The sequence below is a fragment of the Callospermophilus lateralis genome, chromosome 1 (assembly GCF_048772815.1).
Source record: "Callospermophilus lateralis isolate mCalLat2 chromosome 1, mCalLat2.hap1, whole genome shotgun sequence".
In the NCBI taxonomy this organism is placed as follows: domain Eukaryota; kingdom Metazoa; phylum Chordata; class Mammalia; order Rodentia; family Sciuridae; genus Callospermophilus; species Callospermophilus lateralis.
In genome coordinates this window covers 117,145,732-117,379,309 of record NC_135305.1, presented here as the reverse complement: position 1 = coordinate 117,379,309, position 233,578 = coordinate 117,145,732, and the positions used below count along the sequence as shown (strand labels likewise).

The window sequence follows — 233,578 nt, the reverse complement described above, 5'->3', positions numbered from 1 at the left end:
CCTTGCTTCCCTACCTGCATGGCAGACCTGTCCAGGGAGCTCTGGGGAGGCCTAGCTCACATTTGAGGTGCCACCCAAGGACATCACTGGATGTCAGGAAGGGGAACCCTGGGCCAGGCGGCTGGGGTTCCAGGCCTGGAGCCAGGGTTGGGGCTCACATTTCACAGTTCTGTGTTTGCTCTTTCTTGGGGCAGCTCCCTTTTAACTTATTTACTCAGCACTACAAAAACAATATGCAGAAAACCTAGAAATTGAAGAAATACAATGGAAAAGAAAGCTGACTTGCCCAAAGCTAACTACTGTTAACAATCTGGTGTAATTTTTTTTCTTTTTCTTTTTTCTTTTTTTGTACTAGGGATTGAACTCAGCAGTAGTTTACCATTGAGTTACATAAATCCCCAGGCCTTTTTGTAAGCTGTAGATAGACACAATAATTTAATTAAATTTTTTTTAATATGGTGCTGAGGATCAAACCCAGTGTCTCACATGTGCTAGACAAGTGCTCTACCACTGAGCCACCACCCCAGCCCCACCACCCCCTTTTTCTTGGTACTGGGGATTGAACCCAGGGGTGTTTAACCACTGAACCACATCACCAGTCCTCCCCAGGCCTTTGTTATTTTGTATTTTAAGGTAGAGTCTTGCTAAATTGCTTAGGGCCTTGCAATCCTCCTGCCTCAGCCTCCAGAGTAGCTGGAATTACAGGCATGTGCCTCCACACCTGGCTTGTTGTTGTTTTTTTTTTTCTTTTTTCTTTTGAGGCAGCATTTTTTTGTTTTTGTTTTTGTTTTTGTGTTTTTGAACTCCAGGACACAGGTGATCTTCTTGCCTCAACCTCCTGAGACATGAGCCACCACATGGGGCTCTACCAATTTTTCTTATACATATTCCGTATGATTTTGTGATTTTTTTTTCCCACTTAACCATATCTTTTGAGTATTCTGTGAACATTTGACTAAATCTTTTTTTTTTTTTTTTGGTACCAGGGATTGAACTCAGGGGCACTAGACCACTGAACTCACACCCCAGCCCTATTTTATATTTTATTTAGAGACAGGATCTCACTGAGTTGCTTAGTGCCTCGCTTTTGCTGAGGCTGGCTTTGAACTTGCGATCCTTCTGCCTCAGCCTCCTGAGCTGCTGGGATTGATGAAATCACTTTTTACTTATCTGTTTTCATTTTTATGAAATATTTTCTAATTAGAAGATCAATATCTGCTTGTCACAGGAAAAATATCTTGTCAGGCATGTTGGCATACATCTATAATCCCAGCACTTCAGGAGGCTGAAGTGGGAGGGTCATAAATTTGAGGCCACCTCAGCAACTAAGAGACCCTGATTCAAAATAAAAAATAAAAAGGGCTGGGGATATAACTCAGTGGTTCAGCACCCTTGGGTTCAACCCCGAGTACAAAGAAAGAGAGAAAGAGGAAGGGAGGAAGGGAGGAAAAGAAAAGAAAGAAATCTGTTGTATGAAGTGAAAGTCTCTTGAAATCCTGAGAGCTAACTACTGTAAAGTTTGGTGCATATCACATAGAATTTTTTGTGTGCACCTATCACTGTGCATGGATTCACATAAATGGGACTAAACTAAACACTCCATTTTACAGTTTAATTTCCTCCCACTTAATCGTTCTTTACCATCACACCCTGACTCACCTCAATTTTAAAAAAAAAACATTTATTTATTTATTAGTTTTCGGTGGACACAACATCTTTATTTTTATGTGGTGCTGAGGATCGAACCCAGCGCCCTGCGCATGCCAGGCAAGCGTGCTACCGCTTGAGCCACATCCCCAACCCTCATCTCAATTTTTTTTTAATGTCTATATAGATTTCTATGGTGTGAATCTACTTTTTAGTTAGCCACTTCATTATTTTTTCTTTTAATTACAAACAATGCCCCCGTGACTCTTTGTGTGTGTGTGTGTATGTGTGTGTGTGTGTGTGTGTTTAGTAAAACTCGGCATCTTTTCATGTTTGTGGTCATTTGTAGTTCCTGTCTTGATTGACTATCTATTCATTTCTTTATTAATTTGGCCTAGTTTCTATTGAGTTAGTCATGCTTTCTCTTCTTTTTACAGTCCTGAGGATCAAACCCAAGGCTTCATGAATGCTATACAAGCATTCTAATATCCATCTCACCCTCAGCCCTAATCGTGTTTTTCTTCCTGATGTGGAAGGGTGTTTCTTTGATTAGTTAGGTTGACACTATAATCTGAATCCCCCAAATTCATATATTGAAACCTAATCCACAATGTGGTACAATCAGGAGGTTGGACCCTTGGAAAGTGATTAGATCAATAGGGCAGAGCCCTCCTGAATGTGATTAGTGCTCTTAGAAGCCCTGGGGAGCTGTCTTGTCCTTTCCACCATATAGACGCGATGAGAAGATGCAATAAGACTTTGGCCCTTCTCAGACATTGAATCTGCTAGTGCCTTGATCTTGAACTTCCAGCCTCCGGAACTATAAGAAATAAATTTCTGTTGTTTATAAGCAACCCAGCATATGGTATTTTGTTATAGTAGCCGGAAAGGAATAAGATAGTTGGTACTTTACTATATTTGTTGACTTTTTCTCCCATGTTTTAAATGGCTGCCATTTGGAATAATGGTATAGCATTTCCCCTCAACACTACAATGAACAGCTGGGGATATGCACTTTGTGTATGTTGGGTGAAATTTGCCAGAAGTGGAATTTTAGGGTTAAAGGTATGTGTATTAAGGTTAATATGTATGGGGGCTGTGGTTGTAGCTCAGTGGTAGAGCACTAGCATGTGAGGCACTGGGTCGATTCTCAGCACCACATAAAAAAAAAAAAAAATCAATACGTATGGTTGAGCCGGGTGGTGAACGCCTGTGATCCTAGCAGCTTGGGAGGCAGGAGGATCAAGAGTTCAAGGGCAGCCTCAGCAATTTAGCCAGGCCCTGTCTCTAAATAAAATATTAAAAAAGAAAAGGGTGGTGCTGGGGATGTGGCTCAGTGGTTCAATCCCTGATAGAAAGGAAGGAAAAAGATTAATATGTATGAATAAAATACCCTCCAGCAAGATGGTACTTGTCATACACTCCTGCTAGTGGTACGTAAGTGCTATTTGTTCATGTTCTCAATAAGGTTAGATAGAATTTTTATTTTTGGCATCAGTGATTGACCCCAGAGGTGCTCTACTGCTGAGCCACATACCCAACACCTTTAATTTTTTTTGAGATAGGGTCTTATTAAGTTGCTTTGGGTCCTCACTAAGCTGCTAAGGCTAGTCTCAAACTTGTGATCTTCCTGCTCAGACTCCCAAGTCACTGGAATTATAGGCTTGGGCCACCAAATGCAACTATACTATTTTTTAGTTTGAACAATTTGATAGATGTACTGGTTTCCTAGGGCTACCGTGATGGATTATCACAAACTAGGTGACTGAAAACAACAGAAATTTATTATCTCACAGTTCTGGAGGCTAGAAGTCTAAAATCAAGGTGTCAGTAGGGCCATGTTCCCTCCAGTGTCTTAGGACAAGAATCTTCCTTTGCCATTTTCCCTGCTCACAGTGTTTGCTGACAATCTTTGGCCAAAGGTGGCATAGTTCCTTCTCTATTTCCATATTTAGATGTATCTTTAGGTGATTTTTTTCCTTCTTTTTTGTTTTCTTTCTTCTTTTGGCACTGGGGATTAAACCCAGGGGTGTTTTACCAATTAAACCCAGGGGTATTTTATAGCCCCAGCCTTTTTTATTTTTTGAGACAAGTTCTTGGGTTGCCAAGGCTAACCTCAAACTTGTGATTCTCCTGCCTCAGCCTCCTGAGTCACTGGGATTACAGGCATGCACTACCATACCTGTGGCATACGTGGCTTTCATATAAGGACACCAGTCATTGGATTGAAAGCCTATCCCAATGGTATGACCTCATCTTAATTTATTACATCTGCAAAAACCCTATTTCCAAAAAGGTCACGTTTTAAGTTTCTAGGTAGACCTGAATTTTGGCAGGACATGGTTCTTCTAGGACAATACATAAAACAGGGTTAATTATAATTTTAGTGTTCATCTCTTATTGAAAGAGCACACACACTACAGTAGCCTAGAAATGTTGGTGACAAATAATGGGGCATCTTATGGATATACTTGCTGGTTGGGCTGAGTCTGGGAATATGCCCCACTTGAAAGCTCATCATTACCTACTGTAGAATAACAGAATAACTCTTCAAGCATGTTCATTGCTTTGTTTTTTACCAGCATACTGCCTGACACTTTGGGCAAAGTGGCAATCTTCCACGTCCAGAATTATACTCTACATGATGCCAAAATCACTTTTTATTTTTCTTGGTACAGGGGATTGAACCAAGGAACACTCTTACCATAGAGCTACACCCCCAGACCTCTTTCTAAATTTTGAGATAGGGTCTTCTTAAGTTGCTGAGGCTGACCTCAAACTTGTAATTCTTCTGCCTCAGCCTCAAAAGTTGCTGGGATTACAGGCCTGCACCACAGTGCTGTTACTGAAATCATTCTTAAAAGTCAGACTAGAGCTGGGGATATTAGTTCAATGGTGGAGCATTTGCCTAGCATGTGTGAGGCCCTGGTTTTTACCCCCTGTGCTGCAGAAAATAAAGAAATGAAATCTTAGATGAGGCTCTATTTCAGGTCTTGATTTGAACCCAGAGCTGTACCATCTCTGGCAGGACAATTTCTCTAGGCCTATACTTCATGAAAATATGCCTTAGGTAGAACATATTTCTAGGATCTCTTCTACCTCTGTATGGGTGGAGATTTGAATGTTCTTCCATCAGAGAAGATTCTGGATGATCTAGCTCTGTCTGGTTAAATCATTCAAGATTTAAGGTGATAGACACTTACCAAGTCAGTAATTTTCCTTCCCAGGCCAAGCAGTTTCCCAGTTATAAAAACAGGGAGTTCTACACTTTCCAGTATTCTCCACTGCCACCCCAAACCAGAGTGTTCAGTTTTTTGTTTTTAACATTTTTTTTTTAAATATTTATTTTTTAGTATTTGGCGGACACAACATGTTTGTTTGTATGTGGTGCTGAGGATCGAACCCGGGCCGTATGCATGCCAGGCAAGCACGCTACCGCTTGAGCCACATCCCCAGCCCACATTTTTTTTTTTTTTTAGAGAGAGAATTTTAATATTTATTTATTTATTTTTTAGTTTTCAGCGGACACAACATCTTTGTTTGTATGTGGAGCTGAGGATCGAAACCGGGCCGCATGCATGCCAAGTGAGCACGCTGCCGCTTGAGCCACATCCCCAGCCCCAGAGAACTCAGTTTTCAAGGTCTCTTTATAGCCATGAGCTTTAACTAACAGCAGGGCATTGGCCTCCTAGGTAGACGCTTCTCTCCCACCTGCTTCCAATGTAATCATCCCGCCCTACCAGAGTGAGGTTCTTAATAAAACAGAACTTGTTGCTCCCTTGCTTAAGCCATTTTCAGTTTAATTTTTGCAAAATCCAGAATCTTCACTGACACATCAGGTCCTGAATGATCACTTCCAATCACCTTCAGCCTCCCAGGCTTAAGTAAATCCATTCCTCAATATGGTGCCTTCAAACCTGTTACTTCCTGTTTTGCCTCCAATACCCACTTAAGTGACTCAGCCTTATCACCTCCAGGTCTCGGCTCAGTTACAATGCACTGTTCCCCAACCTTTGCCCCAGTCTGTAATCATGTAGGATGGCATTTATACTATCTTGCCCTGTGGGAATTCAAGCCCCATGTGCTACTTTCCCAAAACCTTCTGCTAGCACAGTGGCTACCCAAACTTTTGAATTAATGACCAGATGATGTTCCTTGAATTCCCCTTCCTTACATTCCCATTCTCCAGGTTTCAAGCAGAATGCTCAGGTTTTTCTAGTCCTTAGCAACCTTGTCTCTGCCAGCAGTTTCCTCCAACTACCAGCATCTATAACTTCCCCAGCTGCATTAAAGTACTTTAAAACTCACAAAACACACATGCAATAGGAATTTGTATTATCTCAATTTTAAAGATATGGAAACTGAAGTTCAGCAAGGTCAAGTGCGTGCCACTGGTCCACACAGCTAGAACTGCTGGAGTGGAATTCAAACCCAACCAAGCATTCTAATAAATTGAACTCATCAGTGGAACTTTGACAGGAGGCCCTGCCCCAGCAGCTTACCAAGAAATTCTGCAAAAGGCAGAAGGCAGACTAAGCCTGAGGCAGGTTTGGCTAAAGGCCCCAAGGCCAATCTCTATTCCCCCAGAGGCCACAGTGCTTCCTATGGCCAAGAGAGTAAGGTCACCTCTGTGGGACTTAAGAATGTAACTAACAGTTTTGAGGCCGATGTTGAAGGTAATATCTCCAACTCAGGCTGTTCTGAAAACCAGAATTCTTTGGAAGTTAATGGAAAACTCCACGTGGAGGAGTACGTGGTGGAGTCTGTCCTTTAGGTATTTGCAAAGGGCTTTAACTGACAAGTAAAGATCAGGTAAACAAAACACCCAGTGCAGAAGCAGGTCTCAAGGACAATTTACATTTATTTGCGGATGACTCTAAACACACTTCAAACCCGGCAGAAGTTAAAGAGTCTATTTGTTAGGTGGAGCCATTTCTTGCCAACAGCTACCAGCAGTCCCTGAAGAATACTTGAGAATCATCTTCAGGCTGAGGCCCCAGTTCTGGGCAAACAGCTGGTGGGTGGATCTGGTCCTTTCATTTCCTTGGAGGTGAGAAACTACTCTTTGTTCTCGTACTTGTGCTTGATATGTTTCCACAGTTTCTGCATTTAAAAGACAAGAACCATAAACTGTAACCTGTGCTCTCACATTTTACAACTACTCCACAAACTAAGCAACTAAAACAAACTTGAGAGAAACCAGTATCATGGTCTGATTAAAAAAGTACAGCTGTGGTGGGCAGAATGGAAGCAACACTAGGTTTGACACACAATTCTAAATATTTATAAAATACTTTGAAGCTGGAATGGACAATCCTACTTTTATAGGGAATGGAAACACATATTAAGAGAATGGCTCTAAAGAACGCAATTAGTAAGAAACAGCTTGGAAACCAGGTGTGGTGGCACGTGCCTGTAATCCCAATGGCTCAGGAGGCTGAAGCAAGATGATTGCAAGTTCAAAGCCAGCCTCAGCAACTTAGCGAGACCCTATCTCAAAATAAAAAATAAAAAAAGGTTCGGCATGTGGCTCAGTGGGTTAAATGCTGTGGGTTCAATCCGTGGTTTAAAAAAAAAAAGGCCTAAAAGATGTCTCCATTCTTTGATTCCCAGGTACTACTGTCCTACGTGCACAGTTCCCAAATGTTTTACATTGAGTTTTGTTTACTCAACCTAAACTGACTGAAATTATCATTCTTAAAAGCACAGGAAAATAGGTGGGTTATGACAGCATACTTAGATGCCTTTCCAGATCAGTGGGGATGACCTATGGAAATGCTTACAATAGAACACTTGCCTAGCATGTGCCAGGCACTGGGTTTGAGCCTCAGCACCACATAAAAATAAAATAAAAGTATTGTGTCCAACCATAATTGAAATAAATTAGTCTTTTTTTTTCTTTTAAATGATGGGGCAGCAGCAACACTTTCGTGTGGGCAGGAAGTTGGCCTAGCCTTGGGCAGTTTGGCATTGTGGACAGAGCCTTCCTAGACTGTAGACTCATACAGCCTCAAATTAAAAACAGAGGGAAATGGTGAACAGGACTATCTGTACCAGGCCTTTTCCAGTACAGTCACAATTTGATGATATAAAACATGCACAGAACCTAGCACAGCGCCTGGTACACAGCAAATCTAAAAAGGTGTTGCAGTTGCCTTCTTGTTTCCTTACTTTCTAAGAAAGTAATGAATGCTGTTTTTCAGTGGTACCACTTGTCAGGCACTGCAACACTAGATCTATATTCCCTGAGGTAGTTACTATTATGATCTCTATTTTAGATTAAACTAAAGCTCAGAGAAGTTAAGTAACTTAATAGTACCGTTATTAAGTGACAAGGCCCAGTACTCCCAGATAGGCTCTTTTATTTCCTAGCCTCCACTTTTTTTTTTTCTTTCTCCACATTTTTTTTAAATTAGTGCACTATAGTTGTACATAATGGTGGGATTTGTTGTTATATATTCGTACATGCACACAATTTAAGAATATAATATGGCCAATATTGCTCCCCAGCTAGGCCCTACTTTTAGTCATAAATACCACGTTGCCGGCGTGGAACACCTTGGGAACTGAAAGAGCAATCTTTTAAAAGGTCAACCACGGTGTCTAAGATGTCCTTTTCACGATTGTTTCAAACTGCCGTTGACACCTTCAGGAGACAAGGGTCTGGGTTCCAGCTCGGAACTACAACTGACTAACTGGCGGTGGGGTCCTAGTAAATCCTTAGCTCTAATCTGGTTTTATTTCCTGCAAATGGACGTGTGGGCACGTGAGGTGGGGCATTATCAATACTTGCAACCCCTGCAAAATGGGGTCTATGGATTTCATTCATCGTTTTAGGATTCACACCAAACCGGGCGGGGGGATATCAGTCTCTCGGCAAAAGACGCCTATGGTTTGCACTTCTCCAGGTGAAGACAGACTGAGCCCCGTCCCAACTCCACTCCCACCGTCACCCCTCAGCGGACCCAAGGTCAGCATGGCTCAAGCCCTCACCCCCTCGTTGATGTGCTCGTAGATCGCGTCCGCGCCTTGATCGAAGGCGCGCTCGAAGAACAGAGCGCCCACCGCGATGGTGAGGGCGAAAGTGGAAGTCCTGCGGAACAGTAGGGAATACAACTTCGCAGTAAGTGCCGGGGCCGCCATGTTTCCTCACAGCTGAACTCGAGCCACCGCGCCTGCGCCGAGGCCGACCTCGCTCTCCAAAGGCCTCCACGTGCAACGCTTTCTGGGATTTGTGGTTCCTATGAATAGACATGCTCGTCGTTTTGAACCCTGGAGGTAACTAATAACATGCACAGGAGAAAAAATATCTCATGAAACTCAGATCCCCATAGCCCAAATTTGATAACATTTATTACCCAGTTTTTTTCCCAGTTCTTCCTTGATGCTTGAATATTTTAAACTACAACTCCCAGAAGCCCTCGTGTTCCCCACCTCCTCTCACTCTGTCTCTGCTTAACTTCCCGAAGCTTTCTGGGAAGGGTGGGCCCAAGGAAGGACTACGAATACCATCAAGCAGTGCGCGACTGGAGGGCATTGGAGGAGGAGCCCTCAGCCGTCCAGCCCCGCGGAGCGAGGTACCTTCTTTGGCTGGACGTGAGGGGCGAGATCTAGTTAGTCTCTTTCCCCAGCTAGAAGGCTCGTGCTCTTGCATTTAAGTCTGGGCGTCCCGCCATTTTCTGGCATGGGGAGGGGTAAAAAGTCTAAGGGAACTGAGCTTCCGGGACCCCATCTGTCTCTCCGCCACTGCCTGCCCCAAGTGCAGGCCTAGAGCTGGCAAAAGTCCCTAGGGTCTTGGGGCAGAGCTGTTCAGCCTGGCCTCAGGGGAAGGAAGGACTCGAATGCGCTTTCTCTTCTCACTTCTGGGCTTCGAATCCAAGAATGCAGGCGACCTGGGACTATAGAAAGAGCTTCTTTGGAGTAGAAAGAACAGGGCTTTGGGGGTAAAGTGTATTTGTCAAACGTTTTCCGCCATGAAGAAGGCCCTGAGCTAGGGGCGCTCAATCTACTTTGTATAGGCAGATGGGGAGGGGACAGTTAACAAAATAGTGCTTTGAAAAACAAGAGAATGGATGTTTAAGGTAGTGGTAGTGGTGGGAGTTTTGCCTGGGTGGCTGCCTCGAGGGTGACAGTTGACAAGAGTCCTGAATGATTTATAGTAGAGGGTCAAACAGGAAAATGTTGGTGCAAAGGCCCTGGGGTGACTGCAGTCCTGGGATGTTTTAAAGAAAATAGGATAGACTATGAAGAGGTAGGCTGGAATCAGCTCAGTTTAGCCTTGCAACCCATGGTAAGAAGTCTTATTTTTTTCTTACTTGCATTAATAAACCATTGAAGGGTTTTAAACAAGAATGCTGCAAGATCTAATTTATATTTTAATGTCATCGTTCTGGATGCTCTAGGGAGAATGAATGAAGAGGGGAAATTATTGCTGGGGATCAGTTGAAGGATGATGATGATTTAGATTAGGTTGTGGATTAGAGAAACCATCCGATTTTTTATTACTTTAGGGATAGGGCAGACAGAACAACTGGCAGATGTGTGCAGGAAAGAGAAATGGAATTTTGACCATAAAATGACTTAAAAATCAATGGGAATGATCTTAAGTTCTGCTTTAACCATATTCTGTTTATATCGGAAGTGGAGATGTCACAGGTGAGTGGAGATCTCTCTCTCTCTGAAGTTTAGAGACATATGAGCCTGAGATAGGAGCCATCAGGATGGAGGGGCATTCAAACCTATGGACCAGACTTCAAGCCTGGCCCTGGCTCTTACTTGTGACCTTAATCAGGTCTGGACTTCTGGCCCTATTTAATTCATCTGAAAGAGCAACAGTTAATTGGCCCATGCCTATATTCCCAGTTACTCTGAAGGCTGAGGCAAGAAGATCACAAGTTGTAGGACAGCCTGGGCAAGTTAGCAAAACCCTGTCTCAAAATCAAAACTGAAAAGGGCTGGGAATGTATCTCAGTGATGGTGGTATAGTGTCTCTGGACTGGGATTGAGTAGGGGAAGTAACTGTAATCCCTGGTTAGGTGAAGTGTGAAATGCTCTACATCTGGGATGAGTTATCATTAAAGTGGTTATTTACTATTTGCAACGCATCCAGGTAACTCCTTGGGGCAGAAAGTAGTGAGCCTGAAGGAAAAGATTACTTACTTCTTGCTAATCACCTGCAACAAACAAACCTGGCTGATGGACAGTTCAGAGGCAATTATTTTAGGTAGGATGAATAGGGAAGAACACAGGGTGTGAAAGATATGGCTTATTCTCCTGTTTTTAATTTTTTTTTTATCTTTTAAACTGAAATTCTCATCTTGGAATAACAATTTTTATTTATTTTTTGATACTGGAGATTTAATCCAGGTGCACTTTTACCACTGAGCTACGTTCTCAGCCCTTTTTATTTTTTATTTTTGAGATAAGGCCTCTCTGAGTTTCTGAGGCTGGCCTTGAACTTGCAATCTTCCTGTCTTAGCCTCCTTAGTCACTGGGATCACAGGCATGCACCACCAGGCCCGCAGAATATCAGGTTTGTTTTTTGGTACTGGGGATTGAACTCAGGGGCACTCAACCACTGAGCCACATCCCCAGCCCTATTTTGTATTTTATTTAGAGACAAGGTCTCACTGAGTTGCTTAGCGCCTCGCCGTTGCTGAGGCTGGCTTTGAACACATGATTCTCCTGTCTTAGCCTCCAGAGCTACTTGGGTTACAGGCATGTGCCACTGCACCTGGCCAGAATAACAGTTTTTAAAAACCTAATTATCTTTAAGCCATCACTTTCAACTTAGGAATTATTATTCTGTACATAAATCTATTCTGTACATAAATCATAGATCTAGAAAAGTAAGAAAAATGGCCTTCACTTTTCCTTTGATGTTTGATCTCAAGTTTAACAAACTAAATTCCTTTAAACACTCAGCCCTATTTGCAGCTTAATTACATCCCTTAAACATTTTAACTCCATTTATAAATTTAAAATATTTGATTTTCTTTTTAAGTACTTAGATGTATAACCTAACAAGCTCAATTTCCCCAAGGATACTTGGTTACTAGAAAATCTGATTAATTAAACTTATAAACATACTGAATTTCAAGTTCTTGTAAACAATTTAATATTTTTTTACAGACAGTAAAATTTTCTTGTCAGTGGCTTTTGTCTGTCTAAAAAATATAGGCTCTTTGTCTGACATGAACTCAGAATATGGGGGGCTTCCTTAACTAACCTTTGTAGCATCCCGAGTGATTCTAATAGACAGCCAGTGTTCCAATTATTGCTAACCTCTCAAACTAAAATCACAAGTCTAATATCAATTATTGACATATATTATATCAATTACTTAACTGTACAGTTTAACTTTTATACTTTAAATCAGAATCACAATGCTTATCTGTTAAATATTTAATGTCAAATTCTTTTCAATATTACTGATACTTTTTTTTTTTTTTTTATATTAGGAGATCGAACCTGGGGTGCTTTACCACTGAGCTACATCCCCACATCTTCAGCCCTTTTTATTTTTTGAAACAGAGTCTTGCTAAGTTGCTGAGGCTGACCTTGAACTTGTGATTCTCCTCTTTCAGCCTCCTGAGTTACTGAAATTTCAGGTGTTCACCACCATGCCAAGCATTGTTACAGATACTTTTGGTCCTGGCGATTGAACCCAGGGGTGCTTAACTACTGAGCCACATCCCTAGCTCCGCCTTCCTTTTTAAAATTTGAGACACAGTCTCCCTAGGTTTCTTAGGGCTTAGTAAGTTGCTGAAGCTGGCCTTGAACTTGGAATCCTCCTGCCTCAGCCTCCCAAGTCATTGGAATTACAGTCATACACCACCACGCCTAGCCTTATGGATACTTTTAAATACCAAGTACATGCTGATTTTTACTAGACTTAGTTCAGGAACCTTAGTACAGTGAACTTGATTTACTCTTCCACCTCTGTTTTCAATTCAGAACTTTTCTGGAGTATATGACAAGACACTTATCCAGTAAAAAATAATTTCTTACTCTGTAAGTTGTGCTTTGCATCTAATTGAGATTACCATTTCAGTGAGCTGAGTTCATTTGTAATCAGACTGATTTCTGTCTGCTGGGACACAAATCCAGGGCTGGGGATGTTTACTGGGAATGACTCCCCCCCATAGACTGCCTTTGGGAGTCAACGGGAGATTCTTTCCTACAGGGTTTTCTTTCTTAGAAGATCCTTACTAGGGGTACTAGATTTACTAGTTAAAATGCACGTTTCTGAGTCCCCTTCCAGATCTGTTAATTCAGGATTTCTGAGGGCTTGACCCTTACCCAGGAGAAATGTGGTGGGGATTGAGCCCAGGGCCTCATGCATGCTAGGAAGCACTCTACTGATGAGCTACATGCCCATCCCTGAAGACTTCATTTTTAAAATGGTTCCCCCCTGGGAGACATGGAAAATTTTGAGCAGGGGTGATTTAAGAGAGTTGATCTGATGCAACCCAGGTGGGGTAAACTGAGGAGGCTGGTCCAGATGTGAAGGGGTGGGATTTGACTTGGACAGCAGGAACAGTGGTAACAGAGGGTCAGATGGTATTTGAAGCCCAGACTGGGAGCAGAAGAAGGAGGATACAAGGCAGTTCTAAGTCCATGTATCTCTTTTAGAAGTCTCTTCCAGACTATTTTTATCTTTCCTATTTGGAAACTGAGCTCCTGGGACCTGTAACTATCTAATGAGAAACTCTTGTCTTCAGCCTGTAGTCCCTAGAGCCCAGATTTGGGCTCAGCCAACTTTTCACTGGGCCTTGGGGCATGCTAGGCCAGGTTGAGTTGGAATATCAGGGCTTACCCTGTCAGTTTTCAGCCAGAAGCTGAGGGAACTGTCTATTCTGTCCCTTTCAACCACCAAACCTAACTGATTTATTCAGGCAAATCAGATCCCTGGAACCATCCCTGGCAGTCTCCTGAGGGAGGGAGAAGGAATAGGATTTATTCCTGCCTGGCAGATTTCTCGTGTGTGTGTGTGTGTGTGTGTGTGTGTGTGTGTGTGTGTGTGTGTGTGTGTGTGTTTTGCTGGGGATCAAAGCCAGGGCTTCATACATATTAGGCAAGAGCTCTCCCACTGAGCCACATCCCCAGCATCCATATTTTTTAAGGGATTTCAGATTTTAAAACAATACAACTAAATGTAGAAACTGCTTAGAAAAATGGAAAAACACAAAATGAAAAAAAAAAATCCACATGTAATCCTATTACCCAGACATAAGCACAGTAAATATTGTGTCTGTTCTAGTCTTTGTATATATGGGAAGAGGAGTCTTTCTCCTTAAAACAGTAGTATCATTGTACATACTTATGTGATAATGAGCCATTTTATTTATTTATTGCTTTCGTTTAACAATATAGAATGAACAATTGTTTAAATGAAGAAATATTTCCTTTGACTTGATTTTTTTTTTTTTTTTTAGTACTAGAGATTGAACTTAGGGTGCTGTATCACTGAGCTATATCCCCAGCCCTTTTTATTTTTTATTCTGAGACAGGGTCTCTTTAAGTTGACCAGGTTGGCCTCAAATTTCCTGTCCTCCTGCCTCACACTCCAGTCATTGGGATTGTTGGCATGTGCGACTGTGCCTGGCTTTTGCCTTTTTAATAGCTATATGGGGTATCATTGAACTGATTGGCCCATACCTTACCCTTTTTTTAAAAATATTTATTTTTTAGGTATAGATGAACACAACACAATGCCTTTATTTTTATGTGGTACTGAGGATCGAACCCGGGTCCCACCCATCCTAGGTGAGCACTCTACCACTGAGCCACAATCCCAGCCCACCATACCCTATTCTTGATCCTCGCCAAATGTGAGCTTTCTATGGCCACAATTTTTTTTTTCAGGGTAAGATGAGAATAACAACAGAATTGACATCTCAGGCTTTGTGTACATCATCATTAAACCCTTGTCCCCATCTCATGCAAGACTGAGCAGTGACTAAGTGCCTAGCATTTAGTGAGCAGTGGATAACTTCTCTTCCTATTGCTGTACATTAGATTTCTGGTTTAGGATAAATTACATTTGTTCTGATCATTGGGGTACAGATTGAGTATCCCTTATCCAAAATACTTGAGGCCAGAAGCATTTCATATTTCAGATTTTGGATTATTTGCATAAACTTTAACAGTTGAGCATCCCTAATCTGAAAACCTGAAATATGAAACTTTTTGAGCATCATGTCAGTTTTCCAAATTTTGAATTTTGGAGCATTTTGGATTTCAGGTTTTCATATTTGGGATACTCAATCTGTACCCAAGAATTTTGTGATTGTTTCTGATCATTCCTCTCCACATGGGCCTCACCATGGGGCTGCTTACCATGTGGCAGCTGACGTCCCCTAGATGAAGTGATCAGAGAAGGACACTGAGAAGGAAGTTGCAGTGTCTTAGAGGAATTGGATACAGGTGCTCACTTGGTACTACTGGGCAAAAAGTGGTACCAAGTGAGCCTACTATGGGTATCAGGGATGTATCTGTCTGCTACCCCCAGCACATAGTCAGTCTACATTTTTGTGAGAGCAGGGCCTCTGTGGTGAGATGTGAACCATTATCTGGCAGAGATAAAGTGCTGAGCAAATGTTTGGCTGGTCAATGAATGAATGAAAAGGGACCCGTGGAACCTTGGGGTTGTGCATGTGGGAGTGGGGACAGGGGCCTCCTTTGACTTGACTTAGGGGTGTTTTGGGATATGGAGCTCTTTGTTCCTTTAGCTGCCACAGATCTTAATTTTTTCATTCATTTATACCACTGTATTGGTTATCTCCTGCCACATAACAAATTACCCCAAAACTTAATGACTTAAAACAACAAACATTCATTATTTTCTGCTGTTTCTCAGGATCAGGAATTTGGGAGGGTCTTCAAGCTTTCTCACTATTATACTCAGCCTTTTTATTGCTGTGACCAAAAGACATGATATAAAGAATTTTAGAGGAGGAAAAGTTTGGGGTGCACAGCTTTAGCGGTCTCAGTCTGTAGACAAGCAGCTCCATTGCTCTGGGCCCAAGATGAGGCAGAACAGCAGCATGGTGGGAGAATGTGAAGGAGGAAAGCAGCTCAGGACATGAGAGTCAGGAAGCAGAGAGCGAGCTCCACTCAACAACAACAAAATATGAGTCCCAAATGCACACCCCCAGTCATCTACCTCCTCCAGCTACACCCTACTGCCTACAGTTATTACTCAGTTAATCCACTTAAGTGGATTAGCACGGTGATGAGATTAAGGCTTTCATAAGCCAGTTATTTTACCTCTGAACTTTTTGCACTAACACATGAGCTTTTGGGGGACACCTCATATCTGAACAATAACACTCAGCTATTGGCAGGGGTCTCAGTTCTCTCCACATGGGCCTCACCATAGGGCTGCTTACCATGTGGCAGCTGACGTCCTCTAGATAAAATGATCAGAGAAAGACACTGAGAAGGAAGCTGCAGTGTGTTTTATAACCTGCCCATGGAAATGGCGTACCATCACCTCTCTTCTCTTGCTCACACAGACTAACTCTGATGCAGCTCTTGAGGGATCATACAAAGTGGAAAAATCAGGAAGGAGGATCCCTGTGGGCCATGGAGCCTGGCTGCCATCTCCACAAATGCACAGTGAGCACCATTTGTGTACCAGAAACTGTGCTCAGCACCCAGCACTCATGACCGAGTGCTCATAGTCATCTTTTAGAATAGCGTTATTACTCCTGTCTTCCAGATGAGATGCAAAGGGTGATTAGTTTGTTGAGATTTGTACAGTCAGAGAGTGTCAGGGATGAAATTCAGACCTGAGTTGGTTGATACTGCTTGACTTATGGTGGGGTTACCTCCTGATACATCCATTGTAAATTGAAAATATGGTAAATCAAAAATGCATTTAAAGTGCTGGGAGTGTGGCTCAAGGTTAGAGCACTTGCCAAGCATTCATGAGCCTCTGGGTTCAATCCCCAGCACCATACCCCCCCCCCAAAAAAATGCATTTGATACAACTAACCTACCAAGCCTCCCAGCTTTGCAGCACAGTATATAGTGTAGAGTCAGGCATTTCCTGTTGTGCCAGCAGCACTGACTGGGAGCTGTGGTGCACCGCTGGAGCCCAGCGTCGTACTGCATTATAAAGTCAAAAATCCAAAGCTGAACCATTGTAAGTTGAGGACTATCTGTGTTTAAGGGAAAATAACTTCCAAGGCTAGACCAGGGTGGTCTGCGTGACTTCAGGAGACTGTCACCCTCCCTGTTTTCCAGTCTGTCATCTGCCACCCTAGTCTAGCATTGCTCGGAGGATTTTGGAATCAGCCTGCTTAGATCCTGGCCCTATCCCAGACCTGCTGAGTTCGAAATTTCTGTGGGTGGGGCTCCCACTACCTTAGACTACTGTGAATAAGATGAAGCACCTCATCCCAAAATGGGCAGGAAGCAAACATCCAAACAAGGTCAGAATGAGAAAGCTGTGTAGTTGCAGTTAAGCACTGGGACATCTGAAGGATGCCCCTAACATAAGGGAGCTCCTGTCAGGAAAGACATCTGCATTTTCTTGGCACTTCTGTTGGAGCAGAGGCCCGAGCAGGCTGTTGGTGGGCCACCCCCACAGGGCAATTCTGTTGCCATCAAACTCCAGACGGCAGACATACGTGGCACCGGGACATTTCTGTGCTCCTAGTGGATGTGCAATAAAGCTGTCCTCTAGCTGTGGTTTACTGTTTACCTGGACTCTGGTGGTGCCATAATTAGAAAAAATGACAGGTGAGCTTGAGGGCAGCGTGTGGTGAGCACAAGTCCAGGATAATTACAGTGTGCATCCCAGCGCCTGGCCAAGGCCGAGCTGTTGGCTTATTTTAGCCCTGTGCCAAAGTCAGCTCTGTCCCTGAGATGCACACAATGAAGTGAACCAAGAGAATGATGAAGTACAAATGTCTGCCCTGCAGCAGCCTCATAGTGGGGCAGGATGAGAATGGGCTCTGGGGTCCGCCAGACCCAAGAATGAATGTTGGCTCTGGGTTCCTTGACGATGGGGCCTCCAGCAAGTACCTTTGCAACATTGTGGTGAAGACTCCAAGAGATGGAATGGGGGGTTCTCAGCATTGCTAACCCAGAATTCAAGAGAAGACATTAGTACTGGTACAAGCATCATTGTTATTGACACTACTTCTTACCATTATTTTGTATCTCTCCTGCCCATGGCTGTGAGTAGATTAGAAGTATTTCTGAGGCTGTTTCCTTATCTGCAAAATGGACCCCATGCTATCTACTCAGAGGACTTGATGAGGATTAAACAAATCTGAAGTGATTTCCCCTCACAGCACCCCCAGTCTCTTTTCTTCCCTTTTCTTTCCCTCAGTATCTCAAATAGTAGGTCATCATTTCTTTGAGTCTAGAGGGCTGAAATCAGGTGCCAGGAGATAGCCAAATGAGGATTAAGTCAGTAGACCAGGTTCCATTGGCAACGGCACAGTGGAGCAGGCCAGGGCTGTGGTGGACACAGACTTCCTGTGAGATGAAGCTAGGTGGCAGTGAGAGAACTTCGGGGCTTTCCTTGTCTCTCCTGCGTGCTCCTCATCTTTATACCCAGATGGTTGAGAAGAGGGCCTGGGAGGTACTGGCATTGAGCAGAGAGTGGGAGTCCTTAACTTTTGCACAAGCAGCAGGGGGCCCTGGAGTAGGCCAGGCCCTGTTCCAGGTGCTAGGGAGCAGCAGACAGACAGACAGCTCCACCCATGAGAACCTGTGTGCTAGTGGAGGAAGCAGGTCCTCAGGACAGTGATCAGCATGTGAGGAGACATGCTATAGAAAACAGCCAGGTGTAAGAGGGGCCAGGGGTCTGTGGCATGGACTTTGCAGTTGTGTTTTCCTGCCTTCCATATTTTTGTTTTGAGAAAGGGTCTTCGTAAGTTTCCCAGCTAGCCTTGATCTTGTGATCCTCCTGCCTCAGCATTCCAAGTAGCTGGGATTATAGGTGTGTACCATGGTACCCTGCTGATCACAGTTTTAAATTGGCGTCAGGGTGTGCCAAGTGGGTGAGGGAATGAGTACCTGGGTGATACCATTAACTGAAGTAGTTTGGGGGAACATAGGGCCTTGCACATGCTAGGCAAGGGCTCTACCACTCAGCTCTAGCCCTACATCTCCATTCTCGAGCACTTACTGTATGTTGTTGCTTTATATCCATGGTCCTTTCTGTCAAAACACTGAGATTTTTTTCATCATTATTCCCTAAGCAATATAGTACAACAACCATTTTCATGGCTTTTACATTGTATTAGGTATTCTAAATATTCTAGAGATGATTTAAAGTATGTGGAAAAGAATGTGTAGGTTATATGCAAATATACCATTTTATACAAGGGTCTAGAACATCAAAGGATTTTGATATCCATGAGGTCCTGAAACCAATCCCTTATGGATACTGAAGGATGACAGTGACCTTGGTAAATTCTCTGCAGCTGTGGGATCCTTGTTTTATAATCAAAGACAGACTCAAGGACATGAAATAACTTTCAGAGATCACACAAGTGTAAGTGGCAGAACTGGAATTCAAATCCAGACCTATGTGACCTCAGAGAGTTATCCTGCTCCATCCCTGTGCCTCTTGGCTATGAGGAGCCAGCTCTGGCACCTGGCAAAGCTCTGGGAAGTCAGCAAATGTTGTCTCAGCCATAGACCTGTCCCTGGAAGTGAGTTGGTGGCACCACCTGTGTTCCCAGTGGGAAAGTGGGGCTGGATCATTCTATGTTCTAGACAGGGGACAGGGGCTTGCTCACATGCTGCTAAACACACCACCCTCAGAGGATGAGGATGAATCATAGCAGAGGAGGCCAGCTTAGTCAGCACTCCCTGCTGGTGTTTGGGCCCCACCACCTAGAGATGCTTCAGCTGTCCCCCTCCATCCCTGTCCCTGGACCCTTACTCAGGGTCCCTGGCCCCCACTCAGGGCTGCAGTGTGGTAGTATTGGTTGTCTTGTGCAGATGCCTGGCTAGCAGGTGAGTTGGAGCTGAAATTGGCCAACATTCTGTTTGTCAAGGTATGCAGCTGGCAAGATACTGTGTGTGTCGAGAGGCTTCTGCACGTCGCACCTTTTCCTAATGTCCTCCAAAGCACTAAAGCAGGAGGCAGTTGGTCAGGAGTCTAGAAGTTGGTGCTTAGGGCGGTGACCTTGCAGAAGCCAATTCCTGCCCAGGAATTGGGCTTTGGGCACATGACTATGGGGACAAGCTCATGAGGTAAGTGGGAAACACTGGCCCCCAGTGCCATCTGCAGGCAGAGGGGTTCTGCAGAGCTATTGTGCAGGGCAGGGGACTGGGCCTAACATGGAAGTGGAGGTTCCAGTTCCATTTCTGCCTCTTGTGCTGTGGGCTTTGGGGGACTCACTTCCCCTCTCCTGGCTTCCCTTTCCTCATTTGTAATGTGGACCAGCTGGCCCCAGAGGTCAGTTGGGCACTGACATTCAGTTTCTTGTCTGAGCCTTTGTTTTCTGGAAGCCAATAATAAGGATGGTGATGGCCGACATTCCTTGAGCATCTTTAATGGGCTCAGACCTGTGCATGCACGTGGATGATCTGATCCTCACAGCAACCCCTTGAGGAGTATGGCTATTATTATCTCAGTATTCATAGCATTAACTGAGGCCAGAAGTTAAATAATGATCAAGATCACCAAATTACAAAGCAGGATTTAAGCCCTGAGGTCGACTCCAGAGCCCAGCCCTTATTCCTTGCCTCATGCAGCCTATGAGGCTGTATAAGGCCATATAATTGCAGGGCCTTGTGCTCAATGCTGTCCCCAGCTGGGACACGTGGGCAAAAGGCACTAATCATGGGCATGTTCTCATCTGATCAGTGGATATTAGAAATGCAGAGGTCCTTAGAGATCACCAGCCAGCCTCTTGCCATTTTACACATAGGGTAGCTAAGACCCAGAGAGGCCAAGTGATGGACACAGTCTCACCTGGCAGAGCTGGAACTAGAATGTGGGGTCCTGTAGACCTGTAGATCTGACCAGGATGGCCAGACATTTGCCTGTGGCCTCAATTTCCTGGTGAGTTAGGGTTTGGGATAGTAAGTTAGATGGCATGAACAGACTTTCCCACCCTGAAGCTTTCTTTGCTCTTCCTATACATGTGACCCAGGGAGCTTCACAGCACATCTCTGAACCTCAGTGTTCCCATTCATAAGTGGGTTTATAATATATACCTCTTAGAGTTCAAAGAGCCAGCATGGCCCTGGGGGTGTGGTGAGTGATTAATGAAGGAAAACTGCCATTGGTCTGATTTGTTGGAGAGTTGGATTCAGTGGTTAGGAGTGTGGCCCTTGCTGCCTGGTTATAAGCCCAGCTCGGATGCTTTCTAGTGGTGTGATCTTGACCAAGTCACTTCACATCTTGGAGCCTCTATGCCCTCATCTGAAAAGGCATCATAGGTCCTATTCCCACAGGTTATCCTGAGGATCAAATGAGATGATGTACATAAATTTCTTAGTTAGTGCTCAATAAACCACTAACTCTAACAATAGTTTAACACTTATTGAATACTTGCTAGTCAGTTAGTGTTTTTTGTTATTTTATTTATTTATTTATTTATTTATTGGTGCTGGGGATCAACCCAGGGCCTTGCATATGCTAATCAAGTGCTCTATAGCTGAGCTACATTCCCCAGCCTTAATAATCTATTCGCATTAATAAACTTCTCTGTACACTCCTGAAATAATCAGATCATTTAGACCCACTGCCTCATATTCTCACAGTGAAATAGAGTCCTAGAGAGGACAGTGACTTGCCCAAGGTTACACAGCCAGCTTCTCAGTGCCTTGTATAGTCCAGCTCAGTCTGCTTCAGAGCCACTGTTTGAGTCAGTCTCCCAGAGGGACACTCCCCTCCTCTGCTCCCTTCCCCATTACTCTCCAGAATCAGCTGCTCCTTGGAGCTTCAAGGTTCGTGAATGGCTTGGTTAAGCACTCGACCGTTAAGCGTTCATCTCTTACAATTTCAATCCAATTCCTATAAGTTTATTGGCAAGACGGAATGTATTAGAGCTGCCAAATTTAATATATCAAGTCCGCATGTCTGAGATGTGGTTTCTCAGCAGTAATGGGAGAAGAGAGATTTTATACGTTTTCATTTGGAATGACTGGCTGTTCCTGATCCCATTACAGCCCCTGACTTAATGGCTGCTGTCCCTGTCTGCTGCAGGAGCAACTTTTTCCATCAACCTGTTTGGCTGTCTGGACTGCCCAGAATACTTGTTTGTCTCTGCATCTATCCCTAGTCTCTTCCTCCCAAGAAGCATTCCCCCATCTGTCCCCTCTACCTCCCCACTCATCCGTCTGCTCTGTGGCTCAGGTCCCAGCTTTATCCTTATTTGCCAGGTCCTGGGAATCTGGGATTTTGGCTACCAGCCTGGGCAGCCACCTTCTGACCTCAGGGAAATCATTTCCTATACTCCTCTGGGCCTCAGAAGCCTGCTTTGTTAAGTGAGGGACCAGACCCCAGATTGAGGGACTGTTCTAGGCTCAGCCTTTGCACGTCCCACTTGACAGCCTCAAGTAGACACATCCTCCCTCTGGTCTTGTGACATCAAGCTGGAGGACCCAAGCACTGGGCATGAAAGCCATAGAATTGCCACCCACCATGGACTGCAGATCTCCTGGAAAGGAATGGCAGCTGTGGTCACAATGACAGGGTTTTTATGTTTGGTTTGGTTTGGTTTGGTTTGGTACTAGAGATTGAACTCGGGTGCTTAACCACTGAGCTACATTCCCAGCCCTTTTTGTGTTTTATTTAGAGACAGAGTCTCAGTGAGTTTCTCAGGGCCTTGCTAAGTTGCTACCGCTGGCTTTGAACTTGTCATTCTGCTGCCTCAGCCCACCAAGCTGCTGGGATTACAGGCGTGTGCTGCTGCACCCGGCTTCCCTCAGTCCTTTGATCTTTGCTCAAATGCTATCTTTTTGACAATCTACAGTAATCACGTTATTTAAAATTGCAGAACTCTCCCCTTAGCTGTCTCCATTCTCAGCTTGATTTTTCCTCATAGCACTTATCGCCTTTGAAATAATAAATTACTTGTTATCGTTTATTGTCTTTCTCTCCCGACAAGAATATAAATCCATGAAGGCAGATATATTTTTGCTTTATTTATTGCTGGGGCCCCAGCACCTAAAATAGTACTTGATACAGAGTAGGCAATCAAGTATTTGTGGAATAAATGAGTTAATTTTCATTTTTCCTTTGGGACAACCAGAGATTCAAGAGAGGAAGAGAGATTTGTCTGAGGTCACATAGCTGGTCAAAAGAATGCAAATGCAAGTCCCCTAAAATCATGTTTCTGGGTGTCCTTTAAGCCAGAGAGCTTAGGCAGCAGAGGCTAATAGCTTCCCAAGAAGATTACTAAATTTTTAGGTGGCAGGTCCTCATTCAGTCCCAGAGGGAAATGAGAACATTGTAAGGTCTTAAGACCCCTCTGTTGGCTGGGCATAGTAAACCCAGCAGTTCAGGTGGCTGAGGCAGGAGGATCGCAAGTTCAAAGCTAGCCACCAAAAAAAAAAAAAAAAAGGACCGAGGAAGCAAGTATGGCAGGCAGACATCACAGGGAGAGCGTCCAGGCCAAGGGGACAGCAGATATAAACCCATGTGCCTGGAGGCAGCCATGTTCCTGGCTTATGTAAGGGGCAGGGAGAGGACCCATGGGGCCAGCATGGAGAAAAACAGAACAAGGAGATCAGAAGTCAGAGGTGTGCTAGGGATGAGGGAGGCTGGCCAGAGAGTATAAGGTGGGGGTCCTCCAGCTTAGCTATATATTAGAATTACCTGGGAGCTTAAAAAAAAAATACTAAAGCCAGGTGTGGTGTTGCATGCCCTATAATCCCAGCAACTCAAGGGGCTGAGGCAGGAAGATAGCAGTTTGAGACCAGCCTCAGCAATTTAACAAAGCCCTGAGCAATTTAGTGAGATCCTGTCTCAAAATAAAAAAATAAATAAATAATAAAAAGGGCTGGTGACGCGGCTCCGTGATTAAGCACCCCTGGGTTCAGTTCAATCCCTAGTACCAAAAAATAAAATGAAATAAATAAAAAATACTAAAGTCTGGGGCTTACCTTCTGAGGTTCTAGTTTGTTGTTATTGTTTTTGTGGTTAGGAATTGAACTTGGTGCTGTACCACTGAGCTGCATCTCCAGCCTTTTTTTTTTTTTTAAGAGAGAGAGAGAGAATTTTTTTTTAATATTTATTTTTTAATTCTCGGCGGACACAACATCTTTGTTTGTATGTGGTATTGAGGATCAAACCCGGGCCGCACGCATGCCAGGCGAGCACGCTGCCGCTTGAGCCACATCCCCAGCCCCTCTCCAGCCTTTTTTGAGACAGAGTTTCACAAAGTTGCCAAGGCTGGCCTTGAAGTAGCAATCCTCCTGCCTCAGCCTCTGAGTAGCTGGAATTACAGGTGTGTTCTGCTATACCCGGTTCTGTTTTAATTGGCTGAGGTTGGAGGCTGGGCATCAGAATTACAAGATCCCTCTAGAACTAGACCTGTTAGCTCTAGAAGTTCCTCATGGTACAAAGCACCTTAAGAAAAGCTTGGCTCAGGCCTGGCACTCAGGGAGTGCTCAGTCAGGGGCCCTGTCCCCAGAGCTCTGACCTCTGGCCTTTTCTCCAAAGGTCTGACCAAGAGCTTTGTGACTTTCCAGGCAGCCTCAGCACCTGGTGTAGGCGGCCATGGGGAAGCGATACTTCTGCGACTACTGTGACCGTTCCTTCCAGGACAATCTCCACAACCGAAAGAAGCACCTGAACGGGCTGCAGCACCTCAAGGCCAAGAAGGTGTGGTACGACATGTTCCGAGGTGGGTGCTCCGGGCTCTGTGGCCAGGCTGCTAGAGCCCGCATGCTGATCCCTCTAACCATTAGGTTAGCACCACGGTGGGTCAATCTGGGCTCTTTGAGGATCCAAAAGAGGAAGGTGTTGGGTCTGGTAGCACATGCCTGTAATCCCAGCGGCTCAGGAGACCAAAGCAGGAGGATCATGGATTCAAAGCCAGCTTTAGCAAAAAGTAGGCACTAAGCAACTCAATGAGATCCTGTCTCTAAATAAAATTAAAAATAGGTTCAATCCCCAGTATCAAAAAAAAAAAAAAAAAAGAGAGAGAGAGAGAGAGTGTATGGGGTGTATGTAGTTCAGTGATAGAGTACATGCTAAGGAAAAAAAAATAGAAATAGTACAAACTAAAAAGAGAGAGCCCCAGAGACAGAGAGGCAATCCAAAATGGAAGGTCCCTTCGCCGATGACCTTGACTGAGAGCTCTGTGCTTCACCCACAGTGGAACATCCTTGGGATACAGATAACAGACAGGCTTCTCCAAGGAGGTGATGTTTGAGCCAGCAGCTGAAATAGGGCCAGCCATGTCATTTGGGGCCAAGGATATGCAAGGAAGACTCTGAAACAGGTAGCCATGAGCAAAGCACCGGATGCCCTGGGAGGAGAGGGTATAGCCAGTGATGCGGAGAATGGTAGGGGCCAAAGCTGGGTATGGGCAGAGACTAGATCCTTCAGGTCTGTGGAGGCCACAGCAAGGAGGTTGCACTTTCCTGAGGGCAGAAGGCAGCTTCTGAAGAGCTTTCGACAGATGTGACGTGGCCAGGCCTACATTTGCCAGCAAGAACTCTGTGTGGGGTAAACAGTGTGGTGCAGGAAGAGTCTGTTGAATGATTGGCTGGAGGGAGGAATGAATAACCCGACTGCTGCAGTGGGGGTAGGGACTCTTGCAAAGCAGGTGCAACTGGAGTGAAAGAGCTGAGGTCAGAAGCATCCATCACGGCCTAGCCCCCAGTATGCCTGTGGATGGGAGTTATGCTGCTACATAGCTGTCACTAGATGTGCACACCAAGGAAGATCAGGGAGGGGCCAGAGTGTGGCCAGGGAGGAGCTGAGCTGAAAGGAGAGGGAGCTTGGTGCTGCAGCAGAGGTGCTTGAACAGGTAAGGAACAGTTTTCCAGGACAGGGCCCAGAGCCTGGGAGGAACAAACTGAGTTCAGGTGGCCAAGGAGAAAGGGGAAGGGAAACAGAAGGAGTTCTCTGTTCTGAGACTCAAAATTCACTAGAAGGGAGTGAGCCTTTATTGAGTACCTGCTACATGCTGTGCTTGCTGTGGTTTGTCATTTACTTCTCAGTGACTCTCTTAGGCACTTAGAGACCTTTAAATAAATAAGGCTAGTTGGTCATGGTAACAGTGATCTCCCTACCCCACTGGGTTTGGGTGAATAAAGACTAGGCATGGTTTTTGTTTTTGTTTTTTTGTTTTCTTTTTTGCAGTACTGGGAATGAAACCCAGGGCCTTGCATGTGTTAGGCAAGTACTTTCCCTCTGAGCTACATACCTAGCTGTCCCCCTTTTATTTCTTTTATTTTGAGACAGGATCTCACCAAGTTGCCCAGGCTGGCCTTGAACTTCTGCCTCAGCCTCCCAAGTTGCTGAAATTACTGCATGTGTTACCACACCTGGCTTAGGCATAGTATTTTTTATTTCTTGGTACTGAGGATTGAATTCAGGGGCGTTTAACCACTGAGCAACATCCCCAGCCCTATTTTGTATTTTATTTAGAAACAGGGTCTCACTGATTTGCTTAGCGCCTCACTTTTGCTGAGGCTGGCTTTGAACTCATGGTCCTCCTGCCTCAGCCTCCCGAGCCACTGAGATTACAGGTGTGTGCCACCGCACCTGGCTTAGGCTTGGTATTTTTAAAGCTCTCCTAGGGCTGGTGATATAGCTCAGTTGGCAGAGTGCTTGCCTGACATGCACAAGGCCCTGGGTTCAATCCCCAGCACCATAGGGGGAAAAAAAAAAAGCATCTCCCAGATGCTCCCTATTTCAGGCAAAGAAACTGAGGTTTCTAGGTTTGGGGAGGAAGGTGGCCAACAAGGCTGCTCAGCAGGCCCAGCACAGCTGTGATTGGGAGGGTTTGGGAATGGAGACATATGGGGAATTTAAGGGAAGTGGGGGCTCCTAGCTGTCTGAGAAATCTCTGACCTGACATCAGGCTCCCTGTCTTCCAAACCCAGTGAGGGACTGTGCTTTGGCCTTAGCTAGGCCAAGATCACCTTGGCGTTTGCTCCTTATCCCAGAAGCTCAGCCAATAACACCTGGGCCCTGGAGTTCAGAAATAATGGGTAGAAGTCCTTGTGTTCCTTACAGAAAAAATGAAAAGGCAGGTTCTGTAGTCCCTTTCTTAGGGCTCTTGCATTCCCATCAACCTCTCACATGCCCAGCCACTTCTAGTCCTTAGAACAGCTGTGCAGGGAACTGGGCATGGTAGCTTGTAATCATAGCAGCTCAGGAGGCTGAGGCAGGAGGATTGTGAGTTCAAAGCCAGCCTCAGCAACTTAGTGAGGCCCTCAGCAACTTAGTGAGACCCTGTCTCAAAACAAAAAATAAAAAGGGCTGTGGCTCAGTGGTAAAGTTCTTCTGGGTTCGATCCCCAGGACCAGAAAACAAAACAAAACAAAACAAATCAGCTCTGCTAGTGGGGCTAGCAGCCTGAGTTTCCCCACTTACAGATGATGAATTTAAAATCCAGACCAGTGGGGCTGGGGTTTTGGCTCAGTGGTGGAGCACCTGCTTAACATGTATGAGGCACTGGGTTTGATTTTCAGCACTGCATATAAATAAATAAAGATACATTGACAACTAAAACAAAATTTTTAAAAATTTAGACCAGTGGATTGCCTTACTCATCATCCCCAAGTGCTGGTGGCCAAGCTGGCACATGAGCTCTCTTCTTGTTCAAAAGGTTCCCCTAGGCCTGCACTTACCCGGAGCAACTGGTTCTCAGCTCCCAGATTCATGGTCTTTGACAAATTCCAAGGCCCTCAGAGTGGCTGATGATCCATGGGTCACGGTCAGGACAAACACAGGCCCTGGAGCTAGGCTGCCTGGGTTCAGTCCCAAGTCATGAATCACTAACAGTGTAGCCCTAATTTTGTCACATGTAAAACAGCCATAACAACAGTACCCACCTCCCAGGGATGTGACAAAGGCTCAGTAATCCCATGATGACTGTTCTGCACATTAGGGTTTATGCTAAGTAGGAATGATGCTTCTGTGTCCTTAGAAGGAGTGACCTTAGGCCCTTTATCTGATGGGCACATTTATTCAGTCAGTGCTCAATGAGTACTTGTCTGTCCTCAGTCCCCAGACAGGCTCTGAAGATTCAAAGATGGATAAAACAGGGCCCTTCTAAGTTACCTCCCACTCACTTACAACAGTGTGTCCTGCCTGAGTTTCCATGTTCTGCTGGCCTCTCCCTTCTGGCTCTGGCCACATTGATCACTGCATGTAGTGTTCTTTCTGTGGGCATGTCCTTCCTTCTGTCCTCCCCACCCCAAGATAGTTCCTTTGTCCCAGAACTAAACTCGGGCAGTAAATCCTCAGGGATGCCCTTTCCATGCCCTAGGCCAGGTCAGGTCATTTGTTCGTGTTCAGTGTTTACCCCATTTATATCCACATGGCTTACTGTGGCTGCTGGACTGGAGGAAGGACCCGCTCTGACTTGATCTCCACTTAAATCCTCATCCTGGCATAGTGCCTGGCACACAGGATGTGCTTTGTGAACGTTTGATAGATGAATGCCTAAATGACTAGGTAAATAAACATGGGGCACCAGGGGCAGCTGTTAATTTTGGGAGATGAAGCGAGAAGGACCAACAGGTCAGATCACAAGGAGCCTTGAACACCATGTGGAGGAGCAGGGGCCACTTTGTGCAGAGGGTAGGCTGGGTTTTCTTAATCCTAGGTGCACTTTAGAGGTACCCAGGAGCTTTTTTTTCAGGGGAGGGTACTGGGGATTCAACCCAGGGTCACTTGGCCACTGAGCCACATCCCAGCCCTATTTTGTAATTTATTTAGAGACAGGGTTTCACTGAGTTGCTTAGGGCTTCACTAAGTTGCTGAAGCTGGCTTTGAACTTGATCTTTCTGCCTTAGCCTCCTGAGCCACTAGGAGTATAGGTGTGCACCACCCTGCCTGACCCCAGGAGCTTTTAACAATTGTGATGCTCCCCCATGCTGATGAATTAAAGCAGAACCTGAGAAGGGCAGGTGCAGGTGTCCATGTAATTTAATAGTTGCTTGGTGATCCTAAAGCATGTCAGAGTTGAGAACCACTGGCCAGTCCCACCACAGAATAGAATTTTTCTACACTGAGCCACCTAGCCAGTGCCTCTTGTCTGGGACTTAGGCTCAGCCCTCCTGCCTCCCTCAGTGGTACTAGCCTCAGGGAGGTCCTAGGCAACATCCACATAATCCCACCAGCTCAGCTTCCCCAGGAACGACAGGCAGGTCAGGCCAAGGTGTCTCTAGCTCTAATGGTTGAACTGAGCCTGACAAGCCTGGTGCTAATGGATGGACCCTCCTCCACATTGCTGGCTTCACTCATGGCTCTGCCAGCCCCCCTGGAGTGAATCCTGCTGTAACCAACTCCCAGCCCCTAGCAGATCCTCTCCCTTCCCAGCCACCAGCTGCCCTGAAGGGAGGCATCCCCATTACTGGGCCATTTATCCAGGCATCAGGAAATCAGCAGCCACATGGGAAGAACAAAGGCTCTAGATTTCCACACACCAGGGTTCAAACCTGGTGCTGCCACTTTCTGATCATGTACCCTTGGGAAGGTCATTTTCCTGTCTGAACCTCAATATTACCCCTCTGCAGAATGGGGACATTAGTACTGTAAAGTGGATTCATGAGGAGCAAATAAGAACTGCTGCCATTTCTGAGCACCCTCTTACCACCTGTCAATACCAAGCTGAGCAACAAGACCTTTGGAGAGCATTCAGTATAGCAGCTGAGAACATGGCTGCTAAGCCAAATAATAATTCGTCAGGCTATTTGCAACCAGGAGGCCATATAACTGTGTCCTATTAACTGACAGTTCCTAAATGATGAATTCGTCTGCCAGGTCAAATTTTTACAGAGAAGAGCAATAAAATTATTTAAAAACTTCTAAATTTTATTAGGGAATAAAGAGAAGATGGAGATAATACATGAGACGTATGACACTCTTGAGTGGGGAGACGAAATAATGTCCACATGTCAGTTCTCAGTTGGTTAACCTATGTTTTGATTAAAGTTCCCTAAAATTTCTAGAAGATATTCTGAGAAAGCCAGTTATTGCTGTTTTTTGTGGTGCTGGGAATCAAACTCATGGCCCCACATATGCTAAGCAAACATTTTGCTGCTGATCTACATTCCCAGCCCTAAGATGTTCTGAAACTTAAAAAATGATTTTTTAAAAAAATTTTTTTAGTTTTAGATGAACACAATATCTTTATTTTATTTATTTGTTTTTATGTGGTGCTGAGGATCGAACCCAGTGCCTCACACATGCGATGCAAGTGCTCTACCACTGAGCCACAACCCCAGCCCCTTCAAAAATAATTTTATGTGGAAATAAAAGAGCTTTTTTTCCCCTTCCCCCCTGTTTGGTTGGGGAAAAAGAAAACTCCCTATGTGAGTCCATTGTACAGTCAAAATCAAATACCTTGACCTGAAACCTATTTCTTGACTTTGGCTGGCCCTGGGTGAGGTGAGGGATGGAGGTCACCTTGGATCCCACTGCCAAGCATCCCCCTCCATGGTCAACCAAAGCAATGCTCCTCCATGTGTGGGGAGCTCTTTTCTTCCCTCAGTTCCCTGAGACTCTACCTCCCTCCTTGGCGGAGGCATCTGAACCCAGTCCCTTTCTTCTCTTATAGATGCAGCTGCCATCTTGCTGGATGAGCAGAACAAGCGGCCCTGCAGGAAGTTCCTGCTGACAGGTAAAGTGCTCTGTTGGTTTGGGTCCCTTCAGGGACCAAGAATACCTTGTCTGGCTTGTGTGGATCTCTGTAGAGTGTCTTCTCCAACTCTGGACACCATCCTGAGTCCACTTTGCAGCCCAGCTTCAGCTGACCAGTCAGTTAGGGCCTCCCCATGGGTTGGAATTTGGGTCTTTCCCTGGTCTGGTCCTCAGCTTTTCAGAAGTATTGATTTGACTGCTCAATACTCATCTCACAAAGACAACTATACTTCAAAGAGATACAGACCTTAGTAAGCAAAGGCAGCAAAAACAGATGAAAGTAAGTGTAGGAAAAATAAGACAAGCCAGGAGAATAATTAGTCTCCATGTTTGTTCTTGAGGTCTGTGTACTAGAAAGTTTGACCCTGAGCTTCCTGGAAGCCAAGGCAAAGAGGAAAACCACAGTGGTTTGTAAGGGAGCTTAACCCTGGGGAGAGGTACTGTGGGTGAGCTAGGGAAGCTGGATGAAAGGCCGTGTTCTTCTCAGGAAATGGTGTTGCCCCCAAAAGAGTCACCAGGCCTGCAGATCAAGAGCTTTCCCATAGGCTTGGCTTTGAGGTACATTTGACACTGGGAGGTTACACTGATGTAGGATACCACCATGCTCCTGTTATTTCCAGACACTTTGGTTTCCTTGTTTGAGCCTGGAAAAACCACCCAAACTTTGGTTCCTCCATAGCAAAGGTGCTGCTGAGGTCTTCTTCTTTTTTTTTTTTTTTTTTTTTTTTTTTGAGAGACAGAGAGAGAATTTTTATTTTATTTTATTTTTTTAGTTTTTGGCGGACACAACATCTTTGTTTGTATGTGGTGCTGAGGATCAAACCCGGGCCGCACACATGTCAGGCGAGCGTACTACCGCTTGAGCCACATCCCCAGCCCCTGAGGTCTTTTTTTTAATAGATTTTGTTGTTGTTGTTGTAGATGGACACGATACCTTTATTTTATTTGTTTTTTATTTTTATGTGGTCCCTGGGGATCAAACTCAGTGCTTCACACATGCTGGGCAAGCACTCTACCACTGAGCCACAATTCCGGCCCCTGCTGAGGTCTTTTGGAGGAGCAGTCCAGCTGCTCATGCAAGCCAGGTGGGCAGGTGGGGCTTCAGGTAGAGGCACAGCATGTGCAACAGCCTGGTGTGGAGGAGGAAGCGTGTTCTTTCAGGAACCCACGTGTAATTCATGGAGGTGGGGAGGAGGGGTTGGTGATGAGAGACAGCCTGCAGAGATCTGTGCAGTCCAGTCCTGACTCACTTTGATCAGGTTTGGTCCACCAGGACTGCTGGGTGAGAGTGGGACCAGAGACCCTAAAACCTTAAAAGGTCAGAACCCGTCATCAGGGAGCCCTCAGCCTGTAATAGGCGCCCTTCCTGAATGGCAAGTAACTCTGTCTTCTTGTTGCAGGCCAGTGTGACTTTGGCTCCAACTGCAGATTTTCCCACATGTCAGAGCGAGACCTGCAAGAGCTGAGCATCCAGGTGGAGGGTGCGTCTCGGCAGGGGCCCTTGCAGGGCGGGAATGGAGTGCAGGCAAGGGATGTGGGATCCGTGACTGGGAAACTGCTGTGCACCTCCCCTCCTGTCCCTCAGTAGAAGCCATCATGTGGGGCAGGCCAAGGTCTGCTCAGGGTGATAGGGAGTCCCCAATTCCACAATGTGAGGTGGGCGTCAGAGACACAGCTGTGTCTTCTGAAAGTGAAAAATGTATGGCCCCCGCCTGGGAGCTCTGAAAGTGCCCCACTGCCCACACACTAACCAGGCAGGTGTGGTGGGTCCCTCCCTCTCCCCCTCCATCAGGCACCATAGGAATCCCTATTCAACACTTGGCAGATCCCCTTCAGTGCACTTGGGAAAGGGGAATAAAGAAAGCACTTTTTCCTCCCTCAGGATTCTCATAGACTAGTGACTTCTGGGAGGGGCAGGGCAATTTCAGCTTCTGTAGAAACAGGCCTGTGAGCCATTGGGCGGCTCGATGCTGGCTTTCCAATTACAGAACAAGGAGGTTCCCTCTTGGAAGGCTTTTTTGGGGGAGGGGGAGTAAGAGGTATTTTTTTGGTGGGGTGGGGAGGTACCAGGAATTGAACTCAGGGGCAGTCAATCGCTAGCCACATCCCCAGCCCTATCCCCAGCCCTATTTTATATTTTATTTAGAGACAGGGTCTCACTGAGTTGCTTAGTGCCTTCTTATTGTTAAGGCTGGCTTTGAACTTGCAATCCTCCTTCCTCAGCCTCCCAAGCTGCTAGGATTACAGGTATGTGCCACTGCGCCTGACCCTCTTAGACATCTTAACTGATCTCCTTTGGCCCCTTCATTGAACAGATGAAGAAACCAAGGCCAGTACTAAGACCTCAGACCATAGGACCTTGAGAGAGCCCCACAGTGAGTTAGAGACTGACTCTTGGTCTCCCAGGAGGCTGCTATCCATTCTTCTCTTCCAGCTACCTCAGGGAGCTCTTGAATGCCTGGGGCACTTTGACCTTTGTCCTCATCCCTTGTTAGGCTTCACTTCCCTCTGCCAGTTGGACCCTACGGGCTCTGTGCCCTCCCCTGGGGAGCCAGTGGTGGTGTACTACAGCTCTGGCACTGACACCGGGTTTCCAGGAGCTCTCTCTGGGTGGAAGTGAGGCCTCATGGCACCAGCCAGCAAGTCCTGGCAGTGCTGATGTCTCCAGCTCCCCGTGTGCCACAGGCTCTCAGAGAATGGTTAGCTTGTGGTGGGGAGCTTAGGCTGAGATCATATCTAGTGGAGATGGAGATAGGATGAGGCCCAAGGAGGCTGGCATTGTGGATGGTCTTGGCTCTTCCACATCCTCTGTAACCTTGGCACATGGCTTGACGTCTTGGAGACAGTGTCCTGACCTGTCAGACGTGATGATGCCCCAGGCAATGATGCCCTGTGCAGTGAGCCCAGGGCCAGCCCCCAAGTGTTGTCATGCCATGAGTTTGTTTTCTTCTGGCCCATGGCCCATCCTAGACCACTTGGAGACTGACCCCATCACCCTCTCACACCCAGCTTGTATGAACTCAGACCATTTGTTGCCTGGCTTTAGTTCAATGGCAGTGGTTTTTTTTGTACAATATTATATGAGAAGAAAAACCAGAAAACTGAGGCTCATGCCTTGTCTGGAGACCTGGCAGGTGGCAGAACCAAGACTCAACCTTGTTCTACTGCCGATTTTGACCCCTTGCACCTGAGAATTGAACCCCTCCTGAGGGCTAGGCTCTTTACACTCATTGTCCTATTTCCAGCTCCCCAAAGCTTGGGAGGCAGCCATTGCTATCTCCCTTCAATGGGGAGCAGAGCCAGGCCTGTAGCACTGGGTCATGGGATGCAGATAGGCTCAAGCAGTAGGGGCCGTAAAGGGACAAGCCAGCAGCAGTGCTCCTGGCCTACCAGCCTGCGTTTCTCTGGAAGATTGCTGCGGCATCCCAGGGCTTCCCCGGAGATGGCCAGTTGCTGTTACTTTGCGGGAAGGTGGGGTACAGGCAGGTAGAATTGTGCCCCTCATCTTCCTTTTGTCTCCCTATTTCCCACAGAGGAGAGGCGGGCCAGGGAGTGGCCTCTGGACACCCCCGAGCTCCCTGAGGGCCACCTGGAGGACTGGCTGGAGAAGAGAGCCAAGCGACTGAGCTCAACCCCAAGCAGCAGGTATAGACTCCCAGGTGTTTCTGTGCTGCTGAGGTCAGGACCCCAGCCAGCCTGTCCTTTGGTCTTTTGCTAAAGTTGAGGAATCTCCATCAACTTCCTAAATTCAAGGGCCATAGTTAGACTCTTCCCCTACCCCCCTCCAGAGATCCCTATGAGTAGGGCTACAGTGGAGGCTCTTGGATCCCCAGGCACTGGCCAGAGGGGGTGTACATTTAAAGATACCTGTCCTTGGTCCCCACCTTTTATGTCTCATCCCCCTCTGGCAGTGTGTGCTGGTGGGAGGGGAAGTGTTGTCCAGGTTGACTCTACAGCACTAAGTCCATTGCTAGAGGGATGGACTGAGCTGCGGTGGCCAAGCTCCCAGTGGTCCATCATCCACTGCCTGTCCTAGGGCCCCACAGATGGGAAACTGAGGCTCATGGAGACGTTCAACTTGCTCAAGGGCACACAGCTAGGAATAGGCAGAGCAGGGACTGTACAGGGGCATGACATCATCATTCTCCCACGCCTCCCTAAGGGGGAGTGGCCTGAGCACTCAGAATGCTCAAAAATGGACAGGAACTTCTCATACAAGGAGCATGCTGGGCCAGGGACCCTCAAATGTGGCTGCATGCCATCTCAGACCCTCCCCTCTCAGACACAGCCCACACTATACATTAACACAGAGAAGCACAGGGACAGGCAGGGGCCTCCGCAGCCACCTAGCATCACAGCCAAAGTCCAGGGCTCCTGAGCTCCCCGCTGCCAGTAATGGAGAGGGGGAGGAAATGGGAGGAAGAGAGGGTACAAAAGGGGACCAAGGGGTGTGCTTGTGAGCTGCACATGACTGTGTGCAAGTTGCCCTACCCTGGGCCACCTTGATTCCCCATCTTGCAGTAGCACTTCAGGCCCTAGTTGCTCTGTGGTATGGTCTCATGGGATGACGGCCTGACCTGAGCCAAGAGGGTCTGGTCAGAGAAGTCCATGGACTTCCCTCGGGGCTGTGCCAGAAGGTGAAGGCAAATTTCTTGGTCCAGTGGAAAGAGATGATTAAGGTCTTTTAAAGTTAACTTTGTATTTTACCTTTATTCTAAATATGTGCCCAGTATACCCCTACCTTAAAACTATATAGTTGGACAAAACTCAAATGTTGGAGTATGCCATCCCTGCCTTTTGGACCCATCTGAAGGGATTGTGACTTTGGTCATCTGGGTGCCCCCTGTTGTTACCAGCCATCTTCCAGGAATCCAGATCCTGAATGCCAAGTTACTTCTGCTCATGTGGTGGAGGGTTGGTCTGACTAGGGAGTTCTGGGGATCCCCATGTTCCTGAGATCACTTCAGTTCAGTCTCTGCTCTGCACCACTCCTTGGAACTGGTCCCATATGAATGAGTTCCTCCCAACCTCATGTTGTCCTGGCCACTTATGGCCCTGCTTTTGCCCCGTGGTGTCTCCTGGGAGTTAGTTATACCCTGGATACCTCTTAGGGCTGTGAGGAGGATCCAGGAAGACCCTGTGGTCTCCAGTCTAGCTGGATTGGAGCTGCTAATATGGCAGTAGCAGTTTTTGGAATGGTGCCTGCAACTGGGACCCACCTTGGGCTCTGGGGAGCAGGGTCTAAACTGCTCTGCCAGGTCACTTTCCCTCTGGCCTATCAACCTGGGCACTTCCAAGAGATCTGCTTTCTCCACAAACATTCCCTGCCCCTTCCCCACCTGTTCACCTGCCTCCTGAAGGCTTCAAGCCAATATGAATCATTCTTTGGGCAGAACAGACCTGTACAGCCTTAAGAAAAAAGAGTTGTTGGAAAGGAGGTGACCTTTTATTCTTGCTGTTGCCATTGCTACCTTGGTCTCCCTTAGTCCTCTCCCTACAGGGTAGTTTTGGAAAACATGACACCTCTGCTCATTGGGGCTGTGCTTCTGCATCCATGAACCCCTCCTGTGGGGTTGTAGGGAATTAGATTCCAGTCTCTGGGTTGTCCTATTGTGGCTCTCCTAGCTGGCCATAACAGCCCTCTCCTAGGTCTCTCCCCTCCCCTGAGCTCTTCCAGTTCATTCTCCATATTATAGCCCCAGCCAGCTTCCAAAACACACTCTGGCCCTGGGCCTCCCCTGCTTAACCCCTCCCAAGTCCACCTCCACTTTGGGAGGGCCTGGACTCCACAACCTAGTTCACAGGGCCTAAGGGAATCTCCCTGCTGGCTACCAGACTCATGGGGTCACCTGATCACCTGTCATACCTAGCCTGTCAGTCACAATGGACTCTTTAGCAGCCTCTTAGATGGACAGTCATTTGTGATTTCTGGGAACCCCATGCATGCTGTTTCCTCTGCCTAAAACTGCCTCTGCCAACCCCACCAGCTGTGAGCTTTAGCACTCTAAGACGTGGCCTCTTCTAGCATCAGCTCCCCTTCCCAATCTTGAACAAGTGTGGGTATCCCAGGGCATGGTGACTATATGTGTGTGCATTTAGGGGAGCAGTGTGGCCAGCCTAGATGCCTGTTACCTGGGTATTAATGTGTGGGGACCAGCCTGAGGACTTTAGGTAGCCCCCTTTTCCTCTTTGGGTGTCTGTTTCCTTCCTGGGAAACAGATGACTGCCTGACCCACCTGGGACCATATAGACCTGCAGACTGAGCAGAACCCCCACAACACACAAGTGAGCTGAGCCAACTTTCCTTGTCAACATGGAGACACAGAGGCTCCTTGAAGGTGCAGCCTGGTGTCATTTTTGCTCATTCCCTCAACAGACTGACCCTGAGGGATCTGCCAAAAGCAGACAGTGGCAGAGGGAGGGAGCCGCTGGCCTTAGACACACAGACTAATCCCCAGCCAGTTCAATGCTCGGCCCTGCTTCCCATTGTTGGCTCTTCTGATTGTGACTTTATCCCTCTTAATCTCCCCTACATACCCCTCTCTGGGCCACAGCTACTGTTCTGGCCCATCCACCTCCAAAAGACTCTATTTCCTTTTGGTAAGGACCACAGCGGGGGATTTGCCAAGGAGCTGCTTCTGTCCTACACACAGGGCAAACAGGCCATGCTGGAAGCCTCAAGTAGAGTCCTACCCCACGTGTACCTGCGTCTATCTACTCTGTGCCAGGGCTGCAGGTATGGGCTGTAAGGCCCAGGGCCTGGCACATCTGGGGCCCTAGCAAGGCCCCAGTATCTGTGAGCAGACTCAGGGGTTGCCCTTTCTCTGTTGGGTGCCTCAGGGCAGGCAGGGACACTGGACTGAGCCTTGAACCCAGTAGCTGGGTCCTAGTTGCCTGGAAATGTGCCCCATTTGCTAGAGGAAGGGCCTGAGGCTTAGAGGCTGGGGCTTCCCAGGATCACAGCCCCTTGGGGAGCTCTACTGTCACTGTGACTCCATAGAGAGTTCCAGCTCCAGCAGTTGTGGCCTCCTCCACCCTCAACCTTCTGTTTATGAAATTTCCCCAGCACCATAAATCATGTCAAGAGCTGCTTTCTGTGCTTTCCAGCAGGCAGCAGCCCATTGAGTAGGGGATATCCCTGTTCCTCTCACAATGGGAATCCTAGAGGCTGTAGTTAGGGCTCCCAGAAGTCCTTGACCATGTACTACCAGTCAGGCCCAGAGAAGGGTAAGCTGAGTGGGTGGGGAGAGGCAAACTCTCAGGGCTGCTGAGCACAGCCCCCCACCCCTGCCTCCACCTCGGACGCCTGAGACCTGTCCAGACCTCTCACAGAAAACCCAGGCCCTTCTCTTTCTGCAGAGGGCTGGCCGCTGGGTCCCCAAGCCTGTTGGAAGCTTCCAGAGCTCACCTTTCATGTAGGCTAGGGCATGAGGTGGGGTGGGGTGGGGTGTGGCTAGAACAAAGGCAACTGAAGGGGCAGGGGGAAATGTCTGAATTGCATTCTAGCCCTTCGTCCTCCATCCCCTGTGTCACCTGGACAAGTGAGGACTCCTTGCACCTCAGTTGTCTCATCTGAAAAACAGGGTTCATGTGAGATTCTTGAGGTCTCTCTAGGCCCTGGTCTCTGGTCCACAATAGTGCCTAGTCAGTAAGAGCTCTTGGTATAGCTGAATAACTGTGTCATTCAGCACAGTTACTGTGTCGCCTCTGTATGTCAGGCCTGGCTCTGGGCACTGGGGTAAAAAAGTGCCATTCCTACCCCAGTCTTTACCATCTGAGCACTGCAAGCCCGAGGAGACAATACAGAGCTCCCAGGTGAATTCAAAGTGCTTTGTAGCCTGAGGGAGGTCCTATATGGACAGGTCTGAATGTGGCATAGTTGAAAGGGTGGGGGGAGGCTGCCTCCATCGGCCTCAGTCAGCTCCTGTAGGTCAGGGTACCACAGGTTGGGCACAGAAGATGCCTTTCCATTGATGGCACTTCCCATGGGCCCTGGGGTGGTGGCTTGGGAGAGGTGAATGTTAAGGACAGTGAGTAGCATGAGAAATGAGGCTTTTTAAAACATTTTAGACAATATTTTTTTCGGATTTCAAAGACTTGCGTGCTCGCAAAACTTTTGGAAAGTATAAAGAAGTAAAAAAAAAACACCCATAATTACACCACTCAGATAGAACCAGTTAACATTTTGCTGTGTCTTCCAGGTTTTTTTATGCATTTATATATGTTATATATCTTTAAACAAAAATAGTATCATGCTATATACATTATTTTATAAGCTGCTTTTTTCCCTACTTACATAGTATGTCTCTCTTCATCAGTGCATATATGTCTGCCTTAATTTTTACACAGGCTGCATAGCATTCTTCACTGGACGTGCATATGTATTTAATCAGTCCCCCACAGGTGGACACTAAGGTTATTTTTGTTTTTCTCAAAGCCATTCTTGTAGCTCAATATCTGTCTACAACCTCACTGTTTCCTTGGGCTCAGTTCCTGGAGAGGAGGTTGCTGCCTCTAAGGGTCTGTGTGTTTTCAAGTCTCTGTTTCCAGAAGGGCCATGCAGGCAGCTGACCCTCCCTAGCCAGGATGGTGGGAGGGAGAGCTGGATCTGGGCTGTGCTCCAACCCAGGCCTCAGTTGCACCTGCTCTAATTCTCTTTCTCCTTCTCTCCAGGGCTGAACCCATCAGACCCACTGTCTTCCAGTACCCCATAGGCTGGCCGCCAGTCCAGGAGCTGCCTCCATCCCTGAGGGCACCCCCACCCGGGGGGTGGCCCCTGCAGCCAAGAGTGCAGTGGGGTTGAGCCCCTTGCCCCTGCTCATCTCCTTCCTGGTCAGCGCTTATCTGTCACAATAAAGACAATTGCTCCTACTGGGGAGGCCGAGCCCTCTGTCTGTTATGTCCCCAGAGCCTCTGAGACTGTAGGCCTGGTCTCCCAGAGGCTCAAAAGCCCCCCATACCAGCTGCAGCCCTGGTCCCAGTCTGTGCTGGGCAGCTTCACCCTCTACTTCACCCACCCGCCCTCCTGGGATGTCTTGAGAAGACGGAGAAAACTTGCAGGTGTATATAGAGAAAGCCTCCCTTGGTCTGGCTGTGCTTCCCTAAACCGGTGTTCTCAGCTCCTCCTTCCAACCCTTTCCAGGGGACAGGCAGGGCTGGGATGAGACAAGATCTCCAGGATGATCTGTCCTCTCAGCCCTTCTTCAACAGAGACCAGCAGAGGCTCAGTTCAGCCAGGCAAAGGGTGTGCCAGTGTGGCTCCCTCGTCGCCCAGGTGATAAGTGGCCCCAAGGCTGGGGAGAGGAGCACAAGGACTCCATCTGCCATCCCAGCCCTAGCAGAATTTGCAGCCCCTGCATCTTCCCATGCTGAGCTAGTGCCACAGGTTTGGGATGGCATATTTGGGGCAGGGACAGTAGCTGGGTCTCTGGCCTTGAGGGTGCAGAAGAATGGAGGGAGGAGGGAGCAGAAGGCGGGCCCTGGGTTTGGGAGAATAGCTTGGTCACACCTCCTGGCACTGACAGAGCTGAACTATGCCAGCTCCTCCACCCAAGAGCTGGCCCGGGGCCCTCCCAAGGTCTGCCAGGAGGAGTACCCAGGCCAATGGGGAGATCACACAGGCTGCTCAGGCCAGTTGAGGCCTCCTGGCCCCAGCTCTGTTCCCTTCCTAAGCTGGACTACAGCTCTGACTTCTTTGCTGGGGAACAGGATACCCTTGGTCACTGGGCCTTTGCTAGGATGGGTTGGGAGCAGAAATTCAGGGGCCTCAGGGCCATCTCAGATGCCCCATCCTACTATGAGCTTGTGCCCTTCCTGAAAGTCCCTGAGGAAAACCTGAGGCCAAATCTGTCCCTCTGAGCCTCAGGCTCCTCACCTGTGAAATGGGCAGGCTCAGGCCCTAGCAGGTACATGGGGGAGGAGGGCTAGTTTGGGTCAGAGGAAAGGACTCTAGAGACCCAGCCTTGTTTCCTTCTCTAGAGGAGGCTTTCTGCCCCCACCTCCTCCACCCTGCCCATAGCTCTGGAAAACCTCAGGGATTAGAGCTGGGGTAGGCAGGTGCCCTCTCTGGGCACAGGGACCACAGCAGTGGCTGGGTCCTGGGGTTCCTGTACAAGGCCCTCATTTCCCAGGAGCCCCTGGACAGCAGGAAGAGTTAGCGCTACATACAGGCTAGGTAGGGGTACGGGCATGGTGTAGGGGCCGGGGGCCGTCCTCGGGGCCACCACCAGGTTCTCCGCAGCCTAGCCACAGCTCCATGCAAGGGCCATGGGGTGAGAGGGGTGGGGGTCACCAGACATCCAGGCCCGGAAATACACAGGATATTGGTCCAGAGCCAGCTGAGGGAGAAGGGCTGCAGGTGGTGGTGGGTGTGGAGTGGGCCCAGCACTGCACGTGCCAGACCAGGTGCCCAGGTGGCACTTATTTCATGCCGCTGCGCAGCACTTGGTTGGCTGCAATGAGCATGACACTGATGATGAAGGCAATGGCAAAGGCGCATATCAGACTCTTGCGGACACACGTCTGGCGGATCTGCTGGTTGGAGCAGGCTGCGGCCACCCACAGGGAGCACCAGGGAGCAGAGAGGAGGAGACACAAAGCGGTAGAATCAGAAGCTGCCTACACTTTGGCACGCAGTCTCAACCCATGGGAACACAGGGACACAAAGCTTGGGACACACAGGAAACCACCCCCTACCCCCGCCAGCCCCTCTCTGCAAACCCCTGGTATGTCCTTCTGCTCAAGTGGCTGAGCTGTCCCAGGGGCCTGTCACTCACTTTCCACATCCACAGGGCACTCCTCGGCTGTGCCCAGGTGACTCTCCTCCTCTGTCATGATGATGTTCTCGATGTCCTTCATGGACAGGTGCTCACAGAAGGTGTCGTAGAGCAGCCGCTTCAGCTCATCCACCGTCAGCTTCTGCATGTCGCACTTGGGGCAGGGGGAGGAACAGTGCTCTGGCCACCACCCCACCCAACACCCTGCAGTCACAAAAACCCAGGAACGGTCCTCCAGATTCTGAAGAACTGGAAACTCTTGCTTCATTCCTACGGCATCCTTGACAGACACCTGCCTCTCCCAGTGAGCCCATGGCCCCCCAGTAGAGAAGACATGCAGCAGACAGAAGCCTGGAGTGGTCATCTCCCCTTTACAAACCCCTAAGTCTCTCCAAAGCCCTGAGTCCCAACCAACCAGGCCATACCTTCCAGAAGACAGTGTCAAAGTCAGTGCCATGGAACTTCTCTGGGATCCCCGAGGTGGAAAGCTTGGGTCCCAGGAGGGTCACAAACTCCTCAAAATCTACCTGGCCATCACCTAGAGTGGGCACAGGTCCAATCAGATTGTCAGGCTGAAACCTAGCTGGGGCCAGCAGGGCAGTTCCTGCCCTCCTTTGGGACTTGGGATGGAGTCCTGGCATATCTGGCAAGTGCCCTTTTTAAGTCTTGAGTCAATTTCAGGGGCACCTAACATGCCACACTCTGGGCTAATGTGGAGACCACCAAGTGGGATGAGGCCCCACGGGGGAGGGTGGAGGTGGAGAGCAGCAGGTGGCCCCAGAGTTCACTCAGTTTACACAAAACCATCCAGGGCTCCCCAGCACCCTGTTGCTGACCAGGGCGGGTACAGGGCCAGACATCGCCTCCACCATATAGGCAGGAAATGAGGCTCAGGAGGGGGTGACCTGCTCTCTTGAGGTCTCTGGTAGGATGAAGCAGAGGGGACTTGGCATTATTGGTCTTTCTCATGAATTTTTCCTTAATAAAATGTCAAGTGGTAAAAACAACTCAATGATTTTGTTTGGGATGGTGGAAGCTGGGGATATATTTATTATAAACACTCCATTTTCCACATTTCTCAGTCTACAGAGTGAGATGAGAAGAGCAGTCTTTGAGGCCTGCATGCGGCTAGGGCTATTTGGCCTCAATTCTCCAGGGTGAGAAATGGGGCCAGATCTGGCTACAACCTGCAACAGACTTTGGGGTGGCTTGGAGTAGGGGAAACAAGAGGCCCAGGGTAGACTAAGCCTCAGTGACTCAGGCCCCAGACCCTCCCCCATCCCTGGGGCCCAGGTGAAAGGGCCAGTGCTCACCATCCATGTCCAGTCGTTGGATGATAACCTCCAGCTCCACCTCGTTGGGCATGTAGCCCAGGGAGCGCATGGCCGTACCCAGCTCCTGCTTGGAGATGAAGCCATTGCCATCACGGTCAAACACCTTGAAGGCCTCGCGGATCTCTGTGGGGGGAGCAGAGTAGTCTGGAACCTCAACCTTGTCCCCAACAGACCCCTGGGATCCAACCAACCCAAAATCTGCAGATCTGGTGAGAAACAGTCACAGGATGGCCCAAGGGTTCACTAGTGGTGCTGTATTCTGGGGTCTCTGGGCAGGCTGAGCCAGGCTGCAAAGGGGTACCTGGCCCTTTGCGGGGGCTGTCCCCTGGAGTCTGAGCATGCCAGGCTCCCAGAGCCTCTCCTGATGAGCTCACGACGCCCCCGTGTGGTAGGTACAGGGAGGATGCCAGGCTTGCCAGGCCAGGGCTTCTCCTCTCATTCCCACCCCTTCCATCTCTCTCTCTCCTTCATCCCCACCTCCTGAGCTATCTCCCAAGACTCAGCTCCTTACCACTGGCCAGCACTCGCTAATGACAGCCATATGAGGCGGCAGCAGCTCCAGCTAATGGGCTCCCAGCTGGGCACATACTGCCTACCAGTTTGGGGGAAGACAGAGGTGGGGTGGAGGGGCCCCACCAGGCTCATGCTAGATCAGATGTGGGAGTCTCCTCCGCATTGCACAGAGGGAAAAACTGAGGCCTGAGAACCTGGGTCACTTAGTTGGGGAACAACACACTTGCAGAGTATGACCTTGGACTGGCCTCAGTCTCACCCATAGCAAAATGGGTGGAATGATGCGAGGATGACATCCAGGAACTGTGAATGGGGTCCTAATTTCTCACCTTTGTTCCCCCTCTGCTTATTTAATTATCACAGCCCCAAGAGGGCCCCTCTGGGGGACAAATCTCAGTCCACTAGCTCCAGTTCCCTGGAGATCTTTCTTCACTTAGCAGCCTGATGGACTTTGCCTAAATTGTCCCATGGGTGGGATTTCGGCATGCAGAGTTGAACTCCTTAGAGACAAAGGAATGCCCCCATGCTCCCCACCTAGACACTGAGTCCTGAAGAGGCTGGGCAGCCAGCTTCTGGACAGGCTGATCCAGGACTTAATGCCGGGGTCTGTGAATCCTAAAACTGCTTTAAGAATCCTACACTTTGGGGTTATTCCTTGGTCTCTGGGGGACAGGGGAGCCCAGCTCAGCCTGTTGGTTCTACCCCAGACCAGGAGCCATGGCTTACAACCAGGTGGTTTGAGCTGAGGTCAGAGTCTCACAAGTATGTCTGAGACAAACACAGGGAAGCCCCCCGAGTTGCCTAGGTACATTTCAAGGAAAGCTGAGAATCTGAAGCTAGGGAAACGGCTGAGCTGAGAGATTTGGGCCAGGCCCAGGGTTTCTGCAAACTTTAGACTCTGGAAACTCTAGGCCAACTCCCACCAAGCATTTTCCTAAGCCACCAAGGAAGCAGTGTGCTTCCCCTGACCAGAGCTGTGTAACAGGCATGGCACCCACAAGGGCTCACTCTGAAGAGCCTGGGAGTCTCTGGGTAGAGATGGAGGCAAATACGCACACACACAAACACATGTGGGTTTCTAGCCAGTGCCAACCCAGCCCTAGGCTCTGGCCATTCCAAGTACAGAACTCTAGCCCCCAGGGGCCCCTCTCAGGCCTGGACACCAGCACTGCTCTATCTCCAGGTTTGGAACATGCAGCTCCTTTTACCTGGAACACTCTTCCTCTCCCCATTGCCACCTCCCATGCAGCCCCAGTTCTCAGCCTGGACAGTCCATCTCCCTGATGCCCTCCCTGCCCCTGCCTGACCTTGGCTCTCCTCTGGGGCCCCACAGACCTGCTCTTCCCCCACACTGAACGGTGAACTATGACTGCTGTAAGAGCAGGGATCAGGGGATCTTATTCATGACTTATCCCCATGACCTGAGACAGGGCCTGTCACTCAAACATAAACATTTGCTGGATGAATGATAAAACTGAATAACTGATGTGGGGACCCACCCACGGGGGTACACAGAGAAAGCAGCTGAGCAGAAATTCATGCACCGCTCGACGTGAGGCCGTCACTCGGAGTCCCCTAACAGTCAGCAATGGGAAGAAGCAGGAAGGGAGGCTGAGGAGGCCACCTGTCCCCTTGCCCAGCCTTCAAAGAGCAGCACCCTCACCCACCCTGTGAGCCATCCACAGAAGAGGGAAATGGAGCAAAGGCAGAGGTGGAGGACCACCCTCTGGCCGCTGACCCAGGGACTTGATTGGGGCACGGGGACCCAGCATCGGGTACCATGTCTCTCCAAGTCTTTGGTCTCCCCCTCTCTACAGGCTTCGTTGGGCATCTCAGGGTGGGCTGGCAAAGCCCTGGACACTGAAAGTTGCAGAGGCAGCCCCCTTCATCCCTCCCGTGAGCTAAGTTCCCGGATGTTCCTTCCACCTTGCCAGAGCTGCCTCAACTGGAACCCAACTCCTTTCCCTGGAGACCCTGAGGAAAGGCACCACACAGGAGCACAGGCAGTGGAAGGAAGGCAGGCGGACAAGAGGCTCTGAGGCAGCCCAGCAGGTCCCAGGGCCATGTCTCAGGCAGGACTGACCTCCCAAGGCCATTAGGTAAATCCACAGCCTTCCACCTCCCCATCTACGTGTCCCTTCACCCACCCTTCACTGCACAACCAGTTCGAACCACAGTCCGGGAGCCCCGCCACCCCATTAAGCCCCTGTGCCCACACAGACTCAGTTCAGGCTCCACCTTCCTTGGTCAGGGAGGCATCCTGATATCACACAGACCCAGGTTCAAAACCCAACCTCCTCTACCCTGGCTGGGTGACCTTGAGTTTGCTCACCTGTACAATGGGACTTTCTGGGATGATTAAGCAAGAAAATCAAGCGTATAAGTGCTGGCCAGGCCTGGCTGTAAATCAGACTGTCCCAGATGGTAGAGCCAGAAGGAGAGGGAGAACTTGGGATGCCAGGCTGGTCTGCCCACTGCTGGGGCCAGGACCCAAGGCCTGAGCTTAGGTTCTGGCTCTGCTGTTCCAAGTCAGGTGACTTGGGCAAGGCACTTCCCTCTCAGAGCCTCAGGTGCCTGGTCTGTGAAATGGGGATGAGACTCCTGCCTGATGGCTGAGGCCTGGCCTCCGTGTGTGTAGGGGGCGGAATAAGGAGTAGGTGGTCCCTGAGAGGCATAGATGTCATGACTCCCAATCACTGCGTGCCATCAACATATCACAGCCCAGCACATTTCCCCGAAAGCCTTGCTCCCTTTCTGCCGCATGAGGCCAGGGTAAACCTGCTGTGCTCCATCTTGGCATGGGGATGCCTGGCTCAGGAATGGACTGGCAGGGCCACCGGGTTTCCAGGCTAACATTGTACCCCATCTGACACCCCAGGCTAACATCCCCCAGCCCCCTCCCTAACCTGTGGAGTTATGTCAGGGCCTGAGTCCCTAGCAGGCCCCAAAGGCCACCAGCGCTCTGTCAAGAGAGCCCGAGTCCAGAGAAGGGGCACGGAATGGAGGTCACTGGAAGGGGCAGTGTCCATCCTCTGCAGAGGCTGTCATTTCCGCGGCATTGGCCCTGCGCCCCACCTCTTCAGCCTCCCTGAGTTTTTGGCCTGTGCAGAGGCGGCTGCTGGGCTCAGGTTGCAGGGACCAGAGGCAGAAAGGAGACTACCCAGGCTCCTCCTCCCCAGAAGGTCTCCACTTGGCCATTCTCAATGCAGCCTTCACTGTCTTCCTGGACAACCTCAAAACCCTGCCCCGGTGGACATCTCCCTGCCTACATACTCTTTTCTCCTGTCTCTGGCCAGAAAGGGTGATGGCTTGCAGCTATTTCATTCCCACCCTCAGGTGCTCAAGCCCACTGATGCCTTGGGACCCCTGGAGGCCTCTGCTGTGGGTGCCTGGCAGAACGGGGGTTCTTCGCAGCCATAGTGTGTCATACAGAGGGAATGTGACGGAGCTCTTCCCATTCCCTCAGTGGGGCTGCATAGGCCCCAGGCCAGCTCTGCCCAGCCATGCCCCTACCCTATCAACTGCCATCCAGAGTTCCCCAGGGCCACAGGTTCCCAAGTGCCTCTGCCAGACCTAGCCCCCCAGCTTGCCTTCCTCACCCAGTTTCTTGAACACCCTACAGCCCCGCCTCACGGACACGACACACTCCAGGCTTATATTCCTCCAGTGTCCCCTCCTCAATCTCCCCTGCTGTGATGGTGGGACCCCCTGACACACTGCCAGGCCTTGTCCTGAGTACTTTCAATGCATCCTCTACCTGCAGGATCCCCCGGGAGAGCAATACCAACCCCCTCCTTACATACCGGGAAACCAAGGCTGAGAGAAGCAAGAGATTGTCCAAGGTCACTCCATGAGCAAAGGGTGCAGAGATCTGAACTTAGCTTTATCTGGCTGGGAAGCCTTCATCCTAAGGCTGCCCTCCCCGTCTCCTTTCCTCATCTTCCTCCCCACACAGACTGACTGCCCCCTGGATTTCAGTGAAGGCAGGCACAAACTGCAGTGTTTCATCCCAGTCTGCCTGGCTCCCTCTTCCTGGCACATGTGGCTCCCCCACGGAGGGCCTCCTCCCAGCCGAGGGCCTGGGTCTTATCCATACAGTCCCAGGGAAGGAGCACCAGTGGAGCACTAAAGAGGCAGCAGAAAAGGGATCGGTGCCAGGGATGGCCACTCTCTTTACCCTGCCCTGGCATTCAAGGACCCCTGCAAGGAGCCCAGGACCTTCTGAGGGTTTCTGAGGTTCCTGCAGCAGAGAAGGGGGTCGGTCAGTCTTTGTGTCTTCATCTGTAGATGCCCGCAGGCCAGGAGATGGCCCAGGGCCACCCTGGCATCTGCTGGTCCCATGCCCTCCACCCGAGGGCTTCAGGGAGGTCCCTGCCCTTCAGGTGCCCCCTGCACTAGGGCCCCTTTGCTGGCCCAGGAGAAGGGGGCGGGAGAGAAGCAGGGAGTGTTTGGTGTGATGGTGACTAACGCTGCTGGGCTCCTGCCAACATGTCGGCTAGGTGGCCCAAGGGGAGCCTGCAGCCTCCTTGCCCCTGGACTGCCCACCCTGTGGCCCACTCACCCCTGCATCCCAGCCTGCTCTCTGATTCTCTCAGAGCATGCACTCCAGGATTGAGGATCAGGGAAGGAGGGACCCAATGAGGCTTAGAGCTGGGGTGCCAGGGTCATGTTGGAGGTGCTTGGAGCAAGGGAAGGGAATGAAGTAGAAGCTGCCTGGGGTGTGGGGAAGCATGTGGCCCCCTGTTTGAGTGACCAGGAGGAAATGACCAGTATGAGGGTCTCTGGAGGGGGAAACTGGCAGGAGGTCTGGTTGGCCCAAGGCAGGAAGGAATGAAGATGGGAAAAAGATGGCCTATGCCCCTTCCTTTGCCCTCTTGCCCCTCATCATGTCCCCTCCTTTTCCCAGGCCCTGGAGGAAGCTCTGAACCATGGGATTTGGTCTAGAGGGGGTGGGACTTGGACTTTGGGAATGAATGATAAGGCCAGGGCAGGGAAACCAGTGTCCCTCCATCTGTCCTGCCTGCACCAGAGCCCAGACCTGGTCTCCAAAGCTTTCCTGGAACCCAAGGGTTTGTGGGGGTTGTTGGTGAGGAGCAGGTGGCTCCTGGTCTTGTGGTGCAGTGAGTGTGGTGGTGTCTGCCTTCTCTGGATCTTCCCCAGACCCAGTCTGACTCCCCAAAGATCTGCCCCATTCCAGCTTAGGGACCTGGAGGGAACTCCCTTCATGGCTTCCCACCACCATCCCTAACTGCACTGTTCCCTAGGTTGTACATTAATCCGCCCTAATGAGACCCCAGATCTGAGAGACCCTTCAACCCAAGATACCCAGAGAGGCTCATCCTTGAGGTGATCTCAGCCCCTCCCCCAGCAGCAGACAAGCAGATCCTAAGAGGCCAAGACTCCCATCAGCCAAGAGCCCCCAACTCCACTCCATATGGGGCACCAGGAGGTCTGGGGGAGGGGAATCATGAGCACCTCCCCCCACCTCAGCAGGGAAAGAGTTGGGCAGGCCCTAGGGGTCTTACTGCTCCCCAGAACACTCTTTCTGAGGACCCCAGCTCTGGTCGCCTGTTCTGATTTCTTCTAGACAGTTGCCTGCGGTCCCCATTCCTGTCTGAGAGGCCGAGGGACTAGGGTAAGGGGCAGGTTTGGGTCCTTGCCTCTCTGCCTTTCCCTTCTAAGCTTGGCTATCGCGACTGAGCCGCCCAATCCGGCCACTTGTTGTCGCCACCGCCTCCCCGGCCGCCTTCTGGGCGCTCCGGGCTGGGGGGTCCCCGCAGAGCTGAGGGGAAGGGGCTACGGCCTCAGAAGGGGCTGGGGGAAGCCCCACAACCCGCAAGAGCAGGGCAGTCGCCCTCTCCCCTTCTCCGGCTGCCCAAGCAGATTGGATTTTCAAAGCGACACGAGAGGAATGTCAATGCGAGCGCAGAGCCACGGGCGGGCGCCGCGGAGGGGATCGGGATGCGGGTACTCTGGCCCGGCCAGCGCGGGGGGCGTAGCTCGGACTCCCACCCCAGTCCACCGCGTTGCCGCACAGTCACCGCGGGCTGCGCGGCCCGGTGACCCTGCTGCGGGGCCCGGCAAGTTTCCGCAGCGCAGGGGACCACGCGGCCAGGGGCTGGGCCGCCCCTCCGCCTCGGCTACCCTCACCGCGGCGCCCAGGGGTGCGAACCGATCCTGCCTCCCGCGCAGCTGCTCGCTGGAGCGGTCCACTTGGTTGCCGGTACCTGCGGACAGCCCCCCGCCCCGCTGCGCCCCTAGCCGGCGCTTCACCTGGGCGCACAGGTAGGAGGGCCGGCGGGCAGGGGTCCCGACGGGGCACTCACTCACCCTCCAGCTCGTCCTCAGGGATGTCCACGGGGCGCTGCTCCGACAGCAGGTTGGGCACGGTGTAGATGCCCCGGTACATCAACGCCGCCGTCACCGGGTGGAACGGCATCTTGGAGGCTCCGCGCCCGCCCGCCCGCCGCAAACTTTGAGGCCGGGGCTCATGGGCCGCCGGTGGCCCCCGGGGCGGCTGGAGCGGGCGGGGCGCGCGGCTGCGGAGGACCGCGGCGCGAGGCTAGGGGCGCCCCTCCAGGGGCCTAACGCCCCCGCGCCCCGGGCCGCCCGGCCATGCCGCCCCCTCCCTCCTCGGGCTCCCAGCCGGGGCCCCGCAGAGGCGGCGGGGGCGGCGCCGCTCCGGCCTCTCGGCTCCGACCGCCGCGCGCTGCGCCCGCCGCGCCCGCTCCTCAGTGCCCCGCGCGCTCCGCGCTGTTCGCCGCTTGCTCGTCCGCTCGCCGGCGCGGCCGCCCGGCCAGCCGCTCCGGCTCTCGCCGCCTCTCCTGCTCGCTCGCTCGCTCGCTCTGTGCCGCGCTAGCTGCGCTCCCCGCCTCCCCCGCCCGCCGCCTGCCCGCCCCCTCCGCGCTCCCCCCTCCCACCCCTGCCCGCCGCCGGCCCCTGAGCGGCCGCCCCAAGCCCTCCCGGGCTCCTTCCTCTCTTCGGCCCCGGATTCTCCTTTTTCCCTTAGGTCTCCCTCAGATTTCTCGTCTCCCACACCCCACATTCGCAGCCACCAGGACCAGGATGGGGGTGAATTAGGATGGGGCCCTTCCTTCGAACCCCTTGACCCACCTTCCCCCACAGTCCCTGCCCCTCCTCCCCCAGGAGCTGAGACCTGGAAACTGAGGACCAGAGATCCAGAAAGGTGAGGTTAGTCCCAGATGCCTGGTTCCTCAAGAAGTAACCTGGTGTTGGTGCCAGGAGAAGCTCAAGGTAGGGAAACTGAGGCTGAGAGAAGGACGTTGACCAAGGTCATGGAATGTGGGCAGCAGGCAGGAGAAGGGGACAGGTCTGGGGCAGGTTTCCTTGTCCTGTGGCTGACACTAGCAGCTGACCTTGTTCCCCAGAATGGGGCCCCAGTCCTGGATCCTTCCCGAGCTTCTGTCACTCCATTTGCAAATGGGGAGCCCTGGTCTGTCTCATGGCCTCAGGGCCAGGGAGGGACAGAGATGGGGCTTCAAGCCTGTGGGGTCTGATGTGAGGGCCTGTGTGTTCAAGAGGCTGCAAGTCACACCTAATGTGCATGCAGGGCTTCCCTAGACCCAGAGCATGTGTGCGTGTGGGGGTGGGGGTGGGGGGTGGCAAGTGTTTGAGGGAGCAGCATGTGCATGCTTATATCTTTTTTCTCAAAGTGTACATGTGCCACCGGGTGTTCGTACATGTGTTTTCCATCTACGTGTAGATGGATGAGTGTTAGGAGTGTTGGTCACTTGTGTATGCCTTGGTTGTGAACTGGCAGGGGAGGGGGAAGGGGCAAGAGCCCATGGGCAGGTGGGGCCAGATGTGCAAGTCCTTGGGCTGGGAGAGGCCTGGGTGTATACAGGATGATGACCTTCTGACCTGGGTTGGCCTCAGTCTAGGTCTTATCTGTGAAGCCCCCAGCAGAACTATCTCCCTGCCCGCTTGGGTCCAATCAGCCAAAGGTCCCAGCAGGAAAGCTGATTGCCATAGCCCTGCCCGGCCCTGCCCTTCCCAAGCTGATTACATTTTTCTGCTTGTTTCTGCTTTTGTCGCTGATTAATCATATCCCTGTCTCCAGGCCTGGAGAGAGGGGACTCAGTAAGCCAGTCCTGGGCCTCAGCACTTCTTGGGCTACTCCAGTAACACCCACAACCTGCAGAGGATCCAGGAAAGACCCCAGCTGTCCATCTCTCTGTCTCCCCAGGCATATGGGGGGAGACCCTGTTAAGACCTGGGCTGGAGGTGTGAGAGGCCCCACAAAGTCCCCACCCCAAAGCTCTCCTCTCCCACCTGTTCCATTGTCTGACTGTCCACCTATACAACTGAATGCTTGAGCTCCTTTGGGTTTTCTGATGCAGCAGAGATGGGAGGAAGAAAGAACTCAGACCTGGAGTCAGGTCGACTTCTGGCTTCTCCCTCTGCTTTCTCTTTGCCATAGTACTTTAATCATGCCCCTTAACCTCCTAGGGCTTCAGTTTGCCCACCTGTGAAATGAGAGTGGCAATGCCACCCTCAGGCAGCAATGAGGATGAACAAATTTTAAAAATATGAGTGCCTTCCTCCATCTCTTGGGAGTTTCTTATTAGAATGAACCCCCACCCCAGGAATATGAATTAATAGTAATTATAGCATTGAGTATTGATTGAGAGCATGAGCTGCAGTAGTACTCAGTTTGCTGAGTGTCCAGGCTGCCCTGGCCCAGCCAGCCAGTTGGAAATTGGGCTGAGGGAGGGCTGAGAGGCTGGCAGGAAACTCAGCTCCCAGCAACTCCCTGGGAGGCTGCTGCAGAGCACGTTGGCACTCGCCTGATGGAGGGGCAGCTCCCCCTGAGTCTTCTGCAGCTCCTGGCTTTGCCACCCGGGTGGGGAATTTTCAAAAAGAAGGAACAGAAAAAGTCCCTGAGTGAATCAAGCACAAATCAAGTGCGCCTCCCGAGGATGGCCAGGCCCTGTGAGTCTGTCCTGAGGGAGGATCTGGATATCCATGGAGACATGAGCCTCCCCCCAGATTTTGGCCTTGGTCTGTCTGGTCTAAGGGGTCTGACTGTCTGTCTTGTGACCAGGGTACTCCCCAAGGCCATCTCCTTCCAGGCCAAAAGTGCATGGCTTGCTGGGGATTATAGCTCTTACGCTGTGGTACACCCCACTATTTGGGCCATCTTTGTCATCCCAGTCCCCTGGTGACTCAGTCCCTGTCCTCTCGCCTGATGCAAAGCCATAGCCCATGATGCTGGCTTTCCACACAGTGGGGGCTGCTGGTCAGCACCACACCTCCACATGCCACAGCTGTTCCTCTTTCTGTCTCCTTGGGGAATACATGGGACACCCTCGGGCTGTGCATGGGACTGTCCAGCCCCCATTATCATGCCTTGCCCCCGTTCACAGGCAAGGACATGTCTGCCGAGGGAGCCGAAAGGACCAGGTTGGGCTATACAGCCATAGGCAGAACTGGGGGATTGGAGTCCAGGGCAGACACAGGGACTCCAGGGAGCAGGCTGGGTCATGCTGATCTCTCTGTGCTCTCCCAGGCTCAGCTGGAGCCCTGCTGCCTCTGGGAACCACTGTTGACCTCCTCAGCCCTCCACTGCTGTGTACCAAGGTTCATTGGGCAGACCCTGGGTGCCAGGCCCTACATCTCGGGCCAGAACTCAGAGGATAGAGCTGCTTCCACCTGGGCTCACAAAGCAAGGGTCAGAGGGCTGAGCAGTATCGCAAGACTGGAGTTCATGTGCTCTGCTGAAAGGCTGGGGGAGGTGTTTTTAGAGAGAAACATGGTGGCGGGATTTGAAAAGTCTCTGGACGAGGAGTCGGGGAGGCAGTGTTATGAGCAGTCAGAGCTCTTCATGGAGAAGCCAGAGCTTTCTGTGTGACCTCTCTGTGTCTCAGTTTACTCATGTATTCAATGGGAATGCATCTAGCCCTTGAATGAACAATAAGATCCTTCATGTAAAGTGCTCAGAACACAGAATCTGGTGGCTCTTATTACAAATCTGGGGATACCCAGGGGGAGGAACCAGGGTGGGCAAAAACTCAGAAGTGTAGAGGACCACTCTGAGCTCTGGAGGGCAGGGTCTGGGTCTGCATCCCCCGGGGTCTCCCATTCCTCATAGCTGGCACAGGGCTGAACTGAGCTTGGGAAGATGATCTGTTGAATGAATGAATGAGACAATGAATGGAATGATTGTTCACCCGCCCGCCCTGCGGCAGGGCAGTCTTGTCCTCTCCTCTACACGTCATGGGAGCAGATGGCATGATTTCAGGGTGTGAATTATGTCTGTCGCTCCCCCATCTGGGGAAGGTGCTGCTGCTGTCACACTGCACTCCCTGGGTGCCCACCGGAAGATGTGCCGGCCTTGGGCCTCCCCAAGAAGAGGCTCAACGGACCTCACCCACTAATCCTTGGCTCAGGGGGCTAGAGATAACAGGAGAGGCAATCCACTGAAACCTGTGACTCTGGGTTTCCCCAAATGGCAGAAAGGCAAGGGGGAATTACAGTGTCCAGAGACCAAACTCCTTCCTCCAAGGACCAGCCTGGGCCATATCCTCCCGAGACTGGGATCTTCCCCCCAGGACACTGGAACTCTCTCTCCTCAAGACCAGCACAGGCCCCTCCTAGACCTCTCATCCAACACTCGCATCCTCTTGCCACCTGTGTTCAGCACCAGGGAGAGCTCCCAGAAGAACCCAGGGTCCTTCAGGGGAAGATGATATAGTAGAGGGCCCCTGGACAGCCTGCCAAAGAGATCCATGAACCCACTGTCCAGAGGAGGAAATCAAAGTGGAGGGCGGGTAAGCACCAAGTCCAAGGTCATGCCTAGACCACTGACTGCAGCCCTGCCTGAACCAAGGGTCCTGCTGGGAGAGAAGGTACTGGGAGATGAGGAGGTACAGGTGGCAGGGAGGGGGTGTTCAGTGATAGCACAGGCTCTGGCCTCTGCTCCTTGGCTGGAGAACAATATTGTTCCAAGAACCCGCTGGGGACAGTGTCTGGAGGTGAATAAAATATTCATCGTCCAGGCAAACTCATGCAATCACTTGATGAATAATGGAATTTATGAACTTGCAGATGCAGGCTGGGGCCGAGAGAGGGTGCAGTCCAGAATCTGGGGCTCCTGTCTGCTCTGGTCCCTGCCTTTTTCTGGCCACCCTCTCTGAGCCCTCAGAGGCCCAGCTCCTAAAGGTGGTGGGAGTATACAGAAGAGCAGGGAACAAAGTCCTTATTTGGAAACAGGGCAAAGAGGACAGGCCCCTTAAAGTCGTTGCTCCTTGAGAAGCAACTTGGGGATGGGAAAAGAGCACAGAAGGTAGAGTGATTGGGCTGAAGCCTGGCTCCTGTCCCTAGCCTTGAGTGAGGCACCTGTCCTGGCCTCAGTTTTATCTCCTGTAAAATGGGGTTGATGCTGCCGTCACGCAGCCTGCTGTACAGATCTGCCGAGATGATGAAGTTCACAGTGCCAGGGCTGCTGTCCCTGAGCCTGGTCCTTCTGAACCTCCTCCCTCAGTGGCCTCTAGAATTCCCCCAAGCCCAGGAGTGATCTCACCTGGCTACCCTGGGTGGAGCTGGAAAACAGGGGAGATGTGTGCCTCTGAAGTGGAGAAGCTTTAGACCCTCCAGGCAGGGTTTGACACCCATAACTGGAAAAACCAAAAACAGTTCATCCAGGCACAGTTCCTTCTCTGAGATTCTGCTCCCACTAGTTTTCCCAGGATTTCACACATACTAGGAAAACACTCTAACACTGAACTACGTCCTCTAGCCCTTTTTAAATTTTTTATTTTGTGGCAGAGTCTCACTAAGTTGCCCAGGCTGGCCTCTAACTTGGTGATTCTCCTGCCTCAGCCTCCCAAGTAGCTGAAATTACAGACATAAGCACCCCTACTCCCAGCTGGGCAAGACCATTTCTTTCTTTCTTTCTTTCTTTCATTCCTTTATTTATTTGTTTATTTATACATACCAGGGATTGAACCCAGGGCCGTTTAACCACTGAGCAACATCCCCAGCCCTTTCTTAGTTTTTATTTCGAGACAGGATGTCACTAAGTTGCTTAGGGTCCCTCTAAGTTGCTGAGGCTAGCTTTGAACTTGTGATCTTCCTGTCTCAGCCTCCATAGCTATTGGAATTACAGGCATGTGCCCAAGATCTTTTTTTTAAATTTTTTGGATTGAACCCAGGGGCTCTCAACCACTGAGCCACACCCCCAGTTCTATTCTGTATTTTATTTAGAGACAGGGTCTCACTGAATTGCTTAGTGCCTCGCTTTTTGCTGAGGTTGGCTTTGAAATTGTGATCCTCCCATCTCAGCCTCCCGAACCACTAGGATTACAGGCTTGTGCCACCATGCCCAGCCCAAGAAAATTCTTAATAGCTCCCTAGGAGTACCGAGGACCAGCCAGGGTGAGAAGCCATGCTCTAGACAAAGAGGGCCTGCGGGGGTGGGAACTGAGGCTGGGCAGAGGTGAGAAGAGGTTGGGGGTGTCCTGCCTAAGAAACAACAGAGGTCCTTATCCCTGATATTTTTTAAGTTTTAGTGTTTCACTCTGGGAAGTGGGAGCCTATACCTGGGGTCAGGTCAGGCTACAGGATGGGAGGTTGCCCCAGGGATCAGAACCCTAAATAGATGAGACGGGGACCATGGTTACCACTGCCCTAGTCCTTGCTCCAGGCTTGCTTCCTAAGTGACAGCTGTGGCAGCTGGTGAGAGTTGAGGCGCGAGACGGCTCCTAATTGATCTGGGTTCCCTAGATTCCTGCCTTAGTCTGTTGCCTCTGATGAGAAGCTGGTGGACTGACTGCCCAGGTCAGCCTCTCCCCCAAAGGACACCCCATCTCCCGCCAGCCCAGGTGCCACAGCCTAGGGTAATGAATCGCCTCTCCTGACCAGGATCCTGACACCCTGGATCAGGGTGAGGCTGGGACCCCCTCCTCTCCAGATCTCTTTGTGGGATATAAAGGGCTTGTGTGTGAGCTCAGAGGCTGAACAACGCAGAACAGTGAGGTGGGCTCTGTGGCCCCATGTGGCAACCCTGTCCACACTTGTGGCCACATCTGGGCAAATTGGACGTCTGAGATTGTGGGAACCTACCCCGGGGAATAAGGGAACCTGTAACCCATTTCTCAGGGTGAGCATCAAAAGAATAAGGTACAAAGGCACTGAACCCGGGATCCAGGACTGCACTAACATACCTGCAGTGTCTCACGATGCCACAGACCCCTGCCCTCAGCATACCCCCTTGGGCTAGGTTTTTCAAGTTGGCTGCATCTCCAGTTCCAGCTGACCAGACTCCCACCCTGTGGGCCCTGCCCCTCTTGTTTTCTAGAAGCACCTAGAAATGGTCGGAGAGCATGAGACTGAGCATTCATTCCAGTTCTTTTTTAGAAGGTCCAGGCTCCGGAGGCAGCCTGTTTGTACACCACCAGGGAGTGGCCAGTACTGGTCAGGGCCCTGAGGATTACCTTTGTGCTCAAAGATCTCCCCTGCTTTGAGACCAAGCACTAAGGGCCTCTAAAGGGGCACCTGCTTGTCACCTGGGAGAGGAACAGTGCTAATCTGTGCCTGCTCATCAATCAGAGTGACACCTCCCTCCATGCTGTGGGATATCATGTGAGGTTGGCACCTTGAGCCTGTGGGCAAAGAGGGCTGTAATGACAGAGAGAGGGACAGGAAGAGTGGGGGACAGGATTTCAGATGAGGAATCTCTACTTCTTTATTTTTATTTTTTATATAGGATTGAACCCAGGGGCCCTTAACCACTGAGCCTCATCTCCAGCCTTTTTAAATTTTTTATTTAGAGACGGTCTCACTGAGTTGCTTAGGGCCTTGCTCAATTGCTGAGGCTGGCTTTAAACTCACGTTCCTCCTGCCTCAGCCTCCTGAGCTGCTGGGATGACAGGTGTGCACCACCGCACCCGGCAGGAACCTCCACTTCTCATCCTAAGACTCAGTTGCTTAGATTAACCTGGCACTGAGACTGGGACATAAAATGGATAGTTTGGTCCATGGGGAATGTGGGAGAGGTCTGGGCTGGAGACACCTCCCAGGGAGGGGCTAGGCTTGAGGAGCACCTCAGCCCTCTGCCACCACCAAGTCTATGGAGAACTGGACTACAATCCTTTGAAGTCCTCAATAGTGGACGGAGGAATGTCCCCTGGGGCCAGGCTAGGTCCATGTCCCTGGCCAGCCCCCAACCCGAGGGTCCAATAATGGGCCTCGATGCCTGCAATGCCCCGGTCATGTAGAGCCTAAGTGATGATAAAATCGACAGCAGTTTAATTGGTGATTTTAATCCTGGACAGAGCAGTAATGGTGTTACTAATTGGATCGTTAGAGATTTGTGCTTTATGGCTGTGTAATTAGAGAAGCTGTGGGGGGCCGGGGTAAACTGGGGAGCCATGTGGGGCCAGGGGCAGGGGCTTTTCCTAGGCTAGCTGGGTCACACTGCTAGACCCTTCCAAGCTGGGGCTCCGGGGTGGCTGTGGGAGGGAGGTTTGGCCCAGGATCTGCATGTAGCCCCTTCTAGGTCTAGGTCCCATCCCACCGGGAGAAGAGCAGCCCACAGGGACCCCAACACTCACAGCCCAGTCCTGTAGAGAACAGGGATGGAGGGTTCCCCAAGATTAGTCTCTCCCTGTGTCCCTTGGGCTCACAGGGCTCATGCAGCTACACCTGTGGTATCCAGTGTCCCTGCCTGCCCAAGGGATCCCAGTCTTGGGCCCTCACACCAGTGGCTTCCAGAACTCAGGGCAACCACAAAGTGTCTTTTTTTTTTTTTTTTTTTGTAACACTCGGTATTGAACCCAGGGCCTTGCATATACTAGGCGAGTACCATACCCTTGAACTTCATCTCCCCAAATGTCTTCATTTTAAAATGGAAAGGATTCTCAAGTCCCCCTTCCCCAGTTATTTGTCACATGATGAAACTGAGGCACAGGAGGGCAGGTACACCCTGTGTGTGATGCACAGCGAATCTCATACTGCAAGGGAAGGCACGTTCTCACCCAGGACTCCAACCTGTGGGTGCTCACACACGCCATCTGCACCCATGTGAAGTGGCATAGGCTGACCCTCCAGGGCCTGGAGAGGGGCTAGGGGACCTGGCACATGGGGCAGACCTTGTGAAGTGCCTTGTGGAGGGGTTGGTAGAAGCAGTGTCCTTTGCATGGAGTTCACAAGGGCTGGAAGTGTCCTTGGCCCTCAATAAATATATCCTGGGTTAATTAATAAAAGAAAGAATAAAGGAGAAAAGAGGAAGGAAAGAGGGAAAACAGACCAGGGGAGAGGGTGCCTGTAACATGCCCAATCCAGTGGTCCTGCAGGCCCCTCCCATTGACCTTCTAGCATCTTCCATTGGTCACCTAATCTACCACAATCACTCCCCTAAACTCTGCCAGTCATCCCATGTCACTCACCTTTATTCCAAGGAAAAGCTGAAGTGCCCACAGGGATCCACAGGACCTCCTCCCCACCTCCTCACCTCACTCCCTGGGCCCTCGTGGCTGAGTACCAGGCACCTTCCTGCCTCCGGGCCTTTGTACTTGCTGTGTCCAGAAATGCTCTCCCCTCAGATACCTTCATGGCTCACTCCTTTGGGTCTTTACTCAAAAGTCACCTTCCTAATGGGACTTCTCTGGCCACCCTAGCTTTAAATCAAAGAAACAAAGATAAATAATGCCTCTCCTCCCTATGCTGCTTTATTGACCTGGTTTGCATTTAACGCAGGGTAACACAGCCAACTCGCTTTTCTTGCCTGGTGCTGGATTTTGTTCACGGCTAGCGTCATAACATACAGTAGGTGCTTATACATGACTGTCAAATGAATCAAGAATTGGAGGTTCCGCTGGGCACGGTGGCACATGCCTGTCATCCCAGCAGCTAGAGAGGCTGAGGCAGGAGGATCGTGAGTTCAAAGCCAGCCTCAGCAATTTAGCAAGGCCCTAAGCAACTCAGTGAGACCCTGTCTCTAAATAAAATATGAAAAAGGGCTGGGCATGGGGCTCAGTGGTCAAGTATCCCTGAGTTCAATCCCTGGTACAGCCCCCTCCCCACAAACAAACAAACAAACAAAAAAAGACCTGGAGGTTCCTTACAGAAGCAGCCCTGGGAGACAGGTTTGAGGGGGTACATAGAGGCTGAAAAAGACAGGAGGCTGACATGGGGCCAGGGGAGTGACTGGGACACCTCTGGCCGTGGGCCCTTCCTTCTGGCTGACCGCCCCCCCCCCCCCCCCCGCAGCTCAGTCAGGAGACATGCCCCAGCGACCTACATCAGCAGATTACTCTGGGAGGCGGTGGGGGGGGGGGAGATAAAAATCTCTGTCCTCCTGCCAAATGCTGCAGAGCTACACCACCTCTGTCCCCTCCACCTACAAGGCCATCACCCTGACCTACTCTCCCCTTCAGCCAGGTCACCCTGGGGCCTTCAACTGCCCCCTTCCTATTCCCCCAAAAGAAATGGCTACTTGTGGGGTGGCCTGTGGGACCCCAAGAAGGCCCCTTCCTTGCTGGCCCCAGATCCCCACTCACAGGCAGATGACAGTGTCAAATCCCACCATCAGCTCTGAGGTGGGTGGCACCAGAGCACACCCACCCGCCTGGCCCTGCCGCCTCGGTGTGGCCAGGTGATATATGGCCACTAGCCCAGCCAGGAAGTGACAGAGATGGATGGGCTGCGCTGGGGGCAGGCTCGGAGCCAGGTGCTTCTTGCAGAGGGTGGGGAAGTGCCTGGCTCTGGAGAAAGCCGTTCCGGGAACGTCACCTCTCTGACCGAGGGCAGGAGATGTCTTGGGCATGGTTCCCACACTCTGACCCTTGGTGTGGGACAGTGCAGGCAGCTGGGAGCTCTTGGCACTTTATGGGATCTCTCCAGGCCTCAGTTTTCTCATCTGCAAAATGACCAAGCAACACCCACCAGGAGGCAGAGTGGAGATCACTGAGAAGCGCAGCCCCAGATGCAGGCGGTCTGCCCTCCCAACCCTGGGGGGCCTGTCCCTGCCACTTTGCTCCCGCCTTCCCACCTGACCCCCTTCTCTTTCCCTTTCCTGTTCTCCGAGAAAAATCACATAGCCAGACCTGGATGGGGCTGCCAAAGTTTCTAGCTGGCCCTTCCTCCCCATTTTCCAGAACAGAAAGCAGGTGTGTGAGAAGGACCTACCCAAGGTCATGGGGAGGTCTAGGGAGACCTGGGCAGTCCTGAAAGAAGCCCCTCCTCACTGTGGATGCGGGAGGGTGGCTGGTGCAGCTGCCTCCCCTGCTCAGCAGGTGGGGAAGGACAGGAGGACAGCGCTGAGCACGGGGGCTAGAGGCCGGTGCAGCTGCTGTGGCCGAGTCAAGATGCGCCAGACGCCTCCGTGGGCTCTGTCTGCATCCAAGGAGACCAGGACACTGGGCGGACAGACGGTGTGTCCTTGCAGGCTGGGCCTGGAGGAGGGATGGGAAATGGGGGGGTCATTCTGGGAACCGGGGCTGCCTGCAGGGCTGGGCCGTGTCTTCTGTTGCCTGCTTATCTGCCCTGCTCCCTAGAGGATCCTGGACCCCACATGGGGCCTCCAGTGGCTATGGGCATGACACAGAGGTACATGCTCAGGTCTGTGTGGCCTGTCAGTGCAGATGCGTGTGTCAGCAGCTGGGTGTGTGGGCACACATGTGCTTGTGGCCACTGGATGCCAGGTGCATATGTTCATCCACTCAGGGATCTGACATCTGCCCCAGGAGCCCAGTCAGGGCAGACACACGTGTGTCAGTGGCAAGGGTGAACACCTCTGCAAAATGACCAGGTCATTTCTGTGTGTGCAGGGTTCACTGCATATGCACACACGTGGGTGTGTGTGACTTCATGCTCACTCAATACCCATCAGGCCCTGCTCAGACTCAGCCTCAGTCAAGGGGACTAGGAGCAGCCCCCATTGTCAGAGGGGAGACTGACGGTAGCTCAGAATAGAAAGTGTCCCACCAAGGTAGGTGGCAGGGTTGATCCTAAATACAGGCTCTTCAGCAGAGCACACCTGGGGACAGTATTCTAGAATGTCAGTCTTTTGGGGGGATGGAGGGTTACCGGGGATTGAATTCAGGGACACTTGACTCTGAGCCACATCCCAGCCCTATTTTGTATTTCATTTAGAGACAGGGTCTCACTGAGTTGCTTAGCACCTCGCTGTTGCTGAGGCTGGCTTTGAACTTGCGATCCTTCTGCCTCAGCCTCCCAGCTGCTGGGATGACAGGCGGGCGCCACCAAGCCCAGCAGGGGATGTCACTCTTGCTTTGTCCTGTGAGCAGGGACAGGGACATGGACTGTGAAACTGCAGACTTGAACAGGGTCTCTGTTGTCTCTTGGAGCAGCCCCTTGCTTGGGACCAACAGGCAGTACCTTTGTGCGGGGCAGGGGGCACCCCATCTGGAGGATTCCCTCTTCAAGCCTCAATTTCCTCACCTATAGAATGGAGCCCCCACCCTACTCCTTTCGGGTCCCTGCTGGGAAGGGCTGATGAGGCCCCTGTGACATAGCCCTTCCAATGAAAGAGGGCTGGGGACCCAAGGTCACCTCAGGGACAAGGCAGTGGTCCCAGCTGTACAAAGCTGTACCCTGAACAGTTTCCCTTGCTGGCCCGCTGACCTGGGAGAAGAGATGAGCCCGGGGTGGGGGGAAAGGGGGAGTGAAGGGATCCAAGGCAGGGCGGCAGGGCTTCTGGTTCAGTTAGTGAAAAGATTTGTCATTTTAATGAGGTGATATTTCTTGCCTGGCTCCTGTCCGTGGAGGCGCAAAGGGGACAGCTGCCTCCATGAATGAGGAGGTGCTGGGGCTGCTGGGGCTGTCTTCAGACTTCTGAGCCTGTCTGGGCTGAGGAGGAGGAGACCTGGACTCTAGGGTTCCAGGAGCCAAGAGCTCTCACAGAAGGTTGTCTCCGGCCCAGCTCTGCTTCTCCCTCCCTACATGACCTTGGGCAAGTCCTTCCGCATATCGGAGCCTCAGTTTCCTCATCTTTAAAATAAAACTAACACCAGGGTGTGGTGGTACACACCTGTCATCCCAGCAGCTCGGGAGGCTGAGGCAGGAGGATAGCAAGTTTGAGGCCATCTTGGGCAACTTACTGAGATCCTGTCTCAAAATAAAAAAAAAATAAAAAGGTGGTGGTGATGGGGTATAGCTAAGTGATAGAGCGCCCCTGAACTCAATCTCCAGTACTGAAAATAATCAGATAAAAATTTTAACTAAATAGAGCTGATCTACCATCCCCTTGCTTTGGGCACTGACCCCTGCTGGTTCCAGTCTTGTTCCTCCTGCCCTGCCCCATCTCACCACCACCCCCCTGCCCCTGTCACAGCTGTAAGAACCCACCCCGCCTTTCTCACTTTCAGGACTTGGTAAGAACTGCTCTGCCGGCCTAACTCAGCTCTGTCACCCTGGTCCTCTCACGGCCACCTTCCATCTGCCTTGTGAGCACCCTTGTCATATCTAGAGGGTGACGGCTGGTCTCCTAGCTGATTTGCTCATTGCTCTGGTCTAGCACCTAGTAGGCCCTGAATGAATGTGTTTGCTGAATGACTGAATGAGCAGCTGCAGGCCTGCCCTCCTGACCTTGGAGCGCAGCGTCGAGGGTGCTAGTGGTGGCGGCAGCGAGGGTGGCCTGGCGGGCAGCCCATCCATCAGCCTGGTGCCGCACCTGACCAGATGGAGCTGTGCCCCTGGGGGGAAGGAGGGGGAGAGAAGATGCATCACCTTCCCCGTGGGCTGGCGGGTGTGTGGGCCTGCCGGTCCCACCCCCCACGGGTCCTCATCCATCATGCTGTCTCTGGGATGCTGCATGGAGTCCAGCAGGGGTGGCCTCTCCACCAGGCTCCTCTGGGCGGAAGACTGCAGCTCTCTAATGCAAAGGGGAAACTGAGGCCTGGGGGACAGCATGGGTTAAAAGTGGGGGCTCGGGGACAAACTGGTGTTTGAGTGATAGCAATGGGACTCCTCTGGGACTCGCTTGTGTAGCTCTGGGTGAGTCTTTGGGGGCTTGGAACCCATTTCTTTTTTCTTTTTTTGGTCTTGGTGCTTAACCACTGAGCCCCAGCCCCAGCCCTGTTTTATATTTTATTTAGAGACAGGGTCTCATTGAGTTGCTTAGGGCCTCACTAGGTTGCTGAGGCTGGCTTTGAACGTGTGATCCTCCTGCCTCAGCTTCCCAAGCCCCTGGGATGACAGAGCTGTACCACTGTGCCTGGCTTGGAGCCCATTTCTTCTGTAAAATGGGTACACAGCAGTGACCCATCACCTGGAAGAAGAAGATTCACAGAAATAGGTCCAGTGCCTGGCACATAGATGGTGCTTAAGATGGGCCAGCTTGAGGTCATGCCCCCACCCAACCCCTGCCCCTCAGGCTGATGGGAGGAGGAAGAGGCGGCTATGGGGACAGGAGCAATAGATTCAGACAGGATTGCTAATCTGTCTGGGTCACTGAGGGAAGGAGACTTTGACGGATGTTCCTCCCTCCCCACCAGAGAGGCTGGGGGAAGGGGCAGCTGAGTGATGACTGGGCCCTCAGTGGTGATCACAGCTCAGCTGGCCTGACCAGCTGGCCCAGGGGAACATCGGGCACCTGGCTCTCTCCCAGCCCCACACCATTTTGCTGGGAAGTTAACACCGCCTATCTCCTTCCCAGCCCTCTCATTATAAAAACAAGTTCTTCCTTGGCCCGTATTTCACCTGAATTGCACAATGGCCTAGGGAGTGAGCTGAGACCCTTTGGCACTGAGATTCTCATTCCTCCAACTGGGATTCATTCATTCACTCAGCAAAATTTTACTGGGCACCTACTATGAGCCAGGCTCTGAAGAGGGCATTGAGAGAACCAGACAAGCAGGTTCAGGCCACCTGCTTGCCCTGGGCACCCAGGAGGTTACAGGTGGATCTGGTCTGAGCGCTGCATCCTGCCTGAGCCTGCCAGATAAATGAGAGCGTTACGGGATATCATCCCTTCTGGTGGCGGAACTGCCTGGCAGTTACGGGTACTTGCCCAGTGCCAGGCGCTGTGCAAGCACTTTACGGGCATTATTTCATTTACTCATCCAAGGCAGACATCAGTGACCCTTTTTTCCAGCTGAGCAAACTAAAGCTCAAAGAGGTGACCTGACCATTTGCGTGGGGTTCCCCAGGTGGGGTAGGCAGAGTGGCACTGCCCCCCCAAACACTCTTTCCTTTCAACCACGGGGCACTAATGCCCCATGTCCCCAGCTCCTCCTCTGTTGTGGGGGAAGAGATGGGTTCCCCCAGAATGCCACCCTCCCCTGGATAGCCCAGGTCAGGCTGTTGGGCTTGTCCCCACTGCTAAGTCCCTTGGAGGGGTGTTGGCCACACCCAGGTGACAGAAAGGAAAGGACTCTAGTCCCGTGGGCTCTGACTGGGGCTGGAGGGCTTCCTTCTCCATGAGGGTGAGTTGCAATGAGCCCAGGCATCGGGGAGGGGGCTTCAGATCTCAGTTCCAAGAAGTCACATGGCCTCCCAGAACCTCAGTTTCCTCCTCTGTCGCACACAGGAGTCTCTCCTCTGTTGCACAGGGCTCTCCTAGGGGGTCCCTCATGATGCCACCAGGTAAGGTCCTAAGCAGGAGGCGATGCCACTTCTTGGGCCTGATGTGTGCAGTGATGAAGGCCCTTCTCAGAACCGCCGTGAGGACCGAGAGCTCCCATGTGCCACGGCCAACACAGGTTCCTGTGATTGTCATTATTTTCAGCTTTTCTCAGGGCCTGACTAAGGCAGGTGTTTAGGAGACGCTGCGTCCCTGACCCCCTGCACACAGAGTCGGTGCTGGGATGGGGGACAGCTCCCCTGATCCAGGCAGGTAGGACTGGGTTGGCTTGGAGGAGCTGGGGAGCTCGAGGAAGGGGCTCTGCCCGTGCTGATCTACCCAGTGGAGCAGAGCCAGCTCTAATGAAGTGAGCTAGCCCCAGGCTGCACTGATTTCACGACTCGGTGGCCACTTCCCAGCTGGTAAATGTCATTGGAGAGAGCAGCAGAGGCTCTTGGCATTGGTCCAATAGAGGGTGGGGGTGGAAGGGCAGCTGGAGGGGCTGGGGATGCCCAGGGAATGCTGATGCTGGGCCAGAGCCCCCAGAACCTCTGGACTCCCTCACCAACCCCTCAGGAGGGGTGGTGTCCTTTTGACTGAAGCTGTGTCACCTACTTTGTGACATTTGCAACCACCTGCTCCAATCCTGCTGTCCATCTATAGTAATCGGAACCTCAGGGCTAGTAGGCTTCCCCTAGGTGGCCACATCTGCCCTTTCTTCTTCTTTTTAATATATTTTTTAGTTGTAGTTGGACACAATATTTGTATTTTTATCCGTTTATTTCTATGTGGTGCTGGGGATTGAACCCAGGGTCTCCCGTGTGCGAGGCAAGCGCTCCACCATTGAGCCACAACCCCAGCTCCATCTGCCCTTTCTGCACATGGGGAGCGGGGCTCAGGGTGATCCAGAACACACAGCTGCCCTGGGTCCCTAAGCAGGAGGTGGAGCTGTGTGGGAACCTTCTGGTCCACATCCCTCCCCGCCCTGAGCTGTCTCCTTTAATAACTGATCCAGGACAGGTTAATAGTAAGTAGCTATAACCACACAGCAGCTCGCCTGGTTTAATAAACTCTCGCTGCAGCAGGCACTGCCTCAGAACCCGGGCTCCGTGATCTCATTTAACCCCAGATGACCCTGTGGTGGATTCTGAACTGACTCCCTTGTTGGGGAGGGGGATGAGGCTGGGAGACCAAGCCCTCGACTCTGTGCAGCCCTGGAGGGTGGACTCCTCCTCCTCACCTGCAGCCCTCACCGGCCCCTCCTCTGCCCACTCTCTTCCCTGCATCATCTTCCCCCTCCTCACTTGTAGGGTCTCCGGGAGGTGGACACCTGAGGGTGTTGCTGGTCCGTGGACAGGGGAACTCAGGGAGGGAAGTGGGGCCTCCAGAAAGATTTGGAGGCAAGAGGCAGGCCATCTTGGAGAGGGGTACAGGGGTGGCTGGAGATGTTCACCCTTCAGTATGTCCCCAGTGCCCCTCTTTCCTTCGGGAATCCTGATCTCCTGGTTTGAGACCTGCAAACAGTCTATCCCAGACTCCTGGGCGCCTGTGTGCACCCTTTGTCAATCAGACAAGCTCCTGTCTGGACAGAATATGGGGGTGGCTGACATTAGTCGTGTTACTGGGGACTGGGAGCAGTGCCCTCGGGGACAGACAGACAGCAGCCTGAGTCACACCCTGCTGGGTCACGGTGACTTCCACATGGAGACCTCCCTGGGGCCATAGTCTAGTGAGAGCTGTCTCTGGAACCCCTGGCCTCTCCTTCTCACCCCTCCCCTGCCCAGGGACCTCCTCAAGCTACTTGACTCCCTACCCCAGGCTCAGCGCTGCCTGGCCGCAGCAGGGTTGCTGTGGAGGGTGGGAAGGAGCTTGGGTCGGGACTGCCCCAGGAGCTTCGAGGGTGCCCCGAGAGGCAGCTCCCAGCCCATCTTCACCCGGAAGACCTCTCCATGAGAGCTGCTCCATTTCCCCCTTCTTGGCATTTCCAGGGACCTTCCCATGTGGAGTGGGGAGCCCTGGCATCCCCAGCCGCTGTCTCCCTTCCAAGGGAAAAGAGGAGGGAGGAGAGAAAAGCCGTATTAATAAAAGAATAGGGTACTGCGCCTAACGCCCGTGGTGTGTGCAGCTCAGAATAGCAATGTGCTTTCTCAAGGCAAACAGAACTCCCCAGGTGTTAATGCAAATTCACTCCAGTTAAGATGAAAGAGGGTTGTTTCCCCCTTTGCTGGTTAATATGAAGGACTTAATAGATTCAGCCTCAGGAGCTGGGGATCTCAGGCTGGAAGCGGAAGGCTGGGAGGAGAAATGGGGGAGGGATGGGGCATGGGCAAAGAAGGCAGGTCCCCAGTGGGTTTCAGGGCAGAGCAACTGTCACAGCAGACCGGGTCAGTGCTGCATGTGGCTCATGTCACCCCCACCTTATGCCCGGACTTGACAGGGGCTGAGACTCACTGCTCAGGAGGACGGGGGTGGGTAAGCTCAGAGTAGCCAACCCCCTGTCCTGGCACCTTCCTATTAAGCCAGGGGCTGGTGCCACCAGGGACCTTCCCCAATCTGTGCCAGAGGAACGTAGAGCAGGGCCCCAAGGGACTGCCATCACAGGCCAGGCTGGTTGTTCCTAAAGGCACCAGTTCTCGGTTGTGGCTGTGGGCCACCCCCTGGGGTCCTGGGCTGGTAACCCCCTTTTGTTTCCCAGAGGGTGACGCTGGGTTGAGAGGGCCTGGGGAGACCAGATGGTAGAGTTGGAACTTGGGAGCCTTGGAGTTCTTCTGGTTCAAACTTAACCTTCTGCCACTGAGGCATGAAAGTCCAGAGAGTGAAAAGGACTTAAGGCCACACAGTGGAAGCAGGAGCTGGGGGAACCGGAAGCCCCTGTGGCCAGCTCTCCTGATGCACAAGCTAAAGGGGCAGGAGGGCTGCTCTGCCAGCCATGGGGCCCTTTCTCCCAGCGTGAAGCCCTTCTCCACCTGGGGCTCTAAGGCTAAGCTGTGCATCACCTATGCCTCTCTGAGCATCATCCTCGCCTGAAAAATGTGCAGGACCCCAGCAAGAGAAGGCTGCTGTTGCTAGTAGCAAGACTCCGTGTGTGTGGCTTGGCTGTAGCAGATGTGCATTGGGGACTGGGCAGGGTGTCGCCTGGGCTCTGCTGAGGATAAAGGGAGACTTAGGGAGGCCCAGGCCGGGCTACCCCCATTGACTCAATTTAACTTCTCTCTCTCTCAGGGTGAATGGTAGAGCAGGTACCTGCCACAAGACACCTCCGCAGCCTTCTTCGCTTTTGTTTACTGACTTAATTCCTTCAGATCAAAGGCTGCCCCTTCCTCCCCAGAGGAGGCAGGCGGGGGAATTACATTATTTATATTGGAAATGGGCAAGGCTCCACGGGGACTTCTTTCTTATGCTTGATAAGAGAAAATTAGGTCACCGCTGTGCCTCCCTGGTGTCTGCAGTTGGGTTTTTACAGCCCAGGTACCCACGGGTGCAGGGAAGAGCTCCGTGTGCAGAGTCCAGTGTGGCCCACCCAGCTCCTCTCTCATCCTGAGCCTCCAGTAAATTATTGACCCAAGAAGAGGGTATTAATGTGACAAAACAAGAACATCCTTCCTGGGTTGCCCCTGTCCAGGGTTATCCATCATCTCCTGGCCTTTGCAGCTGGCACTGGGCAAACAGCAAGGACAAACAGGCCAGATGCAGGTTCATTAAGCTCCAGGTACAAGTGGTAGGATGGGGGCCCATATGGGGACGGTAGGTTGGCCTAGTCCCTCTGGGCTGTGATATCCTCTGGTCACTGTGGCTCTTTTTTCTGTGTCCTTCTACCCCTGATCCCAAAAGGAAGTTTTTAGAGATAGCCACAGCTGAGAGTAGGGACATGTGTCTAAACACTGTACTCAGAGCTTTCCAGATATTATTAACCTCCATGAAACCTTCTAAAATTCCCATTTTACAGATGAGATAACTGCAGTGCTCTAAGGTTTGGTACCTTGCCTAGACTCAAAGGGCTAGTAAGTGGCCAAGCAGGGATTTGAACCTGGGCTTGTCTGAATTCCAAGTCCAGGAGGGCCCCGAGTTCCGTTTCCCCAGTTTATCCACGGCTGGTGGTGGAGTTGGTGTCTCCTCGTGCTAGCTGCCTGTCACTTGTAAATAAGGCAGTGCTGCTACACATCCACACCCTCTTTTTCTTAGAAATCGAAGTACTTTTTGCTTCGGTTCTTCATGTTATTCTGGCAACATCCCCAAGACACCCAGAGGCACCACTGTCAACCGTCTTTACTGAGAGGGCAGAGTGTGGCCCTGGGGGAAGACAGGGCCAGGTCCCCACCTTGGCCGAGAGCCGTGCGTGCAGCTCGGAGCTGCTTAGCGGAGTAGCCGGCTCAGGAGCCTCTGGGGCTCCCACTGGGGAGTTCTCAGGAGGTGTCTTGATTTCGACTCAGAGGCAACACGCCAGGCGCTATTCTGAGGCCACCAGCCCAGTGAGAAATGGGCATCAAGTGGAAACCGGGAGAGGACACGGTGGGGGACCCGCTCTGAGTCAGATGGAGTCCTTGCCGTGCTGATAAACGGCCCTGTCACTTGTCTGGGCTGCCCTGTCTCAGCCTCGAGGGCCGCCGGAGCTGTCTCCCTGCAAGCCAACTGCGGTCTCCCCAGCAGCGCTGGAACTGCGGCCGCAGGATCCTGCCGTAATGCAGTAATGACAGGCTGCCAGGGAGCCCCGCACGGCTGGGAGGGGAGGGGAGCCCTTGGCCTCTCTCCCTGGAGGAGAGGAGGCTGCCTGGGCTGTCTGAGAGGGAGCCGGGGATATGCAGACGCTTGTCTTTCTCGTCCCCAGACGGCGAGATTGGATTAGACACAGTCGCAGCAATCTTCTCCGGGTACCTTTCCCCCCAGAGTTGGCCTGCCAGCTCCTCATTACACGTGGGTGGCTCCTTATCCTCTCCTCCACAGGGAGGCTCCAGGGGCGGGCAGCCCTGGGGAGCAGCTGCCAGGCACTCCCCACTCAGGCAGGGCCTAAGACAAAGGAGGAAGCACTGGCAGGGAGGTCAGAAGGAGCCAAGGTGGGGCGGGGGAGGGGGGGAATCCCTTGGGACCCAGCTGCAAATGCCACGAGGAAGCGCTGAGGTCCGGCCAGCAGCTCTGCGTTCAGAGCACCATCACACTCAACTAAAAACACCAGCAGAGCTCAACCCACTTCCTCAACACCCAAATACCTGGCAGTGCTGTTATTTCGAATCCTGCTTAATAGGGACCTTGGGATCTCCGTGTATGTCTTTTGAGGGTCAGGGTTGTCTTTTTTAAAAAGGGTTAGGAAAAAATATTATCAGGACAACCTAAAATAACAAATATGTACAAAGTGCTTTCTCTGGTTTGACCACAAAGAAATCAGGACTACCTCCACTTATTAAAAATAACAATTTACATGTGAGAAAGTTTTGTTATTATTTATCTAATAATTACTAACTCTATATGTTAAAACCTAACAATGTATTGCTGTTTTACATTTCTCTAATTATATATATTTCCAAAATATATGTCAAAAACTGTGATATTTTCAAAGTAGATTTAAAAACTAATAATATTTAACAAGGACATTTGGGGAATATTTTGTATGCAGCCATGTATCACTTAAAGATGGAGACACATTCTGAGAAATGTATAATTAGGTGGTTCACGTCAATGTGTGAGCATAGTATACTTACACAAAGACATCACTAGGCCATATAATCTCATGGGATCACTGTAGAATATGTGGTCTGTCACTGACCACAACTTTAGGTGCCATCTGACTGTATTTTGACGGGCTATTTTCCTTGGCTTGAATGATTAGAATAGAAATATATTCTTACAAGAGACAGAAAGGTCCCCTCGAAATACTGATAATCACATTAGCCACTTGGCTTTCTGATTTTAGGCTGCAGTGATTTGGAGAGTTATCCAATGATAGTTTTGGTCTTAATAACAGACTTTTGTTGATTAAAAAATAAACAAACAAACATAAGCTCTGCATTCAGGGATGGTTCCCAATTTCAAGTGCAGATGTTGGGTAGCCCTGTAACAGGAGCCAAGTCTCTGCCACCCTATAGATGGTGCCTGGGTCCTCATGGCTCTATGTGTCCCCCACTTTCCAGAGCCCAGAGTTATAAACCCTAGAAGCAGAAGTGCCTAGAGGGATTCCCCACTCCAGTGCCCTATTCTCAGGTCTGGAGTCGAGGACAAGCCAGGTCCTTCCCACACCTCAGTGTGATCCACAGGAAGAGTCCCCAGGTGAAGGGGTTGTTAGAGATGATGCCACGAGCAGGGATGGAGGTGATCCCTGACCCTCAGAGAAGAGGAGCCAGAAGTGAAATCCAGGCAGTCGGCTCTTGTCCTCATGGAACCACAAAAGCAGGCCCCACCACCCAGCCCTGGTCTTGCCACCTCAATAGTTTGAGTGACAAGCAAACCGAGGAAGCCCATGACAAACTATTAGAGCTTAGAATTTTTATTAAAACAATCACTTAAATTACAACAGTCCCCAGAATAGAAAAAGCCTTCCAAGGTCTGGTCCTGACAGGAGGCGTGAGTCAGGCCCTACAGGAAGAAGTGCTGCTAGACATCTCTGAAAATGGATGCAGCGTCCCTGGAATCCCACGAGGGCCGGCTTGGCCCCAGGGCCACTGGGAGAGGCTTAATCCTTGCCAAGGCTGCTCCACCAGGGGCTGTGAGGCCCCAGCCCTGTCAGGGAGGAACACTTAGTCACTGTCGCTGGTTGTCAGCCTCTGGACTTTTGAAAAAGAGAGGGAGAGCGAGAAACCTGTCCCCAAGATGACAGAACAGTCACTCACAAAATGTTATGTAATGCCACAGGGCGTTGTCTAGCAGGGCCTGGCAGGTACATGAATAATGGGGGGTGACCACGGGTCAGAGTGCTGCTGTGGCTGAGGTGGGGCCTCAATTAAACATATGGGAACGGCTATGGGCCAACAGCATGACCTCACAGAGTCCCGAGCTGGGCAGTGACTTCATAACTGCTTTCAGTATTGGTGGCACTTCTGCCTAAAAGCCATCAGAAGCACTGGTAGTGAAATAATCATGGCCAGAACCTTGCTCTCTATGAACTTCCGAGACTTCCTTATTTGACAAGCTCCCAGGCTCTACAAAATGCTCACTGGAGCCAGGCGTGGTGGCACACGACTGTAACCCCAGAGTCAGGAAGCTCTGGCAGGAGGATTGCAAGTTCGAGGCCAGCTTTGGCAACTTAGCAAGACCCTGTCTCAAAAGAAAAACAAAAAAGGACTGGGGACTTAGCTCAGTGGTAAAGTACTCCTGGATTCAATTCCCAGTACCCAAAACAAACAAACAAAAACAAAAAAACTCTCAGGAGGCTGAGGCAGGAGGATCATGAGGTCAAAGCCAGCCTCAGCAAAAAGCAAGGCGCTAAGCAACTCAGTGAGACCCTGTCTCTAAAAAAATACAAAATAGGGCTGGGGATGTGGCTCAGTGGTCCAGTGCCCCCTGAGTTCAATCCCCGGCACCAAAAAGACCGCCCCCCCAAACAAACCAGAAAACAAAAACTCACTAGACAGAACAGTCACCTCGGCTAAGGCACAAGTCTCTGAAAACCAAGCGCTGCTTTCATTCTTTCTCCTTCTACTGGGGCTCAACATTCTGAGGACCCCATCTTCTCCCTCCAGAGAGGGCTGAAGGGCTTCTGGCTGTTAGTGTCACTGGCAGGCCCTCCTTCCTGGGTCAGCCGGGCCCCAGGTGGCCATAGCTCAGCGAGGCCACATGGCTTGGCATTTCTTGGACTTCAGAGATACACAGCAGTTAAATTAAAAAACACAGCCCGACATCATTTTTATAAACGACTATCATGCTCCTGTGCCCCACAGCCACTGTTAAAGATTAAATTTACAGATCGGGAGGAAAGCAAGTCCTGGTAGAAATTCAGGGATGGGTTTTACACCCAAGAAGACAGAGCCAGGCACAAAAGCCAGACCTGACTTTGCAAATGCCCAAGGCTTCAGCTCCCGAGGACTCTCCCTATCTGCCACAGCCATCTGCTTTCAGGTTCTAGACTGGAGTCCCTCCCTGAGTGCCCAGAGCTGGTTTCCTAGGGGCAAGGTGGCTCAAGAAGAGGGCAGCCAGCCCAGGACCTTGTTAGCTCATCCTGACAGTAGAAACAAAGCCAGATCTCACGAGAGAGTCTCAGTTTCTCAAAACCAAATGGAATCACCTGAGATGGCCTCTGCCCTCGGGACATCTCGAGGCCCTCATCTGTCTTCAGTTAATAAGTGTCTTTTCCCTGATTAAGACATATCACCTGTCCTGCGTAAAGGCCCAGGTGTTAGGACCTAAGGGCCCTGGTTGGCCTCAGCTGCAACAGGAGTCATGGAGAAAAGGATCCGAGGTGGCCCCAGACCCTGGAGTGAGTGAGTCTTGGGGGTGAGTGCTGCCAGGCACCTGTGTGAGCACCGACTTCGAGTGGACACCGAGTGGACACCTGAGTCAGGCGCCAGCTGGAAGGGACGAGAGAGACCTCGCTAGGCCCTCAAGGGAACACAAAATAAAGGGACTTTGGTGGTGGAGGGGGGACAAAGAAACAGCAAAATGAAGCCCAGGTATAAGTGAAGGTCCTGCTGGCATGTGGCCTAGAGGAGGGGTGAGGCAGGAGGACTGGGGCTCTGGAGCGTGGTGTTGGGACAGCTAGAAGTACCTGTGGGGCCTCGGAGCTCATGGAGCACCCCCCTCACTCCTGGTCATGCCTGGGGTTCCAGGCACTGATGAGAACATGACCAGGAAGCCCCCCATCATCCATAGGCAGGGGGACGGGGAAGACACATGTGGCTCCCGCCTGCCTCTCTGACCAGGGCTGGGGTGGCTGTGGGGGCGGTGAACACTGTACCGTCAGATCCCTACACTGCTCTATTTGCCTCCCAGTCGCTCAGCTGGCTGGTGGCCATTCATCACAGCTTCTTCCCCGAGTCTCCCCAGTCGCAGCTGGCCTGCCTGTCCCAGTAGCTGGCAGCCGGCACTGTCTCGGCGCGGCCTCACTGAGGACTCATCGCTTTGCGGGTCCCGAGCTTCAGGCAAGCTCGCCGCTGATATGTGGCAACAGGCTGCTCTGGGCCCCGGCAAAGCCAGGCCTACTGCTTCACTGTGCCAGGTCCTCGCCTGTGGAGGTCAGGGACGTCCCGGAACCCTGGGCAGGGTGGAGTAGCAAGACTAGCCTCCTGGCCTCCAGGCGGCCTCTGCACTTCACTCCCTACAGCCATTTCCCAGACAAGGCTCTGGAGGTCAGCGCTGGGCAGGCAGGCAGACAGACAGACAGACAGACAGACAAGGACACACACACACACACATATACCATGGTGCTGGAACAGAGGAAGTATGGGATCCACATAAGACAAAAAAGGACAAACACTTCTCAAAAAAATTAAAGTCGCAGGTCAGGAGAACTAGAACGCCATGAGAGAAATCTCTGCAGGGTCGTAGTTCAAAGGCAATTGCACATGAAGGGGGCTGGGCTCTCCACTAAGCTGGGGGAAATTCTGGAGCTCCCACAGGAGCCCCCAGGTAGCTCCTAGGGGTGGTTTCCATGGTGTTGGACCCATCCCGCTGGTGCCAGAAGCAGCAGAAGTGGCAGATCCTGGGGTGGCCGGGTCACCTATTAGAGCTCTTCAAAGAAGGCCACTCGAGACTTGGCACTCTGCAAAGTGAGCTGTAAGAGAGCAGAGAAGAAGTGAAAGGGGCAGTGTGTTTCTGTCCTTTCATGTGGGATCCCTTCCTGCTGCACGGACTAACCTCAAAGGTGGTCTGGAGTGACGGGGAGGCCTGTTCAAGCAGACGTTCAAGAGGCTGGTGGTCAAGTTCAAATAGGATTCCAGACTTGCCCCAGCTTTCAAATTAGGTGACAAAGGAAGACATGCCAGGAGGCATGGATGGTGGGCAGAAGCCATGTTAGCAAGAAAATGTCATCAGTGTTGCCATTTCATAGAAGATAAGGGTCCCTAGATATTTTACTAGACTCTCATGTATTCTTGTCTACAAAAGACTGAGACGTCACCTCTGTAGTGTCTACAGCAACACCAGCCTGGGATTCTTATCCTTTCTGGACCAGGAAGACCCAGCTCAGCAGGGCAAACCTCTCAGTCCCGACTCCCAGGTAAGGCAACCCATACTTGGGGAAGGCAGGCCCAGGTTAGACAAGGAAGGGCTTGTCCCTTCTGCTCCTAGTGGCCTCAAAGCAGACCTGCTTTGAGGAGTTGAGAGGCAGCAGTTTCCCCATGTGGGACAGTGTATATGGGCAGCATTCTGGCCATCAACTGTCAGGCCTTCCCAGGAGGAACACTGCCCAAGAAGAATGGCGTCAGAGAAGCTCAGAAGGGGAGAGGTGGGTCAGGGGCCACACTCTACGCATGGTAGAGTTTGTGCTTCCTGAGTCCCTGACTCTGAGGCCACTTGGTAGCCTTTTCCCCAAACAGAAGATCTGGCACAAGTGTCTTCCTGTTGCCCTGTTCTGCTCCTGAAATAGACCCACTGGGGAAAGACCGTGCATTCTAGATTTAGCTCCAGAACTTTCCATAGGAGAGATGGCAAAGGGACAGCAGGGAATCCATCTTCATGTCCCCCAAACGTTTAGTTTAGTGCGTGGCATTGGGTAGGAGCGCAGAGCATGTTGAGTGAATGATGCGGATCATAATGACAGCTGAGTGGCAAGATGGGGGGAAGGCAGGAGCTCCGCAAGGAGCTGAGAAAGGCCCAGGCGAACCCACTCCACCCTCAGCTCTCTGGTGGGCCCCAGGGAACACCCTTAACCTCTGAGTCTTTCTACTCGGGAGTAAGCCACGGGGCAGGCTAGCTAGTCATGCCCTCCTCACCCTCCAACCTCGGCCGTCTCCAAATCTGAAGAGCCCTCAGTCTTACCCAGGGCTCTACAAAGGGCACGGGAGGGAGACTCCAAACCAACCACTTCACCATCAAAAGACAGGCAGCATTAGCGAGCTCAAAATGAGACAGCTTGAGAGCCGACTCTTTAAATCCTGCCAAATCTTTTGGCCTTGAAGTTCCCAACTAACAAGCGGAATGCAGGGAGGCATCTGAGCCGTTTCCTTCAGTGGAACCAATTCCAGAAGCCCTTTGGAAGCCCAGTTCTGATGGAATGGAGACAGCTTTTCTTTGCTGAAATGGAACTCCCTCCAGAAGGGAGCTGCGTGTGGATGGGCTTCTCCCTCAGTGCCATCAGAGAAGGGCCAGCAATTGTGTGCCCCGTGATAATGGGAACCAGGAGGGTAACCAGAAAGACATATTCAATTGCCAGAGAGCTTCTGGGACAAAACCCCTCTCGGCTCAGGGTTGGAATCAAATGGTGTGTACCCATATTTCCACTCTGGCTTCCCCCACACTTCTGAGAAGACCTCAAAAGCCTCCTTATGGGGCAGAGGCCCTGTAGGGGACAAAGCCATGCTCACAGCCACTTTGAGTCAAACATAAGTACGGCTGACCCAAGGCCCATGTGGCCCATTGACCAGCTGGGTGGCCCTGGGTGGGTCACTGAATCCCTCTGACCTCAGTTCCCAGCACATGCAGGGTGTGGCAGCCCCTTATTCACAGGGGACCTGCAGGGGAACTGGGAAACGCTTGTGAAGCTCTCAGCGCCACACGTGCTGAGAGCCTGGCAGCTGTTATTACTAATAGCAGCATCACGTTCCTTCCCTCCCCCAGCACTGGCTCCTCTCCTCCCGGGGGCAGCAGAGCAGAGTGCTTGTCAGGAAGGGCTGCAGGCAAAGGCAGGGTCATGGCCTCTGAGACAGGGCAAGCGCTGCCCAGAGGCCTGGCTACTTCCCCAGGCAGGGAGCCCAGGCTATGGGGGCCTCCGAGAGCCTCCTGCCTGTTTGCACAATGCTGGCTCCAAGAATTCCTGGATCCTCTACCAGAGAGTGTGCTGGCTGTCCCCTCGAGGTGCCAGGGGAGGGTTTTGGCAGTGCTGGCAGCGCCAGATTCCAGTTAATCAAGCATGTGCTTGTTAGGAGGCTAAGAGCTCTTTGGTGGGCGGGCCCCTTCCCAATCAGTGTCCACCCCTGCTGCAAGGCAGGGCAGGGCAGGGCTCAGCCCACCTCTTCTCTTGCCAGACCAGGAATTTGCCTTCAGCTTCACAGAAAGGAAAGGCTTGCAGTAAAGTTGATATTCTGACCATGCAAGAGAGAGAGAGGGCATCACAGTTGTCCAAAAGGTCCTGAGGCTGTTAGGCTCACTGGCCAGAGGTGGCTCAGACATGGCATCATGGGTCACTGAGGGCGGCAGACAGAGGGCAAGGGGAGTCTCCCATGGTCGCCACCCACAGGCAGACCTGGCTGCTGCAGCCCCCATCTTCCAAGCTCACACTACAGTTCTGGCAATTTCCAATTCCACTAGAAACCCCAACATCTGAGGAATTCATAATACGCACTTACTCCCCAGGGTTAGGAACCCTTCCAGGCCCCACCATGGCCTCTGCCTAGTTCCCCCCACAGCATTCTTCATCTTAGACATCAAATGCCCTCTTCCTAGCAGGACCAGGAGAGCACGGGGGAGGCAGCAGCGATATGAGGTTCTGTGTGGAAAGGCTTTGGGCCTCTTTCCTCCAGATAACTCAGGAGCCCCTTCCCTCCCACCACTGCCCACTGCTTCTGCCAACTGTGCTCCCTGCAGGGCACTCCCCTCACCTGTGGGAGCCTTTGCCACTGCAGGGTCTGTTCTGGAAAGCTTACTGTCACATTTACAGCAGAGTTGCAGCAGAAGCAGAAGCATAAAAGAGAAGGCAAAGACTCAGAGAAAGTGGCACAAAACAAACTTTGGGTCTTCTTCTTCCACTCAAAAAACCAGCTAAAAAAAGCTTCTTGGTTTCCCTGTGGAAACCAAGGTGAATCTTGCACTCCAAGATTCACCAGCCCATGGCGATACTTAGTCTGTCTTACTGCCTGGTGGCCAGGCTGGTTGTCTCTGCACAACACAGCAACACCTCTGCTTGACAGAGCCACAAGGCACCATGGAGATGATCCTGCGAAGGCCCTTGCCTTGTTCTATGTTGCACTATGAGTTGAGAACTGAAGAAGCCCCATGAGTCCCACTTGTCACCAGAATTTCAAGAAAAGATGTTTGTGCTCCCTTTGGCAACACAGCAATAGCTTGCCTGTTCCCAGCCTTCCCTGCTGGGGGGAAGTCTCCAGGCAGAAGTGGGCTCTACGTGCACACTGCAGTGTATCTAGAAGGTCACCCAGAAGAGGTCTTTGCATTCAGCAATTAGGGAAAAGAACGACCTCAGCTCACGGATACACAACCAGGATCCAGTTGACAATGGCTGCATCCGTGGGGTCTTCCTGTCTGATGGACCCCCTTCGACTCCTGAGAAGTGAGCAGAGCTCTGCTGCACATGAATGGTGACTGTGTCCTCCCAGCACTGTCCTTCAGAATTCATAGTCAAATCCAACCACGGGAGGCCTAACAGTCAAACCCTGCTCCTTTGGTAAGACTGTAAACCATGAGGATCCTGCTCAAAGTCTCCAACCCAAAGTGCTCTTGCCAGTTTCCTAAAGATGACTAAAAGAACACCAAATCTCTCACCAGGCCCCAGGCTGACCTGCTGCTCTCTTCCTGCTGTCTCTTCACATCTGATTAGAATCAGCCATGTGAATAACACAGGAGGAATTAAGTTCTCTCTTGACGGAACCAGTTGTTCAAGTCTGTCACTAATCCAAGTCCATTCTGAAGAGAATGACTTCCTTTCCTTTGTGGCAGATCTATAGGGCTTTTTTTTTTTTTTTTTTTTTTTTTTTTTAAATCTTATGGGGGCCTCTGATCCACCTGCGAGGCTGGCTCTTACCTCCTGCCCAGTATCCACAGACTTGACCCTGTCACAATCACCTTTCATCCTACCTTCTGCTCCATCAAACAACCAGTTGTTTGTGACAGCTGCCAAGCTGTGGAAGAATAAGAAAGGAAGCCACTCAGCAGATCAAGGCCTCCTTCTGTTCCACAAACTATGTGATACGACAAAAGTGGCCCTTACACCCAATTTAAACCAGTTCAGATTCAGGAGACAAATATGTCTCCTTGTAAGACAGGAGGCCGGCTCCTCCCAGCCCTAGAAGAGGACCTGGTTGCCAGCTGGGTCTCCTTAACCCAGGCATGCAATCTGATGCAGCCGGCTCTTGCTCATTGCTATGTGACAGTCAGCCCATCAAGATGCTCTGGAGAAATGTCCCCAGGGCCTGGAGACAGCAAGCCTGGCCACCAGGTATCTGTGACAAGCACTCTCACCTTCTTGGTGGCCCACGTGGAAGCACAGCTCCTTAAAAATCGCTCCTAAGAGTGACCCCTGCTGGAGACCCACAGTGCTGGCAGGCTGCCAATTCCTCTAGTTCTCCTCTAAAAGTCCTTTTAGGGGACTGTTTCCCAAAGTGATGGGAGGGTAACTAAATGTATTCCGGCACGGAGCCTGCAGCGGCAAGGCTGCTTGATTAAGAATGAATTACACTTTCATCAGCACAGAGAGAAAATTGATTCACAAGGCCGCATTGTGATAATCTTGTTCCTAAAGCAAAAGGGGGTGGAGGGGTGGGTAGGACAGAGAGCCACTTGGGCTATCAGTAGTGGAGAAAGAAAGCTCTACATTTAAGCTGGGAGAACAAAACTAATCAGAGTTCCAGGATTCCTTCAACTAGTCTCTGGGGGCCTCGCCTCAATCCACTCATCCCAAGAGAGGGGGTTAAGGAAGGGGGAGGGGGCTATCTAATTCATTTTAAACAATAATGCCAATAGCGCTGAACCCATTTTAGATACTAACCTAATAACTCCTGGCACGAAGACTCTGCTTGTCCCATAAAAATGCAGTGAAATTGAAATGCAGGCTCTAAAATCATGTTATACTTCCTCTCCGCCACTACATATTGAAAATGAAGGAGCAAGGGACAGCGAAGATACAAAAGGACATGCAGATTGTTTGGCATGAGGATCCACAGGGGGGAAGCAGACTCTGGAGCAGAAAGGTGGCAGCCACATCTAGTAGCAGGAAATTCCAATCTAGTCTTTGGTTTGGGGTGTGGTAAGCAGCCCCCCTAAACTGGAGCCAAAGAAGGGTAGGGCTGCTGAAGGGGGTTGCTGCTATAAAGTGGCCAGATGAAGCTCTTCTGCAGTCTTGCTAGGGATGGCTTGCACCCAAATGCCATCTGGTGATGAGCACAGGGACAGGGCTGTCTGCACGCTTATTTCTAAACAGGGGTGGAATGAAAAGCCACGTCCATCCCAACAAACAAATCCAATTTGGTATTAGCTCTAAAAAGAAATGTTTCCAGGAAAACCCAGGGGGCCCTATTGTGTATTAATCCTTCAGGGACCTAAGGCAGCAGAAAGATGTCTGGAAATGTGTCTGTCCGTGTCTTCAGCTGCCGCTGTGAGGCTGGTAGGGCCTTTTGCTACTTTGTTCTTCCATCTGACAAATGGACTAATAGGCTTGATTCACCTCACTGGGCAGGTGGAGGCTAAATGGTGTCTACTGAGCCCTGAGAGCAAGAGCCTTAGGAAAGAGGTCCAGGAATACTCATGTCACTTTTAAATTGCCAATCTCAAAAGAGAAATCATGGCAAGGCTCATAAGAACAGAACCTCGAGCCAGCAGAATGAGTTTGCATCCCGGCTCTTCCCTCCCACTGTTGCAGCAACAAATCAGATGCCCGTGGAGAGCTGCATTGAAACATATCTTCAGAGCCCAGGGGCCAAATGGGATGTTTTACTGCATCAAATAAGGCCCAATAATGGCCTCAGGCACTTCCAAATAGTCATAAAATATCCTAGGCCAGCAAGGCAATTTGTAGGCTCAACACCTCCCAAAGAACAACTGCTTGACTGGGTAAAGCATCTTGACCAAAACCAGGCTTGGATTGACATCCTTTGGAAAAAGAGGCTAATAGAATCCGCTATTGAGATGGGTGCAGTGGTGCATGCTTGTAATTCCAGGAGCACAAGTTCAAGGTCTCAGCCACTTACTTAGACCCTGTCTTAAAATAAAAAATAAAAAGAGCTGGGGATGTAGTTTCATGGTAGAGTGCCCCAGGGCTCAGTCCCCAGTATTGCATGCATGTGCGCACGCATGTGTACACACACACACACACACAATTTTCTCTTGAGAGTGTTACCAGAAACAAGCAAGAAAACTGTGTGCATGTTTTTAGGAATGGCCTTCAGGGACAGGCCCACAGTGTCACATCTAGGAGGAGCCCTCCTAACATCAGCCAATGACTCCTAATGCCTTCCATGTGCTCCTACAGAGCCGGGAGCTGAGTCTGGGTGGCCACTGTAATTTTTTCTGGGTGTGCAATGTCCACAACTTGCTCTCACCCCAGTCCACACTCCTCTTTCTTCCCTCCTCCTTTGAACACAACAACAAAGGGAAGGTTCTGGAACTGAGAAGCCAGTTTGCTGCCTTTTGTGTCAGGGACAAGGATGCTTTACCAGACAAGATGCCCAGTTCCTAATGCAGTGGCCTACAGGGTCATAAGGACACTGGACATAGGAATCACATATTAAACATGAATTACTTAGCATCCATCTTTGAGGCTGGTGATGTACACCAGGGGTCACTAGGGAGGCTCTGGCTGCTTGTTTTAATTGTGGGAGATGCCTTTCACGCATATTCACTCTCTCCCTGTGATTTATCACTTCCCTGAGTGTCTGGAGTGTTCTACTTCACTTCGCCAGCCCTGAATCTCCAAGGGGACTCAGCAGAAATTGAAGATGACATTGGACTTTTATGTCTTTCTGATCAAGGAGTGGGAGCTGAGCTTCTCATGAATGTCAAGCCTCCTCTGGTTCTGTCTCTTCCCTCAGTGGGAACCACAGCTGGACCTAGATGGTCTGATTAGAAAGCTAATAAAATAAGCTTTCTAAGCCTCACAACCCTCATAACTTCTCATCTGTTGATTTCTTTGAAATCCTCTGCTCCATTTGAGACCATGGACACAAAAATTATCACTTGTTTGCTGGCACCTTGGGCCAGCCCAGGACCAAGAGGACTGAAACCAGTCTCTTGAAAGAGGATGACAGCAAGACCATGAAATGTTCATGGTCTGGGACCATGTTTTTATCTCCAGGTTGTGGCAGCACAGCTAAACCCCAACCTGAGCACAGCTCCTGCATTAGCACTGTGGATCTGAGGGCAAAGCACTCAGGACTCAAGGAATCCTATGTGCCCCACCCCCACCCAAGTCTGGCTGATGCCAGTAACATGTGTAGCTCCCTTGGACAACGAAACAAATCCAGGTTCCCCAGTGTGGGGGGTGTGTGTGTGTGTGTTTTCATATTGGGGATTGAACCCAGAGGTGTTTTACCACTGAGCCAACCATTTTTATTTACTATTTTAAGACAGGGTCTCACTAAGTTGCTTAGGGCCTTGCTAAGTTGGTGAGGTTGGTATCAAACTTGTGATCCTCCTGCCTCAGCCTCCTAAGTAGTTGGGATTACAGGTGTATACCCTTGTACCTGGTTTTATTCCTCTCAAGAGAGGAAAAATTATAGAAAAAGAAGTGGCAGAGCAATGGTAAAACCCTGAGTAACCAACTGGCATAGCCTCTCAGCATTCCTAAGGGATCACGGTAACACTTAAATTAGCTTCAGCTTTCCACAGCCCCCGTGGGAACTGCTTGAACCACACCGGACACTGAACTTCTCAACAAGGAGGAGGAATATTATATACCTGGACTGCAGTAGGTGAGAGAACCATTCTTCCATTGAAATCTAAGATCTAAAATCACTAAAATAAAATAAAAACCCAAATAAGCTGGTTTGGACCCAGGTTAAGAAACGTTTAGGAAACTCTGCAAGTCAGCACTGGTCTTTCCATCTCTCATCTCCAGATATTCTAGAGGGAACTCTGCCTTCGACATCTAGGTACTCACATTTCCAAAGCCTGAGGTGGCACTTCTCTGCTAGGCTTGCATTAGTTCACCCTGTGGTAGGCAAGACTTCAGAGCCATCTTTGCACAGATATCTGGCTGGTCATGGAGTCACCAGTCACAGGGACCACCAAAGTCTAGAAAATGGAGCATGCCTCAAATTTTGAGTGCAGCAAAAACCGCCAATTGTAATCCAGTGATGCTGAGAGTCCAGTCATATTAAAAGGCAGACTGCCAGGCGTGGTGGTGCACATCTGTAACCCCAGTGACTTGGGAGCCTGAGGCAGGAGGATCACAAGTTCAAGGCCAGCCTTGGCAACTTAGTAAGACCCTCAGCAAATTATCAAAATCATGTCTCAAAAAAAAAAAAAAAAATCAAAAGGGCTGGGGATATAGCCTAGTGTTAGAGTGCTTCTGAGTTCCATCCCCAGTACCACAAATAAATAAATAAGTGAAGTCCACATTTTATTAACCCTTGATTAAACAGAATTCTTGATTATCTAGAGCTTGACAACATGTTTAAAAACAAGTTCACAAGAAGACATTAAGCGAATGAATGAATGAATGCTTCCATATACAGTTCCTCATAGCTTAATGATGGCGACACATTGTGAGAAATGTGTTGTTAGGCGACTTTGTCACTGAGTGAAAATTATAGAATGTGCTTACACAAACAAACTGCTATGATGGCACTAGGTGATGCACTCTTAAGGGACCATAGTTGAATACTCAGTCCTCCATTGACAAAATGTCATTATGGAGGACCTGACTATCTATTCTAGAAATGGTACAAATTTGACTAAAAAATGAAACTTCAAATTATTTATAATAAAAATTCAGTGAGAACTTATGGTTAAAATTTAGGAAATTGGCTGGGCATGGTGGTGCATACCTGTCATCTCAGCAACTCGAGAGGCTGAGGCAGGAGGATTGCAAGTTCAAAGCCAGCCTCAGCAACTTAGTGAGGTATTATGCAACTCGGTGAGATCCTGTCTCTAAATAAAATACAAAAAGAACTGGGGATGTGGCTCAGTGGTCAAGTGTCCCTGAGTTCAATCCCTGGTCCCCCACCGCCCCAACCCCCGACAAAAAAACAATTTAGGAAACTGGAGCATTTAAATACTCTGCATCATTATAGAAGGAGGATAAAATCATATTCAGATGAACAGTATGATCATATGCAGAGAAAAACTGAAAATATAGGCTGAAATGAATCATAATTTTCTGTTTGTTCCTGTTTAATCAAAGTTTAGAAACCATGGTGGGTCCCTGTGGTACTAGTTGCATGGGGTCACTACTTGGACAGAAATCCTCCTGGCTTGCCCATTCTGATGCTGGTCATAACTGTTCTGCTCAGAACACATACTGGTTCATGTCAGGATATCAACACCAATGTGAAGCATGAAAGAAATAGTCTTCAAAATCAATCAGGGCTCAAGTTACACCCAAATCAAGGTTCATGCCATGGATTCTTGGAACCACTGACAGCTCTAATCCATCTTATTAAAGATCTATCTGGGACTTTAATAGCTAACTTCTCTTGCTAAGATAATGACTATAAATATGATCTATCTTATGCCAGGTCTTATTTTTGGTAGAAATTTCCGATTAACTTATTCTCCTCGACTAAATAAGGACTCCAAAGGACACATATTATATCCCTGTCGGATGGTGCAGAGCTTACCGGCATGGGTGTGACTGGGGATTAGGTGAAAAGCAGGGGCAGGATGTTATTTTATTACCAGACAAAATAAATTCTCTTCACCACCTAGGCATTGGAAGAATAAGCAGCAATCATTCCATTAATTCACTAAACAACCACTGATCACTCATCTTCTGGGTGCCTGCAACAGGACTGTTCCAATGTGAGATCACCCCGAGCACAGTCCCACTCCACACTGCAGAGAAGTTGAAGCTAAGCTGCCTTAAGAGCTGAGATAGGACAGACAGCCCACCAGACTGACAGATGAAACCTCTATGCTCTGAGTTTGCTGCACTTGAAAAGTGAATGGGAAAGCTCTAAAGGAAAATGAGTGAGCATGGGTGACCCCTCCCTTCCATGACCAGAAGCTGCCAGGTGTGGCCACAGGCCTGCAGAGCTTACCACCACATGATAGGTTGTGATCTTCAGTTAGAGACACAGTCTGGAAAGCACCGGAATTGGCCCCACTTCCATGCTAGGGTTATTTATCGAAGGAGTACATCACCAAGACAAAGGGCTTTTAGACAGACCTGACTGGACAAGAAGCCATGACCTTTCCCAGCCCAACAATGACACAAGATGGGAAGGACAACCAGTCCTATAGTCCCGTGACATGCTCTTCAGAACAAGGCAGCCATCTGGGCTCTGGAGACTGGCCTGGCCCCACAAAGTGGATGCCTGCTCTCAGATCAAAGCATGCTGTGGCCAGTACCCAGGTCTCACCTGCCCTCAGGAGGGCTCCTGGTGGCCCGAGGACAGAGACAGGCAAGCTCATGCATGGGTTAGTATCACAGAGGGCAGTACCATCACCACAGACAGAGTACCTGGGAATAACCTACTTTGAGGGCTCAAATGCAGATAGGTCTTCTGCCTTGGGCTTGAGGCTAAACCAGCAAAATAAAATGAAGAAAAACAAAAACATACCCTGTGATATCAACAATGCCACATGTGCCATTTGCAAAATGCTCAGACAGGCCTAAAATAATGATGAGTGACTTCGCTTGTTTTAGTGGCTTGAAAACAGGTCTCTCTAACTTCAGCACTCCAAGTTCTCGTGGCTGAAGGTCCAGCTCACTACAGCAGCAGTGGCAAAGAGGAGACCGCTTTCGGTGCTCAGGTGACAAGAGCGTGGGGTGGGGTCTGAGGAAGCTCCCTCAAAGGTGGACTAGCTCATTGGCCCAATCATCGTTTTACCTCTTTGCTTAGTGGTAGAGGCCTCCTTTTAACTTTTTAATAACTTCATTTGGGCTGGGGATATGGCTCAGTGGTAGCGTGCTTGCCTGGTTCAATCCCCAGCACCGTACAAAAAAAAGGGAAACCACTTTAATAACTGTTTTAGAAGGGATATCCAAGAAAGGACAGAAACCAGAGGAAAGAACAAAGAACGTGGAAATGCCTTTCCTTCTAGGTTATGCTATTAAAAGTGATTCTCTACCTGGTGCCAATTGTAACTGGAGTCATTAGAGAGAAGTGGGAGTTCCCTACTGTACCCATCAACGATGACAGGCAGATTCAGTCACAGCTTAACCACTGAAAACAGAGACAGTCCTTAAACTGGGAGACCATTTTAGAGAACATTTTAAAGATAAAGAGTAAAACTTGAGCCAGATCAATGAATTCTAAGATCATCTAAACCCAATAAACAATCTTATTTTAATAACACCTATTTTAAGCTGGATACAGTGGCTCATGCCTGTAATCCCAACAACTAGGGAGACTGAGGCAGGAGGATTGCAAATTTGAGGCCAGCCTCAGCAATTTAGCAAGGCCCTAAGCAACTTAGTTAGACCCTGTTTCAAAAAAATTAAAAAAAAAAAGGGGGATGAGGATATACTCAGTGGTAAAGTACCCCTGAATTCAATCCCCAGTACAAAAAATTAAAAAATAATAAAAAAATAAAAAACCCCACACACCTATTTTATAGTAAAACCTGGTCCTATGCTATCAATTAAAAACAGAGCATTAACTAGCCGGTAAAGACCTTCTGCTTTGCCTATATAAGGGAGTTACGCTCTTGGGCTGATAATATGTATGGAACTTAACTTCTAAATATCTAAAATGCCGAGAGCTCCAAATATCAGGCAAGGAAGACGGGCTACTGTGAGCCTCATAGATGAAAGCTCATTTTTTAAAACATTAATGTTCTCCTACGTAATTCAAGTATGAAAAAAGCTGAAAATTCAGAATATGGTTTCTCTATCAAGTCCTTGCCACTTAAAAATGCAAAAAGACTAGAGGGGACTCCATTCTTCATTGTGCCTTCTCATTAAGCAAGGCAGTTCCCTGGGCATAACTCCCCTTGGCTTAAAAGACAGAACCGCTTAGTGCTCAATGATGAATCAAAACCCATCTTCTAACAGGGATTCATCTCATCAGAGCTTTTAACACAAGTTTCACTTCCATCAAGCCAGTGGGTTCACGGTCGCTGGTAGATTAAATTCCTTTTCTGGCAGGAGTTGAAAAATTTCCTCAACTAAGTACATGTAAAAAATGACAACAATCTAATGACTCGCCTCCTGAGGAAACCAGATGCCAACCTCACATTTCACTAATGAATGTCCTGATCAGTAAAAGCCAAGAGACTGGGTACCTTTTTAATGGTATTGTGCTTGCTGCTGGTGCCACCTCTGTCCGAATTTTCATTGTGCAGAATGTCCAAAGTTGTTTCCCTTTCTTTTAGTTTCAAGGCCTCGATTTCTGTCTTGAGCTCATTAAGTTGCTCCTGGAGATGCTTGCTCTTCTCCATATATTCCACTCTGCAGGCAAGAGGACACTGTGGATCAGGGCACAGGTTAACCCTGAGGCATAGGTGAGATGGTTTGTGACCCACAAGCTGCACAGCCAGGGTCTAAAGTCATTCATAGCCCAGCCATGGGAGCTTGGGCTGGTCACTTAAAAGCAATGAATGAATCTGTTTCCTCATTGGTAAAATTGGAATAATGATCACAGGGCTATATGGTCAGGATTAAACAAAGTACAGGAGCTTGGCATGGTGGTACACATCTGTAATCCCAACAATGCAGGAGGCTGAGGCAGGAGGATCCCAAGTTCCAAGCTAGTCTCAGCAACTTAGTGACACCATATCTTAAAATAAAAAATAAAAATTAAAAGGGCTGGGGCTATAGCTCAATGGTAAAGTGCCCCTTGGTTCAATCCCCAGTATCACACACACACACACACACACACACACAAAAAAAAAAAAAAAAAAGTATAGTAAAGAAAGCCCTCTGTAAATTCTTATAGAGCCCTCTACAATTACTATTTGTCAAAGATAGCTTTCAGTTTTGCACAAAAAAACAAGATTCCTAACACCGCAAACACTCTTTGTCTCAGCCATTCTTGAAGAAGTAATTCAAATGATCTCTTCTGATAGACCATAATGCCCCACTTATTCTCAGACTTCCTCTCCTAAAGAGGACAGAAGCTCACTCGGCCAACACCAGGAGAGGAAGATCTCCACCCCCACCTGCAAGTAGATACACTGAGCAACAGTATGTAAAATGGTAAAAATCTAGGAATTGCCTTTGAAGTGTCCAATGACAAGGGAATGGTCTGGAAAACTATGCAACACGTATGTGAAGGAGGCTTCTGAAGGGATAACCATGGCTAGAAGATGGGCTCTGCCAATAAGTGCTACAGGCCCCAGCTCGATCCCCAGCACAATTGATGGATGGATAGATAGATAGATAGATAGAAAAAATTAGAGTAGATCAATAAACACACACACACACACACACACACACAATGAATGTTTGTGATTCCCCCAAATTCACATCTTAAAACCAGATCACCAATGGGAAGGTGTTAGAAGGTGGAGCCTTTGGGAGGTGATTAGATCAGAAGAGTGGCACGCTCATCATGGGATTTGTGTCCTTACATAAGAGACTCCAGAGAGTCCTCTGGTACATGTGAGTGCACCACATGAAAACACAGCAAGAAGGCGCCACCTGTGTGGGCTCTCACACTCTGTTTGACAGTGCCTTGATCTTGGATTTCCCAGCCTCCAGAACTGTGATAAATAAATTTCTTCTATTTATAAGCCACCCAGCCTCAGGTATTTTGTTATAGCAGCCAAACACACTAAGACAGTAAGAAAATACAAACTATAAAACAGCAGGACACAGAACAGGATGTAGCCTCACATGGATCACAACCACATAAATATGCACAGCTGGACAAGAGTGAAAGGAGTGCAGACAGCAGATGCTTCCATAAGAGGCTCTCGGTCACTGGCTTCTTTGCTGTTCCCTGAATATGAGGGACTGAAGAGAAAGAGAGCCTGGCTTGCTGGACTCCATGGAGGCACTTTCCCAGAAGCTTATCCTGAGGATGCCACACATGGGTGAGGGTTTTCAACCACTGGTCTGCTCCTCCAGCTGCATGATGCTGGGTGAGCTCATTAAACCAAGCCATTATAAAAGGGGAACATGAAAACCTTTGATGTCAGTGTGATGATTGTTAGCAGGAATTAAATGATACAAAAATCTCAAATAACCTGATAAAGTGTGGTAGCTATTGTGATTATTCTCTGACAGCTGTGGCATCATTAACCAGTTTACCTCCATCTCTGGGAATGAGGGCTCCCTCACTTCACCTTCCTATGCAGCATGACCCCTCTCTATGTCTAATCTACATTTGTCTATTGACTTCCCAAAATTCATGTCTTGAAACCAGGTCACCAGTCTGAAGGTGTTAGAATGCTGGGCCCCACTCTCTAACTCCTTCACATGGTGTTAGGGGTGGAGGGCAGCTTGGCAGAAGCTGCTGTGGTCAGGCCACGCCAGAACTCCACTCAGGGCTGCCCAATGCAGCAGAGCTGGCCCATTCCAGCCACTGGCTTTCCTGAGACTTCAGCCCGAGTATCTTCTCTTCTCTTTATTCTGGCCATGGGAACCAACACAGATCTGAGTCACTGGAGAATGTGACCAGGTGAAAACCACAGCCTACTAGGACAGGAACAGCAGCAGTCTGACTTAGAGATCCCAGACAAACTAGTCCTGTTCTTTTTTTGCTTTTCAGTTCTAGGGATTGAACACAGGGCCTTGCATGTGTTATGTGCCCGGTCCTTTTACCACTGTGCCCGGCCAGTCCTATTCTTCAGTTGAGGTTTTGAGCCACTATAAATTCCAAGCAACCAATCAAGTGTTATTTTTATCCTGCAAAATTGACTGCTGATCTGTCGTCTTTAATTTCTAATTAGGAAACTCATCCTCTAGTAGATGACAACAGAGCAAATCTTTGCAGGAGTTAGTGACAGGCTGCCACAGCAAACCTTTGTGTCCCTAGGCTCATATCCACTGACTCTTGTTCATGGCTGCCCCAAGCAGGGCACAGGGGGCTACATACTTTTCTTTCTCTATTTCCATGGAAAGCCGTTTCATGTCAGTATCCTTGAAGTCAAAAGACAGGCTGTCACCAATGAGGTTGAAGCTTGGTATGTCAGGAGGCAACGGTGCTGGAATTGGGTTCATGGGCTATAATGAAAAAGCTCAGATTAGGAGGTTTCAGTTATACAAGAACAAACCCTCCACACTCAATGCTTCCAGGTGAATGGTCCCACAGACAGGAAAATCATCCCTCTTCCCCTCACACTTGACTGTTCTCATGCTCAGCTGAATCAAACACAAACTCCTATTCACTTAAAAAAAATTTTTTTTTTTTTTTTTAGTTGTTGAAGACCTTTATTTATTTGTTTGCGGTGCTGAGAATCAAACTCAATGCCTCACGTGTGCCAGGCAAGTGCTCTACCACTGAGCTACAACCCCAGCCCACCCATTCATTTTTTCATTTAGGAAACTCCCAGGCCCTATGCTAAGAGCCGGAGACACACAGAACAAGACAGCATCCCTGGCTCTGAGCAGCTACAGGTCTTATACAGGAAACAGATGTGTTCACAAATCCTCACAGTTAAATAAGATAAACACTGTAGCCAGGGAGTGAACAGAGGCTGCGGGGGGGTGGGGGGGGGCTGGAGGAGGTGTGCTATAAGAAATGCTGCTTCTGTTGGAATCAGAATATGCCAGAAGGAGAAGGGTACCAGGTGAGAGGCATATCAGTGGGTAAGGCAGAGAGTGTCCATCCAGAGTGCTGGGTGTGTGCAGAGGTATGTGGGGAGACGGGGAGGAAACTGGCCCAGACCAGACTCTGCCAGCTTGCTGAGGGGCTGGGACTCAGAAAACAGAGTTGGAGGATGGCTTAAAGTATAGAATGAAGTCATTAGATTTGGTTTAGGACTTTCTCATCCCAGAGCATAGAGATCTCTAAAACACAGCCCCAGTCTACCTCCCTACCTCCCTCTATTCACCCTACTAAATCGTAAATGCTACTATTTATTGTCCCTTGAGCCATGTTGCCTCTCCATCTTTGTACTCATGCCTATCTGTGTCACTTCTCCTTGTGCCCTTTCTCCTTGTGCCTCTTTCAAGGACTTTCTTAAATCCCTCAGTCTCTCACTATGTTGTCCCTTAACACTGCGGGGAACTCTGTAATGGGCCTTTTCAGTAATTCTGCCCTGAAAGATTCTTTTTTGGCTGTGTATTCTGTTTTCTATTGTCTGCAAGTTTCCTGTGGGTAGGATCCTTCTCTTTTTTATCCTTGGATCCTGTATTGAGTCCAGGATGGTGTCTGGGGAAGAACGGAGCCTCAAAATGTTCATCTGTGACAATATCAAGGCCTAAGGCAGAGTGTCTGGAGGATGTCAGAAGTGGTGTTTAGTGAGGGTCCAAAACACATTCTGTTTTCTGATCTGAATGCAGGGTACATGGGTTGTTTTATGAAAATTCATCATGTTTAGCCACAATTTGGGTACTTCTCTGTATATAAGTTATACTTCATAAAAACTTCCAGAAAAGATAAGCATTGGCTGCCACATCACTGGAGAGAGCAGAAACTGGCACAACCTCATTGAAGCACACCAAAATTGAACATCTGACCACCCAACTCTATTTATAAGAATTTATTCTACCAATATAGCCACACGTGTATGTATGAAGATATGCACTCAGGGATATTTAAACAGACTAAATACCCAACCATAAGGAACTGGTTAGATAAATTACAACCTATCTGTATCATAAAATGTAATTACGAAACTGATGGCGGGGTGGGGGGATGGCGGGGTGGGGGGGACGGGGGCCTGAGGTTGTGGCTCAGCAGTAGAGTGCTGCCTAGCACGTGTGAGGCACTAGGGTTGATCCTCAGCACCACATAAAAATAAATAAATAAAATAAAGGGTGTTGTTTCCAACTACAACTAAAAAATATTTTTAAAAAATGATATGATGATCTCCTTCAGGGTTTATTGCTAAGAAGTATATCTTAGAATAGCTTGCCCCAATGTAAGTTTTAAACACACATATCCTGAGGGCCCAGCTGAGCCTTCAAGGTGACCCCAGTCTCTGTGTCACCTGTGACCACCCGAGACAACCTGAGACATTAAGCCAAATCAATTCACCATGCTGTGAGAGGTATAATGAATGGTTGTTTGGAGCCACACATTTGGCTTAGGGTGGGTGTTAACACAGTAAAAGACAACAGCAAACTGCTCCCACATCCCCCATCCCAAACCCCTAGCAGCTTGTCTCTTGTGCCCCACCTGCATCTGTGCTATGTGTGAACGTGCTGTGAACGCACACACTGTGTATGTATGTGTGCTGTGTACTTGAATGTGCAGTGTGTGTGTTGGTGCCATGCACATGAATGGACTATGTGTTTGTGCTGTGGATGCACCTGTGTTTTTGCCCAGAACATTCTATTGTCTCTTTCCCATCTGGATAGTCCCTGCTCCCACCCCAAGACTCAGCTATCTTGAGCCTCTCCTGCCTCCAAGGCTGGGCTGTATTCTGTGCACCTGTGCACATCTATCTGGATACAGATTTCCACGTGTGTGGTATTATGTGGACACAGAACAGGTATGCAAAGAAAGTTTGCTGAGAAGACTGCACAGAGGAAAGGAAGGGAAGCAGCTTCTATTTACTTTGTGGCCCAATTTAGCAGAAGTCTGTCACCCTGTCCACAAAACTGAGGTTGGCAACTGGTTCTTGCATGGCAGTTATTCACTCTGAAGTAAATTCTAGAACTGGAGAAGGCCCTTTTGCCCATTATCTATGTTACTGTCTTTTATCTGGTTATCTAGCTAATCAGAGAGGTAAATAACTAGTCCAAGGCCAAAAGCCCCTCCTGACTGCATTCAATCATGTGTCACTTGAATGGTCACCCAGAAGGCACTGTCAAATGAACCAAGGGCTAGGAGGGACAGGAAATCACCAGGTCTCTAAAGCAACCACAGGCTGGCAGCCTCCACCAGGCTCACCGGGTATGTGGGCTTGGTGGCGATTTCCAGAAGCTTCTGCTTGGCTCTTCGCTCTGCCTCACGGGCTTCCTGCAGGTCCTGCTTCAACTGATCTGCCTCCTTGGCCCTGCAAAGGAAGGAGGAGATGTCAGATCCACAGAAAAGAACAGGTAGAAAGAGCATACCCCTACTCTTACCCAGTCCCTAGAGAGGAGGAACATGGGTTAACTCTGAGGATAACAGGACAGTGACATTTATAGGAAGTCAGAACTCCCAAAGCAAGGTCAACATTCCTGGGCATTATTTATTTCAATTGGTAACTCTAGACTGGGAGAAAAGCCAGTCGGGAGAAGAGCCAAACAAGGAGTTCTGCAAGCCAGCCAGGTACAAAGGCACATGTTTGTAGTCCCAGCTACTCAGGAGGCCGAGGCAGGAGGATCAGTTAAGCCCGGGAGTTCAAGGCCACCCTGGGCAACACAGCAAAATCCCATCTCATAACAAAATCAAAAACACAAAACAAAACCTCTGTAATAGGTGGAGACAGAGGAAGGTAGGAAGTTGGGGAGGAGCGAGAGGCACATTTGCTTATTTCTGGGTGACAGTGGGCAGGGCAAAGGAAGTTCACAGGAGAACAAAAGTCTTTTTTTTTTTTTCCCCCCAAAAGTCTTATATTGGACCATAAAGGGCAAAAATAGGAAAGAATGTTTCTTCATAGTCTGCAAGTAAAAGAGTTACAGGTTAAGCACCCACTTTCCTCAGGCAGGAAGATCAAATCTGCCACTGAGGGCAACTGCTTCTTGGTGCAGATCCAAGGACACATGTTGGGGGCAGCATGTGAGGCCTGTTGTGGGGACCCAGACTGAGATCCAACACTCACAGCAAATGTGACCAATATAGAAAGAAAGGGGGCCAGGACAGGGCCAGCCACCAGGAACCATTTCTCCAGAATGACACGCAAAGAGTGATGGGGAAAATCGTAGTGAATGAACCTTGGTGCCTAAGAGCCAGATTCAAGTGTTCTAAATCAATACAGCCAGATGCTGTGGGGAATGTTCCAGTGTTTATCTGAAGGCTGCAGAACAATCCAGATCCTAGAATAAATTCTGAAAAGTACAGACAACAGCAGTTCCCTTCAACAGTTCCCAACTTGGTCCCAAGGAGAACCCTGCTCCCTCTCCCCACTATCTACTAAGAAGGCTGCTGGGACTTCAGATGCCTAATTTCCCTTTCAAGGTAAATAACCTCTGTTTTCCCACATCACTACCACCATCCCAAATAAAAAGGAGGAAAGAACCACATTTTTTTTAATACAAAAATGACTTTTTTAATTTCCTTGACTAAAAGCAGTCTGGAGATGCTCAGAGGTTCTCTTGCAAAAATGATTATCAGACAGACAGGGGTTTATCACAGATGCAGGACCAGAGAGGTCTACTCAGCAAAAGAGAAAGAAAAAAAAAACAACTGTTTCTGGGTCCTTCCAACAGCTTCAGCTACCCAACCCTGTCCAGGAAGGAATGTCCCCATCCTTGCCCCACAATGGAGAAACAGCTTGAGGATGGTTGCCACGCAGCTCAAGGAGAGAGAGTCCCTTAGCCAGGCCCAAATTTCCAGGACACCCCCCCTCACCTCCTCTCTGACTCCTCAGCCATCTTCAGTGCTAGCACCTCAGCCTCCAGCACCTTCTGCTCCATGAGGCGCTTCTCTTCCTCTGTCCGAATGGCTGTGGCCTTAATGCGCTGCATCTCCTGCTCTGCCTCTGCGGCTTTCTGGGCCAGGAGTTTGGCCTCTTCCTCGGTGATTTGGGCCTTTTCAGCCAACAGGTCGGCTGTCTCCTCTGACCGCATCTAGAGAGGAGTGTGCTCAGCTGGACTGGGTTCCTACCTCCTACCCAGATCTGCCCTGGAACACGCAGGTCAGCAAGAACCAGTCTTGGACTCCTCGGGCCCTGTCACCAAGTGTCCCCTCAGCAGCACATATGCAACAGATGACATGTCACATCCCCCAAATATTTAGAAGAGCCTTTTGGGCTCCACCAGTGAGAAACAAAAAGAAAGGGCACTTTTTTTGAGTACCCATTTCAACTAAGGCTGATGCTTTATGAGGGAGAAAAGCAATTTAAACATTGTACTTCTTTTTCTTTAAATCAGTGGTTCCAAACCAGAGGAGGCCGGGAGGCTGAGGCAGGAGGATTGCAAGTTCAAAGCCAGCTTCAGCAACTTAGTAAGGCCCTAAGCAACTTAAACAAGACCCTGACTTAAAACAAAAAGGGCTAGGATATGGCTCAGTAGTTGAATGACCCTGGATTCCATCTCTGGTACCCCACCACGACCAAGAAAAGAAAAGAAACAAGAGGAAGGCTGGACAAGATGGAGCATGCCTGCAATCCCAGCAACTCAGAAGGCTGAGGCAGGAGGATAGCAAGTTTAAGGCCAACCTCGGCAACTTAGCAAAGGCCTAAGCAACTCAGTGAGACTCTGTATCAAAATAAAAAATAAAAAGGGCTGGAGATGTGGCTCAGTGGTAAAGTACCTCTTGGTTAAATCCCCAGTATCAAAACCAAAAACAAAACAGAAGAGGTTCTATCTCTGTCCCCCACCACCCTGAGGCACATGACAATATCTGAAGATACCCACCACCACCCCACCCCACCCCTCAATACTGGAAAAGGCACCCAGGGCCCTGTGCATGCTAAGCAGGCACTCTACTACTGAGCTACATCTCCAGCCCTGGAAACATTTTTGATTGTCACAAATGGAGGTTAATATAATCAGAGATATGATAAATTATGATATAATGGTGCATTAAGAATTATAATGCAAAAATAAATAAATAAATACATAAATATACAAATCCATTCTTGCAGTAAGATGCATATAATTATCAATTGGATTATAATACTCATCATGTACTTATGAAGTTTGTACTTATATATATTGCCATATATTATTAGTTAGCAGATTTTTAAAACATAATAAAATAATGATACTATTAATTAAAAAAAATGAAAGTTAAGGTGGTATTATTAGCATTTAGGAAGTAGAGGTCAGAAACAATGCTAATCATCCTTCGATGCAGAAGACAGCCCCAGATGAGAGGTCCCCCCATGTCAGTAGTGCCAAAGTCAAATAATGCTGCTTTAAAGGTAATCCTGTAGTAAAAGTAGAGTCTGGATGCACATAAATTCAACCTAAACCTGTTTCTGGCAAACAGGTGAAAAGAAAAGGCACTGCCTTTTTAAAAGCTGAAATAAAGTCTGGCACGGGAGGCTGAAGAAGTAGGATCATAAATTCAAGGCTAGTTTGGGCAACTTAGTGAAAGCTCTTCCCAAAATAAAAATGAAAAGGGCTGGAGATGTAGCTGCATCTGCAGTGATAGAGTGCTTGCCCAGTAGGCACAAGGCCCTGGGTTTAATCCCTAGGACTGAAGAAAAAAACAAAACAGGGGAATAAAAGCTGAAATAAAGTATATCAAAGCAAATATTGCTAATTCAGTCCCCAGGAGGCTCCCTCCAGAAGTCCCCATGTGACCTCCTGGGACCCCAGCCCTCAGAAAATCACCAGTGCTTCATTGGCCATTGTGGCTTCTTCTTTCATCTGTAGCAGCCTCCTCTCCAGCTCATCCCTCGTGCGTTCAGCCTCCTCCCGCATCTGTTTCTCTCGAGCTAGGCGCTGCCGCTCCATCTGGAGGGATGAACAAGAGCAGGGGTGAATCACGATGCTCCAGCACCCCAAGAATACCCAGCCTCCAGAGCCTCTCCTTTGAGGACCAATCTCTTTTCTTGGGGCAAATTTAACCATTGCTCTCTGTCACTTCTAAACCAGTGGCAGAGTTGAAAGCTGTGTACCTTAAAAAAATTCTACTAGTGAACAAACAAATGAAGAAACAACAACAACAACAAAACCAAGCTTGGTCTCCATCTGGACAGAAGCAGCATTCTTCCACAAAGTGCCCTTGTAACACCCCTGTTAGTTAGGAAACCTCATGTGGCTCTGCCCTGTGGCTGGTGGTTTGTGACGCAGGTTCCTCCTCCCTGAGATAGAGCAGCTCTCAGCTCTCTCATCTCTCAGATGAGCCATTTCACCATTTCTAATCCACACAGACTCTTTACACATCTCTGATTTCATCCACAACAACTCTGTTCCTGCCTGGCCCACAGAGAAGATGGACCTGTGTGTCAAGCATCAATGGCTCACGCAACTATTTCACAGGTGGAAGCTGCAGCAGCCACAGCACAGCTCTGCACAGACTTCTGAGCCAGGCAGGGAACATAGCCCAATCCTTAAGGCAACGGTACAAAGCCACTGCCACCTCCCTTGTCTGCTAGATCACTGTGTTAATTGGGCTACCTGCCGAGCTTAATAAGGGGAACAAGACTGGGATAGCACCATCTCTGTGATCCCGGAATATGAACTGAGTCCAGAAAGCAAAAGCTAGAAGTGATCACTGTGCTATTTTCTGCCTTAAATAATGAAGGCATAGTGAATTACTACCTTCTTGCTTTATTCTTATCCCAAACTCTAGTAGTACAAGATTTCTTGGTCTGGGGCTGTAGCTCAGTGGTAGGTCCTTGCCTAGCATGTGTGAGGCTCTAGGTTTGGTCCTCAGCACCACACAAAAGTAAATAAATAAAATAAAGGTATTTTATCTAAAAATATTTAAAAATTTTCTTTTTTTATTTGTGTGGTACCATTGTTGGATTGAGGGGTGCTCTACCACTGAGCTGCATTCCCAGATTTTTTTTTTTTTTTTTTGAGACAGGGTCTCCTTAAGTTGCTCAGGCTGGCCTTGAGCTTGTGATCCTCTTTCTCAGCCTCCCAAGTAGCTGGGATTACAGCCCTGTGCCACTATGCCCCACTGGTAGGCTGCTGCATTTCTAAATACAAAGCCAAAAAAATGCACTGAAATTCAAAAGGATAATGCAAAGATAAGTAATAAAATACTGTAAGTTCTCTAATTTTCTTCTTGCCGGTCAATGAGAAGCATAGCCAATTTGTTCTCTAATTTCCATCGTATTATAATTTCCTTCTCTATTATCTTCCTCTTGGGAAAAAAAAAAATGGCCCATGCAGCCCTATTCAGTTCCCAGCACTATATTTTCCCTGAGACCTCTACCCCAATAATAAAGGACTTCCCATCTACAAAGCAGTCTATCACTTACAAAGACTTTCTTCAGGCACAATATGTCCTTTGATTTGAGAAAAGACAAGAGGCATCATTAGCTCCACTTGATGGAAGAGAAAACTAAGTCACACACTAAGTGACTGATCCAGCTCCAAGGTCACTGTTCTACTAAGCCATGGAGCCCTCTGACCTGTCAAGTCCCCTGACCTTTGGTTACCCAGATGCCTGGGTCATGCCTCTGCTGTCCTATAGTCAGTACAGGCCAAGGGGTAGTCATGCTATTCTCTGCCAGGGCCCAAAGCCTACACCCTCCTTTATGTCTTTAAATCTGTCACTTCTAAGCTTTGCTCTGCTGAGAAAGTGGTCAAAGGAAGCTCTTCTTTTTTTTTTTTTTTTTTTAAATCTTAAGCTCTGTGTATATGTATGTGTGTGTGTGTGTGTGTGTGTGTGTATATATATATATATATATATATTTTTTTTTTTTTTTTTAGAGAGAGAGAGAGAGAATTTTTTTTTTTTTAATATTTATTTTTTAGTTCTTGGCGGACACAACATCTTTGTTTGTATGTGGTGCTGAGGATCGAACCCGGGCCGCACACATGCCAGGCGAGCGCGCTACCGCTTGAGCCAAATCTTCAGCCCAGGAAGCTCTTCTTAAAGTTGCCACTACGACCTTATGCTGGCCAGGAGCATTTCTTTGCCCAACAAAACCTATCTCATCACCTTTAAAGCACCCAAAGAGTACATTGAGCCCATTCTCCCAGAAAGCAAAGAGATGGAGAGCTAACAGCCGACTGGATCAAACTGGGCATTTCACATTCAATTCCAGGGCTGGAAGCCAGCTCTCCAGGGTACCCAAATCAGAGAGCAGCACATAGACTAATCATTACACCTCTGAGCTTGCTAGTCCGGAGGGCAGCCGACTGCAGCTGCCACTACTCTATCTAACAGTTCATCCAAAAACAATTGATATTCTCAGCAGCAAGGCTCAAATTAGTTGTGTGGGTTTTGGTGAGTAGAGAAGGTCTATGAGTAGAAAACAGCGATGTAGCTCGTCCAGTCTGCTGATAGGCCCTCTCCGCACCTCCCACAGTGGGTGATGTGCACTCAGGCTGACCTGCAGTGAGGAAGTGTGACCAGAGTCTAATTAGTATTCCAGCAGCAAGCACTGAAATGCTGCCATGTATTCCATCACCATCTAATTAGAAAAGGAGAAGTTCAGGCAAAGGAGACAGACAGGCAAAAAGAAAGCTAGCTAGCGAGGTGGATGGAGAGATGAAAGAACACTAGCTATCTCATCCAAACCTGTGTTAATCACACTTAACTTCACGGAAGTGTACAGATATTTCTCTTAGATGGCTGTTAGAATTTATTGCTCATTTCTAAAGCTGACATCCCACCAACTGGGTATTAGCTAATAAAGATTCAACAGGGGTCTGGGGTTGTAGCTCAGAGGTAGAATGCTTGCCTTGCACATGTGAGGCACTGGGTTCAATCCTTAGCACCACATAAAAATAAACAAATAAAATAAGTTAAAAAAATAAAATTTAAAAAAAGATCCAACAGGGATGAAGTAGGAGCAGGCATGTCCATGGCCAGTCCACAACCGGCCTTACCTTCCAGGGCAAGACTGACAAAGCAGCGACATCATCCTTAAAATAAGGTCTTGCTCACCTGCTTTCTAGCCTTCTCCTCCCTGGCTTGAGCTTTCATCTGCTGAACTTCCAAAGAATCGGCCTTCCTTCTCCTCATAAATAGGTCATGGTTCCCAATACATAATTGAAGAATCTGTGGGCATGGAGCATGAGAAATGTTAAACCCACAAATTTACTTTTCTGCCTATCAGACCAGTTACACTACAGCATCACAGCCTCTGGTGAGTGGCACTAAACCTGAGGAGTAAAATGGCAAAGCACGATGACAGCTTCTAGTGCTCTTAGCTCTGTAGGCACGCAAAATGAAGACAGCTCAGATAAGCTAAGAGGTAAAAATCACAAGTGGAAAGAGGAGAAAGGTCAATTATCAGTCTTCTAGATGTACACCTTACTCTCCTAAGCCAAGATATGGCTCTGCAGATTAGGAAGGGCAGGAAAGCTCATTCAGTAAGTTGGGCTGGGACAAAAGGTTATTCATGTGGAAAAAAAAGTTTGTTGGATCCCTCCCTCACACTTAACAAAAATTGATTCCAGAAGGATTAAAAACTTAAATGCAAAGATAAAGTCCTAGAAATTGTGATTAGAAGATAATGTTGGGGCTGGGATTGTGGCTAGCGGTATAGCGCTCACCTAGCACGGGTGAGACCTGAGTTCTATACTCAGCACCACATAAAAATAAAGGCATTGTGTTATGTCCATCTACACCTAAAAAAATTAATATTAAAAAAGTAATAAAATATAGAAGATAATATTTATAATCATAGGAAGAGAAGATATGCCAAGTAAGGCACATAAAAGCACAAATAATTAAGGAAAATATTTTTATATTTGTCTGCATTAAAATTTTAAAAACTTGTTAGAACTGAGCATGGTAGTGCATGCCTGTAATCCCAGCGCCTTAGGAGGCTGAGGCAGAAGGCTCACAAGTTCAAAGCCAGCCTCAGCAATTTAGTGAGGTTCTAAGCAACTAAACATCCCGTCTCAAAATTTAAAAGGGGGGGGCGGGCTGGGGATGTGGTTCAGTTGTTATGTGTCCTGTGGTTCAATCCCTGGTACAAAAAATAAAAGATAAGATTACCTCTAGATAGGGAACAGGTGTGGGAGGGAACAGGAGGGAGAAGGGGAATAGCATGGATGGTGAAAGGAGACCCTCATTCAAACACATGTATGAAGATGTGAATTTGGTGTCAACATACCTTATATACATACCTTATATGATAAATTGTGGTATAAAGGTGTATTAAGAATTGTAATGCAAAAATAAACAAATTAATTTTTTAAAAAGATCAAAACAAATAGGGGCTGGGGCTGCAGCTCAGTGGCAGAGTGCTTACCTTGCACGTGTGAGGCACTGTGTTTAATCCTCAGCACTACATAAAAATAAACAAATAAAATAAAGGCATGCTGTCCATCTACAACTACAAAAAATTAAAAATTTAAAAGTAAATAAATAAAAACAAATAAAAATTTTTTAGGCCAGGCATGGTATGGTGCACACCTGTAATCCCAGCAACTCAGGATGCTGAGGCAGGAGGATTGCAAGTTAGAAAAGTGCCTCAGTAACTTAACAAGGACCTAAGCAACTTAGTGAGACTGTATCTCAAAATAAAATATAAAAAGGGCTGAGATGTAGCTCAGTGGTAAAGCACCTTTGGGTTCTATAACTAGTACCAAAAAGAATAAAATTAAAAAATAATTTTTTATTAGTCATGATACTATTAAAAAAAAAGAAGAAGAAAAACAAGACACAGGCTGGGAGAAGACATAATCAATAAAGAAAATAAATGACCTAACAGGAAACTGGCCAGAAGACAAGAAACAAGAATTGAACAGAACAGGAAATAAGATTGGCCAAAAAATATATGAAAAGATGTTCAATTTCATTAGTAATTATAAAAATGCAAATTGATATGACATTGAGGGTTAGGGATATAACTCAGTGGGAGAGTGCTTGTCTAGCATGTGTGAGGCCCTGGGTTTGACACCCTATCTCTGGGGGAAAAAAGAGATAGAGATACTAAGATATAATTTATATATACTAAATTGGCAAGAAAATTTAAAAGATGATAACGTAAGTATTGAAGATACCAATCAAAAAGAAATCTCACTTACTGCTATTGGGTCTGTAAATCTATTCCGTTTACCTTCTTTGAAAAAACAATATATTATGTACAACTATAATGCACCAGTTAAAAAATATGAAAAAAAAATATGTCATAAATTTGAATCTGAATACATACTAAGCCCTGTACTTCTATATATACACTCTAAACTCCAGAGAAACTATTGCCTATGTGTACCAGAAAGCAGAGACAAGAATGTTCATAGCAGCCTGCTAAAACAGTACAGAAATCCATTATTAATAAGAGAATCAAGAATTTTTTTAAAAAGTATATATATATATATATTTATTTATTTATTTATTTATTTATATTTATATGTCTATCTCCATATAATAGAGTACTATTATATGGAGATAGACATATAAATATAATTTAAAATGAAAAGACTGTCTTTTTTTTGTGGGGTACCAGGGATTGAACTCAGGGACACTCGACCACTGAGCCACATCCCCAGCCCTATTTTGTATTTTATTTAGGGTCTCACTGAGTTGCTTAGTGCCTCCCTTTTCCTGAGGCTGGCTTTGAACTCGCATTCTTCCAGCCTCAGCCTCCCAAGTCACTAGGATTACAAGCATGGTGCCTGACTAGCAGACTATATCTTTTTAAAGCATCAACATAGATAAATCTCACAGAACAATGCAGAAAAAAGGCACTGGGATTACAGGCATGTATCATCATGCCCAGCAGAAATGTGTTATTTCTTAAATGTGGTCATGAGTAATAGTATTCATTTTGTTATTCTTTATGCTTGATATGTAATTATGCTTATATATATATATGAAGTACCTCCACAAAAATCATTTTCAAAACTTAGTTTTGGACTGGGAGTATAATTTAGTGATATAGTGTATATCAACATGTTCAAGGCCCTGAGTTAAAGCTCCCCAGAACTGGGAGGAAAAATTTAGGTTTGACTCTATAAATTCAGGTAAAGAGAAAGGTATGTACCAGGTGAGCTCTCATTTTACACTTCAAAGATGTCACTCTGATATTCATCAAAAAACAGTATTCAAGCCAGGTGCAGTAGCACATGCCTATAATCCCAGTGTCTTGGGAGGCTAAGGTAGGAGTATCTGAAGTTCAAGGCCAGCCTCAGCAACTTAGCAAGGCCTTGTCTTAAAATAAAAAATGAGGGAGAGTGTAAGGGGGTAAAAAAAAAGATGGTGAAATAAGATGCATACCATTGCCCTAAGTACATGTATGAAGAAGACACGTATAGTGTGAATATACTTTGTATACAGAGAGATGGAAAATTGTGCTCTATATATGTAATATGAATTGTAATACATTCTGCTGTCATATATAATAATTTAAAATTTTTTTAAAAATAAAAAAATACAAAACGAAAAGGGCTAGGTATGTAGCTAAGTGGAAAAGCAATGGGGAAGCTGGGGTTGTGGCTCAGTGGTCACTTGCCTCACACATGTGAGGCACTGGGTTCAATCCTCAGCACCACAAAGAAGTAAATAAATAAAACAAAGGTGTTGTGTCCATCTACAACTAAAGGGGGAAAAAAAGCAACCTTCAGTTAAATCCCTAGTATTGATTCCCCACAAAAATTCAATTTCTTAGAAAAGCTATAACTATCAATAATGAAAATCAGTATCTCAACTTACCAGCTTATTAACACGAAGTTTTGAGGAGTTAAATTTGAAGACATCAATTTTCTTATCCAGTGGTTTAATAGTAAACTGAAAGAAGAAAGTAGAAAATAGTTCAATTTGGGGCTAGGGCTGTAGCTCTGTGGTGGAGTGCTTACCTAGCAGGTGTGAAGTACTGGGTTTGATCCTTAGCACGCCTTAAAATAAAGGCATGCTGTCTATCTACTACTACAAAAGAAGGAGGAGGAGGAGGAGGAGGAGGAGGAGGAGGAGGAAAAAGTTCAGCTTGATTGCATAGATTCCTACCACCAACTGAGAATTCCACAAAAGCAGCAACCACGCTGGCCATGGTCCATCATGACGCTATGTCTTGTCCAGGCTCTAAGCCTCACTGCATTAGGAGAATGGAGAACAGCAAGTCTGGGGTTTTGGAAATTCAGGAACCTAAAGGTATGATTTCTGTACTACATTGGGTGGCTGTGAGGAAGGGATGCTTGGGCCAGCCCTCAAGGCCAACACTGGGAGAGCAGCACAGTCTAAGGCATAGCCCCTGCCTCATGAAGCTCCCAATCTAGTAAGAACCAGACTAACAAGAAATGGCACTCATTGGTGGCACATATCACAAATGTCCTGGGGGCTGAGTAGATCAGAGTTGTTCTGGATAGTTAAGAGGAATAAGGGCAGTCAAGAGGAATAAAGTAGAGATGGGGAAAGGGGCAGTGTGTGTGTGTGTATGTGTGTGTGTGTGGTGTTATTAGCTTTTTGGGGATTGCAGTGGGTTTAGATGGAGGGAGGCATGGGTGGGCTGGGAATGGAGGTAAGGAATAAAAGAGAGGTTTAGATTTGATGCGACAGGATACAGGGGGTTACTACAGTTCTCTGAATTTGGGCAAACTTGATAAAAGCTCTTAATAGAAGGAATAAAATATGAAGAAGATAAATGGACTGCTGTAGAAGATCAAAACCTAGCTCCTGAAATCAAAGTACAGAAAAAGATGAATGATAAGGCCAGGGTAGCAGCCAAGTAGTACCAGGACCAGATCCTTGACAGAAAGAACAAATATAATTTCCATGCTTAACCATTCCTAAGGGGCCAAACAGATACTTGATTTCAAAGATTCGTTTTAAACTACATATTCAATTCCAAGAAAGACTGCTTAGCCATCCTCAGCATTGAGTTAAAAAAAAAAAAAAAAAAAAGCATCAGGCTGGGGGTGTAGCTCAGTGGTAGTGCACTTGGCCTAACTCGCTGGAGGCCCTGGGTTTGGTCCCCCATATCACAAGATGAACAAGCAAAAACCCGAGCTTGATTAGTTGATAAATATGTTGGGGAAGATATATTCCTGAGTATTTCTTTCACATGATATATTTTTCAACAAGGGGTTAGCACATTGAGGACAGAAAATGATCCTTTGTTTAGCTTTTGGCCAAGTTAACTCAGAAGCAGTATAGCTCTTGTGTAGGCTGCTATTTGTAAATTTCATGAGCTTATTTCTGGCCCTGTCGTCAAACCCAGAGGCTGTCAATGGGAAACCACAAGTACTGGGGAAACCACAGGCTCTGCACCATAGCAGGGTGGACACAAAGAATCAATGGATGACTTAAAATAAACTAACATTTCTGTTTTGACAGCATGGCTGTCATGCATAACTACTGAGACTACTTCCTATTATGCCAAGACAGCTTGAGGTCCGCTTATCATGAGTTATCAACAGGATGGAACATGACAGTGTCTGGCCCCTGGAGAGGGTAGGTAGATTAGAGTTTGTTATATCAGGCCATAGTAGGGGAGACTTTAATCCTTGGGTTCTCTAAATATGAGTGTTTGGGGAGCCTTTAGTTAGCCATAGAATTGTGTGATGTGCAGTAAACACAGTTTTATGAAATTGGGAGATAAAGAACTACTATACTGTGGCACATCTACCGCTTTAAGTCACAAGGAGCTTTCAATTTAAATACTTTCAAAAAAGAACTACCTGATGTTTATTTACCTCCTGGGCTAACTACTTACAAAAATTCCAAGTCAGAATGTTTGGGATTAAGATGCTCAATTGGCCTCATCAAGCATGGCTGAGTAGATTACAACAGAGTGGAAACCAGAGCGTGGTGTTCCTTTCCTCAATTTGCTATGAAGAAAGGAAAAAAAAAAAAAAAATCCAGGAAATCTAGCCAGGTGCAGTAGCACACATTTATAATCTCAGTGACTCAAAAAACTGCTGAGATGGAGAATCACAAGTTCAAGGCCAGCCTCCTTGGCAACTTAACAAGATCCTGTCTCAAAAAATGAAGAGACTGTGGATGTACCTCAGTGATAGAGTTTTCCTCCACACCCTGCCATAGATGTGCAAGTACCAGGAAGGCACTGAGCACAGTCCAGGCTGCCACTTCCCACCCCCTGGCACCTGGTATCTTGTGCTCTCAAGGGCCCAGCCTCTGGGCCTCCCTGAAAAGCTGGGGCTGTGGCATCAGCCACTCTGCCTCCCAGCTCCTGCTACTCTACTCAGATGCAGGTCACTGAATCCCCTGCACCTCTGCTTCCTGGTGTGACATGGCTACTGAAAATACAGCTCCTGTCTTCACAGCAGGGTTCTTACAAGGATTAAATCAGAGAATCGGAGCAAAAGTGCTTCTAAGTAGAAGCTCTCTATCATTGTCATCTTTGTCATCAGTCCCTTCAATTGTACTTATTTATTATATTGGTTGAGTTATTACTTGACTAGAACTTCCTGGGTTGGGTTTTCTTTTCTTTCTTTCTATCTACCTACCTTTCTTTCTCTCATCTTCCTCCTCCCCCTCCCTCTCCCCCTTTCTTTCTTTCTTTCCAGTGCTGGGGACAGAGGCCAGGGAATCACACATTCTAAGCAAGCACTCTACCACTGAGCCACATCCTCAGCCCTGCATCTGATTTTTCCCCCTGCTTTGGCATACTGGCAATTGAACACGTGAGCCTGGGCTTTCTGCATCTTTGTCATATGAAACCTAGCACAAAGCAGATTCTCAATAATTCTTTTAAAATAATTCACAGGAGATGTGGGTAGAGTTCAGTGGTAGAGTACTCACCTAGCATGTACAAGGCTCTAAGTTTGATCCCCAGCACAAATGGAAAAAAAAAAGGAGGAGGAGGAAGAGGAGAGAGAAGGAGGAATGAATGCATAAATAGAGGATTATAGCAGTAGGGAAAATTCATTAGTATCCTGTACAGGAATATTTGAATCCTATGAATATTCATTATTTATTTATTTGTTTGTTTGCTTTTAATATTTATTTTTCAGTTGTAGTTGAATACAATACCTTTATTTTATTTACTTATTTTATGTGGTACTGAGAATCGAACCCAGGGCCTCGAACGTGCTAGGCAAGCGCTCTACTGCTGAATCACAATCCCAGCCCTGAATCTTCCTTATTTAAATTGCCAATGCTGAGAATGATATTGGCCAAATTATATTGTTACATTGTGTGAATATATATCAATATGTAACCACAAATCCCATCAATGTGGAATAAATAAAAATAATCACTCAAAAATAAATAAATTATGAATGCTGTGAGAAACACACACACTAAAATATATATATTATATATATATATAAATATTATATATACATCTATATATCACCCCCCCACACACACACACATAATGGTATGTGTGTGTATTTATGAACATATATATTTTTCCCACCACATGGATCAAGCACTGGACAGAGAAAGAGGCTCAATATAGACCATGCTTAAAATACAAAGAGAATTCATCACCAGAAATAGAAAGCTAAGTAATCAGAAAATGTTCCTTTTTTCTTTTTAACTGTTCTTTTGGGGTTTAACCCTGACATGTTGAGCTTCCCATTCTTTCTTTAGTCAATAATGAGGTTTAGTGATGCCCTTTGAAAAAAAGGATGCCAGTTCTGTTCTGTAAATACTTTAAAAATCAACAACCAAAACCCCAAAGCCTGAGAATTAGAGGGCTTTTCCTGATAATAAGGAAATGGCCAAGCTGGGGCAGCTTTGGCAAGCAGGGGAGATGGGAAAAGACATTTTACTGGACCACTGGCAGCATTTGTATTTCAAACATATCCTACCTCCTTGTCGCTGTATGAGATGTTTCGGATTTCATTCCACGGGAAGGAGATCTTGGGGGTCAGCCTATTCTCGGGGTCATAGATGTGAAGTCCCAGAGCATCTACTCCAAGCAGTAGCTCTGTGCCCTTTTTATTCTGTAGAGTCAATAAAGAGCGGCCACTGTCAACTCCAGCTCAAGATTTTATTCAACTTTCTAAAACCTAGCACACACTGTTACAGCTGACAAGTTTCAACAGGTCCCAACAGAAATCACAGCCGTCTTATAACCCAGGAGGCTTTCAGCTTCCAGGATTGGGGCAGGCAGAGGCACAACTATACCATTGTGACTTGTATATCCCCCACAAAGGTCACTAGGAGCTCCTATCATTGGCTCAATGGCTAAAAGAGGGGCAATCTAAGTGTTACTGCCCCTAATTAATAACCAGATTATCATAGATGTAGAATTAAAACCTTAGATTTGGGGCTGGGGATGTAGCTCAATGGCAGGATGAGTACTGAGCATAAGTGAAGGCCTTTGTTTGTTTGAAAACACCACCAGAATCCCCCCAAAACCAAGAACATACAAACAATCAAACCCCGTAAGTTTAAATATTTCCCATGTTAAAGAAACAGGTTGGCCAGATGTAGGGGCACATGCCTATAATCCCAGCAACTCAGGAGGGTGAGGTAGGAGGACCAAAACTTTAGAGACCAGCCTCAGCAACTTAGCAAGGCTCTAAACAATTTAGTGAGATCCTGTCTCAAAATAAAAAATAAAAAGGGATGTGGCTCAGTGGTTAAGCACCCCTGGGCTCTATCCTCAGGACCAAAAAGAAAAAACAGACTGTTGGATTACTGGAAAATTTTATATGTCAGGACTAGATGGTCTCATTTTAGGTTACATTCAGTCTCAATGTAGTCTTACTGTACTATACTCAAGGCTGATAAAATGTTAATTGTAGAAACTCGTTAGTGAGTATATCTGGGTTTTTCCTCTATGTTGGAAATATTTAATAACTAAATGTTAGAAATAATTGTCTGATGAATTATATATGAATTAATTAAATTTAATATATATGTGTGTGTGATACTGAAATGTCATGCTACTTTATATACTTAACAAGTATCTAAAGAATATTCCATTATAAAGCAAAGTTTTAAAAGTTTCATTAATTTTATTTCTTTAAATTTTTGGATCAATAAGCTGTTTAAAAATTTAATTGGCTGTATGTATGTTATACCTCTGTCAGCCATCCCTGTCAGCAGTCCAGAAAGCTGGGAGCAAGTGTCCTGGGCCCCCGCATCACTGACTCGGCTACGGATCTGTCAGCCACGTCCTCAAGGACAGGCTCACCTGCCAGCACCATGGTCCAGCTCTTGTCTGGCAGAAGAAAGAAACTCCCCACACAAGGACACTATAGCTCCTGACCCCATGCTGACAACAAGGAAATTGAACCAAGACTCAAGGGTAGGAAAACAGATCTGCAAACTGAGAAGGTGCTTGGACTGTGACGAGAAGTACCAATCTAACAGCAGGTGTCAGATGGAGAAGCGAGTGCTCTAAGATAAATCTCTTTACTCCTTCTAACACCTGAAGTTAGGCGCTATCACCAAGCTATGAGAGAGTCTCCTGTTTGTCTGCAAAGCTTTTAAAATAACTGTGTTAACAAAAATGAGACTCTGTACTCTTACAACTATAGCACATTTTGGAAAATGAGATATTCCATTATGTTTCTGATTATTAAGTTTAAATAAAAAAAAAAAAAAAACAGATTTTGCCCGCTGCCTCCTATCATCATGACTCTGACACTTCTATACATTAAACGAGAGATGGGAACACAAGCAGCTCCTTTTAAATTGTTTTTATCACATAGTATCCCGCTATATTATAATTTTTTATGTTTTATTTATCAGTTAAAAATACATTTTAATTTTAAAAAATTATTTTAAGCATATATCTTCCTTAGTTAATGATGAAATTTAGGAACTCTAACAGCAAAACCTCTAAAATAATCTTTAACCTAGTCTATTGATCAATATAAGAAATGTACATACTCAATAGTATACATTAGCCTGACTAATGTAGACATAATACCTGATAAGAAACTGTTTTTTGAGGATTATAAAATACTAGTTTAAAGAATCTAGGTGGTAGGTACATGGGACAAGAGTAGCTGGGTTGACAAAACCACAGTGTTCTGTTAAATTAATTTGACCTTAAAAAAGGCGGGGGGTGGGGCTGGGGTTGTGGCTCAGCGGTAGAGCGATCATATAGCGTGTTCGGGGCCCTGGGTTTGAACCTCGACACCACATAAAAATAAAACAAAGGTATTGTGTCCAGCTACTTCTAAAAAATAGGTATTAAAAAAAAAAAAAAGGCTGGGGGCTTGGGTTGTGGCTCAGTGGTAGAGTACTTGCCTGGCATGTGTAAAGCGCTGGGTCTGATTCTCAGCACCACATATAATTAAATAAAAATAAAGATCCATTGACAATAAACAAAATACATTAAAATAAAAAAACAGGGCTAGAATTGTACCTCAGTGGTAAAGTGCTTACTTAGTATGTGTGAGGAACTGGGTTTGATCCTCAGTACCATATAAAAATAAATAATAAATAAAGGTATTGTATGCATCTACAAAATATTTTTAGTTGTAAATGGAGCTTATGTTTTATTTATTTATGTATATTCGGTGCTAAGGATTGAATCTCAGGGTCTCACACATGCCAGGCAAGTGCTCTACCACTGAGCCTCAACTCCAGCCCCTAAAAATACTTTTTTAAATGAAGAAATCAAACAATTAGCAAATACTAATTAATGAAATTTTAAAAAGCATATTCTAGGCATCTGTTTAGTATATGAAATAGCATATTTTAGGCACCTATTTTGTATATGAAATAGCATAACATTTCAGTGTGCTTATTTATTATGCAAAGTAATCCAACAAAATCTGTATTTAGAAAATAAATTAAGTAAAAAGCTATTTTAGAATACTGAAAATGTTTTAATTTACCCATGTTTAGTACAAATGTTGTAGGAACTTGCAAAGAGGGAAGCAAAGCATAACTGTAGTCATAAAGGTAAACCACTGTGGCAGATGTTTTTTAACATCTACTCATCTACCAGTCATGAAATGCCTGGACACATCCCATGTATTCCTTTGGAAGAAGCTGCCGATACACTGCATCTGCCACCCAAACCCACCCACAGGAGAAAGGCAGGCTAAAAGGCCAGACTTTGGCTGCTCACAAAGGCCTCTCTCTGAAGAAGCAATGGGTTCCCAGAGGAGGGTAGATCATTAATGTCTGAATAGAAAAAATAATTAGCTTCATAGAACAAGAGTCCCACCCAAACAATCAGTAATCTATAAAAGTCGCTTCACTCTCAGTGGGCCTTGGGTAAAGAGTATTTCTGGGTGCTCTCTGGATCTCACAGAGCTTGAAATAATCAAATGTTACACTCCCAGCATTCCAACAGGCTTCTGCTAGGAAGCAAAGCAAAGGCCCCAGTCCCCCAAGGCTCCACAGCCACTTAATTACCTATGATCTAATCTGAAGTCCAAAAATAGAAAATCAAGCTCTAAGACCCTTTCCCTTTGTCTTTTATTCTTTACTAGTGAACCACAAAAGACTACCACCCTGGGATACAGAAGTAACCCGTTTTGACCATCTGGCCCTGGTTCAGCATCTATTTGCTAGCCGGGGAACTCAAGAAGTTCAACACACCCGAATTGCAAAGTAGTTCACACCATACATCTCCAGGTCCTGAGCTATCTTCAAGTACTCCATTTCAGCTTCATCCCTGTGAGGAGAATGGAAGACACTGTCACTGGAGCTAAGTGGCAAGGGTAGAGGGCAGGTACCCGCCAAGCTGAGCATTCTGAATCTGCCACTTCCCTGGACCCATACTGGCAAAGTTCTTCTCAACCCTGAGTCTATTAAACACAGCAGAATTTCTTATCCCAGTAAAAACAGGAAAACAGATCCATTATGCTGTCTCTTAGCTTCAATTTCACACTTTGACCTTGGTAAATGGTGACATTTGTCTCAAGTGATTCAAGTAAAGTACATGGGGGCTAGGGATGTAGCTTGGTGGTAGAGCACTTGCTTAACATGCACAGAGCCCTGGTTTCAATTCCCAGCATGTCAAAAAAAGAGAAATATATAGTATGTTATCTTCTATCCTTAAATGGGTCTGGATATTCAAATTTTATTTAAGTTGTTGCCTTATCTTTGTGTACTTCCTTAACTTAGAAGGTTTTGGTAATGAACAACTCTTTCTGCAAGCCACCTGACAGCTACTTTCCTGATTTTATTTCTTGAAGTATTGTTGGAGATTAGGGCAAGAGCTATTGGGACTGTAAAACCCAAGCCAGGTCACCTCCTTCTAAGTTATAAGTCAAATTTAAAGGAAGCTCTTGAAGCAGCAATGACTTGCAGAAAACTCCCAAATAGGTAATGGTATTGAAATATTTTAACTGGAGTCTCCCTGTGACCTTGTCCTTTTCCCTCTCGCTCTGATCTCAAAATGCTCTCAAATGGATTTTAAAAATTCACCCTGAGAGAACGCCAAGTGTTGGCAAGCAGGTGGAGGAACCAGAAATCACACACAATCCTGATATAAATTGATACAATTACTTTGGGAAATTGACATTATTGTAACAGCAAAAACCAGGAGACAACTGAACAACCTCAATGTCCTTCAATAGTAGAATGGATAAATAATTTGTGGTGTATTAACACAGTGGTATTCTGCTCAGCCATGAAAATGAGAAAATTATTGCCACATGCCACAAGCCCAAATCTTGCAATATGATGCTGAGTAAAAGAAATGAGAAATGAAAAATAGAAACTGATTGTATTTATCTAGAGTTTAAAATGGGCAATGCTGGGCTAGGGGTAAAGCTCAGTGACAGGGTGATTGCCTAGCATGCAAGAGGCCTTGAATGCAATCCCCAACACTGCAAAAAAAATAAAATAAAATGGGCAAAGTAAATCTATGGAGTTAGAAATCAGGGAATCAGTTACTTTGGGGGGAAAAGGAGAGTAGTTATGGGCTATTTCTTCTTGAGGGTAGATGGTATTTTCACTTTGTGACAATTGATCAAGCAGTATACTTACAATTTGTCTACTTTTCGGTATTCATATAACATATTTTTAAAAGTAAAAAAAAAAGACACATGATAGGAAGCTAATTTAAAGAAGAGATTAAAAAAATTTAAAGGCTAATGCAAAGACGATCAATTCCTACAGTGACCAGCGGAATGCTAATTTTAACAATATGAATTTTCACCTTTTAGTTTACAAAAATTATAGATTGATAAACTTTGTAAACTAAACAAGTGCTGAGTATAGACTAGAGTGGGCTGACTTGTTACCAACAGGAAAAGCCTTTTGGAAGGGCAATTTGGTGGCACCTTTTAAAACACAAAATGTTCACATCCTTTATCCAGCCATTTCCTTCTCTCAGAATCAATCCTTACACTACTCATACAATCGTGTAACAATATGAGCTAGGCACTTCAGAACTTTTTGTAAAAGTGAAAAACCTACAGATACTCCAAATGCCATCAATAGAGGGCTGGATGCAACAGCAGTGCCTATCTATACAATATAAATCTTAAAATTGAACTAAATTACCAGTGAATGCATTAGGTCTGTATATCCTGATAGTACATATGCCACTTGACACCAATGCACTACAGAAAAGATGCACATGAAACTGAAGACTGACATGACTCTCAGCTCCCCCTTTGTCTTTATATACTTCAGTACCGTATTTTGTTCAACAGACCTGTCCTAGTTTTGCAGTTCTTTAAGGGAAAAAAAAAAAAAAAAGGCCATAAGAATGTAAACAATTAAGGGACCTTACCTGGCTCGGCCTCGGTGCTCTGCATACCAAGCTGTAATTCTCTCCTCCCACATTTCTGGAGTCATCTGATATAGATTTATTACCTACCCAAAGAGAGAAAAATAAAATCTACACACAGGGCTAGACGTGGTGGTGCAGACCAATACTCCCAATGACGCAGGAGGCTAAGGCAAGAGGGTCACGAGTTCACAGCCAGCCTCAGCAACTTAGCAAGGTCCTAAACAATTTAGTGAGATCCTGTCTCAAAATAAAAAATAAAATGGGCTGGAGATGTAGCTCAGTGCAAAGCATCTCTGGATTCAATCCCAGTACCAAAAAAAAAAAAAAAAAAAAGTGCAAAAATCAGAATCTATAGATAATATGATATAGGGACCGGAAATGTAGTTTATTTATAGTGTGTGCTTAGCATGTACAAGGCCCCAGGTTCCATTTCCAGAACCAAAATAAATATATAAATGAATAGTTTTTAAAGATCTACATACAAAGTAAGTTTTGGTATTTTTGCCATTTTTATAATTATGCATCATTTTTACAAAATAGCAAAGCTATTTTTAAAAAAGTTGCACACAGGGAAGAGTCATATGCAGAAGTAGGTGTGTAAACAAGCAAAATTCAATTGGAGGAATAGCCTGGAAACTGTAGAACTCCTCAGGCCTCAGTGCACGCCAGGGCTGGCAGCAGCCCCCCTTTCCTGCCTGGGCTGTGTATCCCAGAGACCACCTCTGACAGTGAAGCAATGCTCACTAATCCTGTGCCTTTGTCTGCATGGAAGCCATCAAAGGACAGGCAAAGGCCAGGAGAGGTGAGAAGCAAACCTTTATTACCCACTGACAGATGAGTGGGGCCATAAAATCAGAAGCAGCCAAAGGGAAGGAGGGCCTGCTTCTGTGGCTAATGTACAAGATGAACAATGCTGAGGATTAAAAATCACAAGGCCCACCCTACCTCACCTTTATCCACCCCTTGAGGCTGCAAACGGCTTAATTCCCAGAGCTGAACACAAACTGCTCCATACACCTCCCTGGAAATCAGTGCCACTCAATCACCTTTAAAGAAATGACCACACTAGAGAAACAGGCCATGTTCATCCCAGCAACACCAAACTTACCTTTGCTTTCTCATATACTTAACAGAGATGCCATACTCTTTACTCAAGATTTATTCATTACAAAGTATTTAGGAAAATGCGCTTCCATATACTGTCAACATTTCTTTAAATCATTTGGTTAGCTTTCTTTAAGACCACGTTTCTGCTATGTTTCCCCAAAAAGAAAATTTGATTTCTTACCCTTTTTGGAAGCAATTCTTCTTGGGCCAAAAACCCCCGTTTGTGCACTGAGGGGTCGTAGTCACCATACTGGAAGGAGAAGAAAGGAAAGCAGGTGATTGAGATTCTAAAGACTACTGCCATTTCTGAACAGGGCTCTACTTAGTCTTATTCCCTTCTCTCAGCTCCCGGGAGCAATTCAATTCCGATGACAAGTCAAGATTTCAACCTTGCTAGTTTGTTATCCTTGAATGAAAATACAAAGCTGATTATATCTATGAACACAGTTGCAAAATCCCTCAAGGCGATGGATGGGCATGTGCTAATAAGAATGTGACATTTGTATGGAAATGTAGTCATGTTTTCTAACTCTCAAGAAAGCAGTCACTTCTAAAATGTTAGTTTTTAAATGGAAACAACAAAACACAACTGTGAAAGTTGTGATTAGCAAGGTGTGATAAGGTCTTACCTACAAATGCTTTTAAGTGGCTGGTAATTGGAGCCAATTGCTAGGTGGAACCTGGGAATAATGCAGACAATACTTTTAATACCTTTCACTCAAGGCTCAGAAAAATGCTTTGGAAAAATCTGATGTTAACACTGTCATTCCTACTGTACAAAGAAATGAGTAAAAGGTTAACTGATTTTGTAAAAGCTGCATAGCAAGCCCCTACTGGGGCTGGAAATAGGTCTTGCATTTTAATTTATTCCTCCAGGGACAATGACTTAGAAATGTGTTCTCTACTTAAAAAAGGAAAAAAGTGTTCTTTTCTTTATTAGAAAATTTAAGCCTGATCAGAAAGTCATCAAAAATAAAACAAGGGGGCTGGAGGTGTAGTTGATGGAGTACTTGCCCTGCAGCACGTAGGAGATGCTAGGTTCCATTCTCAGCATCACCTAAAAACAAAATAAAACAAACAAACCTAGAGAGAACCCAGGTTTCTCCCTACTTCTAAAAGGCCCAGAGACATAAAAAAGCCCTAACAGTATGGTTCTTTACTAGTATTTCAGAGGTAGCTGCAGAATACAAGTAAGAGGCTATGCATACTTAAGGTTTCACCCCAGCTCTTTCACTTGGTAGTTAGATGACCTTAGAAAATTTTCTCTTCTGTAAAATGGGGATATCTTACAGGACTCTTGTTTGGATTAAATGAAATAATATCTGCAAAGTTTTAAAAACCATGTTTGACACATACAACCAGATGTCAAAGATCTCAGGCCCCTCCAAGACTGTTTTCCTATTGGTCAAACGAGAACACTGGCCTTGGAGGATCTAGAAGGGAGCTCTGGAGTATTGCCACTGTGGTTTTAAGTAAGGTGCCCTCTCTTCAAACCTCAGCTTCCTTATCTGTAAAGCAATGGATGTAAAAGCACCTAGCAACGAGGGTGAAGTAATGCAATACCGGCAAGCCTTTAGCCCAGTGGCTCCTGGTGGAAGTCAGCTATGATTATTATTGGTATCCTCTGCATTATTTAGGTTATCACCTGTCACTGTTTGCCTCCCCAGTTTTTGAAGGCATCTGATGCCAAAGAAAGCCCTATTAGTTGCATTTCCAAACCTCTCAATAATGCCCACCAAACTTGAATGCAAAAGTAAGCAGATATGCAAAGTTAAAGTTGTAAATTCAGGTTCTTGCAAGGTTAACGGTCCCCATTATTAAATTATATCAAGCTCCCAGCTACTCCACTGATCAAATATATTACAGCTGAGCAATGCAGAGGTAGCAAAGACTGCTGCAAGAACTACTCCACTGGACTAACTCCACTCACAACATTAAAGCCACCTTGATGTATGTGCCTGCTCTTGAATGTCTCTTTAAAAAACAAAGGGGAAAAAAATCCTGAAATTGTAGCAGTGGTAAATATAAAAAAGTCATATCACTATATGGATGGAGATGGCAATTCCTCATTCTTTTATGTAACAGATGCATTCTGATAATATATCCAGGGTGAATTTACTGTGAGGGTAAGAAGTTGAGATTTCAGCTCTCTGCACCTGCATGGGCCTCTGCCTAATTTTAAGAGTCATGATTTGGTATTCTTTATTAAAGAAAAGTCCCTAAATTATATAAACTTCAGGTCTACAATATCTGGATCTACACCTGATATAAAATAGTTGAATTTAAATTCAAGAAGGGAGCACACCATTTAAAGGACTCTTGGGGTCTTTATTTATTTATTTTTTCCTTTTTGTGGTGCTAGAGATCAAACCCAGGGCCTCACACATGCTAGGCAAGCACTCTGCCAATGAGCTGCATCCCCAGACCCTATAGTCTTAAGTGGGACTCTTTCCTATATTTTTATGTATGTAAAATCAGAAAGGTACAAGTCATAAACAGTTAATTCACAAATAAAAGAAACACAAATAGTAAATCTATGAAAAGATTATCAACCCAGATGACAATCGAGGAAGAGCAAATTTTTTAAAATCTATTTTTCTTTCAGGCTTAGTGGTGCACTCCTGTACACCTAGCACCTCAGAAGGCTGAGGCAAATGGACCACAATTCAAGGCCAGTTTTAGCAACTTAATGAGACTCTGTCTCAAAACAAAGAATAATTTTAAAAAGAGGAGTAGGGGCTGGGGATATATAGCTCAGTTGGTACAGTGCTTGCCTCATATGCACAAGGCCCTGGGTTCAATCCGCAGCACCACAGCGGGAGAAAAGAGAGGGGGCAGAGAATGTCACTCAGTGATAGAGCACCCCTAGGTTCCATTCCCAGTACCACATTAAAAAAAAAAAAAAATCTAGTTTCCTATCAGATTAGCAAAAATTTAAAAGACTGATAGCATCTACTATTGGAAAGGATGTGCAAAAACAGGTCATCTAATGCACTATTGCTGAAAGTATTCTTTCCGAGAGTAAGTTGAAATTTGAAGTTTTAAAAATTTTTATCTATATCTATTTGAAATTTTTGAAATAAAATCTACATACATAAAATTTACCATTTTAAGTGAATGATTCAATGGTTTTTAGCATATTCAGAATATTGTGTAACATTCACTAATTCCAGAACATCACCCTCACCCTCAAAAAAGAAATCCAATACCCACTAGCAGTAATTTCTAAATTCTTAACTCCTCCCACCCCTACAACCACTAAATCTACTTTCTGTCTCTGTGGATTCGCTTAGTATAGATATTTCATTTAAATGAAGTCATATGATATGTGGCCATTTTGTTGGGCTTCTTTAACTAAGCCTTACTTAAATTTTAAATGTTCTTATCCTTCAACTTGGTTGTGCCATTTTTTGGTATTTATCATAATGGAATATTACTAATATATGCCCAAAGGGGCAAAATACAAGGATGTTCACTGCACCTGTTTAAATAAATAAATAAACAAACAAACAAATAAATAAATAAATAAAACAAAAAAACCCACGAAGAAAGATATCTTTAAATAATCCACAGTTCCTCCCTTCCATGACATACTGTACAGTAGGTAAAAAATAAGGCAAAGGCTTTGGCTGTGGCTCAGTGGGAGAGCACTCACCTAACATATGTGAGGCACTGGGTTCAATTCTCAGCATCACATAAAAATAAATAAAATAAAAGCATTGTGTTCAACTAAAAAAAAATAATAAGGTAGGTCTATCTATTCTGACAGTTTTAAATGAAAAGGATGTGATATGCAGGAGCCACGTGTTGTATGATTTCATTTATATGAAATGTCCAGAACAGGCAACTTCACAGGGACACAAAAGCAGATTAGCAGTTGCCAAGGTACAAGGGTGGGGGCGGAGGGGTTAGGGGAACCTGCTAGTGGCCATGGGATTTCTTCTGGGGGTGATGGAAACATTCTGGAATTAGGTATTACTAATAATATCAAACACCTTTTTCTTGTATTTATGGGCCATTCTTATTTTCTTTTCTATAAGACCCCTGTTCACATACTTCATGCCCACTATCTTTTTCCTATAAACTTAAGACTTCTTTATATTTTGGTAGACTTTTTTTTGTCAATTCTATTAAATTCTACTTCTAGAAATTTGCCTTAAAGGGGGGAAAAAAACTTTTGTGCATGCATATGAGAAACAATGTAGGAAGATTTTCAGCAAAGCACTGTTTATAACAGGGTAAAAGTAGAAACAATCTACCTCTTCTCAGGGGATGTAAATAAATCATGTTTATTTACGAATGGTACCAAATAGCAGTTCAAATCAAGGAGCTACAGCTACACATACAACATGGATACATCTCAAAATCCAGGCTGAATAAGGACAATATACCAATTTGTAAAAGGATATGCAGAATATAGCACCACTTAATCAACTTTTACCTCCTACGTTTTTTTAAGTCAATCTTTTCCTATCCAACCAACCATTGCCCACTTTAATTCAATCTCACTATGTCAATATTGGGAAATTTAGGCTCTGTCAAAAAAATAAATCCTTCACAGGCTCTGAGGCACCCATAGGATAAGATTAAGACCTTTTATGATCTGTTCCTCTAGAGATAACCCAGCCTCAATCTATGCCAGTCTTTACCTATACTTAGTGTTCTAACTGACTTGCATTTTGGCACTAATCATATTAAAGAGAAAAAGGAAAATTAAGCCTCCTTTCCCACCATTCTTTTCTTCCTTCAGAATGTGAAAAGTCTGCATGTAGCACCAGAAATCTTATAAATCACATACCACTCTCTCCCAAAGTCATTTTTAATTAGGACATATTTCAAACCTCAAATTATCAATATAAAATCCAACAGGTGTTTTAAACATTGCAAGATGGTGGTGTCGTGTGACTGGACCAAAGAAATCCTTCCCATACTTTTGATTCTAGCATAATTCAACTCCAACTAAGAAATATGGTTCTTGTTAACTGAACCATGCGATTAATATTTGTATTCATACCTTGAGAGGAACTGTTTCTTTATGCTTTAGAATCAGCTGTGTCTATATCATTCGAACAGCTGAAATACTATAATGAATACATTTGTGCATAATTACATTCCACGTGTTAATGAACTCAGTTCGCTTTCCCCTCCATACTTCGAAAGTTCCTTTCTGCTTCAGAAAGGTTGTGAAATAAAACAAGCTGCATACTGGGGGAACCAGTATGACTTACTGAAAATCTTGGACTACCTATGATCACATAAATGAAACTACAATTAGTGAAAGGCAATGTCTGATCTCCATAGACCTTCCTCTCACTAGACAGTGAGGGACGAGAGCAAAGTGCTAATTCAGGCAGCTGGGACACCAAAGGTCCCCAACCCAGCTCCTCTCGGCTTCAAATCCTTTCCATCAAGAAATGGGCAATAGCCAAGCACGGTGGTGCATGCCTATAATCCCAGCGACTTGGGAGGCTGATGCAGGAGGATCATGAGTTCAAAGCCAGCCTCAGCAAAAGCGAGGTGTTAAGCAACTCAGTGAGACCCTGTCTCTAAATAAAATACAAAATAGGGCTGGGGATTTGGCTCAGTGGTTGAGTTCTCCTGAGTTCAATCCCTGGTGTCCCTCCCTGCCAAAAAAGAAATGGGTATAGGACTGGGGTGTAGTTAAGTGGTAGAGTGCTGAGGAGGAGGGGGGGGAGGAGGGGGAGGAGGTGAGGAGGGGGAGGAGGAGGAGGAGGAGAAACAACAAACGAAAGAGAAAAATAGATGGGCTATACCCTCTGTAAAACAGAATTAACTTAAAAGTATTGTGACTTTGGACAAATCATCAATATTTTCCGAGCCTTAAATTCTTCATCAGCAAAACAGGCACAATACTCTCTAGCTTGGCTTCCAGAAAAGACTACATTGAGTAACTTGCAAAATATTCTTGTTACAGCACTTTGGCAAATGCCACAAGCCAGGCATGGTGGCACACGCATATAATCCCAGCTATTCTGGAGGCTGAAGCAAAAGGATCACAAGTTTGAGGTCAGCTTGGACAACTTAATGAGACCCTGTCTCAAAAAAATTAGGAGGACTTTTTTGTAGCCCAAAATGAAAAATAAAAAGAGTAGCCCTGGGTTCAATTCTCAGTACCACAAATAAACAAACAGAACAACAACAACAAAAAGCCCAGTATGAACATGTAAAGTCTTATTAATATTATAATCAGATATATCTCCTTTTAATATTAAGCAGCTCCTAGAAACTGGAAGCATGCTACAGTGAGAATTTCCCCAGTGCAGACTTAAGCCATAGATTACCTTTATTTGTAAGATCCTTAAAATTTACACCGGAAAAAATAGTTAGAACATCCTCCTCCCTATGAACCACATATGCTGTCTGTGATTCACTTTCATCTCCAAATTAGTAGAATCCAAATTAGCAGGGCTTTCCTACAGTGAAATCTGTCTAAGCAAACATCTGCTGGTTCCCAGAAAAGTGATTCCCCACCCCCCACAGGTGGCCTTTGAATTATGGCCTAAAATCCATACTAAGAAAATAAAGCCTTTGTGACCAAGGTAGTGTCCTTGAAAGCTTGGGTCTCCCCTAAACTAGAGCAAAAATGTGCAAAAAAGAACTCCACTCTGGGCCAGGCAGTGCCCAGATTTAATGAAAGTGACAATGACTGCTTCATCACTGTTGGGGCGATACTGATTGAAAGGACACATTTTTCCTGTTACTAATATTCTTGATCAAAGCATAAAAGGAAGCATATGTTTTAGTTGAATCAAGGCCCATTTTCTGTTTTCTCAATTACTCATTTTTCAGAGAAGTGGAATAGGGGAGGCACAAAATGCAATCCCAAAGCCATGAATTCTGTCCTTAGCATTACCCAAGATTGCGTGAATGACCTTGGGCAAATCACAGAGGGCAGATAGTGCTTCAGTGCCTACATCTTTAACGGTCAACAAACCCCCTCCCTCAGGCCTGGTGAATGCTCAGCAAATATTCCACGAGTCATCATATGATGAAGCTGTGTTTCTATTGGTGTGATCATCAAGACAACGTACAGCCTTCCCCCACTCATCCACTCAAATGACAGACCAGTTACTTCCTGGCTTTGATCTGAAATTGTACCAAGCTACCCAAAAAAAGTGAGCGAAGAAGAATGTCATATTGATTTTTCTAACACAACAGGGGTGGCTTTACAGATACCTGTAATGAAAAAGGAAAATAACTGAAAAGATTATGCTTTACAATCACAAGTCATCAGTGTCTGAGGACATCTTATACTGCAGTGAAAGGCAAGAAGCTGGGAGACTAGGAGAAGGTGGTATGTGAGTGAAATGGGAAATCTGAGGGACATGAAGTACCCTGGGCTAACCCTCTTGTTGGTCTTAAAAAAACAGAACGGAGGGCTGGGGATGTGGCTCAAGTGGTAACGCGCTTGCCTGGCGTGCACGGGGCACTGGATTCGATCCTCAGCAACACATAAAAATAAAAAAAATAAAGATGTTGTGTCCACCGAAAACTAAAAAAATAAATATTAAAAATTTCTCGGGCTGGGGATGTGGCTCAAGCGGTAGCACGCTCACTTGGCATGCGTGCGGCCCAGGTTCGATCCTCAGCACCACATACAAAACAAAGATGTTGTGTCCGCCGAAAACTAAAAAAAATAAATATTAAAATTCTCTAAATTCATTCATTCTCTCTCTCTCTCTCTCTCTCTCTCTCTCTCTCTCTCTCTCTCTTTCTAAAAAAAAAATTTTAAAAAATCTCTCTCTCTCTCTCTTTAAAAAAAAAAGAATAGAAGGGACAAAAACCCAAGATGGGCCAGGGTTGTGGCTCAGTGGCAGAGCAGTTAGAAGATTAAAAAGACACACCACATGTGAGGCATTGGGTTCGATCCTCAGCACCACATAAAAATAAATAAGATAAAGGTGTTGTGACCATCTACAACTAAAAAATAACATTAAAACAAAACAACAGGGGCTGGGGTTGTGGCTCAGCGATAAAGCACTCACCTAGCACGTACGAGGCCCTGGGTTAGATCCTTAGCACCACATAAAAATAAATAAACAAAATAAAGGTATTGTGTCCAATTAAGAAATAAATATTAAAAAAAAAAAAGAAAAGAAACACAGACTTGGTGATGTTCCTCTCCTATCCCTCCTGGTCTGTAGTGAGTGAATGAAAGTGAATGATTTTCAGCTAGCTGGATAGCTCCACAGGTAAAGTCTAGCCACACAATCAGTGCGCATGCCCCTGAGAGGTGAAGGAGGCAGGGCTGTGTCTGAGGGTGTGGCGGGTGCCTCCACATAGGACAGCTGGCTTTTAGAAGATGGAGGGAGAATCTGGGCTCTTTTGATCTAAAGGCCACGTTTGGTCATAACTAGAGATCGTAAATTCATTTTTCCTGGTTAATAAATAGAGGTTCGTGTGGTGAATGTAATGACCCACATGTGCATAATGAAATTTCACAGAAAATTTATCTTTCTGAATGAATTCCCGTAGAATGAATTCTATTTCATTAGAAGGATATACTTATCATTTGTACATACAAACACACATATGTTCACATACAGAAATTAGGACAGTGACAATGGATTCCCCTAATCCACAAGTCTTAGGACATCTCACTTCCTAGGACAAGTCTTTGTTGAGAAAATCCAAAGAACCAGAAGATAGGAGCCATCCTGTGACACAAGTTAATGTCCAGAAAGTTGCATTTTTCTTCTTTGAGCCTACCTTGGCCTGGACAGCATAAGAAGCCAGGAGCACAGAAGCCTCAGGAGGGCAGTAGATCTTTTCCTCTAAAATCTGCTTCTTCACCTAAAAGGGGCAATGAGGGAGACATGAGACTGTGCGCAAGTGAGTCGAGCAGGCTGGTCACAGCAGATGGCTGCAGGGTGTTCTAAATGAGGGCTGTCAAGGCAGCCTGTTAATGATTTTCTGACAAAGGGGACAATTTTTTTTTTTTTTTAACTGCTGCAGACCACTTGGGAGTTCAGTCACTGAGAAGTTACTGCTAAGATGGCTACACATAAAACCCCCCTCATCTTGGACTGGGGGGTGCAGCTCAGTGGTAGAACACTTGCCTAGCAATGCATGAGGCCCTGGGTTTGATTCCCAACACTGTAAAAAAAATAATACATAAACAACACTCATCTCTTCAAGATCAAGGCTGAAGAGTAAATGTGATCTTCATGGTTATTACAGAGACTGACATCTGGGCTGTGGCAGAGAGGTGTGAACTAGAGAAGTGTCAGGAGCCCTCTGAGGATGACTACAGCCTAGGTCCCTGCTGAGCACTCAGAGCATGGAGGAAATGAAGTCTACTTTTAAGTCTAAAGACAAAAGCTACCAAGGCAATGAGTTATGACTGCAGAAAAAAACATTACTTTCAATGTGCTGCTCTAAGGAAAAAGGAAGCAATAAAATTTGATCGATTCAACACTTTTAAGTACACGTGAGGTTCAGGAAATATAATTCCTAAGCCATAGTGTTGAATTAACATATTTCATTGCACTTAATTTCTTAGAATGGTGCAATGTATGATCCTGACACAGAGGCAAGAAAACTGCATGATGCGGGGCACACTAAAATAAACACAAAAGGAAAGCCAACTCTTTTTACAGATGTCAACAGTCACCAGATTCATAAAAGTAGTAAATTTTGCCTTGTTCTGTTACAAAAACACCCCAACATTTCAATGAAGGAAAATCAAACTAAAGTCATACGAGGGATAGATTCTGCTTACAAGCACTTACAGGAATGCCATTTCTATAACACTAAGACATTCAGGGACCTTGGAGGTCTTTATGTGGCTTCATTCACACAAAGAAATTCTTTCCAGGTTTTAAAACTCATTTTATATTCTTACAGAGAAAATGAAACCTGAGCTGTTTTGAAGCAGTGCAACTCTTCAAATCCTTGGATTCTTTTCAAAGGAAAAAGAAAAAGAAGTCACACTACAGAAAAACTAAAAGGGCTATCTTTTGACTTGAAAATACTGGAAAGAAATCTGACATATACTCTGTGTGTGTGCGCGCGTGTGTGTACATGTTTGTGTGCATGCGCACATGCACATGAGAAGACCTTTTGGTAGAAGAAATTATTTAGGGGGCTTATTACATTTCACTTAATATTTACCAAACACAATATTCTGAGGCTCAAATTAATTACAAGAATGCTGTGACAGACCACATATCTACTTCGGGAGAAATCATGTAATTAACGACCTTGCTGCAATCTTAACGTCACTGACAGTGGGCACCTTCGGTCACACAGGCAGCCCTGGTGCCAATCACTGCAACTAGCCACAAAATCAGGGAGGTGCTCTGGCCACAAGTAAGCACACAGGCAAAACTGACAAGGTTTCCATCATCCTCTAATTCCCCTCCCCATCCCCCTAGAGGGTCAACAACCTATAATTATGCATCTCCTAATTTCTTCAATTTGGATGAGTGATTACTTAGGAATGCCTACTGAACACTTGATGACTTTTGCTTTTAAGGGGCTTACACTCCAACAAGGAAGCAAAGGAGCAAGCAGACAATTATAGAACAAGATAGCATGAAGCAGAAAGCTGGAAGTATCACAGGCACGAGACAAATCAAGCATCACCAGCATTTTGAAGTTCTGTCTTAATGAGATCAGATTTTGAACTAGGGAAGAACTACTGCTTTATAAGCCTCTCTCTTTAGACTTTCTTTATACTTTCAAGTTAGCTTGAAGCAAACAGGACCCATCTTCTGGGAGATTTTAGGTTAGGCAGCTGCTTCTATCCATGCTTCATCATCACACCTTTGCAATTTCATCTGACACCAATTCTCATCGCTCAGGTATAGTTCTATTTTGAAGATTTTTTTCCATTACAGACCCAAAGGGACTGACGCTCTAGAGGCAGAACATTTTTGCAATGTGGAGGCGTTTGTGGTCAACTCTGAGAGGTTCACTCAGGATGCCTCTGCAACCACAGAGAGGGCGGGGGGGGGGTATTCTCTCAGAATTTAGGGGGTAGCATGGGCTGGTGTACCTGCAAGAAGAATAAGTGTTGTGTGATCTCCTGAACCAGCTCCTCCTCAGCATTCTCAGGATAAAATTTGGCCAGGAAGTGAAAGGTGACCGGCTCCTCCTTTGAAACATCATGATCCAGCACCTGCAGAATTCCAAAGCAGAAGACACACGTATTGTGTCAGCCCCTCTTCTTCCTGTGCTACCAAAGAACTTTTTGCAGGGAGAGTATACAATTTTTTCCCTGTTAATTTCTTCATATTTCTCACAAGTGTTGATTCCCCAGCTGGAAGCATTCACAGAGCCATCCACATGAGGAAATACCTTCCTCACACAGGGTTTCTGAACCAAAATAATCAATACCCTAAAAGATGAGTGAAGCTAAGATGAAGGTTCAAATGTTCTCGAGGCCACAGGAAAAAACCTAGAAATATAATTCAAAGGTCTTGGCCACTGTCTTTTATGGGAGACTGAAATGTTTTTACATTTTTCTGAAGTAGTGAAATGTCTCTTTGTTCTTTTTCCTTATTGCCCACCTACATAACGTAGATCCAATTGGAATACACCTTAGAGATGATGAACTAGATTTTTGTGACACCATTTAAATGTTAACTGAACAACAGAAGTGAAATGTGTACACAGAACAATCCTTTGTTTCTAGGACCCTCCAGAGATGCCCCACAAAATGCTTGCAGTGCAGTCAGTAAGCCAATGCCTTTAATCTTCTAACAATTCCATCCACCCCCTGAAAAGCTTGAACCATCTGCTCTCCAGAGTGAATTTCATTTCAGGACATAAACATGCCATGTGACAAGCTACCAGGCTCCATTAACATGTGTCATAATTTATTTCCTTTGAGCAGCGGTTCCATGGCTCCTGATGCCCTCAATCTAATACCCGTTTGGCCAACACTCAGGTATGATTTAAAATTCACTTTGCTGAGAATCATAAAAACATATGGAAAGTTTTGCTGTCTCTGACACATAACTCTCCTTACTCCTGCCCAAATTATAGGGGACAGTGGCCAGTAACTCAAAATCAACCTGATCTAGGATACCCTCACTGACACTGGCACTTCACAGAACTCAGATCATGAAGAATAACCATTTGAAATTTACAACCAGCAGGGATTTCAATGTGAAGACTTGAGATTACCCTGTACATATATAAACACAATTTGAACACTTCAGCTTAGGATTACACTGGTAAAAGCCAGGAGGCTTTCATTATTTATCATAACATGAAGTATGTAATAACTTCAGGCAATTGCAAAGGGTACCAATTAGGGTAAGAATTAGACACTGACTTATTTAAAGATTCAGGTGTCTTTAGGAATGACAGACAAAAGCACTTGGTCCTGTTCCCCAATCATCTTCATAGTTAGGTGGGCAGGTAAATATATAAGTGTGTCTTTATGTGAACATATGAGCCCATGCAGAGGGGAGTTCCTCTAGGCAATATCCATTTTCAAGCCATTTTAAAATTAGTAGGAGCCCAGACTGCACGTGCCCCAGAGAATCCCAAGAACAAATGGGCATTGTTCCTTCACCACAGGCACAGGCACGTCCTTTATTCCTTGGATCACATTAATGATTAATTCAAGTTGGGCCATGGTGTTCTCAAAAAGACTTAAAAATTCCCTTAAGAACATGAGCCCCAAGAGAATCTTTCAAAGACATGAATCGTTTTTGTTTTGTGTTTTTTTTTTAAGTATAAGATAGTAGTCATTTTTATCCATAAAGCCTGCCTCCTGGCTCAATAAATTGAAGGGCATAAAGCTGGAAGCAATCGGGCTGGGGACAACAAGCAAAGAAGCCAGGACTTGCAAGGGTTGAACCCCAGTGAACTCTACTTGCCTAGGACAGGTTGGGGAAGGGTAGGGCACAGCACTTCTGGGACCTGGTCTCTGCACCACTCAGTTCAGGAACTTGACCCCTTTCTACCATGTAGCCATGAAGTCCTGATGATAAACAAATAAGCTAAGCATTTGCTCAGGGTAAAACCCAGAAAGCACACATCTGCCCCACTGATTTTGTGCAGTTCCAAGCCCAACCTTCTTGTCCATTTTGAGCCAGGCCACGGTGTCCTTGATTGTATACTGTAGTCCAAAAAACCAGGTTTCCCGCAGCCCCAGAGTCCGGCACACCAAATCAAACAGGTCCTTCCCTTTCCATTTCACCTGCAATATAACAAACCAACAGGGAAGGATGTTGTGAGCAAGAATCATAACCTACTCGCCTACAAAACGGTTCTCTGCACTCTCTACTGATACTAAGATGGCTGATGAACATTGAATTCCTAAATAATTTTAAAGCTTCCCACACAAAACCATGAGTGGGAAAATACCAATTAGAGCTTAATGGCTTAATCACTGCAGAGCATACACAATACCTCCCTTGGACACTTCCTTACAGATCTTAATATCCTCAAAGCTGCTAATTTAGGAAACCTGGTAAATAAGCATCCTCATTTAGGAGAGCTGAGCCTCCTGAGTTAACCCAGGGAGATGGCCAGCGTCTGAGACATCAATTCCCTTGAGATTTTGTTGTTACTTTTTAAAAAATCATTCTGCCCTTTGATAAAAGACTAGTGGTGTGTGTGTGTGTGTGTGTGTGTGTGTGTTAAATTAAATATTGGTTTAACTAGAAGTTTTTTAAATATAGGGGAGGAAGTTGCAATCAAAGTCATAAATCATGGGAAAAAAGAACCATGAGAGATCAGCCAGTCCAATCACAGGTTTCCTATCATAGATGCTCAACTGGGCTAAAGGCAAAGTAACTCATCCATAGTCAATAGAGCAATTTCAAACTCTTGGTATCTAAGCCTAGGTGACAGACATCCATATACTATGGCGTGTTTACCCTAGAGACTCACTTTCAAAAGAACCTGAGCTGGACACAGTGGCATATGCCTATAATCCCAGCAGCTTGGGAGGCTGAGACAGAAGGATCGTTGAGTTCAAAGCCAGACTCAGCAAAAGTGAGGCACTAAGTAACTCAGTGAGACCTTGTGTCTAAATAAAATACAAAATAGAGCTTGGGGATTTGGGGATGTAGCTCAGTGGTTGAGTGCCCCTGAGTTAAAAAAAAAAAAAAAAAAAAAAGACCTGAAGCAACAGCTGCTAACCCCTTTTCTCAGCTAGTCAGTCATAGCTGGAAAAACAAATTCAATATCTGAATAGGGGAAAAGAATGTCTAGCAGCTTAGTGAATGTTGCCACCTAGTGGCTTTGCCATTAAGTCTCCCAGGATGTTCCCATACTACCCCCTCATCTACCACTTGCCAGATTCCTGCCCCATCACCTCCCAAGTTATCAGTTGAACACAGAAATATACGCCTAGTTGCAGATATGAACACCTGAGGCACATCACAGAAACAGCAGTCATAGAGTAATCCTGAGACTCAAATGCAAGGTCGCCAAACATGGAAAGAATGAGACCACTTGATTGCAAAAGCCTCTGAACTTCTACTCTCATTGGAAATCTCCAAAGTCCTGGCACACTGAAGATGCATGATGAAAAAGAAATGGGGAACATGTAGGTTTTAGAGACTTATTAGAAAAAAGAAAAAAACAAGAAGGAAAAAATATCTGATTGACTTTTTGCTAAAACCTAGTTCCACAGGGGAGTTTTCAAGTAGGATTTCTGTTTTTAATAGCTGTGAATGAGGGCTGGGGTTGTGGCTCAGTAGTAGAGCACTTGCCTAGCATGCATGAGGCACAGCATTCAATCCTCAACACCATATAAAAATAAAATAAAAAATTGTGTCCACCTACAACTAAAATATAAATGTTTTAAAAAAAATAGCTATGAATGAATGGTGGGTTCCCCACAGGTACTCAAAAGGAGAGGCCATCTCTTCTCTGTGTTACATTCCAGCATTCCAAGTCAGCAACCCAGATGGCAGATACCAAGATCACAGCAGACAAGTGCTTGAGTTGCAGTGGGCTTTTGTTCTTTCTTTCTTTTTTCTTTCTTTTTTTTTTTTTTTTTTTTGGCGTGGGAGGGCTGGGGAGGGTACTGGGAATTGAACTCGGGAGCACTGGACCACTGAGCCACACCCCCAGCCCTATTTGTAATTTATTTAGAGAGAGTTGCTTAGTGCCTCGCTGTTGCTGAGGCTGGCTTTGAACTCTCGATCCTCCTGCCTCAGCCTCCCGAGCCACTGGGATTACAGGCATGCCCCACTGCATTCAGCTAATTTTGTTCTTCACTAGGGCTTTTTCTCCTATCTTTCTCTGACTATAGTAGAGTCCCTGGTATACAACAAAGATTATTAAGATTAACAAAGTTCTTAGAGATTATTTTGAATAAAATAAAATAAATAAAATCACGAGTTTTATTTTTAAAAGATTATAGTCTTTCTCCATTTATAATGCTGAACAATGGCCACACCCATTGCCCATCCGACAACTGGACAAAGGGTTTTTAATTCACAGCAGGTTTTAATTCCTACAGGCAGACTTCACTGAAGAAACGTTATTTTGGAAAACTGGAAGCTTCAGGATGCCGATTATCCTCTTGTCTCTATTTTAAGCAGCACACAGTATATAAATTATAAATGCCTACCTTGCTACAAGATAATGTACCACTAAAGAGCAGGCATTAATGTGGAGAAGTTAAACACCCATGGGCAAAGAGGATCAAGGTAATGATTCCCAACGTGCCTTTACTTACAGCCACAGCCAGGACTGGGTTTTGGCACGAAGGGGCTGTCTGCAAATGAGATAGGCAATGCACTGGAAGAAAAGCTGCCAAGGGAAGATGAGTGAATTTCCCGACTTGGGAGTTTAAATCCTCAAACATAATATCATATTAATGCAGTTTTCCTGCATTCCCTTCTACTTCTTTGTTTTTTATTTGTTTTGTTTTTGTTTATTTTTAATTTTTTTAATTGTAGATGGACACAATATCTTTTTTTTTTTTTAATTTGTTTTCATTTTTATGTGGTGCCAGGGATCAAACCCAGTGTCTCACTCATGCTAGGCAAGCGCTGTACCACTGAGCCACAACCCAGCCCCTACTTTTTAAAATGCAAAATCTTTGTTGAATGCAAAGACAATGTCTTTGCCCCCATGGAGCTTGCAATAAAGTGAGGAGGAGGGAAAGAATTTTCATAACAATTCAGAATGCCCTACTTAGGGGGGTTTTCTACTTATATTTTTAACTTTGGTGTGAAGAATCTCAGACTGTCAAGAGTTGAAAATGAGCCTGAGTAATTAACTATCACAGACCCAGCCCCTTTTGTACAAATAAGGGAACTGAGCCACAGATTATTTGGCAGGCTGACAAAAGCAGGCCCTGGCCTTTTTCACGGTGACTCAAAGTAGGCAAACCCCTAGTCCCTTGAGCACCTCTTTCCCTATTCTGTGGTCCTCCTTTCTTCTTGCTTTCCACCTTGTTCAGAAAGTGACCAGTGTCTGAAATGACACTCATTCTCAGAAGAGTCAAATGTGGCTCATCTACAGCTTCATGTGAATTAAGTCCCCTGGTTACTCTCATTTATTTTTACAGTTAGTACTGCAGAGCACACGCGCTATATGCCAGCACTGTTGGACATCCGGACTACAAAACGATGCAAGCAGGCATGCAAGAGAAGCAGGGGAGAACTCAGGTCCGAGAAGACTTAAAGAACAAGTGAGAGTTCATGAGGTAGGGAAGGAAATACACCTCTTTAAAAAAATCACAATTGTGCTGGGCGTGGTGCACACACCTATAATCCCAATGACTCCCAATGAGGCTGAGGCAGGAGGATCGTAAGTTCAAAGCCAGTCTCAGCAAAAGTGAAGTGCCAAGCAAGTCAATGAGACCCTGTCTCTGAATAAAATACAAAACAGGGCTGGGATGTGGCTCAGTGGTCGAGTACCCCTGAGTTCAATTCCTGTGCCCCTCAATCTCAAAAAATCATGATTGCTACAGGAAACTGCAAGTCATTTGCTGGAGCTGAAACCAACAGCCAGGCTCTGGAAGGGGCATGGTAGAAATAGTGCTTAATGCCCAACCAGGTGACTTGACTTCAGCCAAATTCCATAGAGGCTTTGAGGACTTGGGCAGAGGAGTGACAGGGTCAGATCTGCATTCTGGATGTGTTCTGACAACAGGGGAGAGAATTAGTTGGAGGAAGGAGCCTAAATCAAGGACAGGGCTGGAGATGTGGCTCAAGCGGTAGTGCGCTCGCCTGGCATGCGTGCGGCCCGGGTTCGATCCTCAGCACCACATACAGACAAAGATGTTGTGTCCACCAAATACTAAAAAATAAATGTTAAAATTCTCTCTCCCTCTCTCTCCTTTCTCTCATTCTTTCTTTAAAAAAAAAAAAAGTTTAAAAAAAAAAAAAGGACAGAGCGAAAGCCAATCCTACAATGGGAAAGGTGGTGGGAGGGAGAAAAGACAGCCTTAGAAATGTAAAGCGAGCAGTCATAGAACTGGTACCTGAACGGGGACCAAAGGAGAAAGAATCAAGAAGGACACCTGCATTTCTAGCTCAAGCACCAGATGGTTCCACTAAAGAAGAATGGAATACAAGAGAAACAGCAAATTTGGGAAAACAGATGAGCAATTAAGTTTTAGACAAGATAAATTAAGCTGCCTGAAGAAACCAGGAAGAGATGCCTTAAATAAATTTGATTTGAAGCCTCCATTTATAAAATAACATGTTTGAGGCTGAGGCGGGAAGATTTTTTGAACCCAGGTGTTCAAGGTCAGCCTCGGAAACATAGTAAGACCCTGTCCACCCATCCCCCAGAATAATAAAATAGAAAGTTCTGTCTTTAAGCAAGGAAGTTTTCTTATGGTCTGGAGTTGTAGCTCATGGTAGAGCATTTGAATAGCATGCACTAGGCTGAGATTTAATCCCTACCAAGGACAAGGACAAGGAGGAAAAGTTGTTTTCTGTTTGGCTAAATCTAACCTCAACATGTTATTACCTACCCAAAGTTGTTTTTGGTTTTTGTTTTGTTTTGGTTTGGTTTTGGTACCAGGGATTGAACCTAGGGGTGCTTACCTGCTCAGCCCTTTTTATTTTGAGACAGGGTCTCATTAAGTTACCTAGAGCCTTGCTAAATTGCTGAGGCTGGCTTTGAACTTGCAATTCTCCTGTCTCAGACTCCCAAATCGCTGGGATTACAGGTAAGCTCCACCATACCGGGCTGATGTTGTACTTTTCAATATGTCCTTCCCCAAATGAGGGGAAGGGCTGCTCAGTCTTCCTGATTTGAGTCTCCAGTTCTTTACAGACAAAAGCTGTTGGTCATAGATACTGTAGGTTTTCAGGATCCTGGAGAAGGGAGGTATTTGGTTATGAATGGTTATGAATGATGTGGGCTGACTTGACAGAACATGACAAATATATGTCCTTTTAAAAAATTTTTAATATTTATTTGTTTGTTTATTCATATTTTTTGGTATTGGGAATTTAACCCAGAGGCACTTTGCCACTGAGTCATATCCCAAACCTTTTTAATTTAATTTTTTAGACAAGGTTCCACTAAGTTGCTGAGGCTGGCCTCAAACTTGCAATCCTGCTGGGCTCAGTGGCACACACCTGTAATCAAGTGGTTTGGGAGACTGAGACAGACAGGAGGATCGTGAGTTCAAAGCCAGCCTCAGTGATTTAGTTAAAATAAATAAATAAATAGGCCTAAGCAACTCAGCAAGACCCTATCTCTAAATTAAAAAAAAAAAAAAAAAGGGCTGGGATGTGGTTCCATGGTTAAGCGCCTCTGGATTCAATCCCTGGTACCAAAGCACAAAACAAAATTTGCAATCCTCCTGCCTCCACCTCTAGAGTCACTGGGATTAAAGGCATGTGCCACCACTCCCAACTTGTCTTCAGTTTTGCTGCTGGTCCACTGCATTGTGCTGATGCTGTGAGGTGGCTCACTGTCATCTGAAGGTCTCCCTAGATTGTAGACACCTCTGACTAGGAGCAACATTCACCACCTTCCTATTCCCCACAGCGCTCTAGTGAGTATCTGCATACAATACACAGCAAACAGTGTCCATGTGACAAAACTGAACTACTTCAAAAATCCAAAGCTTAGAGACTTGGAGCACACCCACTCCTTCCACAGATATTTAGTGAACACCCATTGTATCTAAGCACCATGCAAGGTGCAGGGAGAAATAGGGAACAAAAGATGAGTCCCCACTCTCACAGGTCTAGAATACGGCCAGTCAGGAACAGGTGGTCACCTCCCTAAGCCCACACAAAATCAAGTCCAGGTGTTTTTCAGCACTACACTTGTGCCACAACAGGGACACTAAGGGCTGTGGGGACCCCACAAAAAGGACCCCCCTCATCTGAGAGAGTAAGGAAATGTCATCTAAACAGATTCATGGTGGGAAAGAGGAGCCAAGTGAAAACTGGGCTTGGAAGAGGAGAAGCCCGAAGGTAAGTGGTGTCCCAGGTAGAGGGACAGTATACATAAATGTCTACAGGCAAAAAAAAAGTTTAGATTGTTCGTATGGGAAACAACAGTACTATAATTCTGTTGGACATGAGAATTCTACCCTGTTTCCAAAACTACATTTCAATTCAATACTTTTGTCAATTGTCCAGCTCCTCTTGCATCTGAATCACAGAACACAGTGAGTTATCTGGTGACTATTTTCTCCAGTTTCCCAAGAATGGAACATAACTAGTATCATTCTAAATACACAGGAGACAAGTTGAATCATTATTGAGATGAATGCCTCAGGACATTGGGGCTTAATTCTTTCCAGGAACCACTCTAAAAATCATAGATAAGTTGGTTATCTACCATTGGTATGAATCTCAACACTGTCACTATATGACCTTGGGCAAGTTATTGAATTTTCTTGAGCTTTGCAACAAGGATAATAAACAGAACCTGTCTTAGCAGATTGATCTAAGGATTAAGTGCATTAATATATTTCAAAAGATTAAGACAGTGCTCGACCTGGAGTAAATAAGCATTCAATAGGGGTAGTTATTACTAATTCTCATCCTGCCTCCTCTCCTTGGATTCCAAAGTGGTACACTTAAAGCCTTCCAGCCCTGATCCACACCAGGGATGATGGATGACAGATCGAAAAGGGCACCATCAATTCTCATTGAGCTAACCATACGATCACTCATTTGACAAACATTTATTGAGCACCCACTACATCCTAGTCATTGTGTTCGGTACAGGAGATAAATGATGAATCAGAACAAGACATGGTCCCTGTTTGCATCTGACAGGGAAGACAGGTAAATGGATAACAAAAATGAACCTGGTTAAGTGCTAACAGAACAGGATACTGTGGGAACACAACTCAGGCTGGGGATCTTGGGCATGAGGGGTTTCACAGAGATGCTATCTGAACTGGGTCTCAGAAGCCAAGTAGTAGTTGGGCCTGTGGTGAAGGAGCTGACAAAAAGGAGGTCACACCAAGAGGAGGGAACAGCACGTTTGCTGCTTGGGTCCAAGCTGTTGCAAAGTGAAGGAATGTTCTTTGCACTTTTCTAGTATCTGACAAACAGCATAATTATCCAATCTGCAGTACTGAATGTTCAATGCACTACTGAATATGCAGCTTTGGCCCAACGTGTAAGATTCTGACTCCACAACTAATCAGGAACCTGGCTGTTCAGGCTCTGGATCAGAGAAGGTACACATCCTGCAAGGGTACCTGCAGGCCTCAAAGAAGCTAAGATGACAGGGATGAGTCCCTGCTTATTTTCCTGGGCTGAGGGTGTAGCTCAGTGGCAGAGTACTTGCCTAGCAGCATGAGACTTTGGTTTCAATTCCCAGCACTGAGGGGGAAAAAAATCCCTTTTTTTGACACCTGGTGGCACGTAAGCCTTTCAGGCCCTGCATTCACACTATTTACAGGCCTTTTTGTTAGAAATTGTAATTTTTTCTGAACAGGCTGCCAAAAATAGAACAGCTGCTGGTCCTGATGAAGTATACACTTAAACCATCTCTTTCTACCTGGCCAAAGTGTTCAACTGCTCTATGTCGAGGACAGTTTCCTGCCTCATCTGGGTCCAACAAAGAGGATGGAGGCTAAGAGGCAGGTGTTTGTTTTGCAGAGAGAAAAAGAGAGGTGGGGGGAGTGAGGAAGGTGGCTTGCAGGGAGAGGAGAGGCAGGAAGAAGCATAGATCTGGACTGCATCATGTGGAAGGAAGTGCCCCCTCTGCAGGCCTCATCCTCAAGGTGCCCTTCAGGCGCAGGGGCTAAGGGAGAGAGTGTGCAAATGTGATGCTGCTCGGCTTTGTGGCTGTGCTTTCCTGTTACTTTTAACAGGCTGTGATGTAATTTCATAGATATATACTTGTGCCGGTATCAAAGATAGATGTGTATGAACTTTATAAACAGGACTAAGTGCTGTCAGCTTGTTATTTTTTGTAGGAGCTGAATTTATGAGCTTTACCCAGAGTGAAGTACTTGTCATTTATCAACCTGGAATGTTTTAAGTAAATAGCACTAAGCACTTACCCTCCACAGCAGGAACGTAACTAGAATGCAGCACTTTTCTGTTATAGGAAGCAAATGGCAACAATAACCTGCGGGGCTGATTGGGGTCTATTAACTGGGGAAGCTTTATGAATAACTTCTACTGACAGCCATCTTATAGTTGGCCAGAGTTATACTCAATCCTGAAGATGCCTTTTTTTTTTTTTTTTTTTTTTTTTTCCTTCTGGGCTTTGGCAGTCTTCACATTGCATTTCTCCCATTTCTTTGGGCCACGAAGTCAGTGACAATCAAACCCCTTGAACTTCCTGATAACAACAGGGCAAGGTGAGGTGGAAACCAGCCACATGTGGGAGAAAGGCCACAGCCAGACAAGGTCAACTCTCTTGAAGAAAGTGAACCCAATATGGCTGTTAGATGTAAAATGCTTGAGAATTGGAACCCACAAAGACACGTAGGCTTTTTAGAAATGACTCACATCTAGAAAAAGCTAAGAGAGAAGCAATATTCTGTTTCATAGAGGTCTGGAGGGCTAGATTACCAGTCACACAAGCAATGCTATTTAACTGGTCGTCTCCTCCATAGAGGATAAAAGAGAACTGACGACCCCAGCATTCGATTATCAGGCTTCCTTCTAATTAGCTCACAAGCTGCTATAGCATTTGCCATAAAAATTGTCAAAAGGTTAGCTCCCTTGCAGATACAGCAACAGAAGGAACTGTGTCTCCCCAGGCTCAGGGAATGTGCCACATGTTTGCCGTTATTTCAGAAATGGAAAACTAAGGATGACTGCAATTTCCCTGTTCAATGTTTATCCATAACTAACTACTGCAATCATAGCCGGCCTTTGAGGACAGATTTACGGACTTGAGAATTTAAGACAGTTATGTAAAGATTTAAACCTAAATACAACTTTTATTTGTCTGTTTTGGAAAAAATTGAGGGCAAATACCTCAATTTATAAGATAAACATGACGGAAAGAGGTATATGGGAGCCAGGCATGGTGGAGTATGCCTGTAATCCCAGCAGTTTGGGAGGCTGAGGCAGGAGGAACACGAGTTCAAAGCCAGCCTCAACAATGGCAAGACACTAAGCAACCTGTACCTAAATAAAATACGAAATAGGGCTGGGGATGTGGCTCAGTGGTTGAGTGCCCCTGAATTCAATCCCAGTTATGCAAAAAGACAAAAGAGGTACAGGGGCTGCTGATGTGGCTCAGCGGTACAGTATTTGCCTGGGTTCTAACCTCAGCATCCCCCTGCAAAAAAAAAGTAATAAAAATGATTTTGCTATGCAGTAAGTGAATAATAATGAATCCCATTAAAATCTCTTCTGATTAATCAAAGATTTAAAAAGTATAGTATTATGGCTGTAAAATCAACACTTCAACTCAGGATGTAGTATCACCACACCAAAAAACAAAAACAAAAAACAGGTTCTTCTGTTCTCATGAGCTTAATGCAAAACCACTCTGCCATTTCCTTTTGAAACTAAAGGATATACCACTCCTACGCAGGCATTATTTCAACATGAGGGAAAAAGGAATCCTCCAAATAGAAACAAGATCATAGCAAAAAGAGATTTGTTTGCTCTGCTCTGCTGATCTTGAATCTGTGCAAGATTCAAACCTAAAGCCTCTTTGCAAAAATTCCCATCTCTAATCTCTTACCCTGTCAGTTTCTGTCATAATGGACTATGGTAATTAATTTTCTTCTTCCAGTTCTCTAATCATCTGTTATTATACCGAATCTATTTAAATTATTGGTTTCAAGGCTTTCCACCAAATCCTTCCTCCCTCATTCAATCAATTACCTTGCCTTGTTACAATCCAGCCTGTGTACTCCCAAGACAGCAAACCTGTGTGCTTCCAGCCTGGCCTATGCATGTAATGTTAGTGGCTCAGGAGGCTGAGGCAGGAGGATTGAAGTTCAAAGCCAACCTCAGCAACATAACAAGGCCCTAAGCAACTTTGTGAGACCCTGTCTGAAAATAAAAATAAATAAATAAAAAATTTTAAAAAGGGCTGGATTCAATACCTGGTACCAAAAAACTGAAAATAAAAATCTATGTACTTCCATTCACCTGTAATCAGAACTTTGATAAGATCTATTTCTTTATCTCAGCACTGCCCTTCCCTGATACAATATCACAAACAAGTCAGTATGTATTTTACAAATATGGAAAAGTGTACAGTCTGTCTTTCCCCAAGATTCCTGTCTTTCCTCCAACTCTGTAGATCACAAACTCCTTGAAGGCAAGGTCTAACACAAACAGACATACACATACACGCGCGCGCACACACACACACACACACACACACACACACACATGCACGCACACCTACATGCATGTATATGCTCACACACTTAAGTCTCCCAGAACCCAAGCAAGTGCCACATAAATGCTTGTGGCTGGCTAGTGATGTTGATGATAATGATGATGATAACTAGATGAGGCTTCTAAGTAGAACAGACTTCTAAGTAATGACTGCAATGAAGCAAGAATTTATGACACTCCTTATTAAAATTCTAACTGCATAACTAGACCTTAAGGTATATATTTTTCCCCTTTGGTGACACATACTGATTTACTCTCTCTAAAAATACCCTGGCAAAGAAATCTAAATCTCAAAGAACTAAGGAAGAAAATTTTCCACCAAACAGAAGAGACTAGTAAGAAACGAATCACAGCACCTTGGGAAGCCACAACTTAGAGGTTTTTAACTCCGATAAGTCTCTAGTCTTTCAAAACAAAATGAGTTACAGTTTGTTAAGGGGGAAAAGTCCTTATGTCTGAAGCTTCTGGCAACTTTCCCACTGAAGTAGAAAGCAGTTATGGGATCAGCAGTGAACCCAGAGGAGAAATCTGGATCCTAGACACCCTCCTTCCACCACACACAAGCCTGTGACTTAAGTGAAGCACACAGTTCAAGGAGGCCCCAGTGTCTTCATCTGTAAATTTCTTATGCCCTGTGCAATCCCTAGATTTTATGATGCTCTGAATAAAAAAAAGATGTACTTGCTTCAAACTTGGTTGACAGATGACAAAGCAAAAAGAAACAACACAATTATAGTGCTATAAAAGCAAGACAGTCCCCCCAAAAGCAAAAAAAAGGCAATCTCTGTAGGATTTAGTTCACAACATGAGAGCAATCACAGCCCTGTCAAACAGCTATAAAACACCAAAACCTGCTGTGTTGGGTAAGTCACTTAACCTCTTTGGGCCTCAGCTTCTGCAAACATCAAGTGGTCTTTCAGAATTAATACCACCCTCTGAGTCCACAAGCTTGAGATGGTTTTTGTATAAACCATGTAGTACTTTTATGTTGTTGCTGCTATAATAATTTCTTTGTTAATCCTTTAATGCCTCATTCTATACCTTAAAATCATTTTACAGATGTAAATGACACTTAACATTTCACTCCTGTGTGGTTTTTCCATTCTCTTCCCTTGCTCTGGTTCTGCTATCATGTTCCTTACTCCTAATAATCAAGAGTTGACTGTATAATAATGAATTCTCCAATGCAACAAAAATGATAATTAGAATGCTGCTGAAGAGTAGAAGTTTTCAGGACTAGAATGCTGTTGATTCTCAGCAATCACCAGTGATTACAAATGTTTGAAACATTGAAAATAAAAATTTAGCAGAGAGCTATAGATAGGAAACAATAGTAAATTCAGTGAGATAAGACACAGGACTAAATTTCAAATGTCTAATCATTAGAGAAAACTAGCACATTATGAAACACAATTCACCACAAAGTATTATCCAATGGATTATTCCTGTCTTGGTCACTGTAAAAAAAAAAAAAAAAAAAAATGCAGATTCCAGCAGGGTGCAGCTCAGTGGTAGAGCATACACAAGGCCCTGGGATCAATTCCCAGCAAACCCCACCCCCCCCACACACACACATAAAAAGCTTTCTGCACAATAGAGCCAAAATATAATCCATTTGTGCAAATTAGCTTGTGTAGTATGCTGACTCTAGCCACTCTAATTGCAAAGAAATTTTAAATGTTCTGTCTCTGTTTCTAGCTTGATGTTTTCATTATGCTTCCCGATCATCAATGATAATGACACTGACTTTTAACAACACTGGAAGGTATAAATGGGTAAGACTGGGTGAAAATTTCTGCAAATGGTTGAGAAAAATCTACTGTGGGCTAGAGACTTTTTTTAGACATATTTATGAGACTGACTGATATAATCTCAAAATCAACGGAAATAGGATAGTAGGTAAATGCACTATTGGGAAATTTAAAACCACAGATGGGTCCAGATAAGCTTAGTAATTTAGTAATTACTTCAGGCTTCAGTTTTAAGTTTCATCTGAAAGTCAAACTATAGAAACCACCGAAAGTAGGAAACTAAAAATGGCAAGATATTTGGGAAAGCCATAAGCAACATCACTCACTAACAGAGAGTTTCTGTGAATTTTCTAAAGCCAGGTCCAAATTTGGCAGAGAAGCAAAAAGAAGCAATGAAAGCAGAAGAGGAAAAAGGCCCAGTGTCTTTAGAAATGATGTGCTCTGCCGCCACCCAGTGGTGCCACCGTGATTCCTAAACCCAAACAAGCACCTTAAGTCAGCACTGTGACTAAAGGTTTGATTAAGGCTTTTCCCTTGAAGTCAGCACTAATTCAGTAATAAATTTGTGTGCTAAAAATGTCCTAAAACATGTGGATTTAGAATCTAAATTAGACAAAGCAAAGACAGGAAGAGAGAACACTTCATCCTGTAACAAACCAGAGAAGGCTTGTCACCAGCTGGCTAAAAAGATTAGCAGCTCTGAGAAAACTTAATTCTGGGTTTATAAAACTTAAAATGTTTTAACTTCTGAAATTAAAAATAAAAAGCACCAAGAATGTTCTTGGACAGGAATGCAAAACTAGCATGAATAATTGGAAGAGTCACCAAAAACAAAGAAAAATGTCAAAATGACATATTGTGGGGGGCTGGGGTTGTAGCTCAATGGTTAAGCACTTGCCTAGTATATGTGAGGTAATAGGTTTGATCCTCAGCACTGTATAAAAATAAATAAATAAATAAATGAAGGTATTGTGGGGAAAAAAATGACACACTGGGGACAAAAGAATAGAGAATAACAAACTATTGCAGAAATCAGAAAGAATCCTGTTACCACAGTGGACATCAAGCTAAATAGAGATCAAGTCATATTGTATATTATAAAAAAGAACATCCTTCAATAGGAATATGGCAGGCTGTGGATGTAGCTCTGTGGTAGTGTGCTTGACTAACTGTGCAGGGCCCTGGGTTCAATCCCCAGCACTGGGAAGGAAGGGGGAGAGAGGGGGAGAGAGGGGGAGAGAGAGGGAGAGAGAGGGAGAGAGAGGGAGAGAGAGGGAGAGAGAGAGAGAGAGAGAGAGAGAGAGAGAGAGAGACCAGGAATATGACATAAGATAAGCTCATTATATTTAGGTGAACTATAGAAAATTTTATACAAATCATAAAGGCGTGAATAATCTGAAGAAGATTAAAAAAAATGAAGACAATAACTAAAGGAGAAAAATTCATACAGCTGCTAATAGGAGACTTTTTCTTCTTGTTCCCACATTCCCAGCTTAAGATGCTTACATTTACCAAAGGCTTATTTTGGGTCAAGCAGTAGACCCAATTCTTGCCAAGATTCACCTCATTTCTCAAACAACCCTGTAAAAATGATACTGTAGGGGGTGGGGCTGTGGCTCAGTGGTAGAGTGCTTGCCTAGCACATGTGAGACACTGGGTTCAATCCTTGGCACCCCATAAAAATAAATAAATAAAATAAAGGTATTGTGTCCATCTACAACTAAAAAAGATTTTTTTAAAAAGAATGATACTGTATTATTCTCCCCATATTACAGATTCAGCAACTGAGTTTTACAGTGTTAAAACCAAGATTGCTTCCAGAACAGATGACAGGGCATTTCCCAGGCCAATTCACCCCCTTTATAGAACTAATAGCTAAACTCTTATGGCAGGGCATTTCCCAGGCCAATTCACCCCCTTTACTAGAACTAATAGCTAAACTCTTCTTTCCTAAGCAATAGTTTTCCTGTTCTTTGGCAGATTATTCTCACATCTCAAAATCCTAAGATGACATCCTAAAAAGAAAGTACAAAAAGGGGGAGCACAGTGGGCCTCTTCCACCTAGATCATCTTAGGTGATAAGATGTGGAGACAGAGGAAATCACATTTTTTTTTTTTTTCTTTTTCAAATGAAAGAACTGAGGCCTGGAGGAAAGAGGTGATGCCCAAGGTCACACGGAAGAGCTCTACCTGGAAGCCAGGTATTCAGACCCCAGTCTAAGGCTCTAGATGATTCTACGTAAGTGACACCTTGACCACGCACTGGGACTAGAGATGAGAAAATGTGCTGACTTTTCTGAGCCCAGCTCTGACCAGGTTTGCCCCAAGAACTCCGTCCTACCTGGCTGGCTTTCCTACTCTTGGGTCTGCTCATTCTTGATCTCAGAAGACCCCATGTCCAAATTCACTTGATCCTTACATCTGCATAATTATGTTCCAGCCCCCAGATGGTCCCACAGCTGCTTTGGTTCTTATTTTTGTTTTTTGAGTTTTTTTGTTTTGTTTTGTTTTTTAAAGAGATGAGGTCTCTGTTATCCAGGTTTCATTTTAGGCCAAAGGCAAGGAAACCCAAGTGAGAAAGATTCACTATGGAAAATGCCCATGTGATTCAAAAAGACAAACTAGACATTGATTCAATATAGCAGGGGTTGTCAGTCTTATCCTTCACCCAGAAAAATATAAGCCCCATTGCTTAGCTATCTATAGTAATAGGATAATAGGACTCTGTATCAGCACAACAAGAAACTTTTTTCAGAAGAAAGGCCAATATCTCCCTTTTTAACTGCTTCAATCCCATTCTGCCCTCCCAGAATTAACATCCTCAAAGGGGATCTTACCCAGAATCTTAGGGAGTCAGGAATTAAGATCTTAGGGAAAATAGCAGAGTTGGTCTTTTTGTCTTCTCCTTTTGAAGTGTCCTTCTGTTATGGACAACTTATGTCCATTTTTTTTATCTTGGAATGGCCCATTATGTTGGTATTCAATCTGATTATAATTCCATTTGGGTATGTGAAAACAATTAGGATGCCAATCAACAGGAGAAGGCTTTGTTTTCAATATAAGATGGTATTAGAATCTCTCACAACTCAATTTTGAGAAATTTTTCATATCTGGTTCTTTTTGCTGATAGATTGAACTATTAGAGTAAAATTCCAGGCGATATAAGAAGTAACATAACCGTTTAGCCTCCTGGCAAATTACATTCAGCACCCACTTTCTCAAAATGACAAATATCAAATCTTTCAAGTGGAAAAATCTTCCAAAGCACCAAGCCAATTGTGCAATGCAGCAAGTAGTGCAAGAAAGAGATCTTCCCCCCATGTCTGCAGCAAAAAGTCTTATTGCCATAAAGTAACATGACTCATAAGTACTACCACTGGTTCTGCAATTGAGTCCTTCTTGGAAGGCCACCAACATTTGACCTTAATAAAGCCAAAACTTCCACAAGTGCTCTCTCTCTTTTTTATTTTCCCAAAAATGTACCTGCTATCTCCTTGCATCAGCACCTTGCCCAGTTAATATACAACATAAAAACAGGGCAGGGGAGTAAGACTAATGGCCTCTCTGAGTTCCCTCTATCATCATAAATCAAACTACTATTGCTTTTTAACAGAATATTCTAACAATGTTTATAAATGGGTGTTTTCTCTAGAATTTACAGTTTTGGGAGATGCAGCCTGACAAATCACAACAGGAAGTACCCAAGGTGACCCAAGTCTCCAACTTTAGGCCAATTATAGTCCCTTCTCCCCCACACACATTTTTTTATTCGGGCGCTATAGTTTAACATAACGATGGGATTTGTTGTTATATATTCATACATGTACATAATTTAACAATATAATTTGGCCAATATCACTCCCGGCTCCCTTTTTTCTATTGATCTCCCTTTGATTTTCATGAGCTCCCCTCTCCACCTCTCTTTTCCTTTTTCCTCTCTAGTTTCTACATATGAAAGAAATTATAGTCCCTTTTAATTCCTCCTCTCTGCCAGGCACTAAGCATTCTAAAACCCCTTATAACAAATGTGCAGAGTCCGTACTATTAGTCCCATTTTATTGATGTAGAAACTGAGGGCCTGAGTGCTTAAGCATCATGTCCAAGGAAATAGTGTCGCTAGCATTCAAGCCCGGGTCTATTTCAAAGGCCAGGTATAGGATAAATCCAAATCAATATCTAACTGTGCATTCTGAGAGCTAAGAATAATTTTATATTTTATATTTTTTATATTTTATATATAAAAATATAGAAATGGTTAATGTAAAAAACTGGTTTTAAAAACCCAAAATATTTCATCACTTGTGAAATTACACGAATTCAATCAAGCTTGATGGCCATTGTTTACATTTTGTCTAAGGTTGCATTATTAAAATAGTTTTATTGAAATGATTCATATACCCTTAAATGTCACCTTTTTAAATTGTACAATTCAACATTTTTAGCATATTATGCAACCATCACCAGCCAATTTGAAATCATTTTCATAACCTCAAAAGGAAAACTCCTAGGGGCTGGGGTTGTGGCTCAGAGGTAGAGCGCTTGCCTAGCATGCATGAGACACTGGGTTTGATCCTCAGCACCACACAAAAATAAAATAAAGGTGTTGTGTCCACCTACAACTAAAAAATATATGCTATAAAAAAGGGGGGGGGGGACTCCTAGCTTTTAGCTACCATGGCTATGTTCCCATCCACTCTTCTTGCTCTAAGCAACTACTAATCTACAGTCTGTCTTTACAAATATCCCATTTCTAGATTTGCATCACTTTGTGATTGGTTTCTTTCACTTACATAATGTTTTCAAGGTCCATCCATGTTGTAGCATGTATTGATACAGCATTTTATTTTATTGTCAAATATTATTCCACTGTATTGATATACCATGTTTTATGTATCCATTCATCAGTTGATAGACATCTGAGCTGTTTCCACCTTTTGGCTATTGTGAATAATGCTTCTGTACATGCACAATTTTCTCTGGCATGGCTTCATTTCTCTTGGGTAGATATCTATGAGTGAAATTACTAGGTGATACAGTAACTCCATGTTCAATTGAAGAACTGGCAGACCATTTTCCAAAGTGGTTGCTTCTTCACATTCTGGCCAATACTATATGATTTTTTTATTCCAAACATCTTAGGGGTTAGCTCTATTATGGTAAAGTTCTCATTGTGTTTTTGATTTCCATTTTCCTACATATAGAACATCTTTTCATGTGTTTTATTGGCTATAATATCTTCCTTAAGAACTGTGTATTTAGAACCATTGGCCATTTTTAAATTGGGTTATTTCCTTCTTTTATTATTATTAAATAATATTAAACTGTAAGGTTTAATTTTGTTTGTTTGCTTTGAGCTACTGGAAATTGAACTCAAGGCTCGCACATGCTAAAGCATGATTTGTATGTTTGAGATAAAACATAATTTGCACTGGGCGTGGTGGCGCACACCCATAATCCCGACCACTCAGGAGGCTGAGACAGGAGGATTGTAAATTCAAACAGCGCCAGCAACAGCAAGACACTAAGCAACTCAGTGAGACCCCGTCTCTAAAAAAAAAAAAAAATACAAAATAGGGCTGGGGATGTGGCTTGGTGGTTGAGTGCCCTTGAGTTCCATTCTCAGTACAAAATATATATATATATATATATATATATATATATATATATAAAATTTGCTACTGTATTCTTATTTAATGATGGCCATTGAAGTAAAAAGTTTTAATTTTGCTCAAGTCCAGTTTATCTATTTTTTCTTTTTATTGCTTATGCTTTTGCTGTCATATCTAAAAAAAATATGTAAGCCAAATTCAAAGACATAAAGATGTATCCTTATGTTTCCTTCTAAGAGTTTTACAGTTTTAGCCAGGTGTGGTGGCGCAAAACTGTAATCCGAGCGGCTCAGGAGGCTGAGACAGGAGGATCACCAGTTCAAAGCCAGCCTCAGCAAAAGCGAGGGGTTAAGCAACTCAGTGAGACCCTGTCTCTAAATAAAACCCAAATTAGGGCTGGGGATGCGGCTCAGTGGTCGAGTGCCCTGGGTTCAATCCCCTATACCGTGCCCCCCCCAAAAAAAGAGTTTCATAGTTTTAGCTCATACATTCATATCTTTGATTCATTATGAGCTAATGTTTTATACATGGCATAAAGGTGTAATTTCATTCTTTAGCATGAGGCTCTTCTGTTGTTTCAGTACCACTTACTTTCCCCCACTCTATGGTCTTGGCACCCTTAGTAAGAAAACAATTGACAACAGACCAATGGATTTATTTCTGGACTCTCAATTGTGTTCCATTAATATATATGCCTATCCTTACACCAGTACCACACTGTCTGGATTATGATAAATTTTTGGTAAATTTTGAATTTGGAAAATGTGAGTCTTCTTGCTTTGTTCTGTTTCAAGATTGCTTTTTAGCTACTCTGGGTTCCTTGAAATTCCATATGAATTTTAGAATTGGCTTGTCAATTTTTTAAAAATTTTGCATTAAATACATAAATTATAATACTACCAACTTGACACTAAAAAGTGCCTGTAATCCCAGTTACTTGGGAGGCAGAGGAAGAAAGATCCCAAGTTTGAAGTCAAGCTAGGCAACTTAGTAAAACCCTGTCTCAAAATAAAATTTAAAACACTGGAATGTAGCTTAGTGGTACAATGTTTGCCTGGCATGTGTGAAGCCCTGAGTTCAATGCCCAGGATCAAAAAAAAAAAAAAGTTTTTATAGTTTTAAAAGCTAAATTTTGCCCTTCTTTTGTTAAAAGTATTTCTAAGTATTTTGTACTTCTTGATGTTATTGTAATTTCACTTTCAGATTACTCTTTGCAATTGTACAGAATCAACAACTAATTTTTTCATATTGATTTTTTAAGCCTTCAACCTTGCTGAACTCATTAGTTAAGTTTTCCTGGATTTCTTACAGTCTTTCTACAGTATCAGTATCATTTCATCTGTAAACACAGTTTTGCTTCTTCTTTTCCAGTTTGGGTACCAGGTATTGAGTTTTCTTGCTAAGTACTTTAATTAAAACCTCCAGTACAATGTTGAATAGAACTGGTAAGACTAGATATCTGGGTTGGGGATATAGCTCAGTGATAGGGGGCTTACCTAGTATGTGCAAGGCCCTAAGTTTGATTCCCAGGAATGAAGAAAAAAATGGATATCCTTGTCTTATTCCTGATTTTAGGGGATAAACATACAGTCTTTAAAAAAAATGAAAGGAAAAAAACACACAAAATGTATTGCACACCTAAGACATGTGAGTATTAGACTCTAGCACTGTCTTTCATCATTAAATATGATGTTAGCTGTGGGTTCTTCATCGCTGCTGTTTATCAGGTTAAAGAAATTCCCTTCTATGGGCATAGTGGTGCACACCTGTCAACCCAGCAACTCAGGAGGCTGAGGCAGAAGTATTGCAAGTTCAAGACTAGTCTCAACAACTTAGCAAAGACCCAAAGCAATTTAGCAAGAACCTGTCTCAAAAAAATAAAGGGGTTCAGTGGTTAAGCATTCCTGGATTCAATCCAGGTACCAAAAAAAAAAAAAAAAAAAAAAAACTTCCTTTCTATTTGTTGAGTACATTATCATGAAAAACATGATGGATTCTGTCAAGTGCTTTTTCTGTGTCTACTAAGATGATCATGTTATTTTTATTTTTTATTTTACTGATGCATTATATTATTTACATTAATTGATTTCTCCAATGTTAAACCATCCTTGTAGTCATGAAATAAATTCCAGTTATTTGTGGTATATAATTCTTTTTATACATTGCTGGATTAAGTTTGCTAGGTTTTTTGTTGTTTAGTTTTGTTAGGATTTTATTTCCACATTCATAAGAGATTTCGGTCTATGGTTTTCTTGTGATGTACTTATCTGGTTTTGGTACTTGTGTAAAGCCAGTCTCACATAATTATTTGAGCTGGGCACAGTGGCACCACAACTGCAATCCCAGCAACTTAAGAGGCTGAGGCAGGAGGATTGAAAGTTCAACTCCAGCCTCAGCAATTGAGCAAGGCCCTAATCAATTTAGCAAGATGCTGTCTCAAAATAAAAAATGAAAAGGGCTGGGGATGTGGCACAGTGGTTAGCACCCCTGGATTCAATCACTGATATCAAAAAAATAAAATAAATTTATTTGAGAAGTGCTTGCTTCAACTCAATGTTTTTAAAGAGTTTGTGAAAAAATGTACTACTTCTTCCTGAACTGTTTTGTAGATTTCAGTGGTCAAGCTAGACGAGTCTCTAAAGGGTAGACCCTGAAATTTTCTTTGTAGGTAGTTTTTTGTTACTAATTCAAATTCTTCATTTGTTATTGGTATATTCAGATGGTCTCCTTTTTAAATTATTTTTTAAGTTGGAGATGCAACACCTTCATTTATTTATTTGTTTATTTATTTATTTTTATGTGGTACTAAGGATCAAACCCAGTGCCTCACATGTGCCAGGTGAGCACTTTACCACTAAGTCACAACCCAGCCCCTGTTTTCTCTTCTTAAGTCAATTTTGGCAGTTTCTTTCTTTCAAGGAATCTATTTCAGCTGTCTATTATTTGTCATCAACTGCAGTTCTATTTCTTCTCTGTTTCATATCTTTTGTTGTTGTTGTTCCTCTATACCTCCATTACTCCTTGATCTTTTTTTAATATTTATTTTAACACAACACAATGCCTTTGTTTTTTTATGTGGTGCTGAAGAATGAACCCGGGTCCCGCCAGTGCTAGGCGAGTGCTCTACCGATGAGCCACCATCCCAGCTCCAATCCTTGATCTTACTGTAAGTGAATATTTTTAATAAAACATTTAAAATTTTCAATGATTATTTCACTATATTTTTAGATTTTTTGTAGTTGTTCTAGCATTTACGATATAATCCAAACTTATCAGAGTCAATTTCAGGTTTTCACTAGTTTAGTTTCACCAATATATAAAACATTACACCTAGCTGGGCACTGTGGCAAACATCTGTAATCCCAGCAACTTGGGAGGCCAAGATAGGAGGATCACAAGTTTGAGGCCAGACTCAGTAACTTAGCAAGACCCTCAGAAAATTAGTGAGACCCTGTCTCATAAATAAAAAATAAAATTAAAAGGGCTGGGAATGTAGCTCAATGGTAAAGCATGCCTGGATTCAATCCATGATACCAAAAAGAATAAAAAAAATATATATATATACTTCTGTATAATTCCATTCCCTTTCCCCTTTTGGAGGGTATTATTGTTGGACATCTATATAGTACATCTATTAAATTTACATACCCAATAATTCATTGTCATAATTATTGCCTCACCATCTATCTATAGCCATTTCCTTAGTCCATTGATATCTCTGCTCACACCCACTTCTTTTGTGTTGTTACTGGCAAATATATTACAGGTGCATTACATTTCTACCCATTATAAGCCAACAGTACATTATGTACATTTATTTTATATAATTGTTTCTTAAATCCAGTTAAGAGAAGAAAGCAGGAAGATATGCATTTATATTTCTTTAAATATCTTTATTTTGTTTATTTATTTATTTATGTGGTGCTGGGGATCAAACCCAGTACCTCACACATGCTAAGCAAGCGCTCAACCACTGAGCCACAACCTCAGCCCTGCATTTATATTCTTTTATAATTATAATGATTACCCTTACCGATGCTATTTTTACCTATGAATTTAAATTACTGTCTGAGGTCATTTGCTTTCAGCCTGAAGAATTCCCTTAAAATTTTCTTGCAAGGCAGGTCTTTGAACAAAAAAAAATTCTCTCAGTTTTTAAACAAAAAACTGTTAAGACTTCATTTCACCTTCATTTTGAGATGTCCTTTTCCTCAATATCCAGCTTCTGTATGGATCATTTGTAGACACGATTTTAGGTTGATAGGATTTTTCTTCTGTCAGCTGTTAAAATTACTAGGCTCCCCTCTAAGTAATGAGTCTGTTTTTCTCTTTACGTGTTCCAGTTTTTCTTCTTGTCTGACTTTCAGCATTTTTACTAGATGTATCTTTTTGTGGATCTCTTTGAATTTATCCTACTCAGAGTTCATTGAGCTTTCTGGCTTTCCAAATGTATAGTTATTATTTTTAAAAAACTGGAGAATGGGATGTAATGAGGTTCTGGCTCAGTGGTAGAGCTCTTGCCTAGCATGTGTGAGGCACTGGGTTCAATCCTCAGCACCACATAAAAAATAAATAAATAAAATAAAGGTGTGTGTCCATCTACAACTAAAAATATATAGATGTTAAAAAAAAAAAAAAAAACTGGAGAATAGTGGGCACAGTGGTACATGCCTCTAATCCCAGAGGCTCAGGAGACTGAGGCAGGAGGATCATGAGTTCAGAGTGAACCTCAGCAAAAGTGAGGTGCTAAGCAATTCAGTGAGACCCTGTCTCTAAACAAAATACAAAATAGAGCAGGGATGTGGCTCAGTGGTTGAGTGCCCCTAAGTTAAAAAAATAAAAAATAATAAAAAATAAAACCTGGAGAATTAAATAAACTCCATGCTTATATAAATACATCAAAGTATACTCTACTGTCATGTATAACTAAAAAGAACAAATAAAAATTTTAAAAACTAGAGACATTTCAGCCATAGTTTGTTCAAATATTTTTCTGCTGCTTTCTCTCTTCCTGCTGCTCTCATTATGCACTCACTGTTGTGCTTAATGATCTCCCACATTTCTAGAGGTTCTGCTCATTTATCTTCATTATTTTCTTTTCCCCACATGTCAACTTTCATAATCTCTATTAATCTATTTTCAAATTCACTAATTCTTTCTTCTGCCAATTCAAATTTACTATTGAGTTCCTCTAGTGAATTTTTTTATTCCAGTTATTGTACTTTCAACTCCAGAATTTTCATTTGGCTCTCTTTTATAATTCCTATCTTTTTGCTAATAATTCTCCATTTGATGCAACAGAATCATAATTTCCTTTACTTCTTTGTCATCATGCTTCCCTTTAGTCCTGTGAACACATTTATAATGACTTGGAGGGGTTAGTTTTTGTTTTCTAGTACCCGAGAGTGAACCCAGGGACACTCAACCAGTGAGCCACATCTCCAGCCCTTTTTACATTTTAGTTTTGAGACAGGGTCTTCCTAAATTGCTTAGGACCTCACTAAGTTGGCAAGGCTGCTTTGAACTTGTGATCCTCCTGCCTCAGCCTACTGAGCTGCTGGGATTACAGGTGTGCACTACCATTCTCACCCCTATAATGACTTATTTGAAGACTTTTTTGTTAAATCTAGCCTCCATTCACTCTCACAGGCAATATCTATTGCCAGATTCTTTCCACTGTATAAGTCTTACTTTCTTGTTTCTTTGTATGACTCATAATTTTTGGTTGGAAATTGGACATTTCAGATAATATACTGCAACAACTCCAGGGACTGGAATGCCCTCTCCAGACCTTATTATTTGCTTGGTCTATTAATTAAATGACCGGCTAGATTATTTTAACGAAATCTATTTCACCCACATAGTATTAAGGAGGTGTAGCTTTGGGTTCCCAAAGATTTAGGTTCGCCCATAGTCCCTTTGGTATGACTGTGGCTTTAGAAGGGCTCTCTTCTCTCCTTCCCATGACTACATTCAGCTGAACTCCATTCATTGTGGCTTATTGATCTATTATTTTCAACAATGCCCTGAGGCATAACTTATTATACATACTAATCCTATCAAACTATGATTGTTTTGAGGGAACTGTTTCTGAGGTCAATATTTGATATTTGTTCTAACCCCAGGAGGGCTCCTCCCATTTGTCTTGTTTCCTTATTATTTCCTGAAAAATGTAACACTTTCTGTCTAAGCTATATCAATATTAAATTCACAAATCTCCTCCCAATTGCTCTTTTTTTTTGAATGTTCAAGATTGGGTTGGCAAAGACTGAATGTTGTCTCTGATATGAGGATGCTAATCCATAATGGGGATGGGCAAGGGGAGCATGGGAGGAATGGATGAACTTTAGATAGGGCAAAGGGGAGGGAGGGGAAGAGAACGGGCATGGGGGTAAGAAAGATGGTGGAATGAGATGGACGTCATTACCCTAAGTACATGTATAAAGACACAAATGGTGGGACTCTACTTTGTGAACAGCCAGAAACATGAAAAATTATGCTGTATATGTGTACTATGAATTGAAATACATTCTACTGTCATATATAACAAATCAGAGTAAATAAATGAATTTTTAAAAAATGGGTTGGGATGAGGCAGAGGAAAAAGGTGAGTGTGAAGCTTAGAGTTAGGATTAGAGTTTTGGGGGCTGGGGTTGTAGCTCAGTGATAGAGCTCTTGCCTGGCATATGTAAGGCACTGGGTTCAATCCTCAGCACCACATAAAAAGAAATAAATAAAATAAAGATATTGTGTCCACCTATGACAACAACAAAAATTAAAAATAAAAGAATGAAGGTTTGGGATTTAGAAATGGGATTGGTGTTAGGTGTCAGGATAAGTGGTCTGGGGTGAGGGTGAAGGTGAGTGGTGGCTAGGGTGGTGATGGGTTTGAATTAAGGTAAGTTTTGGGTTGATTTGGGGTTAGAAAGTTATTTGGGGATCATGGCTGTGTTAGAGAAGAGGTTGGTGCTGGGAATTTCATTTTGTGTGTGTGTTTTTTTTTTAATGAAATTTTTTTTTTTTAAAGAGAGAGTGAGAGAGGAGAGAGAGAGAGAGAATTTTTTTAGTATTTATTTTTCAGCTATCAGCGGACACAACATTTTTGTTTGTACGTGGTGCTGAGAATCGAACCCGGGCCGCACGCATGCCAGGCGAGCGCGATACCACTTGAGCCACATCCCCAGCCCTTTTTTTTTTTTTTTTTAGTGATTAGGGCATAAAATATAGTGAAAAGGCTCATGTTAAATATGAATAATTTGGGTTGAGGTTGTACTAAGCCATAAATCTCTAGGAATTAGGGAGGCAGGCTGGGGAGGGACCTTAGCTGAGAACTCTCCACTTAGGAAATGGGGCCTCAACTGCTTGTCCTTATCTATGTTCTCTTTTCCCTATATGTACTCCAGATCCATTCCAAAATTCAACTACCTTCATCCACGGCATTTTTCTTTCTTTCTTTCTTTTTTTAACTTCTAATTTTTTTATTTGTTCTAATTAGTTATGCATGACAGTGAAATGCATTTTGACATATTGTACACAAATGGAACACAACTTCTCATTCTTCTGGCTGTACATGGTGCAGAGTTACTCCAGTAGTGTAATCACATATGTATATAGGGTAATAATGTCTGTCTCATTCTACCATCCTCCTATCCCACAGCTCCTCCCCTCTGCACAAACCATAATTCCTTCATTCTTCTATCCCCCAGTCCCACTATGGATCAGCATCCGCTTATCAGAGAAAACATTCGGCTTCTGATTTTGGGGGAGTGGCTTATTTCACTTAGCATGATATTCTATAGTTCCATCCATTTACCTGCAAATGCCATAATTTCATTCTTCTTTCAGGCTGAGTAATATTCCATCATTCATATATATATATATATCAATCACATTTTCTTTATCCATTCATCTGTTGAAGGGCATCTAGGTTGGTTCCATAGTTTAGCTGTTGTGAATTGTGCTGCATTTTCTTCCACTTGCCACCCACCATTTGCCACCCAGACATTCACCTACACCCACTGCCCTGTCTGCCCAACCTGTGATGCTTGCAGAACTTCAAATTTTCCCACTATTCTCAAGTGTGCATAAACTGCTCCACACTGCTTTGCAGATGAAGTTACTTCCTTTGGGTTTTTGGTTGGTTGGTTGGTTTGGTTTTGGTGCTAGGGACTGGACCCAAGCCTCCCTGCAGGCACTCTAATCACTAAGCTATACCCCAACCAGGAGCTCTCTGTTTAAGGCCAGCTTCTACTCTCAGCCAAAATCCCTGAGCCAGGGATCTGGGGATGGGGAAGGGGCCCATGGCAAGCTTCTCTGTGAGTGATATCCCTGACTCTAGGACTAAGTACTTCATGGAAGGAGACAGGTGGGGACACACTAGCTCAAGGTCTCAGCTTGCCTATCCTGCTGTGGAACCACCCCCTCATAATCCAGGATGGAGACAAAAGCAGTTAGGGCTGAAGTTATTTCAGTATGCCAAGCCCTGTTCCACAAATAGGGACTAAGTGGAAGAAGGGAGCCCCATCTCTGAGATGCAATCACCCAGGACTTAGCCTCAGCAACAAATAGGTCTGGTTAAGATGAGAAACAGTGAAGTTCTAAGAAAAGAGTAATCTTGGTCCAAACACCACTGCCTCTCACCTTTCTTACCAAATTTTCATACTTTTTTCTTGAATAAATATATCACCATTTGCTGTTTTACCTTTGGACATTTCCAAAGGGTTTAAATAGTTGTTAATAATTTTCACCAGTTTTGCAAGAAAATGGGTCAATGGCGCTCCTTAACACCTCATGCTGGAATTCCAATCAGGTCTAAGGCTGCTTTTGTATATAACAACAGAATTGAAGAGCTGAGTAAATCCAGCAGAAATCCTATGACCTGCAAAGTTGAGAAGCTTGACTATGTGGCCCTACTATACGGAAAAAGTCTGCCAACCCCTGACTTAAGTTACTGCTGCCAATGCTACTGATCCATGAACCAAACTGAGTAGTAAAGACTCAAATTACTTAGTCCAAAATCTACCAGGCACAGTGGTGCACGCCTGTAATCCCAGCCTCTCACAGGCTGAGGCAGGAGGATTGGGAGTTCAAAGCCAGCCTCAGTAGCATAGTGAGGCTCAGAGAAACCCTGTGTCAAAATCAAATATAAAAAATGGGCTGGGAATATGGCTCAGTGGTTAAGCACCCCTGGGTGCAAGCTCTGGTACCAAAATATATATATATTTGTGGTATTTGGTAGATACAGGCAAAATACCAGTGTTTTTTCTATGCCCCCAACAATAAACACAGAAGATTTATGTGACCTCTGATCACCAAGAAGTATGTAAGAGCCAGGCATGGTGGTGCACACCTGTAATCCCAGTGACTTAGGAGTCTAAGACAGGAGAAGCACAAGTTTGAGGCCAGCCTCAGCAACTTAGTAAGGCCCTGTCTCAATATAAAAAATAAAAAGGCCTGGAGATGTAGCTCAATGGTTAAGTGCCCCTGGTTTCAATCCCCAGTACCAGAGAGAGAGAGAGAGAGAGAGAGAGAGAGAGAGAGAGGTGGTGTGTGTTTGTGGGGATTTCCCTCACGAGTAACTAATCAGTTAGTCAATTCTTTTCTGCAGCAGACACCAGCTAGATGTCCTCTAATTCAATTCGATCCTGATAGTGTTTACCTAGAGAACTCAATCTAGAGGCAATTCAGATCCCACAGGTTGAGGTCTCAGTCCCACACACTGTCTCCCCTATAGTAGCCAATAACTTGCCCCTGATTTTTTTTGTTTGTTTGTTTTTGATACTGGGGATTGAACTCAAGGACACTCAACAACTGAGCCACATCCCTGCCCTATTTTGTATTTTATTTAGAGACAGTCTCACTGAGTTGCTTAGCGCCTCGCTTTTGCTAAGACTGGCTTTGAACTCGTGATCCTCCTGCCTCAGTCTCCTGAGATGCTGGGGTTACAGGTGTTCACCACTGCTCCCGGCCCCAGGATGTTTTACCTGTGCTTCAGACCAATCAGATATAAATCAGAGTTCACACCACCTCTCTTTGGGGTGTACTTCACCAATCTCTGGGAAACATTTATGTTTACCTATTTATTAAAAAGGATATTGTAAGGGCAACAGATGAAAAAACACAAGACATGTGAGAAGAGGCACAGAGCTTCCATGCCCTTTCTTAGGTAGGACACCACCTCCTAGGAACCCCTTGCAGCTTCAGCTGGAAGCTGAAGATTTGGAAGCTCTATACATCCTGTTCTTTTGGGGAGTTATGGAGGCTTCATTACACAAGAATGATTGATTACATCTTTAGCCAAATACCTTTAGCCCCTCTCCCCTCCTCCAGGTTAGGTGGAGCTGAAAAACTCCAACCCTCTAATGGTTCCTAGGTCTTTCTTGTGATCAGCTCCTATCAAGATAGGAGCTACCTAATCAATTCATTACCATACAAAAAGCCACTTATCACTTCAGAGATTCCAAAGATTTTAGTTGTGGTATGCCAGGAAATCAGACCAAATACATATCTACAATGTTACAGGTACCTGCCTCACTGAGTTATTGTGAAGGTTAAAGTATGAATGTCAGCGGTGGCAAACACCCATAATCCCAGCAATTCAGGAGGCTGAGGCAGGAGGATCGCAAATTCAAAGCCAACCTCAGCAATTTAGCAAGGCCCTAAGCAACCTAGCTACATCCTATCTCAAAATTAAAAAATAAAAAGGGCTGGGCATGTGACATGTGATTCAGTGGTTAAGCCCTTGGGTTTAATCTCCAGTACAAAAAAAAAAATTGAGTACCTGACACTTCAACAAAGTGATAGTTGTTATATCAGGCTGGACACTGTATGGAAAGTATTAGGTACTCTCTCTTAAAGAGCTTTTTGAGCTTTTTGTTTGTTTGCTGGTTTTGCCCGACGGTAGTCCCAGGCTAAATAGTCTGAGGCAGGATGATTACAAATTCAAGACCAGCCTCAGCAATTTAGTGAGGCCCTAAGTAACTTAGTGATACCTTGTTTCAATTAAAAAAAAAAAAAAAAAAAGACTAGGGATGTAGCTCAGTAGTAAAGCGCCCCGGGTTAAGTTTCCAATACAAAAAAAAAAAAAAAAATTATCTTTTCCAGTTTGGAAAAGGGAGCAAGTATAGACTTTCCAATAACGAAGATTTTAATTAAGATTTTAATACCTGGGATCTATAACATTACCTGGGGTGGGGGACAAATCCCTTGAGTTTAAGTTTAAACCTGACACTGTAAACCAGAATTCTCTACCATGGAAGCTTCCAGCCTCCACCAATAACAATGAATGAAAATAACCCTTAGAAATGCTAAACCCCAAGCGAAAGAGCCCCAAGCGAAAAAGCAGTAATTAGCTTTAACTTGTGGATTTGGGCCTGTATGGCCCCTTCCGGTTCTCACGGTCTCTATCAATGCCCAGAGGAGAATAAAACAGAATCCCTCAAGCTTCCATCTCGACTGTCACCACGACCCGGGATCCCCAGTAGGTGTCGGATGCGGGGACTCAGCGGGGCTCCCTTCGCCTCAGCCCGTCGGGGCTACTGGTCAGTTACCTCGCAATTGAACTCCATCTCGGCGTCCATGGTGACGATCCGCACTGTGAACGTCTTGGGCTGCTTCCTCTTGAGCGAGCTGAAGCTCATGCGGGAAGCGATGGCCCCGGCCATGGCGCGGGGCTCAGGCCGTGGGACCCTCGCGCCCCAAAGCCTGTGCTCTGGACCTGTTAGCCCCCCTGGAGGAGTTGCACAGGCCTCAGGGCCACCATGGTGGCCGGCTGGCCGGCCCAAGAGCGAGCTGGGTTGCGTGGGTCCCCAGCGGCCAGCATGGGCCGCGAGGACCCTGCCCCCGGAGCGAAAAAGGGGAGTTGGGGGGCAGGCCCTGACGGCGACAAGGGGCAGACGCTAGCAGGAGCCGACGGGGCGGGCGAGGCCCGACACTCCGAGACTGGGGTCAGGGACGCCGGGCACGCCCGGGAAAAAGAATCCTAGACAGCGGCCGCCCAGACCCGGCGCGCCCCTGGGCTGCCGACGGGGCTCGCGGGGCCGCGCCGCAGCAGGGCACGCACGCGCGCGCGTGGCTGTCACCGTCCTCGCTCCGCGCGCCCGCGGGAAGCGTACCCGGCCCGCAGCTCCCAGCCTGCTCCCCGCCCCGCCCTCAGGCCTCCCCGAACGCTACACACGTCTCAACCTAACACGTCAGTTCTTTCCCAGACGCCTTGATTGGTTGAGAACTCCAAAGAAAACAGGACTTTAACTTCGTCCCGCCTCTTTTAGGGCGGCTCCACCAATTGGAAGTTTAACTCTGCCGGGAGGTACTGACCTGTGCTCGGCGTTGAGTGGCTACAGCAGCAGTCACTCCGAACGCTTTTGTTCCTAGAGGGCCCGCCTACTCTAGCAAGACTGGTTGAGACGGCGGAACGCCGCGCGCCTTTCCCGGGAACCCAGGTAGAGACTAGTCCCTGCGGCTCTGGAATGAGTGGCTCCCAGATCAAAGAGATACTGCGGTCCAACAAAGTACGCGCCGTAAGCGGCGCCCCAAGGGAGCGCGTTTCGGACACCCGGCGAATATTTCTATGTAGCACTTAACGACTTACTTCTATGTTTGTCAAACTTTTACAACCCTTCTGGAGGCCTAGTAGGTTGCCGGCCCTTTCCCGCCTGATCCTTCTGCTTCTCTGTAAAAGAATTACAGTTGCCAAAGGGGAGTAATGAGTGTATCTACTTCATGGAGTAGATGAAGAATTTCAGAGGGTTTAGTTACATATAAAGCCTTAGAGCAGTAACTGGCACATACTAGGTTGAATTCTATTAAATTGCTCTGTTCGTAGAACAAAAAGGGTGGGAAAGCTGGCGGGGTGGCGCACACCTGTAATCCCGGCCACTCTGGAGGAGGCTGGAATTACAGGAGTCAGGAGTTTCTCAAATTCGAAGCCAGACTCAGCAACTAAACGCAAGCCCGAACAATTTATTGAGACTCCATCTCAAAAATAAATAAAACAAATAAAAAGGGCTGGGGATGTAGATAAAACCCCGAGTTCAATTCCCAGTTTAAAAAAAAAAAAGTGGGGGGGGGCGGGAAATGAAAATATATATCATGAGGATCGCAAGTTCAAAGCCAGCCTCGCAATTTAGCGAGGCCCTAGGTAACATAGTGAGACCCTGTCTCAAAAAGGGGGGGGGGGGGGGTGGAAGGGGGGCTGGGGATGTGGCTCAATGGTTAAGCACTTTTGGGTTCAATTCCTGGTTTAAAAAAAAAGAAGTGTATTTCATGTTATACCCTGTATGATTTGTTTTTAACCATGTGCAAGTGTTTTAACGTCATCAAGGGATATAACGTGAATAAGAAGGGTATGCTTTTCTATATTTTTTTAAAGAATTGTTTTTTAATTTTTAGATAGAATCTTGTATGTTTTCCAGGCTAACTCAGAACTCCTTGGCTCAAGTGATCCTTCTGCCTCAGTTTCCTGAGTAGCTGAGATTACATCCTTGTACACTAGACTCAGCTTTAATTCAATTTTAAAACAGCTTTTAGTGGTGGAACAGAGACAACTTGCTTGTGTTCTGACTGAATAGTAACACTCCAGAAGTGTTAGTTGTGATAGCATCACCCTTACTCTATAGATGAAGAAATTGAGGCTCAGCATAATAGAGTCTCTTGCAGACTATCACCTAGAATAGGAGGCAAAGTTAGGGTTCAAACCCAGGTCTACCCCACCAAAGCCTGCTGATATTACCCACTGTGCTGCCCTGATTGAGGCTTCTTCCATCTGCAGCTTTAAGACACCGTGAACCTCAGTTCTGAAATATTCAGCAGACACAGTGTTATAACTGTGCTAATAGCATAAATTTTGCTCCTTTGCACCCCCGCAGTGCCAGGAAGCACCAGCCAGGACCCCAGGAATCATTTACTGGCATACCCAATGGAGGCTGCTATTTCAAAACTTTATGTCCTTCATACCACTAGCAAATTCCTGCCACCAAACTGCTCAGGGAACTATGGACTTGGTGTAGGAGTGTCTTCATTTTCATGCCTTCAATTTTTCCCTGCAGGTAGGAGAACCAGGCTGGATTCTCCTCTGGGCTCCCCACGTGGAAGAAAAATTAGGTCTTTTAACCCACGGCCAAGGAGGCTGTCAGAAAATAAGTGAATTTGAGAAACCACTGAGGAGCAACAAAAAAAAAAAAAAAAAAGTGGATCAAACAGCAGGGGCTAAGAAACATCAGTGACCAGTAACCACTCATTTTTATAGAAGACTAAGTGCTAGTTGCTGAGCTAATGGCAAAACATACCCAATTTAAAATTCCTGGAGCATGTCCAGGAAGGTTCTGGATCTCATAAAGGAGGGCCAAGAATAAAAATAGATATGATGAAAAATCATATTAATATTTAAAATTCCCTTTACAAAGGATAAAAAAATACATAATAGTTACCAGGTAGAGATTGAAGAATAATTTTGGGGGTGGGGAGTTACTTATTTATTTTATGTATGTGTGTTGATTTTTTTTTTTTTTTGACAGGCTCTCATTATGCGGCCCAGGCTGCCTTTGAACTCCTAGGCTCAAGTGATCCTTCTCATGAATAATTCAGGTTGAGCACATCAAAATCTGATACACACAGATACCACATAATAAATATCTCTGGAATGAATGAGGGAAAGATGTGAGGAAATGGTTACAGTCTCAGCTGTGGTCTGGACAATATTAATAGTGATCATATATAATTGCTTACCATACAAAACCCTGTGAAGTAGCTAGGCATGATGGAGCACGCCTGTAATCCCAGCGGCTCGGTAGGCTAAAGCAGGAAGATCACAGATTCAAAGCCAGCATCAGCAATTTAGCGAGGCTCTGAGCAACTTACCAAGACCTATCTCAAAAAAAAAAAAAAAAAAAAAAAATGGGCTGAGGCTGTGGCTCAGTGATTAAGCACCCTTGAGTTCAATCCCTGGTACCAAAAAAAAAAAAAAAATGTGAAGTGTTCTGCATGCTTTAAAAATCCTATTGGCATGATGGTACAAATCTGTAATCCCAGTTACCCAGAAATCCCTTATTGACACACCTAGTTGAGCTACTGCTGTGGAGGATGAGACAGGAGGATTTAAAGTTTGAAGATATCCTTGGCAACTTAGACCTTGTCTCAAAATAAAAACAAAACAGGTTAGGATTTAGCTCAGTAGCAGAGTGTTTGCCTAACATGTGAGATCCTGAGTTCCATCACTAGTGCTGGGGTGTAGCAGGGGATGATTTTTGGATATTATCAGTTTATATGCCAAGAAACCAGATAAGGCTGAAATAAAGTCATTTACCCAAAATTGTAATTTGGGTAAATTATGATTATAGTTATGTCACAGTTTGTATCTAGGACTAGTTTAATCCATATCTCACCTGATTTACATTTTGTTCCTCCAATCTTCAGAAGCTCAGGGATTCTCAAAGGTGATCTCTGTCCCATAGGTGACATTTGGCCATGTCTAAAGACTGTTTTGAGGGCTGGGGATGTGGCTCAAGCGGTAGCGCGCTCGCCTGGCATGTGTGCAGCCCAGGTTCGATCCTCAGCACCACATACAAACAAAGATGTTGTGTCCACCGATAACTAAAAAATAAATATTAAAATTCTCTCTCTCTCTCTCCCTCTCTCACTCTCTCTTTAAAAAAAAAAAACTGCCCTTTCATTCTTTCATTTCTGGCTATTTTCAGAATTACTTTCACTACACATTGGCATGAAGCCAGCATCCTGCACCACAACTGTCATAAGTAACAGCCCCAAGGAGCTCTGACTGTCTTTATAGTAGAGATTTAGCTGACAGTTTTATTCAGCCTTCTTTCAGTGGAGACTCATGAGAAAAAAAGACTTTATGCACCAGCACTTCTATCTTTCATCTAATCTAGGTTTGGGGCTGTGGCTCAGTGATAGAGCGCTTGCCTAGCATGTGTGAGGCCCTGGGTTCAATCCTCAGCACCACACAAAAAATAAATAAATAAAGGTTAAAGTAATCCACATGCATTATAAAAAAGATACAGAGGGCTGTTGTTGTAGCTCAGTGGTAGAGCATCTGCCCAGCATGTGTGAGGCACTGGGTTCAATCCTCAGCATCAAATAAAAATAAATAAAATAGAGGTGTTGTGTTCATCTACAACTAAAAAATTTAATAAATAAATAAATTATTTTTAAAAAATAAAGATATTAGGCTGGGGGTGTAACTCAGAGGTAGAGTACAGACTTAACATTTGTGGGTTCCATGTCTAGCAACAAAAAAATAAGAAGAAATTGAAAACTATATTACTCTAAAATTATCAGCAATTATTCACAGCCTTGTATAATCCATTATATATATATATATATATATATATATATATATATATATATATATATATATATATATTGGTACTGGGGATTGAACCCTGGAGCACTCAACCACTAAGCCACATCCCCAGCCCCTTTTAATATTTTATTTAGAGATAGAATTTCACTAATTTGCTGAAGCTGGCTTTGAATTTGAGATTCTCCTGCCTCAGCCTCCCTAGCCTCTGGGATTACAGGAGTGTACCACCATACCCAGCTATAATCCACTATCTTGAGAGGGGGCAAGACCTATAAATATGAGAGGGTACTTTTTGTGATTATGTTACTTTATATGACAAAAGGGATTTTTGTAGATATAATGCTTAATTTGTTGAGTTAACAGAAAAGGCCTAGTCTAGGTGGGACTGACCTAATCATGTGAGCTCTTAAAGAAAGTCTAGAAATGGGACTGGAAGAAGTCAGAGAGTTGCACTCCTGCCCAGCTTGGTGGTGCATGCCTGTAGTCCCAGCAACTCAAAAGGCTGAGGCAGGAAGATGGAAAGCTTAAGGCCAGCCTCAGCAATGTAGTGAAGCCCTAAGCAATTTAGAGAGACCCTGTCTCAAAAAATAAAAAGGGCTGGGGATGTGACTCAGTGATTGAGTGCCTCTGAGTTCAATCTCCTCCTGTACACCCCTCCCGGAAAAAAAAGCAGGGGGGGATTGGGGCAGGGGCATGCACTTCTATCTGCTTATAAATTACCTATCACATAACTAGGAACTCTGTGGCCTCTGGGTATCAAGAATGGTCCCTGGTCAACAGCTAAAAAAAGAAGGGATCTCAGTCCTGCAACCAGAGGCAGCTCAAATGTCAATAAGCAGATGAGAACTACAGTATGGCTGATACCTTGACTTCAACTTCGTGAAACTCTGAGCCCAAAATCATGCTGAACTCAGCCTGGACCTGAACTCCAGACCCATGGATACTGTGAGATAATGAATACATGTTGTCTTAAACCACTATATTTGTAGCAATTTGTCACACAGCAATAGAAAACTGAAGCTGGGTGCAGTAATGGCACAAGCTGTGATGTGGGAGGCTGAGGCAGGAGGATCTAAAGTTCAAAGCCAGCCTTAGCAATTTAGTGAGGCTCTGAGCAACTTAACAAAACACTGTCTCAAAATAAAAAAAATGAAAAAAGGGGCTGGTGATAACCACTTTGGCTCAGTGGTTAAGCATCCCTGAGTTCAATTTCCAGTACCCCCCTCCCCAAAATTAAAAAGATTGGGGATTTAGTCAGTGGTAGACTGCTTGCCTAGCATGTACAAGGTGCAGGGTTCCATCCCTGATACTGAAAAAGAAGAAAAAAAGCAAGCAAATGACATGAAACACTACCATTAACTGAAGACCTGACTGAAATTTCAAGAACTTTTCCATTACCATTTTTTTTCTATTCCTGGATCCCATCCAGGATCCCACATAGCATTCATTTCTCTTTAGTCTGCAGCCTGTAATTGTTCCTCAGTCTTTGCTTGTTTTTCATGACCTTGACACTTGTTTGAAGAGGGTACTTGGCCAAGCATCTCTCAGTGTGGGTCTGTCTTATGTTTGCTCATGATTCAACTGATATTCTGGATATATTTTTGTAAGCTGCCCTACAGTGTTTCCAGAATGTGGTGAAGATTGAAGCCAAGTAAACTAAGAAGTCCTTGCCTACCTGCAGCCTGTGTCTCAGGGAGGTGACCTGACTCATTAAACATCACCTGGCCCAGGAGATCTATGCAAGGCCAGGATGCTCATCCAAAGTGCCACCCCTAGGGCACTGAGTTTGAATGAAAGCAAGTTGCAGGCAATAACTCCTATGTGAAATAATAGTGAGACACCCCAGAACAATGGTAGAAAAGCTACAGTTCCTCAGCCAGCTGCCATTTGAAAATATTAAATGGAAAATTCCAGAAATAAACCACACATTTTAAATTGCAATGTTGTGAACAGTATAATGAGATCCTGCCCTGTCCTGTCCTGTCTTGCCTGGGAGGGACTCACCCCTTTGTCCAGTTTATTGCTGAATAAGCCTGATAATCACTTAGTTGCCATCTCAGTTATTAGACACAATACTTGTGTTTAAGTAATCCCAATTTTACTTAATAATGGCCCCAAAGATCAAGAGTAGTGATGCTGGTAATTCAGATATACCCAAGAGAATCCAATATTTTGTCCTTGCTGAACAGAGCTGTCTCTCTGCTTCCAGATAGCCACATCCTGAGCCACTTTCTTTCACCACACTCTTCTGCTATGACATTCTGCCACACCTTGGGCAGTCTATGGACTGAGATTTCTGAAACCATGAGACCAAATAATATTTTTCTCATCTAAAGAAAAAGAGAGAGAGAGAGAGAGAGAGAGAGAGAGAGAGAATCCATAAAGTACTTCCTTTAAGTGAAGAGGTGAAAATTCTCAACTTAATGACAGAAAATAAATTATATGCTGAAGTTGCTAAGATGCCAGGTAAGACTAATTTATCCATCTGTGAAATTGCTCTATATTATTATTGGTTATTGTTGATAATCTCTTATTATAACTAATTTATAAATTAAACTTTATTATAGGCATGTACATATGGGAAAAAATAGTGCTATATGTATGTATGTATATGTATATATGTATACGTGTATATGTTTGTATGTGTTTGTGTATGTATACACACACATATTTATATGGTTCAGCTGGGCAGGGTGGTGCATGCCTGTAATCCAGTGACTTGGGAGGCTGAGCAGGAAGATTGCAAATTCAAAGCCAGCCTCAACAACTTAGTGAGGCACTTAGCAACTCAGCAAGATCCTGTCTCTAAATAAAATATTAAAAAGAGCTAAGGATATGGCTCAGGGTTAAGCACCCCTGGCTTCAATCCTCAGTACCCCCAAAAAAAAGTGTGTGTGTGTGTGTGTGTGTGTGATTCAGTACTATCTGTGGTTTCAGACATCCAATGGGGGTCTTACAATGCATCTCTTGCAAATAAGAGAAGACTACTATAATTATCCTATTCCCTGCAGGTCCAGAATTGCAAATCTTTGAGTCTTTCCAAGAAATCATTTGTGGTATTAGAGGGAGACAGGCCTGAGGTGAGATTTCTATTTCTCTGAGACCTTAGACAACTTAATTTCTCTGAGCCTCAATTACATCATCTGTGAAAACAGGAATAATAGTGAATAATAGGAAAAATTTAAAAGCCCTTCATAAATAGTAATTATTTGTTGAGCCCTTCTACGTCCAAAGTGCTGTGTGACCTTCAAAAAGTTTTTACCAGGCTGGGGATGTGGCTCAAGCGGTAGCGTGCTCGCCTGGCATGCATGCGGCCCCGGGTTCGATCCTCAGCACCACATACAAAGATGTTGTGTCTGCCAAAAACTGAAAAATAAATATTAAAATTTTTAAAAAAAGTTTTTACCATCTTTGGGTCTCCATTTCATCATCTCTTCAAAAGCAGAGAATATTGGCTGGAGTTATAGCTTAGTGGTAGTGGGTGCTTAGTATTCAAAGTCCTGGGTTCAATCCCTAGCATCCCCCCCCAAAAAAAAAGGAGGGGGATAGGAAATGATTGCAAGTAGCAAAGCCTAAAGCACACATTTATTGAACTGTTTTTTACTGAGTGCTCATTTTAATACACATGCATTTTCATTTAATTCTCAAGATCATGGAGGTTATTATACTTATTTCATAGTTAAGAAAACTGAGGTGAGAGGCTAGGGTTATGGCTCAGGGGTAGAGCACTCACCTAGCACATGCAAGGCCTTGGGTTTGATCCTCAGCACCACATAAAAATAAATAAATTAAATAAAAGTATTGTGTCTATTTACAACTAAAAAATTAATGTTAAAAAAAAAGAAGTGGGCTGGGGCTGTAGCACAGTGGTAGAGTGCTTGTTTAGTATGTGTGAGGCACTGGGTTAAATCCTCAGCACCACATGAAAATACTAAATAAAAATAAAGATTAAAAAAAAAAAGAAAGAAAGAAAACTGAGGTAGCCAGAACCCAAATTACTGGCCAAAGATCACATGATTTCATAGAGATAGAGCCTGGTTCCTTAACCCATAGTCCCTGGTTCTGGGTCCATGGTCTTTCAAGAAGAGCTTGCTGCCAGTAGAAAAAAAAGGGCCTTTCCACAAGAGGGATGAAAAATGACTGTTTTCTGTCCTAAAATTCATCCCTGTGCGTAATTTGCATTTTGCTGCTGTTTCTATGCTCCTTAAAGTGGCAGATAATTTTGGGTGTTGATCTGACATTCTGCATTAGCTTCCTAGGGCTGCTATAATAAAGAATCACACCTTGGGGTGGGGGGCTTAGAAAAACAGAAACATGTCTCACGGCTCTGGCTGCTGTATGTCCAAGATCAAGGTGTCAGCAGGGCTGCACACCCTCGGAAACCTACAGGGGAAGGATTGTCCTTCCCCCCCCCCCCCCCGCCCCGTACTGGGGATTGAACCCAGGGTGCTTTACCACTGAGCCACATTCCCAGCCCTTTTTTATATTCTATTTAGAGACAAGTTCTCGCTGAGTTGTTTAGGGCCTCACTGAATTGCTGAGGCTGGGGCTGAACTTGCAATCCTCCTCCCTCAGCCTCCCGAGTCACTAGGATTACAGGTATACGCCACCATGCCCGCTCTCCCCTTGTCTTTTCCAGCTTCTGGTAGCCAGAGGTATTCCTTGGCTTGTGGCAGCATATCCTCAATCTTCACACCACCTTCTCCCTATGTGGCTTCACATCATCCATCCTTTATGCCCATCTGTCTGTGTCCAAACCCACCCCCTCTTTTTTTGTGTGGTGGGGGAGAGTACTAGGAATTGAACCCAGGGGCACTTTTTACTTTTTTATTTTGAGACAGGTTCTCATTAAGTTGCTGAGGCTATCTTTGAACTTTCAAACCTCCTGCCTCAGCCTCCCACGTGACTGGGATTGCAGTCATGTGCCACTTCACCCAGCTCCACATTTCCCCTTTTTCTTAGGACACCAGTCATATTGGATCAGGGCCTTTCCTACTGACCTCATTCCCCCTGTCCAAATAAGATTCCCTATTCCAAATAAGATCACATTCTGAGGTACTGGGGGTTAAGACATCAACATCTCTTTTTGGAGGAACACAACCCCACCCCTTTTCAGAAGTGAGTTCCAGCAGTTATATTTATGCCAAGGTAGCTGTGGAGATCCAGGGAAGTCATATTTTATAAGAAGACTATTTTCTGTAAAACTTCACATGATTCAAAATTTAGTATTCCAAGACCTGTTTCCCCCATAGGAATGAGTGTAAAGATAAAATGCACTCACACTGCTCATAAATCTACACAACTGTCTTACTGCATTTTTGCATTTGATGGTGCTTTGTGGTTTTGCTGCATTATCTTGGCTTGTGGGGACTCTTCTAAATCAACAGCACCACCTGTGCAGAGGTGGATCAGCTCCTTGCTTCATTGTCTTTTTATCATGCCCAATATCTACTCCAAAGGTATAGATTTGGTGGGTAGGGTGCTTTCTGGCTCTAACATCTTTACTTTGTGAAAGCTTAAATGAGGTTGTTAAAGCTTTTGAAAATGGCTTATACTAGCAGTGAATGGCCAAATAACAGCTCAGTAGTCATAAGAAGCAGTTGCTAGCCAGTCGTGGTGGCACAAACCTGTAATCTCAGCGAATCAGGAGGCTGAGATAGGAGGATCACAAGTTTGAGACCAGACTCAGCAATTTACTGAAAACCTGTCTCAAAAAAAAAAAAAAAAAAAGGCTGGGGATGTGGCTACACAGTTGCTAGAGTCAAAATAATGCCAACAGCGGTATGATTTGCTCAGTCAAGACAGTATGTGGAGCCAGGCAGGGTGGCACACTCCTGTAATCCCAGCAGCTTGGGAGGCTGAGGCAGGAAGATTGTGAGTTCAAAGCCAGCCTCAGCAAGAACAAGGGGCTAAGCAACTCAGTGAGACCCTGTCTCTAAATAAAATATAAAATAGGGCTGGAGATGTGGCTCAGTGGTCGAGCGCCCCAACTTCAAGCCCCAGTATCCCAAAAAAGAGTATGTGGGCATTTGTTTCCTGGTCTAAAGTGGTGCCACTGTGGCGTAAACAGTTTTTAATTCATTCTACACCAACAGCTTAGAAATTGTTCAAACTGGAGATTATATTGTGCTTTTGTATTATTTATCTTTTTATACATGGAAAGCTAATTTTTATGTGTCACTGTGTCAAAATTGTATAATTCATACATGTGATGCATAGTACAGAGGGACTGGGACTTGGTCTTATGGCTCATGCCCCAGCGGAGACATAAAACCTTTTTTGTCCCTGGCCCTCCTGTTTGGGGTCCCCTGGGAGCTGGAGGATACAGTTCTCAGAGAGCAGTCAGGCCTGAGCATAAAAGCCCATCAATAAGAAGCAGGTGACACTGCCACAGCTGGGTAATTTGTCTCTTTGCCCTCCTGTAGCCTATTTGGTGATGATCTATTTGTCCTGGGGAATAGATGATGGCAGGTTTGTTCATATATTACACTTATGAACCTGCCTGCTCCTCTCTGCCCAGTGCTGCTCATCTGTCTCTGTCCCTAGCTCCCCTCACTGCATTACACAAGTGGACAGCAGGCCTTGGCGAAGAGTTATGAAGGCAGATTCCAGGAGGGCAGCTGTGAGGGAGGGAAGGAGAAAGGCAGGAAAGAGAAGAGGCTGGGTCCACACCCTGCAGAGAGGAAAGGGATGGGTGGGAGACATGTGTAGGAGAAAGAGATGTCACAGACTTACGGGTGGGCCAGAAGGGATCTCTGAGGGGAAGGGGATAGTGAAGCCAATGGCGAGGTCCTAAGACAGAGGAAAAGGTGGGTTCTGGGAATTTCTGCTCATAAAATAAAGCTTAAGGGAGGTGCAACAGCTCAGTGGCTGAATATTTGCCTGACATGTGCAAGACCCAGGGTTTGATCCCCAGCACTATGAAAGAAAGAGGAAGAAGAAAAGAACAGGAAGAAGAAGGAGGAGACAGCTTGAGGAGCTGAGTCCAACCCCAACAATTAAATTGGGCCTAGTATAAGCCTAATTTGGGGGCCTGGGGCTATAGATCAATGGCAGAGTGCTTTGCCTAGCAAGTGTGAAGCACTGGATTTGATCCTTAGGATCACATAAAAATAAACAAATAATGGGGCTGGGGTTATGGCTCATTGATAGAGCGCTCGCCTCATACATGCAAGACCCTGGGTTCAATCCTCAGCACCACATAAAAATAAATAAATAAAATAAAGTTATTTACAAAATAAAAATTAAAAAATAAAATAGGGACATTCTCTCCAACTGCAACTACAATTAAAAAAAAAACCCTAATTTTAATAACCATTTTCCAAAATGGTCCCAGCAGCTCTCAAATGTTGGTATTCACACTCTTATATAGGCCACTCCCATACTGAGCAGTCATACATATGTAACCAAAGGAATGCACAGAAATGTCACCGCTGACTTCTTAAGCCTGGTCATAAAAGTCCACAAAGGTTCCACCTTACTCTCTCTTGAATCAGTGACCTCAGGGAAAGCCAATTGCTACGCATCAGGACATCCAAATAATCATTGGAGGAGCTCATGCGACAAGGAACGGAGGCCTCCTGTCAATGACCAGCACTAACTTGCCAGGTGTGTGTTATGACCCACCTTGGAAATGCACTCTCCAGCCTCATTCAGGTTTCCAGATGACCATAGCCCAGGCCAACATCCTGACTGCTACCTTGTGGGAGTCCCTGAGCTAGAACCACCCCAGCTACCCAGCCACTTCTGAATTATGGACCTCTACAAATTGTGTGAGATAATAAATGTTTACTGTTTCAAGCTGCTGAGACTTGTGGTAATTTATTCCACAACCATTGGATATGGTCTAATTCCTTATTTGTGGAATTTTTGTCCAACTGATTGGCTGCCCGGAATGCAAGGTCCATGCGGCAGGACCAAGTTTATAATAAGTAGGAAGTTCATCAGCCACAAAGCAGCCCAACAAACCAGCATGGTGGCACATGCCTATAATCCCAGTGTCTCCAGAGGCTGAGACAAAAGAATCACAAGTTCAAGGTCAACCTCAGCAATTTAGTGAGACCCTAGCAGCTTAGGGAGAGCTTGTCTTATAATAAAAAATATAAAGGGTAGGGTGTGGTGGTGCCTGTCTGTAATCCCAGCAACTTGGGAGGCTAAGGCAGGAGAATCGGGAGTTCAAAGCCAACCTCAGCAACTTAGCAAGATCCCTGTCTCTAAATAAAAAAGAGCTGGGAATGTAGCTCAGTGGTTAAAGTGCCCCTGGGTTCAATTCTCAGTACAAACAACAACAAAAAGCAACTCTGAGAATGTCCAGGATAAACCAGGATAAGTTGATCACCCTGGCTAGGTGAAGCTGTCCCTAGGCAGCTCCACATTGTTGTTTATAAGGGGTGACTTAGTCTGTTGCTATTACAGAATATCTGAGACTGGATCATTGATAAAGAAAAAAAATATTTCTTACAGTTTCAGATGTTGGGAAGACCAAGGCTGAGGGGCTGCATCTCTAATGAGGGCTTTCTTGCTGGTGGGGACCGTGTATGTGTTACTGGAGACTGAACTGAGAAATACTCTACCACTGAACTCTATTTGTTACTTCCTGACAAGTTCTTTCTAAATTTCCCAGACTGGCTTGAATTTGCAATCCTCCTGCCTCAGCCTCCCAAATCACTAGGATTACAGGTGTGTGCCACCACACCCAGTCTGGTGGGGACTCTGCAGAGTCTAGAGGCAGTACAGAGCATCTTATGGTGAGAGTTCTCAAGAGGAGTCAGACTGGTTGTGTGTGTGTGTGTGTGTGTGTGCGCGCGCGTGCGTGTGTGTGCATACCACAGGCATGCTGGGGACTGAACTCAGGGCCTCACACATATTATATTAATCACATGCTGTATGTAACACTGAACCATATCCCAAACCCCAAACTGGCTTTTTTTTTTTTTTTTTTTTTTTTTTAATTCTTCAGCTAAAACAGAAAGGATGATTTATTGTACACTCGTTACACTGGCCACAACTGATAAAATGAATTAGTCCAGAATGCCAAAGGTCCCAGGCAAAGGACCAACAGGGAATGTTAAGAGCAAGGTGGGTCTTCTCTCAGTGGTGGTCTTGGCGACAGAGTGGCGATGTAAGTTCTTAAATCCACCGAGACAAAATGTGGACAGTGGGAGGCAGTCCAACTTGTACCAACGTCCCCGGCCCCTGGCATTCCGTATCTCTACTCCTTTGGCTTCCATGGTGCCCAGCTAGTTTACTTGGAACTCTGCCTCATCTTTCTTTTTTTGTGCTTCAGCCTGGCTTTTATAACAGACCTACCTGGCTTTTATAACAGACCTACCCTCAGGATAATTAACCTACTCTCTTGATAATCTATTGATCCATGAATTGATTAATCCATTCATGAAGGCAGAGGCCCTATGAATAAATCACCCACAGGTCCCATTTCCAAGTGCCATTAACATATGAGTGGGGATGAGGTTTTCAACATGTGAATTCTGGGGGACAAACATTCAAAGCATACCATGTAAGCTGGGATGGAGGCCTATCTTCCATCTCTCCCAGTTAGGGCCTGGAAGGATGCTCCTGGAGTCTGCCTGTTTCACCCTCCTGCCCTACTTGGGTGAAGCTAGATGGAAAACCCCTTCTTGGAAATGCCAAGACCAACAGGAGAAGGCAGCAGCCAATCATTCCTTCCTCCCTGCTGCAGGTGAGGCAGGCAGAAACACTGAGGCTTTAAGGAGATGCTCTCCCCAGACCAGCAGGGCCAGCCCCTCCCGGTCCATGGGTCTTGATTCTGTGATTTGATTACCAAATGTCCTCTACCACATGACCAATGAGTTACTATGCACACTGTGCTGACATTATTCAGTGACAGGTCACCAAGGGTTGCCCATTCCATTGTTAGAAAATTATCCTTTGTACTGAGTGAGAAGCTGCTGTCACATAAATCACCAACATTTGATTACATTCCACTGTGCTTTCTCCCTGGAAGACCCTTCACATACCATCAGTCCTTTGCACTATGGGTTCCAAATCTTGGATTCAACCAATTGTGGATGGAAAATCTTTGGGAAAAAGTGTCTAGCCAGGTTTGGTGGCACATGCCTATAATCCCAGCAGTTTGGGAGGCTGAGGCAGGAGGATCGCAAGTTCAAATCCAGTCTCAGCAACTAGTGAGGCACTTAGCAACTCAGTGAGACCCTGTCTCTAAATAAAATACAAAATAAGGTTGGGGATGGGGCTCAGTGATTGAGTGCCCCTGAGTTCAATCCCTGGGATCCCCCTTCCAAATAGTGTCTGCATTGAACATGTACAAACATGTACATTTTTTTTGATCACTATTCCCTAAATAATACAGTAAAATAATTATTTTTTATTTTAATTTTTGGCATCAGGGAATGAATCCAAGGGCTCTTAACCACTGAGCTCCATCCTCAACCCTTTTTATTTTTTTATTTTGAGAAAAGATCTCACTATGTTGCTCATAGCCTCACTAAGTTGCTAAGGCTGGCTTCAAACCTGTGATTCTCCTGCCTTAGCCTCCCAAGTCACTGAGATTACAGACATGCTCTACCATGCCTGGCTTGCCTTATTTTTTGTTACTAGTATAACAAATATTTACATTAACATACACATAATCTTTGATGTTAGACACACATAGGTTATACAAATATTATTGGTATATAAAGGACTTGAACATCCATGGGTTTTTCTTAATATTTATTTTTCAGTTGTAGTTGGACACAATACATTTATTTATTTATTTATTTATTTATTTATTTATTTATTTATTTTTATGTGGTGCTGAGGATTGAACCCAGGGCCTTTCACATGCTAGGCGAGAGCTCTACTACTGAGCCACAACCCCAGCCCCATCCATGGGTTTTCTTTTTATCTATAAGAGGTCCTAAGACCAACCCTCCACAGATTTTCTGAGGACAACTATATTGTGTACACATTGCTTCTGAGGTTTTCCCTTCCCTCTACTCCTGGAAAACTTCTATTCATCCTTAGAAATTCAAGTCCAAAGTCAGGCCTTCTGCAAGTGGTTGCTTCTGTCTCTTACACTCAGTCTGTCACACTTGGTTTCTAAGGGAAGAACAGCTCCACTGCATGACTCTAGTGATGTCTCCATTTGCTCTTCCTCTGTCTACCCATCTGGTTTTTCCAGAATGGCTGTAACTAGGGGCCCTGTAGAGAATGAAAAACCCACTGCTTTCAGGTTTTCTTATAACCTCAAACAGCAATTAGGGCCAGGTGCCGGTGGTGCTTGCCTGTAACCCCAGTGGCCTGGGAAGCTGAGGCAGAAGGATTGCAAGTTCAAGTTCAACCTCGACACTTAGTGAGTCCTAAGCAATTCAGTAAGACCCTGACTCAAAAACAAAAACTAAAAAGGGCTGGAGATGTGACTCCATGGTAAAATGCCCCTGGGTTAAATCTCGGGTACAAAAAAAAAAAAAAAGAGAGAGAGAGAGAGATAGGAAGACAGAGAGACAGAGCACATGTGCACATAAATGGGGCACAGTTATGCCTCTGACCCCTTCTAGGTGCTTTACTTTGTTATCAAAGGGCTCAAGCTATAAACTGATATCCTCTGCCTTAGCTAAATTGGAACATCAATACTGTTGTTTTCATTGCATTTATTTTGATGATTCCACCTGCTTATGACAATTAATTCTGCTTTCCATTTATCAAGTTGATATACAGTTTCCTTTTTAAATAAGTCACAAAATACATGTTCGTTGTAGCAACTTTAGAAAAATTAGGGAAGGCACCAGAAGAGAAGGCTGACACCTGCTCAGGAGGCTGAAGCAGGAGGACTGCCAGTTCAAAGCCAGCCTCAGCAATTTAGGAGGCCCTAAGTAACTTAGACTCTGTTTCAAAATAAAACAAAAAAGGGCTGGGGATGTGGCTCAGCAGTTAATCGCCCCTGGGTTCATTCTGGTAACTCCCCCAACTTGAAGAAGGAGGAGGAGGAGGAGGAGGAGGGGGAGGGGGAGGGGGAGGAGAAGAAAGAAAACTTAGGGAAGAAAAGAAGATCATCATTCAAATCTAACTTCCTTACAAAAGTCATCACAGATATTGGAAGTCTTTAAAGAACTTCCCTATGCTTTTCTCACCCCCATTACAAGTTCTACCCATATTTCTTCATAGCCTGTATCATAATTGGCAAATGTATCTGTATGCATATTTTTCACTTATTTGGTAAATCCTTAATACATCAGGCAGGAGGGATGAGAGAAAGATAAGCGGCTGAGGCCTCTGCCCTGGAGGGGTTCAAAGTCAGTGGTGACTTGATATTCTTCTGCCCCGCTGAGCAGTATGGTGCTTGTTCTGTCAATTTTTGGTGTCTCGGAGCACAGGGCCTAGCCAGGCAGATTCACTATTTAAAACAATCAAGAAATTAAAGCCTGCCCTCCAACTCTCCACCCAAGCACACCAGGAGGAAAACACCAGTGAGTGGGTGGACATTCTTTTGGGGGAGGTGTAGCTCTGTCCCTGGATCCGCCCACCTTGGGATCTTTAGGCTTTCCATTCCTGTCTGTTATCTGAGGGATTGTGGGTTGAGAAGGGATTAATTTGGACGACAGGCAAAGGAACTTTCAAAGTGTATGTGAGGTCCAGGAGGTTCGTACAGAGAAGGTAAAGGAAGATTAAAAAGCAAAAGATGCTGAAGAGAAAACACAGTGGTTGTCCAGAGTCTTGCCCAATGTCTTAAATTGTTAAAGAGTTTGTTTCTTTGATAGTATGATAAAGGGTGGTCATGCCCCAGGGGGAGGGGTGGGCAGAGCACATTCTTAGCATGTGTGAGCACCTGAGTTTGATTCCCAGCACTGGGGATGGGAGAACTCACATAATCTTGTATACAATTTCAGGGGGCTTACTGATTTTCCTTGGCCCATTCTCTGGATCCCAGGTATCACTGTTTGAGGCTCCCATTTTATCGAGTTGAACACTGAGACCCAGAGTGGGAAAAGGCTTGTTCAAGACAACAGAGCGAGTCAGCCGTAGAGCCTCAAGAACTCAGAAATCTGCACCAGGCTCTCTACCGAGCACCTGCGGAGCTGGAGAACGCAGGTGCACAGCGCCCACCCGGCCAAGAGCAGAGGGAGGCCCGGCGACTCGAAGGGGCGGAGCCTACAAGCGCCCCGCCTCCGCCGCCGGGTTCGGGGGCGGGGCCTTCCTCCAACCTGCGCCGCTACAACATGGCTCCGCGTCTGTGCAGCATCTCTGCAGCGGCGCGGCGGGTGCTGGGGAACCCGGGACCCCGTGTAGGGGACGTCGCGGCTGCGACGCGGTGAGAGCCTGGCTGGGAGGCGGCGGCCGCGCGCTGAGTTACAGGGGCGGCGGCCAGGGTCTGGGCCTGGGGGAGGGGCGGAGACTCCTGGTTTGGAATCCAAGGATTAGAGGCGGAGCCAGGATCTAGGCCTGGGGAGGGTCTGGGAAAGAATGGGGGAGGTGAGAAAGTAAGGGCAGGGTCTTTGTGCTGGTGGGAATCTGGCTGTCCGTGGAGAATGAAAGATGGATTGAGTGGGAGGGGCAGGTTCTGGGGGAACCGAGGATAGTAGTATTGCCCCTTTCCTGGGGCCTTTGCTTGAGACTATGATTTAGCACCCGCTGGGGCTTTCTGGGCGAGGCACTTTCTCCCTCAGCAAGTTCTAGGAGGAAGAGATGAGGGCGAGGGTACAGTGAGGGTGCCCCAAGGACCACTGCCTTACAGATCTTTTGCTTCCCCACTCTGAACTGTACAGGTGGGTCAACAGAAGCCTAAGATGGGAATTGTCCAAGGTCAGTCTCCATGCTGTGCAGTGGCAGTAGTGGAGCCTGAGTGTACCTTGCACTTTGCACCATAACTGATGGCTTTCTGGGGGAGGGAGACCGGCCGGACCATGTGTTCACCCAAGGCTTTTGTTTGTCCTGGGCTGAGACAGGCCTTGGCTTCCCCTGAGTGACTCTAGGCAACTCCTCCCTCCTCCATTCAGTGCCCTGTACTTCCCCCATATCTGCACATATCACCCTGTGTACTTATGACTTGGTGCTTACCTATCTGCCCCATTAGACCTTTACCTAATTTTTCTGTTTCCTCAATTCCCCACCCCCACAGGGATCAGGACAGTATATGCTCAAGAATATTTGCCAAAGAAGTGAGAACACTTTCTCCCACTTGTGAAAAGGAAGCAGTATTTCCTCCTGCCCAGCAGCCCAGGAGTGAAGCTGCAGAGTTCTGTTAAACCTGTGAGATGTTAGAGCACTATGCAGTGAGCCCTTTGGACACTGGGAGATAGGAGCCAAGCATGTGCCCCTCACCTGGACTATCTGATAATGAATGAGAAGGTTGACATCATGAAATGAGCCTGGAGTTTGTCTGGCACTAGCAAATTTAAATCAGCCATTTTTTGAAAGGTGCCCTTCAGTATGACATTTGACTTCTTCAAGCCTCAGTTTCCTTATCTGTAAAATGAGGATGACAAATAGGATGTATATCATAGGAGTGTTGAGGACTGAAGCACTCAAGTGTTATCCCTTGCTCAAGCCTGTATCTCAGGCGATTTCTATCCTAGACCTCACAAAATGTTAGGGTTGAAAAGGCCTCATGAAGATAATCTTTTATAGGCCCATGTTTTCTAGGTGAAGACATTGAGATTGGGGAAGGAACAGAATCATTTGGTGATAAAATCATTTGTGTGGATACCCAGGGTCTACAAAAGGAGTGGGAGACTTAGAGACAGCCTGCTGTCCTCAGTTGCATTTGGTAACTTGGGATGTGTCATTAAAGCTCCACTAAGCTATGGTTTCCTTCTCTGTAAAGTGGGCATGGTAATCCCTGCTTGGCACTTTTCACTGGATTGCTGGGAAGGCATATAAATTAGTATTTATCAAGTCCCTCAAAAATTGTTTTGCAGTTTTATAGTTTGTGGTCCCACATTGGGTACCTCTTGCTGATCCTCTGCCTGCCTCCTTTCTGGAGTCATTAGTGGGACCATCAATAGCCCTTCTGGTTTCTTGAGGTTTGGGGGCAATGAGGCTGCTGGGATGGAAACAGAGGCTGGGCCTTGAGATCAGACAGACCTGAACTGGAAACATCTCTGAGCCTCCTTGTATTTCATGTGTAGGTAGGTGGATGGGTGGTGCTGGGGATCAAACCCAGGACCTTGTGCATGCTAGGGAAGTGTTCTACCACTGAGCTATATCCTCAGTGCCAGACTCATTATTTTAAAAATATGCTGTGAGGATTAATATTTAGCATACAGTAAGTGCTCATAATAAGTACACTGGTTACTTTTAACTGCTGCTTCAGTTGTCTTGTTAACAAAACTTCGGTTCTTCTCGCTGAAGACAGCCCTAGAACAACAAGCAGAAATGCAGCCCCTCTCTAAAGTCAAGCTTTTCAAATGAGACAGGCATAGAGCCAAGCCTTTTAGTGTATAAACTAGAACATTCTGGGTTTTACGTGGGGAGGCATCAGACTGTTGATCACTATTGGCAGTATGAATATGTCATCTACAATAGCTTTTCCTTAAGAGAGAGAAAAGTTCTCATCTGGGTCAAATATTTATTGGCAACTACTATGTCAAAAGCACTATACTGGGTATCTGGGAGATGGAAAGACATTAACTAGTAGCATCCCATGTGCCTAGGGAAAAAGACATATCCAGATAACATTGATGAAAGAGTTGAGGCGGAAATACGAGAGATATTTTTGTGGGGAAGGGCTGGAGCAGTCTAGCTGGGGCAGATCCTTCTAACAGATTGGACAAAACTTTATCTTGTTTTTCTGAGCTTAAGTGGCATTCTTAATATAGTTTAGATTCCAGGATTTTTGGCATTTCTGGGATGATTTACTGAGATTACATGAAGAAAAGAAGAAATTGGAACAGTTCTGAAGCAATGATCCTCAACCTTGTGCCTATATCAGAATCCCCAGTGAGTTTATAAAAACTCAGACTGCTAAACCTATCCTTAGAGTTTCTGTTGCACTACTGGGGTGGGGCCTAAGAATTTCTCACAAGTTCCCGGGTAATACTGACACTGTTAGTTTGATACCTGCTGAGATAGGGAATCCTGGCTCTCTAGTTGCCAACTTCAAAAAGGAATTCACTCTGGAACCCTCACCAAAGTAGATAAAAGCTAGAATCCCCAGAGGAGACATTCAACCTTTGTTTTAGAGGCATTGGGCATCTTAAAAATGGTGCTTGGGCTGGGATTGTAGCTCAGGTAGAGTGCTTGCCTAGTATGTGAGATACTAGGTTCGATCCTCAGTACCATATAAAAAATAAATAAATAAAAGTATTGTGTCCATCTACTATATATATATATACACACACACATACACACACACATACACATATATGTATATATATGTATATACATATATACATATATATACAAACACATACACACATATGATGATGCTTTAAAGGGTGGGACTGTAGCTCAGTGGTAGAGCACTTGCGTAGCATGCTAGAGGCCCTGGGTTCCATACCCACCACTTTAGGAGAAAGCAAAAAAAGAAAAAAGAAAGAAAAAGGTAAAAGGCACTTTAAAAATAGAGGAGCAGATTAGGAAAAGATGGGGAAAGTGGGAGCTGGGAGATCCAGTAGGAAGGTAAGTAGGTAGGGATGGTGATATTAGTTGCACTGTATGTTAGGCCCTTTCTCTAAAGACCCATTCAATGGCTCCTATTTTACCAATGAGGAAAGTGAGGCCCAGAAAGATGAAGCTGATCTAGAACTAGAACCTGGGTTTATCCAGAGTCTGTGCTCTTAGGGGCTAATTCTGCTGTTGTTGAGAATGAAAAAGGTCCTTGATTCCTGAGTCTGTATTCTAGGCCAAGTTCCAAAATTTCTTTCCTTTCTTACCTCCAGCTTTCATCATTTTCATTGCAACTATATCTTAACCCTTCCTGCTCAGCCCATTTATTGATTTCCCAAATACAGATTGAATCACAGATACCATGTACTCAGTCCTATTCCAGAAACTGGGGATAAAGTGGAGATGTAGCAGAACAGACCAAGTCCCTGCCTAGTGGGGCTGCTTCTGATGGGCACACAGACAGTAAACTTAGTATATAATAAGTAACAAAAAAAATTTTTTTTGATACAATGTGTTTTATTTTTTGTAGGGTTGGATGTCAAACCCAGGTCCTTGTGCATGCTAGGCAAGTTCTCTACCACTGAGCTACACCCCCTGCCCTGGTATAATGCTTTTTTTTTTTTTTTTTTTTTTTTTTTTAAGATGGACACAATGTCTTTATTTATTTGTTTTTATGTGTTGCTGAGGATGGAACTCAGCAGTGTCTCACATGTGTGAGGCAAGCACTCTACCACTGAGCTATAACCCCAGCCCCTGGCATAGTGTTTTATTTTGTTTTTGGATTGAACCCAAGGCATTTAACCACTGAGCCATATCCTAGTTGCTTATGGCCTCTCTCAGTTGCTGAGGCTTGCCTTGGAACTTGTGATCCTCTTGCCTCTGCTGAGCTGCTGGGATTACAAGTGTGTGCCACTGTACCCAGACATGGTATTTTAGAAGTCACTGCAGACAAAATAAAAGAGCAGTGTGAAAGGGGTTGAGAAGATCAAGGATAGGACATTGCAGATTCACTGAAAAAATGAAACTTGAATTCTTCAAAATATGTACTTGAAAGTGCTGGAGTTCAGATCCATCCCAGGATTTTGGACAAGTCAATTGTTGGATTTTACCTTAGCAAAAGATATTTCAAAGTGGGTTGCTCTGCCCTGCTCACTTAACAAATGCAGAAACTGAAGCCCATAGGCAGAAAGGATTAGAGGATAGTGGGAAGAGATGGGAGCCCATCAGAGCTCCTGGGTCCTTTTCTCCTCCCCAGCATTTTAGCCCCCTAGCATTTTCCTCAGGACTAGATAACTGCCTATTTATCTTGGTACTACTGATGTTAATAAATTATAGGAAGCCTAGCTGTGGAGCAAAGGTCTTGGTTGACAAATAGAGATCCACTCTCCTCCAGGAATTAGCAGCCCTTTACATTCAAACCAAGGTCAGAGGTGAGAGGGCTGACTTTCAAGGAAAGAGCTCTTGCCAGGTGCAATATTGCATGCCTGTAATCCCAGCTACTTGGGAGGCCGAGGCAGGAGGATTGCAAATTACAGACCACTCTTGGCAATATAGCAAAACCCTGACTCAGAATAAGAAAATAAATAAATTGGGCTGGGCATGGTGGCACACGCCTATAATCCCAACAACTCGGGAGGCTGAGACAGGAAGATCACAAGTGCTTAGCAAAGTGAGACCCTGTCTATAAGTAAAATTTTAAAAAGGGGCTGGGAGTATGTTCAATGGTTGAGTCCCCCTGAGTTCAATCCCCGGTACCTAAATAAATAAATAGAAATAAAGAAAGGAAGAAGACAGAAAAGAACTCTGCTCTCTAATTTTCTGTGTGACTTTGGCAAATCTCTTGAACTCTGAGCTTCTATTTTATTCTCCTGGAAATGGGGACAGTGGTAGTACCAACAATATAAGGTCATTGCATGGATTCAGTGAGATTGTATAACTGAAAATTTCATTGGGGGTGCCCAGGGTTGTGGCTCAGTGGTTGAGCGCTTGCCTAGCATGCATGAAACACTGGGTTTGATCCTCAGCACCACAAAAAATAGAAACAATGGTATTGTCTCCATCTACAACTAAAAAAAATATTTATAAAAAAAAGTTCATCAGGGATCCCTGGCTTAGAGGCTCCTAATTTCCCACACCATGCTATCCATCTTTGATAATTATCTTTTTGCTTTTTGTTAATAAAATAAATATATGTACAGTGACTGACAGGTAATTTAGAAATGCTTAAACCAATAGTTTTTATCTTTTAGAAAAACTTAAAATTAATAGAGAAAAATTTAACCATCTACCTCTTCCCTCTCCCAGGAAATCTATATAGTAGTCCTCCTTTATCCCTTGTTTCATTTACCATGATTTCCATTATCCGCCACCAACTGTAGTTGGAAAATATTAAATGGAAAATTCCAGAAGTAAACAGAGATGACATTCATGATTTTATTACAGAATATTGTTATATTTCTTTTAATTTATTATTAGCATTGTTAATCTCTTACTGTGTCTGGATTATAAATTAAACTTTAGCATAAGTATACACATAGTTTGAAAAAACATAGTTTATATAGGGTTTTGGGGTCTTGGAATATATCTCTCACAGATAAGGAGACACTACTGAATTAATTGTTTTGAAAAATAATTTCTCATCTTTCTGAATGCTCCTACAAATATATTGCCAGTATAAGATGATTTTTAATTTTATTGCTGAGGATTTTATTGCCTCAGATGCACTAACTACTCGCTCTACCATTGAGCAATACCTCTGGTCCCATGATCTTTTATATATATATATATTCTTTTTAGTTGTAGGTGGATGCAATATTTTTATTTTTATTTATTTTTATATGGTATTGAACATTGAACCCAGGGCCTCAAGTGTACAAGGCAAGCACTCTACCACTGAGCTATACAACCCCAGCCCTCTAGATATTTTTATTTTATCAGTCCCAGAGGCTGATCCATATTTTTGTACCAGGGATAGGACCCAGGAGCTTTGTTCATTGCCAGCCCTTTTTACTTTTAATTTTGAGGCAGGGTCTCACTAGGTGGCTTACAGCCTCACTAAAGTTGCTAAGGCTGGCTTTGAATTTGGGATCCTCCTGCCTTAGTTTCCCAGGCTGCTTAGATTAAAGGTGTGCGCCACCATGTCCAGCAAAAGTGATGTTGTTATTTGCTAGAGGCTTGAAAAGGAAGAGGGCTTGCTGCTGATACACACCATCTCTCCAGCACATTTGCTTTTCAGGCCAGGCCATGAAACCACAGAATAAGGGACAGTCTCAAAATAAGCCTGCCCTTGCTGGAACCTTGCATATGTATGGGGAGGTAACAGTCCCCAACTGGCAGGATCTTCCACAGGTCCCCCAGCTCTAAACTACAGTCTCATAATCAAAATGCATTATCATGTTCACTTTCACTGGTTCACTGTGTTTCACCGCACCCTATCTGGGTGGGCCAGCTTTGGCCCAATGAATAAATCAAGGCCTTGTAATGCTTCTTACCCACCCTCTGCCTGTATCTGCCAAATCAGCCCTGGACACTGACCAGGTCATCTCCTCACTTCCCAGACTGCTGGAGGCAGAGTTTAAGGCCTGCTCACCCAGTGTCTTAAAGTGAACTGTGACCTCCTCAAGGACAAGGCTTATTTGTGTTTGGCTCTCTGTAGGACCTAAGGGGGCACAGGGCAAGTTCAGTGTGAGCTGAGGGGAAGACAGTAAGTACAGTCCTCCCATCGGAAGGGACAGAAATTACAAAGAAGCAACACAGTAAAAGAGCCTGGTGTGTTCAGGGTAGAGTACACCTGGAAAGTGGCAAACACAGGTGTGTGTGGGGGGGCAACGAGATAGATTGGGTTGTCAAGGACTTAGGCAAGTCCTTGACAAGATCCAAATCCCAGCAAATCTCAAGCAGGGGTTGATTCTCTTGTAAGTGGCTACAATTGTTGGCCCAAGTAGAAGACCCTTTGGGAAAGGGGGAAGTATATGAAAGGAGGCTAAAGAGAGAGGTTAGAGGTGAGGCTGCCTCTCCCATACTTCTGAGATCCTACAAAGTTGCAGACTGGACAGCTGGGATCTCAAGTCAGCCAGGTTGTTGGCATTTCACACTCAAGCTGCAATGGGATTCTATGGCCCAAAGTCACCAGCTTTGGGGAGTAAGACATCTGACACTTTTTCTTTTTTTTTTTTGGTGGGGGTGTTGGGGATCGAACCCAGGTCCTCATGCTTGATAGTTAAGTGCTGTACCACTGATCTACATCTCTAATCCCAGAGCAAGACATCTAGGCAGATGGAATTACTACCCGTGAATGTCTCCCTAAACTTTTTTGTCCTACAGTTTCTATTCCAAGGACAATGAAGGCAGCTGGTTTCGGTCCCTCTTTGTCCACAAGGTGGATCCTCGGAAGGATGCCCACTCCACCCTGCTGTCCAAGAAGGAGACCAGCAACCTCTATAAGATCCAGTGTGAGTGGCTGCTGGGCTGACAGCCCTTTCCTCTCAGGGTCTCAGGTCTCTTTGAGGTTCCAACATGGAGATGAAAGGTTGGGAACATTCTCTGCTATCCTGGGAGCTTTGGCTTTAATGGTTCCACCCACCCCAAATGAAGACACACCCCCACACACACCCTGTTTCACCTCCCACTATCTGTCCTCTGTTGCAGTTCACAATGTGAAGCCTGAGTGTCTGGATGCCTACAACAGCCTGACGTGAGCATCTTTTCTCCATTGGCCTGTCGTAGCCCCTGCTTGAGGGACCCCAATCCCAGCAAAGCCTCAGAACATCTTCTCCCTCCTTCTTGCCAAAATCCAGGAGATGTGGATTTCCTTGCTGGAAGTCCTAAGGATGTCTTGTCCAGCCTGTGCATCTTAGAGATAGACTGAGCCCTGATTCAGGGGGCCTGATTTGGAACCCTTATTCATAAGGCCCTATTGTCCTCTCTCTCTGTGTTCCTCCCATAGGGAGGCTGTGCTGCCTAAGCTGCACCTGGATGAGGACTATCCCTGCTCACTTGTGGGCAACTGGAACACATGGTATGGGGAGCAGGACCAGGCAGGTGAGGCGCCCATTTCCCTAGCACCACCTACTCATCTTTCTGTATGCTCCTACAAATATATTACCAGTATAAGATGATTTTTAATTTTATTGCTGAGGATTTTATTGCCTCAGATGCACTAACTACTCTGTCCTCTAGACCTCTCGCATCTCTCTGCCTTGTACTCCTTTCACAACAGCTCCTAGCAGGGGAGGGTCTTTCTCAACACACATCTTGTTGCCTCACTCCCCTGCCAAACATGGGCCGGGATTCTCCTGTACCCTCTGTGACCTATGAGTCCTTCTCCATCGAGCCTTATCTCACCCTCCATGCACACTGCCACATCCACACTTGCATGAGCCAGGCGGGATCCTGGAAGTCCCCTGATCTGTACCTCCCCACAACAGTGCACCTGTGGAGATTCTCAGGCGGCTACCCGGCCCTCATGGACTGTATGAACAAGCTCAAAAACAACAAGGTATGTCAGTGTCCACTTGACCAACCTCTTTGGATATTAGTTCTGGCCCAGCCCTGCTGCTGGGGGCTCCTCCACTAGCGACAGGGCACGCTGCTGGGGTGGAGGGCACTTCCTAGCTGCTGTACCCATACTACCATGCCCACAGGAGTACCTGGAGTTCCGAAAGGAGCGGAGCTATATGCTGCTGTCTAGGAGAAACCAGTTGCTCCTGGAGTTTAGCTTCTGGAATGAGCCACAGCCTAGAGCGGGCCCCAACATCTATGAACTGAGAACATACAAGCTCAAGGTATCTCCCTCCAAAAAGTTCCCCTTTGTCCCCCACCCTCCCTGTGTCCCCCACCCTCCCTGCTGCAGTGTTGCTCTATTGATACCCTTAGGTGGGTGGGCCATGTGCCCCAGCACATAGTCTGTATTTCTGGCCTTTTCCTTCCTATGTGCTTGGAGCAGAGGTGTGTACATTCATGTCTGTACCTGCATTCCAGGTGTAAGTCAGGGCTCATGAATGGGGCCTAGTTCCAAGTTGCTCCCGGAGCTAGGGAGATAGGACAGTTTTTCATCTCTGCCATGTTATGATGCTAGGAATCCAAGGTGGGGGCTCATTCCCCTCCTCTTTCTGGTTCTCTTTCAGCCAGGAACCATGATCGAGTGGGGGAACAACTGGTGAGTGGTGGCATCATGGCTGGGAATGTGGGCAATGCTTGCTATCCTGCCCCAGCACGGCTTCTGGTGGGCCACTTTCTCAGGGCCATGTCACAGAAACCCAGCATTCTCTGTCCCTCCCAGATCCTGGAGAAAGATCCTATGAGGAGATGCAGATCTCCTAGTAAATGGTGAGGTTTCCCTTTGTAGGAAAGCAGCCAGCATCTGTATCTCCGTTATCCTATTCCCTCAGCATCTCTGAGAGCCAAGGGCCCCACCTCAGCCCTCTGCTGTGAGGTGTGGCCAAGGAATCAGCCTGGGTCCAGCTCAGGAGGCCCTGTGCACCAGACTGGCTCCTGCCCCACACTCTCTGCCATCTCTAGGGCTCGGGCCATCAAGTACCGACAGGAGAACCAGGAGGCAGTGGGCGGCTTCTTCTCACAGATAGGAGAGCTCTACGTTGTGCACCACCTCTGGGGTAGGTCAGGGACCTTCCAGGAGCTTTCTGTTTGTCCCCTTTCTCCATTAGCACTCTGTAAACCAGAGGGATACATTAGTACCCTTGTGGAACTTACAGTCTAGTAGAGGGAGACATTACTTCAGATGTAAACAAGCCAAAGTAACTCATTTCAGATGATTACAAATATTATTTGTAGAAAAGAGCCTGGGGGAGATGATAGGAAAAAACACGGAGAACCTATATGGGCTTGGGTAGAAAAGGCCTCTCTGAGGGGTAAATGTAAGCTCAGAATTAAAGGGTGAGAAGGAGCCAGCTGTGAATTGCATTGTGAATGGAGAGAACAGCATGTGCAAAGGCCATGCAATGAGGAAAGGCCTTTGAGGTTTGAGGTAGAGAAAGGAGACTGGTATGGAATGATTGGAGAATAAAGTGAGACAGGATATGAGAAGGAACAGACACCAGATCAGGCTGAGCCTTACAGGAAGAGAAGAGCTGGGATTTATCATAAATGGAGTGGGAGGCTGGAGCAGCCTTCTAACAGGATTCCTCTGGCTGCTGTGTGTGTTACTGAGGGTGTTTGGTAGGGAAGCAAAAGAGAAAACTGGGCCTCAGGAGATGCTCCCATCAGTTCATGCAGACAAGGATGGGGCCTAGCCTCAGGAAGTGGCAGTGGACTGCTGAGATGTCCACAGATTCATTAGTCTAGAGGTTCAACCAGTGGAACTTGAGAATGAATCGTCTGTGGTAGAGCAAGGAGAAGAGCAAGGAGGAGGAGTCAGGAGTGTAATTTTGGCCCTCAGAATGTTACATTTAAGATACTGACATACTTAAGATGTCACATGGGCACTGCAATGTGCCACTGGAATCCACAGGAGAGTTTGGGGCTAAACATACACATTTTGGAATTGACATGCCCACGCCTTAAACCCTGAAGGCCATTCCCCACTGCAGGGCCTTTGTAAGTGCTCTTCCCTTAAGAATGCCATCCCCCAGCAATTCACAGCCAGCTCCTCCTCCTGTAGCTCTGAGCTTCCATTTCACCCCCTCAGAGAGGCTTTCCTTGTCTTCTTTATCTCCCTGTCTCTTTCCTAATAGTAGTATTTGTGGTCATCTGAAATTAATCTTTTTTTGTACATCTGGTTGGATAAGATTGACAAAGTAGACATTGTTTGCTAATAGTCTAAGGGAGGCATCTGGGGAAGAAAAAAAAAAGCTGGGCAGAATTTGGCGCAGTGGAAAGGGGACCCTGTTCTGGAGAAGGGATCAGATCCTCCGTGCCTTTCCCACAGCTTATAAAGACCTGCAGTCTCGGGAGGAGACTCGAAATGCTGCCTGGAGGAAGAGGGGCTGGGATGAAAATGTCTACTATACAGGTGAGCACCATTCTGGCAGTCACTGGGACCTTTGGAGGTCATCTGCTGGGAGCCCTATCTGAGAATGAAAGGATGCAATCCCCTCTACAAAGAGATCCAGTTTCACATCCAATAATTGGGGGATTCATTTCTTTTTTCTTTTTTGGTGTTGGGGATTTAATCCAAGGGTGCTTTACCACTGAGCTACATCCCCAGCCCTTTTTCTTTTTTAAAATTTTGAGACAAGGTCTCACTAAGTTTCTTAGGGTCTCATTAAATTGCTGAGGCTGCTTTGAACTTGTGATTCTCCTGCCTCAGCCTCCCAAGGCACTGGGATTACAAGGACATGCCACTGTGCCTGGCTTCAGAATTCACTTTTAAATAATAAGTTTGTGTGTTTCTATCATAGTGGTACTTTCCACATGATATAAGCAGTCTTAAGTGAGTACTCTCGGGGGATGGAGATGTGTTGGTGTTATAGCTGAGTGCCTGAGGCTGCTTCCTCATCTGTGAGAGAGTGATGGTACTAGTTTCCCTCAGATGGCTACAGAGAGGACTTCATGAACTAATGTATGAAAAGTGCTCCTCACCCCTTTTGTACAGCAGATTGAACCCAGGGGTACTTAACCACTGAGCCACATCCCTAGCCCTTTTTTATTTTTTATTTTGAGACAGGGTCTCATGTAAGTTGTTTAGGCCTCACTAAGTTGCTGAAACTGGCCTTGTATCTCCTCCTACCTTAGCCTCACAAGTCACTGGGATCATGTCCTGACTCTGGCATAGAGAAATCATTCAGCAAAGTTTTTAAGCAAGTTTTTTGCTCATGGTGTTTGCCACTAGAACCCCAGAGAACCACCTAGAGTCAGTAGATGTTGACTATCTGTGGGGAACTGTGGTGGGTGGGTGGAGGCTCATAAATAAGAGCCTGTCCCTTCTCTTGAGCATAATTAAGCTTCCACACTTAACAGCTAGTATCAGGAACAATGTCTTTTTTTCGGGGGGAGGCAGAGACCAAGGATTGAACAAGGGTGCTTAACCACTGAGTCACATCCCCAGGTCTTTTTATTTTCTATTTTGAGACAGGGTCTCACTAAGTTGTTTAGGGTCTCCCTAAATTGCAGAGGCTGGGCTTGAATTTGTAATCCTCACGCTTCAGCCTCCTGAGTCACTGGGATTAGAGGCATGCACCATTCCTGGCTAAGAACGTCTCTTCCAAAAAAGGTAGCTGGAGCCTTGCTATTCAAAGTGTGGTCCCAATTGACAATGTTGGCATCCTCTGGACACTTGTAAGAAATGCTGCATCAGCCTCCCCCAACCTATTGAATCAGAATCTGCACTGTAACAAGAAATTGTAGGTGATTTGTATGCACATTAGAGTCTGAAAAGCTCTGAGCAGGAGGAAAGAGTCTAACCTCCTGAGTAACCTTGAGCTGACTCTCTTCTCTCTGGGTTGCAGATTCCCCATCTGTAAAATGAGGTGGTTGAATTAACTCATTGTTTTTCAAACTTCAGCACCTTGAGGATCCCCTCACAGCTTTTGTTCTCCATTGTACTACCACATTTTTTTTTTTCTTTTTTGTACCAGGGATTGGACCCAGGGGCACTTAAACACTGAGCCACATCACCAGCCCTTTTTAAAAAAAAATATTTTATTTAGAGACAGGGTCCTGCTAACTTCCTTAGGACCTCACTAAATAGCTGAGGCTGGCTTTGAATTCACCATCCTCCTGCCTCAGCCTCCCAAACCACTAGGAATATAAGTGTGCGCCACTGTGCCTGGCCTACCAGTTTTTTTTTTAAGTTGTCTTAGGGCTGGGGATATAGCTCAGCTGGTAGAGTGCTTGCCTTGCATGCACAGGCCCCGGGTTCAATCCCAGCACTGGAAAAAAAAAAAAATGGTTTTAGTGCCGAGAATTGAACTTAGGACCTTGCACATGCTCATAAGCATACACACTCTCACTGAGCTATACCCCCACCTTTACAATGATTTTTTTGATATCTTTCTTTAAATCTCCCTACTTTGTCCTTAGCAATAATATCTGTGAAAGCATTTTTATACTATGATAGTTTTCGGGTTTTTTTGTTTCTGTGGTGCTAGGGATGAACTCAGGGTCTCTTGCATGCTAGTCAAGTGTTGTCCCACTGAGCTAAATCCCTAGCCCTATGCCACTTATTTTTCCACATACACACGAAGGTAAATTTTTTTATTTTTTTGCTGGGCACCATTGTGCACGCCTATAATCCAGCAATTTTGGATGCTGAAGCAGAAGGATCTCAAGTTTGAGGCCAGCCTCAGCAATTTAGTAAGAACCTGTCTCAAAATAAAAAACTAAAAAGGACTGGGAGGTAACTTGGTAGTAAAGTGCCCATGGGTTCAATCCCCAGTACCAAACAGCAAAACAATAAAAAAGTTCATCTCATTACCCTGAAAGTCCTGTCTCATTCCATAATTTGGGAGACCTGATGCTTTCAATCCGCCTTTTTAGGAGGGCAATGAGTCTTTCCTGTTTCAGCATCTGAGCTGCCTCTTCTTTTAATGGCTTGTGTGTCCATGAGTGTATGAGGGGTTGTTGGCTTGTCTACACCCCTATCCCAACCTCTTCCTTTCTCCACAGTCCCCTTGGTGCGACACATGGAATCTCGGATCATGATCCCCTTGAAGATTTCGCCTCTACAATGATGCTGCTGATGGCTCTAGCTCCTTCCCCTTCTCCCTCAAGGCAGCCAGGACAGAGGAGTTCCCAGTCCTGATTTCTCTTGGCTCTGGGAAGACTCTGAAGGGTAGTGCACAGCTCAGACAAAGATGACAAGGCTCTGAGGACTTAAGCTCTGTCCAGATCCATCCTTCCCTAAGCCTTTCCACTCAACTCTTTCCCCTCCGCTGGTAGTTTCTAATTTCCCTAAATGAAGAATAGCAACCTTTTAGGACTTCTCACATTTCTCTCTGAGATTCCTCATAATCAAGGCCACCAGTCCCAGGTATCAGCATGGAAACCCTTGGGTTAGCATAGTTGCACAGAAGGTAGTGTGAATGGAGGAGGTCAGACCAGGCCAGGCCTTGAGGAATTCCCTGATCTCCACTGTGCCATCCTTACTGCATAAGCAAAGATTGAGTCAAGTCCCACTTGTTGGGGGAAAGCCTGGTATTGCCATAAACCCTCAAATCTTAAAGGTTAGAATGAAATCCAGAATCTATCCAGAGAGGCTGGGAAAAGGGATTGGAGCAGGATTGATTTGGGAGCAAGAGACAGACATGAAACAGAAACCCAGAAACTAGAACTTAGAACTCAAGAGAATTTGCACAATTTGTAAAACAGAACTGGGAAGATAGAATAGAGGTGACCAATTGGCAAGAAGGTCTATAATACTAGATAGAGAAGCTTATCTGGGATTGAGAACTTAAATATGTAGTTCCAGCCCTTCTCCTGCCCTCCCTCCTTCCTGCAGGCAAAACTACAGGACAGGGCCTGTATTTCCCTCATCCAGCATTCCTTTTCCCTTACTTGACATTCTGTCAGCCCAACTCTTATTTTACAGGGCCTGAAGCCTGTGGAGTAGGGTCAGTGACTCTGGGGACCTCCTCAGTGACCCCCATACCTCATGAACCCTTGGGTAGCTTGAGTCTGCCTCCTTTCCAGGAAAATGCGCTGGAGTTGTTGATGGAACCAATTAAATATTTACTATAAATTATGGTGTCTTTTCCTCATTTGCAAGTAATTTCGGCCCAAAGCAGAACTGTCTGGCTTCTCAGTTTCACCTGGTGATCTGTTCTCTGGAGGGTACTGTGTTCTGGAGCTACTCTCAAGGAGGGCATCTTCATCCTTACCCAAGGGCACAACTGTCTCTGCACAACATGGAATTCGGGATGAATACTGAATGTAGCTCCAGATAAATGGGATTTACACCAAAAATCCTGGACCCTTACAATTCATGCTGGGGATAGAAAACACTTGATGCATCCAAAATCTGCGTAAAAGTTGTGATTCTGAACTGGGCAAATCAAAACTAACATGGAGAAATAGGTGATGCACACTTGTGGAAAAAACAGTGTAAAATGGAATTCTACCCTTCCTGAATTGCCACCTTCATTGGTGTAGTGTGTTATGGGGAATATGGTCGTAGTCCGGTTATGGCTGGGTGAGGGTGAAGTGGCGCGCGCCCACAACTCCAGAGACTCCGGAGGCTGAAGCAGGGGGATTACAAGTTGGAGGCGGGCCTTGGCAACTTATACCAGGTCTCAAAATAAGTTGAAAGGCTGGGGATATAGCTCAGAGGCAAAATGCTCCTGGGTTCAATTCCTAGTGCCATTGAAAAAAGGGAAGAGCCCTATTTGGGAGGCAAATTCGCTAGGGACCAAATTAGACACTCCCACGCTCTTGTGCTAATCTTCTGCATATCACAATTATTTAAACAGTTTGGGAAGTGAGCTCCCACTAGTAGCGCGATTGCTTTACGCTTTGGGGAAACAAGTAGTCACCGAAGAGCATAACCGCACAGCCTAAGTTACCCGGTTTCCGAGAGCGAGAAGGGGTAACCCCTGATCAGAACCGCCACTTCCTTTCCTCCCGCCATTTCCTTTCCTCCCACGCGCACCCGCGGGTTTCCGGGGCCCTCGCCTTTGCTTCCGGTCTCCGCTCCGTACTTCCGGCCGGCCGCTCTTTCCTTTCTTCCGCTTCTCTATGGTGTATGCGCTTAGATTGCCAGGCGGCCGGAAGTAGCTTGCAGTCCAGTCGGAGACCGGTCGGTGAAGCAGTGTGGTGAGGAAAGGAAGAGGGTGGTGTGGCCCGGGGCACGGCGGAACCGGGTCGGGCGCTTCTGGACTGAGGTGCAGACCGCGCAAGGGGTGTCTGTGGGCTGGAGTGCCAACCAGATTATCCGCCCACTCCTCCTGGGGTTCTTGGTCCCCGGGCTCCGCGCTGTATCCTCATCTGGAAAATGTTTGCTGCAGCATCCTCAGGCCCTGCTTTGTAGCCTCATGATGTTAATGATGGTGGTAACAGCTCACATTTATTGTGCAGTCTTGTGTGCTGGGCACTCTGTTGTGTCCCAATGTTGGGATTTCCCACACTGAAGCCTTTCGGGTCCCACCTTTGTGGGATTTACCAATTCAGTTTGCCAGTTGTACAATTTGTTTACTAAAGATTTTTATTCCAGTCACTTTATTTATTTGAGAGCGGTGGTTATTGGGGCTCGAACCTAGGTGTTTAGGCATGCTAGGCAAGCGTTCTACCACTGAGCTACACTTCCAGCCCCGTTTCACTTTTTAAACATAAATACTTGGAGAAAAAATGTCAAGTTATTTTACCATGAAAATTGCTTTCATTTTTTTAATGCAGAAGATAATGATACAAATATATTTAATATAATGAAAACAGGCCTTTGTTAACAAATTCTGCCCAGATTTCATTGTCTAAGGCTTGGAGATAAAGTACTGTTTTTTTTTAAACAAGTGAACTTTGGTATTCATAGATGTCAAAAATATGGAAGATATAAGTTCTTGAAGCAATTGGAAGTTTCAAAAAAGAATTGAAAGGGATTAGTTTTCTTCTTGGGTATTTAATGTTATGTAATATCACCCATGCACCACAGCCCCAGCTCAAGTTTATCATCTTTCCTAGTAGAGTGTCTTTTGTGTTAATGCCTTCCCTCCCCGTGAGCCCTGATGTAGGGACTGTTATTCTCATTTGATTTGTGAGGAAACAGATCCAGAAAAAAGTGAAGTGACTTGACCCAGAACTTATAACCATAAAATAGTAGAGCGGAGATTCTAGTTAGTGCACTTTTGACTCTGCCTCAACACACTGTTGACTCTCCCCAATAAGTGTGGCAGCTAACTAAGAGGGACAGTGCTGCCCACCTGAGGGCTGAGGTGATGACTACAAGGGAGGATGTTTTGTGAGCCTAGAACCCCCTGAAATGTGCGTTCTGTTCTTTAAATTTTAGGTTCAGCCAGCATGGCATTACCAGATGAAATGCTGTCAAGACTAGGAGGCCTAATACTGTAGTTGTCAAGAGCGTTGACATTGGGCTGGGGTAGCTCACTTGCCTAGCATGTGTGAGACCCTGGGTTCGATTCTCAGCACCACATATAAATAAATAAAATAAACATATTGTGTCCAACTACAACTAAAAAATTAATTTTTTTTTTGTAAAAAAAGAGCTTTGATATTGGTCCAAGTTTTTGTGTACTAGCCGTGGGATAGGCAAGATTTGCCTTTGCAATTCTCAGTTTTCTCATTTATAAAATGTTAGTGGTTCTTATCTGAAAAATTTTTTATAGTAATCAAATGAGAGCATACCCATAAAGTGCTTAGACCAAGGCCCACCACACAGTGACCAGTCAACGGTAGTGGGAACGGATTTATGTGAGACAAGTTCATTTTGGACAGGCTGAAAGATGAGTCCCTGTTTTACAGAGGATTACACTCAAGCTTTAGAGGTTGAGTGTCTTTTCTTGAGTTACCACATCTATAAATAACTAGAGTTGCTAGTTAGACTTAGTATTCTTACTTCAGAAAAATCCTGAAAGCTTTTTTCTCTTACCAGCTCTCTCTTGTTTTCTCCTAACCTTAAAGAACAACCATGTCATCAGAATCCAGCAAAAAACGGAAGCCCAAAGTGATCCGAAGTGATGGAGCTCCAGCTGAAGGAAAGCGGAATCGATCTGACACAGAGCAGGTGAGATCAGCCAGGTTGCCATGGTGCTGAGAGATGTAGCTTGTGCTGGGTACCGTAGTACACTCCTGTATTTCCAGTGACTCCAGAGGCTTAAAAAAAAAAAAGCAGGTCTAGGAATATAACTCAGTGGTAAAGTGCCCCTGGATTAAATCCTCAGTATCCCAAAAGAGAAAAAAGAAATTGCAGCTGTGGTCAAGCACTTACATAGGGGTTTGTGTCAGCTCAGGTTGTATCTACCAGGGACAGTCCCATGGTTGTCTCTGTTTGACCAGGTGCCTAGAATTTCTGTGGCCCCATAGAATCTGTGTGTCCACATCAGGTTTAGCTGCAGCATCCCAAGAACCAACAAGCCTGTATTAGACATCATTGGTACGTACACAGTGTGATGTATGTCTCCAATTTCCTGATGGTCAGAAGACAGGAGCTTGACTACCGCATAGCTCTGGCGCTTCAGAGATGTTACATCCCCAAGTATGCTTTAAGATGGTACCAGAACCTTAAATCCACAGAACCTGTTCTGTGGCCCGAGAGCTCTTGTGGTCAACAGGTGGTTCTTCTTTTTGTCTTTCTGTCCTTGAGTCTTTCAAGCCAATTCATGACTTGGCTGTTTTTGTTTGGCTAGTTGGTTTTTTGTTTGTCTGCTTGTTTGTTTTAAGTAGAATCATGAAACACTAGCTTAAATTTCAATTAAAACAGGATCTGGGGTTGTGGCTCAGTGGTAGAGTGCTTGCTTCACACATGTGAGGCCCTGGGTTCAATCCTCAACATCACATATAAATAAACAAATAAAATAAAGGTATTGTGTCCATCTACAACTAAAATATATATGTGTGTGTGTGTGTATATATATATATATATATGTGTGTGTGTGTGTGTGTGTGTGTTTAAAAAAGTTTCAATTAAAACACAGTATGGGCTGAGGTATAGCTCAGTGGTAGAATCTATATTAGCATATGCAAGGGCTTAGTTTTAATCCCCAGCACGCACACATACACACAAAAAATAATCAAAACCAGAAAACAATGCTTTTAGCACTTTGTGATAGTTTTGTGTTGTATTATATATATATGTGTGTGTATGTATATGTGCATGCATGCATATACATATGTATGCATGTGTATGTATATATGCTCAAATATATTGCTTTCATGTGTTTTTCATTTAACTCATGGACAAACTTATAAACAGGTGCAAATATTAAACCTCTTTTTTGCAATCTAAAACTCATTGTTCAGTATGAGTCTTGATACATATAAGAAATAATATTATGAAAGATAAAAACAATGCTTTTCTCTGATTTAGGAAATCAGATTGCTGAAGGACCTTATTTTTTTTGAGTTTTGATTATGGCACTCTTGTCTTAGTTTTGATATTATAATCTGCCAAAGCTTGGTATAACCATCTAAATATCTATCAGTAGAAATTTGATTAAGTGATTTCTGGCTTATCTCTACAGTGGATTATTTTTTTTAACTGTAGATGAACACAATACCTTTAATTAATTAATTAATTAATTTTTATGTGGTGCTGAGGATTGAATCCAGTGCCTCACATGTATGAGGCAAGCACTGTACCACTGAACCACAACCCCAGACCCATACAGCTGTTTTGATAGAAATCTATATTATTTTTATGAGAAGTTGTACTGAATAACACAGATAATGATGATTCTGTCTTGCTTAAAAATATATATTTATTCATAGTATTCACAATGGAGTTGTTTGGGGCTGGAAAGTGAAATTATAGGAAGTTATTTCTTTCTTTTTTTTTTTTTTTGGTACTGGGGATTGATTAAACACTGCCATTAGCCATATCCCCAGCCCTTTTTATTTTTTTATTTTGAGATAGGGCCTCACTAGGTTGCTTAGGGTTTTGTTGAGTTACTGTGATTGACCTTGAACTTTGTGATGTTTCTGTTCTTAGACACCAAATATGCATACTTTGTAATAAGAAAAAGAAGTTTCTGTTTTGAAAATAAAAACATTTGATATGAGGACCATTTTCTTTAGTGACCTAATTTGGGGCTTCATTGTTAATTGTACATGTTTAACAAGAGAGCTCAGTCAAGTGTCTCTAGTCCCAAAAGGGAGACTCATTTCTCACCTGGGGCCTCTCTCCTTGCCTTTACAGGAAGGTAAATACTATAGCGAGGAGGCTGAGGTGGACCTGCGGGACCCTGGCAGAGACTATGAGCTGTATAAGTACACATGCCAGGAGCTACAGAGGCTGATGGCCGAGATCCAGGATCTGAAGAGCCGGGGTGGCAAGGATATGGTAAGGAATGGAACCAGGCAGACTTGAACCTGGTAGGTCTGCGCAGAGGGGTACCTTTTGCACCTACCGGGGCCCTTCTTGATCTTGATCTTCTGTTCTAGCCATAATCAGGTGATTGGAGCCTACAGGTTCCAGAGCTGCCTATTAATTAATTGGAACCTGTCATCATTACCTGATTACCCATTATGGTAATGAATGTACAGGATAATTATTTTTTTAAAACTTTGATTTGATCATTCTTTGACATAACATTTATTACATAAGTAGCCAGCATTTTTGCTTAGTGCTGAGAAATGATAGTACATATCAATTCCCTTGATGTGATAGCATGAGTATGCATAAGTAAATCGGTAGAAACCAAAAATGAAGTTATCGTTAATGTTAAATAAATAAACCAGACTTTAGTGGCAGAAAAACTAAGTAATGTGTCTAAAAATTAGATAAATTAAAAAATACTTTTCATCTTTTCCCCAGAGATCTTATTTGTGCTTAAGCTGGCTAACATTACTAAAGTTCTTACATCATATCTGTTTTATTGTAGCCAAACTTTATGACTGTACTTTTGTTATTATCACTTAAATTATTCTGTAATGCTATTGATAGAGGTCAGATTTTGAGTCACAACGCTACTATTATGAAGTTCTCTTTAGGATCTTAGGGAAAACTATTAATCGTGTATTGGCTATTGCTTTTCTGCCTGGGAACCTTAGGCACTTCCTTTGTACAGTCATCCCTTCTGTTGGTGTTTCCCTCATGACAGTACATGTGGTTTAGAGCTCCCCCTGGTGTCTTCCTTTGGTCCTGAATGGGGATGGGTCGGCAGGGAGGGACTGAAGGAAGCTGAGATAGCACCTATTCTTAGTGGTCTTTACCTTTTTCTTTGCCCACAGGCAATTGAAATTGAAGAACGAAGGATCCAAAGCTGTGTACATTTCATGACTCTAAAGAAGCTTAACCGATTAGCCCACATAAGGTTGAAGAAAGGAAGGGATCAGACCCATGAGGTAGAGTTGAAAGATTTAATGAATCCTCCTTCCTGCTTTTCCTCATCCCCTTCTCTATCTCCTTTTCCCCTTTTCTGACTTTGCAGATGCTCTGTCCCACCCCAACTTAACCTGCTCTCACCTTCAGCCTTGTCTTTCCTTCAGGCTAAGCAGAAAGTAGACGCCTATCACCTGCAACTACAGAACCTGCTGTATGAGGTGATGCACCTGCAGAAGGAGATCACTAAATGTCTGGAATTTAAGTGAGTTTGGGAGCGCAGGGCTTTGATACACCTGGTCTATTGTAACTGCTTTTTCCTACATAGCTCAGTGTGAGCTAGTTTCTTTGAAAAGAAATTCAATGAGCTTGAAGGACTGCAGGATCTGGGAGAAGGGTGAATAGATCACTCTGAGTGGTAGAATTGTAAGCAGTAGTTTGGGGCTGCACAAAGAACCATAGAAGCCTCTCTGATTCTTTTGAGTTTGTGAGTTCTACAGTTGGTAAAGAGTGCTTCTCTGTCCCCAGCAGGAGGCAGGAGCCTTTACTTTACCATTTTGATTCCTGGGCACATTATATGGGAGCAGGTTTGTTTGTTTGTTTGTTTGTTTGGTACTAGGGATTGAATCTAGAGGTGCTTTACCACTGAGCTACATCCTGAGTCCTTTTTGTTTTTCATTTTGAGCCAAGGTCAGTACAACTTTTTCCTCAGTCTTCCAAGTTACAATCCTCAATCTCCCAATCATATCCTTTTAACATTTTGGCCCAGTGTTCCTCTCTGAAAGCACAGCAGTTCATTTTTGCATATGAAACTTATTCTTTGGACCTGAACTTCTTGCTCCTTAGCTATATTCAGGTGAACAACCTACAATTTATTAGTAATCTTAAGATGTGATACCTCTTGGCAAAACCAAGCTGAGGGATGAGATAGAGGAAGGAGTAAATGGGAAGAGAAAGGAAGGAATTCTTGCTTGGACGGACATTGTGCAAACTGAAAGAAGGCAGATCTTATTTGTAACAAACTTGGTATGAATGGGGACACACTTGACTCAGGGTCCAGCATATCTTTAGTGATGATAATGCTGAGTTTTGTTGTTGTTTTATTTTTTTTTTTAAGTACTGGGGATTGAACCCAAGAGTGCTTAACCACTGAGGCACATCCCCAGCCTTTTTTTACTTTGAGACAGGTTTCACTGTTGCTTAGGGCCTCACTAAGTTGCTGAGGCTGTCTTTGAACTTGCAGTTTTCCTGCCTCAGCCTCCCAAGAGATGATGCTGATTTTTTAGGTATGTGTTGCATATTAACACTTAAATACTAATAGAGATCTGGACTTGGTGGCTCATGCCTATAATCCCAGTAGTTCAGGAGCCTGAGGCAGGAGGATTATGAGTTCAAAGCCAACCTCAGCAGGTTGGACTCTAAACAACATGGTGAGACCCTATCAAAGTAAAACATAAAAAGGATTGGGTATATGACTCAGTGGCTAAGTGCCCCTGGGTTCAATCCTTAGTACCTGTGTCCCCACTCCCCCCAGAGAAAGTACTAATAAAAAATTTGCGTCAGGGCTGGGGATGTGGCTCAAGCCATAGCGCATTTGCCTAGCATGTGCGCGGCGCTGGGTTGGATCCTCAGCACCACATACAAATAAAGATGTTGTGTCCGCCAAAAACTAAAAAATAAATATTAAAAAATTTTCTCTCTCTCTCTCTCTTTTTCTCTCAAAAAAAAAAAAAAAAAGATTGCATCAGTTAATACTATTGTACCATCGTAAGTTTCTTGGTTTTGATAGTGTACTATATTTATTATCATTGGGGAAACCTGGACAAAGAGTACACAGAAAATAAACTCTCAGTAGTTTGACACATAATATTTGTACGTTTTTATGAGATTACAATATGGTGTTTTGATTCATGTATACATTGAGTAATAATCAACTCAGAATAATTGGCACCCATGACTTTAAACTTTCATCATTTGTTTATGGTAAGTACATTCATACTTCTCTCTTCCAACAATTTGAGAAACTTAAAAGTTCATTGTACTTAACCCTGCTATACTTTAGAACACTAGAATTTTTTCTTCCTGTTGAACAATAACATTGTACCTATTGATCAACCTCCTCCTCACCCCTCTCAGTACTATGTTAGAAACTTCTTGTGAATCTTAAACTTTATCAGAATTTTAAAAGTATGAAAACAAAATAAAAGAATACAATGCACCATTCCATAATCATTGCTCAGATGGAAGCTGACAAACTCAGAATGCGTTGGAATTCGGGCCTGTGGAGCTGTAGTTAGATAGCCTGGATCCATGTCTGAGCTCTACTATGCACTGAATAAAAGCCTCCATCTCACTTGAAAAATGGAGATAAAGGGCTGGGGATGTGGCTCAAGCGGTAGCGCGCTCGCCTGGCATGCGTGCAGCCCGGGTTCGATCCTCAGCACCACATACAGACAAACATGTTGTGTCCGCCGAAAAAACTAAAAAATAAATATTAAAATTCTTTAAAAAAAAAAATGGAGATAAAAATCCCCACATCCTAGAATTGTTATAAGATTAAATTAAGTGAAGACACACATATATAGGGTGCTAATTATTTTTTTTCTGCGGGCGGTTGATGAAGTATTAGGGATTAAACTTAGAGGTGTTTTACTACTTACTGAGCCACATCTTCAGTCCTTTTTTATATTTTTATTTTGAGACAGGGTATTGCTAATTTGCCTAGGGCCATGCTAAATTGCTGAGGCTGGCCTCAAACTTGTGTTCCCCTCTGCCACAGCCTTCTAAGTCCCTGGGATTACAGGAGTGTACCACTAGCTGGGTGTTGTGGTTTATGCCTGAAATCCCAGTCAGCAGGCACTAAGCAACTCAGTGAGACCCTGTCTCTAAATAAAATGCAAAATAGGGCTGGGGATGTGGCTCAGTGTTTGAGTGCCCCTGGGTTTACCCTGGTACCAAAACACAAAACAAAGGACAGGAGTGCACCACTGCGCCCAGCTGGTGGGTACTAATTAATACGTAGTAGTTGCTGACCATGGCCATGATAATGTGGCCTGATCTGAGCACTCAACTTTGTTAATGCATCAAAAAGTATTGGATTTATTTTCTTTTATACCAGTATGTAACTGTTCATGTAATGATTAAATCTTTTATCTTTTTTACATCTGGTTCTGGCATGCTGGATCTCCCTCCCTCCTATACTTATACTTAGTGTTTTGAACTTACATTCAGACTCTTAGGTTTATTCTTATTCCATGACATGTCCTGCTTTCAACCTGACAGTTTAGATCTGGGCTGTATTGATTTTGACTTTTAGCTCTCCTGCTCAACTGGGAGATATTTGTAAATTCAGTAAGTATCCTTTCCAGGTCTTTAGCTAATTCATAGATAAAAAGGTTGGACAGCATGGACAAGGATCCTATCGAATGTCATCAGTGACCTCTCATCATACTGAAACATCTGCTAATGAGCATATTCTGAAATTGGATTCCAGTATCTTGAGTAATTGTGGATTAGGGCTGAGTGAGTGTAGTTGAAGGGACTCCCAACTTAAGCCACAGTTTGGGTTCTTGAGAATAGCAGCTTGACATCTATTTTCTTCCTGTAGGTCAAAGCATGAAGAAATAGATCTGGTCAGTTTAGAGGAATTTTATAAGGAGGCTCCACCAGACATCAGCAAAGCTGAAGTCACCATGGGAGACCCTCATCAGCAGACCTTAGCACGACTGGACTGGGAATTGGAGCAACGAAAAAGGTAGAATTTACTTTTTCTTGGCTTCTGCTGCTGCTTTGTTTGTTTGTTTGTTTGTCTGTTGCTGAGGGTTACACCCAGGGGCACTTAACCTCTGAGCCATATCCCCAGCCAGTTTTTATTTTTTTATTTTGAGTCAGGGTTGCCAGTTGCTTGGGACCTCACTAGATTTCTGAAGCTGACCTTGAACTTGTGATTCTCCTGCCTCAGCCTCCTGAATTGCTGGGATTACAGGTGTTTACCACCATGCTTGGGTTCTCCTTCCTGATCTTCCTAACCATAGAGTGATAGTGCTTTGTCATGATCCAGAATCAGATAGCCAAGTACTGTGCAATTAGTAGAATAATCTCCAAGACAATTTTTTTTTTTTTTTTTGTGGAGTTGGTGACTGAACCCAGGACCTCTAGGCGAACACTGTTCCATTGACCTACATTACCAGCCCTTTTTATTTTATTTTGAGACCAAAACTGACCAACCTCATCATGGGTGGGATTGTATTTGCTTAAGGTTATTAATAGAAAGTTGGAGTGGTGTTTTTGGTTTTTGTTTTTGGGGTGTTTTTTTTTTTTTGGTTTTTGGGTTTTGTTTTTGAGATGGAGTCTCACTGTGTTTTTTCAGGCTGGCCACCACATTGTGGACTCAAGTGATCCTCCTGCCTCAGTCCTCTGATTAACTAGGCAGGAGCCACCATACCTGGCCGTTAAAGTAACTTTTTTTTTTTTTAGGGGGGTAGTGGGGATTGAATCCAGGGACATTTTGCTACTAAGCTACATACCCTTTTATTTATTTTTTTAATTTTTTTTTTTTTTTAGTTGTAGATGTACACAATGTCTTTGTTCATTTATTTTTATGTGATGCTGAGGATTGAATCTAGTGCCTCACACGTGTGAGGCAAGCTCTCTATCATTGAGCTATAGCTCCAGCCCCCCACTTTTTATTTGTTTATTTTTAAAAAAAATTTTTTTTAGTTGTAGGCGGACACAATACCTTTATTTTGTTTATTTATTTACTTTTATTTGGTTCCGGGATCAAACTCAGTGCCTCAAACATGCTCTGTAAGTGCTCTACCACTGAGCCACAATTCCAGCCTGCCCTTTTTATTTATTTTATTTCGAGGTAGAGTCTTGATAAGTTGCTTAGGGCCTTGCTAAAGTTCCTGAGACTGGCCTCAAACTTGTGATCCTCCTGCCTCAGCCTCCTGAGCTGCTGGGATTACAGGCATGCACCATCATACACAGCAAAGTAACCTTTTTTCTTTAAAATTTCAATACCTGAGGGGCTGGGATTGTGGCCCAGCAGCAAAGTGCTTGCCTAGCACGTGTGAGGCCCTGAGTTCCATCCTCAGCACCACATAAAAATAAAAAAATAAAAGATATTGTGTCCAACTACAACTAATAAATATATTTAAAAAATTTTCAATACCTGAGACCTAAATGTCTTTTGTACCATAAATCTAATTTTAGTTTTGCCTTTTCTCCCATCTTTAAGCATAATCCTGCATCATCATATGCTTTCTGTTATTTTAGAAAGTTGTACAACATTTTAGTGTATAGAAAAATGTAACTTAAAAAGTCCTTTCCCACTGCCACATCAATGATCATAGTGGCACAATTCACAATAGCTAGACTGTGGAACCAGCCTAGATGCCCTTCAATAGATGAATGGATAAAAAAAATGTGGCATCTGTACACAATGGAGTACTACGCAGCACTAAAAAATGATAAAATCATAGAATTTGCAGGGAAATGGATGGCATTAGAGCAGATTATGCTAAGCGAAGCTAGCCAATCTTTAAAAAACAAATGCCAAATGTCTTCTTTGATATAAAGAGAGCAACTAAGAACAGAACAGGGAGGAAGAGCATGAGGAAAAGATTAACATTAAACAAAGACGAGTGGGGGGAGAGAAAGGGAGAGAGAAGGGAAAGCATATCGAAATGGTAGGAGACCCTCAATGTTATACAAAATTACATAGAAGAGGTTGTGAGGGGAAAGGGGGGGGAATAAGGGAGAGAATTGAACAACAGCAGATGAGGTAGAGAGGGAAGATGGGAGGGGAGGGGAGGGGAGGGGGGATAGTAGGGGATAGGAAAGGTAGCAGAATACAACAGTCACTAATATGCCATTATGTAAAAATGTGAGTGTGTAACCGATGTGATTATGCAATATGTATTTGGGGTAAAAATGGGAGTTCATAACCCAATTGAGTCAAATGTATGAAAGATGATATATCATGAGCTTTGTAATGTCTTGAATAACCAATAATAAAAAAAAAATGTCCTTTCCCCCTGTTGAACTTTTAGCTTATTTCCATTTTTGCTACCATAAATAATGCTGTTTACATATTAAATTTTTCTGTACTAATAAAGAGCTTTTCTTTATTAACCATAAATAGAATGTTTTTAATCTGCAAGTTAATCTAAGTCAAAGAATACAATATATATATTTTCCCATACTGGAATTTTCATGGTTGCTTCTCTCCTGTTGCCTATTTGTACAAGAATTCTAGGGTTTTTGATTGGCAAATCTGTCCTGTTTTTCCTTACATAAGCAGCACTTTTCTATACTTGCCTTTTTCTGTAATAGGAGATATTCTGTCCCTTTGGTCCATGTTAGACACTTTGCACTGAGTCTGGTTCTTAGGGAATTTATGTCTGTGTTTGAGCAGAGGGACCTGGACTGTCACTCCCCTTTTAAGTTGACTAGTTGACCCAGGCATAGGCTGAACCATGAGTGCTGCATACCTGTGGCACTGATCCAGAATCCATTCCCATCCTGCCTCACACAGGCCAATCTATGGGCTTTGTATTAATGAAGAGCTTTTATAGAATGTCCATAATTGCTTGATCCAGATTTATGGAAATTCAGAGGTATTCTCTAGTGGTTACAGGTAGAACTTCTAGAGAGAAACAGGGATGGATTCATTTGTTTGCTCTTAACTAGATGTCTTTGGGCAAGTTAATGCCTCCTGGAACCTTAGTTTTCTCCTTTAGGGATAAGATCTTCCTGTGTTTGTATAAGGACTAAATGTGATAGTTCTTATAAAGAGTTCCCTAAGGGTCTTGCACATGGCAAATGTTGGCAAACATTAGCATTTAAATTTTTTTTTTTTTAATTATCAATGGATTTTTTATTTTATTTATTTATATGCGGTACTGAGGCTCAAACCCAGGGCCTCACACATACAAGGCAAGCACTCTACCATTGAGCCACAACTCCAGCCCCAAACATTAGCATTTAATTGTAGCTGCTATAATAGGTAGAGTCTGACCTGTTCTTCTCTCTTATTACAGAAAAAGGCAAGTATAGAAAATTCTGCTTATGTAAAAAAACAGATGTACCATTCAAAAGCCCTAGAATTCTTGAACAAATATAAAAAATTACTCTAACAGGAGAGAAGCAACCATGAAAATTCCAGTATGAAAAAATATATATACTGTATTTTTATACCTAGATTAATTGTTGAGATGTCCCTTCAAGACATCAGGTGACAGAGCTCTGTTCACCCTCTCAGGCTGGCGGAGAAGTACCGAGAGTGCCTGTCCAACAAGGAGAAAATCCTTAAGGAGATTGAGGTGAAGAAGGAATACCTGAGCAGCCTCCAGCCTCGCCTCAACAGCATCATGCAGGTGAGGCCTGCCAGTCTTTTGTTTTTGCCTTTACCACTGCCCAGAGGCCACCAGAAGCTACATCGCCCTTTGGGCTTTGCCAGGTCTTACGCTAATCTGAGTACATAATAGGAATGTCTTATGTGAAGTCCTACCTGGTTGTACAATAAGCTTGCGTCCTGCAGTAAAGAAATGCTTAGAGGTAGGATTGTAGCTCAGTGGTTGAATACTTGCCTAGTATGTGAGGCATTGGGTTCAATCCTCAGCACCACATAAAAATAAATAAAGTATTGTGTTTATCTACAACTAAAAAAGACGAAAAGAAAAGGGAAGAGAAAGAAATTCTGGCCAGGGGTTAAAGGGTAGCTCAGTGGTAGAGCATTGCCTCACATGCATGAGACACTGGGTTTAATCCCCAGCACTGCAATAAAAGAAATGATGGAAGGGGGGGAGGAAGGAAGGAAATAAATAAATAAATTCTGGCCAGGTGGTTTTAGAAACATACGTGCACATGTAATGGGCATTTTCTTTATATCCAGAGCCCCCTCTGCACTGTGTCATACTTTTCAGATTATATAAATTCAGTTAACCCCCTTCATGGTCCCCACTAGCCCTATAGTCTCTAGGTGCCTTTTTTTTTTTTTTTTTAAACCTAGGGTCTCACATTATACTTGACAAGTGTGCTACCACTGAGCTACATCCTCTATCCCGTCTCAGGTTATCTAAACATGCTTCCTGTGGATGTCTGTTACATCCCATGAGGAGAGCTCAGGGCAGACTATTCAGCAGATCTGCTTCCTTTGTAAAGAACTTGACGCATTTGAAATCCATTATGTTCCTTAGGAGGAAAAGTTCCCACTTTACCTAGGAAATAGATTGTCTTTCTATATAGGTGACCTGATTTTTGTTTGCTTTGTAAAGCTAGATTTGTTCTAAAAATCGTTATGGTTTTATGAAGCAGGATAAATGGTAATATGGAGGAGCTTTGTAAAAGGACCCTAGAGAAATTATAAATTCACTTTTCCCGGACTTGGCAAGACCTGCATTTCCTTCTTCAACTGTAGGCATAGAATTAGAATTGTTAACAAAGATATTTTCCAGTAGCACTAAATAACCAGAGAAAAAGAAAATGGAAATGAAAAAGTTTGGTTGTACTCAACACTCCAAATCCTCTGCATGGTTAAATTTTCTTCAGTTAACTGGACACAGTAAATAGGATCTAGGTTAAATAAACTTTTTGTGTAGTATAGCCTTTCTTTTTTAAATACCAGTGATTAGAACCCAGGGCCACTTAACTACAGAGCCACATCTCTAGCCCTCCACCCTTTCTTTTTAGACGGGGTCTCAGTAAGTTGCTTAACACCTTGCTGAGACTAGCCTCAAACTTGTGATCCTCCTGCCTCTGCCTCCCAAGTTGCAGGGATTGTAGACATGTGCTACAATACCTGGCGTGAAATATGGCCTTATAGCTGTGATGGAATTATGGAATGGCATACTACTGGTAGAATAACTGAACAGGAAGGAAACCTATTAATAGTATTAAGGGAAACAGATATAAATTGTAGAGTGTATAGTATGGTCTCATTTTTATGTTTTGATCTACAAAGAAGCTGTGTGGATTTACGTGTGTGTGTTTTGTGTGTGTGTGCTTAGAAGAATCTATATTTACACAAAACCATTACCAGTTACCTTTGTGGGGCTATAAACTGAGAGATTTTACTTTATAAAGTTGCCTACAACTTTCTGATACAACATACATATATTAATTTAAAAAATAGTTGGGTGCAGTCATGCATGTCTGTAGTCTTTGCTATTTGGGAGGCTGAGGCAGAAGGATCACTTAAGCCCATGAGTTTGAGACCAACCTGGAGTATAGTGAGCCCCACATCTCAAAATGTAATAATAGTAATCTTATAGGGCTGGGGGGTTTAGATTAGTGGTAGAGTGAATGCTTAGCATTCACAATGCCATGGGTTTATTCCTTAGCAAAATAACAGAAAAGCGTACATACATACAAGTGTACAGCTGAATGAATATTTACTGAGCAAACACATCTGTATTGCCACTCCAAAATCAAGAGAGAGCATTACCAATTTTCTAGAGTTCTTTATTACCACTGTCAGACACTATTTACCACTCATAACCATTATCTCAACTTCTTACATAGGTAGTTTTGTCTACTTTTTTTTTAATATTTATTTTTTAGTTGTAGTTGGACATAATACCCTTATTTTATTTATTTATTTTTATGTGGTGCTGAGGATCGAACCCAGGGCCTTGCATGTGCTAGGCGAGTGTTCTACCACTGAGCCACAACCCCAGCCTGTAGTTTTGTCTACTTTTGAGTTTCATGCAAATAGAATTGTATATACTCTTATGTGTCTGACTTTTGTTGCTCAATGGTATGTTTGTGGAATTTATCTTTTAAAAGATCAGTAGTGCTGGGCATGGTGACACATGTCTATAATCCCAGCAGCTCAGGAGGCTGAGGCAGAAGGAATGCAAGTTCAGAGCCAGCCTCAGCAACAGCAACGTTCTAAGCAACTCAGTGAGATCCTTTCTCTAAATAAAGTACAAATAGGACTGGGGATGGGGCTCAGTGGTTGAGTGCCCCTGAGTTCATCCTAGTACCGCCTGCCCATCCCCCCCCCAAAAAAAAAGGAAAAAAAAGCTAAGTAGTACTCATAGTAGTTGTGCTACTTTGAGTATCAATTCATTTCTTTTTATTGGTGTTTAGTATTTGATTTTAGTTAGTTTCAGTTTGGGGCTATTGTAAGTCATGCTTCTGTGAGCATTCTTACCTGTGTCCTTTGGTGAACCTGTGTGTACATTTCTGTTGGATATACAGAGGAATGAAATTGTTGAGTCATATAGAATATGCTGTGCATATATTTAGCTTTGGTAGACACAGAATCAGTTTTCTAAAGTGATCATACTGATTTATGGTAATTCCCACCAGCACCATATGAAAGGTCTGATTGTTCCATATCCTTGCCAATACTTTGATATTATTCTGGAGGGTATCTCATTATGGTTTTAATTTTCCTTTCTCTGGGAACTAGTGATGTTGAGCATGACAAGTCTTTTTGTTTTTCTGGTTTTTTTTTGTTTTTTTTTTTTTTTTTTTTGGTGGTGCTTAGTCTCAAATCCAGGACCTTACTTATGCTAGGCAAGCACTCTACCACTGAGCTTTATCCCCAGACCCTTGATGTTTACTTGATGCTATTGGAAATGGTATATTTTCATAATTTCATTTTCTTTCTTTCTGACTGGTATAAAGAATACAGTGGATTCATTATATGACCTTTTTCCACCTATACATTCTTTTAGTCATGTATCACTTTGTGAATAAAAAACTGTATACAGACCAGGCATAGTGGCACACACCTGTAATCCCAGTGACTTGGGAGGCTGAGGCAGGAGAATCAAAAGTTCAAGGTCAGCATCAACAACATAGTGAGGCCCTAAGCAACTTAGTGAGACTCTGTCTCAAAATAAGAAAGGGCTGGGGCTGTAACTTAGTGGTCAAGTTTCTTGGTTTTTGATCCTTAGTACAAAAAAATAAAAACTACATACAGTGGGCACAGTGTTGCATCCTGTAATTCCAGCTTCTTGGGAAGCTGAGGCAGGAGGATTCCAAAGTTTAAGCCCAGCCTGGGTGATTTAGCAAGACTTCGTCTCAAAAAGAAATGGGGATGTAGCTCAGTGGTGGAGCATTCCTGGGTTCAGACCCTTGTACCCCAGCTATATACAATCGCAAAGTAACTGCATGTTCTTATGTGGGATTGGTTAAAAAAAAAAAAAAAAAAAAACCACTCTTTTTTGTTGCATAGGCTTCCCTTCCGGTGCAGGAGTACTTGTTCATGCCATTTGACCAGGCTCACAAGCAATACGAGACAGCTAGGCACCTGCCGCCTCCCCTCTACGTGCTCTTTGTCCAGGCTACTGCATATGGGCAGGCCTGTGGTGAGTATGGGGGCTGGATGAGGAGGAAGGCTATGGGAGGAGCAGCCATGACCTACTGAGTCATTTGGAAGTATTGCCTGCCAAGGAGCTCCCCAGCCTTGCCAGAAACTTTCAGGTGACGGATGCTACCTTCCCTCTGCACCACACCCAGCATGGCTGCTTTGACCAGCTGACCTGAGGCTGGACTCACCTAATGGGTATTTCAGAATGGATGGCTTTGAAACTTTCTTAAGCCTGTCTGGATGGCCCATGGGTGCAGTGTCCAGGAAGCCCCTTTGGGCTCCCAGGTGCTCACTCTATCAAGGCACGCTTGGCAGGTAGATCAGTGCTTCCTAATCTGCTTTGGGTGGGGGGTGGAGGGTGGTGCTTGTAAAGACAGGTCCCGGCCAGCTCTCCCAGGCTTTCATGATGCTTCAAAACAGGCTGCATGTCATTACAGTGAATTACCATGTGAGAAGATGTATCCTCATTATGCTTAAGTGCAGCCTGGGACTCTGCTAAGGTTTTGAGAAATTTTTGCTTTTGTCCTAATGAAGCTCCACCCAGCACCTAAACTTTTCTATCTCACCCCCATCCCACTGCATTGCATCAGACAGACTTATATTGAGCCAGTGCATGCTCTCCTCCCAGCCACGGGCACCAACACATTACTGTCTCTCTTCTTGTGTCTTCCTGGTCCTTCTCATCTCCCTCCCCTTTGTTCTCCCTCCTGTTTCCATCATCAGCTCATATGAAATCCTCCTCCCAGCCCCCTAGACAGGGTGAGTAATTTTCTTTTCTTTTTGTGTTTAAAATTTATTTGTTTTTACTCCCATTTTTCCCCTACAGAATTCAAGCATAAACAACCACTGTGGAGCTTGGGATGGGACTCAGTGGTGGAGCACTTGCCTAGCTTGCGTGAGGCCCTGGGTTCAATCTCTATAAACATTTTTAAAAGAGAATGCTCTGTAATTTGCCATTGTTTGATGGGGGTGATCCAGTTGATTTGGGGGTGGGCTGTGATGGTTTGTGTATGGTTTTTGGAGATAAGGCAGTAGTCAGCTACGTTGAGGGACTTTGCCTTTCTTCCTTAATGCAGCTGGGCAGCTGGGAGACTATTTCAGGCATATGTGACTTTCTATACCCTTAAGGATAGAGGAGGGTCTGGGGCTATAGCTCAAGCTCTGAGTCTCATCCCCAGCACCACAAAAAAAAAAAAAAAAAAAAAAAAGGAAGGGTGCCTGACTGTAGCACTAGGCCCCCAGAGTTCCACAAAGAAGGACCCAAGGAGTCACTCAGTGTGTCTTCAAGCCAGGTATGTGAAACAGGCTGTTAACTCAGTTTTGAGAGAGTAAGCTCAGGTTGCACAGACCTGTACTTGAATCCTGGTTTATCTATTTCCTGGCTGTAGTTTCCAACTTCTCTGAGCCTTAAGTTTTTCATATCTAAATAGTTAAAATAATATTATTCCTTCTATAATAGGGTTGAATAACAACCTCCTACAAGATTGTTATGAAGATTAAAAACTGTATTTCTTTTTTTTTAATCCTTTCCTCGGATCCTCAGTTTCATAAAAAAAAAAAAAAAATGTTTGTTTTTTTTGTTTTTTTGTTTTTTGGGGTTTTTTTTTGTTGTTGTTGTTATTTGTTGTCCATGTTGGGATAGAACCTGGGCCTCACATATGCTAAGTGAGCCCTGTACTACAAAGCTATATCCCCAGCCTCAAAATTTAGTTTTAAGTCCCAGGAGGTGGCCCACTCCTGTAATCCCAGCAGCTAGAGAGGCTGAGTCCAGCCTTGGCAAAAGCGAGACACTAAGCAACTTAGTGAGACCCTGTCTCTAAATAAAGTGCAAAATAGGGCTGGGGATGTGGCTCGGTGATTGAGTGCCCCTGAGTTCAATCCCTGGTACAAACAAACAAAAAAATACCCAAGTTTTAAAAAATATTTTTACTTTTCTTTTTGTTTTTGGTCCCAGGGATTAAGTCCTGGGGTGCTTAACCATTAAGCCACATCCCCAGCCATTTTTCATATTTTATTTAGTGATAGGGTTTGCTGAGTTGCTTTAGGGCCTCACAAAGTTGCTGAGGCTGCCTTTGAACTTGTGATCCTCCTGCCTCAACTTCCTAAGACACTGGGATTATAGGCCTGTGCCACCATTCCCAGCTTAAAAATAATTTTATAATTAAAATTATATAAACATTCAGTTCTTACCACTCAACAGGGCAGCTACTACTTATTTAATCTCCATTTCGTAGATGTAGAACCTGAGACCAGTGGACCCTCAGAGTAGTGATTTAACTTTGCAGGCCATGTGCTCAGGCAAAGTAGGAAAGAGGGACTTAGGTCTGGGACTGAACTATAGCATCCAAATCCCTACTAAATGAGATGATGCCAGCCAGGTGCCTGGTGTCATGCAGAAGAGAGTAAGCACTTAGGTGAGAGCTGTTGTTTCAGGGTGGTAGACAGGTGTAGACTGGTTTCATTTATTTTTATTGTGTTTTTTTTTTTTTTTTTTGCTGGGGGCAGGGGGTACTGGGGATTGAAACCAGGGCATTCAACCACTGAGCCACATCCCAAGCCCTTTTTTTATATTTTATTTAGAGACGGGATCTCGCTGAGTTGCTTAGGGCCTCACTCATTTGCTGAGGCTGGGTTTGAACTCGAGATCCTTCTACCTCAACCTCCTGAGCCGCTGGGATTACAGGCATGTTCCACTGCACCCACCTGGCAGGTGTGGACTTTTTGATGAGAACTTATAGCACAGCTAATTGAAGAGTTCCATGGGGCTTTAGCCCTGGGTTTGACTATCTGTGCCTTGGTGTGAGCCTAAACAGAGAAGCATTCACCATTAGCCTCAGGGGATTATTGTCTGGGAATCTGCACATTGAATTTGGTGTATTCAGTAAATGATGGGGAAAAGATTTAAGTTTCCAATTTTGTTCCTGTCCATGTGGAGAAAGGGCTTTTGCCCTCCACCCGAGTCAGTGAAAAGATGGGGCAGAAGCAGAAGACACGCAGCCCCTGAGCTGGCTTGCCTGCATTGCCTGGTGCCCTTCCCAGCAGCTTTCCCATGAAACTTTTCTTGCCCCCAGATAAGACATTGTCTGTGGCTATCGAAGGCAGTGTGGACGAAGCCAAGGCTCTATTCAAGCCTCCTGAGGACTCCCAAGGTAACACAGTGGTTGGGATACCTCCTCCAGGGATACCCTAGTCACCATTCCTTGTCCTTTGAGAATAGCTGGACTGGTTCTTTGTAGTAAGAAGCTTGATATTAGTGTCAGTGTTTTGGGTAGACAAGAGCAGAGCTCTCAGTCCCTGGAGTCAACAGTGCTTGCTTTGGATTTCAGCCCTGCCACTCACTAGTCCACTGACCCTAGGGAAGGTATTCAACATTTTTCGAGCCATAATTTACTTACAGTAGCCTCATGTAGGTATGCAGATTAGATGAGGTAATAATGGTTGCAAGGCCCTTAGTATCATCCTTGGCACATAGCAGCCACTCTTAATTATTTGAGTATTTATTATTATTCATATCACTATTACTGGCTCATGGAAATATACTTCTGCTCCATAGAAGTGATATTTAAAAGCCCTGTAGAGATCAGGGGTGGTGAGATTATGAGCCATTCTTTTTTTCTTTTTTTCCATTGCCATGTTTTTTATACTGAATAAGAAGCAGCATATTAATATTTATTCTAAAGAAACAGAGTCTGGGCCTCTTGGTCCCTCTTGGTTGAGGGACTCCAGGGAGCCTCTGGAGGCCTCTCATCTCTCACTGCCTTCTCTGTGTAACTGCAGATGACGAGAGTGACTCGGATGCTGAGGAGGAGCAGACCACCGTGAGTATCCTTTTATCTTGTATGGGTGTCATTCTCCCTAGAAGCAGAAGAAAGATGATTGAAGACAGGGCTCCTGGGAGGGGAGCTGGGCAGCCTGGGGAGTTGAAGCAGCAGGTCCGGAGGGTGCAGAAGGGGAGAGATTGCCATGATCAGTGATTATCATCTTGGTTCATTCCTTTGTCCAGAAACGGCGGCGACCCACACTGGGGGTACAATTGGATGACAAGCGCAAGGAGATGCTAAAGAGACACCCGCTGTCCGTCCTGCTTGACCTCAAGTGCAAAGGTCTGACTGCACTCATCTCATTCTCCCATAATTTTTTGGCCTACTATAGATGGAGGGGGTCCAGCAGGCCAGAAGCCTCTCTGCCCCCAAAATTATTTTGATCTCCTATTTCTGTTTTTCCTCTTTGTTATTCTTTGATTTTTTTAAAAGTCTTAACCATAATAATGTAGCCAACAAAATTCCAAACATATAAGAGAGGCAAGATAAAAAAAACTATACTTCTTTCTGAACTTAGCATGTTAAATCCAAAGAATAAGTTGCAAGAGTATGCAGATTTTGAATACAATTAACATCTTTAATTTAGTAAATATATATTTAAAGCTTGGAATTCCACAGAGAATATATTTGGAAACTGTTTTTTTAAGGAAAAGGTAGAACATGATAAAGTATTCTGGCAGTGTAAGAGTTAACAGTGAAATGTTTCCTTCTTACCCAGAGTTTCAGATGCTAGTCCTTGGTCTTACTTCCAACAACAGCTCTCACCTAAGTGCTTACTCTTACTTGATAGAGATTTCTTATCATTTTCTAAAAGTATTCTATACATCTAGAAGCTTTTATGCAACTGTGTATTTATCCTCTGCTTCTTTATTTTGTACAGAAATGACATGCTCTACACACTGGTCCTTCCTCTGCCCTTCATTTTAAAAATTTTTTATTTTGGGGTAATTATAGACTTGTTGAAGTGTTGTAAAGATAATAGAGAACATCCCCGTATGATTTTGGTTTGGGGTTTTTGGGATACTGGGGTTTGAACCCAGAGTCTTATGCATGCTAAGCATGTACTCTGCCATGAACTATACCCGCAGCCTTCCCATATACTCTTTATCCAGCTTCCCCTGATGTTAACATCTTAATTAACCACAGTATAGTGATCAAAGCCAGTGTTAATTTCATTGGCCTAATACTATTAACTACAAGTATTATTATTATAACGTTATTGTAAATTGTGTCCTTTTTCTGTTTCAAGACCCAAGCCAGGATGCCACATTACATTTAGTTGTCATACTCCTTAACCTCCTTTGGGCAGTGATGGTTTCTCATTCTTTCTTCTTTCATGATCTTGATTAGACTGAGATTATAGAATTGGGAGAAGAGTAGCAAATATGTGGTCATCATCACCTCACATCGGGAGTACATGATATCATTATGTTACGAATGATTTCAACCTTGACACCTTGGCTACATCTCTATATTGTATTTGTTAGAAGCAGAATAACCAAGTTCAACCCATACTCAAGGGTCAGGAAATGAAGCTCCTCCTCCTTTTATGGGGAAGAGTAGCAAAGAATTTGTAGACCACTGCTCTTTTTTGTTCAACATTATTGCAATTGCATTTTTGTTTTCATGGTAGAAGATCGTAAAGCCTGTTTGAATTTCCTTTCTGTAATACTATAGACTTTGACTTTGTTAAACCCAGACATTTCCCTTCTTTTCCTCCTCCCCTCCAGATGACAGCGTGCTTCACCTGACTTTCTACTACCTCATGAACCTCAACATCATGACAGTGAAAGCCAAAGTGACAACTGCCACAGAGCTGATCACCCCCATCAGTGCAGGGTATGAGGCAGTCACTATGGGTATGGGGTGTGAGATGGGGTGTGATGACAGCCTGGAGGCTACTCTTGATTCCTCCCTCAGGCCCTGAGGGAGCCCACTGCCACTTTGTTTTCTGTTGTCCTATCCCTGTGGCCTAGGAGTCCTGGCACCTCATTGGGTTTTAGAAATGTTCTCTGACTTGTATTAGTGAAGTTCTCTTACTGCACAGCAGATGATAAATTCAGCAGCATATATGCAAATTGAGTGAGTAGGGCAGAGCCACCAAACTCTTGAAACCAGTGGAAAGCATGTGAATACAAAAATGAGATTTGGCAGACATGACAAGGTTGACAAATGAGGCCACTCTTTCTCTTTCTGTCCCAAGGTGCTGGGATTTTTGCTCTCCATCTCACTCAATCCCCTGGTTTGTCCTTACCTGGGTGGTGAGTGGAGGACTGAAGCATCCCAGTGGAGATTTTGAGGAGAGTAAGCAGAGGCATGAGAATGACCGCCATAGCATCCCCAGGACTCACCTGACCTTGTCAGTCTCGCTCTGCAGCCAGGTGTAGGAAAAAGGGAGACAAAGAGGGCCAGCCTGGGGATGGACTAGCTTCCACTGAAAAAGAATACCATCCCAGCCCAGTACTCCTGGCCCTGCCCAGATCAGAGGGGCACAGCTTTGGCACTTGGTAGAGTAGGGCTCTTTCCACCCCTTCTCATTCTGCTTGATAAAAGAGCGACTCCTTTATTATTTGTTTGTATATGCATTTAATTTTATTATTTTCAGGTGTCTCCTTTAGTCCCCTTTTGGCATCAGTATTCTCTACATTAAAGAGTGCTGTAGAGGGGCTGGAATTGTGGCTCAGTGGCAGAGCACTTGCCTCGAACAAGTGAGGCACTTAGTTTGCACCACATAAAAATAAATAAAATACAGATTAAACAAAAAATAGAGTGTTGTAGGGCTGGGCACGGTAGTGTATTTCTGTAATCCCAGCGACTCAGGATCCTGAGGCAGGAGGATTGCAAGTTCAAAGATAGCCCCAGCAACTTAGTAAGACCCTGTCTCAAAAAATAAAAAGGGCTGGGGATGTAGTTCAGTGGTTAATTGCCCCTGGGTTCAATCCCTGGTACCAAAAAAAAAAAAAAAGTGCTTGATTACCAGGGGACACTGGATGAAATTTACCGTGTTCCCAGCAGAGGGAGCCCAGGACATGCTTCTGAGTGCCCAGTTACACTGCTCAGCCAGGGCTCTAGGTTTAGTGAGTAACTCTAGTGCTCCCTGTATGGGATGAAGCTTTTTTAGTATGTGGAACTGGAGATTTAACCCAGGGGCATTGTACCATTGAGCTATAACCCAGGGGCATTGTACCATTGAGCTATATCCCCAGCATTTTTTATTTTTAGCTTGAGACAGGGTCTCACTAAGTTGCTGAGACTGGCCTCAAACTCCTGCCTTAGCCTCCCCAGTCGTTGGGGTTACAGGTATGTCACCATTGTTCTCTCTCTTTCTTTTTTTGGGGGGGTGGGGTGGGGGTGGGGGTGGATGGGTACCGAGGATTGAACTCAGGGGCACTCAACCACTGAGCCACATCTCCAACCCTATTTTGCATTTTATTTAGAGACAGGGTCTCACTGAGTTGCTTAGCGCCTTGCTTTTGCTGAGGCTGATTTTGAACTCGAAATCCTGCAGTCTCAGCCTCTCAAGCCACTAGAATTACAGGCGTGAACCACTGCACCCAGCTCATCATTGCTGTCTTGTTAGGAGCAGTCTGCTTGATTTATGCTAATGACAGGGCTGCTGTCTGGCTTAACTTAGTAAACTGTATGTCTAACTTCAAAATCTATTTCTTCACTCTGTTCATTAATTGTAATATCCCCTCCACTAGGGCCCTAATGAAGAGGCAGGTCATGTGTTTAGCATAGATGAGGCATTTGGTAAATGACAGCTGGTTTCTCATTATCCCCTCTTTCTTCTTTTCCTTTTCTGTTTTTTTTTTTGTTGTTGTTGTTGTTGTGGATGTTGGGGATTGAACTCAGGGCCTCCTGTGTGCTAAACATTGACTCAACTACTAAGCTACAACCCCAGCCCTATTAAACTTTTCTTAATCATTTTTACTTTTTTAAGGTTTTTTATTTTCATTTTATTTTTTGGTACCAGGGGTTGAACCCAGGGGTACTTAACCACCTAGCCACACCCTAGCCCTTTTTTTTTTTTTTTTAAACGAGAGAGAGAGAGAGAGAGAGAGAATTTTAATATTTATTTTTTAGTTTTCGGCAGACACAACATCTTTGTTTGTATGTGGTATTGAGGATCGAATCCGAGCTGCACGCATGCCAGGCGAGCCCACTACCGCTTGAGCCACATCCCCAGCACCCCCTAGCCCTTTTTTATATTTTAATAGAAACAGGGTCTCACTGAGTTGCTTAGAGCCTCACTAAGATGCTGAGGCTGGGTTTGCACTCGTGATCCTCTGGCCTCAGCCTCCCAAGTTTCTGGGATTATAGGCATGTGCCACCACACCGACTTTCTAAGGTTTTTTGTTTTGTTTTGTTTTGTTGGTAATTGTACATGGACAAAATGCCTGTATCTTTTTTTTTTTTTTTTTAAGTCAGGATTTTCTTTATTTAATACATTCCAATCAAATAGTAACAGCAGTAAATAAACACTTTGAAAAACAGGCAGGTATTCCCCTATATCTGGAAGAAAATTAAGTCAAGGTATTCTACACAGTAGAAGGGAGACAACTGCTGATGTCTGTGGTTAGACAATTCAAGGACTGGGAAATTTCTAAAGCCATTTCCAAAAAAATCAATGGCAACAGTTTGGGGCACAGCTACTTCAAAGGGTAAAATGTCTATATCTACACTGGTTTTTATTAACAGAGATTGAGTTGCACCTGTAGAGCATGACATTCTTGTCTTTAGCCTTAAAGGAAAAGAGAAAGTATTTTCCATTTGCACCAGTTTGAAATATTTCTGAAATAAGGCTCCCTTGAAATGGGTTACTACAGTACTCATTCACAGGAGAGTTCATACCTGTAGTAAAAAGACAAATACAGGATCTCATGGTCACTTTTTTTTTCGGTTGATTTGGTTAATTGCATTAAATGAGGGATAAATACTCACAAGCATGATGTGTTCGACAAAACTACGTATATCAGAATGCAACATATAAAAGGTCCTTAAAGATACTGATCACCAGGCATATAAACTCAAGGTAAGCCTGCATCAGCCTGGTTCCTTTTGCTTCTTCAGTACTCCACTGGGAGCTCTTTGTTACTGGCGCTTGGAGCTTGGACCTTGGACCTAAGGCAAAGGAACTTGAAAGACAAGGCATTCTGATAAAATGCTCCCTCAGCCTTTACTTGGGGCATTTTATTTCTTAGTTAAAAGGATCAACTGATCTTGGTCAGCCTTAGGAAAGGAAGCATCACTCAGGTGAAAAGATCTAGGGGAATTTTAAATACCTAGTTACCTCTTTATGCATTTAAATTAGGTTGACTTCAGCTGTTTTTAGAATTCTGTGCAGTTATCCAGTCGCTAAAGTTTTGGTGTGGTCTTACATAGCTGCATTTGGAGATACTCTATATGATGATGTTTAGAAAAACAGAAACACTTACACCTGGAATTTATATTCTTCCAAGTAATCTTTTAGTCTTATTGGTAAAGGCAGTCCCCAGACGGTACCGGTACATTTGTTAATGGTGAGTCGACAGAGATGCTGAAGAGATGGTGCAGATGTGTAGAGCGGTTTGGTCAGATAGAGGTGAACAGTCCCATTGGGGGGGGGGGGGGCTTCTGGGCCCGACCTCTTATCCTTGCACATCTGAACATAGTAATCAATCAGATGAACCACACTGTCAAATTGCTTAAACTTGGACTTGACACACGTGATAGAATCCAATCTGAATTTCCCATCTTGGTACTCAATTTGCAGATTAGTTGGTCCAGCTGATGTTTTAACAGATATTGTTAGTAGGCAGTCTGAATGCGAACTGTCTCTAATCAAGAAAGTTCCTTCTGGCGCCTCTTTTAATTTCTTTTGGCTTCATTAACAGTCATACTTCCCCAGTACCATCCTGTTTGACCCAGCTCGCGCAGGGCCTTCGCCAGGCGTGCTGCCTCGGGGGCTGGTTCCTCTGCTGAGGGTCAGCCACTGGCTCCCGCGTCCCATCCGCGCCATTCCGGGAGGGCTGGAGGCACCGCAGGGTCATGGAAGAAGGGTTAGCACGGCAAAGACAGGTGGCCACCTGAGCTGGAGTCACAGAGGGGATCGCGTCCTTCTTGGAAGTCAGAGGGAACTCCAAAACGCATCCCTGAGGGGTGTCCGAAATGGTGGCGGAGGGGGAGGGGTTGGGGAGCTGCTGGTCCTTTCTCCCCAAGTCCCAGAGGAGGAATGGTAAAATCTCCCGCAGACGCGGTCACCCACAGATCGCCTGTCGAGAGCGCCTGTGCTCCGAGGATCCTGAGGCTGTGCGCAGCGCGTACTGTCCGTGGCCCGCGCAGGTGGCTGCGGGCAAAGAGGCTCATGCTTCAGGGGAAACTCAAGGCCCACGAGCCGCAGCAGCGGCGAGACTTGGCAAGAGTTAAACGTCTGTCCCCAGAGCAAAATGCCTTTATCTTTTAAAAAATATTTTTTAGATGTTGAGATGTTGATGGACATTTATTATTTACTTATTTATTTAAATGTGGTGCTGAGAATCAAACCCAGTACCTCACACTTGCTAGGCAAGCATTCTACCACTGAGCCAAAACCCAGCCCTTTTATTTGTTTATTTTTATGTGATGCTGAGGTTTGAACCCAGTACCTCTTGCATGCTAGGCAAGTGCTCTTCCACTGAACTACAGCCCCAGCCCCTTTCTAAGGTTTTTAAATCCCTTTTCATCAAAATTTTACAATAGCCTGTTACAGTGGCATTTACCTATAATTCCAGTGACTTGGGAGGCTGAGGCAGGAGGATTGTAAGTTTGAGAGTAGCCTGAGCAACTTAGTAAGACTGTTTAAAAAGGGCTGGAGTTGTAACTCAGTGGTAGAGCACCCTTGAATTCAATCTCTAGTACTGTTTAAAAAAAAAAAAAAACTGTAAAAAAAAACCCATGGTGGTGCATATCTATGATCTAAGCTACTCAGGAGACTGAAACAGGAAGATTGCAGATTCAAAGCCAGTTCGGGAAATTTAGACACGCTCTCAAAGTAAAATAAAAAAGGTTAGGTGTGTTGCTCAGTGGTAGAGCACTTTGTGTAATAGCACATATGAGATGTCTGAGGACCCAAGTTTAAAACTTTTTGTCATGTACTTTATCTGTTTTCTTTTATTTGGGTTGATTCAATCTGGCTAAAAGACTGAAAAACTTAGCTGGGTGCAGTGATGCATGCCTGTAAGACCAGCAGCTTAGGAGGCTGAGGCAGGAGGATAGCAAATTATAGCCAGCCTTAGCAATTTAGTGAGGCCCTAAGCAACTTGGCAAGCCCCTATCTCAATAAAAAAGGATTAGGGATGTGGCTCAGTGGTTAAGCACCCCTGGGTTCAATTCCCAATACCCCCCCAAAAATGACTAAAAGATGGGGCTGGAGTTGTAGCTCAGTGATAGCTTGCTAGCTTAGCATGTGTGACATGCTGGAAGACTGAAAGACCGAAAAATTTAAGTTTTCTGGCCAGTTCTCTGTGTGAGACAGAGAAAAGGGCAGAGGCCCAGGGGCAGCAGAGAGACTCTGAGACAGAACAGGCAAGAGCCAGCAGCTACCACTATCCTAATATTAAGTTCCTAAAGGCATTCCTGTAACTCAGTAGCACGTTTTTCATGTCCTGATGAATAGCTCCTGATGCTCTCCTTAGAAAGATGAAGGAGAACCCCTGTTGGTTCAATAAAAGAATGGCCTTGTTGTCCTTTGTGATAAAAATTACTACATTATCCCCGCACCATCTTTTCTTGCTTGTCACATTTAATTACATGCTGTCCCCTAACCATCCTAGGTGGGTGGCAACAGTGAAACTGTCTTTTTCTGCTTATAGCATTGGGTCACCTTGTCTCTAGCACTTGTAATGTTATCTTTTTCTAGGATTATAAAGGAGGGCTTTTTCAGTGATTATCATGAGATTAAGTCAAAGCTCTATACTTTTTCTCTTTGGAATGGAAAGAGATGTGTTGTGCTTTGTGAAAATAATATTTATTGGGAAGGGAGTATGCTGGGAAATTGGATAACAGGTCCAAAATAGGAGGAATAAGTTCTAATGTTCTACAGGGTAGTAGAATGATAACTTACTGTACGTTATGAAGGACTAAAGAACTAGAAGAGAGGAGCTTGAGGGTTCCTAACATAAAGAAATGATAAACATTTCAGAAGATAGAAATGCTAAGTACCCTGATTTGATCATTACACATTATATGTATATATCAAATTATCACACTGAACACCATAAATACATGCAGTTTATATAAATAAAAACGTAGGTCTGGGATGTAGCTCAGTGTTAGAATGATTGCCTGACATGAGTGAGGCCTTGGGTGCTCACAAAAACACAAAAAACGAGCAGAAAACCTAACTTCACATGTAAACAAAATAAATTACTGGGCTGGGGATGTGGCTCAAGCAGTAGCGCGCTCGCCTGGCATGCGTGCGGCCCGGGTTCGATCCTCAGCACCACGTACAGACAGGGATGTTGTGTCCGCCAAAAACTAAAACATAAATATTAAAAAAAAAAAAAAATTCTGTCTCTCTCTCACCTCTCTCTTTAAAAAAAAATTAAAAAATAAAAAAATAAATTATTACTATAATTATTGCTAGTGTGATGCAGGTTTGCTCCTCCAGGGTAAGGCCCTGGCCACCATACAATTCTTGAAGTGAAGAGGTAAGGTTTTTTTGTTTTGTTTTGGTTTTTTTAGGGTTTGAACTCAGGGGCACTCAATCACTGAGCCACATCCCCGGCCCTATTTTGTATTTTAAAAGAGTTGCTTAGTACCTCACTTTTGCTAGACTAGCTTTGAACTTGGGCTCCTCCTGCCTCAGCCTCCTGAGCCACTAGGATTACAGGCATGCACCACTGTGCCTGGTGAAGGGGTAGGTTTTTTAAAAGACTTGGTGATGGGCTGGGGATGTGGCTCAAGTGGTAGTGCGCTCGCCTGGCATGTGTGCGGCCCAGATTCGATCCTCAGCACTACATACAAAGAAAGATGTTGTGTCCGCTGAAAACTAAAAAAATAAATATTAAAAAAAAAGACTTGGTGATTTTTTTTTTTTAAGAGAGAGAGAGGGAGAGAGAGAGAGAGAGAATTTTTTAATATTTATTTTTTTAGTTATCGGCAGGCACAACATCTTTGCTTTGTATGTGGTGCTGAGGATCGAACCTGACCGCACGCATTCCAGGCGAGCGTGCCACCACTTGAGCCACATCCCCAGCCCAAGACTTGGTGATTAAAAATACATTCTTAGCCAGGTGTGGTGGTATACTCCTGTAATCCTAGCAGTCTAGAAGGCTGAGGCAGGAGGATCATAGATTTGAAGCCAGCCTCATCTACTTTGCAAGACTTTAAGCAACCTAGTAAGACCCTGTCTCAAAAAAAAAAAAGTTTATAAAGAGCTGGGGATGTGGCTCAATGGTTAAGCGCCCTTGGATTTAACCCCTGGTACCCCCACAAAATATCTATATAAATTGTTATTCCTTTTTATCAGACTGTGCAAACCCTGCTCCAGCACTTACCAGCAGTGTAAGCTTGGAGAAGCCATGTATTTCAAAACGGAAATAATATTTCTCCTTATCTCATATGGTTGTCACAATCCAGTAACTTCAGCACATAAAAGGTTTGGCCCATAGAAAGCACTCACCTTCAGATGCACAGGTCTACCTCAAGGCAAGATTCTGGCTGGCATTCTCACTGTGGCCTCTTCTCCTTTTTGCAGGGACTTGCTATCTCCTGACTCCGTCCTGAGCTGTTTGTATCCTGGAGATCATGGAAAGAAAACTCCGAATCCAGCCAATCAGTATCAGTTTGATAAAGTTGGGTGAGTCTGCTGCGTCTTGTTCTCTCCCAACCTCAATGCTTTTGAGTATCTCTGGTGGCTCAAGCCCAAGGTGGAGATTTGTTAGGGCCAGTGGCCACCTAGGGGACAAGGCAGACCCCAGGACAGGAGGCAGCACTTTTCTTGCTTTCAAGGCAAAGGAATGTCATAGAAAAGTTGAAAAGTATGTTATGATAAGAGCAGGGGTTGTAGCTTCCCATGATTGCTTAATATGTACAAGGCCCTCAGTTCAGTATCCGGCACCACAAAAACAAAAACCGAAAGAACACATATATAGCCAGGTTTGGTGGCTTACACCTGTAATCACAGCAACTTGGGAGGCTGAGGCAGGAGCATCACAATTTCAATGGCAGTCTCAGCAATGTAGTGAGGCCCTAAGCAATTGAGTGAGATCCTATCTCAAAATAAAAAAGGTGGGGCAGGGGTGGGCAGCTGGGGTTGTAGCTCAGTGGTAAGAATGCGTACCTCACATGTGTGAAGCACTGGGTTCGATCCTCAGCACCACATAAAAACAAAATAAAGGTATTATGTCCATCTACAACTAAAAAAAATAGTTAAAAACAAACAAACAAAAGAGGGGGCCGGGGCTGTAGCTCAGTGGTAGAGTGCTTGCCTCGCATGCGTGAGGCCCTTGGTTCGATCCTCAGCACCACATAAAAATAAATAAGTAAAGATATTGTGTCCTTCTACAACTAAAAAAAATTCAAAAAAGGACTGAAGATGTGGCTGAGTGGTTAAGAACCACTAGATTTAATCCCCAGTACCATTTTTTTTAAAAACCTAGCAACAACAACAACAAAAAAAAATATTAAAAATATGTAGCATTTTTATTTTGTTTTGTTTTGTTTTTTCAGTGTGCTGGGGGATCATACTCGAGTCCCTACACATGCTAACAAGTATTCTGCCACTGAGCCACACCCCCAGCCCATATGTAACATTTTCTTTTTTTTTTTCATGGTGCTGGGGATTGAACCCAGGACCTTGCACATGCTAGGTAAGCATTCTACCACTGAGCCAAAAGCCCAGCCCCAGCATTTTAATTCTCATGAGAAATAATTTTTTTTTTTAACTATTTTATAAATTGGTAGGCCAATGAAGAGATCAGTGCATTCTTTGCCTTTTTGGTTTTTATTTGCTTTTGACTTGGGGCTGCAGGGGGAAAAAAGAAGAAAGCAATTGTGGGAGAGATAATTCCCAGTAAGGACCTGATGAAGTGAAGGGGCTTTGTGGGCTGCCTATTTGTGAACATGGTTGAGTCTGTGAACCCTCCTGTCTATAGGACATGGGAGGATGGGAGAAGGCTGTATCTAGGGACTACAGCAGATATTATTTAAATAATCTTATTGTGTGTTCTTTTCTGTAGTATCCTGACTTTGAGAGACTATGTACTTGATTTGGGTCATCCCTATTTGTGGGTACAGAAGCTGGGTGGCCTCCACTTCCCCAAAGAGCAGCCCCAGGTATGTACACTAACCCTGTCTCTTTGGACAAAGGGCTGTATGTCTCCTCTCCTGTATAGATTCCAGAAAGGCTTCTGGTGGCCTTTGTGGGCTTATTTTAGCAGAATGTCTTTATTTGGGACTGTGATCTGTTCTCTGTCCATCCAGTAAGTATACTCAAATGTCTGGGGCTATGAGTATTAATGTGCCTTTTGCCTTCTCTGTAAGCCTAGTGGCTTTCTAGACCAAGGTAACTTGGATTCTTCCTCTGGGTGCAACATGGCTTCAGGTTCTGTCACCCTCAGTTTTGTGTGCAAGGATGCCAAAATGAGGTATGAACAAAATCCAGAGGACCAGGCACCTTAGCAGAAGCCTGCTTTTTCTCAGGAGCTGGCCACAGTCTCTTGAGAACCCAGCAACTTATGTTGTTCCTGCGAGGACTCAATGTGTGGCTATTCATAGTGGGTAAACCCTGCCATTCCTAAGTGGCATGCACCTTGGGGCATGGATGATTCAGGCTGTGCAGCCTGACAAATCCCTGGAGAGTCATGGTTCCTGGAGGAAGTGGGGGAGATGTCAGGTCTGTGCCTCTCATTGTCATTCACAGCACACGGTGATCGCTGACCACTCACTGAGTGCCAGCCACATGGAAACCACGATGAAACTGCTGAAGACCAGGGTACAGTCCCGTTTGGCCCTCCACAAACAGTTCGCATCCCTAGGTAAGTCACTGTTGGGGCTGGGACTTAATAGCCACTCAGACAACACAGGACAAAAATGACAAGCTTTTCCTAATTCTAATCAAAGAGACCTGGATTTATGGCTTTACTGAGCAGGGATGTTGTCAGGGCCATTAGGGAGAGCTGCAGACCCATCCAGGCAGAGTTCTGAGCTCCCTGCAGAATCCTGAGGGCTGTCCTGCCTTCTCAGAAGAGGCCCCAAACCTTTGGGTGTCATAAGTTCATGGGCTGATGAGGGTAGCTCATCCTAGATCCATTCATCACAGATGATGATATGATCTGACAAGTATTTAATGAGAATCTAGTTCATGCCAGGTGCCAAGCATAATGAAGGGGAAAGAACAGTAGAGCCCCTGCCTTCATGGTGCTCACATGCAGCTCATTTGAATACCATTGTACTATGGATCTATACCCTCATCTCTTTTTCAAGACCTACTGATCTGATACTCCCTAGGGTGGTATGAGTTCTTGTGTTTTCTCCTAGGCTCTTAGGTGATTCTGATGAACTTCTGACCTAGGTAGTAGCCATCTGGGGCTTTTAATTTATTCATTTGGTAAATACTTAACTGGTTTACTGAGTGTACAGCACTTGCAGGATGGGAGTGTCAGATCTTTCTGAGTCATTGTCAGGAAAAGCATTGTTTTTCCATAACCCATTAAGAGACCCCACCTCCAGGCTATTTCACTGGTTCCACATGGACCCTGTTCTCTGCTGGGGCAGCATTGCCTGTCCATTAGGCCTTGCTCCCTATCAGCATTGCTGAATTTGTTTTGTCCCAAGGTTGAATGATTGTCATCCAGGACAGCATTTACTGTGTTGGCATATTTGCTTATTGAATTGCCAGCAGGAATTTACCCTGGAGCAGTTCTCCAGCTCTTCTCCCTTAGAGGAACTGACACAGAACACTTCACTGGCTTCCTCTGTCAAGGTCAGCTGTGAAAATGCAGCCCTCTCAGCTATTTGATCTAATTAACAGTCATTGCTGCAGAGGCCCAGAAACTGGTTCTGGCCTCAGGGTTTGTTTTGCTGGCCAACATTTGCATTAAGGATAAAGCACTGTGAATGCTGGTGCTGGGTCTGTGCATATGTACATAGTTTGGGGTGAAGGTCAGGTTGGTATGCCTGTGTCTCTTGAGTGCCAGGTGTACCTGGACAGATGGAGGGCCACCATAGCCCTCCAGAGAGCCCTGAACAGATGCTAGCTATGGTACATGATTTCCACACATGACATCACCTATCTTGCTATCATTTAGAACATGGCATTGTGCCAGTTACCAGCGATTGCCAGTATCTCTTTCCTGCCAAGGTTGTGTCTCGCCTGGTGAAGTGGGTGACAATTGCTCATGAGGATTACATGGTAAGTGGAGGAGTGACAGGTCACAAATACTGGTTATGTCACCTTTTAGCTCCTGCCCATCCTAGAAGTGCAAGGGGCTTAACTAGAGAAGACAACAACTGAGTCTTTGTCCCTGGTGCTTATTCTAGGATCTGCATTTTACCAAAGACATTGTAGAGGCAGGACTGGCTGGGGACACCAATCTATACTATATGGCGCTTGTTGAAAGGGGCACAGGTAGGTGATTTCTCTGCTCTTGACAATGGTTATAGATAAGGGGAGCTACCAAGAATCAAACATGCCTGCGGGTGGCCTAAAGGAAGCAAAAGAATCCTGCCAGCAGAGACTTAGCAAATAGTGATTGTGAGAGCTACTCTCAGCAAGGACTTGTTCTGTAATGCATTTAAATCTACCCTTTATCTCATTTAATCCTCACAATAGTCTTGGGGATGATAGGATCTTTCCCATTTTATAAGTCACCTGGGATGACCTCAAAGCCTGAGCCCTCCACCCTTTGCTTAGCCACTGTCAAGCATCAGACCCCTATCCTCTCCTCAGAAGGACAGAGGTGTCACTCTCAGGTTATAAAGAGCAGGTCCGGGCTGGGATTGTGGCTCAGCGGTAGAGTGCTCGCCTAGCACATGTGGGGCCCTGGGTTCGATCCTCAGCACCACGTAAAAATAAATAAATAAAACAAAGGTATTGTGTCTGACTACAACAACAAAAAATATTAAAAAAAAAAAAGCAAGTCCTAGGGGCTAGGGTTGTGACGTAGCAGTAGAGTGCTCGCCTAGCAAGTGCAAGGCTCTGGGTTCAGTCTTCAGCACCACATAAAAATAAAATAAATAAACTAAAGGTATTATGTCCAGCTACAACTAAAAAATAAAAAATTAAAAATAAATAAAAAAGAGCAGGGCCCTGGATCCCCTTCCTTTTCTCCACTGTATTCCCCTTGGAGACATCAAAAGCTGTGATTCCTCACACCTCTTACAGCATCTGGCTCTGAGGCTTCCTGCTGGAGCTACTGAGATCCTGTGCTCAAGGAATTTGTCTCACTCCAGCCTCAGCAAGCCTGGCCGTGTTTACAAGATCTCACTTCCTAGGTTTGCTGCTGTAATCACCAAGCTATAGACGTTGTTTTTACTTCTGTATTAGTCTGTTTGGGGACTCTGTGACAAAATTCCTAAGGCTGGATACTTTATAAAGAAGAGAGATTTTTTTTTTTAGCTCACATTTTTGTAGGCTGAGATTCGAAGATTAGGTGGCCCATCTGTTTGATCTCTGGTAAGGACTTAATATTATCAATGGTATCACAAGGACAGGAGCATTTATGGAAGAGAGCTCATGGTGAAACAGGAAGCCAGAGAGATGGATGAACCAGGCTTGCTCTTTTTATAGCAACTTATATGGGAACTAACCAGAATCCCACCAGAACCATGTTAATCCCTTCTGAGGACAGTGTCCAACTCCAAGACCTAATCATCTTCCATTAGGCCTGCCTCTCAAAGGTTCTACCCCATCTCAACACTGCCACACAGGGAACCAACCTTCTAGCACATAAACCTTCAGGGGACACACTCAAACCACATGAAAATCACAGCAAGTTCTAAGACAGTGCCCATGGGTAGAGAGGATAAATGCCATCCTGTAAAAAGACAAAGGCTGTCACCAGAGGAAAAATGAATATAGTTAGAAATACAGATATTTTGTTTAAAAATTATGGGTGCAATTCTGACATCAGGCAGTTCTGGTTCTACTCAGCATTACTGCTTTGCAGCTCTTTGGTGGTGAGGTAGTTTCTGTCAGCTCCAGTTGCCACATAATAAACTGTATATCAGGATTATTGTACCCACCTCATAGAATCATAGTTAGAATGGAATAAAATGTGTTTAGTAGTGCCTTGAATACAGTAAGGACTCAACAAATGTTGGCTTTAAAAGAATTTCAGGGCTGGGGCATAGTTCTGTGATAGAGTACTCACCTAGCATAAGCCCTGTGTTCAGTCCCAGAACTGGAGAAAGGACAAGAGAGAAGAAAGAAAGAATTTTATATAACAGAATATAAAAAACAAAAGAAATAGACAAAATGTTTTATATAACTGCTGGTATTATATAACAATATTTTTTATTTTTATTTATCTGTGGTGCTGAGGATCGAACCCAGGGCTTCCCACGTGTTAGGTGAGCACTCTACCACTGAGCCACAATCCCAGCCCCTATAACAATATTGTTGAAAAGAAAAAACAATAGACTAAGTTTCATATGAAAAATTCTCAACAACTTAGGTGAGATCCTGTCTCAAAATAAAAAGGGCTAGGGGGCCTGGCATGGTGATGCACACTTGTAATCCCAGCCACTTGGAAGGCTGACAGGACCATCACAAACTTGAGGCCAGCCTCAGCAATTTAGACCCTCATAAGGCCCTAAGCAACTTAGATCCTGTCTCCAAAGAAAAAATAAAAAGGGCTGGGGATGAAGCTCAGTGGTAAAATGGCACTGGATTCAATTCCCAAAACAAAACAATACCACACCTTAACCTGGCATATGAAGAAATAACAATAAAAATTCTCTCAGAATGGCAAATTGAACCTGTGGGTAAACCCAAGGTAGGCCAGATGCTGGAGGGTTCATAGCTCTGTGGCACACCAACTAGAACAAAGTCCTTGAAGGGACCAGAGTTACCAGACCTCACATTCTGCAATTCCACTTAGGAGATTCTAGAACAATTAGTGCCAGAGTGTACTCTACAGCACTTGGATTAATAGGAGACATCTGAGCTGGCCTTGGGTACTGTGGGAAGGCTGCCATACTGGGAAACTGGGTGGTAGAACTAATTTTTCCTCTCCTCTCTTCCCAGCCAAACTCCAGGCTGCTGTGGTGTTGAACCCTGGCTACTCTTCCATCCCACCCATTTTCCAGCTCTGTCTGAACTGGAAAGGGGAGAAAACCAACAGCAATGATGACAACATTCGGGTGAGGCCCATGGGGTGAGGGTAGGAGGTGAGGGGTGACAGGAGGAACAAGAAAAGCCTTGTGGAGAGGTGGGCAGTCACAACCTGTCTCAGCTGAGGTCATGGGCACTAAGTATGCCAAAGTCTATAATAAGAGAAGGCTTAGGCTCATCTCACTTGCTCACCTACTTTGGGGCTCATGGGTTTCCCCTTTTATAAAATAGGAATGCTTGCCTTAAAAGTTTGTTGTTTTGGACTTCTGTGAAGACATGAGTAAACTCAGAAGCATTACAGAAGCTCTGGAATGAGAAACTGATGAAATCACTCTGTATAATTAGGGTTACACCTGCTGATATGACTTGGTAGTACCCTTATTGCTATAAAGGATGTCTTTAATACTAGTACCTTCTTATTTGCCTATTGTCTCAAGATACTTTCTCTCCATACATGTGTTCCTGGCTGTGGGTATTTGAGGCAGGGAAAGTTATGAGTCAGGATCAGGAAAACCTTATTATATAGAGGAAAAGGAGACCTCAGTAGGAGGCAGTCTGGTTTTATCTGCAGGCATAGCTCATGTTGAGGCACAGCCACAGTTCCTGTGGCACCCTCACACCCACCCTGGGACAAAAGGCTGGCCAATGCAGTGAGCCACCCTCAGGAAGGTAGTGCTAAGGTGCTGGCTTTCCCACCCACACAGGCCATGGAGAGCGAGGTCAATGTGTGCTACAAGGAGCTGTGCGGTCCCCGGCCCAGCCACCAACTCTTAACCAACCAACTGCAGCGGCTGTGCGTGCTGTTGGATGTCTACCTGGAGACAGAGAGTCACGATGACAGTGTGGAGGGGCCCAAGGAATTTCCTCAGGAGAAGATGTGTTTGCGGCTTTTCAGGTGAGGGAGGGCCCAGGCCTCAACCTTCTGGTGACTTCTTGAAGGGAGATGAAGCAGAGATCAGAGTCCTGCAGGAGACCAATTCTCTCGGGGCCAGACATGGAGGGTATGTGCTTTTTGAGGTGCGTTTACCTCTGTTCAGAGCAGAAATTAAAATCCTACTGCCAGATTTCCTTGGGGAGAGCTATGCCCTCCTTCCTGAGTCCTGCAGCCTGATTCACCTGTTCTCCATGAACAGCCAACCAAGGAAACAGTGCCAGGCCACAAACCAAGAGGATGTGGCTGAACTTCCAGAACTTTCTATGGAAAACAGTAGGGTCTGTTTGCTTTTAACTATCTGAATAAGTATTTTAAGTGATGTGCACGCCATAGTCCCCGGGTAGTCTTCTGTAGTCTTCTAGAGTGCTCCCTGTCTGGAGATTCTGGTTGTGTGTAATCAGCACCACAGAGGAACCAGCTCCCAAGTGAGACAGACGAGTGCAGAGACCACAGAAGAGTCATTGCAACTACTCAGCCCTGAGCCTCTTTCCCTATGGCCGAAGTGGTAAAAGCATACCTTTCTAGCTCATTGTGAATCCAAGATGATTCATATAGTTTCCAGGTGGTTCCTGGCATAAAACAGCTCCTCAGAATATGCCAGCAGATCCTAGTACCTTACCTTGATGTTTAGTATCTGGGCTCACGTCAGTTCTGGCTGTTTTTCCTTTCTCTTTGGCATTAGTTTGTTTTCTTTTCATCCACTAATTCCTATTTTTATACATTTTGAAACGGAATTTACTGCTCAGGCCTCCTTTCCAAGTGGAGTTCAAGCTAACTCTTTCTAGTTGGGCCACCCTTCTTGTCCCTGTCAGTTTGAATGGTGCTATACCTTGCCCTCACCTTGTTCTCAGATGCAGTTCCATCCCCAGGAAGCAGTCCCAGCACCTCCACTGGGTTGGTTTATTGTGTTGACTAATAATAAACCCCCATGTGGCTGCAGGGAGGCAAAGCTGGTGACTCTTGTAGAACCTTCTAGGATCTGCTATCCCTTGTGGGTCAGTGTGAGACTTCAGCTCTTCCCACCCTCCCAGCTCACTGTAGCACATTTCCAGGGTAGGAACCCCCATATGCCTTGTGCTTATTTCCTCTTCTCAGATTTCTCCCAAAGGACCCATTTCCTGAAGTGTTAACTCCTCTGTCTACACTGTGGAAAGGTGCTGCTTTGATGACTCAGATCTAATTAACTCCATGACTGGCAGATGGGAGATGTGAAGCTTTTGGCCCAGAGTCCAGATGATCACTGGGATTGGGACTGAACCAAGGAACCAAGTTCAGAGTGCTGGTGTGAACAGCAGGAGACCTAAGATGCAACTTAGCCCCTAGCCAGGGACTGCCAGGCTAAGGCTTCTCCAACAGCACTGTACCTAGACCTGGTGACTCTCTGCTCTTATAGTGTTGGGAGACAAGTGATGTCATAGATGTGAGCCAGGACTCCAGTGCCAGAAAGAGGCTCTGGAAGGTTCAAATTCCAGCTTCTGACTGTGTGATTAGGCTAAGCCTATGCTTAGCCCCTCTGAGCTTTAGTTTCTTCATCTGTAACAGCACCTGCCTCAGGTGTACTGGGAGGATGAAATTAAATGAGATGGAGAGTGTCAAGTGCCAAGCACTGCAAGCTGAGTACACCCTCAGCCACTGGTGGTGGAATAAAAATCTTTCTCCCTTCTTTATAATCCCTGCCACACATTCGTACACACACATGCACACAAACAAGACGCAGGACATCACCTTTGGTTACCATTGAATTTCCATCATAGACAGAAATGGGGAAGGAGTCTTTTATTGCTGGGCATCCACTGCTTGTGGAGTTGTGGGGAAGAGGCCCCATGTGAAGTTTTGTTAGGGCACCCAGAATTACAGCTGAAGCACCTACGTTTCACAGGATCGAGGCTTTGGATTCAGGTCCTGCCTTGCCCAGCCATGACTCTCAGCCTTCCTGGGGCAGACAGGCTTGGCATCAGACCTGTTATCAAATTTTGGCTCTGTTTCTTCCTGGCCATACAGTGTTAACAGATAATTTAACCCCCCACCCCAAACCTGTTTCTTCATCTGTAAAATTTGTACAGCACCCAAGAGGTAGTAAGTATAAACCCATAGCTCTTAGCAGATAGTGCAGATCTTTTTTTTTGGTACCAGGGATTGAACTCAGGGGCACTCAACTGCTGAGCCACATCCCCTGCCCTGTTTAGTATTTTATTTAGAGACAGGATCTTACTGAGTTGCTTAGGGCCTCATTTTTGCTGAGGCTGGCTTTGAACTTGTGATCTTCCTGCCTCAGCCTCCCAAGCTGCTGGGATTACAGGTGTGCGCCACTGAACGAGGTAGTGCAGATTCTTTTTAGTCCCAGACTCTTGCTTGCATGGGAATCTCCCTACAAGGAATATTTAATTTTTTTCTTTACATGATGTAAATTATAGAAACAAAGCATGTTTGTTATTATATATATTATTTTATATATATATAAACAATAATAATCTAAAAAGTGAGGGTGCCCAATCCCTGTCCCCTCAGTGCCCATCTTCTTGAGGGCCCTTCTAGGTTTTGTTTAACATTTGCAAGCACATAGAGACTTTTTACAAAAATAGTGTCACACCTTACTGTATTACAGTCTGTTTTTCTCACAATGTCCTGTGTCATGTATCTCTGTCCCCCTTTCTTTTTTTCTAACAGCTACATGATATTCCCTCTGTGAGTGAACTGTAACTTATCAGTCTGGGAGGCATGGTATTAACTGCTTTTCCTTCTCCTGTTTCTCTAGGGGTCCAAGCAGGATGAAGCCGTTTAAATATAACCATCCTCAAGGATTCTTCAGCCATCGCTGACCTGCTACTCTGCCTGTTGCTGCCCGGAGTATTAGGCCTCTGCTTTCTGCTTTGGCCACATGTGGCTCTTGATAGTTTCTGGAGATACTAGGTTATTAAAGTGTCACCTGACCAAACAGCCTTTGTTTGTGCCTCCTTGAGAAGGTGGTTTTATGATTTGAGGGAAGCTGGGAGCCATTGATACAGTGTGAAAGAGCGTTTTAAAAGGTGGCCAAGAAAAGCAAACAAGAGATTCTGATTCTGTAAAGAGATGCCATCCTCTAGTATGCAGATATCTTTTTTGCGGGGAGGGGGGTCCCAAGGATTGAACTCAGAGGCACTCAACCACTGAGCCACATCCCCAGCCCTATTTTATATTTTATTTAGAGACAGGGTCTCAGTGAGTTGCTTAAGGCCTCGCCATTGCTGAGGCTGTCGTTGAACTTGCAATCCTCTTGTCTCAGCTGCCTGAGCTGCTGGGATTACAGACATGTGTCACTGCGCCTGGCTTGGGGCAGAGCGTTTCTTATCATCTTCATATTTATTTTCCTAGGTCTCAGCTGTTAGGTGGAGAAGCCAAAGTCAGAGCCAAAAAGCACAAGCTCCTGTTCCTCCTGCCCCAACTCTTCACTACTACTTTCATTATCCATGATGGCTGGATTCTCTCTGATGGGTGCTTTAAATATTTGACAGTGCAGGGGCTGGGATTATGGCTCAGTGGTAGAGCACTCGCCTAGCATGTCTGGGACCCGGGTTCGATCCTCAGCACCACATAAAAATAAAGGCATTGTGTTGTGTCTGTCTACACCTAAAAAATAAATAATGAAAAAAAATAAAATAAATATTGGACAGTGCAGTATAAATAGAAGACAAATACATCATACAGCATAATTCTAAATCTTGCAAGATTTCATGAAGTCAGTGAGAGTGATGTTAGAGAATCATGTGCAGAGTTGCTGGCCAGTGAGACAATGGCAAAATGAGACCAGATGACATTTGTGGAGAATCTTCATGTAGATAACATGATAAATGTCCCCCTAAAAAATGATTTGATTCTTGGGATTAGGAGAAGTCCTGGGAAAATGTTTCTAAGCTTACCTCCTTCGTGATCCTCCATTAGAAGACAAAGTGAAGGATGACACAGAGTATTCTTGGATAGTTTTGTCAGAAAAATTATATCTGCCCTCCACCCCCCCCAAAAAAAAATCAATACAGGAAAAGCCTATTAGGGCCCTTTGTTTTATATATGGAAACTGGAGCCCAGCCAGAGAGGAAAATGGTACCTTAAGTAGCCACCAAATGACCACCACTACCTGAACCTCTCCTTCACCTTGGCCTTCATAATTCCTTTGAGTGCCCAACACAGGTGCTTTCCTGCCCAAAGGCCCTCAAACTGCACCTGAATCACCTATCCTGGGAACTGAACCGAAGTGCACATTCCAAGCTCCACTCCCACTATTCTGACTCAGTTGACCTGAGATGGGCCAAGGAAGTATATTTTTAACAAGCTCCCCAGGTGCAGTGTGCCCTAGTCTTTTTTTGGAAGGCGCTGTACTCTCCTCCCTTATTTTTCCCTTATTCAGTTCTCTGAGCAGCTCCCCTCTTCTGTCTTTTGCACCTGGTCTCTTAGGAGCTCAGTGATAGGCCTCTCCCTCAGAAAAATCTTAATCCTGGGATGCTCAGTGATCATCTGAGCAGGCAGGAGAAACAGTCAATAAACCCACTTTTACCAAATGTGCTTATAATGGAGACCAAAGTTTATTTATTGTTGTAAAAGGAAAATTTTTTTTTAATGTTTTAGTTGTAGATGGACACAATACCTTTATTTTTACATGGTGCTGAGGATCAAATCCAGTGTCCCACACGTGTGAGGCGAGCATCCTATCACTGAGCTACAGCCCCAGCCCCGAAAGGAGAAAGTTTTACTGGGAATATCCCAAAAAATAAAATTTTGTCTCGAGCCTCTAGGCACTTCTTTCCTTCCCCATAGCAAAATCTTGTCTTTTTTCCTGACCTACTTACTGGGACTTTGTCCCTGCAGGATGCATCCTCTTGGTCTGGCCACCTTCAGTCCTTGTATCTCACTGCCTGTGCTGAATACGATTAAAATGGAACCTAAAAATAGTTTCTTTACTGGCTCCTGCATTGCAGCTTCCACTTCTGTTCTTGGCTGGAAGACGGCCAGTCTGACTCAGCACAAAAGCTCTCCTCCAAAGGAAATAGGGACTTGTGAGGACTAGGAGGAGGCTCTTTTTCCTAGGCAGGGCTCATTGCAGCCTGTTACCCTCCCAAGGAGATTTTTCTCTTTTAAAAGAAGCAGGCTGAACAAAAGAATCCCTTGGCTTTAAGAAGTAGTTCTTTTGTGTGTGTATCCTGGGCACTCGACCTCTGAGCCACATCCCCAGCCCTACACTGTATTTTATTTAGAGACAGGGTCTCACTGAGTTATTTA

General features: G+C 45.1%; 6 protein-coding genes, 1 non-coding gene and 1 pseudogene across 13 annotated transcripts; 4 read left to right on the top strand and 4 right to left on the bottom strand.

Moving 5' to 3' along the window:
- Positions 1 to 6,490: 6,490 nt before the first annotated feature.
- On the bottom strand, positions 6,491 to 8,839 carry Uqcr10 (ubiquinol-cytochrome c reductase, complex III subunit X). The gene is made up of 2 exons (XM_076865243.2): positions 8,641 to 8,839; positions 6,491 to 6,750 (listed from the first exon to the last, which is right to left on the bottom strand). Exons 1-2 carry the CDS (start codon positions 8,788 to 8,790, stop codon positions 6,706 to 6,708), a joined length of 195 nt encoding a protein of 64 aa, XP_076721358.1. The 5' UTR covers positions 8,791 to 8,839; the 3' UTR covers positions 6,491 to 6,705.
- Positions 8,840 to 9,136: 297 nt separating this feature from the next.
- Positions 9,137 to 39,335, top strand: Zmat5 (zinc finger matrin-type 5). 3 transcript variants are annotated; one of them, XM_076865223.2, is made up of 7 exons: positions 9,172 to 9,224; positions 16,167 to 16,269; positions 24,325 to 24,479; positions 30,378 to 30,440; positions 31,861 to 31,941; positions 33,994 to 34,105; positions 39,134 to 39,335. In XM_076865223.2, the coding sequence occupies exons 3-7, from the start codon at positions 24,353 to 24,355 to the stop codon at positions 39,261 to 39,263; spliced, it is 513 nt and encodes a 170-aa protein (XP_076721338.1). In that variant the 5' UTR covers positions 9,172 to 9,224; positions 16,167 to 16,269; positions 24,325 to 24,352; the 3' UTR covers positions 39,264 to 39,335. The 3 variants fall into 3 exon arrangements, with proteins under 3 accessions (XP_076721329.1, XP_076721347.1, XP_076721338.1); XM_076865214.2 differs by lacking the exon at positions 16,167 to 16,269 and having other exon boundaries at positions 9,137 to 9,224; XM_076865232.2 differs by lacking the exon at positions 16,167 to 16,269 and having other exon boundaries at positions 9,137 to 9,224; positions 24,296 to 24,479.
- A 1,544-nt stretch (positions 39,336 to 40,879) lies between these two features.
- Cabp7 (calcium binding protein 7) lies at positions 40,880 to 49,521 on the bottom strand. The gene is made up of 5 exons (XM_076837441.2): positions 49,413 to 49,521; positions 42,549 to 42,692; positions 41,661 to 41,773; positions 41,236 to 41,389; positions 40,880 to 41,007 (listed from the first exon to the last, which is right to left on the bottom strand). The coding sequence occupies exons 1-5, from the start codon at positions 49,519 to 49,521 to the stop codon at positions 40,880 to 40,882; spliced, it is 648 nt and encodes a 215-aa protein (XP_076693556.1).
- Positions 49,522 to 71,085: 21,564 nt separating this feature from the next.
- Positions 71,086 to 157,302, bottom strand: Nf2 (NF2, moesin-ezrin-radixin like (MERLIN) tumor suppressor). 4 transcript variants are annotated; one of them, XM_076837410.2, is made up of 17 exons: positions 156,714 to 157,302; positions 127,100 to 127,225; positions 125,069 to 125,191; positions 122,779 to 122,862; positions 114,230 to 114,298; positions 112,942 to 113,024; positions 110,796 to 110,871; positions 107,093 to 107,227; positions 103,032 to 103,106; positions 99,312 to 99,425; positions 96,074 to 96,196; positions 94,143 to 94,360; positions 92,538 to 92,643; positions 89,574 to 89,701; positions 86,818 to 86,983; positions 85,067 to 85,111; positions 71,086 to 74,320 (listed from the first exon to the last, which is right to left on the bottom strand). In XM_076837410.2, exons 1-16 carry the CDS (start codon positions 156,825 to 156,827, stop codon positions 85,076 to 85,078), a joined length of 1,776 nt encoding a protein of 591 aa, XP_076693525.1. In that variant the 5' UTR covers positions 156,828 to 157,302; the 3' UTR covers positions 71,086 to 74,320; positions 85,067 to 85,075. The 4 variants fall into 4 exon arrangements, with proteins under 4 accessions (XP_076693525.1, XP_076693523.1, XP_076693533.1 ...); XM_076837408.2 differs by lacking the exon at positions 85,067 to 85,111; XM_076837428.2 differs by lacking the exon at positions 71,086 to 74,320 and having other exon boundaries at positions 84,999 to 85,111; positions 86,811 to 86,983.
- Positions 157,303 to 174,681: 17,379 nt separating this feature from the next.
- On the top strand, positions 174,682 to 189,670 carry Nipsnap1 (nipsnap homolog 1). The gene is made up of 10 exons (XM_076865204.2): positions 174,682 to 174,773; positions 182,393 to 182,520; positions 182,717 to 182,762; positions 183,015 to 183,109; positions 183,496 to 183,566; positions 183,712 to 183,852; positions 184,195 to 184,226; positions 184,589 to 184,683; positions 185,955 to 186,038; positions 188,633 to 189,670. The coding sequence occupies exons 1-10, from the start codon at positions 174,682 to 174,684 to the stop codon at positions 188,695 to 188,697; spliced, it is 849 nt and encodes a 282-aa protein (XP_076721319.1). The 3' UTR covers positions 188,698 to 189,670.
- Positions 189,671 to 190,708: 1,038 nt separating this feature from the next.
- On the top strand, positions 190,709 to 231,263 carry Thoc5 (THO complex subunit 5). 2 transcript variants are annotated; one of them, XM_076837406.2, is made up of 21 exons: positions 190,709 to 190,774; positions 192,593 to 192,695; positions 194,826 to 194,969; positions 195,860 to 195,973; positions 196,118 to 196,215; positions 199,558 to 199,704; positions 203,215 to 203,329; positions 207,142 to 207,274; positions 208,000 to 208,035; positions 210,348 to 210,425; positions 211,054 to 211,094; positions 211,280 to 211,379; positions 212,828 to 212,936; positions 220,816 to 220,917; positions 222,299 to 222,395; positions 222,982 to 223,096; positions 224,369 to 224,472; positions 224,601 to 224,688; positions 227,308 to 227,423; positions 228,099 to 228,289; positions 231,084 to 231,263. In XM_076837406.2, the coding sequence occupies exons 2-21, from the start codon at positions 192,600 to 192,602 to the stop codon at positions 231,145 to 231,147; spliced, it is 2,088 nt and encodes a 695-aa protein (XP_076693521.1). In that variant the 5' UTR covers positions 190,709 to 190,774; positions 192,593 to 192,599; the 3' UTR covers positions 231,148 to 231,263. The 2 variants fall into 2 exon arrangements, with proteins under 2 accessions (XP_076693521.1, XP_076693522.1); XM_076837407.2 differs by having other exon boundaries at positions 190,756 to 190,842.
- On the top strand, positions 193,837 to 193,962 carry LOC143384264 (small nucleolar RNA SNORA40). Its single transcript, XR_013089283.2, has one exon. It is a non-coding gene; the product is annotated as a small nucleolar RNA SNORA40 (small nucleolar RNA).
- Positions 216,532 to 217,129, bottom strand: LOC143406461 (suppressor of cytokine signaling 2 pseudogene; annotated as a pseudogene).
- Positions 231,264 to 233,578: the final 2,315 nt, after the last annotated feature.

Coding starts and splice junctions, on each gene's coding strand:
- Uqcr10 (XM_076865243.2), bottom strand. CDS start 8,790: ATGGCGGCCCCGGCACTTACTGCGAAGTTGTATTCCCTACTGTTCCGC. Junction 6,751..8,640: donor ACGAGCACATCAACGAGGGG/GTGAGGGCTTGA, acceptor TTTTAAATGCAG/AAACTGTGGAAACATATCAA.
- Cabp7 (XM_076837441.2), bottom strand. CDS start 49,521: ATGCCGTTCCACCCGGTGACGGCGGCGTTGATGTACCGGGGCATCTAC. Junction 42,693..49,412: donor CCCTGAGGACGAGCTGGAGG/GTGAGTGAGTGC, acceptor CTCCCCCCACAG/AGATCCGCGAGGCCTTCAAG. Junction 41,390..41,660: donor TTGACACTGTCTTCTGGAAG/GTATGGCCTGGT, acceptor CCCTGCCCCAAG/TGCGACATGCAGAAGCTGAC.
- Nf2 (XM_076837428.2), bottom strand. CDS start 156,827: ATGGCCGGGGCCATCGCTTCCCGCATGAGCTTCAGCTCGCTCAAGAGG. Junction 113,025..114,229: donor AAGAATTGCTTCCAAAAAGG/GTAAGAAATCAA, acceptor CTCTTTGGGTAG/GTAATAAATCTATATCAGAT. Junction 86,984..89,573: donor ATGGAAATAGAGAAAGAAAA/GTATGTAGCCCC, acceptor TCTTGCCTGCAG/AGTGGAATATATGGAGAAGA.
- Nipsnap1 (XM_076865204.2), top strand. CDS start 174,682: ATGGCTCCGCGTCTGTGCAGCATCTCTGCAGCGGCGCGGCGGGTGCTG. Junction 182,763..183,014: donor GATGCCTACAACAGCCTGAC/GTGAGCATCTTT, acceptor TTCCTCCCATAG/GGAGGCTGTGCTGCCTAAGC. Junction 184,684..185,954: donor CGTTGTGCACCACCTCTGGG/GTAGGTCAGGGA, acceptor CCTTTCCCACAG/CTTATAAAGACCTGCAGTCT.
- Thoc5 (XM_076837406.2), top strand. CDS start 192,600: ATGTCATCAGAATCCAGCAAAAAACGGAAGCCCAAAGTGATCCGAAGT. Junction 222,396..222,981: donor TCCCCAAAGAGCAGCCCCAG/GTATGTACACTA, acceptor TGTCATTCACAG/CACACGGTGATCGCTGACCA. Junction 223,097..224,368: donor CAAACAGTTCGCATCCCTAG/GTAAGTCACTGT, acceptor GCTATCATTTAG/AACATGGCATTGTGCCAGTT.
- Zmat5 (XM_076865214.2), top strand. CDS start 24,353: ATGGGGAAGCGATACTTCTGCGACTACTGTGACCGTTCCTTCCAGGAC. Junction 31,942..33,993: donor GCTGAGCATCCAGGTGGAGG/GTGCGTCTCGGC, acceptor TATTTCCCACAG/AGGAGAGGCGGGCCAGGGAG. Junction 34,106..39,133: donor AGCTCAACCCCAAGCAGCAG/GTATAGACTCCC, acceptor CCTTCTCTCCAG/GGCTGAACCCATCAGACCCA.